We start from the raw sequence: 253,656 nt of genomic DNA, 5'->3' as shown, positions 1-253,656 counted from the left end.
CCACAATTTGCTATCTCTTCTATTATCTTCCCTCTCCTATCCCTTTCCCCCTTGCCTTCCTGCAGGGTAAAATAGATTTCCATACCCAATTGAGTGTGTGTTATTCCCTCCTTAAGCCAAATCCCATAAGAATAAGGTTCACTTATTCCCTTTCATCTCCCACCTCTTTCCCTCCATTGTATAAGTTCTTTCTTGCCTATTTTATGTGAGATGATTTGCTTCATTCTACCTCTCCTTTTCTCTTATTCCTGGTACATTCCACTCAACAATAAATTTCATTTTTTAGATCTTTTCCCTTCTTATTCAGCTCACCCTGTGCCCTATGGCTCTCTCTCTCTCAGTCTCTCTCTCTCTCTCTCTCTGTATATATACATATATATATATAATATATGTATACATTCATACATACACCTATATACATATACATACACATATATAACATACACATACATACCCGTATACGCCTATATATGTCTGTGTATATATGTATCTATATACATGTATATACAGAGCTACATATATATGAATATATGTACATATACATATGCATATGCACACACATGCACATATATATTTATATGTAATATTCTTGAGAGTTTAAAAACTAAATTACATAAAATATAATTTATATTATTATATTGTATATTATTATATATTATATTATATTATTTATATTATATATTACATAAAATATATTATATTAATATATATTTTTAAATAAATTTTTAAAAATTTATTCATTTATTTATGGTTTTTTGCATTCACTTCCATAAGATTTTGAGTTCCAAGTTTTCTCTCCCTCTCTCTCCTCCCTCTGCTCTAAGAAGGCATGCAATCTGATATAGGTTCTACATATGTATTTATTTTAAATATGAATGAAATATATTTCCACATTAGTCATATTGTAAAGAAGAATTAGAACCAATGGGAGGAACAACAAGAAAGGAGAGAGAGAGAGAGAGCACAAACAGTGTGCTTTGATGTGCATTCAGATTCCATAGTTCTTTCTCTGAATGTGGATGGCATTTTCCTTTTAGAGTACTCTTAGATCATTGCATTGGTGAGAAGAGCTAAGTCTATGAAAGTAAGTCATCACACAATGTGGCTGTTACTGTTGTACAATGTTCTCCTGGTTCTTCTCACTTCACACTGCATCAGTTTATGTAAGTCCAGGTTTTTCTTAAGTCTGCCTGCTGATCACTTCTTATGGAATAATAGGATTCCATTATATTAATATACTACAACTTGTTCAGCCATTCCCTAATTGATGGACATCCCCTCAATTTCCAATTATTTGCCACCACAAGAGGAGCTGCTATTAATATTTTTGTACATGTGGGTCCTTTTCCCATTTTTATGAACTCTTGGGGATATAGGCCTAGTAGTGGTATTGCTGGGTTATGCTCAATTTTACAGTCATTTGGGCCCAGTTCCAAATTGCTGTCCAGAATGGTTGGATCAGTTGACAACACTGTCAGCAATGCATCAGTGTTCCAATTTTCCCACATCTCCAAAATTTATCATTTTCTTTTTTGTCATGTTAACCAATATGATAAGTGTGATGTGGCACCTCAGAGTTATTTTGATGTGCATTTTTCTAAACAAGACTAATTCAGAGCATTTTTCATATGACTATAGATATCTTTGTTTTCTTCCTCTGAAAACTGCCTGTTCATATCTTTTGACCATTAATCAATTTGGGAATATAGGTGATTTTTTCAATCATAACTTTTAGGTAGACCAATAATTTTTAAATTATCTCTCCTGGTTCTATTTTCTAGGTCAGTTGTTTTGCCAATGAGGTATTTCACAGCTTTTTTTCTATTATTGCATTCTTTTGATTTTGTTTTTGTGTGATATCTCATATAGTCATTAGCTTCCACTTCCTCAATTCTAACCTTTAAATAATTACTTTGTTCAGTGAGATTTTGTACCTCTTTTCTCATTTGACTAATTCTACTTTTTAAAGCATTCTTTTCATCAGTGGATTTTTGTATATCTTTTTCCATTTGGCCAATTTTGCTTTTCAACGCATTCTTCTCTTCATTGAATTTCTTTGCCTCTTTTAGCATTTAGCCTATTCTGGTTTTAATGTATTATTTTCTTCAGTATTTTTGTGTCTCCTTTACCAAGCTGTTGACTCTTTTCCTCATGATTTTCTTGCATCACTCTCGTTTCTTATCCCATTTTTTCCTCTACCTCTCCTATTTGATGTTTAAAATATTTTTGAACTCATCTATGACCTGAAACCAAATAATATTTTTCTTGAAGGCTTTGGATGCAGAAATTTGGGTTTTGTTGTCTTCCTCTGAGTGTGTTTTGATCTTCCTTGTCACTCTAGTAACTTTCTATGGTCAGAAATATTTTCTGTTGTTTGCTCATTTTTCAGTCACTTTCTTAACTTTTGGTTTTTGAGTGACCACAAACACTTTTTTCAACCCTGAAAGTGTGACTAGAGTCCTTGCTCCCCTGTAGTCACAAGCTCAGCTGCGCTAATGTTCCTCCTCACAGTGGGACTAAGACACAGATCTAACTACAAGCAGTGAAACAAAGTACTGCCTCTGGTGCTAGCAAAAGGACTTCTATAAATCTGCTTCTGACCCATTTGTCTGATTCTCCTATCCTCTGTGGGCTAAGAGATTTCAAAACTCCCATTGCTGAACTGATTCAGTCACCATGAGTTCTGCTTCTGTTTGGCATGGCCCAATCTGAGCTGCCTTGGCCTACAGTGAACTGAGCTCTCTCAACATACCTTTCCTGACAACTTTCTAAGTTGTCTTGAACTGGAAAATTATTTCACTACATCTTTTTATGTCTTCTGCCACTCTAGAATTTATTCAGAATCAATTTTTATAGGCATTTGGAGGAGTTTGGGGGAGAGCTCAAGTGAGTCCAAGCCTTTCCTCCACCATCTTGATTCCACTTCCAAGTGCCTAAATTTCTGCTTCCATTTCCATACATTTTTCTGCCCCAAACTCCTTCCATTCCTAGAAATAAATATCTCTACAGGCTCTTCTCTCATCCCTTCATCATTACGTAATTAATAAAATATTAAAATGCATTTCCAATGGAGTTGACCTTTGACCTAGTCTTGGTTCTTATTATTCCCTTTTTGTAAATTTTTTTTACCAGAGCATTTATTTTTCTCTCATTTGAAATTTCCACATATTTCTCGATCATATTCTTTCAACATCATTTTGTCTGATTAATTTCCTATGAATAAAGATCCATCTAAATAAGGTCAAATTTTTAGATACAAAATTTCCTACTGTATTTATTGTCTGCTTTTGATGTGACTTACAGGAGTTTCAATATTGTTACATTCATGAAACGGTTGTTGATTTTAATTCACCATTATATTCTTCTTTGCATTATTTTAGTCAATAAGATTTGTCATAGAGGATTTTTACTTACTTTTACATTTTTTATTGCTTCTTCTTCCCCTGGAACTTTTCTCTTTCTGTTATGTGAATCCAATCTCTTTTGAGATTCTTAGATTATCTACCTTCTCTCCATCCTTTTAATTTTGGAGTGTCTCTATTTTTATTTCAGATAATATTTGTGACCTATGTCCTTATATAATGCTCTTTAGTTACCTCTTATCTTGTACTGAATATCCCCTATGTATTCAGTTGTCACTCTGATGCCAAAGGTTCAAAAAATCTTTATTGATATATTTGGATTTTACATTGGCTTTAAATTCCTTCCAATTTCACACCACCATCTCTTAAAACAAAGGATAAAATAGGTGTCCAAGAAAAAAATACTGTTACTTTTATGGAACTCTGTGATTTAGTATCAAATCTTCAGTAACAACTGTATTAGCTTGTCATTAATCTAATATCCAAACCATTTCTGGTTGAGAGAAAGGACATTCCAAACCAATAGTTCCCTCATGATTTTGACCTGAACTTTTACCCCAATTTGAGATGACATTTACAGAAATCTTGAATGAAAAATATTTTTTTGTCAATAAATTTAAATCTTTTCTTTTTCTCCAATTACATCTATAATAATTTTTAAAACATATTAAAGTTTTTTTTTAATTTTGAGCTTGAAATTCTAATTAATCCTCCTTTCCTTCCATTCATCAGTAGCAGCAAGAACTGGATCATGGGCTGTCCGGTTGTCACACAAGTTGTTGGACAAGAACATAGGTCTTAATGTGATATCTGCTTAGTAGTCATGAGATTGAAAAATATTACCATTGTGAAAGATACTGAGAGAGGGCATAGAATTGACAGGACATGGCCTAAGAGAATACATGAAGAAGAACCCAGGTCTTTTTATCTAATGGGGATACAATTCCTCCTGAACAGATATCACTAAGATGGGTACCACCTTTTTAATAGATACAAAGTCAGAGGCCAGGGAAAGAAGCTTGATGGACTGCAAGAACTTATGTTGCTCACAATTAGTTCACACTGCTTGTTGTCATGCACTGATTCTTTGTTGCCTAATGGGCTGACTGATTTATTAATTGGATTTTTTTCAAAATGTATTAATTTACTTGTTTTCAGTTTTCGACAATCACTTTCATAAATTCCAAATTTTCTCTTCTTCCCTCCCTCCTCTGTCCTCAAGACAGCATACATTCTTATATGGGCTCCATTCATGCATTCTTATTAAACACATTTTCACACTGGTCATGTTGCATACAATTAAAATGAATGGGAGAAACCACGAGAAAAACAAAACACAAAATGTAACAAAGGAGAAAATAGTTCCTTCATTCTGAATTCTGACTCCATAGTTCTTTCTCTGGATGTGGATGACATTTTGCATCATGACTCCTTTGGAAATGTTTTAGTTCCTTACATTGCTGTGAAGGGCTAAGTCTATCAAAATAAGTCCTCACACAATGTGGTTGTTACTATGTGTAATGTACTCCTGGTTCTGCTCACTTCACTCAGCATCAGTTCATGTAAGTTTTTCCAGGTTTTTCTAAAGTCTGCCTGTTCGCCAATTCATATAGCACAATAGTATTCCATTACATTGATATACCACAACTTGTTTAGTCGTTCCCCAGTTGATAGGCATCTCCTCTATTTCCATTTCTTGGCCACCACAATTAATTGGATTTATTAATTGGATTCATAAAAAACAAAATTTATCTAGAGTTGAAGGGTGGTATAGCAGAGAGAACATTGGATCTAATCAAGAGACCTGGGTTCAAGTTTCAGATCTGCTATTTATTGCCAACATAACCTCAGGCAAGATTTTTTTTTCAACTTTTTCGTCCTTACTTTTTTCATCTTTGAAATAAAAGGAACTGACCAAATCTCTTGTTCCTTTCAGAACTAAATCCAAGAATTCTATGTTATAAAATACATAGAAAATATTGAAATACATTCTAAACAACTACAAAGCACCCAGGACATTGTAAGATTTGTACCCCAGGAAGATTTCATAGTCTATTCCCTATGATTCTAGACAAGAGGAGACAGGAACAGTCGCTATTAGAGATGGACCCAGGCTTTTGAGAGTTCTAATCCTGCCCTGAGAATCACAACTCAGAGAGTTTCTAAACTACAGAAATGGGAATGTTTCTAATGGGAAACCTACTATTTGTGTCCCAAGTGAAAATCAAGCCACAGAATCTAATAAGCCCCATTGGGATGTATAGTTCTTTAGACTCCCCATCCTAGTTGCAGAATTACTTGAATCACATAGGAGTGTTGCTATTGCTACTGATAACAAATGAGCTAACCCTTCTTTCAACTAACACTTAGTTCTAAGGGAATAGTGGTACAAAGTAAAAAAAAAATTATAGGTGTTCATGGACACATAACTAGGCCAAACATTTTCAGATAATAAATTTGTAACATCATTCTTCCTCCTTCCTGGAATTTTGGCCTCCAGGGTCTCATTAAAGACAGTCTCAAATTTTCCTCACACAGAATTACTTCTTTGCTTCTCTGGTAGGAGGAGGCCAGTGTTTGGGATGTTTCATGATCTTCCACCTGAACTGAATTCTGAGGAATCCAAGTCAGAGTTAATCAAAGAGGAAAATCTTTGCTGCTGGAGGACACAGTGATATCTTCCTACAGCTGAACTAGAAGTCATAGAGAGTGGTTCTGAATCTCATCTTGAGAATCCTAGGGAGAGTCAAAGCTTTAATCCCATCTCAAAGACCATCTCTCTCCAACTTGCTCCAGGTTCCTCTATAGCCTCCACATGAACATACCCAAGTGGCCTTCTAGAACTTAGTTATGAATTATGAGCAAAAATTTGATAGCATCTAGTTCTATAAAGACTATGCCTTTTATTCTCACACTTCTTTATATCCTGTGGAAAGGGCAGTTTTTGCTTATTAATGACCTTAGGTAGGAAGATAGCACAAGTAAAATTTGTTATAAAGATTATACATACCACATGTGGGCAAGGGCCTCTGGTATGTCTATTACTTTATGGATTGTTATTTTAACAGGTGAGAAAGGTCTTATCAAAATTCAACAAATTATGATTCCAAGAGATGTAGTCAGAGAGATTTACTTGCAAAAGACCATTGGAGAATAAGAAATCCATGATTTCTTTGTGAAATACTGAGCAAGAGGTGTTGTTTTATGGGAAAAGTCCTATTGTTCAAAGTTGATATATAGTGATCAATTCCTTAATTAATCAATAAGCTTTTAACTACCTACTAGGTTCAAGATAATCTGCTAATTACTGGGGATTCACATACACTATATTTAACAATCCCTCCTCTCAAGGAGCTTATAGTCTATGTAAGTTAATGAAAAATTACAAAAGTTTGTTATTTTTTTATGTCTTATCCACTCTGTTGAAGTGTATTTAATATCTGTCTATATGTGTATATGTGTGTGCATTTATATATATATGTATGTATATACATACATGTATACATAATCTATGTATATGTATGTTACCAAGAGGTTGCCAGGTATAGTGGATAGAGAGATAGCCTTAGAGTCAATGAGACTCAGCTATAAACCCCCACCTCTGACACTTACTGGTTCTATGACCGTGACAAAGTCACTTAAATTGACAGGGGTCCTAAGTTCTCTCTCGAAGATAGTATGTTGCAGAACAGACAATGATCTCTATAAGTAGAAGGAGTTATTTCATGAGGACTTTCCTACATCAATAAATAATAATTCTATAAAATATATACATGTACAAATACATATGTACATAAACTTTTGGGATAGCTTATATGTGCAAAAAACAAACACAGCCATATTTATGGTCTTATATACTCACACATATAGGTATGTATATATGTGTATATATTTATGCATATATTGACACACAAATGTGTGTCTATATATATACATATGTGTGTATATATGTGTATGTGTGTGTGTATGTGTGTTTCCTCAGATTTCATTGCTGGAGGGAGTTCTTGCTTAAGAAACTCTAACATATAGATAAAAACTGTCCCTAGAGAGTTCCCAGGGCAGTCAGGCAGTTTTGTTTTTTTTAATATTGTAAGAATGTGTGTGTGTGTGTGTGTTATTCTTATTTTCAAAATTCATGCAAATATCACTCCTTGAGAATTTCAGGAGGACTGTTTTCCCACTTTTGTTTTTTTCTGTTGTATTTTCTTGTTTCAGTACTTCCTCTGTGGACACAGAAACACTATATGTCAGATGTGGAGACTTGTGGCTGGGTTGCATAGACTCTTAGGCCAGCTCTCTATCCCCTAAATTGGCTGGCTCTTGGGCTTCAATTGATATCCATGAAAGGAGATTGATTTTCTTCTCACTAGGATGTGTGGATGGGGTCCTATATAAAAGTGAAGGAAACTATAAGCTATCTTTTCATTCACTGATATAGCACCAGATCTATGGGATTCTTTGTGATCTATGGAACTTGTTCTTTACCCCAACTTCACATTTTTACCAGAAATCCAAAGTGAATTTCAGGGGGACAGTAAGATTCTTTGTTGCCTAATTTTAGATCTCTGAATCTTTGAGATGGAAGAGGACTGAGAGTTATGCTCATTCAATCCTCCACCTAATGGGAGAATTTCTTCTTCCACATCTCTTCCCAACAGTCATCGGTCTCCATTGGAATACTTTGGGTGAGTCCTACTTGAACTTTCAAATTGGTAGAAATTTCTACCTATTGGTCTTAGCTTTGGCTTTCTACAGCAACACAATTCAGTGAACTCCATTCCTTCATGACAGCCCATCAGTGACATAGGAAAATTTTGGAGAAGGAGCTAAACTAAGATCGTGACTTTAAAAATGGTCAGGGAAAATTTGTCCTTTTTTTTCCTATGAGAATGAAGGAAATTAGTAAGTTGGAGAGGTGTGAAGAAGCAGATAGGGATTTCATGTGTTCTAAACTGAGTATAATATTTGAGGAATGGAACCTTCTATCTCACTGACATTTCTACTCAAGCTCCCAAATCCAGAATCCATCAGCAATTTTGCACTTGGTTTCCCCAATGCCTTTAATATATTTTAATACTTATTTCAGTTGGCTTTGATTTCTTCATCTCTCACAAAGTAAAGTATGCTTTAGGGCAAGTGATGAGTTAGTGATAAAAGGTGAGACAGTAGGGAGAGTTAAAAATACCATATCCTATATATATTGAATGCTGGGAACATTAGAAATGAAATTGGACTTATTGCCTACAAGAATAGTAACACGGCTATTGTTATAGAACTCTTTTTGTCTTTTGAAGCTCTGACACAAAACAGAATGTCAAGTGTTGATGGTTGTTCCTAATCCCTGGACATTGCTTTATTAGCTCTCAGCAGTCCTCCCACTTGCCATTCCATTCATTCACATTGTTGCCCTGTTTTTCATTCAACCCACTACATGGGAAATTCTCAGTTTCAATATTAATAAATGACAATTTCTATTACTATCTGTATAGTAAAAGTAAATACGAACTGTGATGAGAGACAATTTTGAAAATTTTCTTCCTCTTCTCTAGATTTCCATTCTTAATGCTTCTTTCATGAAATTGTAATAGTAGTGACAGGATATGATTGTAAGTTATTTTATATTATAAGATTATTTTTAAAAATGGAAAAGTATTATCTTTTACTATAATTGAATTGTAGAATGGAGATGGTGGATGACTTTGTCATATCTATGGAATAGTAAATGTCCAATATTATTATAGTCAAGAAACAGTGTGAAAGTATATTATTGCATTTAATTTTAAAACTTTCCCTGCTGATATTTATAATGAATTTTTACATTTTCCTCCCTATTTAATATTGGTATAATTATGACACGAAATTAAATGAGTATAAAAATATTAAATCTGATATTTTTTGAAGTCTGTAAGTTATTTAGGCAAACCTATGCTGAAGTTATCTAAGACTTCTTGTGGACTTCCTCAAAAATTATGTTGTCTGTTACTTTTCATTGGAAAGCTGTTATATGGTTCACAATAATTTGCCAGATGTCAAAATCCAAGACCTTAGAGAAAAGCATTATTATAATTTTTTGATTCTTTGATATAATTAGCATTGTTATAGATGACAATGTCCCTCTCAGTATAGGGTCTTTTAAGAGTTTCTCTGACCAAAATTACAGTGTCCTTTAATCCACCTAGTAATGAGCTTCTTCACACTCAACTGTGATGGTTCATGAATGACAAGTATAGAGTCCATTATCAAGTCCTATGCTCAAAGTCTTTCCTACTTGATGAAATCAGCCACATAGCTCCTGTGATTGGCTGGCACAGTTTTTTTAATCCAGCATTTTCTCCATGACATGAAGAAACATTATAGCAGAACAGTTATCACAATACTTTATTGAAATGTTCAGTTTTTTAATTGAATCCATTTTAACTTTGGCACCTTATTTAAATTCCAAGAATGAGTTCTTGATTCCATTTTCTATGTGAATTTAAATTTCTAAATCTTCAGTAGTTTCAGAATTTTTTTCTGGATATGTGCCACTTACTAAAAGCATTGAAACCTGATCAGCTTTCATGTAACGAATCCTAGTGAAACTCTTTGTTTATTAATAAACAGAAACAAGCAATAGGTAATGTACGGTGTCTTTTGTCTAGTCAGCTACATGGCATTGTGGACAGTGTTGGGCTTGGAGTCCATATGTCCTCAGGTTGAATCCTTACACAGACACTTACTAGTTACGTGATCCTGATTAACGTTCACTGCCTTTTTCAGTCTCAGTTTCTGTATCTACAAAATAGGGGTAATATAGCCTACCTTCCTGTAGTGTTGTAAGGATCAAATGATATGACATATGTAAAACACTTTGCAAATCTTAAAGCTTTCTGTATAAATATTAATTATTATTTTACTATTACTATCCTACCAAAACACTTACCAAACAAAAATTTGTTTATCTTTGATTGTTCACTGAGGACAGCTAATGTGATAGAATATAAATGTTACTTTAGTTCAGATACATTAAAAATACTTTCCTCCCAGACATAACTCCTTCTACTGTCACTAAAGGAAAATTCATTGCTTTGGTGTCAATTATTCTTCATAAATCACATAGGCTATATTTGGTGCAGGTCTAGATGTTTCATCATTTTTTCTGAAGCAATGATGAAAATTACAGAGTTCTTAATTATATTTCCATTGACATCCTTCTTCGCAGGGTGGAAGTATCTGACATTGGTTCTCTTATAGTGTTCGATGACTAGATAACAGTAATTGTTCTATCAATAATATCTGACAATTGCACACATTTAGTGTCTCAAATTTCACATTTTTAATTATATTAGCAAAGCAAGAACTTAATTGAAAGGTTAGGAAAAATATACTTAGAGGTAATTTGTTGGCTATCTCTCAATAAGAAAAAAGTAATATGACCCTTCATCATCAAAGCAAACTAGGTTTTGAAGAATTTCAACTCATTAATATACATAGTAACAGAATCATCCATTCACAGCTAACCTTTGGCTCACAGGACAGGATGAATGGTAATTTATTTTTGAGTGAGGTGTCAGGTGAAGATCTCCTAAGACTTAGTGGGTGGAAGTAATAATACATCCTCACTTCTTTCTGCCTCTCATTTAGGGAAACCACAACAATTGGAATAATTTCCTTTTCTAAGATAGTGTAACATTCTTTCTTTCCATCACTAGAGATGTAACCTCTTCATATACTTTAACATCTTACATAGTACTTCTGTATTCTTTTGTAGCTGCATACATATATAGTTTCCTATTTTTCCAGCCCATTTTTAAAGTTTAGCTTTGGGAAAGGCAACAGTTGTGTAGTAGATCAAAACAGTCTATAAATTTCTTATAACACAACAAGTTAAAGGATGATTAGAAGTGCTTCTTACTGGTTTCAGAAGCATTCCTCTCTCTGCCCACTTCTCCAACATTACAAAAGAAGAATTAATAAAGAACAGTAAATGTTTATTTCATGGGTTTGAGTGTAAGTGAATTAAACTATGCATTTTAATATCTTTCTCCAGTGTCTTTGTTTTCATCATAATATTATGGAGACCAACCAGACCACAGTGACAGATTTCATTCTGCTGGGATTTCTTGTTAGCCCTAAGATGCACCTGGTTCTCTTTGGACTCTTCTTCCTATTCTACACCTTCACTCTGCTGGGAAATGGAGTCATCCTGGGGCTGATTTATCTTGACTCCCGACTCCACACTCCCATGTATTTCTTCCTTTCACAACTGGCTATTGTTGACATTTCTTATGCCTCAAGCACAGTCCCCCAAATGTTGGCAAATCTCCTGGAACTAGCCAAGCCCATCTCCTTTCCAGGTTGCATAATGCAAACTGACCTCTTTTTGATGTTTGCCCTTGTAGAATGCCATCTACTGCTAATGATGGGCTATGACCGGTATGTGGCAATCTGTCATCCTCTCAGCTATCCTCTCATTATGCGCTGGAAAGTGTGTATTGCACTTGCTATCACATCCTGGGCAATTGGATTCTTTCTGGCCTTAGTCCATGTGCTTCTGCTCCTTAGGCTGCCCTTCTGTGGACCTCGGGAAATCAACCATTTCTTCTGTGAAATCATATCAGTCCTGAAACTTGCCTGTGCAGATATATGGCTTAACAAAATGGTCATCTTTGCTGCCTGTGTATTTATCTTAGTTGGACCCCTCTGCTTAATCCTAGTCTCCTACATCCATATCATTGGTACTATTTTGAGAATTCAGTCAAAGGAAGGGAGGAAGAAAGCCTTCTCCACATGCTCCTCCCACCTCTGTGTGGTTGGGCTTTTCTTTGGCAGTGCCACCATTGCTTACATGGCCCCTAACTCAAGGAACTCTGAGGAGCAACAGAAAATTCTTTTCTTATTTTACAGCTTCTTTAATCCTACCTTAAATCCTTTAATCTATAGCCTGAGAAATGCAGATGTAAAGGGGGCCCTAAAGAGAGTGCTTAGGAGGGACAGGCCAGTCTGAGAGATTGTGTGGAGCTTTATTTATGGTGGAAAGAATAGGAAAAGGGTCTATGGGCTCTGCAACAATTTAGGGAATAATTGGAATGGGATTAAATCACCTTTTTTTTTTAAACTCCAGATCCTCATATTCCCTTTTTCTACTGGTGTCCCCTATTAGAATGATTTCATATGTGGGACTTTACTGTCCTCATCTTACCATTCTTTCCATGGCATGGATTTATCTATCCTATGCTCCCATTGAAACTCACTTGTTTTAAGTCCCTTCCTTCAGACCTTAGACATTAGTACAAGCAGTTAACAAATAAAATGCATTAAAGACTATTTTTTTATTCTTTTAAAATTGTTAAATTTTGATCTTATATCAGTTGTATACCTCCCTCTTCCCTGCCCAGGCAGCCATCACTTGTTACAAAGTATAAAAAAATTTCAGGAAAAATTAACCAAAATATCAATTGTGACTTCATATTCATTGTTACATACTAATAATCACTTCTTTTTCAAATTTATTTTATTTTTAATTTATGGAATAAAACAAACATTTCATAACATAGAACAATTTTTAAAAAGATGATTGTACATGACACAGTAAATCTACTATGCACAACTTACTTTTCCTTTCAAATATACAAAAAATTTATCATATTAATTTTCTTTTTCCCCTTTTCCTCTTCTCTGTGCCCTGTCCTAGAGATACCTACCATTAGACATAAATACATATACATATACATATATATATGCATATGTATACCTGTAAAATAATTCTATACAAACTTCAATTCTTCAGTTCTTTCCACTGATGTATATTTCACATTTATTCACATACTCTTTGTATGAATTTGGGTTTTTATATTATACAAAATAATTTATTCACTCAAAGTCATTATTAAAACAATATTGCTATTTATATATACAATGTTCTCTTGGTTCTGCCCATTTCACTCTTCATTGTTTTGTGCAAGCCTTTCCATGTTTTTCTAAAATCATTGAGCTCATCATTTCTTATAGTATTCCATCAAAATGATATGCCATGACTTGTTCAGCCATTCCCCAACTGATAGGTGTCCCTGCAGCTTCCAGCTCTTTGCCACCACAAGGAAAGCTGCTGTAAACATTTTAGAATATATAGCTTCTTTTCCTTTTTCCTTAATCATCTTTGTCAAAGGGCATGATTTGTTTAAAAACTCTTTGGGCATAATTCCATAACGCTCTCCAAAAGGGTTGGAATTTTTCACAATCCCAGCAACAATGAATTACTATCCCAATTTTTCCACATTTTTTAAATAATCAAAAATTCAAAGCTTATTGGGAGTATACTTTTTTCATCTCTTCCAAAGTCAAATTTAGTTATTATAAATGCAGCATCTAGTTGTATTTATGCTATTTTTGATTTCAGTTTTTCATCATTATGGTATATATTTTTATTCTTGATTCTGTTTACTTTTCATCACTTTGATTCTGTATCTTCCCATTCATAGGTTTATTCTTCATTTTCATTATTTATTGTGGTGGAATAATATTATGTTAAATTTGTGTGAAACAGTTTGACTAAACATAGCTCAATCATTTTCCCCCAGTAATTTGAAATTTCAAAAAATGCTGCTACAAATGTATTGATCAATATAGGATTTTTCTATTTATCCTTTTTTTCTTTTGGATATATACCAAGCATTGGGATGTCTAATGAAAAGGCGTGGACATAGTAGTTATTTTTAGCATAATTCTCAATTCATCATTTCACTAACAGTGTGTCAATAGGGTTAGCCCTTCTTAACCCCTGCAATATTGACTATTACCCTCCCCCCTTTTTAGGTATGCTTATACATTTTCTTGTCCTAAAGTTAGATACCAGAGTTTTTTCAATTTCCATCTTTTCTCATTAGTAATTCAGCAAGTCTTTTATATGATTAATAGCTTATAATCTGTTGAGAATGCTTTATTCATATTTGACCATTAAGAAATAGCTCTTGGTCTTACATGTTGATGTTAGTTCTTTATATATTTTGGATATCAGACTTTTTCAGATAAATTTGCTGCAAAGGTAAGCTGCCTCTCATTTACTATTTCCCTCCATATCCTAACTTCAATTATGTTCATGAAGCACTTTTAATTTCACTGAAATAACCTATTTCATCTTGTATCCTTTGATTGATTAAGAACTCTTCTAGTTGTGAAATGATCCAACCATTCTAGAGAGAAGTTTGGAACTATGCCCAAACTCTGTATACTCTTTGATCCAGAAATATCACTGCTAGGTCTGTATCCCAAAGAGATCATTAAAAAGAGAAAAGGTTCTGTATGCACAAAAAATATTTATAGCAACCTTTTTCTGTAGTGGCAAAATAGTGATGCCCATCAATTAGGGAATGACTGAACAATCTGTGACACAAGAATATGATGAAATACTATTGTGCAATAAGAAATGATGAACAGGCATATTTCAGGGTAAAAAAACTCAAAAGACTTGTATGAATGGATGTGAAGTGAAATGAATAGAACCAGGAAAACATTGTACATGGTATACAACAATATGTGATGATCAGTTATTCTTAACAACACAGTGATCCAAGACAAATACAAAGAACTAATGAGGGAAAATGTTGTCCACATCCAGATACAGTACTTATGGACTCTGAATGCTGATGGAAGTGCACTTTTTTTCACTTGTGTTATTCTTTTTCACGACTTTTTTCTTTTTGGTCTGTTTCTTCTTTCACACCTGTGATTAATATGGAAATATATTTTATATGATAGTACATGCATAACAAATCAAATTGCCTACCATTATAGGAAGAGGAGAGGAGGGGGGAGGGAGAAGGGGAGAAAATTTTGGAACTCAGATTATGTAAAAATGAATGCTAAAAATTGTCTTGACATCTAATTGGGAAAAATACTATTAAAAAGAGGGAGGAAAGAACTCTTCTATTCATAGATATAAAAGGAGCTTGATTTACTTCTCTCCTAATGTTACTACACTGTGAACTTCAATATTCAAGTCATTACACATCACGGTTTGACCTTTTAATGACATATGTTGAAAGATAATGTTCAAAACATAATTTCTTTCTTGCTTTTCAGCTTTCCCAGCATTGCTGTCAACATAAGTATTTTTACTGTACTCTTGGGAAAAGGCAGCAAGAGTTAGTTACCCATTTTTTAAAATGGACAATATTCAGCATTAATGAAATTCAATATACAACACTAAAATCACACTGCAGAACTGTGTAATCTTTTCATTGATCTCAGAACAATGAGTACCTTTCTCAAAATGAAGGGAAAGGGAAGGGGAAAGGGAGAGGGAGGAAGAGAGAGCTAGAGAGGCAGAGAGACAGAGAGACAGAGACAGAAACAGAGTCACAATGGAATCAGGTAGCAGGTGTTGATACCATGCCATGGTCAGTGTCCCTTAGAAATACATGAAGACCTACAGCTGCTGTGAATCTTGTGACTGGCAAGGCAGAAACATCTCATTTTTTCCTTACCTTTATTATGTTAGCCTTAGTAAGTACTTCTCCTTTATTCTTCTTTATGAGCCACAGGTACGACTTCTTAAGTGACATTCGTATCCACACAGAAGACCTAGGATGGAGCCAATATGTTAAAGACAGTTTATGAAAGCTTTTGCATTCAGTTCCATGTAATTAAGGCTATACGTCCACAACATAACAGATGTCCAGATCTATAGATGAGACAGCTGGTGATGCAAAGGGAAGAGGGGTGACTCTGAAGTCCAGTGGACCTGAGTTCAAATTCAGCCTTTGATATTTATTAGCTGTGTCCTTGTTTATCTTGTTTGTCTCAGTTTCCTCATCTGTAAAATGAGCTAGAGAAGGAAATGGGAAACCACTCAGGAATATTTGCCAAGAAAATCCCAATGTGTTAGACATGACCAATGAACAAAGCAATGATAAGAAAATAGATGTTGAAGAAAGAAACATGAGAGAACAAAATACCCTAAAGAGTGAAAGCAATAAATAATGTCTTATTTTAATATTTAAATAATCCTTCATCTCCTAGAGAAAATTTTGCATGGAAAGATGCCATGATGGTTATAGGAAAAAGCTGCCTGGGTTGTTCATTCTAACTAAAAGATGTCTAGTCAGCATATAGCCATAATAGTTCTAGAGTAATAGATTGAGTGGAGTTATACCTTGTATAGCCCACTAAAATCTTGCACTCTGAGTAAATCAATTGACTGGATTTTTTTCTATATGACTATATCTATGAGTCAATACTCTAAGGTAATACCAAGTCTCAGATATTTGTTTACCTTGATCACCACATTCATATGTATATGACATATGTGTATCTATTAATAAAGTCACATAAGAGAATGGTATCCTAAGAAATGATGGACAGACTTTCAGGGTGACTCTGAGGATGAGACATCACTTACCAGTTGTAAAGGGATTTTCTGAGCCAGATAATAGACCTAAAGTTAATGATTCTGATGGAAAGTTAAAAACCATGGTGAAATGGCAAGTTTGGTCTCTAATGACAATTTCCATTCAGGTATTTGGGGATGGGCAAATCTAGAGGGAGATAATTTTCTGACTTCTGCTTCCTCTATGGAGACTCATAGTATACAGAGACAATTAAGAATGTTTAAGGATACTGATAAATAGCCTGAACCATATTTAATCTCAGGTTTGGAAATGCAGGCCTATAGGTCAATTAATACAATAATCCTAGATTCTCAAAGAAATCAAATATGAATTCAAACATGTCAGAAAATTTCAGAATGGCAAGACCTATCTTGCCGGTGATCAAATTAATTTTTGATATTACTGAAGTAGGAGAAAAACATACATATATTTCCAAACAAAAACAATATATTTTCTACATATTATGTGTGATTTGCAAATAATTTCATTGGCTAGTGTAGCTTGGTTTATGTGTCACTATTAGTCCACAGTTTCTTTTTACTGCTTTTTTTGTTATTTATTCTTCTGTATTCATAGTATGTACATGATGTTGTGATGTGTGATTGTTAACTGTGCTTTATGTAAGACGTTTTATTATTCTTTTGTTAATTTACTTATATATGGAGGGTTTACCTATACCAACACTATGTGTACATGACATATCCTGCATGTGCTTTCTAATCACTGAAGTGGGGTTTTGCTACTGTTTCTTAATGAATTTCTTATAGATGATGAATGGAACAATGATGATTGCCAGCAATGATGGGATAATTACCATAGATATTGAATTTTGGAACTTATAGTAATACTTTCAATGTATACTTAAGTAACCCTGAGAAGTTCTGCTGGAGTTGCAAAATGTCTTGCTGATGGGAGAAATGTAATATGGGAGAATTTGTCTCTCCCTATTGTCTCACAGAAATATTCTGGACCTGAGGAAATTATCCACAGTGAGACATCCTGGTATAACAAATTTTTAGGTTTTAGACTTAGAAAAAAAATTCTCCTTCCCCCTTTTAGATTGTAATGATTATTTTGTGATAGATGTAGGAAGTGCACAATAGAACACAGGGATATTTCTCTTTTTCCTCTTCTGATTGGAATTTCCATAGAAGAGATGGCAGTGATGAGATTGAGGCACAGGTAATAGTAGTTAATAAATATGACCAATATACTGAATATCTTGGGCCAGTGTGAGGAGTATGAAGATATATAAGCCCACAAGTATGACCACTTGGAACTATTTGAGATCCTGTAAGTATTATCAATCCATGATGTGTAGAATGAATAACTCTCCCCAAATCCTTCTCTTTTTCTGAGCTGAGAATGTGCAGCAAAATTGAAATATTCACATACTCAACAAAGTCTTAGGAGGGATTGGAAATGGAGAGTCTATCTATCATTCTTTCTTTCTGTTGATAGATACCTACATTTAAGCTCCAATGGGCTGGTCACATTGTTTGATATGCAAAACGTATGCTTGCCAAAAAGACTATTTTATGAAGAACTCACATGGGGCAAGTGTTCACATGGTGGTCAGAAAAAGATATACAAGGGCACTCTCAAGGTCTCTCTTAAGAACTTTGGAATTGATTGTGTGACATGGGAGATACTGGCATTGGACTGCTCAGCATGGCATGCTCATATCAGAGAAGGTGCTGTGCTTTATGAGCAAAACGGAATTGGAGTAGCTCAAAGGAAATGCAGAAGGCACAAATTTAGAGCATCCACCCCAAATGTTCTCAGGGACAATTTATGCCAGACCTGTCGTAGAGCATTCCCAGCTTGTATTGGTCTGACAAGCCACAGTTGGACACACTGAAACTTGACCCTAGCGTAGTGATGTCATTTTGATCCTCTTTGAGAATGAAGTACAGAAATCAAACAACAAATATCTAAGCATATAGGTGTGCATATATATGCATATCTATCTATATATATCTACTTATATTTAAATATTTTTAAATTAGTAGATCAATAGAACTTCTTGAGGGTAGGCAATGTTTTTTCTTTGTATCTCCAGTGCTTAATATAGTGTAAACTACCTTAATTAAGCCTAGTTAATTTAAGAATAAGCAGTATATGTTACCTAGCATCTAGTAAGGGCTTAATATATTTTTTGTTGTTGATTGATTAAAGACAATGATTTAATTTCTACTCCTGCTTCCATAATATTTTCAAATTTTTATTTCCCTAACTTCTTCATTTCCCTAGAGAAAAGTATCAATAAACTTTAATTTTCTCTGGTTCCATCATTTATGTTGATAAAATTATACTCTCCTTCCACTGATTTGTCTTGTGATATGTTTTTGCTGCGTATTATTGAACTTTTCCTTTTTGTTTGTCACCGAGTAGTTCTTTTCTCACATTTAAATTTTTCACAGATCTCTCCATGGCATTATTTCAAGGAATTTTGTCTGATTTTGTTTAATGAATAAATGATTTTATCTTGAGTCTTTCTTTACGTGTATCACTTTCACCATTATTTGCCTAGTAATATTTGTTATGTACTTTTAATTTAATTAATTTATTTTTAATTTATCTTAGAAGATGACAATTTTGTTCTTAACCTAAAGCTGTTGCTGAGACTAATTCATTATCTGTTCTTTGGATTAGTATATAGTATCTATTTATCCTTAAATATTTTTTGTATGTTTGCTTTTTTTAATGCTTCTTCTTTTCCTTGACCTTTCTTTTTCTTTTTATGACTCTATTCTCTTTTGAGATTCTTTGATTGCACACCTTCTTTCCCCACCCTTTGTAATTTGAATTAATTCTATTTTTGTTATTTCAGAGAATTTTAGTATCAGGGTCCTTATGTGACCTCTCATTCCATCACCTTGTCAAAAGTCCATCTTCCTTTCTGCACAGTATCTGTGTAATCTTTCATGTCACACTAGTTCTAAATTATTTTTTAATTTTTGATTGATTTTTTTGCTTTTATGCAATAAGGTCTTTTCCCAATAAATCCTTCCTGCCCAGAGTAGAGTCATCACTTATAATATAAAGTTACAAAAAGAGAAAAAAAGTTACCATAAACTAGAATTAAACAAAGTCTGACATTAGCAGTGTTCCATGTCCATATTTCTCAATTCAACAAAAAGGAAAAAATGTATTCTCATATCTCATTTTTGAGGCCAACCTCAATCAATATAATTTAACAATGTTCAGTTTTTATTTTTGCTATCGTACCTTTCAATTGTATAGTTGTAGTCAGTATGTATATTATTTTCTTGGTTCTGCTTAATTTACTTTGTATAAGCTCATATCAGCCCATTTCTATTTTCTTCATATTGATCATTTCTTCATGTGCTATTCCATTGTATTCATGTTTTGTACATAATTTGTGTAGCCATTTATCAATTAATGGGTATCTATCTGCTTTATCTAAATTCTTTCTCATTATAAAAAGGAGTATGGGTATTTCTTATTATTGAATAACAACTCTCAAAGCTACAAATATATTTTGTTCATTACTAGTTGAGTGTTTGCACAGGAATTCAAATAAAAACATATAGGGATTCAAGAGTTATATGTGGGTTGAGATAGCCACAGATGTGTCCATTTTGACCTAGAGCCATACACTCCAGTCAGAATTTGTAATTGACTCTGGCTGTCACAGTTGACATGGTTGTTGTTATTGTTGTGTTTCTCCTTCATTCTCTAAAAAGACTACGACAACATGATGATGGCATCACTTGCAATTGAGTTAGGAAGGGTTGTGCAAGGTCACCAACCTCACTGTCTTCTCCTGAGTCATCTGGGTTCAGTGGTCTGATATTCATCAGGAAGACTGGAAAAGGCCCATGATGCAATGTGAGACCCTGGCCCTTTCAGGCTAAGGTCTTATCACATTCTCCTTTAAGTGAGATACACCCATTCAATGAATAGAATTCTTTAAGCAATTACTCAAGAGATGGCCCCTTTAATAAAAAAAAATCATACTGGGAGAGGGAGACCCTCATGATTCCTGGGTAAAACAGAAACAGTTACTATTTAGTAATTACATTCACTCTGCGCTAGGTGGGTTGGGACTTGTCCAGTCTATGGGCTCCAGAGCGAATTGAGTTTAAGGCTTGGTCTTAGAGAAAGAAATGTAGCCAGTAAACCCAAAGGAAAAAAGGCAGCTTTTGGTCATGGAGTGTACCTTCCCCTGGGTAGAACACCAGAGGAATAGACAGGAGAAGAGATGAGAAGAAAGCAGAGGGAGAAAAGGGGAAAGGAGGGGAGGGGAGAGGAAGAGAGCCGAGGGAAGGGGTGAGGAAGTAAGGGAAGGGAAGGGAAGGCAAGGGGAGGGAAGGGGAAGGGAGAACAGGAGAGGGGAGGAAAAGAGAGGAGATGCTACTCAACCAAAGGTTGTATTTGTCCTTTGTTCTCAAAGATGACCATGACATCAAGATGATGCCATGACTTGCGGGTGACTTTGGTTTGAGTGAGGGAGGGCTGTGCAAGGTCATCAACCTCACTTTCTTCTCCTGAGCCATATTCCACAGTTGAGGTATTCTGGCAAGCAAAGTGTGATAGACAGGCAGCAGCCTCATATTTGGTTCTGCTGAACCTGTTATGTTTTGTGAGGTACCACTTCCTTTTGGATGTATTTAATTCAGATCTATGTAAATCAACATTAGGGAAAGGGGTCATACTCTCTACTCTCTGATTTCATCAAGTCTCATATATTTTCTGTTCAGATGACTCCCTAATTTATTTAGCTAGCCTTCACCTAAGTTTTAGCTACATGATTACAAATGTTCCAGTGAAATCTTCATTTGGATGCCCCAGTCATTTCAAACTCAATAAAGTCAAAACAATTTATTGTTTCCTCCTCAACTTGCTTCTCCTCCTAACTTCCTTTTCCTCTCTAAGGAACTACTACTTTCCAGGCACCCAAGTTCCTAACCTAGAACTCATACTCCACTCTTGATTCTCATTTATCCCTGGTATCTAAACAATTGTCCAGTTTTGTTTATTCTGCTTTCTTGTTCTCTTTTAAGCCTTTCCCCATCTCTTAATACACAACCACTATATTCCAGGCACTCATCACCTGATGCTTGGACTATTGCATTAGCCTTCTAATTAATCCCCCTACTTCCAACCTCTATCCCCTAGAACTCATTTTCCATACATCTACCAATTGATATTCCTTGGGAACAGATATTACTCTGTCATTCCCCTGATCAAGAAGTTTAGTGGTTCCCCAATGCCTTTAGGATAAAATACAAACTCTCTTCTTTGTAGTTTAAAATGCTTTATAATCTGACTCCAATCTCCATGTCTAAGAGTTTAACACTCTTCTAATCCTGCATTCCATATTTTGGCCAAATTGGCCTACTAGCTATTACCTATACGAGACATTCATTCTCCCACCTCCTTGCCTTTGCACAGACTGTCCCCTGTGTCTGGAATTTTCTCCCTCCTCTCCTTTCTCCTCTGTTTGTTGTAACTCCTAGGCTTTTCTTAAATGCCACCTCCTTCAAGACTTTCTTAATTTTCTCAGTTATTGGTACTCCTCCACCAGACTTTGTGGGTTTTGTTCATATATTCCATATTTAGTTGCCTGTGAACATGTTATAGCACCCTAGTAGAATATAAACTCCTTGAGGCTAGGGACCATCTGACATATTTTTATTCCCAGCACCTAGCACAGTTTGCATCATATTTTATGTACAGAATAAGAGACAGGTAGTAGACATGATGGATGAATGGAGTCAGAAGACCTGAGTTCAAATTCTGCCTAAGATATTACTAACTGTGTGACTCTGGGCAAGTCATTTAACATCTTTCATCCTCATTTGTCTCATTTATAAAACAGTGATAATAATAGCAATTACCTCATAGAATTGTTGTGAAGATTAAACAATACAGTATTTGTAAAGTGTTTTGCCACTATTAACATACTATATTAATGCTATCTAGATAAGTGATTAAAGAAGAGATACAACACTGCCACGCTCCTGCTCAGTAAACTCTAAAGTACCACCTCTAGAATCAAATGAAAACTGTTAGGCTTTTAAAGATATTAACAATCTGGCCCCTTTTATCTTTTTTCAGTCTTTTAATACATTACTCTCCAACAGTCATGCTGTGGTCCAGTCATACAAGCCTAATTTCCGTTTTCTTGTTGTTTTCCCACACATGCTTACCCATCTCTCATCTCAATGCCTTTTCATTGACTGTCTTATATCCATGGAACACTCTTCTTCCCAACCTCTCACTCTTGGAAACCTTGGTTTCATTTGAGATTCAGCTCAAGTGCTATCTCCTGCATCAGATCTTTCCCAGCCTACCTGGCTGCTGGTACCTTCTGCTCTGATGCTATAATTATGTATTTATCCTATATGTACCATTACACCTATAGGTTGAACCTTCCATTAAAAAATATAAACTCTTTGAACTTTCATTTTTTTCCTCACATTCCCTCTCCTGGCAAATAATCAGTACAAATAAATGTTTGATTAATTTTTATGAGTGTTCATAGCAAGCATTTCTTCCTTGAAAATTGCCTCTTTATATCCTTAGAGCACTTGGCTATTGATGGTAATGACATTCTAGAAATAGATTGTCAAATACATATGCATGCAGGAGGTGCCAGCCAGGATGGTAATGGGTTTTGAAATGATGCCACATAAAGAATTTAGGGAAGGAAAGAATTATCCAAAAGTTATTCCTCTCACTATGAAAATTAAAGGGTGTAACAGAGAAGCAGAGGGGCTTTCTGGGGAAATGTATACTTTCTTTTATGACCTAGACACCAAGGGGCAGGATGATGGAGAGTGAAGAAGGGAAAAAACCACCTAAAGACTGGTTGCTGCTCCTATGAAGATCCAATTGAGGGAAGAAAGTCTTCATTTAAGAAGAGCCTTGGAAGAGGAAGCTTTGAAATTGGGAGCAGCTGAGATGTGACCAAAGGTAGGGCCAACTTATCTATAAATAAGGCAGGAACTGAGAAAAATATTGAAAAATAGGATTGAACTTTTCCCACACAATAGGTTTAACGCCTCCCTGATTTATGTCAATGAGCATCTTCGGCAAATGGATTATACCAAATTAATACCAAACAAAGCAGTCGTACCAAATTAAATTCATACTCTTTCAAAAAGGAAAATCTAGGGAATTCAAATCTCTCATTCTCATGAATTTGTTGGCTTACTGATTATTTACTTAATTATATGTATCTAATTTACAAAATAACCCTTCCCCATGGGTATGTGTGGGTTTAGCAAAAGAGTTGTTTTTATCTCAAAGATGCATTGTTTTTTAATTCAAACTGAAACATCTCCAGTTCTTAGTTTTCCTGAACTATGTCTTCTGGGGACACCACTTACATTCCTCACCTACCACTCCAGTGTTGAGATGACAGGATTTGGGAGATGCTGATATTCTAGAGTTCCATTCCTTTTGGAAAGGACTTTATTCAGTACCAACTTCAAAAAATGGAAATTTTCCAAAGGGAAATCTTCCTAAGTGATCTGTGTCCCAATGAAATCCTCTAAGAGATAGAATCTAACAAGCTCCATTGGGACACTAGAGCTATGTTTTATGAATTCTGCAGTCCCATTTTTGTTTGCATGAAGTTATTTACTTGTAATAGATTACAGATTGAAATTTTTTGTTTCTATTGCAAATTCAGCGTAGTAAGGGGCCCAGGTCACAGTAATGACAGAAAGAATGAGTATCAGAAATTAGTGGCAAGCATCAATAGTCTACTGAATCTCTTTTCCCCAGATTATAATGAATTCACTTATGTGATTCTAAAGTTGGAACAATCTCTCAGTCCCAAAATATCAGGGGAATTTAATTGTTATTGTCTTGAAAGATTGTGACTTGGTTTTGTTGAAGTTTCCAGCATTTGTCCTGTGAGTTTTCATCATGGCTGTTTCCTATTCCCCTGAAATCATCCTTCTGGGATTCTAAGAGACTGAAACATATAAACCTTGGTTCCTTTGCAGTGAGGAAGTAGTTAGATAAGAGGTTCCATAGACCCTCCAATTTTTCTTAATCTTCAGCATTATCTAGGGATAGATTTGGGTTGAACTGTGTAAAGAATAAAACCTTTACTTCTCTGTATTTCAGTGAATAAGTCCCTGGTCCCTGTCTTGGTCCTTATATGCCTGGGAAGTAAGGGCTCCTAAAACTGAAATTCTCTCCCAGTACCTGTTGATGGGAGCTGAATCTTCAGACTCAGTTTATATTTATTTTTCCTACTTCTCTGAGACGTGTATATCTAACAAACTAGAAAAGAATGGGACTAACATCACTGTAAGTATAAATGTTTCATTCACTAGGAGGTGGCTTGTAGGTTTATTGGGTGACCCAGGTTGGTATAAGTCACCAGTCCTAGGATGGAGACCGACAAACTACTTCTGATCAGCCCCATTCTCAGACTCTGATTCTGGGTTCTGAGAAGTTGGGCTAGGGTTATTGGTTCTTCCCAGGACGTATTCTCATGACCATGCTATGTCAATGGTGGTGATGATATCTCAGAACTTTCTGAGTCAGTGATGAAACAAAGAGGGGTCAAATTGCTGCATGGCCAGGAGTGGCTTCGAATAGCAGGGCAATAGGATGCAATCAACCCAAATTAAGAGCCATAAGAGAAACCCCTATAGAGGCTAGTCTGCCCTAATCTTTTCAGTTCCCCTTGGTCCAAGTATATCTAAGAAGTGAAATCTTTGAACAGTTACAAGACCACTGAAGTCTTCTGTTATTCTTCTCTGCTAAGAGATGAAAAGACCACTCCATGAAGAAAGACAGTATCAGGTGATAGCTGTGGAAGACAGTCTTTGATTCTTTTTGTCCCTGTCAAATTGCTAAGTTCTGAGGTGTGAAGAAAGATGTTCAGAGTTGGATTATCTTCCTTTAATTTCTCAAAGTACTTTAAGCGCTTTTCTCTCTTACTCATTCCACATCTCTCCTTAAATCATAGTCATTAGCTCACATGGTGTTGAACGCTTCTTGGGATCAATTTCTATCTTACTTCTCTTTGTATTTTCATTTTCTATTTGAGTATGGTGGACATGGGAGATGTTAACAAATGATTGTTGAATGGAATTGTATTGAATTCATTCTGTAAACCCAAGTTATTTACTGACAGAAAATATGGGAAAGTAGCAAGAAAAATATAGCAAAATGGAGAATCAAAATGCAAAACAAAAAAAAATGCAATCAGTTCTGCCATAATGCTTCTTTTGATTTTGTTAGTGAGAAAGAGAAAATTCACTCCAACAAAACCAATGAAAACAAAACACACATACCTCAAACCTCTACCAGCTATCTCAATTAAGTGCTTGTGTTTTCATTCAATGCTGTACAACACAACTTCACAGTACAAGCTACAAGCTTTCCCATGCCCTCTTCCACAAGCAAACTTCAGGTGTTTGTTAAGGTAAAATTGCATATTTATTATATATCTTCTTGTACAGTAGGAGCTGTTGGTGGGACAGTGGGCAGACAATCCACACTCCCAGTTCAACTGCCTTTCCTTTCCTCTAAAATCTCCAGCCATAGGCTCAGAAATGTGGACTGATGGTCCAACTTGTTGATCCTTGCCCAAGGCCATGGACACCACCACTATTTATTGTCATATTTATGTATATCTTAATCATTTAACATGTATTAAATGGTGCTACCATTTAGCATTTTTATTAGTTTTATTAGTTTTGTATGTGTCACTGACAAAGTTTTTGAGTGTCTTTCTCCTAACCACATTTTTCTCTTAAGTTCTATATTTATTGCACTATTTTGCACAGCAGAGTGATATTTAGGAACTCATTATAACAAAACTGACAATATTCAGAAAGTAGAGAATTCAACTAATCCCTAAATAGAGTCACAAAACATGCATAAAAATTAAGAACTTCTAAGTACCAGGCACTGTGTTATGTTCTCAAATTGCAAGTGCTGAGATAGCCTCTGCTTTCAAACAATCTCATGTTCTAACAGAGGAAGAAAGAACATGCAACCAGGGAAGGAAGTTTTGGTCTAGTGATTCAGAAAAGTGATGAGCTCATGTACAGTATTGTCAATTAAACCATTTCCAGAATCAATGGCAGTCAGAGAAAGAGGTGGAAGGAGGAGAAAAGAAGAGGAAGGCAAATAAAATGACCCATCTGTGGGTATTTACATATGTATGTGTGTATATGTGTGTATGTGTGTGTGATACACATACACACATGTATACATATATGAATATACAAGTATATATTATATATAAACACACATGTAAATGTCTGTATATATGCATGTATATATATAATTAAATGCTAATTTAATTCCTGCTGTTCTTTTTTTTTCATTTTGGTAGTCCTGTTAATAATTATTTTGCACCCATGAGAACTCTATCAAAAAGAAAAGAACAAAAAAGAAACAACACTTTAAAAATATACATTGGTACACAAAAGAAGTCTCCAATTGGCTGTATCTGAAATTAAGTGTCTCATGCTTCACCTTTTGAGTTCATCACTTCATTGTCAGGATGTGGGCAGCATTTTCATGACTAATTCTATAGAAGTAAGGATGTCATTGATCAGACTTCTTAAATATTTCTTAGGTTTTTTTTTCCTTTACTATGTTATTGTTATTACATAAATTTCTCTCTGGACTATGCTCACTTCATAAAAATCTCCCCATGTTTATCCAAAATAATTCCTATAATCATTGTTCAGATACAGTGATGTTCACTAGAGTCACGTGGCATAATTTGTTCAACCATTCTCTAGAAGGTGGCAAGCCTCTTAGAAACTAGTTTTTTACCACTGCCAAAGAGCTCCTATAAATATTTTGACATCTAGGTATTTTCCTCTGTCTTTTATCCCTTTGGCATATAAGTCTAGTAGTATTACAGAATTAATAGATATACACAATTTAGTGACTTTTGAGGTATAGTTCAAATTGCTTTCCAGAATAGCTAGATCAATATATAGCTCCATCAATCATGTATTGGTGTGTCTGTTTATCCAAGATGCTTCTAATAAATTTTCATTTTTCTTTTTTATATTATTTTTTTCAATATGATGAATATGAGCTAGAATCTCAAATTTGTTTGATCCTCATTTTTCTATTAGTAATTTTGTAGTTTTGCATTCTTTGGGTGTTGACTTCATATCTTTCACCATTTATATTTTGGGAAAAGGCTCATACTCTTACATATTTGAATCAATTCATTTCATATCTTAGAAATTACACTTTTATCAGAGGAATCTGCTAGAAAGATTTTTTCCCAGTAAACTATTTCCCATCTATGTAGGATTTTGCTTTTACAAAAACTTTTGAATTTTGTATAATCAATTGTGTCCATGTTATCTTTTGTGATTTTTCTATCCTACATATGATCAAGGGTTCATCTTTTATTCATAGTTGCAATAGGTATTTCCATCACTGATTTGCTTATTTTTAATATTATGTGACATCGTATAGCTAAGTCATGATTCCATTTGAAACTTGGTATATGATGTCAATTCTCGGACTAAAGCTAATTTCTATGAGACTTCTGTCTGGTTTTCTCAGGAATTGCTGTCAGATAGTGAGACCTTCCTCCAGTAGTTGGGGTCTTTGGAAATAAAATATCATTTCAATAGAAATTGAGTTTTTAAGAATTCAATAATGTCACAGCAAGATTATTGAAAGTGTTACACATGACAAGTACACAGCACAAAGCTCAATATAGGCATCTTACATTTACTGGACCTTGGCAATCTCTTTTTCTCCATCACAGAAGTACAGCAAACAATCAGACACTGGTCAGAGAATTTATCTTGATGGGATTTCCTGTTGAACCTGACATGCGAATGTTCCTCTTTGGGCTCTTCTCTCTGCTCTATGCATTCACCCTAATAGGGAATGGAGTAATCTTAGGACTCATCTATCTGGAGGCCCGACTCCACACCCCCATGTACTTCTTTCTCTCACACTTGGCCCTCGTTGACATTTCCTACGCCTGTAACACTGTGCCTCAAATGTTAGCAAACCTATTGGACCCTGGCAAATTCATCTCCTATGCAGGATGTACAACACAAACTTTTCTCTTTTTGACTTTTGCCCACACAGAATGTCTCCTCCTAGTGGCAATGTCTTATGATCGCTATGTAGCAATTTGCCACCCCCTCAGATACTCTGTCATCATGAGCTGGAAGGTGTGCATCACTCTAGCACTGACCGCTTGGGTCCTTGGATACCTTTTGGCACTGGTCCATCTAATTTTATTATTGCCATTGCCTTTCTGTGGTCCCCAGAAAATCAACCACTTTTTCTGTGAAATTATGGCTGTTCTCAAACTTGCCTGTGCTGACACCCATATCAATGAGGTTTTGGTCTTGGTTGGGGCTGCTTCTGTGTTGGTGGGACCCTTTTCCTCAATTGTGATCTCTTACATGCAAATCATCTGGGCAGTCCTGCATATCCAGTCAAGAGAAGGGAGACAGAAAGCCTTTTCTACCTGCTCCTCACATCTCTGTGTAGTAGGACTCTTCTATGGCACTGCCATCATTATGTACATTGGGCCCAATCATGGGAATTCCAAAGGGCAGCAGAAATATCTCCTCTTATTCCATAGCCTATTTAACCCCATGCTGAACCCTCTTATTTATAGTCTGAGGAATAATGAAGTAAAAGGTGCTCTGAAGAGAGTTTTGGGGAAGGAGAGACCATGATAAAAGACTTAACCACCTACATGAACTGTGGATAATCAGTCAAAAATTGTAACTAGTGTCATTTTAATAGTAAGTTAAAATCAGATTTCATATTACTAAATTGTGCCATAAAGTAGAATCTGTATATATGTGTGTGTGTTGCTTCTCTTTGTCAGATTGTGTAAACAGTTTATACAAGCTATCAAGTTTCCAAAGAAAATATAAAAATGATCTTCCAAAATGACTGAAGCCAGTCAAACAAGAAGATTCCATGGAGGACAGTAGCATTTTTATCTCTTGAGCTGGTATGAAAGGAAGTCATCTGGAGTTATGCATAAATGATGAACCAAGACACAGGAGGACCAAAGAGATAAGAAAATGCTGAGAAAATACAGAATAATTTTCCAATGCAGAGTAACTACAAATGTCCTTTGACCCTGCCAGACAAGTAAAGGTCTAGAGAAATAAGTGTTCCTGGAAATATTTTATCAAAGCTGCAAAATTTCTGCATTTCTCAAAAATTAATGATATATATATATATATATAAACTCTGCAGGAACATAAAAATTGTAGAATGTTTGTGATTATCTTTGTGCTGTAGTGCATGAAACTTTGTGATTAATAAGCCTGTGATAAAAAGAATTTTATGTTGTAGTTATACTAATTCTTGCTTCATTTAATCACAGATTATGTGCAAAATTGTCTCCCTGGTAGCATTACTCATATTCCTTTTTGCCGTACCAATATTCAATGCTTGATCTATGGCTAAGTATACTCTTTATTGTTCAGAAAAGTTAGTGGCCTCTCTCTCTAATAGTCTTCAGAGATTTAGGAACCATGGATGGAAAACTGATTCTTTGCTTTTCCCAGTATCAGCCCATACATAGTATTCAGAAAATAACAAATGAGATGCAGTTATTTCTGGATTCTAGAACAAGAGATGCAAATTCTGACATCGTATGCTTCTTACTATTAAGGGTATGTACTGTCATAATTTTGTCTTTCCAACTTTATAAACAGAGAAGGTGGGAAGAAATTGATATTTTGCAAATATTATCTCACTTGATCTTCAAGACAACCCTGTGAGATAGGTGCTATTATTTTCCTCATTTTCCAGTTAAGGAAATTGAAATACACAGAATCATGTTCAGGGCAAGTGTCTAAGGCTGGACTTGAACTCAGGTCTACCTAACTCTAGGACCAACCCTTTATCAAGAGGGCCACTTAGCAACCTCTTATGTGTGACATGCACATAGGAATAAAGCCTGGATATATGAATTCATTAATATAGGGAACTCCAGGACGAGGAAAATACCTACAGTTCTTATATTCTTGAAGATTTGCCTAGATCTCTCTGAGTTTACTTGTCTCACAGATTCACACAGCAAGTGTGGGTCAGAGGTAGAATTTTAATCAAGGTCATCCTGACAGAGGTCTCCATCTATTAAACTACAAGGTCTCTGCTTTGTAGATGGTAGGTACTTAGTAAATCTTTACTGGTTTGAATAACTGTGAATTGCATAGCCAGGGTACAGACTGTAGAGTGTTCTGTCAGCTATGTTGGACTGAAAGGAGGACAGTCAAAAAGCATCATATGAGTTTGCACCCTAAATATTGCTCCATTATTGACTATCCAAAAGAAATTAACTAAGATACAAAATATTTGAAGGCACTGGTGAGAACATTTTAAGAGGAAGAGGATGAAGATATATAAAGAGATTACCATTTCATTCAATAATTATTTGTCACTTTAAAATATATTAAAACCATTCTATGTCTAATTCTATAGCATTGATTTTACTAAAAGAGTATTCAATATTCGTTAAGAGATAATCATGTTGGTATGGAGGCAAGATGGTGGAATAGAAAGATGGGTCTGCTCTAGTTCTTCCCCCACAGTCCATAAAATACCTGTAAAAAAATGATTCTAAACAAATTTGGGAGCAGCAGAAGCCACAAAACAACGGAGTGAAAAAGATTTCCAACCCAAGACACTCTGAAAGGCTGACAGGAAACATCTATCACCCCAGGCACAGAGAACAGCCCAGCTAGGGCCATGTAGCAAAGTACGGACAGGACTAGAGCAGGCTTCAGGGTAAGGAACCATGGGTAGAAATCTGAGAACTACAGTTGCTATCCACAAATGCCAAAGACAGCTTCAAATGTCAATAAGAAAGCTTTTTTACCTAAGTGAGAGGTGAGGGCAGTCTATCCCCAGCACCTGCAGCAGCATCCACTTTTGAAGCCCTGGTCTAAAGACCTTGGGGGAATTGAGCATCTGATATAGGTCTCAGTTCTGAGTGAGAGTCCTGGGGTGAGGAGGAGTGCTGGCAAAATGGAGCTGGTAGTAACTGGAGAGAGGGAATCCTACTCTCAGATCCTGGGCAGAAAAGAGTGCTTGTGGTTGCTAACAGACCAGAGCACAGGCCAGAAGAGGAGTAAACTCCTCTCCCTTAATTTTGCCACCTTGAAGAAATTGAGAATTTACAGGTCCCCAGATTATATTCTCCAGTTGAAAAAAGACTTAGAAGTCAAGTAACTGGCTGGGAAAATGACCAAAAAAGGGGGAAAAAAATGACTATAGAAGGTTACTTTCTTGGTGAAAAGATATTTTCTTCCATCCTTTTAGATGAGGAAGGACAAAGCATAGTATCAGAGGAAGACATAAAAATCTTCTACATCCAAAACCTCCAAAAAAATATGCATTGATCTCAGGTCATGGAAGAGCTCAAAAAGGATTGTGAAAATCAAATAAGAGAGGTGGAGGAAAAATTGGGAAAAGAAATGAGAGTGGTGCAAGAAAATCATGAAAAGCAACTCAGCAGCTTGCTAAAGGAGACCAAAAAAAATGCTGAAGAAAATAACACCTTTAAAAATAGACTAACCCAAATGGCAAAAGAGGTCCAAAAAGCCAATGATGAGAATGCTTTAAAAAACAGAATGGACCAATTGGCAAAGGAGGTTCAAAAGCTCAGTGAAGAAAATAGTTCTTTAAAAATTAGAATGGAACAGATGGAAGCTAATGACTTTATGAGAAACCAAGAAACTATAAAACAAAACCAAAAGAATTTTAAAAAGAAGATAATGTGAAATATCTCATTGAAAAAACAACTGACCTGGAAAATAGATCCAGGAGAGACAATTTAAAAATTATTGGTCTACCTGAAAACCATGATCAAAAAAATAACCTAGACATCATCTTCCAAGAAATTATCAAGGAAAATTGCCCTGATATTCTAGAACTAGAGGGTAAAATAGAAATGGAAAGAATTCACCAATCAGTTCCTGAAAGAGATCCCTAAAGGAAAAGTCATAGGAATATTGTACCCAAATCTCAGGGTTCCTATGTCAAGGAGAAAATATTATAAGCAGCCAGAAAGAAACAATTCAAGTATTGTGGAAATACAATCAGGATAACCCAAGATTTAGCAGCTTCTACCCTAACATATCAAAGAGTTTGGAATATAATATTCCAGAGGTCAAAGGAGATAGGATTAAAACCAAGAATCACCTACACAGCAAAACTGAGTATAATAATTTAAGGGGAAATGGAGTTTCAATGAAATAGAGGACTTCCAAGCATTCTTGTTGAAAAGATCAGAGCTGAATAGAAAATTTGACTTTCAAATACAAGAATCAAGAGAAACATGAAAAGGTAAACAGGAAAGAGAAGCTTTAAGGAACTCATTAACTGTTTACATTTCTACATGGAGAGATGTTATTTGTAATTCATGAGACCTTTTCAAGTATTAGGGTAGTTAGAGGGAATATATATATATTACATATATACATACATATATATGTATGTATATATGTAATATATATATATATTACATATATACATACATATATATGTATGTATATATATGTAAGTGTGTATGTATGTGCATATTATGTGTGTAGGTATGTATATGTACATGTGTGTATGTGTATGCATATACATACATACATATACATACTATATATGTGTGTATATGTGTGTGTGTGTATATATATATATGTATATATATATATATATATATATATATACAATACAAATATATATAGAGAGAGACAGAAGGCACATGGTGAGCTGAATATGAAGGGAGAATACCTAAAAAAAATAAAATTTATTGTTGAATGGAATGTACTAGGAGTAAAAGAAAGGGAGAGATAGAATATACCAAATCATCTCACTTAAAAGAGGGAAAAGAGAGCTTTTATAATGGAGGGGAAGAGGGGGGAGATGAAAGGAAATAATTGAGCCTTACTCTCATGGGATTTGGCTTAAGGAGGGAATAACACACACTCAATCAGATATGGAAATCTATTTTACCCTGCAGGAAGGCAAGGGGGAAGGGGATAGGAGAAGGAAGATAATAGAAGGGACAGCAAACTGGGGAAAGGAATAATCAGAAGCAAACACTATCATGGGAGGATTGGTCAAGGGAGAGAATGGAAAAAATGAAGAGCAGAATAGGACAAAGGGAAGTATAGTTAGTCTTTCACAACATATCTACTGTGGAAGCATTTGCATCGTTACACATGTATGACCTATATTGAATTGCTCTTTTTCTCAATGAGAGTTGGTGGGGATGGAGGGAGAGAATGTGGAACTCAAAGCATTAAGAATGAATGTTTAAAATTGTTTTAGCATGCAACTGTAAATTAAGCTACACAAGCAATGGAGTATAGAAATCTATTTTGCCCTACAGGTGAATAGAGGGGAAGGGGGCTGGAAGAAGGGTGGGCAGTAGAAGGAAGGACAGACTGGAGTAAGAGGTGGATGGGGTACATGTTGTCTTGGGGTGGGGGATGGGGAGAGATGGGGAGAAATTTCAAATTCAAATTCTTGTGGAAGTGAATGTTAACAACTGAAAAATAAATAAATTACACATTTTTTTTTAATGAGACAAACATATATTTTAAAGGGCAGTGGTTAAGGTAATTTAAAATTAAGCAAGTGCTTTATATATCTACAGAACTCCCTTCTGCCAGGAAAAAGGAAGTCACAGTTTTGTCCAAAAGAAATGTAAAGGCATAAGATAAAATTTCTTCTTTCCTTCTTTCTGCCTTCAATGGTAGCCTTCTATATACTAATTCCCAAAGAATGGATAAGAAAGGGAAACAAAACTCTTTAATAGATGTGGGGGATAATCAATCAATGAGTATTAACAATAGTTTGGTAAGATGAGGTTTATTACTGGAGCCCAGAAATGTAAGGGTAAACTTTTTTATAAATTTATGAAGAATAAAATGACCAGAAACAGGGGAGTAATGTACACAACAAAGACACTGTAAAAGTAGACTCCGAAAGCTATAAGAAATATGATCAATACAGTAACCATTCATAGTTGCAGAGGACTGATGATGAAACATGCTATGCATGACAGAGAAGTGATGAAGGTGGGAAAGTGTGTGTGTGTGTCTGTGTGTATGTGTGTGTGTGTGTAGACATGGAGGGATTATTTTTGCTTGATGATGCATATTTGTTACAAAATACATCAATAAAACTTGAGAAAAAAAAGAAAAGATCATATAAGACAGGACATGGCACTTTATGTCAAAAAGATAAATCCTTTTTTTTTTAGAGTCCAGGCACAGGAAAGATAAAGATGGAGAGCATCAAAAGAGAAAGGAAACAAACATGTAAGTGCCTACTATGTGCCAGGGACTGGATTGTGAAATTTTAAAATATTATCTTGTTTAATCAACATCCCTAGAAGGTAGATACTGCTATTATTAGCCCCATTTCACAGTTGAACAGATAGCTGTTAAGTGACTTGAACAGGGTCACACAGCTTCCTGACTCAACATCCAACTCTGCTTTTTATGTCATTCTAACTACCTAGATGAGAGAGAAACAAGAATGACAATGAATTCAACTACAACTACAACAATTCCAACTAGAAGGAGGAAATGAATGAAGAGTTGCATATCTGACCAGCAAGGAATAACTGATTATTAAGTAGAAATGAGGAGTACCTCGTGTGAAAGTACAGAATCTGAGAATTGGTGATCGATAAGGTGGAGAAAGTACCATATACTCTAGAAGAACATATTTCAGAAAGCAATGGAGAAAAGAAAGGTATTGTCTATGGCAAAAGACTACAAAAAATAAGTTGGCTCAACAGGGTTGGGATACTGAAAATGACATTGATGGTTATAAATGCAAAATACCCAAAAATTTAAAAAAAAAAACAACCAAAAACATTGAGTGCTAATTTATAAATCATATCCATGCAACCAATTGCTCACATTATTCTGACAAAATTAAAAGCACATATCTACTGAATAAAACCTAAATTTTTGTATTTCTGGTATTCTCAATTGTCTCTGAGGTCCTTCATATCCTCACTTGCTTAATTCTTAGTACTTCTTACCTGCAATCTCTTCTAACTAGAGCCCCAGGTGAAACTCCTGCTGAAAAAAATTCAATTTGAAAACAGACCCAAACAGACCCAAAACACTTGTCTGGGCTGAGCTATGAGAAAAGAATGACAAGGGAGTGACTAAAGATATTGATTATGCTTCATATTTAACTCTTTGATGAGCTCAGATTCTAAAAGATCAGGTACAAAAGGTGGAACGGTGAGGATTCAAATAATAAAACTAAAGCGCTATAACTCACTTGTTTTGGTTCTCTCTTCCACAACAAAGCAGGCTGCATCTGCCCCTCTGGGTGCTAGCTTTGCCCCAAAGGTTTTTCAGTGTGTATTCTTTCTAATGCTAACAGCTCAAGTCATTTCCTATTGGGCTTCCCCTCTGTTAAGTGCTATTGAATAGTTGACTCAGTTCCATTTAACCACTTAACATGAATTAGCTTTTACAAAGGGTTATTTACTCCAAAGATAGAGAGTATTGACAAAAGTACAAACATTCCCCCAATCCCACCCCAGTAGTTCAGAGCATATACTCTTCTTGTCCATCTTCAGTGTCTGGAAAGAGCTTTCAAGCTTAATTCAGTTTCTACATAGCAATGGCCCAACCAAGTTCATGCCCAAAGTCATCATCACTGTTGGATTAGTGTTTGTCTTAGCTACTGCTGGGCCATTAAGTGAACTAGAAAACAATGCATGCTTTGCAGTCTTTCCAATGTAAATTCATCATACATTGTTGTGACTGTTCTAAAATCAGGTTCTCCAGCCTCTCCCATATGAAGAATTTGCATCAGGCAAACACACTGATTCATGCATTCAGTGCATGTACCAAAGATTAAAGATTAGAATAAACTGAGATTTGCAGTAAGTGCTAAAGACTGCAAAGGTTTGATGGGGGAAAGGAAAAAAAAAATGTCGCTCCAAAAATGAAGCTATTCAACTCTTATTCTGTTGGGATTTTTTCTCTCTCAAGGAATATGATTTTCAAACGTCAAAGAGCAAAACAAAAAAAATAATGAAGAAGAAATTGATGAGATACTAATGTAACATTTGGCAATTCTTGATTTCTTATCTCATAGTTTCTGTTAACTACATTTTATACTACAGATTTTACACATAGCCAAAAGAGATGAAATAAACAATCTCTAGGGTCCTTTAGACTTTAGCATTTTATGACTGCATGAACCCCTAGGAGTGATATTTGAGCGAGAGTAGAGAATAGGACAGGTGCCATGGAACTGTTTTGGGCCTTTTTGCCTTGATTTTCAGGAGAGAGAGGGTACTTTCTGCCAACTGTTAGCTAATTCTTAGAAAAAAGTACAGGTTATTAGACATATTGTTTATAACATTTAAAAAAAATGTTCTGATTACTATAAGCTAAACTAAAGGTTATTTTGAATAGGTCGTATATTCAACTGATTGTTAGACCAGTAGTGAAAACAGCATGATAATCCCTCCTGTATATATCTGTATGGCCTCGAATAGGTCACTCTGCCTCTGAGATTTCAATTTCCTTATCTGTAAAATGAGAGGAGTAGACGAGGAGAATGTTCGGTTAAATTCTAATTCTAATATCTTCTATGATTCTACAATTCTAAGTCATGCCCAAGTGACTTAGGTCTCTTCTTTTTATAGTTTCTGTATAATTAGAACAGAGCAACAGGGTACCTGGGTATCAGGGCTTGAAGGCTGATACATACACATAAATAAAGCCTATATGCGGTAATCATCTCTCTATTTTACATGTTCTGGACCCATTTTTCTTCCTAAAGAAATCAAGGGGAGCGTTTTCATATTTCCTCATGTATGCCTAATGTGATATTTCTCTCATTAATTAATCAGTTAACTCTGGGCTCCCATCAAAAGTTACTATCATTTATTACACAGAGTAGAGGAACCACTTCCTATGAGTTTTTGCAGATCTCTCTTTAGCACATCTCATTTGCGCTTGACACCTAATCTCCTAGGCCAAGATAAAAATTGAGGCTATAGCCCATAAAATTTATTAGCAATCCAACAAATAATAAAATATAAGTAACTATTCATACTTCATCAGCTCTGGGAAAGATCCCAACCAGAGTCAACTTTAACCAGCACTTTACCTGCAGACTTCTCATAGGTTCTGTGCATGTGTGTGTTAGTCAATCAAGGTTAAGTGATTTGTCCAAGGTCACAGAGCTGGTAAGCATCTGACCCAGGGTTTAAACTTACATCCTTTTAATTCTAGGGCCCGTAAGCTATCCACTATGCCACCTATCTGCCTCTGGCCTCTCCTAAGTTCTTCAAACATAAGTTCACCATTCAAGAATATGACTGAAGACTCTTTTCAATAATTTTCTTCATGTTTCTTCACAACATAAAAGTTAAAGCTATTATCTCAGCAAACAACTTCTTACTTTGTCTTACTCTGTCCATCACAGTTAGTAAAGACAGCAGGATGGTAGATAAGTTACTAATCTCTCAAGGTTATATTTCCTCTTAACGATTGTATAACATTATCTATGGCATGAGTTAATAATCTATTTCTTTTTTTAAATTCATTTTTATTATGAACTTAAACGTTAGCACATGTGAACATTTCAGTATACACAGAAAAAAAGAGAATTGCATATTAAGCTATAAACTTTTATAATGTACAACTTTATATACATATGTATGTATGTATGTATGCATGTATGTATGTATGTATGTATTAAGCTTAATACTCAGCAACATAACTTCTGCTTGTTGGTGTCATCTTCTAAACTTCCTTCTGTCCCCCATATACACTTTTTAAAAATATTTCATTGATTTCCTTTCCTCTTTTTATTTTTTAAAATTTTTATAATTATTTTATTTGTTTTCAGTGTTCTATAATCACTTACATATATCTTAGATTTTTTTTCCCTTCCCCCTCCTCTTTCCCCTCTCCCTCGCCAATCCTTTCACAGATGACTTGCAATCTTATATAGGTTCTATGCATACATTCCTATTAAATACAATTTCACCACAATCATGCTGAATAGAAGAATTAAAATGAATGAGAGGAACCATAAAATAAAACATAACATAACACAAAAGAAAATGGTCTGCCTTATTCTGTGATCTAATTCCATAGTTCCATAAATTTCCCTGAAAAGTTCAATGAGAATTTTTTTAATTTATTTTTTTAATGTTCTACAATCACTACCGTAAAACTTAGATTCCCCCCCACCTATCCCCCACCACCCCCCTCCCTCCCCAAGATGGCATACAATTTTCTGTAGGATCTACATATACTTTCCTATTGAACACATTTTCACTATAGTCATGTTGTATAGATGAACTAAAATAAATGGAAGAAATCATATAATAAATCAAAACATAATACACACACACACACACAAATATGATCTGCTACATTCTGCGACTGAATTCCATAGTTCGTTCTCTGAGTATGGAAGGCATTTTTCCTTAAAAGACCACTGGGAATTTTTTTTTTTAAGTTCTTGCATTGCTATGAAGATTGAAGTCTACCAGAAAAAAAATCTCACACACTGTGGTCATTGCTGTGCACAAAGTTCTCCTGGTTCTGCTCCTTTCACTCAGCATCAGGTCATATAAGTCCTTCCAGGCCTCTCTGAAGTCTTCCTGTTCATCATTTCTTATGGCACAATAGTACTCCATTACATTCATATATCATAACTTATTCAGCCATTCCCCAATTGATGGGCATCCCCTTGTTTTCCAGTTGTTGGCAACTACAAAGAGTGCTGCTACAAACATTTTTGTACATGTGGGACCCTTTTCCATTTTTATGATCTCTTGGGGATACAGTCCTAGTAGCAATATTGCTGGGTCAAAGGGTATACACATTTTTGTAGCCCTTTGGGCATAGTTCCAAACTGCTCTCCAGAATGGCTGGATGAGCTCACAGCTCCACCAACAATGAATTAGTGTTCCAACTCTCCCACATCCTCTCCAACATTTATCATTATCCTACTCTGTCATGTTTGCCAATCTTATAGGTGTGATGTGGTACCTCAGAGTTGCATCTCTCTAATCAAAAGTGATTTAGAGCGTTTTTTCATATGATTATAGATATCTTTAATTTCTTCCTCTGAAAATTGCCTGTTCATATCCTTTGACCATTTATCAATTGGGGAATGACTTGTATTGTTGTACATTTGAGTCAGTTCTCTATGTACTCTAGAAATGAGACCTTTATCCCCAAGATTACTTGTAAAAATTCTTTCCTAAATTATTACATCCCTCCAAATTTTGGTTGCATTGGGTTTGGCTGTTGGAAAAACTTTTCAGTTTAATGTAATCAAAATTATCCATCTTGCATTTCATAATGCTTTCTATCTCTTCTTTAGTCAAAAATTCTTCCCTTCTCCATAAATCTGATAAATACACTATTCCTTGCTCCTCCAGTTTGTCCATGGTATCAATCTTTATACCTACCTCATGTACCCATTTGGATTTTATTCTTGTGTACAGTGTCAGGCAGTGATCAATGTCTAGTTTCCACTAAACTGTTATTCAGTTTTCTCAGCAATTCTTGTCGAACAGGGAGTTCTTATCCAAGAAGCTGGGGTCCTTGGGTTTATCAAACAGGAGATTGCTATATTCATTGTCTACTGTGTCTTCAATGCTGAGTCTATTCCACTTGTCTACCCTTCTGCTTCTTAGCCTGTACCAAGTGGTTTTGATAATTGCTGCTTTATAATACAATTTGAGATCTGGTAGCGCTAGGCCACCTTCCCTAGCATTTCTTTTCATTATCCCTTTGATATTCTGGACCTTTTGTTCCTCCAGATGAATTTTGATATTATTTTATCCAGCTTTAGAAAATAATTATCTGATAGTTTAATTGGTATGGCACTAAATAAGTAAATAAATTTAGGTAGAATTGTCATTTTTATTATATTGGTTCAGCCTACCCATGAGCAACTGATGTTTTTCCATTTCCTTAGATTTGACTTTATTTGTGCAAAAAGTGTCTTGTAATTGTGTTCATATAGTCCCTGAGTTTGTTCTGGCAGGTAAACACCCAAATATTTTATACTGTCTACCCTAGCTTTAAATGGGATTTCTCTTTCTATCTCTTGCTGTTGGCCTTTGTTGTTAATATATAGGAATGCTGAAGATTTGTGCAGGTTTATTTTGTAACCTACAACTTTGCTAAAGTTGTCTCTTATTTCAAATAGTTTTTACTTGAATCTCTGGGATTCTCTAAGTATTACATCATGTCATCTGCAAAGAGTGATAACTTAGTTTCTTCTTTGCCTGTTCTTATTACTTCAATTTCTTTATCTTGCCTAATTGCTACAGCTAACATTTTCAGTACCATATTGAATAATAGTGGTGATAATGGACAAACTTGTGTGATCCCTGATCTTATTGGAAATACATCTAGCTTATCCCCATTGTATATAATGCTTGCTGATGGTTTTAGGTAGATTCTGCTTATTATTTTATGAAAAGTTCCCTTTATTCCTATGTTCTCCAGTGCTTTTAATAGGAATGGGTGCAGTATTCTGTCGAAAGATTTTTCTGTGTCTATTGACATAATCGTGTGGTTTCTGTTAGTTTTGTTGTTGATATGATCAATAATATCAATAGTTTCCCTAATACTGAACCAGCTCTGTATTCCTGGTATGAATCCTACCTGTTCATAATGTATTATTCTTATGATAAGATGCTGTATTCGTTTTGCTAAAATCTTATTTCAAATTTTTGCATCTATGTTCATTAGAGAAATTGGTCTATAATTTTCTTTCTCTATTTTTGTCTCTTCCTGGTTTAGGTATCAAAACCATATTTGTATCATAGAAAGAATTTGGGAGGACTCCTTCTTCCCCAATTTTCAAAAATAGTCTATATAGTATTGGAATTAACTGTTCTTTAAATGTTTGATAGAATTCACTTGTAAATCCATTTGACCTTGGAGATTTTTTCCTAGGGAGTTCATTGATGCCTTGTTCAATCTCTTTTTCTAAGGTGGGGTTGTTTAAGTGTTCAACTTCCTCTTCTGTTAATCTGGGCAATTTGTATTTTTTTAAAATACTCATCTGTCTCATTTAGATTGTCGAATTTATCAGCATAAAGTTGGGCTAAGTAATTTTTAATTATTGTTTTAATTTCCTCCTCACTGGAGGTGAGTTCACCCCTTTCATTTTTGATATTAGCAATTTGATTTTCTTCTTTCTTTTTTTAATCAAATTGACCAATGGTTTATCAATTTTATTAGTTTTTTTCATAAAACCAACTATTGGTTTTATTTATTAATTCAAGAGTTTTCTTAATTTCAATTCTATTATTCTCTCCTTTGGTTTTCAATATTTCTAATTTGGTATTAACTTGGGGATTTTTAATTTGTTCTTTTTCTAGCTTTTTTCTGCTGCATGCCCAAGTCACTGATGTCCTCTTTCTCTATTTTATTTATGTTGGCATTCAAAGATATAAAACTTCTCCTAAGAACTGCTTTTGCAGTATCCCATAAGATTTGGTAGGTTGTCTCATTATTGTCATTCTCTTGAATGAAGTTGTTGATTGTTTCTGTGATTTCTTCTTTAACCCACTCCTTCTTTAGGATTAGATTATTTAGTTTCCAATTGATTTTTGGTTTATCTTTCCATGGCCTCTTATTACATATAATTTTTATTGCATTATGATCTGAGAAGCATGCATTCATTATCTCTGCCTTTCTGCACTGGACTGTGAGGTTTTTATGTCCTAGTACATGGTCCGTTTTTGTATATGTGCCATCTACTACTGAGAAAAAGGTATATTCCTTTCTATTGCCATTCAGTTTTCTCCAGAGATCTATCATATCTACCTTATCCAGAGTTTTATTTACCTCCTTAACCTCTTTCTTGTTTATTTTGAGGTTAGATTTATCTAGTTCAGAGAGGGGGAGGTTGAGGTTCCCCACTAATATATTTTTGCTGTCTATTTCTTCCTTCAACTCCCCCAACTTCTCCTCTAAGAATCTGGATGCTATACCACTTGGAGTATACGTATTTAGTAACGATATTGCTTCATTTTCTATGGTGTCTTTTATCAGGATATAGTTTCCATCCTTACCTCTTTGATTAGATCTATTTCTGCTTTTGCTTTCTCTGAGAATAGGATTGCTACTCCTGCTTTTCTTGCATCAGCTGAAGCACAATATATTCTGCTCCAACCTTTGACCTTAACCTGTGTGCATTCCCCTGTTTCAAATGTGTTTCTTGTAAACAACATATTGTTGGATCATGGCTTTTAATCCATTCTGCTATCCAAATCTGTTTTATGGGAGAGTTCATTCCATTTACATTCACAGTTATGATTACAATATGTGTATTTCCCTCCATCCTCTTTCCCACCATTTGTGCTTTTAGCTCTCCTATCTCCCTTCCCCTCCTCAATAGTTTTCACTTCTCACCACCACCTCCTGCAGCCTTCCCTTCCTTCTTTTAACTCCTTTCCCTTCTACTCCCCTTTACCCTTACTGCTTCTTCCCTCCCTTTTAGCTTCCCTGCCTTTCTTCCCCCTTCCCCTCCTACTGCCTGTAGAGCTAGTTAGGATTATCTACTTAAGTTTATTGTTCCCTCCTTGAACCAAATCAGATAAGAATACCTCTCATACAGTGCTCATCTCCCTCCCCTCTTTCCCTCTATCATAATTTTGTACTTCTTCCTGTGATGCAATTTACCATTTTCTGCTTCCTCCTTTTCACACCTACTGTTACAATCCCTTTGCATACTTAAATCATATTTTTAACATGACATCATTTACTTTATACCCATTCCCTCTATGTATATCCCTTTTATATTTCATAGTAGATGCACAATTCTCAAGATTAACATGTATCATCTTCCCTTATAGGGAGGTAAACAGTTTGCCCAAATTGAGTAGCAAGGTTTTTTTTTGTTGTTTTTTTTCTCTCCTCCCCACCCCCCATTTACCTTTTTATGCCTCTCTTGAGACCTGCATTTGAAGATCGAATTGTCTATTAAGTTCTGGAGTTTTTGTCAGGAAGGTCTGGAAATCCCTTACTTCATTGAATGACCATTTCCTTGCCTGAAATGTTATGCTGAACTTTACTGGGTAGTTGATCCTTAGTTGTAGTCCCAACTCCTTTACCTTATGGAGTATTGGATTCCAATTCTTTCGATCTTTTAATGCAGAAGCTTCAAGGTCCTGTATAATCCTGACTGTAGCTCCTCAATATTTGAATGGTTTCTTTCTGGCCTCCTGTAGTATTTTCTCTTTCACTTGATAGTTCTTGAATTTGGCAACAATATTTCTTGGGGTTTTGAGTTTGGGATCCCTTTCTTGAGGTGAACAGTGGATTCTTTCGATGACTATTTTGCCCTCTGTATCTAGTACTTCTGGGTAGTTTTCCTTGATGATTTCCTGGAAGATATTGTCCATTTCATCATGGCTTTCTGGCAGGCCAATAATTCTTAATTTTTCTCTCCTGGATCTATTATCCAGGTCAGTTGTTTTTCCAATTAGATGTTTCACATTTTCTTCTATCTTTTCATTCTTTGGATTTTGTTTAACTGATTCTTGCTGTCTCATTGAGTCATTAGTTTTTACTTGCCCAATTCTAGTCTTTATCAAATAGTCTTCTTCAGTTAACTTTTGCATCTCCTTTTCCATCCGTCCAGTTTTTCCTTTTAAGGAGTTATTTTTGCCAGTTACTTTTTGTACTTCCTTTTCCATTTGTCCAATTTTCCTTTTCAAAGAAATATTCTCATAAGTGAATTCTTTTTTTGTAATTTTAAAATCATTGGCCAATTTTTCTTCTATTTCCTTCTTCAGCTGTTCCAGGAGAGCTGTTTGTGCATGCAAGCAATTCATAGTCCCTTCTGAAGTTTCAGTTGGGAGCACAGTCTCAGTACTGACCTCTTTGGTATTTGTGTTTTGGTCCTTATCCCCATAGAAAGATTCTATGATTTTTTCAGGCTTATTTTGCTTTTTCTTGTTCATGAGGCTGATTGTGTGTTGTGGTTCTTTCAGTTAGAAGCTGCAGAACCTGGTGTTCAGCTGACTTGTGTGAAGAAGCTAAGAGCAGGTTTTTGTTTTGTGTTACCCTGATCAGCCCTGGGATTAGCTTGTTAAGTGTAGGGGAGGGGTGGTCTGGTCCTGGAAGAGCTCCTCAGATGCACTGAGGCAAAGGCAAGCTCAGGGAATGGTGATCACAGCTGCCCTATTGTCCTCCCATTTCCCCTGGAGGGCTGAAGCATGCCTAGATGCTTGTGGGAGTTTCCACCCCTCCTGGGGCTCCTCTCCTGGAGCTGAGGCTTGCCTAGGTCCTGGTGTGAGTTTCCTCCACCCTGGGTCCTCTCTCCTTCCAGTTTGCCTCCACCACAGTAGGAGGAATGCCCCATAGCTATTTTCCCAGCCTCAAGTGTTATGAGACTATTTGCCCCCTCTGCTGTTCCCCCTGATCCAGGATTTTTCTGGGGAAATATTTTATGGTTCTTTCAAGGTCATCAAGGGGGGAGGAGAGAGCATTTACTGATCACTCCACCATCCTGGCTCCTGGAAGTTAAAGTAGGTTACTTACCGACGTTTAATCTGCAGGCTAAAAGTCTCAGGAGCTGCTGAGCTGATATCTGGCACTCAGCAGCTGTCATTGGCTCAGCTCTGCTGGTTTCCCACCCTTGGCTGCTCCTCCACCAGTTCTGCCTGCTGCTCTCAAGTTTCCTAGGGCCCTCCCACTCCACTGCGCTGAACACATTCCTCTGTGCTCTGTGGGCTCAACCCCGAGGAACAGATCCTTCCCATTGACCTTCCAGTCTGTCCTGGGTTGTGAATCTGCCACAGTCTGTCTCCCACTGGATTCTGCACCTCCAAAATTTGGTTAGATTCTCCTTTCAGAGGTATCTGAAGGAGTTTGTCCAAGAGCTTAGGTGAGTCGTTGCTCTCACTCTGCCATCTTGGCTCTGCCCCTCTAGAGTTAATAATCTTTTATGTGTCATGCATGTAGCACTTTAGCATTCTGCTAAAACCTATGGACCTCGTTATTAAAATATTTTGAATGAATGGAATAAAATACATAGGATTACTGAAAAAATCATATTGAAATAAAGATTCATTTTTATATTCAAATTTATGCAACCCCTGAAATCTGTTGTTGGATCATAGACATGAGGTTAAGAAATTTTAATCTCTAGTGTCTGTGGAAGATATTATTGAAGCTGGTATTACAACTATATTTAAATAGAATATTTGGTACAGACTCTCTTGGACTCAATAAGTTCTAAGTTACATTCTAGCTCTAAAATTATGATACTTTGTCCACAAATTGTGGAAAATGAATGTAAAGATACAGAGATAGGAGATGGAGAATGTCACATGTGGGAAATAGTAAGAAAACCAATTTGCCTGGGCCCCAGAATACGTGAAAGAGAGTAATCTCTAATAAGTCCTGAAAGGTAGATTAGAGCCAGGTTGAGAAAGACTTTAAATGCCAGAGAAGTTTCTGTTTGATCCAAGATGAAATAGGGATTGAGTAGATATAGTTTATGTGAAAAAAGATTTGGAATTTGTTACCTGTGATCTCAATGTGATCCACCATTGTAATACAGCAACCAAAAAATTGAATGGGAATTCCCTGTTTGGAAACTCTATCCTGTTTTTAAATATACTCTTAGCAATTACCTCAGGAGCTGATGCAAAATAAAAATTGAGTTTTGGCATTGAAATGGGTTGACATCATTTATTCTTCAAGAATTGTCTCAGTGACTACTTGCAAGGCATCAGGGGAGATATAATGTTGTGTGAGATAGTGGGTTGAGCTCTGAACTTGGAATCAGAAAAAAACCTTTCTTCTAATCCCACCTCTGACATTTCCTATCTATAGAATGTGACTGTGGGTAAGGCACATCACTTCTGAACCTCAGTTTCCTTGTGTATAAAATAAGAAAAAAATAATAGCACCTATCTCACAGTTATCATGAAGATCAAATGAGAAAATGTATGTAAAGCCCTTTTAAAATCTTAAATGTTATGAAAATGTCAGCTGTAATATTTTGACATCTTGTCCAGTATTCTGACCAGAAGGTAATGGTAATATTATTGTATTCCATGTGACTCTAAGGTTTGAAAATATCGTATCAGAATGATGACATAAAATGGAAGTATTTTTAGAAGATGTTTCATATGTAGTCATTGTTGCGTGACTGCATCAGAATTCAATGTCAGAAGAAGCATTTAGGAATTGATGTGCCTTAGATACATGTTTGGAGGGTAGGCAAAGTGCATATTTTATATTTTTTGAGGGATGGATGCAAAGAAGATGTGACCAAGAACCATTGTCTCATGTGATTTGGGGAACAAGATAAAAGAAAGGGGAAGACCTAATTGCTGCTACCCACAGGAGATTTTGAGGAGGTGAAATAAGAAAAAGCTATATTGGCGGTTTCTATTGAGAAAGTTGAGGGAAAAAAGAGGCAACATGGAGAAGAGTCTTAGTGCAACAGATAGCAAGGCTAAATTCAATAGAAGGGGCATCTTTTAGAAACAGAGAAAGGACCTAGAAAGAGGGAAATTGAGAGGTGTTGGAATCAGGCTCTTTTTTAATAATGGGGGATTGTTCCTGAACTCTGTTACTGAACTATCAACTAGTTGACTGAATTGTCAACTGTCAAAAATGACACTGTCAAAAATCCCAGGTTAATCATCTGCTGACCCATTCCAAGTATCTAGGGCAAGGCAGTGAGAGATTCTTGAGAATTTATTGGCTTATCAATTAAATTTTTGATTGATTTGTTTATGTGATGAATAAAATAACACCTTGTCTCAGCTTCAAGTATGAAAAAAAAGTTGTTTTTCTTTTAAAGAAAGTCAAATGACCAAAAACTATGAAAGTATGCAATCCTTGAGGATTTCTGAGCTGTTTATCTTAGAGAAGTCACTTGAATTTCTCACCTATTTGGGATGCCAGTGATAAGAGAATAGACAATCACTAATCTACGCAGGCCTGAGCTTTAGAGAATTCCAAAAGTGTCAGTAGAATAGAGAATGATTCCAAAAGAAACTTTTCATGGTTATTTGTGCCAAAATAAATCATATGAGAATTAGAACCTAATATATTCCATTGGGATTCCATGGATCTTTTCTTGACTCCCCAAGTCCCATAAACTACTCCATTGTTCCTAGATCTAAAGCTTAGTTATCACTTCTAATCTGAGTAACACAGAATGATGTACTGGTACAGAGACCCAGATAAAAGTTCATTTTCTTGTCACTTCTGGTGAAGTCGTGCATATATGTGGGCTACGGAGAAAACAGGATGGAGGATCATGAGAAAGGAAGGAAAGTAGCCTCTATTAAAGAAAAAGCATAAAAGACTATGAGCTATAGGAGAAATATTAGCCAGGAGCCAGTTCATTGTCATCCAAGAATAGTTTTATCTTCCTTCAATCCCAGCCTCATCTTCTAAAGTTGTTCCAGACCTGGAATAAATTCAAATTAAGTGACAAACAACTAGATCACACATTAAGAGGAAGGTACTACCTTATATGATAATGGATAGAGGCAACTAGATGGCTCAGTGGATAGACTGTTGGGTCTAGAGTCAAGAAGATGGAAGTTCAAATCTAATGTCAAGACACTTACTAGTTGTGTGACCATGGGCAAGTTACTTAACCTCTAATTGCCTTGGAGGCAGCTAGATGGTTTAGTGGCTAGAACATTGAGTTTAGAGTCAGGAAGACCTGAGTTCTAATTCATCCTCAGATACTCACTAGTTGGTTTACTCCGGGAAAGTAAATCACTTAATCTCTTTTTGCCTTAATCCACTGGAGGAACAAAGGACAAACCACTACAGTTTTTTTGCCAAAAAAAACCCCATAAAGGGTCACAAGGAGTCAGACATCTCCGAATGACTAAATAACAACAATATGTATAGTGGACATGTTGAAATACGACTCTGTCTTGAACTTCCTACATATAGATACTTCTGCATATTGAAACTGTCTATTCATGACTCCTCCCACAGGGGCCCTAAAAAGCAAAAAGAGTCTTGTTTCACTCTATAGGGAATAGGTAGCTGGTTAAATGCATGTTGATTGATGATTGGCCTCTTATTGTCCCTGGATGGGTATAATGCCCCAACAGACCTTCTTCCTTCACTGAACTTTGTGATTATTGAGACCTAAGATTATATTTAGCTAATAGGGAATGAAAATTCCCATTTAGGTATAATAGTGATGATTCCCTCAAATCATATGTTAGCTAAAAACCAGGATGGATAGTGAGATTTCAGTGCCTAGGACATCTTCCTGAGCAATTGCTGGAGAGGATGGGAGCATCCAGACAAAATCACAGATGAGGCTCATCTCTCTGTTTTGGTGAAGTTTTCTTTCAGTTCATATCTAACAGTGATGTACAAAGCACTAGGATCATAAGATAATGCAGTGAAATCATAGAAAGATTAGACCTGGAAGAGACCTTAGAGGTTGTTTAGTACTATCTTCTCATGTTACATCTGAGGAAACTGAGGCTCAGAGAAGGTCAGTAGCTTCTTGACTTTCCAATCATATTATTTATTCTCCTCCAGGTGATCTGTGATCCACTAACTTAGCTTCCTTACTGTTCTTTGCACACAATATTGCATCTCATTATTCCCTGCATTTACTCTGACTGTACCCCATGGTTGCAATTCTCTTTCTCCTCATCACACCACCTGGCTTCCTCAGCTTCCTTTAAGTCTCAGCTAAAATCTCATCTTCTGCCATAAACCCTTCCTTGTTCCCAATAATGTTTGTTAATGCCTTGCTTCTGTTGATTACCTCCAATTAATTTTGCATATATTGTGTTTGTACATGGTTATTTGTATGCTGTTTCCTCAATTTGAGTGGGAGTTTATCTTTTTTCCTTTGTTATGTCCTCAGCATTTATCATAATGCCTGGCATATAGTAAGTACTTAATAAATGACTGACTGACCAAGGTCACATGGACAGTAAATAAAACTGTAATTGGGGGTCATGTCTTCTGACTCCAAATTTAGGACTTTTGGGGGGTGTAGGTGATGACTTATATTTGAAATCACCAGGTCAAGGCACCAGTGGACAGGTCAATCCCTTGATGGGGTTAGCATGATTGGCTTTCTTCAGCTACTTTGCAAATAATGTTAATAGTCACTGTATGAAGGCTGGATCCTCTGCTTCCTCTCAACTTCCTCTTTCTGTGATGATCACAAAGAATAGTTAGTGGTAGGAGTTAGGACCAAGCCTTACACCCAATTCACACTGGAGCTCATAGACTGGACAACAAGTCCCCACCCACCTAGCACAGAGTGAACATAACTGCTAAATAGGAATTGTTTCTCTTTTAGCCAGGAACCCTGAGGGTCTTCCCCTCCCAGTTTGATTTTTTTTCCCTTTGATTAGAAGGGCTATCCCTTGAGTAACTACATAAAGAAGCCTATTCATTAAATGGGTGTATCTCACTCAAAGTGAGAATATGATAAGACCTTATCCTGAAAGGGCCAGGTTCTCACATTGTATCCTAGGCCATCTCCAGTGATCCTGATGAATATCAGACCATTGGACCCAGATGGCTCAGGAGAAGAAAGTGAGACTGGTGACCTTGCACAACCCTCAAAATAAAGTCAACTGCAAGTCATGCCATCATATTGATGTCATGGTCCTCTTCGAGAATGAAGGACAAACACAACAACAACATTTGCACAGCTAACTCCATGAGGGGCCAAAGAGGACAAAGGAGTCCACTGGACCAGAAAATGGTTTATGGAAGTTTATTGCCAGTAGTATTTGACTATACTGCTTTTAACCCAGACTGGAGCCCAAGTAGTCAATGTTCCCAGAGTCTAATCTTTCTGCTGTTATTGCCTGCATCCAGCACATTCTAGAGGTAATTTCTTAAGACAGTGGCCTAGTTAGTGTGCTATTCTTGGATTCCCTTCCACCAACAATCAGAAGAGAGGTACAACAGTCTATTTGGGTTGCACTAGGGAATGAAATGGCTGGAGACTGTTGGGGTAAAGATTCTCTTTGTTCTGTTCTATTGTCACAACAAAATTGGTAAGTTCTCATCAGTAAATAAAATTTCTCACAATTGAATCAGGAAACCAAAAATCATCAAGTGACAGTCAGAGTCAGAGGAAGATAAGAAAAGAATGGGATACAGAAAATTGGGAACTAGAGAAGCAAGCGGGAAAAGAATCTTTAAATGTATGGATATAGCAAGACAACAACCTCCCTTATGCCAAGCATAAAGCAGAGGCTCAATAAATGTTTCTTGCTATACTGTTTGGGTAACTAGACATTATGGAGACCAGTTTACATTATGGTATTGCTACCTTGGTAATGATGTATTTTTAAGAATACAGATTTGGTCCTTGTAAAGAAAGTAATATACAAAAGAAAGAATGGATCCTGGTTCATTGACACAGCTTCCTTAAGTGCTGGTTCTGTCTCTAGGAACTACTCCAGAGGATCTGTCTTTGGTCTTTTCTGTCTTTTCACTCCTCTTTAAACTTCCTGAGTATATAAACATCAAAGAAAAGCAGTGAGCTTTGAAGCTTGTTGTACACAGAGCCCATTCCACTTACTCTGTCATTGATTCTTTGGACTATTTTCCCCAACATTCATTTCCTCACTTCTATTCCGCCATCACTATGCGTGCCAGAAAACAAAGGTGATTTTTTTGAAAGTATATCTGTGTAGACATAATATCTCTCTACTAAAATGTAATTTCAATGAGAGAGTATAAGTTTTTGAAAAAAAAAAAAAAAGGTCTTCTTAAGTACCTAGCAAGGTTTTTTACATATATTAAGTAATAAAAAACTGATTGCTTATTATTTTTAAATGAAGACTAAAAGAAAATATGCGTATTTCCCATGTATATATGCACATTTCCCATTATTCAAAGATCAGACAAAGCAAGACAATACATTAAAGCTATTACGCTGGCCATGAGGTGATGGGAATTTTTTTAACATTTGAAAAGTTATGAAGTTTACCAAATATAGTACAGAGGAATTGTTATATACATAGAAAGAAGGAGGATTCACACCAATAGAAACCAGGTATGTCCTTAAAATAGTCTTTGGCAAGAGAGGCAGTATGATGTAATGAACAAGAAGCAATACTCAGAGTAAGGAAGCTTTGAATTCAAGTCCTATCTCTGACATATAATGGATGCATGACTCTGACAAGTCATTTATTACTCTGCCCAAAACCTTAGCAATGTTCAAAGGTTATCAATTGCAGAGAAGGAATTAATCTTCATTAAAAGAAGAAGATAGAGGAAATTAATCACTGAGAACTCTACATTTGTATGAAAAAGATCTAAGCAAATACTAATGTGTTGTTTTGCTCAAAGTAAGATATCTAAAAGAAAATTAAAATCAAAGTAAGGACAGTGTAAGGGTGTCATATTCATGCATTTATTTTAATGCACAGTGATAACAACTCTCCCTGAAACACTTTGACTAAATGATCTCTTTGTCTCTGTCACAGACGTATGATGAGCAATCACACACTGGTGAGAGAATTCATTCTGATGGGATTTCCTGTTGGTCCTGACATGCGAATGCTTCTCCTTGGGCTCTTCTCTCTGCTATATGCCTTCACACTAATGGCAAATGGAGTGATCTTAGGACTCATCTGTCTGGAGGTCCAACTCCACACCCCCATGTACTTCTTTCTCTCACATTTGGCCCTTGTTGACATTTCCTATGCCTGTAACACTGTGCCCCAGATGCTAGCAAACCTACTGGATCCAGTCAAACCCATCTCCTATGAAGGGTGCATCACTCAGACTTTTCTCTTTCTGACCTTTGCCCTCACAGAATGTCTTCTCTTGGTAGTGATGTCTTGTGATCTCTATGTGGCAATCTGTCACCCCCTCAGATATTCTGTCATCATGAGCTGGAGGATGTGTATCATTTTATCATTGACCTCCTGGGTCCTTGGATTCCTTCTGTCCTTGGCCCATCTAATTTTATTACTGTCATTGCCTTTCTGTGGTCCCCAGAAAATCAACCACTTTTTCTGTGAAATCTTAGCTATTCTCAAACTTGCCTGTGCTGACACCTATATACTTGAGACCTTGGTCTTGGTTGGGGCTACTTCTGTGTTGATGGGACCCCTTTCCTCAATTGTGATCTCCTACATTCGAATCATCTGGGCAGTCCTGCGTATCCAGTCAAGAGAGGGGAGACAGAAAGCCTTTTCCACCTGCTCCTCCCATCTCTGTGTGGTAGGACTCTTCTATGGCACTGCCATCATTATGTACATTGGGCCCAAGCATGGGAACCCCAAGGGGCAGAAGAAATATCTCCTCCTATTCCATAGCCTATTTAACCCCATGCTGAACCCCCTTATTTATAGTCTGAGAAACAATGAAGTAAAAGGTGCCCTGAAGAGAGTGCTAGGGAAAGCAAGATCATCCTAAAAGACTGAACAGATGATAACCTTGAAGTAGAACTCAGCAGTTATGAATATATGTTCTTAAAAGTTGTAATAGCAATCTGAAACTGGGTTTCATTTTTCTTCATTGAAGAAAAAATTAAATCTGTTTCCTCCTCTTTAACCTGAGAAATATGGACTTGGCTTTTTGGACCTCTCTTTCCAATTGAGTTACTCTCTTTTTAAAGGTGTTATTCCTGAGCATTTTTTTGGTTCTCTTTTACTAAGCTGCTAACTCTCTTTTTCAAGCTCCTCTATTGCCTGACTCCAATTGAAGATCCCTTTGGAGGCCCTGGAGGCAGGGGCCTTGAATTCCTCTGACAGTGTGTCTTGTTCTTCCTCATCAGGAAGAATGGGAGGAGACACCTGTTCCCCAAGAAAGTAACCTTCTATTGTCTTATTCTTTTTCCCCTTTTTTGGGCATTTTTCTAGCCAGTTACTTCACTTCTGAATTTCCTCCCCACAACCACCTCACTTTCAGTTCTGCCAAGCCAGCACTGGGGACTAAGATTCAGATGAGCTACTCCATTCCCCCAGGGGCTTTAGGCAGGGGCAGGGCCTCTATTCAGTGTGAGATTAAGATCAGCTGCTCAGGTAGAGGCAGTGCAGCCACCCAGGACTCAGTTCCCTCAGGGGTTTTATGATGAGGCCTTCAACTATGGATGCAGACTGCTGTCTGCCTTGGGAGCCCCCACTGGCTGCTGCCTCCACTGCTGCCTCCTGAGGAGGCTAGAGTTATGGCAACACCCTGCTCCCTTCTTGGCCAGATGAAAAAACTCTGTCACTGACCTTTAGTGCCTGTGAGTTGAGGGATCAGCCCTGCTGCTGGAGATTCTGTCCCTGAAGCCTGCTCAGTTCTGCTCCTCCCGGTGCCAAGTAGCCAAGGCTGGGCTGGGCTCTGCTCCACATCCTGTGCAACAGACCTTTCCTGTTAGTCTTTCAGGTCACTCTGGGCTCGAAATCTCCTCCACTCCATTGTTCTGTGGCCTCTGCTGCTCTAGAATTTGTTGAGAGTCCTTCTTTACAGGTATTTTATGGGCTGTGGGGGAACAGCTAGTTTACGTGCATTTTTCTACTCTGCATCTTGGCTCCTCATCCTTCATTTTTGAAGAGGAACATGACATCAGAGAAATGATGACATGACTTGCACTTGACTTTGTTTTGAGTGAAGGAGGGTTGTACAAAGTCATCAGCCTCACTTTCTCCTCCTGAATCAGCTAGATCCAGTGACCAGATATTCATCAACATGATTGAAGATGGCCCATGATGCAATGGGAGACCATGACCTTTTAGGCTAAGGTCTTTTCAGATACTCAAAGTGAGGTAATACACATTCAGTGAATCTAATTCCCAATCCAGGTTCAGGCTAAAGCTAGTATTTAAGGAAAAGGTAAAGACAATGGAACTAGTTGCATGGACCTTTTTCATCCTTTTGGTAACACCCCTTCCCTCTCTTATATGGCCTTTCTTCCTCTATAGATCTAGAAATACATTTGTTAGCTGTTTATTATTTATATTTTTAGGGATCTTGCTGTGCATAGTGTTACTCTTGTAGAACATTTGTACTAGATGATAACTACCTCATCCTATCTGCATTTAGACTTGAGTGACAAGATGGGTGGCTAGCAGTGATAGATTAGGCACACCTCTGATGAGGCATATGATATTTTGTAATGCCTTTGGCTTGAGTCCTCATCAGTGTGCTTCCTGCCAAGATTATCAGTTGAGAATCAATTCAATCAGACAGCCTTAAATAGTTTTTAGAAAGGGGAAATTTCCTAAGGTGGTATAGTAAGAAGAATGAGTACAAAAAATATCCCCACACAAGTCTGTAATTCATTCTCTCACAATTGTATACAAAGTGAATGAAGGCAGCAGGTTTTGAGGTTAGACAGCATTTGTGACTGAGAGATAAAATTGCTTCTGGATGCTGGTCTCATGGTGAGCCATGAATTTCCATCCAGTGAAATCTTGGGATTTCAATGCAGACTTTGCTGTCCATTGACCTTAGAAGCCACTAGGGCCATAATGGGAAGTTATGTAATTCAACATCTTCCAGACCCTTTGAAGCTAACAATGTCCTCCTTTGACTAAAGGAAGCTTATCGTCTCCACCATCAAGTGGTTCTTATACCTTGCCTTCTCTTAGCTTTACCACTGATAAGAATTCCTCAATTTCTGCTGGACTAATAGAATTTCTCTAGTTTTACATATTTTTTGGGTAAGGAGCCAGGCATAACTATGTAATAGGTATAACTATAAAAAGTATTACACAAATAAAACCATTTTAAATATATCTGAGGGCACTTAGCTATTAAAAGGACCTGCAGAAAAACTAATTATCATCTACCCCAAAGGTTTAGTGTGAGGTTCAATTAAGATAAATGAGATAATATTGGTAAAGAGATTTAGCACTGTACCTGGCACATAGTAGATGATTTAAAAAATGTTTATTCTCTTACCTGATTCCCTTTTAAATAAAAGGTCATGACAAAATTCCTAAGCTAATTAGATCAGACTTCTGCTACTGTCATTTCACTTCATTCAAAGGCTTTCACAGACTTTTTCATACTTAATTAAATACCTATAGTAAAACTGCTGGGATGACAACATCTTGTCACTTAATTTAGGTGAGGCACGGTAATGATGGATTTACTCAACTTTTGTTTTTGCATGCTGAAGTTTTCATAATTACAAAATGACATAATTAAAAAGAAAACTCAAAAAAATATCTACTAAATGGATGTCTATTTTTCTCGTAGGGACTAGGTCTACATTTCAAGCAACTGCCACCAGACGAATTGTAGTACTTGACAATAGGATTAAAAGCCTAATAGTACAGCAATCTCAAAGCCTCAAAGAGGCTTTGAAGATTCCATATACATGAATCCATTGAGCTTCAGAGCTGGGAAGTGGCCTAAGTTCACTCCATGTAGTGAGTAGTAGAGATTGAGCTTGAACCCATATCCTCTACTTTTAGATCTAGCACTCTTACCATTCCAGTATGCTATGTCTGCACAGTGGGGTGGCAGTCAGATTCTGGGGAGCTTCAAATTCCAGGCTGAGGACTTTGTAGTATGCCCTAATGGAAATACTGAGTCACAAATATTTTTGAGCAGAGGAGTTAAGCTCTCAGGCCAGTGTCTTAGATTTAGGAGCTGTCAGAAGAATCAGTTGGTGAGAGAAGAAACTGGAATAATGACAGCTGTAGCAACAAGAAACAAAAAATGAGTGGAATTATATTGCCATATTCTAGGTTCTAGGAGGAGATGAGGGCCTTCAGCAGGACTCTGACTATGTAGGTAGAAATAAGCTTTAACAAATGTTGGGGTTAGGTGACACTAGATGACTTCCTAACTCTAAGATTTTGACAACTCTATTAAACCTGGAAAGTACTAGAAATTGAGACAGCAATTTGAAATGAACTTAATCCAGGCTGAGTTAAAGCAGAATGGGGAAATCAGATGATTAAAATTGAAATCTTGATTGTCTTACTATCTGTATGATCTTAAATAGGGTACTAAGGTACTAAGTAAGGTACTTTCCTTCTCTGGTCCTCCATTTCCTCATCTGAGAAATGAACAGATCTGACCAGATTATATCTAAGGTCTTTTCCAACTCTAAAGCCTGTGCTCTTTTACAAGTGAAACTATTTCAGAGTTATTTCTTCTCCAGTCACAAAGTCTAGGAGATAAATGTATGTCTACCCCATGGGAAAAATCTATTCCCATAAAACTAAACTATAATAGGTACCATGGGGACCCATTTAGCAGAGATTTTCCTTATCACACCCTCTATCTTAAGTCCCATTAGTAGACATCAGGATTTACCACAATATCAGGATATTTGAACCTGTAACAAATCCAGGTATTTGGGTACTATTATTTGTGGTGTAATCCCAAGGGATATAACCTGATGTTTCTTGAGTTTCCTATGTGGGTATGAAAATATCTCCTATATTTACTCCTGAATCCTCCCCCTGATTTCTCAAGAGACAGAAAGAGAAAGAAAGACAGAGAGAGAGAGAGAGAGAGAGAGAGAGAGAGAGATGGGGTGGGGGGAGAGAGTCCATCCCTTGGTTTCCCTACTGGGAAGAGATGTTTGGGGGTGATGTCTCATGGACCTGTTTCCTGCACGGAATCCTCAAGAGTGTCTGAGGTGAATAATTTGAACTGATCATGGGGAAAAAAACACCTTCATTTCCAAGCAGCATTTAGATGCTGCCTCAGTCCTTGTTAGGAAGAACAGTGAGACCTCTTGAGTGCAGGACTGGGAGACTTCTTGGCTAACTTCCAGGTAAAGGCCAATGCTAGTACCATGCTGAGTTTAAATGCTGTGGGAGGTAACTTAGATATGAGGGTGAGTGGTGAGATCAGAAATCACTAGCACTGAAAGGAAAAAGCAGATGTTCCCTCTGAACCGATCATATTCCTATAAATCTAGACTCATAGCAGCAAAGTCATGTACTATACTAGGAATAACTTCCAGCAATTATACCCTGTAGCCATATAGTTCCCTGAATGCACTCAGATCCCACTTTGTGGGGAGTGGTGGGTCTTGGTGACAGATGGACTAGGCAAGTTATGTTTGCTGATTTATGCAGGTTACACCAAGGAACAGCTCAGTGTGTCATTATCAATCCACATTTAAAGAGGACATGGAAATAATCTGCCTAGAGGGACTCAGATCCTTCTCCCGTCTCTGAGACATACATATCCTGGAAATCATCTTTGGAGCGAGTATCTAGACTAGAGAGATTCCCTTCTGACTGTCCTTTTGTCACTCTGGTCAGAGAGGATTAGTACTGTGCCCAGTGGGAATTCAAAAGGCAGTAAAAAGTTCATGTCCACTGTGGAAGTGACTCCATTTCAGTTTTTTGCTGTATAAGGAAAACCATTAAGTTTTCTTCATAGTTCTTTTCAGATGGATGCTACAATACTTTCCAAGTCATAAGTAAGCAAGCTGAAACAAAAAACAGCCTAAAGTCCAAACAAAAGCAGACCTGTCAAGTCATGAGAATAAGTCAGGTACACAATGTGAATTTGGAGTAGCTGCGGGTCTATGAAGAAATCTAATAAAGTTTCCCCAGCTTAAGAAGCATTTTCCAAAAACATCAGATTTATTGGTTTATGTATTCAATTTGCCTTAGTTCAGAATTGAAATCATCTATTATTCATTCTTTCACCACATACTGACTACTATGTTCAAAGTGACAGTTTGTGTAAGGTAGTGGGAACAGGGCTATCTTTGGAGTCAGGAAAATGTGCCTCTGACACATATTGTATGTCCCTGAAATGACCATTTTACCTCTTAAGTCTTTCAGAAAACTCTCTAAGATTAAGTTATAGAAAAGCAGCATAAGCGTTATTACCTAAACTGGTAGAAGAACATTGAATTTGGAATCAGGAGACTTAGGGTTAGAAAAGAACTTAGAATGCCATCTAACCCAATTCCCTCATTTTACAGATGAGGAAAATGAGTCCTGAAGAGTTCAAGTGGGTTGCTAAACCCACATAGCTAATCGGTGGCATTCAGGGATCTCCTGCTTCCAAATTCAATGTTCTTTCCATTTTGCCATGGAGTTTCTCATCTGATACAGTTCTTAAGGGGAATAACTGCTTACAGGAACCATCCTAACTGTTATTTTGTCCTTCTGTTTTCTATCTGCCCCAATCCTTTCCTCAGAAAGAAGTCCTATTCCTTCCCAATGCCCTAGACTGATCCATCTTAACACTAGTGTTTTCCAACTGTAAAAGTTCTGTCACATTTTCTAAAACATCATAATAAATACACGGTATTCCTTTTGCCATCTTCCTTAGACATAGAACAAAATAGAAGCATAGATCTTTAGTATTACAAGGAGCTGTAGACATTATTTGCTTCAACTTCCTTTTTTAGGATGTCCAGAAAAATGAAGTGGCTTCCCAAAAGCCAATTTTGGTATGAACGGTGATTGTAGAAAGGGCTCCTCTTGGCATCAGAGGATTTAGGTTCAGATCCTGGCTCTTCTACGTGCTACCTGAGTGACCTTGCACAAAGGACCTTAGTTCCCTGGCCCTTATATTTGTAAAATAAAGGGGCCAGATCACTTTTAAAGGTCATTCCAGGTTTAAATTTCCAACACTTAGCACAATGCCTAGTACATAGTAGGTCCTTAATAAATGTCTATTAGTTAGTTGATTAAAATTTATGATGCTATGAATTCCTGTCTTCTGTTGTTTGTAGGCAGGCAGCATGGTTACTGTCTGCAGAATTGGAGTTTCCAATATAGTTAAAGATTATTCTTTATATTCTTCTACGCATTCTTGTATAGTCCAAACTGAGCAAGATACTTGATTGATCAATGTCTTTTTCTTCATTTATTCAAGTCTTTTTGTAAATAATACTTCCCAAGTTATTTACATTTTTAGTTTCTCTATTCTTAAACATATAAAATGAAATTATTTAATCTCAACCTTTTATTTTGGTGAATCTAATGAAAGGTAAAGTAGGAGAAGGAAGAAAATTACTTTACTGTTGACTGTAATATATGGGAGAAATTCGGTAGCTGCCTATTATGTCAAACAACATTACAAGCTTAATTTTAATTTTCTGCTAACGGAGAGATAGAGATTAAATAGAGGAGATAAATCTTGCTGGTATCCTTTTTCAGTTCTTCAACACAGCTCACACTTGGGAGTAAATATATTGCACAGGAAAAAGCCTGAGATATGGAATCAAAAGAATTGAATTAAAATCCCAGTTCTGCAGACAAGTGATATCCCTCTGTGCCTTAGTTTCTGAGCATAGTGAAGAGTTTTCAAGCTTCTCTGGATGGTCCCTTTCAGGTCCAAGTCCCGAAAAAAGATAGGCAAAAGCCTCTGTAATAATATTCCTTTTCTTCTCTCTCTTTCCCCCCTTTTTTCCATCCATAGGATATCTTGGAAAAAGGTTCCAGACGTTAGAGGGACTAAAAACTCAGGGCAAGTGTCTTCTGCTGTGGTGGAAACTAACCAACCTCAGGGGATCTGGTAAGAGTCTCTCTATCCCACTCCACTCCATATCTATTTCATTTGGTGATTGGAGGCAAGAGAAAAAGTATGTTGTAGTGGGAAGGAGCTGTGATCTAATAATAAAGAGATAATTCCAAACTTTGCTACTAACTAGCTATGTCATGGTAGATAAGTCATCTCAACTTTCTAGACATCACTTTCCTCAAGGAGGGTGGATACGATGACCTGCGTGGTGTCTTCCACTTCTAATGGTCTTTAACATGTGTCTCTGAAATAAAAATAGAGCCAAGACAGGAGACCCATGTGTTCTTGGCAAGATTTGAAAGTTAAACACCTTCTGTATCACTACCTGCAACTTTCAAACTTCACTCTTAACAGACAGGGTTTTGTTTGAAACAAAAGAGCTCAGTATCAATAGAAAGTGTTTCTGGTCTTAAAATGTATGTATTTTTTTAAAAAGAGATTATAAGTATCCTTCCTTGTACCTCACTCACTGATTTCCTTGAATATTGCATTCTAGGATGATGTCTAATTTGCTTACCTCTATTTGTAGACAGTTAGGTGATACAGTGGATAGAATACTGGACCTGGAGTCAGACATACCTGAGTTTAAGCATTTACTAGCTAGGTGACCCTGGACAAGTCATTCATTCTCTATCTGTTTCTATTTCCTTATCTATGAGATGGAGATAATGACAGTTAGCACCTATCTCCTAGGGGTGTTGTGAGGATCAAATGAAATAATATTTGTAAAGGACTTAGCTCAGTGCCTGGCACATAGAAGATGTTTTCTAAATGCTTGTTTTGTCTATGTCTGTTCCTGAGCTCTCCATTGGAACACCACCACCAAAAAACCAAATTCACCTCCTATCTTGAGAGATGGCAGGGATGTGAAGGGCAATGGGGCTAAGTACAGTCTCACATAGTTCTGCTTCTATTTATAAATTATTTGCCATCATCAGTAAAAATCAACTATCAATTATTTATTAGTGCATTATCTGTAGCACTTGTTATTTATAGCATCAAATTCTCATTCCAGCAAAAATAAGACATTGAAAGGATTAGGTGCCAGCAGGAACAAGGTTGTCTACATGCATAAACAGGAGACTGAATGTCTCAGAAATAATTTGTGTCTTATGTTGCACTCCAAAGGCAAAGAAAGTAATTTTAGATCATGTCTTGCTTTGTGCTATCTTCTCTGATAATAGATATCTATCTTAAGAAATGATGTTCCAAGTAATGTAATAGACATGCATAAATGGAGAGATGGAATGCTATATACTCTCAAAAGGGTCATGTCAGAAGTTAGTTTCAAGGGAGAGTTTAATCTGTAGTCACTTTTAAAAAAGATAGATTTTTATTAAAATATTTTTACATAGCTTTCATTTCCCTTATGTCCTTCCCATACCCCTCCCAGGGAGTCATCTCTTACAATGAATATTTTTAAAAAGAAAATAAAAAGCAGCTAAACTAATTGATATATCAAAAAAATCTGACTTTATATATTTAATATTCCATATTTGTGGACCTATGTTTCTGCAGAGGAAGGTATCTTCTCATAGCTCTTTTTTTGGAGCAAAACTTGGTCATTACAATTTCAAATTATTCTGCTTAGATAGTTTTATGATTGTCATTTCCATTTACACTGTTTTGGTAAATGTTAATATTGTTTTCCTGGTCATTCATACTTTATTTGTATCAGTTCACTCTTCTCTGTATTCATCACTTCCATTGTTTTGTACAACACAATTATATTGCATTATAGTCATGTATCACAATTTGTTTAACCATTCCCCAATTCAGGGCAATTAGGTGGTAGAGTAGGTAAAGTGCTGGACCTGTAGTCAAGAAGAAGTCACCTTCCTGAGTTCAAATCTGGGCTCAGACATTTAGTAGCTGTGTGATCCTAGGCAAATCATTTGACCCTGTTTGCCTCAGTTTTCTTATCTCTTAAATGAGGTGGAGAAGGAAATGACAAACCACTCCAGGGTCTTTGCAAAGAAAACCTCAAACAGGATCACAAACATTCAGACATGATTAAAACTTGAACATCAAAGTCGATTTACATCCCTTTCATTCCCACTATTTGCTACCACATGCACAACAAATGCATCTACAAAAATTAATTTATGGATATGGAGCTTTTCCTTTTTTGCCAATGACCTCCTTCAAGTATATACTTCGTAATAAAATCTCATCTTTAATAGGTATGGACTTCTGAATCACTTGATTTCTATAATTCCAAACTGTTTTCTAAAATGGTACTAATTCACAGCTCTTCTAACATGTATTAAGGTACTTATATTTTCACAATCCCTTTGACATTGATTCTTTTCTCTAGGTTTCTGTTTATAAGGTGAAATGCCCGGGTTGTTTTATTTGAATTTGTTTTATTATTATTGATTTTGAGCATTCTTTCACATGTTTGTAATTAGCTTATATTTCTACTTTTGAGAACCATTTGTTTGATGATTTGTTTGATCGGGTAATGGCTTTTGGACTGGTATAAAGACTGGTTACATCCAAGACATTTTTCTCCCTCAGTCATCTGCTTCCTTTGTTATTCTAGATTTGTTCATTTGGTTTGGGCAATAGCTTTTCATTTTCTATCTTTTTTAATTGATGAAGGTGTCCTTTGGGGGTAGAGAGAAGAAAGGGATTAAAATTCATCTCTCACACATAGTTAAGGAGATATGTTTTGTTTCTTTTATAATTTTATAGTATAACCTTTATTATTAAGGTCACATTCATTTTGAATTTGTTGTAGAATATGTTATCGTAAACCAAATTTCTAACAGGCTGATTTCCAGTTTTGTCAGCAGTTCTGACCAAATAGGGAGTTATTTCCTAGGTATATTATTCTTTCGGTTTTTTTTCTAACTCTTCTTTGCCTAGTCTGTTCTGCTGATCTAATTTTCTTTTTTTTAAAAAATTAATAGCAAATTATTTCAATAATTACTGTATTATACTATCATTTGAGGTATAGAAGAGACTCCCTTCTCCACATCCCTATCTTTTGAAAAAAAAAAAAAACTTCCCTTCATATCCTTGATCTCTTATCTCTCCAAATGATTTTGCTGGTATTTTGTCTAGCTTTTGAAAGCATCCTATTGTAGCCTGATTGAAATAGCACTTAATGCAAATTAATTTGGTAGTATTGTCATTTTTGTTACACTGTACCAGTCAAGCCATAATCATGGACTATTCCTCTAGTTTCTTGACTTGTTCTTTGTTTCCGTAGGGGAAATTTTGTCATTGAACATATAAAAGCATTGAGTATACTTTCATAGATTGACTCCGAAATATTTCATGAATTTTAAGTTATTTTTCAGTAGACTTTTGCACACACACACACACACACACACACACACACACACATGAATTTTGATATTAATTGACAGAAATGCCATTGATTATTTTTTTTTATAGTCTGAAACTTTTTCTGAAGCTATTAGGTATCTCAACTAATTCCTCAGGATTATTTAAGTAAAACTTCATGTCATCAATAGAGATTCCTCCCTTCTTCTCTATCTTTATGTCTATAATTTCTCTCTTTTGTCTTATTACTACTTATTACTACTACTTTTCTATGATTTATAACAAATTTTGGTGAAGAGAGGCATCCTTGTTTTATTCCTGTGTATACTGGAAAAGCTCCGAGTAGGTCCACATTACATATAATGCTTATTTTTCATTGCAGATAGATATTTTCTATCATCTTTTTAAGAAGAGACCTCTATGCCTATACTTCTCTATACTTTGTGGAATTTTTTTTTTTTTGCACAAATGAGAGATGTATTTTGCCAAAGGTTTTTCCTGAATCTTTTAAGATAATCAAGTTTTTCAAATACTTTGATTTGAATAGGATTAATTATGTTAATTGTTTTCTTCATATTAAACCTTTTGTATCCCTGATATAAATATAACTAGGTCAGAATGATTTATTTCTTTTTTGAAGTTGCTATGGTCTTTTTTGCCAGGATTTTATTTGCCAGGGCTTTTATTTATTTAAATTTTTAAAAATATATGATATTGACCTATAATTTTTTTTCTTTGCTTTACCAAACTTTCTGAGTTAAGGTATTAGGACTGCATTTGCCTCATTAAAAAAGTTTGGTATAATGGTTTCTTTCTCAGAGTAATTTGTGTAGCATAAGCATTCATTATTCATTATAAGTTTGGTAGAAATCTCATATAAATTGATCTGCACTATAAGCTCTTTCTTCCTTTGCTAGTTCTTTTACAGCTATTTGACTTCCTTTTTTGAGATTGCATTATTTGATGTTCAATTAGTCTGAATATTTTATTTTTCCGAAGGTAACATTGTATTTCTTCTGTATTTCAGCTGTGTTGTTATTTAATTATGCATAGAAAGTTCTTAAAATTCTTTTTCTTCTAGTCTTACCGTAATTTCACCTTGCTCTATTTTTATTTTGTTGATCTCATTTTCTACCGTCTTGTTTTAATCAGGCTGACTTATAAATTTTGTTAATCTTTTCACAGAATCAACTTTCTGTTTATAAGTTCTTTAGTCTTCTTCATTTCCAGTTTATCTATTTCTCCTTTAATTCTCGAGTTTTCCCTTTTTATTGTACTGGGTTTGTTTATTTGTTGACTTTCTAATTTTTTCAATACATATTCAGTTTATTAATCCTCTCCTTTCCTGTTTGCTTTTTTTTAAATATGAAACTTTAGAGATTTTTCTAACTTCTGAGGATTATATTAGCTCCATCCCAGAAATTTGGATATGCTATCGCTTTGCTATCATAGTCTTTCAAATAATTATATTGTTTCCATTATTTGTTCATTAATTTACTCACTATTTGGGATATCAAGTCACCATTTAGGTTTGTGCCTTTTGTGCTTCCTGAATTGATTATTATTCCTTTTGTGTTGTGACCTAAAAAAGACGTGCTTTGTATTTCTCTCTTTTCACATTTATTTGAAAGTTTTCTGTGTGCTAACACATGGACTATTTTTGTAAACATGCCATATGGTGATGAAAAATATGTATATTTTTGGTGGTCTCTTTCAGAAAGTGAAATAAATCCCTGAGCTCTAAATTCCCCAACTTTTTTAATTCTGTATTTTTCCATTTGTTTATCTTTCTGGTAGATTAGTACAACTCTGAGATTATTCTTACTAGGTTGAGTCTTTGCCCTCAGTAGTTTCTGCCAAGAAAGGACTTGTCGCAGGTTGATTCCAGACCCTTTACTTCAGACCTGATGTAGTAAGTCACACTGGCCTCCTGCCCAAGTTCCTTCCATGGTTTGCTTTCTTTCCTTCCGATCCTCCCCTCCTCCAAATGGAAGTGTCTTCCTTTCCCACCTTGTATATATTTGTATGCTATATTAATGTCATATTTATATTAATTTGCATGTGTGTGTGTATATTTGTACACATAAGTGCGTGTTTATGTACATATATGTATATTTATTCTTCCTGTGCTTATATTTGTAATTGTTGTTTTCCATTATCGAAGGTAAACTCCTTGAGAATAGCTCCTTTAGATTGTTACCTTTTCGTTCTTGTATTCCCAGAACCTAACAAAGTGCCTAGCACACAATAGGCTCCTAAATGAGTACTGATTGACTGACCTACTGCCCCAGCTCACGTAGGTTCTAATTATGACATATGGTCAAACTGATTGAGAAGTCATACGCATTTGAAGGAACCGAGTCCTGGTTTTGCATTTGTGGCTCATTGCATCTTTCTGTTTATGCTATTTAACGACTGATGGGATCAATCTTAGAGCAGAAAAGAACAAGAAAGGCATACTAACTATTGAATAAAAACCCCTTGATTGGAAAGCTAAGACACCCTGCTAAGGCTGTGATACTGACCTGTCAAAATAGAAAAGCTTCAGGGGTTTTATTTTAGGTGAAGATACAAAAGTTGATACAAGCTGAAAAGTTTTAACACTGAAGCAAATGGGTGAGAAAAGGCAGTAACAGTTTTCTCTCTGAAGCCCTGAAGGGTAAAGAAAGGACTGAATTACTACAGTGAAGGATTAATGAGACAAGTCTCTATTTCTATAATCTTTAAGGAGAGTGTTTGCAAGGATTATAGAGTATAGAAATGGCGCCTTTGCTCTAGGATGACAAACTCAGATGGGATGGAGCAGTACTTACATTTGGGATTTTCTTAGCAGAGATACTTTAGCCATTTCTTTCCCCAGGTCATTTTACAGCTGAGGAAATTGAGGGAAACAGGGTTAAGTAATTTCCCCAAGGTCACATATTAGGTTTCTGAATTAGGTCTTCCTGACCCTAGACCTGGGACTCTATTTACTGTGCCACCTAGCTGTCCCTATGCTTCTTGAGAAACACTGAAATATCTGAATCGCTTAACAGTAACAATTGGTTAAAATGTTTTTTAAGCTATTAAACTATCAGTTTAACTATTCGTTGGGAAAAAAAACTTATCACATGTACTACGCCTACAGAACTCATCTTTTCCCCTAGATGCTCCTCCCTCCTCCCTTTCTTATTACTGTAAATGGCAACACAATCCTCCCAGTCCCTGAGGTTGCCAGACTAGGAGTCATCTTAGATTCCTATCTGTCACCTCTCATATCCATGCTGTTGCCTAGGTCTGTCAATTTCACCCTTACAATATCTCTTGAAAATGCCCCTGTCTCTGACATTGACACCACTGGGGTACAAGCCCTCATCACCCGACCCTGATTATTTCACTAACCTCCTCAAGTTCTCCCCATTCCAATCCATCCTCCATTCAATCACTAAAGTTATTTTCCTAATGTACGGGTCTGATCATGTCACTGCCTTACTTTACAAACTCTAGTAACTTCCTTTTACCTCCAGGAGCAAATAGAAAATGTTCTGTTTTATATTCAAAGCCCTTCATAGTCTACAATGCTACTTTTACCTTCTTACCCTTCCTCCCCAATGCTACTCTCCCATACACTTACTGGTCTCCTGGCAGTTCATAAACAAGACATTCCATCTCTGGAGTCTGATTATTTCCTCTGGCCATCCCCCATGTCTGGAATGCTCTCCCTCATCCACTCCAGGTACTGATCTCCCTAGCTTCCTTTAAATTCCAACTAAAATCCCACTTTCTACAGGAAACCTTCACCAACTTATCTCAATTACAGTATCTTTCTTCTGTTAATTATTTACTACTTTGTCTATATATAGCTCATTTATACACATTTATTTACCTGTTATTGCTCTTATTAAATTGTGAACTCCTTGAGGCCAGGGACTATCTTTTGCTTCTTTTTTGTATTCCTAGCACTTAGCCTGGTGCCTGGCACATAGTAGGCACTTAATAAATGTTTATTGAATTTCATCTAGTTACATTTGAGTAAACCAAGGTCCAGGAAAATAAAGAGGCTTGCCCAATTTCAAGAAACAATGAGGGTCAGAGCTAGGACTTGAATCCAATCCTCTGACTCCAAAGCCAGAACCTATTCTCTTGCACCAAGCCACTTTGCTACTAGCCCAGCAGAAGTATTCTCCTGAGTGTATCTGAGGTGTATCTTACATTATATTTTCTTTCTGTTTTGATGTGGGCCCTAAAAATTAACCTAACATCTTAAAAACTGAGTTTTAAGATCTAAAGAACATAAGGAATAGTCCCTAAACACTGCAATTTAATTCAGTAAATGACCAAGATTCAAAGACATTTCTCAGCTGTCATGTTTGACTGTCTCTGTCACAGGAAGATGTGGAAAAATCAAACACTGATCACAGAATTTATTCTCCTTGGATTTCCCATCAGGCCAGAGATACAGATATTCCTCTTTGTACTATTTGCCTTGTTCTATGCGGTCACTCTTCTGGGGAATGGCATCATCTTGGGACTCATCTGTCTGGACTCCCATCTTCATATTCCTATGTACTTCTTCCTCTCACATCTGTCCATTGTCGACATCTCCTATGCCTCAAACAATGTGCCCAAGATGCTTGGGAACCTATTGATTAAGGACAAAGCCATCTCCTTTGCTCCATGCATAATGCAGATATTTTTGTATTTGGCTTTTGCTCATGTGGAGTGTCTTATCTTGGTGGTGATGTCCTATGATCGTTATGTGGCTATCTGCCATCCCCTCCGATATACTGTCATCATGAGCTGGAGATTATGCACTTCTCTGACCATCATTTCCTGGGCATTCAGCTTCCTCCTTGCCCTAGTCCATGTGGTTCTCATTTTGAGGCTGCCTTTCTGTGGACCCTGGGAAGTCAACCACTTTTTCTGTGAGATCCTCTCTGTGCTCAAGCTTGCCTGTGCTGACACTAGACTTAATCAGCTTGTTATCTTTACAGCCTGTGTTTTCATCCTGGTTGGACCTCTCTGCTTAGTCCTGATCTCTTATATGCGCATCCTCTATGCCATCCTGAGAATCCAATCTAGGGAAGGACAAAAGAAAGCATTCTCCACCTGCTCCTCCCACCTCTGTGTAGTTGGACTCTTCTTTGGCAGCGCTATTATAATGTACATGACCCCCAACTCCAGCCATCCTGAGGAGCAGCAGAAAATCCTCTCCCTGTTTTATAGCCTCTTTAATCCTATGTTGAATCCCCTGATCTACAGCCTAAGGAATGCGGAGGTAAAGGGTGCTCTGAGAAGAATATTGGGGAAGGAAAACCATTCTGAAAAGGTATGACTTGTTCATAATCAGTTCCAATTCATTGGTTTTCTTGGCATTGTTTCATCTGTCTGAGTATAAATCAGTGTTGTCTGCTTTCTCTGTATCTATGATTAGATAGTTCTAGAGACTCTGGATCCTTCACTGATTATCTCCCAGAAAATTTATTTTTATCATATTCTCCCTATTTAGCTATAGAAATTTTGATATTTTTTTTTACTTAGGGTTTATGTTTAAATTCTTTTTATGTATGTGTGTGCCTAAGGAGAGATTCAATATGACAAATTTATATTGGGTTTATATCTCATGCTCAGTAATAACTATTTGCTTCTAGAGGTCAGAGAAATTTTTTAAAATCCCAAACTAGATAGAGAGCCTATGAGCCATAGATTCATTGATCTTGATCTCATCCACCCATCTTAATCCCAGATTTGGATTTCCTTTTTTTATTTTTAAATTTTTCCTTTCTGTTACCAAAGGATCTTAATAGAATCCTATATCTGCTGTGTTATCAAACCCTTGTGGATCTTCATACGTTGTGGGTCCCATGACTTATTAATCACACATTCTACCATCTTTGCTAAGTTACCTAAGAAGAAGTTATTTCTCATGCCTTCTGAAAGCATGTAGCTACCTCTTCCTTTAGTCTCTTTTGGATGGAATATTCTCCTACCCTCCTACTTGCTTACAAAGCATTATCCTCCCTCCTAATGGTGGCTCTGCAAATTGATAAAAGGCCCTATAAGTCACTTCATCCAACCTCCCAACCTATGCAAAAACACTTCCATTGTATGAAACTTAGATGAATTGTTGAATTAAATAATTATGTTATTGTTGGAGGAGACCTTGAAGGTTGGTTAAAAACCTACTGTTGCAAACATCATAGTTACGTGTTTTACAACTTCTTTAATGCAATAATGTGTGATATTGTGTATTAGTTATATATGTCTATGTTTTAGTAAATGTAAGACCCCTAAAGTCAATGAGAATACCACTTTATATTTATATCCCCATCAGCTTTTACAATGTCTGTCACATGGAAGGCATATAATAAATAAATATCAATAATTTTGCCTATTAGATTATAAAGCCCTAAGGGTGTCTTAATTGAATTTTTGTTTTATTTCCACCAACCAAGAACTGTATGGTGCATATAGGAAATAACATAGATTATTTGAATAAATGTTGGAGGAAGAAATAAATCTAGTGTGAGAACCTCGCCATAGAATAATAATGTTCATAACGCCAACTCATATTTACATAATACTTTTAAACGGATGTTTTTCCTATACTAATTTATTTATGAATGAAGTAGTACACATTTTTTTCTCCATTTTATAGAGGCTAAAAGAGGGTCACAGAAGCTGGAAGACTTGCCCAAAATCAGTAAGCTAGCAATTAATCAGAGTTGAGTTTTAAAGTCATGTGCATCCCCTTTCCAGAATCCCAAATAAGCTATCACCTAACTTCTACTTAAATACTTTCAGTACTTATATGAATAATCCACTTCATTGCTGATTAAGTTTAATTTTAGGGAATTCTTCCTTAGATAAACACTGGACCTGATTCCCTATAACTTTTACCCATTTATCCACATTCTTCTTTTTGAAATCATCCAGCACAAATCTAATTCCATTTACTGGAAATTCCAACAATGAGGTCTATCCTACACCTATCCACTTAGCATAACAACAGTTGTCCTGATCCAAATCCCTCAGGATTGGTGGGGGACTGTAGGCCAATAAAGTGGATTTGACAAAATGCAAATGTGGAATTTGATGTATATAAACTTCCTAGACCTATGAGTGATAAATGAGGGTTTCTGTAGTTACTAATTTATAACTAGTTATCTTGAGTAATGCTAAATGTGCAATTAAAACTCTAAAACAAAGAAAGAAGGTAGAAAGAGGAAAGAACATTTCAGAAAAAAGGCAAAATTGAGTGAAAGAGAATTGGAAAAGTCTGAAACTAGCTTCTTAAAGACAATGACTTGTCATTTTAAAAAAAATCCTTGTCCTAACACTGAGGACAGTGCTTTTCACATAATAGATATTTTATAAACATTTGTTGAATGAATAACAATAGTTCAGACTGGTGGGCTGGAAAATTGAATGTACTGTCTTCCCAGAACTGAATATGGATTAGTTCAGCAGAAGAGTTGATATTCATGTGTCTACAACAATAATCGATCTGGTGCCAAAGGACCTGGAGAAAGGTCTTTTCCTCCTTAGAGCAAAAAAAGGAAAAAAATTTGACTTAGAAGTAGAAGGTTAAAAAGTAAAGGGGGGTGGGGGGGAACTATTCAAAAACAGGCAGTGTTGACCAGAAGAGCACATGAACCAACTTCTAAATTGTCAGAAGCAAAACAGGTAGGACAAAATAATGTAAGATATTCTGATAGACATCTCCAAATGGATAAATGCACTTTTAAAGACATTAATCAAAAATGAATACTATTAGCTACATCCTAAGAAAGGTCAAAATTTTTAAAAGAGCTTGAAGGAAGTTTTCTTTTTAATCTCAAGGGAACTCAGTCTAGAAAAAAATATGAAACAGTGGATGCAGTACTGGGCCTGGAGTCAGGGAGACCAGAGTTCAAATCTGACACTTTCCAACTATGTGACCCTGGGAAAATTGCTTAATCCTGTTTTTCTCAGTTTGCTCATTTGTAAGATAAGCTAGAGAAGGAAATGGCAAGCCATTCCAGTGCCTTTCCCTAGAAAACCCCAAAGGAAGGGTCAGATATGACTGAAACTACTGGGGGAAAAATATAGTAAGGAAATAACGAAGAAAATGACTGTTGAAGCTCCCCCACGTAGCCCATAAAATACCTGTAAAAGAATGACTCTAAAAAATTCTAGAGCAGCAGAAGCCACAAAACACCCACGTGAAAGAGATTTTCAGCCCAAGAAAGACTGGAAGGTCAATAGGAAACATCTATCACACCAGGCATGGAGCAGAGCCAACACAGCCCAGCTTGACCCTCACATCATGGCAGGGACAGGACCCAGAAAAGGCCTCAGGGAACTGCCGGCAGCACCAGTTTCCAGGTTGCTCAAGCCCCAAACACCACAGATAGCTTCAAAGGTCAGTGAGAAAGCTCCTTCAACTAGGAGAAGGGAATGGGGGCGGGACCCTAGGCAGCAGCCATTGCAGAGGCAACATCCATTTTTGGAGTCCTCTGCTTAAAGCCCCTGGGAGAACTGAGTTGTTGATCTGAATCTCAGCCCTGAGCATGGCCGTGGGGTGAGGAGGAGCACTGGTGTGGTGGACCTGGAGGTGGCTGTGGAGAGGGAATTCAACTCTCAGGTTCTGGGCAGAAAAGTTTTTGGTTGCTCCCAGACTAGTGCATAGACCAGGAGAGGAGTAAACTTCCCCTTGATTGTACTACCTTGGAGGAAGTGAGAACTTATAAGACCCCAGAGTATACCCTCCTCTTGAGAAAGGACTCAAAAGTCAAGTAACTGGCTGGGAAAATACCCGAAAAAGGGAAAAAAAAAATAAGACCATAGAAGGTTACTTTCTTGGTAAACAGGTATTCTCTTCCATTCTTTTGGATGAGGAAGAACATTGCATGCCATCAGAGGAAATCAAGGCTTCCACATCCAAAACCTCCAAAATAAATATGCAATGGTCTCAGGCCATGGAAGAGCTCAAAAAGGATTTTGAAAATCAAGTAAGAGAGGTGAAGGAAAAATTGGGAAGAGAAATGACAGTGATGCAAGAAAATCATGAAAAGCAAGTCAACAGCTTGCTAAAGGAGATTCAAAAAAGTACTGAAGGAAATAGTACCTTTAAAAATAGACTAACTCAATTGGCAAAAGAGGTCCAAAAAGCCAATGAGGAGAAGAATGCTTTAAAAAGCAGAATTAGCCAAATGAAAAAGGAAGTTTAAGAGCTCACTGAAAAAAACAGTTCTTTCAAAATTAGAATGCAGCAGATGGAAGCTAATGACTTTATGAGAAACCAAGAAATCACAAAACCAAAAGAATGAAAAAATAGAAGATAATATGAAATATCTCATTGGAAAAGCAACTGACCTGGAAAACAGATCCAGGAGAAACAATTTAAAAATTATGGGACTACCTGAAAGCCATGATCAAAAAGGAGCCTTGGCATCATCTTTCATGAAATTATCAAGGAAAACTACTCTGATATTCTAGAACCAGAGAGCAAAATAAATATTGAAAGAATCCACCAATCACCTCCTGAAAGAGACCCAAAAAAAGAAACTCCTAGGAATATTGTGGCCAAATTTCAAAGTTCCCAAGTCATGGAGAAAATGTTGCAACAGCCAGAAAGAAAGAAGTCTAGTATTGTGGAAATACAATCAGGATAACACAAGACTTAGCAGTTTCTACATTACATTAAGGGCTTGGAATATGATATTCCAGAAGTCAAAGGAACTAGGATTAAAAGCAAGAATCATCTACTCAGCAAAACTGAGTATTCAGGAGAAAAAATGAACATTAAATGAAATAGAGGATCTTCAAGCATTTTTGATGAAAAGACCAGAACTGAATAGAAAATTTGACTTTCAAACAAAAGAATTAAGAGAAACATGAAAAGGTAAACAGGAAAGAGAAATCATAAGGGACTTTCTAAAGTTGAACTGTTTACATTCCTACATGGAAAGATACTATTTGTAACTCTTGAGACTTTTCTCAGTATTTGGGTAGCTGGAGGGATTACACACACACACACACACACACACACACAGACATATATATATGGACAGAGAGCACAGGATGAGTTGAATAAGAAGTGATGATGACTAAAAAAATAAAATTAAGGGGTGAGAGAGGAATATACTGGGAGGAGAAAGAGAGAAATTGAATGGGGCAAATTATCTCATAAAAGAGACATGAAAAAGCTGTCCCAGTTGAAGGGAAAAGGGGGGAGGTGAGAGGGATGAAGTGAAGCTTACTCTCATCACATTCAGCTCAAGGAAGGTATAACATGCACACTAAATTTGGTATGAAAACCTGTCTTACACTACAAAAAAGTAGGGGAGAAAGGGATAAGCGGGGGGGGGGGGGGGGAGATGGAAGGGAGGCCAAATGGGAGGAGGGACCAATTAGAAGTAAACACTCTTGGGGAAGGACAAGGTCAAAAGACAGAATAGAAGAAATGGGGGACAGGATAGGATGGAGGAAAATATAGTTAGTCTTACATAATATGACTATTATAGAAGTCATTTGCAAAGCTACACATACATAACCTATATTGAATTTCTTGCCTTCTCAGTGGGGATGGGTGGGGAGGGATGAAGGCAGAGAAGTTGGAACTCAAAGTTTTAAGAACGAATGTTGAGAATTGTTTTTTATACAAATGGGAAATAAGAAATACAGGTAATGGGGTATAGAAATCTATCTTGCCCTACAAGAAAAGAGAGAATATGGGAATAAGGGAAGGGAGGGGTGTGATAGAAGGGAGGGCATATTAAGGGAAGGGGTAATCAGATGCAAGGCATTATAGGGTGGGGAGAGGGGATTGATGGGGAGAAAATTTAGAACTCAAAATTTTGTGGAAATGAATGCTGAAAACTAAAATTAAATAAATAAACATTAATTTTTTTTTTTAAAAACAGATTCAATTAGCAACATATTTACTAAAGCTGAAAACAAAATGTAATACAACTCAAAGCATACTGGAAATTTAGATTAAAAAATTATCCAATTATCCAAACTGAAAATCCTGAAGATTAATGTAACATACTTGTAGTGTGGAAAGTGTTGTGATTGACTCAATATTATTGACATTCCAGGAAAAGATAGAATCTGGGTATAATATCCCAGGAAATCATTCAACAAATTTCCTGGAATTAAAAAAAACAACATTGAAATGCAAATAGAATTAACACAGACCCAATAAGGAAAAAGTAAACATTTCACATGTCTAGCTATGTTACATTAACATTAAAGTCCACCATTAAAGGAGTGACAAAAATAAGTTTGCCAGAAAGCAAGATTTTTCAATGATGATGCAATATGCGTAAAGAAATTGATATAGAATACATGCAAAATTAAGAAACATGAACCAGAAACTTAGAATTATCTGGGGAGAAAACTACCTCAATATACATTCCAAGAATATCTATTTGGGAAGCTCTCAGATTTTGGAAATTTTATAGAGAAATCTATAAAGGAAACTCGAATAATAATTACAGAATCTTAGAATTAGAAGGATTCTCAGAGGCTCTCTGTATCATCTATATGTTACTAATAATACTTTACAATATTCTCACCAAGGAACTACCCAACCTTTCCTAAAAGATTTATAGTGAGAGGAAAACTGCTACCTCCCTCAAAATCCAAGAAACCATGAACTTAAGATGATTGCAGAGGTGGTATAATTCAACTCAATTTTTCAAGAATGCAAAATAAGCCTTACAGTAATGTGTGTGTGTGTGTGTGTGTGTGTGTGTGTGTATGTGTGTGTGTGTGTAGCCTTCTCAAATCAAGATAAGCCAGTTGGTCACTAAGCATGAAAAGTTCTCATGTTTTTATATTGGCTAAATTAATAATGATTCACCTGGGTGTTTGCAGGAAACCAAGAGAAAAGAAATTAAGCACCACCAAAATGGATAAATAACCCCAAAGGAAAGATACTAGAGTTGATAAAGGGAAATAAATTTAAAGAAATCATTATTATTGCTAAGAAAAAACTTTGTTTAGTGTGATTTCATTAAGTTTATGTTTATAACAGATATCACAAAATAAGAAAATATGTATTTATTTCTGATAGACTGAAGAAAAAAGGCAACAATCATTGCATTGTGTGTTTATACCTAAACTTTCTAATGAAATTTCAAAAGCAGAATATATTTAAATTCAAAAATATACATGGAGGAAATATCTATATAAATATTTAAAATTATTCTGAATGAAAAGATGTCAAATATTTACCATGATATTGCTCCCTCACAAAAATCGAGAGTGATCAGATATTTATCAAAGTTGAATGAACATCAGAAAGTATTCCAAAAGATAACTGACAGTATTATATTTTGCTAACGGGTCCTATAGACATGGAAAAGTAAAAAAGAAAGTATAGTGATTTAGACATGCTGGGAGTACCTAACGATTCTTCTACAACATTCAAAAATAAAAACTTTATTATTATTCAAGAAGACATTATTATTTTTTAAATTCATAGTAATAATGAGAGATAACAACATTTTAGGATGTGATGATTTCCACAAGAAAGAAATTATATTTCTAAAAAAAATACTAAAAATATTATATCTAGTAGATATAATGCAGAGAACTTGATAGAAAAATCAAAGACTACATATATTTTCCAAGATTAGTGTGAATTACAAAAAAAAAGTAGTCATGAGCTGGGCCACAAAAACTACATAAGCAAATATAGTAAAAAAAAATATTTTGTACACAATATTTTGGATGATAATAAAATAAAATTCCAAGTAAATAATATGAATCAAAATTATAGATCTATATGTTAATTAAAATGACTGAATACTGACTTGTGAATGAGGAAATTATTTTTTAAAACAGAATAAATGGAACTATGTATTTAAAAAGTTATAGGATTCCTCTATACAAGCAGAGTAAACTTACAGAGCTGAATGCCTATTTCAAAAAGATAATCAATGATGAACTGAGTCTGTCCTTCAACCATTAAAAAAAAAGCAACGGAAAAATAAGACCAAAGCAGTAGGCAATGCAAATAAAAGTTAACTCCCTCCTCCCCCAAAAAAAGTGAAATGATAAGTTCAGGAGATAAAAAATGATAAATAATTAGCAAATCTAATTTTTAAAAAGAATGAATCCACATCATCAAAATTAGAAATAAGAAAAAAGATCATTTTGAGCGCAAAATAAATATGTATTTTATGTCAGGTGTGTGTACAATTCTATGTCAAGAAATATGAGCCTTAAAAAAAGAGTGGTTAACATTAAAAGGAGAAAAGATTAGTTTTAACAAAGCAGGAAGTTGATAACCTAAGTAGATGGATTTTAGAAGGAAAAATAAGATAGGCCAAAACTAGCATCCTAATTTAAAAAAAGACACTGGGCCCAATGAAATTCTACCAAACTACTGAAGAACAAATTATTTTCCTCCTACCCAGGCCATCTGTAGCACAAGAAAGTTGGTCAGCTACTCAAGTCTATCTGTGAGGCAAATATAAATTTGATTCCAAAACTGGACAAAACCAAATGATGGTAGAACAATATCATTAATGAATATCAGTGCAGAAATATAAAATTGACTAGCTAGCAAATAGAATTTCATGGTATATTCAAAGTTATCCTTATTCTTCAAGTAGAATTTTTAACTACAAAGGAAGGGTTAATAACTAATACAGTAAACAACTAATACAGTAAAATATATCAAGAGAAGAAAAAATAAACCCTATATTATTCTTTCTTTGGTTATTGAGAAAATCTTTGAAAATATATTTGTTTATTTTTAAAACATTAAACATATGACAATAGATATTTCTATAACGTTGTAAAAAGTAAATGTTTAAATCCATAGTACATATCCATATAAAGTGGATAAACACTACAAGTAATTTTACTAAAAACAAACATTAAAATCTATCAAAGGTTGCCAACTCTTGCCATGCCTCCTAGAACAATCTCTTCCTAGGCATTAAAAGTGAATTAGCCTTAACAATGAGAAAGTTAAAATTTTCCTAATTATATAAGATCTTTATGAATCTAGAAAATTCAAGATAGTCAACATCAAAAAGAGTCAAGACAATCAACCTTAGTAAGACAGCAGGATGTTAGAAATTCATTTTGTTAATGGTCTGCATCACAGTACAATATTGTAAACCGTATATTGATTAGGATCAGATAAAATGGCTTCACTCTTGAAGAGTTGTCTTTAAACTATAAAGTTTGTGCTTATCCCAAACTAATAGTGTCTATGGACATATCTGAATCTAATTCATACATATAAAGCATGGAGATGGAACTCACAGATGAGTCTGTTAGCAAGGGGTTAGCTCCCTTGCCTGTCCATTGTCAGGGCAATTGGCAACAATTGTGTAATGCCAGTAGAAGTCCTAATCACCTAATTGGAGCCCAGGACCCTGTTGAAGATAATGTAAGTCCTTCTCTTCTTGCCTGCTTCCCCAGGAGTGTCAGTTCCCTCTTTAGCTTTGGCATCAGAATTCTGATATGTACCCTCTTGGTTACAGATTCTGCAGCTTTGATGCTCTCTATGCACAGTACTGATAGTTTGTCACAGCTCCTTTGTTCCTGATCTGGCAAATTGATCAGTATCAGTCAGCAAGCATTTATTAAGAACGTACTATATGCCAAACATTATGCTAGGTGCTATAAATACTCTCTCTCTTTCTCTGTCTCTGTCTCTCTCTCCCTCTATTTGTCTCTCTCTCTGTCTCTCTCTGTCTGTCTCTCTCTGTCTCTCCCTCTATTTGTGTCTCTCTCTCTCTCTCTCTCTCTCTCTCTCTCTCTCTCTGTCTCTCTCTCTCTCTCACACACACACACACACACACACACACACACAAATGAAGCAAACCAAATTCTTAAAGAAACTTTGATACAATAGCATTCTACTGGGAGATCCAATCTATACATATATATGCATATATATGTACAATAAAAAATAAGAACAAAAAAAAGAAGTATATACTTGGAAAGAAAAGACACCAAGAAGTTGAATCTACAAGAAATAATGTTCATATACAAAGACATGCTTGAGACGTGTTAGGTGGAGAGTGATTCTGTCACTTACTACTCAGTGAACAGTCTGCTTGGCTTATGCAGTCAGCACATTTTTTTTAATTAGTGCTGTACATATGCTGTACATTATCATCTGTCCCCTCTTCCCCGTTCTCTTCTCTATTGCACATGTGTCTCACACAGCATCATGAGAAAGTAAATCTGACATATATGCATATGGCTGTTATATCCTTCTCCCAATTAACAATTTTTCACCACTTCAAATTGTACCAGGTACATACATAGTTAGGCAACCTAATGAGTACAGTTTGTAATTGCACATCCAAAGTACATCAGCTACATAGATCCATTGTAGGTACAAAGTTTACCTTATAATATTCTATTATATGTGTGGGTGAAATTAGTGCTGGAACAAACCTGAACCAGTTCCAAAAGCAAAACCAAATCTAAACCAGAAGTGTAGGAATCAATGAATGTTTATTGAGTTTGACAGAAAGGAATTACAAGGACAAAACTTACATGGGTTTCAATTTAAATAGGAGGTGCATTGTGTATAAGGTACCTCTGCAGTGCACAGGGCTTTTGCTGGGTCTAGTAACAGAGAAGGCTCTTCAGACTAGCTGTCTGTTGCGACCCCACCCTAAAAGATAGGTCTGCCAAAAGAAAGGTCACATGCAGGGTGGCAGTTGCAATACAAGCAGGGTCAGAGATAAGACAGAAGAACTACAGACAAAATGGAATTGCTTTAGTTTTCTCAACTACCCACAAGTTCCATCTATCAGAAAAGTAGCATGCAACCCTGTACCAGCAGGAAACACACAGCTAAGTGGTATTTTTGCCCATCAACCCCAGAGTGTCACACATGAGTCTGGCAACTAGTCAGATAATTTAGCCACTTCTGTAGTAACCCACTATCATTTCCTTAAGTCTCCTCATCCATATGAACACGTATAAAAAGACTCTTTTACCAGGTATAACACATAATACAATTATCCCTTTCACATAGTGAGAGTTAGGGGCTTAGCACCCTTGCAATCTGGAAGGTCCATTTTTTAAAATTTGGCCCTCCCTTTGTACCAGAGAAGTCTGAATTTTTTTTATTTTTCTTTTATGAGGTGCTTGCAATACCTTATTTTAAAATTTGGAATAAATATTTTGTCATAGGCTCTATGTCATCTGCTGGCTTTCATGCAGTCTACAGCTTCTGCAAAACTCTATAAATTTCCATTTAATTTCTTATGCCAGCACCTGATATAGGGATATTGCAATGGGAAAAGTTGTGATGTGGAGGGATAACTGAATAGTTTCAGCAGAGAACATTATTTAACATACCATGCTCATGAATAACATTTGACTTCTACTACTTATAATCAAATAATCAAATGGAAATGGAAATAAAAGATAAAATAAGAGCAAAGGAAACAGTAAGACAATGTAATTGTGCCATGTGAGCAAATCATTTGTCATTTTATTTATTTACTACTTTATTTTCCCCAATTACATGTAAAAAAATTTAACTTCTTTTTTCAAATTTCGAGTTTCAAACTTTCTCTCTCTCTCCTTCCTTCCCACTTCCCCCATCCCATTGAAAAGGCAAACAAGTGTCATCATGCAAAATACATTTCCATGTAAGTCATCCATGAATGAAAACCCAAGACAAAAAAGAAAAAACAGGAAAAATAAAGTGAAGAAAAAGTATTCTTCAATCTGCATTCAGACTCCACTAGTTCTTTCTCTAGAGATAAATAGCACCTTTCATCATAAGTCCTTCAGCTTATTCTTGGATCACTGTATTGCTCAGGATAGCTAAGTTATTTACAGTTGATCTTCATATAATGACTGTTATTGTGTACAATTTTCTCCCAGTTCTGCTCATTTCACTTTGTATCAGTTCATTTCCTTCCAGGTTTTTCTGAGAGAATTCTGTTTGTCATTTCTTATAACAATAGTATTCTCTCACAATCATATACAACAATTTGTTCAGCCTTTCCCCAGTTGATGGACATCTCCTCTGTTTCCAATTCTTTGCCACCACTAAAAGAGCTGCTATAAATATTTTTGTACATGTTGGTCCCTTTCCCTTTTTTGTGATATCTTTGAAATAACAACCTAGTAGTGGTATTGCTGGATCTAAAGGTTTACACAGTTTTATAGCCCTTTGGGCATCGTTCCAAATTGTTCTCCAGAATGGTTGGACCAGTTCACAACTCTATCAACTGTATATTAGTGTCTTAATTTTCCCACATCACCTCCAACATTTGTCATTTTCCTTTTCTATCATATTAGCCAATCTGATAGATGTGAGGAGGCAGCTCAGAGTTGATTTAATTTGCATTTCTCTAATCAATGATGATTTAGAGCATTTTTTTCATATAACTATAGATAATTTTGATTACTTCATCTGAAAACTGCCGGTTCATATCCTTTGGCCATTTATCAGTTGAGGAATGCCTCGTTTCTATAAATTTCACTTAGTTTTCTATATATTTGAGAAATGAGATCTTTATCAGAGAAACTTGCTGTAATTTTTTTCACAATAATGATTACTATCTATTTCCCTCCACCCTACTTTCCCCTGTTTATGCTACTTTCTCTTTTGTTTCAGCCCATCCATTCTCAAAAGTGTTTTGCTTTTACCTCCCCTGATTTCCCCTCCCTTCTATCAGCCCCCGCATTTTATTCTATTTGATTCCTACTTTTCTATGTGGTAGCTGTGTGTGCTAATTTCATTGAAAGTATGCCCCTTTTCACTTCCTCTGTCTTCCCTTCCACTGCAAGATCTCTTATGTGTCGCTTTTATGTCAGATAATTTACCCCATTCTATCTCTTCCTTTTCCCCTCCTCCTTGTGCATTCTTCTTTCTCACTTCTTAATTTTATTTTTTTAGATAACCATCCCAACATATCCAACTCACACCTGTGACCTCTGCCTATGTATACTCTTAACTGTCCCAGTAAAAAGAAAGTTTTTAGGAGTTATAAGTATCATTTTCCTATACAGAAGTGTAAACAGTTTCACCTTATTGAATCTCTTATGATTTCATTTTTCTGTTTACCTTTTTTGGGCTTCTCTTGTATCTTGTATTTAAAAGTCAAATTTTCTATTCATCTTTGGTCTTTTCATTAGAAATGCCTGAAAATCCTCTGTTTCATTGAATATCATTTTTCCCGCTGAAGGATTATACTGTTTTTCTGGGTAGGTGATTGTTAGTTGTAATCCTAGATCCTTTGCCCCCAGAATACCATGTTCCAAACACTCCAATCCTTTCATATAGAAACTGCTAAATCTTGTGTTATTCTGACTGTGGCTTCATGACATTTGAATTGTTTCTTTTTGGTTGCTTGTAATATTTTCTCTTTGACCTAGGTACTCTGGAATTTGGCTATAATATTCTTGGGAGTTCTCATTTGGGGATATCTTTCAGGAGTTGTTGGTACATTCTTGCAATTTCTATTTTATCTTCCAGTTCTAGAGTATCGGGGCAGTTTTCTTTGACAATTCCTTAAAAGATAATGTCTCAGGTTTTGGGGGGAGTGGGGTGTTTTTTTTCTGTCATGAGTTTGAGTTGGTCTTAAATTATAATTCTTAAATTATCTCTCTTGGATTCTGCTAGGTCAGCTATTTTTCCAATGATATAGTTGAAATTTTCTTCTATTCTTTTCATTCTGTTGATTTCGATTTCGTTTTTGTTTGATTTTTTTCCTTAAAGACTCAGACTCAGAAAGACTCAGAAACTCATTAGCGTCCACTAGCTCAATTCAACTTATTAAGGAATTATTTTGTTCAGTGAGCTTTTGTACCTCCTCTTCCATTTGGCCAATTCTACTTTTTAATGGATTTTTATATATTTTTTCATTTAGCCAAGTCTGCTTTTCAAGGCATTATTCTTCTCTTCATTGGATTTTTGTGTCTATTTCACCATTTGTCCTATTCTGGTTTTTGAGGTATTATTTTCTTCAATATTTTTGTGCCTCCTTTACTAAGCTGCTGACTTTTCTTTTCATGATTTTCTTGCATCACTCTCATTTCTTTTCCCAGTTTTTCCTCAACCTCTAATATTTGATTTTTAAAATTCTTTTTTGAGTTCTTTTGTGGACTGGGTCTGATTCGTGTTTTTCTTTGAGCCTTTGAATGTAGGAATTTTGACTTCATTGTCTTCTGAGTTTGTGTTTTGCTCTTCCTTGTCACCATAGTAACTATCTGGAGTTAGAATTTTTTCTGCTGTCTGTTCACTTTTTCAGCCTATTTCTCAACTTTTAACTCTATGCTAAAGTGGGACTCTGCTTCCAGGGTGGAAAGGACACCACTCCAGGCTTCAGGAATTTTGTGCAGCTTTCTTCAGAGGTAATTCTGGCAAGCTATAAGTTTTCAACTCTTCCAAGTTGATATGATCTGGGGAGAGACAGGGTTACTGTTCTCCTATTGTATCCTCATCTGAGAGTGACCACAAGCATTCTTTTCCACCTGGGAACTGTGACCAGGGTCCCGGCTTCCATGTGACTTCAAGCTTTGGTGTGCTAATTCACCCTGGGACTGAGACCCAGGACTGTGATTTTGATGTAAGTATAGGGAAAGCAACAGAATCCTACTCCTGGTAGGATTCCTATAATATCTTTCTCACCTACTATCTGACTGCCTTACTGTCTCTGTGGTGAGAGATTCAAAATTGCCACTGCTGCCACTGATTCTGTCACACCCAAGGCCTGCTCCTGATTTGTTGGGGTACAGCCTGTGCTGGACTGCACTCTGTGCTCTGCTCTCACCCTTTTTTTTTTTTTTGATGAACTTCTAAATTATCTTGGGTTGGAAAATTGCCTCACTCCATCTGTCTGTGGACTCTGCTGCTCTAAGAATTTGTTTTGAGACATTATTAAAAGTATTTGGAAGGGCTTTGGGGAGAGTTCAGATGAGTCCCTGCCTTTTTGTGCCATCTTGGCTCCACCTCTGTTTGCCATTTTTTAGATCTGGTTATACTATTTAAAAAGACACGTGCCCAACAACCATCTGAGATCTAGACCATGTCCAGAGAACAAGGAAGTTTAACTAGTGTCACATCTGCTGTTTATTTTACTTTCCCCAATTAAATTTCCCAATATATACATCTCCAATTTTTAAAATCACATGGTCAAGACTTTATCATATGGTCCAAAGGGAGAACAATATTACAATAGATTTAGAGCCAGAAGATACCTCAGAGGTCGCTTGACCCAACCCCTTCATTGTAGCGATAAGGAAACTGAGATATTAAATGACTTGTCCAAGATAATAAAGGAAAGACCTAGGACTGAGGTCTTTCTGCGAGGCTTTCTGTCTCCAGAAAGGCAGCTAGGTAGCATAGTCGATAGAGTTCCAGGTCTGGAGTCAGGAAGTCTCATCTTCCTGAGTTCAAATCTGGCCTCAAATACTTACTAGCCATGTGACCCTGGACAAGTCACTTAGCCCTGCTTGCCTCAGTTTATTCATCTGTAAAATTAGCTGGAGAAGGAAATAGAAAATCACTTTGGGATCTTTGCCAAGAAAATCCCAAAAGGGATCAGAAAGAGTCATACATGATTAAACAGTCTAACAACTTCTGTTTCCAAATACAGTGCTTCCCCCACTATATCATGAGAACTCCCTTACCTAATTTCTCTGTCTAGAGAATTTCATTCCCATTCCAGTCAAACCTAGATCAATTTCAGTTTTTTCAAGATCATCAGCAGAGGAACTAGCTCACCCAGGGGCAGGCACAAAGTCTCCAAAATATTATATTTGCTGAATTTACAGTCAGGTCAGATCCTACCAGTAAGCCCAAGGGATTCCTACTTATATTACCTTAGTCAAGACAATGATAACTTGGATTTTGGCATTAACTTATCTCTTCCTTCACTCCTAACAAAAGGGATTGATTTCATGCCAGGGCATGGAATCTAAACTGAATAGCATTCCTAGTTGCAAAGATAAGGTAACACCAGCTGAGGGGTTCAGAGACATGACTAAGGGCAAGAACTTTACCAAAAGCCAATAAAGGGACAAGATGAATCCCAAAGAGGACTGTGAGGTCTCTTTCAGAAACCTAAAGTGGGATATTGGCAATAGCTTAACCTAACACTCAAATGCTGAGTATTACCAACTAAATGTTAACATCAGAGTCCAAAGAAAGGTCCTAGCACATTAAAAATAATCAAGATTAAATATGCCTATAAAGCCTGTTTGATGTTTTAAATCAGTGCCCAACCAGTTGAATAACACATAGTTGTTCAACTATACATGCCTTGTTCTCAAAATGCCCTCACAGTGAAACAAATTTTAATTGTGATCTGGAACTGTGTACATTAGACTTAAATAATAGGGTAGAAGAAAGGAACATTTGCACAAAGGAGGGGACAAAAATAGGCTGTGTTCTCAGCCCCTGTGTTTGGGCTTGTACTTTCTCTTCATTAATGACAATTTCCAGCCCCTAGAGTATTGGTGCCTACTTCTGTGTGACATCACAGGTGGAAAAACAATGTGCCCCTGATTGTAACCCCGCTCCTCCCTATAAAACATGTGGCTCCCTTCTGTATTGGAAAGCAGTCCTGTTATATGGGACAACTTTGGTGTGCCCACACTAAACTGAGAAGAGAGATTAGAACTTGCTATAAGCTGGACACCAAATCTGGAGGGTAGAGTGGCATATTCTTTGATGCTTTTCCTCCTTCCTCTCATGCCCTCAAAAGGGTATATTCATATTCATATTCAAGGTCCTCAATTCCTTCATAGGAAGATTTATAGTTGTTTTCTGGCACTCTGGAGACTTTAATCATACCCTTGTTTCTTGAATAATTTGCATCCCAACATATCCTTGCCTCCTTTACCCCTACCTCTCCCATCAAAGGGGATTTCAAATTAAGCTACAAATCTTTTACTTTTTTGATATACAATATAACAAATTTATGTCTGTTGCTTTTAACATAATTTGCTGTTTTTGCTTCTTCTGTGGAAATCTTTCTTACAAAAAAAAACTGCAGTGAAATAGAACATATAGAGACCACGGTTATGCTCAAAAACTATAGTAGTAATATTATCTGTAGTTTCTGTTATATGGCCTGAATGGCCTGAACATGCTAGTTACTGGCATAATAATATGTTATGAGCAGAGAAACAGAATGTGGAGGTGGGAGGAGTTATATTCCAGAAGCCTGAGCCGTAAGAGAGAGTTTCATGTCCTGGGACACTCAGGAAAGTTCCATTTCTTCTTCCCAAAGTGAAGTACATGGCCTTCTGTACTGCTATAATGCTATAAACACCTACTCAAGGGTGTCTTAGAAAGGAGAAAGAATTTTGTCTTTTCTTTCTCTCCTAGGCAACAGACTAAAATTAGTACAGAATAAACAGTTGGTAATAGGATGGTGCGTGGGGAGGGAACAGGTGGTGTCTCTTATAATGTGCTAAAATGGCACCCCAAAGGAAAATAGGACTATGCAAGTTAATGCACTGAAATCTAAAAAACAAGAAATTGCTCTAGGAGTAAAAAGTCCTTTAAGGCAAAAAAAATATCTCAGTAGAGCTGGGCTTTCATCTTGGCTCTGCCATTAATTTGCTGTGTGATCTTGGGAAAATTATTCACTTCTTGTTCTCTATAAAATGAAGGTATTGAACTAAATGATCTCTAAGATTTCTTTCAAAATAAATTGTTGTTTGTTATTCTTCAGTCATGTCTGACCCTACATGAAAAAAAACCCCACCTTCCATGGTGTTTTCTTGGCAAAGATACTGGAGCAGTTTGCAATTTCCTTCTCCAGTGTGTACTTACTTTTACAGATGAGAAACTGGGGCAAATAAGGGTTAAGTACTTGCCCAGGGTCACACAGCAAACTTATGTCTGAAGCTGGATTTGAGCTCATATCTTTCTGACTACAAGCCAGATGCTCTATCCACTACGTTGTCTAGCTGCCTATATATCGAACACAATCTCTGATAAAAATCTCACCATCTGAGAGCATTCTCTTTCTTTATGCTAAGATACTCAAGTATATCTGTGACTGAATTTATTCAGGATCTAGTTCCCTCCAGAGATGTAGAACAAGACCCATCCATGCCTATCTATCCCCTCCTGGGACTTAAAAAAAATTCACCAGAGTAGGATTGACCCAAAATGCAGGAGGTCTTCCTCAATGTCTTCCGACAATATGAGAGTATCCGTAGAGGACTTTAGTTATCCATCTGTCATCCTTCACTTTTGTCACACAGCTAGTCCATCTTCTCCTGCTTTCCTATAATTCCTTGATAACATTATTTACTCTCTTCTCCTTTAGAGTTCTTCATTGGTTACGTGTTCTGACCTATTCACAATGGACATATGCCTGTTCTATTGCCCTCAGTGGTACAATGTTCTTTTGTTTAGGTAGTAGTATTCTATATCTTACTGCCATTAAACAACATCAGTAAAATATTTGAAAGTTGGGTCTTTGCTTTCAAGGGAAGCTAGGGGTCTATAAAAGATATTTGAAATTTCCTGAAAGCAGTCTAGCTTTTCAACTCCTCTTCTTTTCAATCCTGGACCCAGTCCATCTATATTGTCTGGCACAGATATGTGTACTGTCAGACAGGCAGGCTCTTCAGAGTTTCAATACAAATTTATATTGAAATATGAAAAATAGCCATACTTCAACCAAATGCTCCTTTCTATGTAGATGGACTGACCAAACTCCTTTAATTGATTATTAATTTCTTCTAGGAGGCCCTGCAATGTCATGAGATTTAATACAGTGAACACAATGTCATCCAAAAACAGGAGCAACTTGGAGTTTTCCTCAGGGAATCTTGCCTGAACATAGACTCTTTACTCTCTCTCATCTGTCACCTTTGGTAAGTATATATCTCATTGTTTTATAACTTATCAAATGTTTTACTATCAAAGGGTTGTTTAACAGGATAGCATCTAGTTCTCAGGACTGAGAGAATTAAATAAGGTAATATTTGTAAAGTTCCTTATATTACAAATGCTAGGTATTGTTGATGGTAGTGGTGGTGGTGGTGTTCGTGGTGGTAGTAATTACAGTAGTAGTAGTAGTCGTAGTGCATAATGGGATCTTACATTCTTTAGATCTTTCAGTTCGTAATGAGATGACAAAGATATGGTCCTTCATTGAATATCACTTTCAAAATTATTCTTATTTCGCATGAATACTCTCATGTAGACACATATTGATTACTAGTCACATATTCTAGTCACATATTGATTACTCTCAAAAAGATTCCATGTACATAGTAAAGTAGCCATTTAGTTTATTAGTTATTGATGTTCTTTTGGTGAACTTTTTTCTGTATTAATAAGGTTCAAAATTTTTCCCAAGCCTTCAGCATCTTTCCCTCTTTCAGATACCCTATGTGCTTGTTTCACAGCATAACTATTATTCCAGTTTGGTTGCTTTACTCAGCTTTGTTTTCTTTAGTACCATTTCTACCTACTATGCGGAACGTTAGTGAGACTGTGATGTTAAGGTCCAAGCGTAATGGTTCCACTATTCTTAATGGAGTGAACAGAGTTTTTTTTTAGGTGGTTGATGATGAATCAACAATTCATCTTTCCTCTGAGTGCCTTTCCTCTGAGATTACATTCCATTTACACTTATCTTACATGTACATAATTATATCTATATTGTCTACCCCATTAGAATGTGAGTTCCTTGAGGTCAGGGTTTTTTTTGGTTTTTTTTTTGCTTTCTTTGTATTCCTAGAACTTAACATGCTGACTATTATGTCATAAATTTTAATATATGCTAGTTGATTGACCAAGTACCATACATAATTCTAGACACTGTTGGTTAAAATAAAAAAAAGATAAGACAGATCCCTCTTTCAAGGATCGCACATTCTGTTGTAAAAGACAACATGTACACACGTGTATGCATGCATTCACTATATAAATACATACATATATATCTTTATGTATATGTATATACTTTCATGCTGTATATACATATGTATATGTAGAGATAGATAGATAGATAGATAGATAGATAGATAGATAGATAGATAGATAGATAGATAGATGATCTCTCTATGCCCATTTGTCTTTGTCTACCTTTCTTGGTATTGAGAACATAACATCTGGGGAGATCACGAAACTCCTCATGATGAGGATGTCTAAAGAGACGAAATTCTTAACTGGAACAGATGGAGAAAGAAAGAAAAACAGAGGGAGAAAAGAGATTTAGTCATAGAAAGCATAGAGATCCTTAGAAATTCAAATTTGAACTGGCAGAGTACAATGATTTGCCAGAGAAGTTTAAAGCAAAGAATAATATGGTTTTTCTGTTTAAAAATAAAATTTTCTTCAGTAGTGGAATTTAAAATGAGCCTGTAAAGATACAGAAGATAGAAGATTTGAAGCAAATTACAACAGTAAAAATGAAAAATAAAAGAAGTCATTTTTTCTTTCTCTTTTTCTGGTGGGGGGAGGCGCACTTCACTATCATCACCATCCTTCTTCTGTCTACAAAGTCACACTTCTTTAAAAAAAAAAAACCTTTATAACAAATAAGCATCACCAAGCACCTTCAATCTCTCGTCTTCAGGAGGTGAATAATGTATATCATCATCTGTCCTCCAGGATATGGTTGGTCAATGTTTTGGTAAGAGTTCTTAAGTCCAAATTTGTTTTTTCTTTACAATCCTAATTATTGTACCACTTGTTCTCTTGGCTTTATTCTCTTTACTCTGTATCAGTTCATCTCATTTTCACCAGATTTCTCTGAACCCTTTTCTTTCTTTTTTTCCTTTCTTTTTTCTTGCTTCCTTTCTTTCTCTCTTATAGGGTAACAATATGCATACATATTTTTATATGCCATAACATGTTCAATTGTATCTTCAGTTGTGAAGTTATGTCCAGTTAATGAGTATCCTCTGTGTTTATTGTCCTTTGTTACAACAAAGTGCTGCTATAAATATATTTGCACATATATTTGCTTTCCTTCTATTTTATCTCTTTGGGGTACAAGCCAAGTAGTGGTATCTCAGGGTCAGAGGGTACATAGAGTTCAGTGACTTTTTGGGAACTCACCCTAAATTGTTTTAAGAATGACTGTACCAGTTCATATTTTGTCAACAATATGTGTGCCTATTTACAGCCATTCCAACAATTGTCATTTTCATTTTTTGTCATGTTTGTCAAACTGCTGGATGTGAGGTAAAAATCTCAGTACTTTTTTAATATGGATTTCTCTAATTATTGCTGATGGGGCATATTTTTCATATACTTATTGATAGTTTGAACTCTTTCCCTTGAGAGCTGACTGCTTGGTAAGATATTGCTAACTAAGATGTTTTCTGAACTATTCAGGTCTTCTTCTGGCAAAAGCCTGGTAAAGAGGGTGCTAAACTTCAAAAAAGAAAGACCTGAGTTGAAGTCCTACATCAGACATTTACTAACCATGTGACATTAAGCAAGACTCAACCTCTCTACATCTCAATTTCCTCAGCTGTAAAATAAGGAGGTTAGACTCCCATGACTTATAAGGTCCTTTATAGCTCTAAACTATGATCCTATAAACTTCTAAATGAAATTATTATAGTAGGTGCCAAAGTCATTTCTATTGGCCACTTTTCCTTATTAAAGAAATATATCTATGTTAAGAATAATAATAATTTTCAAAATTCAATTCAACAAATATTAAGCATTTATTATATGTAAGGTACTATGTTTTATGCTGGTGAGCACCCCAAAAGAGAAAGGTTGAGTATATATATAACACTGTTACTACGAATTCATCTTTATAAAGGGGTGGAATGAATGGTAGCAGAACTATTAAGTGCACATCAAACTTAAGGGTGTTTAAGCCAGAATTCTATAGGCTCCACTATGTTGTTTTTAATAATTAAATCTGATGATATATATACATTAGAGGTTCCTGGTCCCGGTATAGTTCCTCTTCCATCCTAGACAAGCGGCATTTGTTTTCTTTTAGTGACTAAGGGCTGGCATGCAAAGAAAAGAAATAACATGCAGGGGATCAGTCAGCTAACCTAGAATTCTATTCAGTGGCTCACTATATGCATAGACTGATACAGAGTCATAAAACCTGAGAATAGATCATAAGGATCATCACTTCCAAGCCCCACCTGAAGCACAAATTCTCTATATAACATTGTCAATGAATGGTTTCCCAATTTTTGCAAGTTCTCCAGTGATCGGGAATTCCCTATCTTACAAGCTAGTCCATTCCATCTCATTCTTGGAATAAGTCAATTATTAGGAAGTTTTTCCTTGCATTGAATTGAAATTTGGTTCTACTTCCTTCCATTGATCCTAGTTCTACCTTTTGGGGCCAAGCAAATAAATCTGATTCCTCTTCCATATGGCAACCCTTCTGACATTTGAAAACAGCCATCATGCCCCTAAGTCTTCTCTTTTCTAACATAAGCATCATCTTTTGTTCCTTCAAGTGATCATGTAATCATACGAGTTTGAGTCCCATTACCCTTCTCTGGATGTCATGCAACCTATCAATGTCCTTTCTAAAAACCTATCCTCAAATCTAAATGAAAGGGCACAGTGATATGGTGCAAATATATTTATGAGTCCAAGAGATACTTGATTTTGAATTCCAGTTCTGGTACCTCTTAGCTATGCAACCATGGCCAGCAAGAGAGAGAGAGAGAGAGAGAGAGAGAGAGAGAGAGAGAGAGAGGGAGGGAGGGAGGGAGGGAGAGAGAGTTAGGAAGAGAGGGAGGGAGAGAGAGAAGGGAAAGAAGGAAGGAAGGAAGGAAGGAAGGAAGGAAGGAAGGAAGGAAGGAAGGAAGGAAGGAAGGAAGGAAGGAAGGAAGGAAGGGGAAACGAAAAAATATGGGTCATATTATTATTTTAACTTTTCTACATGTCACATAAGACTTGATAGAGAATGATCATATTTTGCTCCCTTTCAGTATTTTTTACTACACATTTGAAGATAAAGTCTTCTGATCTTCATTATTTATAGTTTGAAATTCATGTCAAAAAGCTCTTGATGAAACCTATCATAATCTAGTAGCTATAAAACTTCCTTCTGAGATCCACTCTTGCGTTAGTCAATAATTTGTTTTCAAAAATGTGGCTTACATTTTGCATTTATTTGAGAAATGTAAAAATTCCTACTATTATCTGTCTTGAAAAGGAGGACCGTTTGTGAATTTTAGGAGGTGATTTTTCTACAGACAACTCATCAGACTTCTTTATCCTTATTCATTCTTTCATTCAACAAAAACTTAGTAAGCCCTTACTGCATACTAGAGGAACCAATGTTGGAGTCCGGAGTCCGGAGGAGTGATGATAGAATGATAGAATTGAAAGAATAATGACCTCTACACAAAAACATACTTTTCCTCCCCTCATTACCATATACTTAATGAGGTCCAGGACCATGTTAGGGTAGCAGTGATAGCAGAGCCATGTTTTCCCTAAAGCCAATGAGAGTGGATACTACCTTTATTGGGTAATGATGGCAACCAAGGATATTATTTTTTTTATTTTATATTATATATATAATATATTTCTACATTATATTATTTATATATTTTTATAATTATTATATTATTTTTGCTGATTTTCATGGTAAGCGGTATGGTGACTGAGAGTGAAGTTGATAAGGATGGCTAAGAGAGTCATATGGTGAAGAGGTCTCTGATCTCAGTCCCTTGGAATGTCGAAATACCTAGGTCATTCAATAACTGGTGATTGAGTCATTCAGAGACTCAATTATGTTCAAGATAATAAACATGTAAAATGAAAGAGTTGAGCCAGATGACATCCAAGGTCCTTTTCAGTCCTAAATATAGATGCTAGGAAGATGCTCCTCCCTAGGTTAAGATACACATGGAAGGAGCCACTTAGCTCAAGGCTGGTGCAGAGAATAAGACTCTTAATAGGAGCTTTTGAAGGAAATAGTAACATTGATCATACCACCTATATGAAAGAGGAAATGTGGTCCTTACCATCTCAGAGCTATGTAATAGAAAAGAATTGAACATAGCCGTGAAAGCTAAATGCATCAATTTCCTATTTTAAAAGTGCTCTGAGGAGAAAAAAAAGGAGTCAATGATCACTTTAACAAATGAAAGAATAGGTTAGGTGAAAGATAAGAAACATATCTAGAGAAACTGAATTTAGCTAAGACTCAAATAAGTGGAGAAGTGACATTCATAAAGTTGTAATCATTTTTCAATCCAGCCTTAGAATCAGGAGAATCTGGGTTCTAATTTTGCCCCTCAGGCATTCCCCCTTCTCATCTTATTTCTAAGATGTTGCTGGATTCTTCATTTTTGTGTTCTAAGAATGTAAGTCTGAATAACTTGGATGGCTTCAGGAAGACTGACTATGGAACTATTAAAATACCCCAAGGAAAATATAAGGCAGATTTAAAGTATGTAGTGTGAGGACAGTGGGAATGAAATAAAGGGGTGGGAAAAGGTCTGAGATATATTAACAGAAGAATGGACTTGGCAAATAATTGAATTGTGAGTGAGGACCACAAGAAATCAAAGATGACTGGTTATGAGCTTCAGTAGTTTTTCCCTTGATTCAGGGGGAAAAAACAACAACAGAAAATACGTGAAGGGGCAGAGCCAAGATGGCGGAGTAGAAAGACGCACATACACATAGCTCCGAACCCACAACCCACAGAACGGCAAGAGGGGACCAACTCACGGTGAATTCTGCACCCAGAGGCCATGGAATATTGGAGCGAGGGAGATTTCTGTTCCGGAGAGACCTGCAAACCTCTCGCGGGGGGTCCTTCGCGCTGCGGACTGGGTGCCGGGACTGGGAGCTGAGTGTAGCCCTGCAGCGGCCGGGACACCGTGAGGAAAAGATCCGAGCTACGGGGATGGGATCTCCAGCGGCCACGAGGGTCCCTCCACCCAGAGAGGGACCTGCAAACCTCTTACAAAAGGTCCGTCGCGCTGCAGACGCGGAGCCCAGCTCAGACCTGCGGCGGCCGCAGCTCCGAGAGGTACAGATCCAAGCAGGCTTCAGGGATGGGATCTCCAGCGGCGGCACAAGCCCCTCCACCCACAGGTGACGGGGGTCAGTGAGAGAGTCTCTTTGGCGGGTCGAGAGGGGAGTGGGGTGCCCCCATGGCTCGGGCCCCCCCCCCCCGGGAGATAGAAGCTGAGAGGCGGTTGCAGACAGGGGCTCCCCAAGTGGGCGGGAGCCTGGATCCATTGTGGAAGGTCTGTACATAAATCCCCTGAGGGAACTGAGCCTGAGAGGCGGCCCTGCCCTGACCTCAGCACCTGAACTTAATTCTCACACTGAATAGCAGCCCTGCCCCCGCCAAAAGCCCTAAGGCGGGAAGCAGCATTTGAATCTCAGTCCCCAAAGGCTGGCTGGGAGGACCAGGAGGGGAGGTGGGTGTGAGGAGAATATTCAGAGGTCAAGTCACTGGCTGGGGAGAATGCCCAGAAAAGGGAAAAGAAATAAAACTATTGATGGCTATTTTCTTGGAGAACAGACATTTCCTCCCTTCCTTTCTGATGAGGAAGAACAATGCTTACCATCAGACAAAGACACAGAAATCAAGGATTCTGTGTCCCAGCCCACCCAATGGGCTCAGGCCATGGAAGAACTCAAAAAGAATTTTGAAAATCAAGTTAGAGAGGAGGAGGAAAAACTGGGAAGAGAAATGAGAGGGATGAAAGAGAAGCATGAAAAGCAGATCAGCTCCCTGCTAAAGAAGAACCAAAAAAATGTTGAAGAAATTAACACCTTGAAAACTAGCCTAACTCAATTGGCAAAAGAGGTTCAAAAAGACAATGAGGAGAAGAATGCTTTCAAAAGCAGAATTAGCCAAATGGAAAAGGAGATTCAAAAGCTCACTGAAGAAAATAGTTCTTTCAAAACTAGAATGGCACAGATGGACGCTAAGGACTTCATGAGAAAGACAGATATCACAGAACATAGCGAGAAGATTGGAAAAATGGAAGATAATGTGAAATATCTTATTGGGAAAACAACTGACCTGGAAAATAGATTCAGGAAAGACAGTGTAAAAATTCTGGGACTACCTGAAAACCATGATCAAAAGAACAGCCTAGACATCATCTTCCATGAAATTATCAAGGAAAACTGCCCTGAGATTCTAGAACCAGCGGGCAAAATAAATAATCAAGGAATCCACAGAACACCACCTGAAAGAGATCCAAAAAGAGAAACTCCTAGGAACATTGTGGCCAAATTCCAGAATTCCCAGGTCAAAGAGAAAATATTGCAAGCAGCTAGAAAGAAACAATTCAAGTATTGTGGAAATACAATCAGGATAACACAAGATCTAGCACCCTCTACATTAAGGGATCGAAGGGTGTGGAATAGGATATTCCAGAAGTCAAAGGAACTAGGACTAAAACCAAGAATCACCTACCCAGAAAAACTGAGTATAATACTTCAGGAGAAAAAATGGTCTTTCAATGAAATGGAGGATTTTCAGGTTTTCTTGATGAAAAGACCAGAGCTGAAAAGAAAATTTGACTTTCAAACACAAGAATGAAGAGAAGCATGAAAAGGTGAACAGCAAAGAGAAGTCATAAGGGCCTTACTAAAGTTGAACTGTTTACATTCCTACATGGAAAGACAATATTTGTAACTCTTGAAACATTTCAGTATCTGGGTACTGGGTGGGAGTACACACACACACATGCACACATGCACACATACATAGAGACAGAGAGCACAGAGTGAATTGAAGAGGATGGGATCATATCTTAAAAAAAAAATGAAATCAAGCAGTGAGAGAGAAATATTGGGAGGAGAAAGGGAGAAATTGAATGGGGCAAATTATCTCTCATAAAAGAGGCAAGCAAAAGACTTAGTAGTGGAGGGATAAAGAGGGGAGGTGAGAGAAAAACATGAGGTCTACTCTCATCACATTCCACTAAAGAAAAGAACAAAATGCACATTCATTTTGATAGGAAAACCTATCTCACAATACAGGAGAGTGGGGGACAAGGGCACAAGCAGGGTGGGGGGGAGGATAGAGGGGAGGGCATGGGGAGGAGATTGCAATCCGTGGTCAACACTCATGGGGAGGGAAAGGATCATAAGAGAACAGAAGTAATGGGGGACAGGATAGGATGGAGGGAAATATAGTTAGTCCTATACAACACAACTAGTATGGAAATCATTTGCAAAACTACACAGATTTGGCCTATATTGAATTGCTTGTCCTCCAAAGGGAAGGGGTGGAGAGGGAGGGAGCTAAAGAAGTAGGAACTCAAAATGTTAGGATCAACTGTAATGCTCTTACCACTAGGAAATAAGAAATACAGGTTAAGGGGTAAAGAAAGCTATCTGGCCCTACAGGACAAAAGAGAAGATGGAGACAAGGGCAGAGAGGGAGGATAGAAGGGAGAGCAGATTGGTCACAGGGGCAATTAGAATGCTTGGGTTTGGCAGGGGGAGGGGAGAAAAGGGGAGAAAATTTGTAACCCAAAATTGTGTGAAAATAAATGTTAAAAGTTAAATTAAAAAAAAAAACAAAACAATCAGTAAGGAAGAGTTTATTGCCAAAAAAAAAAAAAAGAAAATATGTGAAGACAAAGAGAGGTTTTGGAATGAAGAGGTTCCATGGTGCTGCCATAAATAGGGATGGTCTTTCCAACCTCGTGTAGACCCATTTTCTCATCTCTTAATCAGATAGAGATTCCTTTTCATTTTAATTCTAATGAACATTTATTAAGTGCCTACTATGTCCCAGATATTGTGCTCTTCCAACTTCTCCCCAGTTATCCATTCCCATATCCTCAGAGCTTCCCCTGTACTTCTACCAGATTTAACATTCCTATCAAGCTGATTTTCTTAATACCTACAAATTAGCATTCATCTTCCACTTCTAATATTTTGCTTCTGCCATCCCACAAGGATTTATGGAGGCAGGATACAGGACATCAAAGTTAGAGAGCAGCAAGTTGTCCCATTGGTTGGGACATAGAGGGCAGGAAGACAAGTATGAAATAATACTGGAATGGCAAGTTAAAACTAGATTGTGTAAAAAATGAAATATCAAGATAAATTGTATGTATTTTGCCCATGAGGCAATAGGAAACAGCTAAGCCTTTTTGAGCTAAGTAATGCAATCAGATTTGTACCTTATGATGATCATTTTGGCCTCAATGTGAAAGACACATTGGGCAGGGAAGAGAATGGTGGCAGGCAGACAACATTCCCTTATTAAAATATAAAATATTGTACCTGGCCTGAAACAAGAACTTAATAAACGCTTTTTTTCATTCATTTATTCTTTCACTAATTTATTTATTTATTGCATTTCATTCATTAGTATTATAATACAGTATGCAGGTAATGCAGGCCAGAATTAACTCAGTGGCTGTATGGATGATGATAAGGGGAGATGTTTTGGAGGCAGAAATAATACAATATGGCAGTGAGAGAGAGGAAACATTAAAAGATGACTCCAAGGTTATGAAGTTCATTTATCACCTTTTTAAAATCACAGATAAAACGATTCTAGAGTTAGTCTTCCTAGACTCTTTCAACCTACTCGTCCACTTGGCAAAATGATCTTTGGCAATCTGCTTCCCTCAGAACACTGCTATAAGAATATATTTGAAGTATATTTATTTCATGCCTGTCTCTTCAATTAGACCCTTGATGGTAGGGTTTATATTTGCTCTTTATTGTTGCTATCATAGGCATTGATGCAGTACACTCCCAGGGAATCTCCAAGGCTATCCATGATCTACACATCCACCTCATAATCACAAAGGATATTGACCAAAGCTTCCATAGATTTGTGCGCTCCAAAAGCAACCCCTTTGGAGTGATGGAGCTAGCCCACAGCATTGCAGAGAAAGGAAGTCAAACTAACATGTTCTAAGTCAGGGGTAGAAACCTTCAGGGGTAGGAACCTACACATGTGGTCCTAGATCCTCAAGTACAGCCCTTTGACTGAATCCAAACTTCACAGAACAAATCCCCTTAATAAATGGATTTTTTCTGTAAAACTTGGATTCAGTCAAAAGATTGCACTCAGACTTAGAAGGCCACATGTGGCCTCCAAGTCTCAGGTTCCCTACCCCATTCTAGGTAATTCTCATGAGATAAGACCACCATGCAGCCTTAGCTGTAAAAAGAGGGAGCAATGAAGATCTGGCCCTTGTCATTCACGATCACTGGGAAGGCAGATTCATTAAAAAGCAGAAGTTCACAAGGGACTGGACCACTGGCAAGGCAGATTCATTAAAAAGCAGAAGTTCACAAGGGACTGGACCACTGGGAAGATTTACAGCTCATTCACTAGGGCCTTAAAGGCATCTGAGGGAGCCATGATGGTGGAACTTTCATCTGCTACAAAAAGAGAAGCAAAGGTTTGGTTTGGTGATATAGAAAGGGCCCCAACCTCCCAGTAAACACTAGAAATGAAGCTAAAACATCATCTCTTCATTTAGTTCAAAGTCATTTCCTTGGCATTTCAGAAATCATATTCTATTGGTGAGAAAACCGAGTCAGAATTTCAGTAACTAGGTGCACCCCAGGAAATCTGATTTTCCTTTCAAAACACCTTGTATATTTAAATATGCAGTATTGCTCAACTCATCATACACACTGTCCTTACTAACATTTTACAGAGTACAGAGAAGACCTAGGCAGGTACAGGGTTGGGGAATGAAAACAAAACAAGGCATTTGTTTCAGTCACAACCCAGGCTAGGTAACAGTGATTGACTGGATCAAAGAACTCAATTGCAGAAGGAAGAAGAAGTAACAAGACAAGGCAGGATTTCTTCAGGTTGGGCTACTGTGTGTATGTGTACATGTGAGCTGCCTCCACTTCCTAGTTAGCTATTCTCTCCCCAATTCCTCACCATCTGACTTCTGTCCCTTCTATTCTACATCATGGTAAAGTAAATATATTGCCATATTTGGAGTCTGAGGTCTTCAGTTCAAATCCCAGATTTGCCACTTAACTACCCATTTAACTTTGGGCAAGTTCATTCATTTCTCTGCTTCTCAGTTTCTCATCAGTAAGATGAGAGGGCTGGAACTGAAAAACAGTCAAAGAATATGAATAAGCAGTTTTCCAAACCCATGCTACTAGTAGCCATATGAAAAAGTGCCCAAAATCACTCATAAAGAAATGCAAATTAAAGCAAATCTGATATTCCAGATTCAAGAATGTCAAAGTTGACAAAGAGGGAAAAAAAAGAAAATGATAAATTTTGGAGTGACTACAGGAAAACAGGCACATTAATGTACTCTTGGTGGAGTTATTAATTGGTTCAGCCATTCTGGAAAATAATTTGGAACTATTCTTCCAAATTAATCTATGCATATCCTTTGATCCAGCAATATCACATTTATAACCCCCCAAAAAGAGAGAAAGGAGCTATCTGCACACAAATATTTAGAACAGCACTTTTTATTTGTAGCAAGGAACTGAAAACTAATAGGGTATTCATCAACTGGGAAATGATACAAATGATCAGATATGACTCAAAAGAATAACTATTGTGCCATAAGAAATTACAAAAGAAGTGATTTCAGTAAAACCTAGAAAGATTTTTTTTCTGAATTGATGCAAGCTGAAGTGAACAAAAGGACAATTTATACAATAACAACTCTGCAAGCTAAATCAACTTTGAAACACTTTTAAGAACTCTGATCAACACAGTAACCAGCCATGATTCCAGAGAACTAGCAATAAAGCATGCTATCTAGATACTGACAGAGTGGTGATGGACTCAGGGTAAAGAATGAGATAGTATTATTGTACATGGATAATATGGAGATTTCATTTGGTTGAATATGCATATTTATTAATAGTTTTGTTTTCTTTATTTTTCTTTTCAAATTTTTGGTGAAAAGAAGAGAAAATTATTTTTCTTCATTTAAAAGTGAAATTTAGTTTAAAAAAAAGAATGAGGAGGTTGGATTAAATAACTTTTAAGGTCTCTTGTAGCTTTATATCTATGATCCTATAAGACTATGTCATCAAGAATAATATTGATCTTGTAATTGACTAAGTAATGGTCTTTTCTCTGTGTTTATCTCTTTGATTTCCCTTTGGCACTGGACGTTTCTGGTCATCTCTTCCATACAGTTTTTCTCTCTTTTTGTTTCTGAATAACTAGTCTACTGATTCTCTCACTCCTTGGACAATCATGTTAGAAGGATCCAACATTCCCAATTCACATATGGCTAAACTGATACACAGAAAGGTTATATGCCTTATCTTAAGATGACATAGAATGATCATAGAATGGCAGGGACTAGAACTCAGTCTTCCAGATGCTGGCCCGATGCTTTCATTGTTAACAGGAACCATTACTATTCTTCAATACAGTTACTGCTTCATACCTCACTTAAACATGGTGCAATGTCTTCTCCTTGGATATACTAATTAGTACAGTATTGTGAAAATAACACTGAATGTGGAGACCAGAAACCCAGATTCTAGCTTCATTTCTTCCATTAACTAGTAATGTGACTTAGGACATAAAATAAAGTTTGTGATTCTATGATACTCCTACAGAAAAAAGGGGGTGGGGTGGGATAGTGTGTAAGTTTCTTAGTAATAAACTCTGAGATGAAGAAAAGGGAATTGACAGTTGGGAAAGATTTAAAGAATTAGAGGCAGAGCGGCAAAAAAAATGAGGCAAACTCTAAAGATTTTCTCTAGAATTCCTTCAGCAACTTTTTGGACCTCAGTCTTAAATTAAGGCACAAAAACTATTCTATTCCTGTAAATACATAATTATATGCTGTCATACTCTTAAGCACTTTCTGTCATACACAGAATCTAACTTCAAACAGATTCTTTTAATGTGGTAGGATGGGAGGAGAGAGGGTACTCCCATTGTAGAGACATTGAAAGACATTTACCAAATCACAGAACTCCAGAGTTGGAGGAAACTGGGTACCATCCAACATTACTGTTAACTAAATAGTAATTTTTTCATAACATCATGGTCAACTTTCTGCCTGAAAGTCTCCCTTGAATCAGAAGTCCATTAGCTTTCGAGACAGTCTGTTCTACTTTTGCACACCTGTAATTGGAAGGAAAAATTCTTCCCATAGGCCTCTCTTTATTTCTAACTATTGCTCCATTTCTGACATCAGGAGAGCAGAGTAAGTAAGGCTTTTCTTGCCCATGACAGCCCTTTAACCACTTGGAAATAAAACTGTCACAGTCCCCCTTACCCCACAGCACTCCTTCACATTCTCTCTCCAGGACAACTTTCTCTACTCTTTCAATTTATATTTAATTGGCATGATCCCATCAATGGTCACATCCAATCCTGTCAATATCCTGATCAACCTCAAGTGGACATATGGAAGCTTGTAAAAGTCATTCCAAAATCTTGGTTCCCAAAATAAAACACAATTCAACAGATGGGGTCAGTCCAACTAAAACTACCATCCCTCTTTTTCTAGACATTATTTATTTCTAATTTCATCATTCTAGGACAGCATTTGTTTTTGTTTTTACTGATATGCCACATAAGTAAATTCATATTGAATTTGCATTCCACTGCAGTTCCCAATTTTTTTCATATAAACTAAGGTCAAGTCACATGTTTCCATCAGGTAGTTGCAAAATTAAATGCTTAATCCGAGCTAAGGATGCTATTTTTATTCCTCTTAAATTTCATCTTAGATTCATAATATTGTCCAAGTCTATCAAGATTCTTTTGATCCCTTGCTCTGTTATCTCTATTAGTTTTTCTTCCTACCTTCAAGTTATTGCAAATTTGACAAGCATGACATCCATATTATTGATAAAAATATTGAACTCACATTTCTGTCCTGCAAATTTAGATCAGGGATCAGAGGAAAAGAGAGACATTATCACTGCAGAAGTGACAATGAAAACACAAACTTGAAGAATTTACAAAAAACAAAAACCAGAGGGTGTGATGGGGTGAGAATCTTACTCCTTATTCTCTGCTGGGCCTGACTAGATGTGAAATTATAATGATCAAGTTTGATCCCAAAGAAGAGACATGAGAATGTACCTCCAACCATTTTTTAATATATGGGAGATTGTGAATGTGGAATATTGAATATGATACTGGATTTGATTGGGGTATTTAGTTAATTTTCCTGAAGTGACTTTTTTTTCTTTTCTATATTTTATTATAAGGGATAGGTCTCTGGAAGGGGATGGGGAGAAGAATATATTACAGGAAAGAAGGTGATATAAAAATAAAATTTAGTAATAATTTTTAACTGCCTTCTATGTTTCATTAATTCTATATGGACATGCCTCCCAGAGAAGTGATCGAGGGATATGCCAACCCCATCTAATATGCAAATGTAAATTGAACTTCAGTCACAAGCCATTGCCTAGCTCCTCTAATGGTAAAGGATTAGCTTTTGAGAATGAGGGAGGGTGATCAGGGAGTATGAGGAGAGTGGAGTGATCTCTTCACCTGAACCAGTTATCTATAATCATTACTTAACAATCTGAAAACTTGCATGAATATGGACTCTGAAGCAATCTAGAAATTCAATTTCAGACTTACTCAGACGGTTCGAGAGACTAAGGCTCCAGTCATTCTGACTTTTTCCTGAATATCTTGAACTAGCTGAATTCACAAAGAAACAATAGGCCCTTCAATTATGCTGCAGCACCACTCCCATGAGTATTAACCTGGCTTCTACTCCTTCCTCTACCCTCCCAAATCTCTTTCTGCCATGTCAATGACACATAGTCAAACCTGAAACACAGAGAACTTTCTTAAAGTTCTAACAGGCATTCTCAGGACAGACTGAAAAAGAGAGAAACTGATGTGGTCCCCAGAACTGTATGAAGTCAGTTATCCCCCCGCTTTCAGTACTTACTGTCTAGTTGTGCTGACCTCCTTACCTAACATCTAATATTGATGTTGACATAAATTAATAGTATTTTACAATGCAGAGTCACATTGTAATATCAGGTTTATTGAGCACATTTTGATCAAAACGAGATGTTCTTGCCATCTTTACATATCCTGGAACTCATTTGCTTATTTGTCAAACGTAAGTTTTCAAGTTCGGTCTTGACAATGCCGTGATTAAGAGACACCATGATCATAATCTACCAGGCTTGTTTAATCTTCACTGTATGTGTTTGAACAGATATTTATATCTTTCCCTATGCCAACAGTTCTCACAGTTGAATCACTGTGCAAATGATGAAGATCTGATCTGCTTTTAGATCAAAAAACATCCCTCTGATGTTCTTCATACATCTATAAATAATGTTTAAGATGCATCTTCCATACTCACATAAATGCATAAATCACTATTCTTAGCAACCTTGTCAAGATCATGATTACGAAAATTATCTTTTCCACAATCACCATAGCCACTGGTTGCCCAAACAAATATGACCCAATTGGCATCATCTTCAGAGATGAGGAGTGACATAAGTGATTCAAGCTCATCTGCATTGCTTCTCTAAAAACAGAAACTAGAATACTCCTCAGAAGATTTGAATAATAATTTAAAACACAACTATAAAAAGTCTCCTTTGTGCATAACCCTATAATTCAAGACAGTTGGCTCGTTGAGAAGTCCTACCAAATGCAAAACCAAAATGTTTTAGAATGTGCCCATACCCAGGTGTATTAAATGTAGGAAAATGCTGACTGAGGGGAAAAAACTTTAAATAACTTACAACCCAAGTGCCCAATTCACTTTTTAAGTGCATCAAATAGGAGGTTTTCTTTTGTTTAGTTTTAATCTGGAGAGGGAAGTAATTTGTAATCTGAGTGTGTTAATGGAGGTGAGGAAGAGGAGAGGAAAGGAAGGCAAGTGGAATAAGATCATTTCTCCCAGGCCTTTGGAGACTTATTTCACACAAAACACCTGTGATGAGTGGGTCATGATTTAACCTGCATTCATAAGCCTGGTTTTTCATTGTGCTGATTTTCAGGATTTGGAAAAAACCTTGGGTCAGCTGCTGCACAGCCAAAGGCAGTACTAACTGCCCTTCAGTGCACTCATGATCCCAGCACACTTAAGAATCTCTCCTCCTTAAGCGGATAAGAAAGTGCATTCGTTATATTCTGAGGAGGCAGACAGTGTTCTGAGGAGCCAGACAGTGAGAAGACCAGGTGAAGACACGTTAATTTCATTAATAAAGATTATCTGTGTTCTACACAACCATAGTGCTACCCTGAAGTTCAATATAACAGAGTACTGCAGGACTAAGGGTGATTTTTGTTGTTGTTTAATACTCCAAAGCCAAGAATTTCTAGGCATAATCCTTATCTTTTTTCCTAGTCACTTTAAACTAAAATATAGGAGCTTTTAGTATAGATTCATGAAATGAGCCTGTGCCAATAGCTTTATAGAATTTTGAATATAGTAAGAAGTTTGTTGAATTTAATTGAACTCAATGTGTCTTTTTTCATTTAGTGATGAGTGAAAGCCATGTATACCATGCTATTCTTATGTTCCACAAATTTGTCCTGTCTTCTTGTTTAGATATGGATGCAAGAGAAGTTAACGATTTAACTGTTGGATTAATTTGGACAAAGGCCTTAATAAGCATAGTTTTCTTTTCAATCTCATTCCTAGTGATAGAAAGCAAGTAATATAAAATCTAGTGATAGACCTGTGGCAAATCTTTATTGGTTGGAAAAGCTTTTACCACCAAAGTTAGTAGCCTACAAACTGTATATAATGTATTGTCTATTAACTTAAGGCCTAGAAATAAACAAAATGAGTCAACAGATAAGGCAGAATACATAAGAACAGGCCTTACCTCTCAAGTAATTTCTTTGAGGATAGTCCCCCCAGATGTGGTAGCCTATCATACATGCGTACACACTCTATGTTCTGACCATATGTTATAGTTAGTCACCAGCTTGTGGGCAAAGAAAAATAATTAATTTCCCGGGTCTTTGCAAAGTGGTTTTGATTTCAGTTATTATAGTTCTGGAGTTTAAGGTTGTATGTTTCTCTGCTGATGTCCTTTCTATTACCTCACAATGATTTATTTGTAATGTGCTATATGTGCTGCAGCCTGCTTTCATCCTTAATGAGCTTTTTTATTGCCTTTGGAATGATCAGTCCTTTATTTCGGCTCTTCTGAGATCGTAGCATTTCATGTCAAATAGTATCACTGGTAAAACAGCATTGTAAAAAAAAGAAAAGAAAGGCTTTTGTTTCAGGGAGTTGGTCATCAGAGAACATACAAAACACAAAGATGGCCTGGTCACTTGACAAGAGTGGCAGCCTGAATACGTACACTACTAGCACTCTGCTATTGTGGAGAGAACTCTAGGAAGACTCCAGCACATAGGAAATAGCCCCTGAAGCAAACTTTTGGGGAGATATAGTTAAGAGTCACATAGGGTAGGTAGTCATGGGTGATTTGCTGGAAGAAAGAGACCTAGCTACTCTAGCACAGATTCATTTAAGTATTTTAGTATTTTGGTATAGTCTTCTAATCACCCTAACTTTTGATGAACATTAGGAAGATTTATAAATTAATAATAATAGCTAATAATTATATTGTGCTTATTATGTTCCAGGTACTGTGCTAAGCACTTTAACAACATGAGTTAATATTTATATACAGAGCTTACGTGCCAGGAGGACAGTTAACTGGTACAGTAGATAGAGCACTGGGCTTGTAATTAGAAAGTTTATTTCTTCAAGAGTTCAAATCTAGTAAGCCATTTATTAGCTGTGTGACCTGGACAAGTCACTTCACTCTGTTTTTCATCTGTAAAAAGGGCTGGAGAAGGAAATGGCAAACCATTTTCCATACTGTCAAGAAAACCCCAAATGAGTCAGACACAACTGAAAAGGCTCACCCATATGTGTCAAGGACTGTGTTAAGTACTTTACAGTTATCTCATTTGATTCTCACAATAACCCTAAGAGGTAGGTGCTATTATTATCCTTATTTTAAAGATGAGGAAACTGGGACGAAAAGAGGTTAAGTGACTTTCCCAGGGCCACACAGCTAGTAAGTGTCTCAGGATGAACTCAGGTCTTCCAGACTCCAGATCCAGCACTCTATCTAACAGGTCACCCACTTACCCATTAAGAGAATAGGAAAATGAAAAACTCGATTTTGTTTGCAAAAAGAACAGTGAACCAAGTACTTCAAATTTGCCTAAGCCTGACTATAAAAATGAAGTGAAAATGTTACTATCCACTTGACAAGATAGAAAAATTAGGTTTTGTACTGAATTGGATTCATATTTACAATCACACAAGAAGACAAAGCAAAAAATTTTATTGACATTCAAAGAAAAAACATTAAGAATTAGAAAAATTAGGAAAAAAAGTTTTTTCAAATGAAAAACTGAAGAAACAAAATGTATTTGTAATTACTTTTCAAATTGCTTTTAGCTAGATGCCATTTCCCTTGCAAAGAAAAGCAGCCTCTTATGTAAAAACTCAAAATACAGCAGTAAACTTTGCCAGGAAGTATCAGGGAAAATATTTTGATGCTCATACATACAGAGCAATCGCAGACATTTTTGAAAATCTATCTTTCTGTATTCTGGGGAAAGGATAAATCTTAGCACTGAGTAAGGTCAGATTACTTTTCATTAATAATCAGTAGGTTTCTGATTTTTGGTTTTTTGGGTTTGGGGTTTTTGTTGGGTTTGGGGGTTTGTTTGGGTTTTTTTTGCATCGTAAGGATCTTAAATGAGGAAACATCTCCCTCTTGTGGAATTCAAGGATATTGCCGCTTGTTGTCTGGGTTGTGAGCAGTCGGTCTCCATTTATAGAGCCGCAGATCCAAAGACAAGGAGGTGGAAAACATATCAAGAGAAAACTAAGCAGACAACCTGAAAAAGAGGAGGGACGTCCAGGCATCCTAGAATGCCCCAGAATCTGCAGGGAACTAAATCTTCCAGCAATAGTGCAGTACAGATTCCTTTCCCTCCCTGAGGGAAGAGTCAACATTATTTTCATCTTTGTCTCCCCAAAGCAAAACTACTTATCAAGGAGGCATCTACTAAATATCGGTTTAATTGCTTTAAATGGTCCAGTTGTATCACTAAAAGCAGTATTCTCAAAATGCTGCATTTATTGGTATTATTTATCCTTTGTTTTCAGGGGGCTGATGACATCACAAATGATGTCTTGACACTTCAGTGAATTGGATTTAAGTGAGGTTGAATTCCATAAAGTCAGCCTCACTCTCTCTTCCAGAGTCATCGAAGTCCACTGGCAAAACAAGAGTCAGTTTTCTGTATTGTGGGTGTATGAGTACATATACACAAAATACGGATGAATCCAATGAGGAAAGGTAAGAGAACAGGCATTTACTGAGTACCTACGATGTTCCAGGAATGTGCTTAGTGCTTTACAAATACTATCTCATTTGATCTTCATAACAATCTTGTGAGGTATATGCCATTATTTTTCCATTTTATACTTAAGGAAACTGAGGCATATAGTAGTTAAATAACTTGCCCAGGGTCGCACAGCTAATAAATGTCCAAGGCCAGATTTGAATTCAGGTCTTTCTAGGTGCCTCTAAACAGCAAGTTTTAGTCAGAGTAATAATGTTTTGTTTCAACTTCTTTATCATCTGCTGTTAATGATAAAGTCTCTTTTGAGAGGCTATCATTAAGAAAACTTTGTAATTCTGGGTCTCAAAGTAACTAAAAATATGTCATCATTAAACATTTCAATACGCTTCCCACCAACAGGAACCATTCTGTTATTTGGACTCTAGAGAGGACACATTTCTTTTACTAACAAAAACCTTATGGGAACATCTATTTCCCTGTTGTATGCTTCTTCTGGCGATGATACTTTCTGGATCACCTGAAAAAGACATCCCCATGGCTAGATCTGTAGTACAATCCTGTCTAAGTGTAGCAAATGGGTGGGAGAAACCTTGCTAGAAGAAAGCTTCTACCAAATGAAACACTTGGTTAATATTCTATTATAAACTTAACCATCCAAAAGACCAAACATGTACAAAACTTAAAGTAAAATCTTGCATAAAAGCCTTAGCATTTAAAAAATTACGATTAAATGAGTTAACAATTAACCATCAAAGTATTCTGTTCCTTTTCAAGTTTCTTAAAGTTCTGCTTTGTTCTCTCTGAACTATCTGTCTCTCTCCCTCTCTCTTCCCTTTCATTAGTCTTCCTCCACATCCTTCCCTCTCTTCACCCATCCCTCTCTTCTCCTTTTTGATAATTCTACTGAGTATAAGGTAGTACCTGAAAGTTAACTTATTTTACATTTTTCTGATTATTAGGGAAATGGAGACAATTTTTATTTCCCATGTAAGCCCGGGAGTTGTAATAACCCCACACCACTTAAAATTAATGCTTTTGTCAGGTGAGAGCAGACATCAATTGATGTGTTAAGTAAAAGGTAACAAGGTCTGAACTTCCCTGTTCAAAACGCGTTTCAACTCTAGCTCAAGGAAGGCTGAATTGGTTGAAAAACTTAATTATACACTGTGGGTGTTCTATAAAATAGTAGGTCAACTTAAAACAAGAAATTTGAGTGAATGACTGACTAGGAGAGAGCAGTTCTAGCCAAGCCCCTGAGAAGTAATGACTTTGAACTTTTAGAGGGTGGAAAGGAAAGCATCTTGACCTAGGTTTCCTCTCCCTACCAACCTTCCTTGGATGAAAGTAAACCTTGTGAACTTCATAAGATTAGAGGACCTAAAGTTTTTCATTAAGTCCTAGCAGTATCCCTGGGACAGCAGCAGCTGGCAAAACGTATCTGTGTTAAGAGGTGAGTTCAAACCAGAGAGGATGAGGAAGGGAAGCTTCAGGGCTCTCAAGGAGCTCAGCAGAAAAGCTAAAGCATATTTCAAGAGAATATCTTTAGGATGCCAGCAAAAGGTCTTCCAGAAGCTATGTCACCCCTTTGCCACACGTGCTCTATTACCTTGAGCCTACTTTCTCCTATACTGTAACTCTCTAAGTACTAGTGGAATAATATGTCACAGACTTGGAGAGGAGGTAGGGAATGGTGTTTCATACCAACTGTCCCACTATTCTAACTAACAGCTTACAGAAGCTAAGTATGACTGATATTGTTATCAGCCAATAATCTTTGGAAGAACACCCAGTCAGAGTTCATGAGCTATATAGCACTGGAAAACCCTACTTCCAACCCTTCAGCACTATCCAGAGAACCCTAAAGGGAGATGTGATAGCAGGGTTTTGGGGACCCAGCTTGCCAGTGTAAGTGGGGATTGGGACAATATTTCCCCAGCATGTGCTACACAGATGATCATGAAGAGTTTGCATTTCTTCCTTTTAAAATGGTCTGTTGGTGTCTCCCTGTCTCCTGGCTACTTCCTTAATACCTACAAATATACATGTCTGTCTCCCCCACCCTCAAAAATCTTCACTTGACCTCTCCATCTGTGTTAGCTATCATCCCATATCTCTTCTCCCTTTTGTACTTAAACTCCTTGAGAAGTCTGTCTCCAATTGGCACCTCCATTCTTTCTTCTAAATCTTCTTCTGACCCATCATTTGACTGAATCTATTCTCTTCAAAGACTGAGCTTTGAATCTGAGAAGGAATAATCTAAATCTGAAGAGATCACAGAGATCTGTCTCTTAAAAAAGACAAAACAGAACTTTGAACCTATGCTTTAAACCTAAAATTTGCCTACCTCTATATAATTTGTTCTCTTAAACCTTTAAATGGTTCTGGCTACTCTAAGAGCCTGGGAAGGTGTGGTAATTAGTAATGAGTCTAAAGACTCATTCTAGAATTAATGAATAAGGGTCAGGGAGTAAGAACAAGAATTGAGTCTCCTGGGCTAAATTTAAAGAACCAGAACCATTTTAATTCCAGTGAGAGAATTAGGGGCCAAGAGGACAAGTTCAGTGTCAGACACAGAGGGCCTTGTGTTTGGAGAACGTTGCTTCCACTTCATCAGAGGGACCTACGGATTTCCCTAATGAGACTGTGGCCAGAACGCTTAATAGTGTCAAGTTCCTTCAGCCTTTGATATGGGTGTGCTCAGGAAGAGTAGAAAGGCTCAGAGATCCAGTAACTGCTGCCCCTAGCGGCAGAGTCTGGCATTACTGCCTTTTCCCATGACTGCTGATATATTCTGACAACACTGAAGAGAACTCACCGAGGGCACCTCAGGGAACATAGATAATTTGTTGTTGTTTTCTATCACTATTTCTGTTCGGTTGTTTTTCAGTCACATCTGACTCTTCATGATTCTATTTGGGGTTTTCTTGCCAAAAGTACTATAGTGGTTTGCCATTTCTTTCTCCAGCTCATTTTTACAGATGAGGAAATGGAGACAAACAAGGTTAAGTGATTTGTCCAGGACAGGAGTGAGGAATCTGTAGCCTCGAGGCCACGTGAGGCCCTCTAGGTGCTCAAGTGTGGCCCTCTGACTGAATCCAAATTTCACAGAACAAATAGGATCTGTTCTGTGAAATATGGATTCAGTCAAAAGGCCACATACCCAAGGACCTTGAAGGCCACATGTGGCCTCGAGGTCACAGGTCCCCCACCTCTGGTCCAGGGTCACACAACTAGTAAGTGTCTCCCTGGCCAGATTTGAACTCAGGAAGATGTCTTCCTAACTCCAGGCCTAGTACTCTTTCCACTACAATACCTATCTACCCACATAGATAATACAAGTGTCCTAATTGAAATGATGATTGAGAGTACACATGAAGAATATGCTATATGCATAGAAACTACTTCTATACAACTAAATCACATAAGAGAATTTTTATAAAATGCTCGTCCCAGAGCCTGACAAATAGTAGGTGTTTGATAAGTTTATTTCCTACTCTCCTTGCCCCATGTACAGCCTTCACTTGGCTCCTTCCTTTTCTCCATCCTCACCTTCAAACTTTGCCCTGTGACTGAGCTCTCACTACGTGGCACACTGAAGTCATGCTTCAGACATTTATCTGCCATGTGATGTTGGGCGTCATTTAACCTGTCTCAGCTTCATTTTCCTCATCTGAGGATGGAAACACCTACACCATGGGGTTATTGTAAGGACTGAATATGGAAAACATTTTGCAGTCTTTAAAGAGCTATAGAAATGCTAGTTGTTATCATGCCTGTAGCTTTCCATCTGTCTGCATTCCTTAAATACCTTAGCCCAAAATATTATTGATAATTGATAAATGTTATGCCAATTGTTACAGGATCATTAAATCATAGAATCTGAAATTTGGAAAGACTTCAGTGGTCATTGAGTCCGAGTCAGTCCCAACAGGAATCCCTATAGTATCAGAGCCATCAAGTGGCCAACCACCCAAGTCTTCACTTGATGATCTGCAAGGAAAGGAAATCTGCCATCCCTTGAGACAACCCTTTACACTTTCTGATAGTTCTAATTATTAGAAATTTTCTCCCCTAAAATCAAGTCTCAATCTCCTTCCTTGACACACCCAGTATTTCTGCCCTCTGGTGCCAAGCAAAGTAAGTCTCACCCTACCTGTGTAGTACAGTTCTTCAGACTCATACCCAATCAGATAAAAGAGTATGGACAAAACTTTCCAGAGCATATAGTGTGGGCAATCTTCTGGTGGTTCTGTTCTATATCTGTGCCCCAGTGAACTCCATCCTTCCTGGACAATGAGGAAATGACAGCAGCCACTGGTGACACATCTGTCAGGGACAATAGAGATTACGAGAAAGCAATCTGTTTATGAGAATGTAGGCCTATTACAAATTAACCTACATTCTTCCTTTGTCATGCTTTTACATGAGATGTTTTGGAGGGTACAGGGGATTTTTTATTTTTTTCTTTCTTTTTCTTTTCCTTTTTTTTAACATAGAATTATGATTTCATTGGTATAGGCTACCCCCCAGGAAGAAATTCTTTCTATAATGCAAATGGGCACCTGCTTTGCAATAACATGGTCTTAGAAAGACTCCTTGGACACTAAGTGGGTAAGTGACTTCCCCAAGTCACACAAGACTCCCAGACAAGCTCTTTATCCATGATGCTACAATACCTTTTATTGTCTTTTCACTGTTGACCTGAAATAAATTAACAAAATCTTCACAGGTTATTCCATTTGTCCCTTGATTCCCATAGGTTACTTTTTAAAGATTTCCCTCAAAAAAAAAGAAAAAAAAACAACTCTGCCATTTTCTAAGAAACAAGTGAGGCTTATAAAGGTAAAAAGTCTAGGCATTCCAAGCTGAACTTTCTGTGATCTCTCTGTAGAAGATCTGCAGGAAATCCAAGAAGGAAACAACTCCCTATAGGTTATTTGTCAAGGATGACCTCAGTAAGGAAATGTATAGGGGGATTCCAGAGTTTGTTAAGGGAAGAGGAAGAAGTTCAAATCATTCACTTCCCTGTGAGAGTTGCAAGTGACTGATCAGTGGCATGGATGTGGTTGTAGCTCTCAATGCCCTGAATGCATATTCTATCAATGCATACATACGCTAATGAAAATGGAGGTTGAAAGTATTAGGCATATAAAACCTTACCTACATCTTCAAATGATCCTTGATTTCATATTAACTGCCAGTTAATAATTCATATTAACTATGCCACACTTTGGCATAGAACTGGTCAAATCACTCTTCACCTGAAAAATCTTATGTCTATTATTTGTTGAATAAAATTCAAATTCTTTTATCTGGTATTCAAGGACCTCCATGACCTTATATCATACTACATTTTCAAGACATCTTAGACATCGCTCTATCACACATTCAGCCAAATAGGACTAGTCTGTCTTCTGAATATGTCTTCTCTCTCCATGCCTTTGTTTATGCTTTTTCTCTATGCCTGGAAGGTCTTCCTTCTCCTTCATCTTCTGAATTACTAGTAATTCTTTAAAGACAAATCCAAATGCTATTTCCTTAATGAAATCTTCTCTAATTTCAATGGTCTTTTTTGCCCTGAGTCTCATGAGGAATTTTATTTTTAAATTTTGATATATTGTAATTTTAATTTTGGAACAAAATAAGTATTTTCATAACATAGTATATATTTTTTTTAAAAAATGGTTACACATCAAACTGTAAACCTAGAATGTACACCTTGCAATTCCTTTTAAATATAATAAAATCATCATTCAGCATGGGCCACTCTGGCACAGATGGGACCTGAATCAGCATTGGGGGGACTGAATCACTGGTACCTGTGGGGTTTCCAGACTTCTGGGTTTCAAAACACTGAGGACAAGTTGGAAGGTCAATGGAAAAAGCTTCTCAGACCTATGTGAAAGAGCAGAGTGGTTCAACCCCAGGTTGGCAGCAGGAGCAGTGCAAGTAGTTTCTGGAGCTCAAGACCCACAGATTGTGAAGGGACTAAACAACTGATGGTACACCCTCCTGATTCCCACTGGAAACAGAGAACTATCCTGACAAAGAATTCAAAAGTCAAGTAATTGGCCAGGAAAATAGGCAAAAATAGGGGAAAAAATCAGACTATAGAATATTACTTTGGTGATAAGGAAGATAAAAATATACAATCAGGAGACATCATAGTCAAAGCTCCTACATCCAAAGCCTCCAAGAAAATAGGGCTTGGTCTCAGGTCACTGAAGAGCTCAAAAAGGATTTTGAAAATCAAGTAAGAGAAGCAGAGCAAAAATTGAGAGTGATACAAGAAGATCATGAAAAATGAGTCAACTGCTTGCTAAAGGGGACCCCAAAAAATTCTGAAGAAAATAACACCTTAAAAATAGACTATCTCAAATGATAAAAGAGATGCAAAAAGCCAATGAGGAGAAGAATGCCTTAAAAAGTAGCACTGGCCAAATGGAAAAGGAGGTTCCACTGAAGATAATAATTCCTTAAAAATTAGAATGGAGCAGATGGAAGCTAATGACTTTATAAAAAATCAAGAAATTATAAAACAAAACCAAAAGAATGAAAAATAGAAGACAATGTGAAATATCTCATTGAAAAAAAAACTGACCTGAAAAAATAGATTCAGGAGACACAATTTAAAAATCATTGGACTACCTGAAAGTCATGATCAAAAAGAGCCTAGACATCATCTTTCATGAAATTATCAAGGAAAACTGACTTGATACTCTAGAACCAGAGGGTAAAATAGATAATGAAAGAATTCAATTCGAGTTTTGTGGTGACACAATTAGGATAACACAAGATCTGCAGCATCTACATTAAGGAATCGAAGGGCTTGGAATATGATATTCCAGAGGTCAAAGGAGTCAAAATTAAAACTGAGTATAATACTTCAGGGGGAAAAAAATGGTCATTCAATGAAATAAAGGACATTCTATATCACTGAATGACCATTTTTTTTTCCCCTGAAGTATTATACACAGTTTTGCTGGGTAGGTGATTCTTGGTTTTAATCCCAGTTCCTTTGACTTCTGGAATATCATATTCTAAGCCCTTGGATCCCTTAATGTAGAAGCTGCCAGATCTTGTACTATCCTGATTGTATTTCCACAATACTTGAATTGTTTCTTTCTAGCTGCTTGCAATATTTTCTCCTCAACCTGGGAACTCTGAAATTTGGCTACAATATTCCTAGGAGTTTCTCTTTTCAGATATCTTTCAGGAGGTGATCAGTGGATTTTTTCAATATTTATTTTTCCCTCTGGTTCTAGAATATCAAGTCAGTTTTCCTTGATAATTTCATGGAAGATGATGTCTAGGCTCTTTTTTTTTTTTTTTTTTTTTGATCATGGCTTTCAGGTAGTCCAATAATTTTTAAATTGTCTCTCCCAGATCTATTTCCCAGGTCAGTTGTTTTTCCAATGAGATATTTCACATTATCATCTATTTTTTTCATTCAATAATATAGAGAAGTTCCAAGCAATCTTGATGAAAAGACCAGAACTGAATAGAAAATTTGACTTTCAAACACAAGAATCAAGAGAAGCATGAAAAGGTAAACAGGAAAGAGAAATCATAAAGGACTTTCTAAAGTTGAACTGTTTACATTCCTACATGGAAAGATAATATTTGTAACTCTTGAGATTTTTCTCAGTATTTGGGTAATTGGAGGGATTACACATACACACACACACACACACAGCACAGCACAGGTTGAGTTGAATAAGGGATGATATCTAAAAAAATAAAATTAAGGGGTGAGAGAGGAATATATTGGGAGAAGAAAGGGAGAAATGGAGTGGGACAAATTATCACTCAAAAAAAAGAGGTAAGAAAAATCTTTTTCAATGGAGGAGAAAAGGGAGGAGGTGAGAGAGAAAAAGTGAAGCTTATTCTCTTCACATTTGGCTTAAGGCGGGAATAACATGCACACTCAATTTGGTATGAAAAACTATCTTACAGTACAGGAAAGCAGGGGAGAATGGGACAACTGGAGTAAGGGGGATGATAGAAGGAAGGACAAATGGGAGAAGGGAGTAATTAGAAGTAAACACTTTTGGGGAGGGACAAGGTCAAATGAGAGAATAGAATAAATGGGGGACAGGATAGGATGGAGGGAAATATAGTTAGTCTTATACAACATGACTACTATGGAAGTCTTTGCAAAACTACATATATATATATATAGGCTATATTGAATTGCTTGCCATCTCAGTGGGAATGGGTGGGGAGGGAGGAAGAGAGAGAAGTTGGAATTAAAAATATTAGAAATGAATGATGAGAATTGTTTTTGCATACAACTGGGAAATAAGAAATACAGATAATGGGGTATAGAAATCTATCTTGTCATATAAGAAAAGAGAGAAGATGGGGATAAGGGAAGGGTGGGGTGTGATAGAAAGGAGGGTATATTGAGGGAAGGGGTAATCAGAATGCAAGGCATTATGGGGTGGGGAGATGGAAGAGATGGAGAGAAAATCTGGAACTCAAAATATTGTGGAAATGAATGTTGAAAACTAAAAATAAATAAATAAACATAAAAAAAGAGAAAACAATAAAGGACTTTCAAGTAATCTTGATGAAAAGACCAGAGCTGAATAGAAAAGTTGACTTTCAAATACAAGAGTCAAGAGAAGCATGAAAAGGTAAACAAGAAAGAGAAATCATAGGGGACTTACTAAAGTTGAACTATTTACTTTCCTACATGGAATAGGGTATAGGCAGTTTAATCACTCCTTGGGCTTAATTTCAGTTTGCTTTATAAAATGGTTGGATCAGTTCACAATTCCATCAACAATGAATTAGTGCCCTAATTTTTCTATTTCCTGTCCAACATTTGTCATTTTCCCCATAGTCATTTTAGTCAATCTGATAGGTGTAAAATGATATTTCAAGGTTCTTTTAATTTGCATTCCTCTAATCAATAATGATTTAGAACATTTTTATATGACTACAAATTGTTTTGATTTCTTCATTGGAAAACTGACTGTTCACATCTTGTAATCATTTTATCAATCAGGGAATGACTCTCGTTCTTATAGACTTTACAAAATTCTTTATGTATTTGAGATAGGAGTCATTTATCTACTTTCCTACTGATCTTAGTTACGTTTGTTTTATTCATACAAAATCTTTTTAATGAAATCAAAATTATCCATTTTACACCTCACTCTGCTCTCTATCTCTTGTTTATTCACAAATTGTTCACCTATCCATAAGTCTGATAAGTAATATGTTCCATATTCTTCAAACTTTCTTATAATATGCCTCTTTATATCTAGGTCATGCATCCATTTTGACCTTATCTTGGCAAATGGTGTTGATATCTTGGTCTATGCCTAGTTTATGTTATACTACTTTCCAGTTTTCCAACAATTTTTACCAAATAATGAATTCTTATCCCAAAATCTTGTCTTTGCACTTGTCAGATACAAGATTACGATATTTATTTACTCCTGTAAATTGTATTTCTACTCTGTTCCACTGATCTACCTTTCTATTCCTTAGCCAGTACTATATAGTTTTGATAATTACTGCCATATAATATAGTTTAAGATTTGATATTGCAAAACCTCTTTCACTTACACTTTTTTCATTAGTTCCTTTGATATTCTTGACTTTTTGTTCTTCCAAATGAATTCTGTAATTATTTTTTTCTAATTCAATAAAGTAAGTTTTTGGTAATTTAATTTGGATGGCATTAAATATATGAATTAGTTCAAGTAAAAGCATAATTTTTATTTTAACCTGAATAATTTAACATTAACCTGAATAATTAGTATTTCTCTAATTATTTAAATCTGATTTTATTTGTATAATTTTAAAATATAATTTTCTTTATATAGTTGCTGGGATTGTTTTGGTAGGTATACTCCCAGATATTTTATATGTCTAGAGTTATTTTAAGTGACGTATCACTTACTATCTCTTTTTGCAGGATTTTGTTTGTGATATATAGGAATGCTGATGATTTATGTGAATTTACTTTACATCCTGCTACTTTGCTAAAATTATTGTTTCAATTAAGTTTTTAGTTATTTCTTTGGGATTTTCCAATTATATCTTCTTATCATCTGCAGAAAGAGATAGTTGTATTGCCTCATTCCTTATTCTAATTCCTTTTATTTCTTTTTCTTCCCTATTTAATATTGCTAGGATTTCCAACACAATATTAAACAATAGCAGCAACAGTGGGCATTCTTGTTTCACACCTGATCTTACTCAGAAGGCTTCCAGCTTATCACCATTACAAATAATGCTTGCTGGTGGTTTTAGATAAATTCTTTTTATCAATTTAAGGAAAATCCATTCATACCAATACTTGCAAGCATTTTAATAGAAATATGTTATTCTTTATCAAAAGATTTTTTTGCATCTATGATATAATTATACGATTGTTTGACTTTTATTAGTGATATAATCAATCATGTTTATAGTTTTCCTTATGTTAAACCATCCCTGCATTCCTGATATAAATCTCACTTAATCATAATGTATAATCTTTGTAATACAGTTGTAATTTTTTAGCTAATATTTTCTTTATGATTTTTGCCACTATATCAATTAATCAAAGTGGTCTGTAACTTTCTTTCTCTGTTTTTTACTCTTCCTGGTTTAGGTATCAGTATCATATTGGTTTCATAAAATGCACTTAGTAGGATCCCTTCTTTGCCTATAATTCCAAATAATTCATTTCTTATTGGAATTAGTTGATTTTAAAGTATTTGATAGAATTAAATAGGATGGAAATATGTCTTATCTAAATTGTGTTTCTACCTTAGTGCTATCACAGAGCTCTATACTTGGTGGGCACTTAATTATTTTTTGAATTAAATTGATATAAATTGATATCTCACAGGGGAGCATAAAACATGCAACTGCCCAAAGGTGATTATGTCAGAAGAGAACAAGAGAATACGAACCAGGGAACTAAAGTAAGCAAGACTCTTTCTCATACTCTTGGGATGGTGATAACAAACTACAGATTTGGAAAGTTGAAATGAAAAGGGGAACTTTTAAAGTGAGAGAAAGTGTCTACGCAGATAGCAAGGAAAAAATAGCAGGACCTGAAAAAGCAGAGCATAATTAGTCACTTGAGATTTTATCCCTTATATCAAAACTTCCCTGATACTTCTTTGAAAGATGCTATCTGCATCCAGAGAAATAGCAAGTTATACTTAGTAGATTTTCAGTTTCATGTATAATCATCTTTTTATTGTATTATGTTATGGAAATGCTTCTTTTATTTCATAAATTAAAAAAAAAATCCAATGCTTTCCATAGCTTTGCCCTTCAGAAACTAGGGAAGCCTTCCTGAATTGGAAATGAGTCATTCAAGTCCAGCTAAAATATTACCTTCTACAGGAAGCCACTCCCAATCCTTCTTAATTCCAGTGCCTTCCCTCTGTGGATTATTTCCAATTTATTCTGTATATATCTTATTTGTACATAGTTGTTTTCTTCTTGTCATCCCCATAAGATTGTAAATTCCTTAAGAGCAAGTCCTTTCTTTCATCCTCAATGCTTCGCCCATTACCTGGCACATAGTAGATGTTTAATAAATGTTTATTGACTCACTATTACTCTCAAGATGCTTAGAGCTTACAGGCAGTCTGTTGATTGCCAAGTCAAATTGGTTTAAGCAAGTTGATTATAACTGAATATATCCATATATTTCCCTATATATCCATAGGTTTCCCTTTTGTCATGCACATTGCCCTTAGCAAAAAATGAATAAAGTAACATTATCATATCTTGTCTAGCAAGTCATTGTTTTTAAAAAGATGAAAATAACTAGTAGGCAAAAAAAAAAATCTTTTAAATAGCAAAAAGCAAATTAAAAACAATAAACATCAACCTTGCCTCTCGATAATAAAAATTGTGTGAACAAAATTAACCATTGTTCCATCTCAAACAATTCAGAATGCAGCCACTCTTCTGTATTCTAATAACACAAGCTCCCAAGGGAAAAGAAAAGGCTCCAGCCTCTTACCAAACTTAGCTTCCTGGGAAGAGTAGCCATCACCCCTGAATTTTCTCTCCAGCTCTCTTCCAGAAAGATTTTCTTCCTCTCCAGAAAGATTTTCTAAATTCCCAATCCACTTTCTAGGAACTCTACCCTCTAGCCTTGATACTTCCTAAGGCCTTCAGCAAATTAGACCACACTGGAGGGTAGTACAGCTGCAAGAGAAGAGCTGAGATATATGTATGCTTTCTATTTCTCCATATCTATCTATATATAATTATATATAACTCAAACTATACAGATATACCATATAAGTATAGAGATACAGATGTATAAGTATCTTATATAAATATCTTTCATAGATAGATATGTACTTGCCTATCTCTCTATAGATATGGATATCTATTATGCATAGGTACATACTTACATACCTATGCATGATGGATATAATTGTATATATAGTAAGATATAAGATACAAAAAACATATAGATACATAAGTAAATTAGTAGATATTTAAGTAGATATGTATTGACATGTAAGAATACATCTATGTAGATATGGAACTATGGAGATATTGATATAAAGATAAATGTATGCATGCATACACATATATAATACACATACACATGCAAGTGCTTGAAGATATGTTTACATGCATGTATATGTATGTGTGTGTTGCATATATGTAGATGCTTTTGTATATATCCATGTCTCCTCTCCCATAAAACAAATATAAGCTCCTTGAGGACATGGACTATCTCATGTTCATGTTTGTAGCACCACACAGGCCTAGCACAGAGCCTGGCACATCACAGACACTTCATAAAAATGCTGGCTGACTGACTGAAAACATGACTCAGACTGTATCCCCTTGTAACAAGAGGATATTTAAGCAAGGGACAGTAATAGTGTATATTCAAGCTGACTGTAGCACAGGAGATGGGTAGTGGCAGAGGTGAAATTCCTGGGTGTGGTTTACAGTCATAGTGACTGGAAATGCTAGATATTTCTCCCTCATAAATACATTTGTATACAAGACTGGCCAGCTCTTCTGGAAGAGGCAATCTGAAGCAAAAGAAGTGCAAATAGCCTTCATTGTTCATGGAATCAATCATTGCGATGCTTTTCTGCTATAGGATCAGGACCCAGGGACCATTTAAAAGGGAGAGGTAAGTAAGGATGCAGCTCTGTTCCAGATTTTTTCTTGGGCCATGTATTTGTCTATGCTGGATGAGCTCATTTCCCTATCCTCTGACTGAGTGAACCATTGTTCCATCATGTGCCCTGGGATGTGACAACCACCTTCATTTTCCCCTTTGGAGATTTTCCATGCGTTTACTGCCTGGAGTGGTGACTAGGCCCCCCTGGAATGGTTGCAAGCCAAGCCCTAGAGCTCGGAATCTGAAAGGAAGAAGCCTGAGCCTGCTCACACGCAGGTCCCAGGAAAATCTCTGCACAAGTGAGAAAGCTTCGATTGTTCAGCACCTGCCTGGCCTCCTGAAAGCTCTAACTTCTGACAGGCCACCGAGGCCTCAGAGATGGATTGTTTGTCTAACCATCAATAACTCAGAAATTGTTAAACATTTTTAAGCATTTAGAACCATACTTCCTCATTACCAATATCTTTGAAACTACAGTAGTGTGAACATTCTACAAAGAATAAGAAGACTTGAAATAGAGTCCAAGGCTTCTTCCTAAGGAACTATGACTATGGATAAGTCATTTCCTTGGGTAAGTCATTTCCTGTCTCTGGGTCTGTTTTCTTATTTGTAAAACCCCATTATTTTATCGGATAATTAGGAGAATTAATCTTTACCTATCAGGAAAAAGAAAATGACTGGTTCCATGCAATTACAATTTATGTCCACAAGATGGTGTCATAGCTTCCATTACATTTCATCCATGTCCTGAAAAGGGAGAACTCTGTGCTTGGTGGGGGCCTCAAAGGGTCAAGTCCCCACTGTCAGTGGGATTAAAGCCGCATGGTACAAGTGAGCATGCTATATTATAAGCAATAACACGTCTGGAGGTGGAGAGATGAGGGATTTGTTGTCTTTTCCTTTTTGTTTCTCCCCCTCCCAGGAAATTTCCCTCAGGCTATAATACTGTCATAGAACCCTGAGTTAAAGTTTTGTACTTAATGGTTCCCTCCATGCTATCCTTCCTATTTCCTTTATTGTCCTCTTGGCACCTCTGGAAATCAGCTATACTCCAGAAAGAAAAGGAGAAAATACTGGGAAGCTCAGTATGGGTGGGGAGGCAAGAATTTGCATGAATTAATTTATGTGTTTTGAGGGTACTGACTAATCAGAGTATTAGGAGAAGACAGTGGGGGTGGGGGACCTTCATACCATAACTGAAATATAGGATCTCAGAATTAAAGGGGAACTGATTCTAATTGGTTCTATCTATAGCTGGACAAGAATCCCATCTGTAATAAAACTAACTAACTAGTGGTCATCATCCGTGCCTTGCTTTAAGACAGGCTGGCACAATACACCCTCTCTGGCAACTTGCAGCCAACCAAAGTGGCCTTCCAGTGGTAAGATGTGCAGCCAAAGGGCATTAGGCTTCTTAAAAGGCCAGTGAGCCTTGTTAGTTCTGTCTGAGAACAGCCTTGGGGCCTGAGGATGACCTGAACCATAGTTACATTCTCTACATTTTTCTCCAGCCACCCAAAATCCTTTGACTGGTGGAATGTTGTGCAGGCCTGCCTTAAGACCTCCAGTTGAAGGGGAAATCGTCATCTCAATTTTGAAGTTGTTTGTTTGTTTGTTTTCTCTAGCATCAAAATTAAATTTGAAGCAGTCAGACTCCAGCACTGGACCTTAAGTCAGGAAGTTCAAGTTTAGCCACATACACTTAATAGCTATGAAACCCTGGGCAAGTTCACTTAGTTTCCTCATCTGTAAAATCAACACCTCCCAGGGCTGCTGGGAGGATAAAATAAGATAATATTTGTAAAGGGTTACATAAAACTGTAAGTGCTATATAAATTGTCATCATCCTTTGCTTCTTTGCAACATCTAACTATTAGCCCTTTGGGGCCAAAAAGAATGAATCCAATCCCTCCCCACATGATAGCCATTCACATACTTAAAGATTACTATCCTAGCTGAGTCTTCCCCTTTCCAAGCTAAACACATCCAGTTCTTTCAACAGTTCTTCATCCAGCATCATAGGGAGAAAAATTTAGTAAATGAGAATGAGCAGGAGTGGCCAGGCAGGAAGATGGTTGGGTTCAGCCACCTCACCTCCTTTCTCGATTTCTGTCACTTAGTCCTGTTTAGCAAGGTTTACAAATCTCCCTGTTCCCAGCACTGCCTGTTCTAGGAGCCTCTTTCCTCTCCCACTCTGTTTGGAAACCTTGCACAAAGCAGCCCCATGCAAATGTGAAGAACATGACCCCAGACACTCCAAAAGGAGAGAGGGGAAATCAGGAGAGGAGAAATTTCCCAAACTCTGGAATCAGATCTTGAAAGACTTTGAATACAAAACATGGAATTATGTTTGATCTGAGAGGTCATAGGAAACCTATACTATAGAGAAGGCAGACCTATGCTTCATGAAAATCACTTTGGAAGCTGAGTGGAGGATGGATTGGGATCAGGAAAGACTTGCAGGAGGGAGATCAAGTAGGAGGGTGTTGTCACAACCTAGGTGGGAGATGAGAATATCCTAAGTTGGGGTTGTGATTGTGTGAGTGGAGAGAAGGGGACATATGTAATTGATTAGATGTGTCAGGTGAGTGAAAATGAGGAATTTAGAATGATACCAAAGTTATGAACCTGCATGACTAGAAGAATGGTGTTGACCTTACTGGAAATAAAAAATTTGGGAAGAGTTGAGAGGGAGGGAGGAGGAGGAGGAATTGTGTGTATGTGTGTGTGTGTGTGTGTGTATGAATATAATAAGTTCTGTTTTGGATATGCTGCATTTGCAATGGTTAACAATCACTTTCAAAATGTCCAAAAGACAGTTGAAGTAGAGTTCTAGAAAGACACATGCATCAAAAGGGATTGAGAACAAGTAGTCATGCAGGTAGAAAAACTAAGAGAAGCAAACCCTTGAGAACCCAAAGAGGAGAATAAGGATCACCTAGAACAAAGTTTTGTCACAACCACATGATAAACTTTCAAATATTTAAAGATAGCTATCATGGATCACTTAATTTTCTCTTCTCTGTGTTAAATGTCCAACTAATCTTCAAACTGTATGCTCTCCAGTCTTCTCATCATCCTGGTGGGCAGTTTCTGGATATTATCTGGCTTTTCTGTGTGATTTCTAAAATATATTGCCTGAACTTGAACACAGTACTCCATCTATTTTCCCTGACCAGGTTAGAATATAATAGAAGCATTATCTCCCTTTTTCTGGTTGTTCTTGTGCAATCATTTCAGTTGTGTCCAACTCTTCAAGGCCCCATTTGGGGTTTTCTTGACAAAGATAGTAGAGTGGTTTGCCATTTCCTTCTCTTGCTTTTTTTATAGATGAGGAAGCTGAGGCAAACAGGGTTAAATGACTTCCCCAGATCATACAGCTACTAAGTATCTGAGGCCAGATTTGAACTCAGAAAGATGAGTCTTCCTGATTTCAGGAAGGAATCTATCCACTGTGGCTTCTAGCTGCTTATTATCTCTCTTTCCCTTCTCAAATGTCTCTATCTCAGTTAAAGCCACCACCATCCATCTGGTCACTCAGGTTCACAATCATTCTAAACTCCTGGGGCATGCAGGTTGCACAGTGCATAGAGAGCCCAACCAGGAGTCAGGAAAACCTGAGTTCAAATGGAAACTCAGATACTTACTAGCAGTATGACCTTGGGCAAGTCACTTAACTTCTGTTTGTATCAGTTTCCTCATATAAAATGGGGATAATAATACCACCTCCTACCCCCACATCCCCACTCATTGTGAGGATGAAGAGATAATAATGACAAAGCACTTAACATCGTTCCTGACACACAGTAAGTGCTTTGTAAATACCAGGTATTATTATTGCTATTAAACTCTGACATATGTCACCTTCTCTGCACTCTCACAACCATCACCCTGGCTCAGGCCCTTATAGAGAGACAGAGTAAATTAAGACAGAGCTGTCCACAAAGTATTCATTAACGACTTATAATGAGCCAGATACTTGTAATTTCTTCTCCTCATCACCCCCATTCCTGCTATCTCTGCCTATTTCACTTGAATTAAACAGGATTTCTATGGTGGTCACATTAATACTATGAATCTTTTCCTTCTTGATTAAAAGTCAAAATACTGATAAGGATTCTGGGCCAGAACTCTGAAGAAGGAAAGATTCCTCCCCCTTTGTTTACTATCCTATAAGAACCCTGTTCAACAAGAAAGATCTGTGGAGTGAGGTGAACTTGGGAGAAAGTTACCATATAACTTTAGTACTCATCATAACCAGGAAATGGAATTTGCACTATAGTACTCATGTCCCTTAGACTTTAGGAAAGGAAACTTTTAAGAGCTCAGTGCCAAATTTGTACCATCCCACAGAAAAAGTTGTTACTCAGTGGTCTCTGCTAGCATAGATTTTGTAAGAAGGTTAAGTCCTCTCTAGTTTAGGTGTCAATTTAAGATGTATAATAGTAACAACAATACTGTACCATGATCAACTGTGAATGACTTAGCTATTCTGATCAATGCAATGATCCAAGACAATTCTGATAGACTTATTATGAAAAATGCTGTCCACCTCCAAAGAAGGAACTGATGGAGTCTGAATAGAGATTGAAGCATGTTTTATTTTTTCACTTTATTTTTCTTGCTTTTTTTGCAACATGGATAATATAGAAATATATTTTGAATTACTTCACGTATATAATTGATATCACATGTCTTGCCCTCACCATGGAGTGAGGGAGGAATGGGAAGGAGGGAAAGAATTCAGAACTCAATTTTTTTTTAAATGAATGTCAAAAATGTGATCACTCTACCTGGCCATGGAACACTGAGAGAGTTGGAAATATGAATTGGCCCAGAAGGGGCTGGGTGCTAGGTCAATTGATGGGTTGCATTTCTCTATGTGAATTTAACAAGGTCCAGAAAGTCAATTATTCTAACGAATTGACTTTCATAACTTTATTCTTGCCTTGTTCCTTGTGATTAAACCCTATTCTTACAATCTAATTCCAGAGTCTTATCTAATTCACCATGATTGAGGCCCAACTTTGGCACTATACCTGGTAACCAATGTCCTCTGAGACTGGACCCTGCCTAGCCTTCCTAAGACCTAGAATCTCCCCCTGAAACCTTAATCTTCTAATGGATCATAATCTCATAGTGTTCAGAATGAAAAAAGACCTTAGTCTAACCACCAAGTAGTAAAGTGAGAAAATTAAGCACCAGGGATGACATAAGACTTGCCCAGGGTCACCCAGTTACAAAATAGTAGAGTTGAGACTTAAAACTAGGTTCTAGAGCTGCAATTAGTATACCTTGCTGGGTTCTAGGCTAAGGCATCTCTCACCTCTATTTGTACTCATTAACCATAAGCATTCAGTGAAATTGAACTACTGTCTGACTTCCCCATGAAAGAAGATAGATGACTGGTGGTAAGATTCAGTTATCTGGGAACTAAACCCTGTCACAGAGCTCCAAATGATAGCAGAATATGAGGCTAGTGGTCACGATTAGGGATACATGGTGCCAGGATATGAATTACACCCTGCCACCTCTAAACAACGCAAGGAGCAGCAGCATCACCAAAAATCACTTTCATGTAGTACTTTTAGCCTTATAAAACACTTTCTCCACAATGATCTTTCAAAGTGGAAAAGATAAATATTATTATTCCCACTTGACAGATGAAGAAAAGTTAGTTTCTAAGGATTAAATAACTCACTCAGTCACCTTGCAAGTAGAATGCCTAGTAAACTTCAACAGCTCTGTTTTCAGTACTATCAAGTCCCTGAAGTCCCATATGCCTTTCTATGTCTCACTACAGACACCCCAGATTACCCAACTCAGAGACTGAGTCCCAGGCCCCTTCTCCTCTTCTAGAGAGAGAAATACCACAGGAAATCAATGGGACCCAGAAAACCTAACTGACTTCTCTCAGACCTAACCCTACATGATCTGAGGCTAGGATAGGTTTCACCTTCAGCCTGCTAAAATGACATGCCAAGCAATGGGCCATGTCCTACCTGCTTGATCAGAGTATAAAGAAGTATGTGGAAGGATAGTCATAGAAAGGCCTGTGCTGCTCTGTATAAATAACCAAAGACAGGAGTGGAAAAACTAAGACTGACACAGTACTGAGTGATTTACAGAGTGCTTCACATACATTCATTCATTTGGTTTGTGCAATAACCCTATGAGGTAGGTGCTATTATTACTCCTATTTTACAAATGAGGAAACTGAGAGGGTAAGGAACTTGCCCAGTAAAGATGTGAAGCAGAATTCAAACTCAGGTCTTCTTGTCACTTGGTCCAGTATTTTACTTGCTCTATCACCTACCAACCAGTAATCTCAAAATTCTATGACCCACCTACCTCCTGGTTCTTTTCTGAACCCTCCCACTAACTTCTCCTTCAAATTTTTATTACTGGTCTAAACTGACATGGGTAAAAGTCCTAGGGGCATAGAATATGCTTGGGGAGATGATATGAGGCCCTGAGAGAATATTGTAGTTCTTGGGAGAAAAAACAAAGAGATTTGAGATCATAGGGTTCTAGAGATAGAGCTAGATAAGATGTCAGAGACCATTGGGTAGATATCTCTTATTGTTACAGAAAAGGAAAATGATTCCCCAAGAGGTACAGAGGGAGTAAATGACAAAATAAGAATTTCAGCTCAGGTCCTATGAAGCCAAATCTATCATTTTTTAAACATATTTTATTCTTAATTCATAGAACAAAACAAGCCCTTCCACAGCATAACACAGCAAAAAAGATGATTGCCCTTGAAACCGCAAATCCACCATGCACAACTTGCTATTTCTTTTAAATATACAAAATTATCATGTAAATTTTGTTTTTTTCTTTTCTTCCTCCCTCCACCCTAAAGATGGCTACCATTATACACAAATATGTATATGTATGTGTATACACACACATTTAAACACATATCCAATACATATATATATATGAAAAATCATTCTATACAAATTTGTATTTATCATTTCTTTCTCTGGATGTAGATAGTGTCTTTCTTCCTACGTGCTTTATAGTTAATTTGGGTATTTATAATAGTCAAAATTACTTATTCACTCAGTCATTCTTAAAACAATATTGCTGGTACTGTATACATAATACTCTAGGCTCTAACAGAGCATAACCCTGGAGAAAGAAAAGGCTGAAAGAGTAGGATGGACCCTGGAAAGGAGAACACATCCCAAGTATCTTTTATGTGCTACTGATACAGCTCTGAGCTTTACTCCCCTGTTGCCAGAATGGAGATCCAATCAGGCAACAGGGGACAGATTAGAAATAGAGGTGGTCATCTGGAAGGCTAATGATTCAGATACAGACCCTCAGCAGACAGGTTAAATCCATGAAACCCAGAAAAGAGAAAAGTCCAGAATTACAGTCCAGGAAAACCAGGGTGAGAAACCATCAAACAGGGCCTTAGACTAGTAAAGCTAATGCTGACCTGTGTGAGGTAATCCTAGAGCTTCAGGGTAGAATCCAATCAAGAGCAGGAGTCACCTGTAACCCTCTGACCTCCTTATGATAACTGTCAATTCTTGTGGGCCTGGAACACCCATACCCAGCAGGCATCACAAGTCACAACACAGTAAACAACTTCTGCCCAACAATCAGAAATTTGCCAACCATTCTCTCTAATGCTGTTTTTGCTAATTCTGAACTTCCAGAATCCGACCTTGAGCCCTTGCTGCTTTAGTCCTGTGAAATCTGTCAGATTCTTCCAGTTTGCTTGGACTCCCTAGCATAGTTGTTCTGTCATATTGACTCTCTCGTGCCAGGACAGTGGAGCAGAATAAAGGCTTTTATGATCCTAGTCTGAAACTATTCTTTTACTATTGAGGTTAGAGAGGGAGAGAGCAAAGGCTCTGCCTTACAGGGCTAAAATTTAGTGGATGTTGATAGCACTGTGTTCCTCTGGGAAAGTACAAACAACCAAGCTTAATGCCTAGTTAGCAAAAATAATTCATCAAAATACACAGCTACCAGAAGACAGCTTCTAACAATGATTGAGCTCCTACCAGGCTGGACTCCACCCTTCATTCCTTCCTTTGTTGCAGCTGTGTTCATTCCAGCAATGGCTTCCTGTTGCCCCTCGTCTTTTAACACAGCGTACCAAAGTCTCCTCAAGAGAATTTTCTTTTTAAAAGGTTAATTTAAGGTTTGGGCCATGTAGGTGGTGCAGTGGATAGACTGTCTGGCTTGGAGTTAAGAAGACTCATCTTTCTGAGTTCAAATCTGGCCTCAGACACTTACTAGTGGTGTGGCCCTGGCAAGTCATCTAACTCTGTCTGCCTCAGTTTCCTCATCTGCTAAATGAGCTAGATAAGGAAGTGGCAAACCACTCTAGTATCTCTGCCAAGAAAAACCCAAATGGGGTCATGAAGAGTTGAAGGCAACTGAAAATGACATTTGAGGCTGACTCATGCTGCTTGCCCTAGGCAAAACATTTTTTAAAGCTCCAATGCAAAAACAGCCCATCCTCAAAGCATAGAAGAATTTGAGAATATCGCTAGGCATGTGTGTATGTAAAGTTTAGAGGCTTCCAAGGGTCCTTTTGGGAATCTAGGTACTTAGAATTAACTCCTTTTCTGAGGTCCTGCAGGCACAGTTCAGGATATGTTAAGGAAACAGAAAATGTCCTCAGAAAAGGATCAAATACAGAAAGGTGAATAGATACCAATAAGAACAGGCCCTGTGGCTATGGGAAACTAGATTAGGTGCTAAAAAGAGAAAAAAATATTTAGAAACAAAGTAACATTCTTTATCTCCTCCCAGGCCTCCAAAAACAAACAAACAAGCAAAAACCCAACAAAACACCACTCCTAAATTTCTCTATTTCTGCTGAAACCACCACCATTTTCTATCTTCTAGATTCCTAACCTAGTTATTCTCTTCCTCACCATATATACCTATGTTCAGTAATTTCAGTGATGTCTGACTCTTTGTGACCCTGTTTGAGGTTATCTTTGGAGTGGTTTGTCATGTCCTTCTCCAGCTCATTTTATAGATGAGAAAACTAAGGCAAACAGGGTGAAATGACTTGTCCAGGGTCATACAGCTACTAAGTGTCTGAGGACAGATTTGAACTCAGGAAGGTGAGTCTTTGTGACTCCAGGCCCAAAACTCTATCCACTATGCCACCTATCCATCCCCCATATGTGTGTGTGTGTGTGTGTGTATATGTGTGTATATATGTATATATGTGTATATATATGTGTGTGCGTGTATGTCATAGTCATTGTCCTCTGGAAACCCACCTTGTCAGTCAAATTGCAGTTGGGAGAGTGAGGAGGGTCAGTACCACATATATACACTTCCTAGTTATCTTTCCCTGTGGGATGTGAGCTTCTCATGAGTACAGATTGCTTCATTCATTGCATTTGTATCCTTAGCCCAGTGCCTGGCACACAGTAAATGGTTAAATAATACTTGTTGACTGATTGGTTGGTATATGTGGAAAATGAGGAAAAGATGGGCCTAAAGGACAAAAATATGTACTGAGAGGATTGGCAAGGTTTTGAGAGGAGAGAAAAAAACGAAAACCTAACCAATGAAACTAGATCATAGGAACAGAAACTAGGCCTAAGAAAAAGAAAATAGGTTTGAAGAGAATTCAACACTCCATCATAATTGAGTGGGAACATTTGTATCACTAAACTGGTGGATCACATAATTGGCAAAGAAAGGACTGGGCTGCTAAAAACTAACTCACTGATGGGCAGGATTCCAGAAAGTTCAACCCAACTCCCACCTGCCACCCTCTTTGATACAGAGGCATCAAACATGGGGCGCAAAGCAACCTGGAACACTACTGAGAGTAGCAGAACTAGATTGAAGTATAACTGGGAAATATTTAACAGAATAAGTAAAAATTACAATGAAACATAGCATTAACATGTGGTTTCTAAATCAATGTCCATCAGCAGGGATCCTTATGTATAGTTTAGTGATTTAACTTGACACTGCTTTACTATTCCTGAGAATCTAGATTAAAAAATAAGGTTGGAGATGAAAAAGTACTCTTATTTTTATGGGGTGAAGAGGCTGGGAGCATAGTCTGGGAGCAGAGGCTGGTTCCAGAATATGACATAAGGAGTGCCCCATCCTATCAGCAACAATATACCACAGATTGTCCTGTGACTGTCACATGGAGGGAGGGGTCTCTCTCTTAGTCACTGTCACAGCAAGATTCATGCCAGGGTCCTCTCTAATAGCCTGATCTTTCACCTGGAAGGTGGTCATCTACCTGAAATCCAGTGTGGCTTCAGAAAGGTTCAAAGAATGGTCAGTATGGTGTTCAGTACCTGACAACTCCAGGAGATATGCCAGGAGTAGGACAGAGGTCTGCGCACACCATCATCAATCTGACCAAAGCTTTCAACACTGTCAGTCATGAAGGCTTATGGAAGATCATGGTAAAAGTTGGTTTCCCAGAGAACTTCATCAATATTGTATACCAGTTCCATGACGGCATGCTTCTATGCTCTTGGGCTTTCCCAATCACCAACATGTGAAGCAAGGCTGTGTGCTTGCCCCCATGCTTTTTAGCATGATGTTTTCAGTGATATTGTTGGATGCCTTCAACAAGGAGGAAAACTGAATCAAGGTCAGCCACCACACTGATGGTAAATTATTTAACTCATAAAGGCTACAAGCTAAGACTAAAGTGGAGGGAGAATTGGTGTTTAACTTTTTGATCACAGATGATTAGGCACTCAACTCAATCTCTGAGGCTGAGATGCAACAGAGTAGGAATAGATTCTCTGCTGCTTCTGCTAATTTTGGACTAGCAATTAACACCAAGAAGACAGAGGTTCTCAAGCCATCACTGTACCATCCTACATGGAACATTGGAGAAATTTTGAATGTAATGGATAAGTTCACTTACCTTGGCAGTGTATTTTCCAGGGATATACACACAGATTATGAGGTTGGTACATGCATTGCCAGAGCTAGCTGAATGTTTGAAAAGCTCCAAAGGAAAGTGTGAGAGAGACGTATTAGGCTACCTACCAAATTGAATGTCTAGAGTCCTGAGCAAAGCAAAACTGCAGTAGCTCAACAGAAAAATGAGATGCACAAATCTAGAGACATCTCCACTCTAAATGTTTATATGAACTATTTATACCTGACCTGTAGTAGAGCCTTCCTGGCTCATATTAATCTAATAAGCCACAGCTGGACACTCTGTACTTTGACCCCAATATCGTTATGTCATTTTGGTCCTCTTCGAGCATGAAAGATGGCAACCACCAAACGTACACCGTTTCTACAAGAGCAGAGGTCCCTTCCATGTTTGTTTCTTCTCTAGGAAAGGTAATATAAGGTGTGAAGCATCTGGGGAAGAATATCATTTTATATGCCACATATAACTATAGAATTTGAAGGGAAGTTTTCTGTAACAAAGTTCACCAGAGAGATGAAAAACAGATGTGACCCCTTTTAGACCTTAGACATTATTAGTGTTCACATGAGGTTCACAAAGCAAAAAAGTAAAAACAAACAAACAAAAAAGGAACAAGAACCAAACAAACAACAAAAAGTTAGGAATCACTGTTTTTGAAAGCAATTGAAGTCTCTTTGAGGCTGGACTTAAAATCTGAGTAGCTGCCATCAAATGACAGTGAGTTTTGTTTGACTGTAGGAAGGATAAACTTATTCTTTGAGTAGAAATAACTGAAGGGCTCACAGTTCAAAGCCTTTTAGAGAGAGATAGTCTTTATTGAAAAATATATTCATACGTCAAATAGCTACACATTTATTAGGAAGAATGCTTTCTATTGATGACCATTACAACCCTTCTTTAAGTTAGTAGGTAGTCTTCCAGAGTTGTGTCAAAAAAATTTATTATCCTGCAGTTGATATGGTCATGATTCTCCCTGAAAATTAGCTATGTTGTTTCCTGGACAAGAGTTATGATCTATCATTGAGTTAATACTCAAAGTCAGAAGTTGAACTCTACATAATTCTTAGAGAACTTGGAGTTATCATCCACATCAGTATTAACATCAAAGTAGGTCTTAAATGGATATTAAAACATAATGGCATAAATATTGACAAGGAATGAAAAACTCCAGAAGTCTTCATAGGAATAGCATTTAAAGGAACTGAACTTTAGGCACAGATAATGATCAATGAATCAACAAATACTTATGGAGCACCTACTATTTATGTAGGACATTGTGGCCACCCCCTTCCTAGTTGCAGTTTAACTTAAGCAGTCATCTGGTTTCTTTCCAGATGCTGTTGTTGCCTTATGTTGCTCCTGCCCTCTAGGGCACAGTCAAAGATTTCAGGAGTCATATATGCTCTTCCCATATTTTCAAGGCTTAAAGTTCAGTCATATGTGTCACTCCTATTAACAAAAGATGTCATTGGCTACTTACTGCCAAACTGAAACTGACTCTTATTCACTTGACTCCCTTGGTGTTGTGGCAGGTACAGAGTGAGTTTTTTCATGTGTTACAGACTACTTTGGCAGTCTGGCAAAACCTATAGACCTTTTCTCAAGATCATTAAAATGCATTCAATAAAATGCATATGATTACAATCAAAACCAATTCTATTTAAATATTTATCAAACTACTAAAAAAAACAGTTCATGTAACTCAGGCTAAGAATGTAGGAAGGAGAATTGGAGAATGAACTCTATAAATAGAAGAAACGATTTTAGGTCTTGCTCTAGCACCAATTTAGACAGATCGCATCAAATCTCTGGCCTCCATCACTTTTCTTATCTGTAAAATAAGGGGGTGGACTAAAGGCTCTAAAGTCACTCCAGTTCAAATTCTATGACCCTTCTTTTCTGCTCCAACATATTCATTCTCTCCCTGTGACAGAATCCAGACCTCAGACTGCAACTCTCGACTCTTTTCCTAATGCACAATGAATTCACATTTTATATTTTTTCCTCACCCCTTCTTCCCTCTTCTCCAAGCATCTCTTTCCAGAAGCAAGTTCCTTCTCTTTTTTCTTCTTCTCTGTCTGACACAAGCCTTAGAGTTCCTACAGGGCCAGCATTTTTTGGTTATTAAACAATATAACTGATGCATAAAACTTGCACATCATCCATAGGTGATGGACATGTCAAACCACTTCCTTTTACAGAAAGAAAGGGAACCCCAAAGGGGGCTCATAGGCATTTTGTTGTTCAGTCATTTTTTTCAGTAGTGTCTGATTCTCCATGATCCCATTTGGGGTTTTCTTGGCAAAAATACTCTAGTGGTTTATCTTTGCCTTCTCTACCTCATTTTACAGATGAGTAAACTGAGGTAAAGAGGATTAAGTGATTTGTCCAGGGTCACACAGCTAATAAGTGTCTGAGGTCAGATTTGAATTCAGGAAGATGAGTCTTCCTGATTTCAGGCCTGGCATTCTATCCACTACACCAACTAGCTGCTTCATAGTCGTACATGCTAATAAATAAATATTTTTAAGTACCTACTAGGTACAAAGCATTGGTTCCCAATAAGATGCTAAGAGTTGTAGAGGGTTACAAAAGAATTATAATAGGCACAGTTGTTGAAGGGACAAGGACTATTAAATGTACAACTAGAAAAAAATTAAGAATTAAATTGTATGTAATGACTGCAACTGCAATAGGCCAATATGAGCAGAGACAGAGAGGCAAAGGCACCACAGAAGTCATCTAGCTTTACCCCCTCCCTAAATTTTACAGATGAGCAAACTGAGGCCTAGAGGGAAATGGCTCACACAGGTTTAAGGAGCAAAAATGGAATTTGAACCCAGATCTTCCAGTTCTAAACCCAATTCAGAGAGGGAGGAAAGATGTATGTATAAAGTTAATAATCAGGGAAATCTTTGTGAAGAAAGAGGAATATAAAAATAAGACTGTGAGTGATGGATCTGATTTGGATAGGTGAGAGGGAAGTAGGAATAAATGTTCTATATGAAAGGAATATCATGATTACAGGTATATGTAGCAGAAATTGCTGTGGCATGTGTGGGAGCTAGGAGTACATCTTCCCAACTGGGATAGGTTGTATTTGTTGGGACACTAGTATGTATATAGATTGGAGAGATAGAATGAGATCGTAGAAGGTCCAGGTAGTGGATTTGAACCTTGCCCTTTAGATAATAGGGAGCTGATGTATATTTCTAAGTAGGTAATTTTTCAGCATTAAAGAAATGTTTTAAGAAGATTCAAGTTAAAAGAGAGTATGTATAGAGAAAGCAGAGCAGAAATCTCAGCGGGGAGTCTTGGGAGTCACCCACAGTTGTACATTGGGAAAAAGAATGAAAGAAACCAGGAAAGAACAAAAAGAAGGATTAGGTCTAGTGATATAGAAGCTAAAGGAGAAGGAAACGTCATGGACGAGATGGTCAAGAATGAATGAAGAAAAAAAAGGAAAATTAAGACTGAGGAGGATGTGATGCAGAGAAATTGGTTCAATCCTGCTTTAGAAACATCAGACCTCTGTACCATGGGCAAGCCATTTCAACTCTCAGTCTTTTTACTCATTTTTAAAATGGGGATTATAACACCTGTGCAACCTTCCTTATAGGACAATTATAAGGAAACTTCTTTGCAAACCTTAAAAGCGCTGCAAAAATATATGAGTTCTTGCTTTGTGACTGGCATCACCAGAGGGAGTGCCTACTCCACTTCTGAAAGAAGAAATCAAAAAAAAACAAGAGTAGGAAGGATGAGATTTGGGGGATTGAGGAAAGTGAAGCAGGTTTAGAAGAGCAGTTATGTGAAGGATAACAGAGAACTTAAAAGAAATAAGCGCTGGCCAGTCATAAAGACCTAGATTAATTTGGGGTTTGTCGGTTGATAGTGGCCAAGTCTCCATGGTTTTCTGCTTATTCTCCAGTAATAAAATATAACCCAGATAAAAGAACAAAGGAAAATGTTGGGGGAGAGGGCAGGGTTGAAACAAGCCCTGACTTTGGATTGGCAGAGCAGGCACAGTGTTCAGCTGAGAGAGAAAAACACCCTTGAGTTGGTTATGAATGCCATATTGAAGTATCTGACCATGGAATCAAATGTAGTCAGAAAACGGCTAATGAACAGACTGAAGTAGGAAAGACAAAGTGATCTGAGCCTCCTTTGTTTGAAAACAAAAATGAAAGCAAAACAAAAATGAAATGGGAGAAGCGAATCCCAAGATAAACACACATTGCCACAAGTGAGAAGCATCATGGTGTAGTGGATAGAAAGTCTGCCTTGAAGACCCAGGTTTTGCCCCTGACACATTCTGGCAGTATGACTGAGCAGGGTCACTTAATGGCTCAGTGCCTAGGCAATTCTAAGGTGAAAAAGAGTTTCCTTACTAGGAAATTTCCTCTACCAGTTCCTACCTGTACCAATATTGATTCACTCACAGTGCCCACAATTAAAGACCTAACATAAACGATCCAAAATTATCAAGAGAGCTACACATTGATGAAAAAAAAAAGCACTATACTAAAACACAGGTATATACATACAGAGAGACACATAACTGAAAGACCATAAAGAAATATATACAAACGTTGAGACACTGGCATAGCAATACCCTGACACAAGGAGATGCATAGGCACAGGGAGGGAGACAAGTACAGACCTGGAAAAACATGCAGACATAAATACTTCCACACAGACCCAGGAGACAAACAGAGAAACAATAAGACAGACAAAAAGATAGGCCACAAAATCAGACACAGGCATGAGGGAAGCAAAAATACTGACCTGCACTTGAAGCAACAAAAGGGACACAGAAATACGCCTTGAGTTACATATCAAACAACGACCAAGAAGCGTTTATTAAGAACCTACAACTGCCAATGCACCATGTAAAAAGGCAAAAATGAGAGCCCCTTGCCTGCCCCTCATTCTACAAAGTATATATCTAGAAGAATTTCCAGAGAATCTGCAGAGTAGTCCGAGGTAACTTGGAGAATAGACACACACAGAAATCTATGGGAGAAGGCACTATGTGACAGAGCCAAAAACTCTGCTTCACAGAGAAACACAGTCCAAAAGAGACATAGTCTTAGCATGGGAAGGAAGACTGATAAAAGCAGAAGGTTAACAACCGGATATGGAAAGATATAGATACTAAATAGCAAACTTTGAGCAAGAGAAACAATACGAATGTACATATATACATACACACAGAGATAGACACACATTGATACATATACATATCGACATATATATGCATACATATACATATGTGTAAATACACATACTCCAAAGCCCAAAGGCTTTGGTCTCACATATCCAGACATGGAGAGAGATGGACCCAAAAAGCCTGGAGAGGAGCACGGATAGAAGGATGAAGGGGCAGTCTCAGCGCAGGGAGTACGTACAGGTAAAAGCAGATCGCCATAAAGGCACAGGGAACATACAGCTCCAGAGGGTGAGAGGGAATACACCCAGGGACACAGATAAACCCAGCGCTGTCCTCCTCCTCCTCCCTCCTCCTCAGCTGCCCTCTCGGCCCCACCTCGGCGTCCCTCGGAGCTCGGTCCTCGCTACCCCAGCCCCTTTTCCCCCACCCCTCAGTCCTGTCTTTCATCGGCGATCTTCTCCTTTCCCAACTTGGTCCACGCTCGTCCCACTTCGCTGCCTTCATCTCCCCGCTCAACCCTGTCTGTTCCCAGCCCCACCAGACGTGTCCTTCTCTAGCTCCCTCCCAGGAGAGGCTGCCCCTCCCCTGGCTCCCCGGCTCCTCTGGGGCCCCAGTCACTTTCCTGGGCTGACGCCTCGCTCCTCTCACACCAATGAGACCGCAGCGTAGATGGGTACCGTCCCACCCCCAGGAAGGTGTGTCCCGGGTTGCCTCACCTGAAACTTCCTAGGAGAATGAGATCCCTCCCGCTTTGGGAGGGGAGGGGCAGCCTAGGAGGGTGGGGCGGCTGGGGCCTGAGTCGGGGACTGCCGGCAGGAGCTGGGACCCCGGTGGAGATCCTTCTACCCCGACAGCCCGGACCATGTGACACTGACCAGGTGGGTGCCCTCCTCCCCTTCCCCTTGCCCCCGGCTCAGGCTGAGCTCCAGTGGAGCTTCGGGGGAAGTGGGGAATGGTGGGGAAAGGAGGCCTTCCCAGTTGGGTCCCTGGGAGCAGACTCCGGAAATGGGGGGCTGGGCAGATAGGCAAAGAGTTTTAGGTGTTTAAGTGAGTCCCCTGGGGAAGGGAGAGGAGGAGGACGGAAAAGAAATGCTCCGGTCCCGAGAAAAGTGCTCCGGGGTTCCCAACTCAGAAATGCTGTCCGAACTCTGAGCCCTTAAATATCTGCAACCCCAGAAATCAGAGCTCCCCGCCTGGAGCCCTGGGCCCCAGAATCCCTTCACTAGAGATCTAACCACCATAATAAGAAATCCCTAAAGCACCCCATCCCCAGAAATATCGCCCTCTTTCACTTAACCACACTGGGGCTTCCTACCAAAGGCATACATACGTACACACATACAGATACACTCACCAAGATCCAAGCATTCATATGGACACACACACACAATACACCCTCTCAGTAATAAAGATGCTTCAACTAGAAATGAGAGGACCCCCGGTTAATCTCCCCTCCCCAATCCAAGTTCTGGAAGCCCCTCCCAAAATGTCCTTCCTCCCAAGCCTCATCTCCAGAAACAACACAGCCTACTCCGTAGCCCACTTCCAAGAAGACACTTGCTGGGGCAATGAGCCTGCCAAGAGTCCGGTACTTGGTCCGCACTTGGCCTTGGATTTTCATTTCCAGACACTTAACTCCTCCTGTCTTCATGAAAGTGAACTCTGGCCAGGGTTAGGTTGTCCTATTGTCGCTGATAAATTGAGAGAAGGAAGAGGAGGAGGTGGGGGGGGGGGGGGGTGGTAGTGGGAGGAGGATTTTTGTTCTTGGCTTCCTTCCTCCTTTTCTTCCCTCTGGTGCCTTCTTTTAAAAGGAGGAGGTAGGAGGTAGGGATAACTATTGTAGTACTCTCCTTAGATCATAGGATCATAAATTTAGAGCTGGAAAGGACCTTTGAGACCGATGAGATCCAACCCCCTTGTTTTACTGATGAGGAAACCAAGGCACAGAAAGGTTAAATAATTTGCCCAGAATTGCATGGCTAGCAAGCGTCTGGGGCAAGAATTGAACCCAAGTCTTCCTGATGCCAAGTACACCACTCTATCCTCTAATCTACACTGTACTTTTTCTAAACCCTTTTACGATTTTGCCCATTCTTCTGTACCAGCCTATATCCCAAACTTCCTGTTAACACTGTACCTCAGATATGGAGGAACTTCTGGCCCAGGCCTTAACATGCAACAAGTTACTTAAATCATCTTAAGGGCTCCAAATAGAAATAATCCTTTTTTAAACCCAGGAAAGTTAGGAGAGAGGATGCTTCAAGGGAGCAGTTCAGCATTGCAGGTATGAAGAGTGCATGAGGATAAAGAGAGGAATGTATAGACACAATAGGTTCTGGCACAGAAGAGGGAAAGATCAGGATGTCCCCAGGATGGGGAAGGATTTGTAGTATCAGTGTTTGTGTGTGGATAGGGCTGTGTCAGGATCTGAGTGAGGACCAGGCAGGCTGGTTGAGCAGGATTCACCTTCAAGACTTGGACAGTGTGGTAAATTCAGGTGTGTGTGTGTACATATATATACATATGTGTGTGTGGATGCACATAATAAGTCACATATGTCTTATCTCACATAGTGTCAGTGGGGCAGATAGAAATGCCATATGTGATTGGTATCTATTGGTAGATAATGCTAGCAGTATCATATACAGTATTTCATAAGAGTGGCTGGGGAGCGGTAATACCCATGGTATATAAAATATCTGTGAAATCAACCAATCAATCAGCAAGCATTATTAAGAGATTACTGACTATATTCCAGGCACTGTGCAAGCACAAGAAATCCAAGGGGGGGGGGAACCTCTGCCTTAAAAATGCTTACATTCTAATGCAAAAGATAGCATGTAAATAAATAGGCATCTTTGGCACCCTAGTATTTATAAGGTAATAACCAATGTGACATATAAAGTATGTGTAGAATGGAATGAATAAAGACAGTTTTACACTGTCTGTGGTGTGGATGGAGTGTTTTGCCAATTGAGTCTAAGAAGCAGATATGGTGTATATAATATGGTATTTATGGCTTGTGTAAAGGTTGTCATTCTGTTTTCTCTGAGTACCTCAACCATCAATCAGTCACCAACCAACCATTTATAATTAGGGTATATAGCCAGACAAAGGGTATTCTTTTTTTGCAGCTGATAAAAGTACACCTTCTTTTCTTGTAAGTGGGTGTGGTTCCAGAAAATCTGGGTTGTATAGTTATTGTCTTCCACTAGATCCCTACTCTGAAGACTCCGCCTCATAAAGATATGGAAATAATTTGGGTTCTTAAAGACTATACTAGCTCATCACAATTTCTGGAAGGTCCTGTCAAGTTGGGGGAAAGCATTCATTTACAAACTCCAAAACTGAAGTCTTTTCCAAACACCATCCCCTCTAAGATCAAAGAGATTCTTCATTAGAAGTTTGACCATCAGAGGATTATCTTCTCCCTTCTCCCCTAAAACACACAAAAGTAACTACTAAGCTATAGAGGATGTATGACCTGTGTTTGTGAAGGGCACACCTGCCCTGGTGAAATAGATCACCTGGTTGTCTGAAGTATGGCCCTGTCATCTCTGACGCATATGAAGACTGTATTAAGCACTACAGAGTCTAGATAAAAGCAGTGTTGCACATGGCACCCATAAGGGGGCTGGTGAATACATTAATCACCATTGGTATCTTTGGTATGAATTTCATATTTGTATCTATGGAAACGGTCATATCACATTGGTGACATAAAGGTATGATAAGAGTTGTTATATGTGATATAGAATACATGGGTACCCTATAACACATGATGTATATGTATATGATGGAGTCATGTCAACACAAAATGTCCACAGACTAGATACAAGATAGGTGTTTATAAAGTAAAAAAGGTGATATGTCACCCATCATCTATGGGAAAAACCTTTTTTTTTCTCCCTATAATGTAGTGTTATTGGAATGGATATACTTTATGTCAGGGCTTCTTAAGCTGAGGTCCACAAACCATCTCCCAACAACCCAGGAGGTCTGTGGATAGATTTCACAGCGGTGGTGGTGGGGATGGGAGGGATGATCAATGAACTTGGATGGGAAAAATACATCATTATTTCCATATAATTGGTTTCTTTGTAAATATGCAATCATATATAATTTTATATATCTATACACACACTATATATAATTTTATGCATTTGTAAACATTATTTTGAGAAAGGACCCATAGGTTTTACCGACTGCCAAAGAGATCCATGATTCAAAAAAAGGCTAAGAATCCCAGTTTTGGAGTATCTGCAAGATAATAGGAATCAAGTTACTTTGATTGACTTCATGTGTTTAGGGCACTCACGGTGTATATGGAATGAACGACGTCATATCATACATGGTGTCTTCTAAGGTAAAGAAGTGGTCTATTGTTCCTGAGGTCTTCAAGTACATGGTGACACACAGTGTTGGTGATGTGATTGAAGTTTTGCCATTCCCAGCTCCTTTGGAATTATTGGAACAATTCTCTGGGTTTCATAGAGACCATGTCATAACATCTTTGGGAAAGGTTGGAAAAGAATCAGTATAAGTGCCTTCAGATAGCCAGTTTCTAGGGGGTACATAGAGACCATTTAGGAAAATTAGCTTTAAAGTCAGACAACCTGGGTCCCTACTATGTCTCTGTCACAAGCTGTGTAACCGTAGACAAGTCTCAGAACCTCACTTTCCTAACGTTATATAAGATCGTTGAACTAGATGGCCTCTAAGGCCTCTTATAGTTCTAAATCTGTTTTTTTTATAATAGAAGCAGATTTTTTTTTTCAATTCTAATATCTATTGGATAGAACCCATGTAAATCATGGAGTATATGTATAATTGGACTGGATTAAAAAGTAAGGGACATCTGGCATTTTCTGGTGCTTGAATGATATTAATGAAATGGATAGAGTCCAAATAATGCAGAGGGGACTGGATAACATTGATGTAGAACAGACACACATGGACTGAATAAGGACTCAATCCTACAAGTGTCTTTAGGTGAATTCTGCTGTTTCATATAGAATCTATGGACCGAATGGGCACTATGCCATATATGGTATACCAGAGTGCAAGGGTTCAAAAAGGAGAGAATTTTCCAGTTGGAAAGAACCTTGACAGCTACCTAGTCCAATGTATAAACATCCCCCCCTCCCCCCAAGAAAAGGTATGCCCAATAAAATTCACTGGAATGGTGGTCATCAAGTCATTGCTTAAAACCCTGCAGTTAAGGGGAAACCATTATCTCTTGAGGCAGCTCATTCCACTTATAACCAGCTCTAATCATTAGGAAGTTTCCCCTTGCATCAGGTCTGAGTTTTTCTGCAATTTCCATCCATTGCTTCTAATTCTCCCCTCAAGGGCCAAATGGGACAAGGCTAATTCCTCTTCACATGACACTCCTTGAGGATGGCTATTTTGTCCTAGTCTCTTCTCCATGCTATATGTCCCCAATTTTTCACCTGATCAGTCATAGCAAGTAGCTAAGTCGGATCATGCAAAGAGTACAGAACTGGAAGTCAAGAATACCTGAGTTTAATCCTGCTGCAGACATTTACTAGCTATGTGACCCTGGACAAGTCACTGAACTTCTCTGCCCCGGTTTCCTCATCTGTAAAATGGGGATAATAATAGCATCTACTTTGCAGAGTTTTGCGAGGACCAAGTGAGATCATCTTTAGAAAGCACTTAGAACAGCGTTTGGTACACAGTAAACACTATACTGATGTGATTATTGTTTTGTTACTGTTACTGGTATTATGTGACCCTGAACACATCACTTAACTTGTCTTCCTCAGCTTCCCCATTTGTAAAATTAGGATAATTACTTGTACCTACCTCTCAGAGTTCCTGTGAAACAAATGAAGATACTATTTGTAAGATACTTTGAAAGCCTTAAAGTGCTATATAAGTGCTAGGTATCAGCCATCAATCAAGTGTGCGCTGTGTGACCCTGGGCAAGTCACTTAACCCTGATTGCCTCAGTTTCCTCATCTGTAAAAGGAGCTGAAGAAGAAAATGGCAAGTCACTCCAGGGTCTTTGTCAAAAAAAACCCCAAAGTTGAGGCATGAAAATTCAGGCACAACTGAAATGACTCAACAACTATGTGGCAAGTGCTGTTCTAGGTTTGGGCTTACAAATTTAAAAGGGAGACAGTACCTTCCCTTAAGCTTAAATGTTAATGATCTTCTTATGTTATGAACTCAAGGTTCTTTACCAATTTGGTATCCTCCTTTGGATGCTCTTCAGCTTATCAGTGCCCTTCATGAACTGTTGTGTCTAAGATAGAGTAGAATGAGTCTTTCTCCTTATTTTCCATCATTATTCCTCTCTTTCATCAGCCCAAGATCACATTAGCTTTTATTTATTTATTTTTGGCAACCATATCACACAATTGACCCATATTGAGCTTTCAGTCTATCCCCAAACCACAGATATTTTTCAGACTTTTATTAATGTGATGCATAGTATTTGTTTTCATCTATATTTATATGAGTATATCTTTTCTCTTCCAATAAAATGGCAGTTTTTTGAGGGCAAAGATTATTTCCTTTTTGTTTTTGAGTCCCTAACCAGAACCAAAGCACCTAGAATATACAATAAATACTTAATAAATGCTTGTTGGTTGATTCCCTGATGGGGTAAGAAGAGCTCCCCCCTCCACATATACATACACACACATATATACATATGCACACATATATACTCACATACATATGTGTACATACATATATATATAGTAGCCATAAGACTGACAAAAATCATCAGTCATATTCATATGATTCTGATGGGTTGAATGGGGCAATATTATATGATGTATCTGTAGGGGATTGACAGAGACCAGGTTCTACCCAATGTCTGTGAGATCTTCAGGAATGATTTCCCATCAAGTGTATATCTGTCTGTCTCTTAATCTAACTACATGGCTGTTATGTATCGTGCCTCAGAATTGAGTATGGCACATGAACTTCTCTATATTTCCAAATGAAACATTGGGTGTTCACGCAAACTCTATACACTGAGAGGGAAGATGAAGCCTTGTCACCTACAATGGAGATAATGTCTGTTGAATATATAGATATATAAGGTCATGTGTCTAGAAGTTACTCAGGGTCCTGTTACTCTGTACGTGTTTATATGTAGACGAGGCTGTGTCATTTTCTGTGTCTGGTCTTTACTGGGGAGGGAGCAGGCAGTCTGGGTAAGCAGGATTGACTTTCAAGTGTGGGCTAGCCTGAGGAGGATATACAGCCTGGTATTTAAAACCCCTTGGTGGTTCTTTCTCTAGCCCTACTGCTTGGACTCTCAGTCTTAGATTCCCTGACTTCTCTAGTCTAATGTCTTTGGTATATCTGATAATGACCTTGGGATTTTGAACTAATAATATTTAGCATTTATATAGCTCTTAAAAGTATTGCAATACATTTTAAACACTTATCTGTTATGTTCCTCCATTTGAACTGGATTCCTAAATTTCCACCTTTGCTTAGTTTCTTGGGCTTTGTTTGAGTTACTGAGCCTGAGTTATATAAGCAATCCCCTTTCAGCTGTCTAGACGAAAATTTCAAAGCTTCCATCGGACAGAGTGTCTCCTGTCTTCAAATTTTCTTGTACTTTCTTATTTGTTTCCCTGGTAGAATTTAATCATAGACCTCATGTTTTTGTCCTTGCTCTCCTATATTCAACACAGTGCTTCCTTGAACTTAATAGGTGGTTAAAACATGTTTGATGAATTGGATTAAATATTAGGTGGTAGATACCAAACAGTGTGTGTAGTTACATGTGTCTTTCACATATGATGCCTGTTGGATAGTCAGGAATGTAAATAACTAGTGAATGACTTGTGGCACACTGCTACCTATCCAAGTGTGTGTAACTATCCGTATCTTTCACTGAGTCATTGTTCCAACAGATATTAATTGAATCTCTAAAGTGTACGAGGCCTTGTACTAGGTTATATGGCTAAGTAAGCCGCAGACAGTACCCTAAAGGACTTCACAGTCTCATAAAGGAGCTGATGAGCCTCATCAAGGACACAGATACACACATATACAATGACAAGGTAAATAATGATAAATTCCATAAGAAGGGATGACTATCATGCTATAGGGATTCATAGGAATGATAAACTGCTTGTAATGAGGGAAAAAATAAGGAAAAAGGTATTTGAACTAAGTCTTGAATGAAAGATAGAATTTTGACAGGCAGTTGTGGGAGAAAGTTTTAGCTAGGTGGAAAGGATATTGTGAATAATGATACTGGAGCAAAAAATTTCAGAGACTGTCCAGAGAGCATACGAGTTTAAGTGAAGTATAGGGTGGCATGAAGGGAAATAGTAGACCAGGAAGGTGAATTGAGATCAGATCACAGAAGGCCAAGCTTGAGTGCCAGGATAATCAGTTTGGATATTGGGCAGTGAGGGACCATTGAAGATTCTTAAGTAATGACATAATTGGAGTGGTGCTTTGGAAGAATACCTTTGTAGCTGTGTTTAGAATGGATCAGGGGAAGGAAGAGAGAGACCAGACATAGGAAGACCACTTAAAAGACTATTACTAAGACTAATCTAAGCAAGAGGCAAGAAGAATCTAAAGTAGAGGAATTAAAGGGAAGGAGTAGAATTTGTCGTGGAGAATGGGTAGGAGGAAATTAATATGACTGATGTGAATATTTCTATTGTGGGATGGATGATGGAGACATACATTGCTGGATACTTTTAGTCTTGAGAAATGACCATTCAAGGAACGGAGAACAGATAGTTTCTTTCTTTCTTCCATGTGGTCCCTAGGAAGGACAATATTTCATAGGCTGGGTCAGGATAATTTGGATCTATATGCCACTTCTAACACCTACTGACCCTGTCAGTGACTGACTGAGCAGGTCAATTAACCTCCTCCCATTGCCACAGGTAATTCTCCTGGGTTGTAAGTTATAGAAGAGCAGCCTCTCATGCAGTGGTAGAGGGAGTTTCCTCTCCTGAATTTCTCTAGACAAGTATAACCTCAGATCCAAACCAAAAATTGATCCAAAACTCAGATAGTTAAATGGAGCATAAGCCCCTCCAGCTTTGGCTTCTGTTGGAAAATGTTGACCTTTTTTTCTCTGTAGGAATCAGCCCTGATGGAGGCCGACAGGCCTCCTCATAGTGCTTGTACTCCAACTACGGCTCTGGAGGAACTCCACATCTTTCCAACATCCCTCATGAAGAATAGTGTTATCTCTGCTTCGGAGTCTACAGCAGCAGAGGCAGAGGACCCTGCCTGGGAGTGGGCTGAGGATGATGATGATGACATCTTTGGGGCTCAGCAGAGAGATCTGAGTAATCCAAGCACAGCTGAAGAGACACCAGTCACTCTTTTCCAGGAAGATCCCCTAGGCTCTTTGGAGTCTGACTATGGATATGTCCTGACTAAAGAGTCAGCAGTTCAGAGACCTTCAGGACTAGCATCCCAGGGCCTTCAAGAAGGCCATGCACCTTTCATTTCCACAGGGAGCTCTGTCTGCCCCACCCTGGTTACTAACCTAGACATTGGCCCCATCCCCAATGAGATAAGTAGCAAAACTGAGGCAGAATCTTGGATAGAGTGCCCTAAACCTCTGAAGGAAACTGAAAGGTCAGAAGCCAGTGAGAGTGTGGAGAAAGGAATCTTTTTTCCCTCCTCCACTGAGATTAGGTCCTGTTCCCCTGAAGAACCCAATAGTCCAGTCTCTCATGCAGGAAAAAGAGCTTCCCAGCAAGAGGGAGAGCCCCAGGCCCAAGAGAGGAATGAAAATGGAGGGCAAGAAGTTCTGTTACATCAGAGACAAGAGGAGGCTAGGGATCCAGGGAAACAGGGGAAGTGGGAACAAAGGGAACTAGAAAGTCAGGGGGAGCTTGAATGGATTGGTGGACTCTCAGGAAAACAGGAACTGGAGATGGTAACATATGTTCAAGAACAAATGGGAGAACAGGGACAAGAAGATGAAGGACAAGTTGAATTGGTCCTGGGAAAACAAAGCGAAGGAGAGACATTCCATAGGGAGGTAGAAGATCAGAATCACGGGGAAGGCTACCCGCGAGACAAGGATGTGGAGTTGCAGGGTCCTGGGAAAGTAGGAGAGGAGAAAAATGAAGGAAATGGGCTGGCAGAAGAGCAGGGAAAGACAGATCATTGTGGTAAGGATCAAGAGTTGGATGGGAAACAGGAGGAAATAGTGGATGAGGCAAAGGAAAAACAGGTAGCTGTAGATGGAGGTAAGGAAGTAAAAGGGAACGTGGCTGGAGAAACATTGGAGGTAGAGGGAATGGTAAGGAGAAATGAGAATGAGGAGATTCAGAAGCATGGTTCCTTTCCATTGACTCAAATTGTCCCAGGTGCCAATATTTCATGGGGTTCTTTCCCAGAAGACCCTATTTCCACTGCCACAAGATCTGAGACTCAAGAAGAGATAAAGACTGAGTCTTCTAGAGTTCAGGTCTCCATGTATTCTTCCTGCCCAGACTCTACTCGGAGACCTGGACAGGGGTCATCAGAATCTCTCCCATCCCTCTCTCCTCACAGTCTCTCTGGAAAGGATTCTGAGAAAGAAGCAGAGCAAAATGGCTGGGAGGAAGACTGTGGTCTACGAGACAGAGCAATGTCTAGCTTGGGGAAGAAACCAACACCTCCAAGGCCAATTCCTATAGCTCCCAGGATAGGGACCTCAACTTCTTTCAGTTCTACTGAAATGGATCCCAACACAACCACCTCATCATCTTCCTGCCCCACTACCTTCTTTCCTATCAGAGATTCTTTACTCCCATCCCATCTGCAAGAATTATCTAGATCCTTTTCCTTTGATAAAGAATTCTCTTTTCACCACTGGGGCCCTGATACTGCCTTGAACATTCGCCACATACCCTCTCCTGGAGAGGCTCCCTTGGTACCACCTGCCAACTCTGACTGGGCCAGCACCCTAAACCTTCCAGAATCCTCTGAGGAAGCTATCCAGTACCATGGGAGTAACTCTGCTCCAAGCTCCTATGAGGGAGGGGAGCCTCAGTATCTGGCCCAGCCTCCAGCCTCCTTCTGTCACTCAGAGTTGTCTCAAGGGCTCTCTGAGTCTGCCATCCACCATGTTGAGACCTCAGCAAGAGAGGAGCAGGCTAGGCTGGAGCCCTCTTCTGACCCTCCTTCCTTGAACCAACTCCAGGGATTCATCCCATATTTAGAGAGGCCTGGTGCCACACATAACCAAACTTGTACTCCACCAAAAATGGAATCCTCCATCTCAGGAGGACTTATCCATGGCTCCCCTCCTTCCTCATCCATGGTGGAAACGGGATTACATGAACCACTCCCTCCCCTCCCACTGCGGGAGAGGCACAGTCATCCTTCCCTGGCACCACGACATAGCAGTGATCTTGCCAAACCCCCTGCCCTAAAACGATATAGTCACCCTCCTACCTTGGCCTTAGCTTCAGTACTGCCTGGCTCTCCTGAAAGACCTTCTCTCCCTGTTAAGGCACGACACAATCGACCTCTGCCTTCTACTCCAGTCACAGACACTTTCCACCATACTCAGACTCCTGTACTGAGGTACAATAAGCCACTACCTCCCACCCCAATCACGCCCCCACCCTCCCACCCTCCCATATCTACCACCCTAAGTAAGAAAAACAAACCTCTTCCTCCTGTTCCCATTTTGGATCCTGACACCAAGCCACCTCCACTACCCCCAAAGGCTAAGTGGAGGAGCAACAGTACTCACAAGACAATTGTGGATGTAGGAGATCCATTGAGGTCAAAACCTGGCTCCTCCAAGGTACCTAGAGGGAACTGTGAAGTCCCTTCTCACTCTGCTGGACGTACCTCCTGGCCTCCAGCTGCAAATCGGCCAACAGACACTTTGACCTTTCCTGGCAGGAATAAAAGTGAGATGTCTTCTCCTCTGGCTTTCAGCAACATGACCAACTTCCTTCTAATGAGTCCTTCTTCCCCAGCTCCTTCTATGACCCAGGACCGACAGCATTGTGTCTTGGGAGGAGTCCAGGATGAACATGCGCCATCAGAAGGGACTTTGAGGACTCTGAACAGAGGAGCTCTTCAAGGGGATGGCAATGGGCCCCGGAGGTCAGATCGAGGCCTGGCACGGCAGTCAGGGAAACCCAGCCATCCGCCTTTGGAGAAATCATCCAGCTGGCCACACAGGAAAGATCCTGGGAGATTCCTGGAAATGACTGGTGGGTGCTCAGAGAGTCCTGCTGAGGGGCAGAACAAGGTAAAGGGATGGAACCGGCAAGGCCTGCGCAGACCATCCATCTTCCCTGAGGAAGTCCTAGGTGAGTAACGCAAAGGCCATCATCCTATACATTATACCAGTCCCAGTAAGTGGATTGAAAGGAGGATGGGAGGCTGTTTGAAGAAAGTACTGCAGGTCCCATTGAGACCACCTTCCCCATAACAGCTTGCTGTGCTCATCTCTTCCTCATGACTTTTCCCTCGTAGCCCCATGTGCTTTCCCACATGATTTCTTGCTCTGGTGTAGCTTTATGTCTCCCTCCTTCTCTTTTAATAGCATCCTCAATACCTTCTCTTTACTCTCACACGATCTTTAGCTTCTTCCTTTACCAGCTCCTATCCCACAGATTGGTGCCAATAAAGTGTTAATAGCTAAAATTTGTATAGCACTTACTATGTGCCAGGCACTGTGTTAATTGCTTTGCACTATCTCATCTATCAACCCTGGGAGGGAGGAGCTGTTTTACAGATGAAGATGCTGAGATAAATAGTGAGTAAGTGACATGCTCAAGATCACACTGCTAGGAAATGTCTGAGGCTGGATTTTATCTCAAGTCTCCCAGACATCAGACTGAGCATTTTATCCACCCTACTACTTAGCATGTCCTGTCTCACCCTACCAGCTCCTCTCATAAGGAGCTCCCCAGGCTCTCATTCTAGTCTTAAATTGATCTGATTTTTATACCTTCAATCTTCCTAGAGCACACTACCAATTCTCACCTTCTCTGATTGTGGTTCAGCTGAACCAGAACTGTCTTCTTCATTTTTCATCCAGTTTTCCACTCTGCTACTTGACCAAGTTCCCACATTAACATAAAATAAGCCCAACCCTCCCATCAGCTTCTATCTTGTTTCTCCATTATAATCCCCAGAAAACAGAATATAACTCATCTCCTTAACTATCCCAGAGGTGTTTAGGTCATTAGAATACCTCTGAGACTTCATTTGGGCCAGCTCTACATTACTTTGCATTTTAGGATTGCCTTATCAGCAAAAGCTTCACGTAGTTACCATCCCCTATGGTGCTTATATTTGTGTGATGCTCACCAATGACATACCCAATGTATAGAGCACTTCAGTATTTACTTAACCTCACATTAATGCTATACTTATCTCTCTCCCCTCTTTCTCTCTTTTCCTCTTTCCTGTGCTTAGTAATTCTACTCTCATTCTAGTTCAGGTCTCTTTCCTTTTCTGTATCCCCCTTTGTTTTCTTCTTCATTCCATCAGACATGAACACTTGGCTCCTCACTGCCTCTTTTCTTAATTCTCCAGATCCTATGTTGTCCCTTGAAAAGGAAATGTTTTGTTTAAAGTGGATTTCCCATCACTATTTATCTTTGAGCAGATCTGGATGACAGCTTATTGAGAATCTCAGAGTTGGGATAGACCTTAGAAGTCACCTAGTTCAACCTGTAGGTAAATAGGAATTCCCAAAGATGCGTGTGTGTGTGTGTGTGTGTGTGTGTGTATGCGTATGCGTGGAGACAGAGACAGAGAGACACAAACAGAAAGAAACAGAGAGAGATGAAGACAGATAGAAAGAAACAAAGAGAGACAGAGAAACAGAGAGGGGGCAGAGCGGGAGAGGGAGAGAGAGAAAAAGAGACAGAAAGAAAGAGAGACGGAGAGAGGGGGGAACGCAGTAATTTTCTAGCTCAATTCAGGCCTGAGCAAGAATACCCTCTCAAACATCCCTAACTAGCAGGCATTCAGTCATCACTTGGAGACCTCCAAGAACAGTGAATGCACTACTTTAAAATGTTCCTCTTCCATTTTTATAGAATTTTAATTGTTAGGTTTTCCTTGAAATAAAATGTGCCTCTCTGGAACTTCTAACTACTGGTCCTACTACTGCCCATTGAAACCAAAATAGACAAGTTTAATGCCATCTCCATGTGAAAACCTTTGAACACTGCTATCCCTATCCCCCTCTTCTCCCTTTCTTTCAGCTTACTATCCCCAGTTCTTCCACTGATCCTTTGCTGCAGGATTCTTATTCTCCTCAGCTTTGTGGTCCCTCTCCTCTGGATATGGGCCAGCTTGTCAGTTTCCTTCCTAATAGTTTTCCTAGGAATAAACTCATTACTTCAAAGAAGTTTGATCAGGAAAGAGCCACAGGGCACTCATCGCTTCCTCCCCTTTGTGAATGCTGTGGCTTTAATAATGCAATCTTTGCTTGCTTGAGGTTTTTTTGGTGGTCAGAAGGTCAAGGTCCTACCACTGCCTTCTGTAATACTTGTGTCTCCCTTTCTGGGACCTTAACCTCCATACTGCTCTGTTGTGAAATTGTCCGCCTAGAGTCCCTGTAACCTAAATAATTTTTCCCATTTCTATTTGCAGATAGGGAAGGCCCCCCCATGGAAAAACCTCCCTGTCCATCAGACACAATTGTTTTTCGGTGAGTTCTTTGCAAGGAACCCTTCCCTCCCCCAGACATACACATCTACTCATCCTCTTTCCTCAGGGTACTTCAGCCTCCTTCAGAATCTCATTTTATGGATAACTAGGGTCCAGAACCTAAAAAAATTCTTCCTTCTGAACCCTCAAAATTCTCAGTGTCCCTATCTACCCATGGTTGGGGGGAAGGGGTAAATTATTGACAACAGGATTCTAAAGGAAACATTTAAGCAGAGGATACTCCTTGGACTTACAGGTAGGTCTGCCTGATCCTTTCCCCAAGTCCTGTTCCTATGAACTATCTCCCTGAAAAATACCCTTTTAGAATCACAGAGGCTTCAGAAATATCCTAAGGAAACCCAGATCCCATTTCAGCATTTCTCTAGAGCATACATAGGGTACCTAAGGAGAGGGCACAAGAGATAGGCAACTATCCCAGCTACCCAGTCAAAGTCTCTTCCCAATGACATCAATCACCCATTGACCATATCTGCTTCACAGAGAGAAGAAACCAAGGGAAGTGATGGGCATTGTTGCCAGGCGCTGCTCCAAGTTCATCAATTCTTGTGAGTACTTTGGGACAAAGCAGTGAACCAGGGCTGAGATGAATATCAGCAACAGTCAGAGTTGAGAGCCAGTTCAGGGCTCATTGAATGGGTTCATCCTAAACTTGTTTTTTCTTTTTAACCATATCCATTTTCTCTTCTTGTTCCTTTCTGTTCTCCCTTTTTATAGCCCAGCTGCTTTATCAGGAATATAGTGATGTGGCTCTAAACAAGGAGATACAAAGCCAACAGAGGCTGGACAGCCTGATCGAAGGGTCTAGCCCAGCTTCTCCCCGACAACCCCGAAAGTCTCCAATTACCCCAGACTCTTATCTTCAGCGCCTCTCCATTGCCTCCAGTGCCTCTTTATGGCAGGATATCCCCCGAGTACGCAATAGTACCATGCTGCTCTCTATGACTCATGAGAACCAGAAACTGCAGGAGGTAAGACAGAGATAGGACAGGGGCTTTGGAGATAAAGATTGGTATCATCCCCCATCCCTGCTCTTTACCCACTTAAGCAGGGTCTCCATCCATTAGCTCATGGAAAAATCTTCTCTGAAGAACTTTAGGTTATATTCAAGCTATTGCCATCTTCTCTTTTCCTCTCCTCTTATATATGCCAATTCATAATCAATCAACCAAAAAGGAAACGTTTATGAACACTTATTATATTCCAGGGACTGGGCTAAGCACTGGGGATACGAAGAAATACAAATAGAGACCCTGCCCTCAAGGACCTCACATTTGAATAAGGGAGATACCATATGAATGAATGAATGAGTAAAGAGATAGATAAAAATTTATATACTAATAAATATATATTATACACACATATAATATGACATTATATTATGTATAATATATTTTATATTATATTATGCTATATTGTCATATTATGTTCCATTATATCATATTATGTTCTGTGATATGATATGATATGGTATCATATATTGCATATCATATCTTATCATATTGTTGTATTGTGTTATATATAATACATATTACATTATATTATATTGTATTGTTATATTATATTACATTATACTATATTATATTATGTTACATTATATTTTATTGTGTTATATTGTTATATTATATCTTGTTATGTTACATTATATTATATTGTATTGTGTTATATTGTTATATCATATTATATTTTATTATATTATATCATATCATATCATACCATATTATATTCACATTCATACATATAGAGTAGATGGAAAGTAACCTTAGAGAGAAAGCTTTAGCAGCTGAAAGGACTAGGAATGACCTCCTGCAGAAGGTAGCATTTAAACTGCAGAAGACAGAGCTTTTGAGAGGCTGGGTCTGATCTTGATTTCTGAATTTGGGTTGGAGTGGTCAGAGAATTGAATCTTTTTGCCTGCCTCCATCCCAAACTGCTACTTCCATGTGGACTAAAGATCATGTGAATTCAATTCAATAAGCATTTAATTATTTATTTTTTTTTAAATTTATTTAACTTTCAACATTCATCTTCACAAAATTTTGGGTTCCAAATTTTTCTCCCCTTTTGTCCCCTCCCCCCACCCCAAAACACCGAGAATTCTAATTGCCCCTGTCACCAATCTGCTTTCTCTTCTATCATCCCTCTCTGCCCTTGTCTCCATCTTCTCTTTTGTCCTGTAGGGCCAAATATCTTTCCATACCCCTTTACCTGTATTTCTTATTTCCTGTTAGCAAGAACAGTACTCGACAGGTGTTCCTAAAACTTTGAGTTCCAACTTCTCTTCCTCCCTCCCTCCCCACCCCTTCCCCTTGGAAGGCAAGCAATTCAATTCAGGCCATATCTGTGTAGTTTTGCACATGACTTCCATAATAGTCGTGTTGTATAAGACTAACTATATTTCCCTCCATCCTATCCTGTCCCCCATTGCTTCTATTCTCTCTTTTGATCCTGTCCTTCCCCATGAGTGTTGACCTCAAATTGCTCCCTCCTCCCCATGCCCTCCCTTCCATCATCCCTCCCACCCTGCTTATCCCCTTATCCCCCACTTTCCTGTATTGTAAGATATGTTTTCATACCAAAATGAGTGTGCATTTTATTCCTTCCTTTAGTGGAATGTGATGAGAGTAAACTTCATGTTTTTCTCTCACCTCCCCTCTTTTTCCCTCCACTACTAAGTCTTTTGCTTGCCTCTTTTATGAGAGATAATTTGCCCCATTCCATTTCTCCCTTTCTCCTCCCAATATATTTCTCTCTCACTGCTTGATTTCATTTTTTTTAAGATATGATCCCGTCCTCTTCAATTCACTCCGTGCACTCTCTCTCTATGTGTGTGTGCATGTGCATGTGCATGTGTGTGTGTGTAATCCCACCCAGTACCCAAATACTGAAAAGTTTCAAGAGTTACAAATATTGTCTTTCCATGTAGGAATGTAAACAGTTCAACTTTAGTAAGTCCCTTATGACTTCTCTTTGCTGTTTACCTTTTCATGCTTCTCTTCATTCTTGTGTTTGAAAGTCAAATTTTCTTTTCAGCTCTGGTCTTTTCATCAAGAATGCTTGAAAGTCCTCAATTTCATTGAAAGACCAATTTTTCCCCTGAAGTATTATACTCAGTTTTGCTGGGTAGGTGATTCTTGGTTTTAGTCCTAGTTCATTTGACTTCTGGAATATCCTATTCCACGCCCTTCGATCCCTTAATGTAGAAGCTGCTAGGTCGTGTGTTATCCTGATTGTATTTCCACAATACTTGAATTGTTTCTTTCTAGCTGCTTGCAATATTTTCTCCTTCACCTGGGAACTCTGGAATTTGGCCACAATGTTCCTAGGAGTTTCTCTTTTTGGATCTCTTTCAGACGGTGATCTGTGGATTCCTTGAATACTTATTTTGCCCTCTGGTTCTAGAATCTCAGGGCAGTTTTCCTTGATAATTTCATGAAAGATGATATCTAGGCTCTTTTTTTGATCATGGCTTTCAGGTAGGCCCATAATTTTTAAATTTTTAAATCTCTCCTGGATCTATTTTCCAGGTCTGTTGTTTTTCCAATGAGATATTTCACATTATCTTCCATTTTTTCATTCTTTTGGTTTTGTTTTGTGATTTCTTGGTTTCTCATAAAGTCATTGGCCTCCATCTGTTCCATTCTAATTTTGAAAGAACTATTTTCTTCAGTGAGCTTTTGAACCTCCTTTTCCATTGGCTAATTCTGCTTTTGAAAGCATTCTTCTCCTCATCGGCTTTTTGAACCTCTTTTGCCAGTTGAGTTAGCCTATTTTTCAAGGTGTTATTTTCTTCAGCATTTTTTTGGGTCTCCTTTAGCAGGGTGCTGACCTGTTTTTCATGCTTTACTTGCATGTCTCTCATTTCTCTTCCCAGTTTTTCCTTCACCTCTCTAACTTGATTTTCAAAATCCTTTTTGAGCTCTTCCATGGCCTGAGCCCATTGGGTGGGCTGGGATACAGAAGCCTTGATTTCTGTGTCTTTCCCTGATGGTAAGCATTGTTCTTCCTCATCAGAAAGGAAGGGAGGAAATACCTGTTCACCAAGAAAGTAACCTTCTATAGTCTTATTTTTTTTTCCCTTTTCTGGGCATTTTCCCAGCCAGTGACTTGACTTCCTGAATATTCTCTTCACACCCACTTTGCCTCCAGATCCTCCCAGCCAGTGCTTGGGGTCTGAGGTTCAAATGCTGCTTCCCAGCCTCAGGGCTTTCAGCAGGGGCGGGGCTGCTATTCAGTGTGAGATTAAGTTTAGGTGCTCAGGGCAGGGCAGGGCCCAGAACCACCACCCCCACCCCCCCCCACCCCCGCCCCCGAGGGCTCAGTTCCCTCAGGGGGTTTATGCAAAGACCTTCAGCAATGGATCTGGGCTCCTGCCTGCTCTGGGAGCCCCAGTCTGCTACTGCCTCCTCAGTTGCCTCCCGAGGGGGCCTGAGTTATGGGGGGACCCCACTCCCCTCTCGGCAAGCCAAGAAGACCCTCTCACCAACCTTTGGGGCCTGTGGGTGGAGGGACCTGCGCGGCTGCTGGAGATTCCATCCCTGAAGCCTGCTCGGATCTGTTCCTCTCGGTGCCGCATGGCCAAGGCAGGGCTGGGCTCAACTCCGGGTCGCAGCGTGACGGACATTTGGTGTCTGTTTTCAGGTCTCTCTGGAACAGAAATCTCATCTGCTCCGTTGTTCTGTGGCTTCTGCTGCTCCAGAATTTGTTGGGAGTTCTTTTTTACAGATATTTTTTGGGCTGTGGGTTTGGAGCTAGCATATGTGTGTCTTCCTACTCCGCCATCTTGGCTCCACTCCCCCTCAATAAGTATTTATCAAGTGGACTTAATGTAGTGCACTGGGCTAATTGCTGACCAATTAATTTACATTATGGCCCATGTACCCTTGTATGGGGCGAAGGTAGCTAGGTGGCTCAGTGGATACAACATTGGGCCTGGAGTCAGTAAGACCTCAGTTCAAATCCAGTCTCAGACACTTACTAGCTCTGTGACCCTGGACAAGTCATTCCCTTCTATCTTCCTCAGTTTCCTCATTTGTAACCTGGGGATAATAATACAACAGCAATAAGAACAATAATACCTTTCAGGGTAGTTGTGAGGATTAAATGACATCAGATATGTAAAGCACATAGAGCAGTACCTAGCATACTGTAGGTATTTAATAAATAACTTGTTCCCTTCCTTCCTTGTGTGTGTCAGCACCTGCCCCCAGGATAGGTAGATAGGATATCTTTGAGGTCTTGAGAACAAAGTGACCTTTTTTTCTGGAGAAGATTTTAATCTATGTTATCTGCGTTTTTACCTTGACTATATGAGGGGCTTTTTAAACTATTTTCAGGTTGTCTTCATTTCTGTGGTATTGGGATTATATGGAAGACTATTAAGCCTCTCAAACTTGTACATGTTTGAAATCAGTCTTAAAGGAAGGAAATATAATATGTAGGTAAGGCAGAGGCAAAGGGACTTTCGTAGAATTCCATTGGAAATTTTTGAGGCCTCTTCCAACTCCATCTTTGCCCCTCTCAGTTGATGATTTTCCTCAGCTGCCTTCCTCTCTGCTTAGCTCTCTCCTGTCTTTCCCCAGGCCAAATTTGAACTTATCATGTCAGAAGCTTCCTACCTGCGAAGTCTTCATGTGGCTGTAGACCATTTCCAGCTCTCATCACAGCTCCGAGCTACACTGTCTAACCAGGAACACCAGTGGCTCTTCTCTCGTCTACAAGATGTGCGGGATGTCAGCATCATGTGAGATTTCCCTCTTCCAGAGTCACCTTCCATGGTTTCCTATACATGGATGATTTGAAAAATTAATATCCTTCCCTATTAGCAAGCTTTTCCCTATCCTGGCGATAGTAAGAATTTAAAACTTCAATAAGAGATCACTTTTATATAGCACATTTATATAGCACTTTATATATAAGGTTTACAAAGGAAGCATAATTATTACTACCCATATTTTATAGATGAGGAAATTGAACTAAATGACTTGGCCAGGGGCATCCTGCTAGTAAGTGTTAGAGCCAGCATTTGAACCCAGACATCTTTTCCCATTATACCATGTACTATATACCATTATACCATACTCAAAGATCAGGATGTCTCCAGATATAAAGAGAGAGGAGAGCAGATGTATGAGACAATTTAAATACTGGGTTGACCTCCAAGCGATCTGAGGGACTCTAAGAGATGGAATTAAGTACCTGGAAGAGGAAATCAGTGGCTTAAGAAACAGCAGGGTTGGGGGAAATACTCTGATTACTCTGTTCAGACCCAGATTTCTCACAACATCTGGTGGGGGAACCACAGGTTTCTCACGGACCTGGAAGAGAACTTCGAGCATGACATCTTTACCTTCCATGTTTGTGATGTGGTCCTGAGCCATGCAACTCCTTTCCGGCGTGTCTACCTACCTTACGTCACCAACCAGACTTACCAAGAGCGCACTTTCCAAAGCCTGCTGTGAGACCACTTTCTCTGCCTCATTTTTGGCATAATTTCTCCTCATAACTCTATTGAACCTCCCAATGTCCAAATTTTACGTCCTTGTGAATTGAACACCTTGTGCTTTCTATGAGATCCTGAGCTTCCAGAACTTTCTAGGACCTCCAAAAAATAATGTCTATTCCCCTCCATTTCTTCCACATTGTACCTCATTTCCTTCAGACAGAGTCCATACCTTCCCTATAGTCCTCATTGCTTTGAACATGCCCTCTTTGCTTCCTCTTCCTAAATTTCTGTGTTAATGACAGGAGCAGCAACAGCAATTTCCGGGAGGTCCTGGAAAAGCTAGAAAGTGACCCTATCTGCCAGCGCCTTTCCCTAAAGTCCTTTCTGATACTGCCCTTCCAGCGTATCACCCGCCTCAAACTGCTGCTCCAGGTAATTTGGGTTTCCTTATCCCCTCTAACCCCACTTCAGGATCCCGTAATCCTGAAGATCTGTCCCCAGGTATTTAGTCTCCTTATTGAATCTCTTTCAGTGTAGCAGTCACACATCTCAAACTCCAGACTCTGAGAGTGACATAGACCATCTCGCTTTTGCTTATGGTCACATTGGTGCCCCATCTTGTCCTCTCCCAGTTCTTGACTCTCTTCCAGTCTTTCCTTCCTATTTCCCTTGCCATTTTATCTGTCCTTCCTCCACATCTTTGCTTTAAACTATGGGATTCCTTTGCCACAGAATATTCTTAAGAGGACACAACCTGGCTCCGCAGAGGAAGCAGAGGCCACAGAAGCACACCATGCCTTGGAAGAGGTGAGTAGTCCTGAAATTGGCATTCTACTCCTTTCCACTAATCTCATGGTCTTGATGACTGGTGAATAGTGGGAAGCTAATAGTCCTTAAATTCAATCTGTCCTTGGCTTACAAAGGAAACTGGTCACTCATTCTGTGTACTTGCATCTGTTCTTTACCCATACAGAACTCTTTCCCAATCTAGTCCCATGAATCCAAGGTTACAAGGATGAGTGTCCTTTTACAATCCAGTTCTCTCTACCCTACATTCACCATTCTTTTATTTCATGAAGCCTCCTCTCCTCACATAACTGTGTAATAGTCTGTCTGTCTGTCTATCTGTCTCTCGCTATTCTCTCTCTCTCTCTCTCTCTCTCTCACACACACACACACACACACACATACTCATGTACACACACACTCTTTACCATCCCCAGATTTTCCGTATTCAATAGGCAAGGTGGAAAAACAAAAAAATCTTTCTACTAAAGATATTCTGTGTCAGAAGAATGTGCCCTCATCTCTTTGCTCTAGTCGTCCTTTCCTGCTGTTTTAAAGTGTATAGGAACCTGAGGGTTCAATTTCTTTAATGAGAAGCAAGGATGTTGTATATCTCCAGATTCTGGGACAAAAGGTTTTCTTAGCAACATGGTCAAAGGCCAAAGTCTCTAATACCTGTAATTCTTCCTGTTTCCTCATCTTTTCCCAACATTTCAGCTCATTCGCGACTGCAATAACAATGTCCAGAGAATGCGACGGACAGAAGAACTGATCTACCTAAGTCAGAAGATTGAATTTGAGTGCAAAGTGAGCCCCTCCAATATCCCACCACCACACCCAGCTCCCAATCTCTAACCCTGACCCTGAACTCTGTCTGGCCCTTTGGTTCCCAAATGACATTCAAAGTACCATTCTGTTGTCCTTTGACTAGGTTTTAATCTGACCTAACTCTTTAACCATCATCTTTAACATTTTTATCCTTCCACAACTCTATATCCAGTCCTCTCATCTTTAGAATCCTGCCTCACCATAAGTGCATGCCAAAATTCCAAAGCAGCTTCTGTTCATGAATCCTGAGCTCACATATCCTGCATTTAAACTCAATTCGGGGCATCCCCTTCAGCTACCATCTTTCTTGCTTCAGAATCGTGCATATAGTATGGTGGCTTGTAGTAAGAAAGACTTGGGTTCAGATCCTGCCTAATATTTACCAGCTGTGTGACTCTGGGCAATTCACTTAACTTCTTTCAGCCTTAGTTTAGCCTTAACTTAGTTTCATTTGTAGAATGAAGATAATCATAGGACCTAACTCATGCAGTTATGAGAACCACATGAGACTATATTAAGTGTTTTGCAAACCTTGAAGTGTTATATAAATGTTAGTTGTTATCATTATCATTATCATCAAATTCTCCTATCTAGAACACCATTGTATTTCAGAAATCCCCTCCACCCAGACTGCTGCACAAAACAGAAAATTCTTGGCACCTCAAACCTAACCCCCAGCCTCTAACACCCTTCATCTTCTAAATCTGGCTTGTGCTCTTCCTCCAGACTTTGCTCCTTAGTCCTTAGTGATAGCACAAGATAAACTGGTTTCCAGTACAGTTTCCAGTGAATGTCCTTTTGGTAATGAACTTGCTCATTTCTAATCCTTCAATTCCTAGTAATAAGCAGGCCCTTAATTTCCTTACTCAGGACTCTAATTTTTCTTTTGGCAAGGGTTAACAAACTGAGATGTATAGTTAAGTTCTTTCTACCTGTCCCCCCAATCCCAAACATGGAAACCTCCTGCCATAAACACACACACACACACACACACACACACACACACACACACACACACACACGCACACACGCGCGCGCGAACTTGAATTCAGTGCTGTGTCTAGTTGAGAGGGGAGTAATAAAAGTATAAGAAAGATCCTAGGTCTGCACGAGTGGAGAATAGAGAATGGAAGTAGCGTGGTCATTTAGGAAAAGGGTAGAGGAAAGAAGAGACAATGGAAGAATATAGTTGTGGTCCTATCTGTGACAACTCCCTCCCTCTCTACTCCTTCTACATAGATTTTCCCATTGATCTCACAGTCACGATGGTTGGTGAAGAGTGGGGAGCTAACAGCGCTTGAGTCCAGTGTGTCGCCTGGGCTTCGGAGGAAACTGGCCACTCGACCTGTCCACCTGCATCTCTTCAATGACTGCCTGTTGTTATCACGGCCTCGAGAGTCAGTGACTGGGTGGGAAGACAGGGAGGGAAACTAGGTGGGGGAGCAGAATTGGCAGCTTTAGTTGACCTGGGGGATGGATAGGGGTGGCATATATTCCAGGAGGGATCATTTTCACTGACCCGTTGGTAACTCATGGTGCTGTGGGAAGGCACTATTACAAAAGAGGGAGGAAATCCAGGGATCGAATAAGCTCCTGGGATAGAGTCAGAATTTAGAGCTGAAATTCAGTAATTATAACAGACCTCAGATCATGATTCAATTGGTTACATCCTCTGATGACTCTAGGTATAGCTCAGTGATTTAGTGCCCAAGAATGGGGTGGGGAATCCCCTCCAATTAGCAATATTTTGGGTCAGTCTTGATCCAGAAGGTCTTGAAGCTGCGTTAGTTCTAGAACCCTGAGACTCTAGGATTCTATTTGATGGAGTGAAGGTAACTCAAGGGATTGATTCAGTCCACTGCAAAGTTATGCATCTTAAACTCAACTAGGTCCTCAATCTGAACAATCCTTCTACAGCTCCCAAATGAATTCACTCTCTTACTTACCATAAAGACTTTTAAACCTTTTCATCCCTCTTCAAACTTCTAATAACTCCTCCCCACTTCCCATGGTCCCAGCTTAGAATGTTGCCTTATATTTCACTGAAGAAACAGATCATTCTCAGAGAGCTCCTTCTTCTCCTGTCCTGCTCATCCCACATTTAGGTACTTGTGCTACTAACTCTTGCTTCATTTCTGTTTCACATGAAGAAGTGACCCTTCTTGCCAAGACAAATTCCTTCTACACTAATAAGTAATCCCATTCTATCCCATTCTCTCGAGGAGGTTTCTCCCCTTCTCATCTCTACTCTCACTAATTTTCCATCGTTTCATGTCTATCGGCTGCTTCCCTGTTGCCTACAACCATACAAATGTCTTCACCATCTTCAGAAAAGCCTTTCTTGATCTATCCATTCTCTCTAGTTAGTATCCTTTATCTATCCTCCCTTTTATGGCTAAACTCCTTGAGAAAGACATCTGCGATGAGTTTCTCTACATTCTTAATTTTCAGTCTCTTACTTCTTTGCAAGTTTAGCTATTTGTCACGTGTACAACTTAACTTTTTGCAATGAATGAAACTCCTACAACATGTACCCATCCTAACTATCCCAAATGCTCCTTATCAGCCTCCTTTGCTGGATGCCCTTCCAATTCATACCCTTTAACCATTGTATCCCATAGTATTCTGTCCTGTGCCCTCTTCTCCTTCCATAACAAGGTGGGGAATCTGTGGCCTTGAGGCCACATGTGGCCTTCTAGTTCCTTGGTTGTAGTCTTTTGACTGAATCCAAACTTCACAGAACAAATCCTTTGTTCTTTCCTCTACCCTTTTCCTAAATCACCATGCTACTTCCATTCTCCATTTTCCTTTCAGCTTCTATGAATGCACTTATCATCTCTCTGCACATCCTTTTAATTAGCCCTAATCTCCCTTCCAACCTCCAGTCTCATACCTCCAAATGCCTGTTAGATATCTAGAACTAAGTGGCCCATAGGTATCTTAAGCTAAACATTTCCAGAAATGACCTTATTATCTATCCCGTTAAGTCCTTACCTCTTCCTAACTTGTTTATTACTATTGATTATACCACCATTCTCACAGTCACCCAGGCTTGAAACTTCGGTATCCTCCACAGCTCCCCATCTTCTCTCATCCACCATGTCCTATCATTGCTACCTTCAGAACATCTCCTTTTTACCCTTCCCCTCTGCTCTGACACTGCCATCACTCTGGTGTAGGCCCCTCACCACCTCACCTGTGAACTATTACAATAGTTTTATCTCTTGATTCTGAGCATTTCTACTAAGTGTCCCTCATACCTAGTATGCTGTTCTGCCTCATCTTCACCTTCTAGTTTCCGTGACTATCTTCACCATCTAGTTTCCGTGGCTTCTTGCATGTCTCAGCTTACAATTCTCTTCTTCAAGAAGATTTTCATAATCTCCCTTAATGCTAGTGCCTTCCCCTCTGAGACTACCCCAAAATTTCCTGCATACAGTTTGTTCGTACATAATTATTTCCATGTTGGCTCTCCCATTAGAATATGAACTCCTTGAGAGAGGGGATTCTTTTCTATTTCTTTTAATTTTTTTGTTTGCTTTGCCTTTCTTGGTATCCCCCATGCTTATCCAAGTGTATAAAACAACTGACACATATTAGATGCATAATAAATGCTAGTTGACTGATGGACAGATCAAATTCAGACCTTAGGTTTTCCATACTTGGACCTAAATCTTCAAAATGAGAGGAAAGGATAGTTAAAGTATGAATCATCTTCTTGGGATCAGGGTTGATTCAGAGCTTATAAAGATACTCCAGATCTAACTTCTGGGGTTATTTGGTCCGTGGAATGTGATCCCCTGGAAAAACCCCAGGTCAAACTAATCCTGACTCAGATTCCTAGCCAGGAATTTGTTTAGTCAAATGACTACCATTCTGTGACTCATATAGTAATCTGCAGGTTCAGGAGGCTTTGTAGGAGAGGGGTTGAGAACTGCAAGTAAGAAAAAAGGAGGTCTGCAGAATGAGATTGACACCCTTTGTTTCTCTACAGGGGCAACCGATTCCTGGTGTTTGACCATGCCCCTTTTTCATCTATACGGGGGGAGAAGTGTGAAATGAAGCTGCATGGACCACACAAGAACCTCTTCCGTCTCTTCCTCCGGCACAATGCACAGGGCACCCAGGCTGAGTTCCTCTTTCGCACAGAGACTCAGTAAGATGGAGATCAGTGACTGAGAGGGAGTGGTGATGAGGCAGAGGCCTACCTAAGGAGCATTCACAAAGCTGCTTAGATCATTTCATATAAATCTTTCCAGACTTCTCTGCCTCAATCATAGTCATTGTTTTTTATAGCACAGTAATATTCAGTTATATTCATGTGCCAAAACTTGTTTCAGTATTCTTCAATCAGAGAGCACTACCTTGTTTCCATTTTTTTTTTATATAATATAAAAAGGACTGCTATGACTCTTGGTTTCTGTGGAACCTTACTTTCACTGCTGACCTCCTTAGAGTATATGTTTAACAGTGAAATCTCTAGGTTAAAGGGTATGACATTTCACCTACTTTCTTTACATGACTCCAACAAAGTTAATTTCCAGGATGGTGGAACCAATTCAATCTCTACCAACAGTGCAGTAATAGGCCTGTCTTTCCATGGCCCCTGTGATGTTTACTACTACCTTCTTATGTCATCTTTGCCAATTAGCTGAGTGTGAAGTGAAAGATAAGGGTTGTTTTGATTTGCATTTCTCTTAAAAATAATTTGGAGCATTCTTTCATATGGTTATTAAACATTTGTGATTATTCTTTTGAGAAATATTTTTTCATATTCTTGGCCTCTTTATTGCAGAATGACTTTACTTTCTGGGTGTCCATATATAGTGTATACACTTAGTTCCCTTTGGTCAGTGTGGGCTTGCAAGATGGCGATATTAACTCTATGTGCTCTTTATGTGGAGTGGAAACTTACAGGAGCCCTGGCCTTCTAAGAATACATTATGTAGACAGGTGATCCAAAGCAAGTACATCTACTTTGTTTAGTGATTTTTCTTTTCTCCACAGTCCTTTGGGAATATTAATACAGCCAACTCTCAGTTAGCCACAATATTATACAGAAACAGTGGCATGGATAATCCAGAAAGCTTAAGTTAACCTTCTTAAATGTACTTAAAATGGATTGTAATTTTTCTGATAGTATCTTTCTGTTTAAATAAGTAATAGCATTTGCATTCCCAAGTATATACCCATTCTGCCATAGAGGGAGATTGTCCATACACATGCAGAAGGGTAGGCAGACACTATTAATTAACATTTTCTTTAGTCAACAAATATCCATTGAGTAGCCTAAGCCAAGATGGGCCTAAAATTAACTTTAGTATGTATTACCAGGGAAAAAGAGATTCCATCCAGTTGGATTATCAGAGAAGCTTTTTAGGATGAGATGGTATCTAAACTGGACAGGTAATATTTTGACAGCAGATATAGAGGGAGTCACATTCTAGTGGGATGGAAGAGTTTGAGTAAAATCATAGAGATATAATATTAGAAATGTATTCAAGGAACAGAAGATATTATAAGTAAGCAGCAGCATAGGATATATTTAAAGAACTACTGAGTGATAAGGCTGGAAAAAATATGTAACCACCAAAGTTCATAGCCCATATGGGTATAATTGAAGGTTTGACTGTATTCCCACATTTTAAAATACAATTACTCTAACCAGAAGGAACAATCATAAAGGAAGATGGGAAAGAAAGTAGATTAAGCAATTAGGAGCTGACAATAACATTATGGTTCAAGTACTTGACTGACTTCTAACTAAGCAGAGCTCCAGAAGGCAACACCCTGCAACTCAACAGTCTTCACATTCTCCTAGTGCCCCTTTATCCATTCTTATCCCTACTATTCTCTTTCTTTATCCTTAATCCTCTCATGTTCCAGATGGAATTGTGACCCAAATTTCTTATTCCAGGAGTGAAAAGCTTCGCTGGATCTCAGCTTTGGCTCCTCCAAGAGAGGAACTGGACCTGTTGGAGTGTCATGGTAAGGATAAGGGGGCTAATAAAAGCTGGGGAGAAATAGACCGGGGAGGGGGGGGGGGGGAGGTGGAGAAGAAGGAAGAAGTGGGAACAGAGCCAGGACAATCACTCAAGTGTAAGATGAAGTGGGGTAAAGAAAGAGGGAAATGAAGACACACCTAAACCAAGAGAATTGGGGCAGGAGAGAGATTCAAGATCTCTGGAAGCCAGGCAAGGCCTGGTGACAGCAGTTAAGAGAGAAGAAAGGTCTATCAATCCAACTGCTCTCAGATATAGCCCATTTAAGAGACAGTAAAGAGAAACCACAGTCAGGACTGATTCGTAAGCATGGTTATGACTCTTGTCCTCCTTCCTGTTTGGCACATTTCTTTAATGGGAGGAAGGAAGGAGGCATGCTGGCGGTGGTTGGGCAATGACTCAGGGAAGGAGCCTCAGGGGGAGGGATCAACCATCTTTGGTCATCTCTGTCACAATCACCTTCTTTTTTTTGCCTCCTCCACACTTTCCCTATTCTCTAGACTCCCCACAGGTTCAGTGTCTACGTTCTTATAAACCTCGAGAGAATGATGAGTTGGCACTGGAGAAGGCGGATGTGGTGATGGTAACTCAGCAGAGTAGTGATGGTAAGAAGAATGGGTATGAAGGAGGAGAATAAGGGATAAAGGGCTGTTCATGGAGGTTTACTAACAGCTAAACAGATTGTAAGTAGACATCATGTTAATAGAGAGGCCTTAAAAAAAGCCTGAGGACTCAGTATTACTGAACAATATTGTTGTATTAACGCTGGAAGAGTGGGTGTGGAGGGGTAGGGATGATTCACCTTGTTGGGTGGCCTCCATTTCAGGAAACTCTGTGGTTAAGAAAAAATTCCAGGTCTGAGACTCAGGGGAGAGGCTGTCCAGGTGATTCCTCTCCCCAACACCCACATTGTCATCCCTCTCCCTTTCTCCCACCAGGTTGGCTGGAGGGTATGAGGCTGTCAGATGGGGAGAGGGGCTGGTTTCCTTTGTCACACGTGGAGTTCATCACCAATTCTGATGTTCGAAAGCGGAACCTGTCAGAGGCACATAGAGTCAAGACTGCCAAACTACAGCTGGTCGGACGCCAAAGATAACTGCTACTCAAGGGCGTCCCCTTGGGCCCATGGACATGATGCTTCTATGGAAGTATGCTGTCTACGGAGGTATCACCTGCAGCTCTGTAACAGAATGTCTGTGAAAGCCTGAAAACAAAAATCACCAACACTGGACATAAGCTTCAGACCTTCTACTCATTGCCCATTAGTGTGTGCAAACACATGCATGCACACACACACATACACACTCATTTTTAAGGATATAGGGCAAAGGGGTGAGGCCTGGACTCTGGGAACTATTTCTTTGAGGAAATATAACCTATCTAGGAGATCTACACTGGAGCCTGAGCCAAGGGCCTCCACTTCTATGAAATTTACCAGTTCCCATGCTCCCAGGTTGATCATTTGGAGCTGAAGTTTCAAATACTTTGTTCCAAAATGCATCACTTCAGCATTCCTTTCCTTTGGGAACCAGCATTATTGGGAAGGAGATTAAGGTGCCTCTAGGGAATCTGTATGTTGCTATGGAAATGTGAGGAGGGTATTCTCTCACTCTAATAAACTTGGCACTTTGAAATTTTTCTTCCCGTGCTCCTTAGCACTTTGCATTGTTCATATCATGACTGGACTTCAGGGAGGAATTCAGGCTCAGCTGGGTTTGGGTGCCATGAAGGGCTGTATGTAGGCAGTGGGTGTAGATTATTCTGGCAGCTGTTGATTCTTGCCTCCCTGCCACTCCCCTAGAGATCTGGGGAGATTCTCTCTTAGCTATGACCTCAGGAATGTAGCTGTTTCTTGATTCTGTGCCTCTTCCTGTAATGAGTTATGCCAGCAAAACACTCATGCAGACCCATCTTCTTGAGTGCACCAGTAACTATATTATAGACAGTGAGGATTGTGTCATAGTATAACAGAATTTCTGAGTGGGATGGGAATTCAATGATCTTCTAGTTCACTCTTCCCTGAAAGATGAATTTTCTTTATAGGATGAATGAATCAAAAACTACATGTCAAGAACTGTGCTGAATGCTAGGGATACAAATACAAAAATGAAAGTCCCTATTCCCATGGAGTAAACATTCTAATGGAGGTGGTATGGGGTGGGGTAGATAACACTGTGACCAGGAAAGGAAGTAATGGTAAGTGCAACAATGGGGCAATTCATTGACTTGTCTTTTTCAAAGGCAATTGTAGTGTTAATTTGATTACCTTTCTTGGAGCTAGAGGTCTTATAAAGGGAGGGGGGTAATGAAGAGGGTACCATACAACTGTAAGCTGCTGAGTGGAAGTTGGCCCTAGTGAAGATGAAAACATGGTCCCAAAGTGTCTAGAGCTCAATGGCTTAGCTCATCTCAGGCATGATTTCTAGTAATCTGGTTTTGAGGGTGGAGCAGCAGGAAATAAAGTAGCAGGAAATAAAATGTCCTGACTAGTAGCCATCCAGCCTCTTCTTGAAGACCTTGCATAATAGTAATTACTATCTGTTAAAGTAGGCTGTTTAGTAGAATTCACAGATTTCTGTTTGAGGTTTTAGAAAACATGTTCCATATTCACCTAATCTATAATATTTATTGATACACATTTTAAATGCATTTCTCTAGTGTTTCCACCTGGATATAGCATAGTACCATAAAGAGAACACTGGATCAAAAGGAAATCTAGCTGCAGTCCTGTGTGACCCCCAAACCAGTTATTCAATATCTTTGGGCCTCAGTTTCCTCAAATGTAAAAAGAAAGTGTCAATTTAGTAGGAAGAAGAATGAGGCACTTCAGGGAATGGAGACAGAAGTGGTAGGAGGGAGCAAACACCATGTATCTTGTGGGGAGATTCACTGGAAACACCTGCACCAGGGTTTGGGAGCTAAATGAGTGGGGTGGGAGCCTCATTGTACTGGCATTTCTTCAGTGGATCAGGTGGGAGCTCCAGTTAACCCTGGTATGTAGGAGAGTCAGTGGGAAGAAAATTGATGTATTCTTCATCATAGAGCAAGAGAACAACTGGAAAGGAACTCAGAGGTTATATAATCCAAAGCCCTCACTTTTCAGATTACAAAACAGAAGCCCAGGAAAGTTAAATGACTTGGTGACACAGCTAGTAAATGAAAGAGACAGAATAGAAACCCAGCTCCTTTGATTCCAGAGCCTGTGCTATTATTTCCACTGTTGCAGGTTGCCTTCCCATCAGACTGGCCATTCCTTGCAATAGTTAGAGTGTAGACAGAGTGAGTGATTGCAAACAGAATTTCCATTTTTGTCTAAGGGAGATGCAGTGGCAATCCCCTAGTATTGCAGCCTAGGACCTTCTCCCATTTTGCCTTTATTGTGTTATATATATGTGGCCAGGTGAGAGATGGGATGGGGAGGGGTTGGTCCTTGAATGAGTGAGGGTCATGGTTTATATTGCCCCAGAGTGCACACGTGATGTGTCCCAGGATATGAAAAACAAAGATAAATGAAACGCATCTCCAAGATGCCTCTCTTAGCTGCCCACCTGAATTATATTAGTTGAACCTACTCCTAACTCCCTGTTTTTAAACACAGGCCCAGCAGCAGGTATGGGACATATTAGTAATAAAATTTAGACTAGACAGTATCTAAAGTCTCTTTTCAGGCTCTAAACCTTTAAGATTCTCTGTGGCCCTTTGTAGCTTTATTTTCCAAATGAAGAGTTCTAATCTTTTTAAGCTGTCCTAAAGACAGGGCTCCATGCCCTTGACAAATTTCTTTGCCCTTCTCCGGACATGCTATAACTTTGTTATAACTTTCATGATGTATGGTGACCAGAGCCACATTCCAAGGATAAATGACATTGTTTAAGGATAGACCAAGGAACTGGATCTGTGATTCCATTGACATAGGGAACATCTGGGGAGGTAATTCCCTGTACCACAGCAGGTTGGCAGCTTTTCTGTGATTTACTGTCTCAGAGAGTTGCCTAGAGGCACTGAAAGATTGAGTAACTTACCCAAGTCACACAGTCAATACATACATCAGAGACAGGACTTGAACCCAGGTCTTCTTGTCTTCAAGGCTAGTTAGATAGAGATCAACTATGACACATATCCTCTGTTGAATTTTTTTCCCCAGCATTATTGTCAACACCATTATTAATGGTGCTATCGGACCACATGGTACTGTGGAAACTGTTTTTAATTAAGAGTCAGAGAGCCTGGGTTTGAATAGCTCCCTGGTGTCTATATGACCTTGGCGGGCTCAGTTTACCTCTGTGGGCTCCAATACCTCAACTGTAAAAGTAGAGGTTAAAGTACTTAGTCCCTAAGATACCTTCCAACGCTAAAATTATCATTCTATGATCTTATTAATGCAACTTTAAATATCACATTCTATCTACAAACCATGTTTTACATTTAGGCCCAGAAATCTAAAATCTGAAGAGTACTTGTAAGCCCATCTCTGTTCTAGAGTAGCTATTTTGTCTGATCTCTTGATTCCCCTCTGACAAAGAAGGGAATAATTAGACCCAAAGCCTGGAACTTTTTCAGAAGTGAGAAATTTACTGGGGAGCAGAAAAGCATGCCACTTTTTTTTCTTATTAGTGTGTGACTTTATAACAAAATCTTATAATGGCAGTAACAATGACAATCTCGAATTTTCTTTCAAAAGAGACAAGCCTAGAGATAAAAAAAAGGGACCTATCTTAATATTTATGAACCAAACTCCCTAGTATGCTCCAAAGAAGAATAGGGACTTAAATATAAGTTACTGCCAAACACACTGGCAAAGAATCCCCCTATAATATGTGTCTGTCTCTTCTGCTTGTTCTCAATATTTTCTTATAACCAATTTGCTGAGAAACCTCATTACAGCTATTGATGAGGTGGGCAAACATTTCTGCGTCTCACTTTGGGATGATACCTCAGAGGTCACCTAAGCCATTTCTGAATAAGAATTGTCCTGACAGATGATCTATCAGTCTTTTGCTTGGAGACATTGACAGAGGAGAAACTGCTCTGTGCCAAGGCAGCCCAATCCATTTTAGCATAGCTCTAAAAGTTAAGAAATTTTTCCTGACAGGCTGAAATCTCTCTCTCTACAGTGACCACCTATAGCTCTTCATTCTGCCATCTGGAACCAAACAGAACAAGTCGAATAATCCTTCATAGAAACCTGAGACTCTTTGACACAAGTAGTAGCCTTCTAGAAAGGGACATGGATTCTTGTCTTGGCTTAGCCACCAATTCACTGTGTGGCCTTTGGTCATAGGATCATGGCGTCATAGATGTAAATCTGGGATGCCCATAGAGGTTATCAAGTGGTCCAATCACTTAATCTCTGGGCCTCAGTTTCCTCATATGCAAAATGAAGGATTAGACTAGACCAAGAGGCTTTTTAACTTTTTTTGTGTCATGAACTCCTGAAGCCTATAGACCACCACCTAGAATAATATTTTTAAATAAAAGGAAATGCTAAATTTCAGTGAGAGGATAGCATAAATAAAGGTGCAATTTTTGTTTATTTGTTTTTCCCATCCCTGATCATATGCATCCTGAAGTCTGCCTACTTTTGGAACTCTTGGTGGCTCATGAACTCTAAGTTTAGCAACACTACTCTAAGTAATCATATCATTCATTATCTTGAGCCCTTTTACTACTTTTGCCATTGTATTCAAGGCACATTCTGGATTTCCAATGTCTTTCTTCAAAGGTGGCACCCAGAATTGAATACACTACTCCACATGTAATCTGACCAGGGCAAAGGATAGAGGACCAGTTACCACCATAGTTCTGTACGCTGTCTCTCTCAATGCATCGTAAGATTATATGAACTATTTTTTTACTTTCATGGTTCTTTAGATCAACTGATATCTAGCCACACTTCTCCCATCTTGGACTTATGGAGTAAACCTTGGAACCCAAATATATGAATTTACATTTATTCTTATTAAATTTAACCTTATTCTTTTTAGCCCAGTGTTGGATCCCAACAATGTCCTTAAACTTGTTAGTGAGTCTATTTAACTTTGTATCATCTGCAACTTTGATAAGCATACCATCTATGCCTTCATTTGAGTCATTGGATAGAAATGTTGAACAGCACAGCATTAATCTCTGATCCCTGGTGCATTTCATTGGGTACCTCTTTCCAAGGTGACATTGAACAATTAAAGACTACTTTTGGGTCTGGCCATTCAACCAGTTCTAGCTCACATTTCTACATTTGTATGTGTGTGTGTGTGTGTGTGTGTGTGTGTGTGTGTATGTGTGTGTGTAGAATGAAAGACTTTATTAAATGCTTGGCGAAAATCATATACCTGCTTCACAAGTCTATTAAATTCTCAAAAAGGAAACAAAGTTAGTCCAGCATGCCTTATTCTTGAAGCCAAGTTGGCTGCTTATGATTATCATTTCCATTTCAAAATGTTAATTAAATATGCCTTTAAATTATATATTCTGGAATTTTTCCATGTACCAAAATCAATCTAATTGGACTATAGTTAGTAGTCCTAGTCTCTTCCTTTTTTTTTAAACTGAGACATCTCTGATTTTCCCATTCAGTAGCATCTTCCTGATCACCACAATCTTTCAAAGATCTCTGACAGTGGTTAGGCAATCACACCTGCCAATCCTTTCTGAAGCCATATAGTTCAGCTTAGCCTGATGACTTGAATTCAAGACAGTCCAGTTACCCTTATCATTCTCCTTGTTAGAAAAACATCCTCTTTTCCTCCCCCGCCCCATAAAAGTTGTATAGCTCATTAGGAGTTTAGCATGTGCTCATTCAGTTAAGCTAGTCACACCACTCTGAAAGATAAAGTTTACTTTCTAAGGCTTCCTGTCAATTGAATTTTAGACCATGACTGATTTTTTTTCTCCCCCTCTTCCCACCTGACTTTCTTTTCCAATTAGGTAAGTTTTAGAGGATAGTCTCTCTCTACCTGTGAAACATGCTACAATTTTCTAGTAAGTGGAGAGATCTGAATAAGTTCTATTACATTCTCAATGCTTTGTGGGTTAGGAGGTTTTACTCTTAATACTTGGCTTAGGAATCAGTGTGAGCAAGAGGGCAAACACATACCTAAAAGATTTGGAGTATGGACCACTTCTATCCAAGGGGATCAGCAGTCTTTCTGGGGGAATTGTTGTTGGAATTGGGACTTGAAAGAAGGGAATAATTTCAAAAAGCAGAATAAAGGAAGAAGTCCGTTGCAGGCATGGGAGACAGAAGGCCCTCTGTAGAGGCAGGAAAGAGCAAGAGGTCACCAGATAATCACTAGGAAAGAGTATGAAGAGAAACAGAATGCATATATTTAGAAAAGGAAGAGTGGAGCCAGATTCTTGAGGGCCATGAATGCTAGACTCAGTTGTTGTTATGATGATGATGATGATGGTAAAGGAAGGAAAAGGAAGAGGAAATGATGAGTTTAGTTCTGGATATGTTGAGTTTGAGAAACTAACAGGATGCCAAGTACTGAAATCTAGTAAGCAGTTGTAAATGTAAGATTGAATTTTGGAGGGAGATTAGGGATGTATAGTTATCATGGAGTTAAGAACTGAGGCCATGGTAATTAAAGAGCTCATCAATCGAAAGAGTAAAGAGAGGAAAAAGAAGTCTTGTTCTTCACTGACAGGCCTTTAAGGATTTGGAATAGTTATTTACTAGGAGTGTATGCCTACAAACAACCATGACCCATGTATTTTTCATAGTGCTGTTGGTTTTTGAATTAGGTTGTAACAGATTGTTCAAAGACTAAAATCTGACAAGGGCAATTTAAAATAGTTTTATTCTTTTTGGTGTAGTGAAAAGTTTATTGGATTTAAAATCAAATAATCTGGATGTGATTTTCTACCATGGAGAACTGGAAGGCATATTGGATTTGGAACAAAAAGGCCTAGCTTCAAATCCTGGCTCTGCTGCTTATCGATTATACAACTTTGAGCAAGTCATTTAACCACTGAGGTCAGATCCTAGGTCATGAAATTTGGAATCGGAAGTATTAGCACAATATCCTAGTTTTATAGATGAAGAAACGAAGGGTCAGACAAAGGAAGTCATGGAGCATTTTTCTTTAAATTCATTCAAAATATACTTAAAGTCTATAAAATTAATAATCCATTGAAATTAATTTGCACTTGTGCCAAATCACATGACCTCAAAAGGCATATATGCGTATTACTTTCATATTGTATACACATATGTATGCATACACGTATCCCAATGACTTGGCTATTCTCTTAGTATCAATTACTGGTTAACAGATGTCATTCTGAACTTCCTTTTCTGAATCATTCCTAACAGTATTAAATGAGACTGATTCCAGTATTAATCCTTGGGGCTGAATACCCACTCATTTATAACCAGAAATGTTCTGGCTTTTCCCTATTCCTTTTTTTTTTATTCTGGTGAGGCAATCTGAGTTAAGTGACTTGCCTGGGGTCACACAGCTGGTGTCAAGTGTCTGAGGCCAAATCTGAACTCAGGTCTTCCTGACTTCAAGGCCGGTGCTCTATCCACTGTGCCACATGGCAGCTACCTTGCTGCCCCTTCATTTCTTGTTGTTAAAACATTTCCACATCTGTGATCCATGACAGTGCACTGCATAACCGAAGTGCAATGACTTTAGAAATTTAGCAAAGGTTTCTGAAAATCTAAAAGCAGAATTGTAGTCATAGAGCTGGAAGGGACATCAACAGTGATCAAACACAGCCTATATCTGAAAAGGAATCCTCACTATAACATACTAAGACCTGTAAATATCCTAGCTTTGGAGTCTGAGAACTTAAATTTAAATTCTATCTCTAATGTTTACTACCTGTGTGACCATGGGCAAGTCACACAACCCTTTTGGGACTCCATTTCCTCAACTATAAAATAAGGAAGTTAGGTTAGATGACCTTGTATCATCCAGTCCTAGATTTATGATCCTATGAAGACCTCCAATGAGGGAGAACACATTTTCTCTAGAAGCAACACATTCCATTTTTAGATACCTTTAATTATTAAGAAAGGTTTCTAAATCTACTAAATCCACGTGCTACCTTTGGTCTATTTGTACACTTACCCTTTGAAAGGACTCATAGCTTAGTCAAGCATGATTCAGCCTTAGGGAAATTACACACATTGCCTTTCCTCCAATAGCCTGGATTCAGCAGTCTTATCCATTATTATAAATTTTGCCAATTTATAGAAAATTTGACTCTCCAATCTTCATTTCAGAGGGTTCTTTCTAGAAATCTTACAAATGGTCAAACTGGCAATACATAATCCTCTAGTACAGTACCCATTTGTACCAGTGTCAGGATGCCTGAATGGTCTAAGGAGCCAGACTCAAGGATCCTCCTTACCGTGTAGAGTGTTCTGATGTCTGAATGGAGGCATGGGTTTAAATTCCACTTCTGACACAGCAGTTTGGCAGCTACATGCAGTGGATAGAGCACCACTGCAGGAATCACGAGGACCTGAGATCAAATGTCACCTCAAATACTTAACACTCGCTAGCTATGTGACCTTGGGCAAGTCACTTAACCCCAATCTCCTCATCCTGGGTCATCTCCAGTCATCCTGATGAATATCTGTTCACTGGATTCAGATGGCTCTGGAGGAGAAGTGAGGCTGGTGACCTGCACAGCCCTCCCTCGCTCAAAACAAAGTCAAGTGCAAGTCATGTCATTATTTCTCTGATGGCATGGTCTTCTTCAGCAGCAAAGGAGGAACACACACTCACCCATTTGTAATAGCAAATTATACCTTTAGTACAAGTGACAATTTCCACCACCACTGAAGTTACCAAACTCTAAGGCCAGGTCAGTTTAGTCCTGTTGATTATCCTACCACAATGTTCTCACAGTTTTAGATAGCAGGTGGGCCCTTGGTATTAAGGGCAAAAAGTCACATGACTACTGTGCAATGTGGTATTCCCACTCTACTGCATTATTCTATGAGAGAAATGGAAGGTTTTAAGATCAATGGAATGAATATAAAAGTATATGGAATCAGTGACCTATGGCCTACTTGACAAGGCATAGGACATTCTGTGCATTTCCAACTCTTTGATCTAGTACTCCTGAGCAGTTCGTTTCAAAAGGCATTATGGGACTGGCAATCCCCATAATTCTTTACTTGATAAAGACTGAAGCAGAGAATTCTTTCAGCCTGTGAAATTTGTAGGGGCTGAGCAGAGAAAGATCTCAGGAAGGGACAGGCAAGTGATTTAGTGCATGTTATATCTGGGGAATGAGAGAAGAGGGAGGCAGAGGGTTTTTTTGCTCAGTGTAAGTATTGCAAATCATGTTTTTTCCTGGTTGTTGGGGGTGGAGGACTGATCTCTGATCCCGGCTGCTTTAATGAGTGAGTCATAACGCTGGAAGGCAAAGCTAGGTGGGGGAAGGGACGAAGGCCAGACATAGCAGAGTCCTCTGGAAGTCTGAATAAATTCAGAAATGTTTCCTTGGCCTGTTTACTGGAAAATTGTAAAGAGGCAATTAGCCAGCAGTAGACCAGGCAGAAGCCCGGAAATGGGGTGAGAGCGCTTCCATTACTGCATAAAGTTCAGTGTGCATGTGCATAACTACTCCTGGTATGGAGTTCTCATGTGGGTATGTAGTCCAAAAAACTCCTGGATTTCAGAAAACGAGGTTAAGCTTTCCAGTAGGGAGTTTGAGTATAGAGATGGGTTTCTAGAAGCTGGCTTTTTCATTTTTTAACAAATAGGCCCAACTGCTGAAGATGAAACCCTTAAGCTTCCTAGGAGAAACAGAGGGAAAAAAAATCGGGAAGATGGGAGGCACAGTGAATAGGGTACTGGACCTGGAGTGAGAAAAACCTGAGTTCAAATCTAGCCTCAAAAAGTAATAGAGGTGTTACTTGAAAAGTTATAACTTCTACCTGTATCTGTTTCTCTGTCTATTAAATGGAGATAATTAATAGTACCTACCTTCCAGGGATGTTGTCAGGATAAGAGATATTTGTTAAAAAAAAAAAAAAACAACCAAAAACACTTTGCAAACCCTGTTAAACATGTAACAGAAGAGTCTGCCCCACCCCCTTACTGCCTGACAGCCAAGTGGGTTACATTTCTCTCTTCCTCCAAGGTCTTCTGATATGCTTCAGGGTGTTTGGAGATATTTGAGTTCTCTGCTTGGGGCTCCAGACCCTCTTGATGGCAGCCTGAAGTACAGGGAGTCACTCCAGTGCCATTGGCCACTAACAGACTTGTACACACTTCCAGACATAGTGACAAATACATAAATTTACTTCCCCTAATATAATCCTGCTCCTCCTCCTCCCCTGTACCACCTCAGTCTCTGGGGAGGGGCAGAGGTTTGGGTTGATAGTTTAGCTCAGTTCCTGTAGAGCACAATTCCAGTTCTAAATCCAAACGTCCAAGGGATTCAGGTCCAGGAATCTTGGCCTCTTATGACTTCTAGGCCGAGCTGATTGGCTACAGTAACCAGCTCCAAGGTTGCCTTGGCTGGAACTCTTAGAGACCAAGGCAAAAAACAGGTAAGAAGACTGACTCAGTCTTGCTAGTTCTAAAGATTCTGGCAGTCAGTTAAGGAAAGCTATCCCTACCTATGTGGCAGGGGATACAGTAGGCTCTGTGAAAGGCAAACTGGGCATCATCAAAAGGCCCTTCCAAGACATCTCTGTGTTAGAACTGGCCATGCCCAGAGAAGTCTGGCAGACATATAAATGCTAAGTATTATTATTACAAAATGCAAGTGGTAAAGATAGAAATGGAAACAGAATGAATTCTTGCAATTTGATTTGATGATCTACGATAGCTGATACAGTGAGACCCACTTCCTTAAAAGGGAAGTTACAAAATAGCTATTTTCCTCTGTCCTCCCCACCGCCTTGACCCAGAACGGCCCTACTCCTATCTCACAGGCCAACTGAATTTATCTTTTAAAGTTGATTTATAGACTGGTTTTCAAGCTGAGTCCATTTTGTGAGTCATGCCCTTATAGCAAAACAAGACAAGATAACATTAATTGATAAGCTTCCCCAGAACAAACAAAGACAAGTGGTGGTAGGAAGAAATACAGTAGGACAGGAATAGCTGGGTCTGCCCTCACCATTTATTTATTTCTTAATGTATTAGTTCATTTATTAAGTACCTGCTGTATGTAACAATATGAAAGTCACATAATTTGTATACCAGGTGCAAAGTTCCATGGGGTCTCTCATTTAATCTCTGTACAACTTTGGGCAAGTCACTTAATCTCAGGACCTCAGTTTCCTTTTCTGTAAAAGAAAAGGGGGGGGGGGGTGAGGCATGAGATATTTCTAAATTGACCCCAATCTAATTTTCCAGGCTTGTTATACCTTATTCTCCAATACATACCCAATGTCCCATGCAAACTGTACTTACTATTTCTCAAACATGGTAGTCCATCTCCCATTTCCATGCCTTTGTATTGGCTGCCCCTCGTCATATCTAGAATTAAATCCCTCCTGATCTGTGTCTCTTAGAATTCCTAGTTTTCTTGAAAGCTCAGCCCAAACATCATTTCTTGAATGAAGTTTTTTCTGATCCTGCTACTGCCATCCCTCCATTTATCTTTGTATTTATTTTTCAAATGACTATATATGTACATATCTCTCTTGGCTAGATTGTAAGCACTGGGAGGGCAAGAACTATTTCACTATTACCTTCCATGGCCAGTGCCAACCACAGTGACTAGATGAAACATAGTAGCAACTTAATAAATGTTTGCTGATTAATTTAGATGATATCTAAGGTCCCTTTCAACTCTAAATTGATGATCTTATGATTCTGGACAGGTTTATTTTTGTGAGAGTAGAGAAGGAAATAGTAAGATGCCATGAAAGCATCAAGGAGGTTCTAGAGATAATCTTTGATTGGCCATTGAAATTCATGATCCTGAGGCAGCTAGGTGGTACAGTGGATAAAGCACTTGGACCAGAAAGATGAGAATTCCAACCCTGCCTCCAGTATGTAGTAGTTATATGACGCTGGATTAGTCATCTAACCTGTCTATTTTCTCACCTGAAATGGGGATAACAAAAACACCTACTTCTCAGAGTTGTGGAGAAAATAAAGTGAGACTGTATTTGTAAAGTGCTTCTCAACAAACCTTATTGTTCAGTTGAGTCCAACTCTTCATAACCACATTTGGAGTTATCTCGGCAAAAATACCAGAGTGGTTTGCCATTTCCTTCTCCAGCTTATTTTACAGATGAGGAAACTGAGGCAAACAGGGTTAAGTGACTTGCCCAGGGTCACACAGCTAGTAAATATCTGAGGCCAGACTTGAACTTTGGCCTTCTAGATTCTAGACTTGGCACTCTATCCATTGCTCCACCTAGCTGCCCATAAGGTACTACCATATGACTAAATGAGTGGTTTTCTAGGGTGCTTTGGACTAACCCTGTGTTACTAAAGGGGTGGTACTAGGGAGGAAGGTTTTAAGTGTATTAAGCAATTGGGGGACCTTTGGGAATAGCTGGAACATAGTGATAAAGGAAGCAAAGGCTCCCTCTGAAACATGTTGGTATGACCAATTACCAGGTAGCCATAAAGTTTTGTTTTGTTTTGTTTCTAACTAAACATTACTGGAAAACCAGGCGTGCAAAGGAAATACAAAGCACATATCAACAAAAGTCTTGTTAAAATTCCATGAAAGCATTACTGAGAGTACCCAGTTCATCCAATACAAGATCGAAAGAGGGACAAAGAAGGGGAAGGGATTGTAAATACTAGCCAGAATATGTAAATACAAGTATGCATACAATAGTATGCAAGAAGCATACTATGCCTAATAAAGTGAGTGAAGTGGAATGTTCAGCAGAAATCAAGGACCTTAGAACTAGTGTCTCAATGATTAGGTGGACAGAGGTTAACTTACAGTTTGTTTGTTTCTTAGCTATAAAGCCTATTGGAAATGGGGGTGAAGAGTTAGTAAAGGAAACATTGTGTGCATTGTAAGTAAGGAATGACATAAGCAGTCCCAGATCAGAAAGAGATGAAAAATCAGAATGGAAGATACTATGAAATCTACATGGGTGGAAATTCATAGTTAAATAAAAACAAATTATAACAGGTATGACAATCTGGTCAGGATAATGAGTCTGATCTAGAAATGCTAAATGAGAAGGGGGAGGCTACAGAATTGGATTAGGTTCTAGATCCCTCTGTGGGCTTGTTCAGGTGAATTAATACCAACTCTGAGCAAGGCATTCTAGGAGCAACAGAGGTTACAAAGACAAAACAGTTCCTAAACTTTTCCAAACTGAAAAATGTCAACAGTTTCTATCTCCAAGAAGGAATATGATGTATGGTAGGTACACAGATAAGTGAGGACAAAGAGTAGACAATGATTTCAAGAGGAAGAAATTACTAAAAGGAAATGGCAGGATCTGGGAGCCCTTCCTGCAGCAGGTGGGGACTGAGCTATGCTCTGAAAAGAAGCTTGAAATTCAAGCAGCGCTATTTCTATTCCTTAGGCCTCAGCTTCGTCATCTGTGAAATGAGAGAGTTTGGTTTAACTGTTTCTAAATTCCTTTCCAACTCAAAACTTCCATAAACCTATACTTCTCCACTTGCAAAACTTCAGCCATCCTTTGGTCTCCTCTCTCATCTCACATGTCACATCACCAAGTTCTACATGTTCTTCCGTCATATTTCCACGTGGCTTTTTCTCTTCCTTACTCTTTTTATTGCTGCTAGGCCAAGCCAAGTTCAACCCATTTTGACCTTATGCCTATTCACTCTCTTTTCCAAACAATCCCACACACAGTTGGCAGAGAAATCTTTCTGAAATATTGCTTTATGCTATCACAGTACAGGGATTCTAAAACCTTCAATTATTCCCCATTGCCTACTGAATGAAGTCTAAACTCCTTAGCCAAGCATTCGAACCCTCCACAATCTAGCCCCAACTACCCTTTCAGTTTTATCTCACAACACTCCCCCCCAAAATAATAATAATAACTCAGATCCAGCCAAAGTAGTTCGTTCATTGTGTACATTCCTGTCTTCTGCCTGGAATGTTTTCCCACCTCCTCTCTGCTTGTCTAAGTCCTATGTATCTTTCAAGCCCAGCTCTTTTCACCTCATTTAGCAATTTCCCATTACCAGTCATTTTTCCTTCTCTTGAACTGCAATATTATTGTCCATATGCCTTTGACACTTAGGCCAAATATCATGTAGTTTTGGAGGGGGGTTTTAATGTTTATGTTCCATTTTCTCAATTAGATTTTTAGACCTTTTAGGTCAGGCATGGTGTCTTATACATCTCTGTATCCCTAGCATCTATCATGGTTTCAAAATATGTTTCTAAAAGAGAGATTGGATTTTACTTTATAACTTTAAGGCCATTAATTTGCTGTTGCAAGTATAGCATATGATAATCTCTAATTCTTAAGGAGGTGAGTGAGAGAGAAGATGGATTCACTTTGGAGTCTGTCAATGGAGAATTCTGGGGCCTGCCTTAAATGTGATTTGGGAATCTATATTTCTGGTCAGGTTCAGTTCCTTTAGGTTGGGTGTTGATTCCTAACAATGCCAACCTTCTTCCCCAACCAAATAGCAAGGTAAGTGTAAAGTCATGCCCTGGTGAGTGTTGCTGTAAGAGACAGAATAAGATTTGGGAGATAGTCAAGCCACCTTATCTCTTCTGTTATAACCAGTTAAGGAACATCCACCTGGAGTAGAGGGAAGATAAGTGTACAGATAAGTGTACAGTTTGCACAGCTCTGCCTCACTTAATTCCAATTTACAAACAAGTAATCATGGACCATGATGCCATTGGCCCTCTTCAAAAACGAAGGACAAATAATACCTTGGTAAGACTATCTCAGGAATACTGTGTTCACATCTGAGTGTCACATTGTAGGAAGGACATTAATAAGTTCAATCAGAGAAGGGTGCCAAGGCTATGGAACAGACTGGAGAACATGCCATATAAATATCAGTTAAAAAAAATCATTTAGCCTGAAGAAGACATTACTTAGTTGGGACATCTTTGGATATCTAAAAAACTGTCACATGGAAAATGATTTAGTTTTATTCCCCAAGGTCTAGGAAAGGAGAGCTAGAACTCAAAAATGTTGATTCCTTAGGTCTAAAGATTTCTTTTTTCTTTTTATCTCTCCAGATCCTAATACAGTACCTCTCATATCATAAGTACCTATTAAATGCTGGTTGAATTGAACTGAACTGAACATATGGAAGTTGAAGAATGGCAGTTTTCAGATTAAGGTAAAGAAAAATTTCTTAATGATTAGAGCTATCCCAGAATGAAAGAAACTGTCTCAGAATGTAGCAAATCCCCCATCAGTATAGGTCTTCTAGCCAAAGGTAGATGTTCCCTAATTGGGGATATTGTTCATATGGGATGAGCCACATGACCTCTGAGGTTCTTTTCAGTTCTTTAGATTCTGTGACTGAAACCCCTCAGGCTTTTGATACATTGCTTTATATTATTCCTGGAGAGAAAATGAAGAGATATGGATTAAACAACAATATAGTCATATAAATTTCTAACTGGTTGGATGGTCAGAATCAAAGAGCAGTTTTTAATGATTCAATATCAGTCAGTCAATCAATAAACTTTTACTAAGTCCCTAGTATGTGCCAGGCACTGTGCTAAGTGCTGGAGATACAAAAAGAGGCAAAAGACAGTCCCTGCCCTCAAGGAACTCACAATCTAATGGGGGAGACAACATGAGAACAAATACACACAAAGCAAGCTATACATAGGTTGCAATGTGACCAGAGGTCTACAGTGGAGTGCCCCCAGGATTTGTGCTTAACCCTGTATTGTTTAACACTTCTACAAATCACTTGGTCAAAGGCACAGATGCCACAGTCATCGAATCTGCATGTGACACAAAGCTGGGAGGGACAGTTAACGAAATAATCATAGAGTCGGGATCTAGAAGGATCTGAAAAGGCTAGCACAGTGTGTTCAGCCTGTGGGCTGCATTTGACACCCAGCTGGAAGGTCTGAATGACCTCCCAACACTCAGATTCAATGATTGTTTGATTCTGTAATCCTTTGACTATGTGCCAGCTGGAATACCGCTCCCCATCTGAGCCTCCCACTTGGGGCTCCTCTGCAGAGCATCTTCGTTGTTGATTGATTTCTCCACTCCAATGCCATGGTTCAGTCTCTGCTCGGTTATGTTTGCTTATGATTCTATGGTCTGTGGTGTCCTCACTGCCAAAAAAAATAAAAATAAAAAACCCACAAAAACAAAACAAAACAATTACCTGCTTTTTATGCACTGAATTGTAGCTGCTTTGTGACCTCTTCTTGGCATAGAAGAATGTTTTGGGTAGAAAGCTATTGTTTTTTTCTGAATCATGGCCAGACCCACCACAGGTAGCCCAACTAAAGTCCATCACTTCAGATCTGTGTTTTTTGCTTGTCTCTTAGTGTCAAATCCTAATTGCTATTTAGATTAGGGTCAATTAATCTTTTCAGCTACTACCACGTAGGCAATATGGCAAAATAGAAGAAGAATTGACTTTGAGGTCAGAGGAACTGAATTCAAAGTCAAAACCCAACACTTAATATCTGTATGAATTTGGACAAATAGCTTAATCTCTCTAGGCCTAAGTTTCCTCATATATAAGATAAGGAGTTTGGATTAGATGACCTTGAACATCACTTCTATCTCTGAGTCTATGATCCTAAATTGTTGGTGGCTAGTAGTAAGGCCAATCATATCACATCATGGTTTACCTAGAAAGACTGGGTCAAGGAGGAACTAGCTGTCTTTGTCTTGCATTTCTGAAGCTACACCAAATCACTGCTCTCCCAACAAAGCATGCCACCCTACCCCCAACTTCTTAGAATCACTAGCTCTTTGTGCAACGCCACCGCAGACAGAGACTCATTGGGCCGTTCTCAGTTAGTTATGTCTTCCACAATGGTTCTCCCATATTCTTGTACTTCTCATAGTGAAATGTCTTGTTAAAAATGTCAGGCTGATCTTTGTTCATGCATCATAAATACTTTATGATAGAGAGCAAAGATTATGTACAGGCAGACTATTTACAAGTTATATAATATGTCATCTCTTTAATATCCTTATGGTAAAGTCCTCTAATATTATTTCAACATGAAAAAGTTAGTCTGTCTTTATTTAGATGACACCTTTTCTTCTCTCTTTGTTTCTTGAGTTAGAGGAGTCAGGAGAGAACTATAACTTTTTTCTTCCTTCTTCACATACTCCAGAGAAAATTGTTTTGGGTTTGGTTTTGGTTTAAGTCATACCATACTTTATGCTTTTTCTAGATCTTAGCCGGTGTGAAAGGCTGTTATATGAAGGATGGATTACACTTGCTTTGTATGACTTCAGATGGCAATCAGCATCATTTCTGCTAGTTTACATCTCATCCTTACTGCACAAACTAGCAAGAGTCCCATACTTCCATTGCCAATTAGTTTAGAATTTCCTTATTTATCCCAAACATTAACATAAGGACAAGAGACCTATAGAGTCCTTATTTGCTAACTTATAGGCAAATTTTATCAACCTTTTCACTAGAATAAAAACTCCTTAAAGCCAGGGACTATACATTTTTTTTTTCATTCTGGAATACCACTTTTTGGTACATTATACATGGTAGGCACTTAAATGTTTGCTGAATTGAATTTGGTTTCATGATTACCTTTTGTTATTCTTTAGTTGCTTTCAGTTGTGTCTGACCCGATATGGTGATTTCTTGGCAAAAATACTGGAATGGCTTGCCATTTCCTTCTCCAGCTCATTTTTTAGATGAGAAAACTGAGGCAAACATGATTAAGTGACTTGCCCAGAGACACACAACTAATAAGTGTTAGGGGCCAGATTTAAAGTCAGGTCTTCCAGAATCCAAGTCCAGGGTTTTATCCACTGGGCCACCAGATGCTATTAAAGTGTTCCTCCAGTTCATTTATTTGTAAGTGATGGACTGTTTTAGAAAATGCCTGACTCTTCAGCACTTGATGACCATGATGCTGTAATTGTTTGTCCTTTGTTTTCAAAGAGGACCAATGATTATCAGGAGGAGGAGGATGTCTTGACTTGCAAGTGAACTGGATTTAAGTGAGGCAGAGCTGTGCATAGTCATCAGCCTCACTCTGGTCATCAGAGTCCAGTGGTAACACACAGGTCAAGATGACTGGTAATGGCCCCAGATGCAGTGCGAGACCCTAGCCTTTTTAATCTCGGGTGTTTCACACATTTCAATTTGTCTGAAGCAATACCCATTCAGTCATTAAAGGCCAGGTAACAACTGAGACAAAAGATGGCCTAGTTTGCCTTTATAAAAAAATTAGTCTGGAAGGGAAAGACCCTCAGAGCTTCTGACCAGAACAGAAAAAATAATAGCAAGGTAAATGTTTAACAACTGACTCTGGGTGGAGAACTTGTATTCATGACATACTTTTAAATTTAATGGGCGGTATCAACATTTTCCTCTATAAAAGGTTCAAATTATCCCCGAAACTATTTTCTTTTAATAAATCCTTTGAAGTAGGTGATTACATTCATTTCTGATCCAGTGAATCATCAAACCATCAATAATGTAAATATTTGTTTAAACTGATAACGTTTTATGATCAACATTAAAGATCTTATACAGGAAAACCTTCAACCCCTCTCCCCCGTAAACCACTAAAAATCTTGAAAAAAAAAAAGAACCAAACCACTTTTGATTCAACTGGAAGATTGGAGCTTCAGGATGACTGTTACTGACAGTATTAACAGAAGTCTAATTGTAATGTTGCAAGAATGCATTAGTTTAAAGAGATATTTGTTTGGGGGATTTCTGTGTACTGAGTGTTCAGGAAGAATGATGTCCATTTGCCAGAAAAAAATAGGTTCCATAATACTCTTTGGTCAAAAAGATTATGAATGAAATTAATGGAAACTTTTGTTACAAAAAGGACCTTTAAGTCTTTCCTTAAAATAAGCCACCCAACTTCTGAAATTGTAAATCATATATATATATATGTATAGGATATATATATAGGATATATATATATATATAGGATACAGACACACACATGTGATATATATATATATGAAATTGTTCTGAACAAATTCCCATTTCTCTATTTGAAAAGAAGTTATCAAAATCAAGAAAAAAGTAATTATATGTGGAATAAATATTGTAAGGGATTCAAAGAGCATCTACAGCACTATTAATCATAATGATGTGATAAAATTGAAGTATACCTTATTCTCAAACATTTTCAGGTACAACCTAGTCAAGTTCAAGGATATCATTTTATTGCATTTAGCCAGCGGTAAAGACCAAACATTTCAAAGACAATAGACTTACAGAGCTTATTGGAAACTGGGCAAAAAGGGAAATGGAATGGTTTATGTAGCTTGAACTGTTTGATTTTTTTTTTTAATGGGTCATTAAATATGTATTACACAGGTTTTGGTTTTCTTTCTTTTTCAAAAGAGGGAGTGTAGGAGAGGAGGGGAGTGTTTTTTGTTAATTGAAAAAATAAAATTTAAAAAAATCAATAAAATGCATAAAAGTTCAACTGAAGAGAAACTATTTCCCCCCTGGCATGGAATTCTAAGAAGAATTCACCATGTGGGTCTTTATATAAGGGACATTAGATAACATCAGACAGTATCTTCAATTGTGGTTTAGAAAAAAAAATCCAGGAATGTTAGTCAAATATATGTTTCTTAAATCAACCTTCAAAGCTGAGGGCATAGCTTTAAATCTTAACTTAGGGAAGGCATTTCTGTGGGGAGCTAAGATAATATAGCAGAGGTACATAGCTGACTTAATACAGGGATAGATCTTAGAGCTTAGAAACCTAGAGGAATGCAGAGTTAATATGTGTTTTACTCTGTCTCTTTCAAGTAGCTACAGACTTTTGGCAAGTACTAGGTCATAGTCAATTCACATTTGAATTCTCTGAGTGCCTGAAATGCCAATATTCTGTTATGTTGATTAAGGAGGGATATAGTTGCCTTAGATTCTCGATGTGGGAGGAGGTAGCAGAGAGTAGTGTGGAAAGGGCACCATAACTAGATGGTCAAAACACTTGGGTTTGAATGCTGATTTTGCTTCTTTCTACCTGTATGACTTTGGGTAAGTCATTTGCTTTCTCAAGACCTATTTCTTCATGTATAAAATAAAGGAGTTCAGCCAGACACTCTCTAAGGTTCCTTCCTGCTTTAAATTCAAGAGGGTGTCGCTGACCTTATAAAGCCTCATCTGGTACCTGCTTCATAATCTGATCTCCCAATATATTAATATTCTCTCCTTATTTATGTTTCTTTGCATTTATTTGTCTGTGGATATGTGTGGTAGAGTAGAAAGAACCATGGATTTGAAATCAAAGGACTAAGGTTCAAATACCACATCAAACAATTTTCTGTGTTCTATGAGCAAAGCAGAAATATAGTAGCTCAAAAGCGACATGAGATGTACAAATTTAGAGACATCTTTCTCTCAGATGGACACATGGACTACTTGTGCCTGATCTGAGGTGGAGTCTTCCCAGCTTGAGTTTGTATTGTTCGGATCAGCCATAGTCAGACACATTGTACCTTGACCCGGACATAGTGATATCATTCTGATCCTCTTCGAGCTCAAAGGACAACAAGAACCACAACTTCTATGACTTTGGACTTATTTACACTAGTAAGAGTTTGGTTTCAGTGAAAAGATTGCATTAGATGGCCTCTAAGAGTCTTTCATTTTGAAATCTATAATTCTTGATATTTTTTTTTGCCCTCCACCCCCATTCCAGAGGACTGTGATCTCCTTAAGATCAGAGACTATTTTTTCTTATTTTCTTTCTTTTCTTTTTTCTTCCTTTTCTTCTCCTTTCTTTTTTTTTAAAATGTTTCTTTTGCATTCCTAGTTCTTTGTACAGTGCCTGGCACATGATGAGTGCATAATGCTGTTGACTAATTATAATGCAAGCTTTCTTAAGGGGGTGGAGGTGGGGTGGGAGGGAGACTTAGTGAATTTTTGTCTTTGTAGCCCTAGGGCTTAGCATAGTGCCTTGTACATAATGAGGCATGTAAATTTCCTTATCATTTCCTTTCTGTCTGCTTCATCAAAGTAACGTACTAACTGTTTCACTCTTACTACATTCCCATCTCTAGCCTGCCTATTTACTTCCTGACTTCACCTTCCCATTCTCCATGCTTTTTCCTTCATCAACAGATCAGTTGGCTTAAACTGTGGTTTGTTTCAGATGAAGCCCTCTGCTGCCCTCTGCTGTTTATGGTAAGACCCTTGTCCTTTTCCTGTGAGAACTCAGGAGAGATTCAGAGGGGGATAGATAGCATTGTACACAATGAAACCGATCATCCAGTCCTGGAAAGTCTTGACTTGTCTGAATATACCTGAAAAATGTAATGTAGGAAGTTTTTGTATGTTTGTTCGTTTTAATGAATTTTGGGCTCCAAGACAAGATGAGATTGTGGGAAACAATATGAGCCAACAAATAATGAATAATTGTGATTATAGCCTAATGGCAATTGTAGTCATAAAGCAAAATGGATTGTCTATTCATCAGTCTAGAGTACGGCAACATGGCATGATGAATGCAGTGCTACACTCAGAGTCAGGAAGCTCTTCATTCAAATTCCACTTTCTGAAATTTACCAGATATGTGAGCCTGGGTCATATGTTAAAGGGGACAGTTTTGCTGTATGTGGAATCAGAGGACTTAGGCTCAAATTCTGGCTCTGACATTGCATGTCTTACCTTGGGAAAGTTACTCAGCATCTCTTGGCTCCAGTTTTCTTGACTGGAAAATCAAAGTATTAGACTAGAGGAACTTTGAAGTCTCCTCTAGCTCTAAATCTATGACCCAGTAAGCCTAAGGCACTCAGGTTTCCCTGTGTAAAATGAAACTCTGAATACCTGTAGATCAAGGGTTCTTAATGGGGGGAGAGGGGACTATGAATTTTTAAAAAATATTTTCAAAGCTATATTCCCATATAATTGGTTTCCTTTGTAATCCTATGTATTTTGTTTTAGGTACTTAAAACCATTTTTCTGAGAAAGGGTCCATAGTCTTCACCAGACTGTCAAAGGGGTCCATGACAACACAAAAAAAGGTTAAAAACACTTGCTATAGAACCTATGATCCTATTTCTGTGCCTCTGCCCCTTCCCTGGGAATTAACTGGTAAGTGCCTGATATACCCAATACTATTTACAATACCAGATGTATGGGCTTTATCCAGATCATGTTTGTTTGTTCATTTGTTTTTGGTTTGGGTTTTTTCTGTTTGTTTGTTTGTTTTGTTTTGTTTTGCCTTAAATGTTATTGCTTCTCAAGAATTTTTACTGGCCTGTTAGATGCTTTCCATCCCTTGCCAAAAATCCATCATTTCTGTAATTTAAACTGTGCTTCAAAATTCCAGTTCCCATTCTCAGATATTGTTTTCACTTAATCTGTTTGCTTCAGTTTCCCCATGTAAAATGGACATGTTAATAGTAACAACCTTCTAGGATTGTTGTAAGAAACAAACGAGGTATTATCTCTAAAAGTCTTTCCAAACCTTAAAGCATTATCTAGATGTTAACTGTTATCATATAGCACATGAAGTTTTGCTAATCCTTAATAGCTGTTAATTTATTAGATCTTCACAACAACTGTAGGAGATTGGTAAAAATAATTACCCTCATTTTATAGATGGAAAAATGAGGCAGACAAAGCTTAATTGACTTGCCCAGGGTCACACAGACAGAAAGTATAAAGCATAAAGATTTTAGTGATTACTCTCCACATATCCCCTGCTATTTTGCACAGTTCTCTGGTTCCTCAGTGCCCTTCCTATGATAAGGTCACCAGAACTGAACACTATAGTTCAGATGTGGTCTCACTGTACAGAGTATAATGGGGCTACCATCTCCCTAGTTGCTAAATAATTCCATCACTAAAATCTTTATGCTTCGCTGGACACTAGGCTCTCTAGCTCCACATGCAGGTGAGGGGCAGAGAGGGAGAGGTTCAAGTTATTCAACAGGTAGACACATGAATAAGTTCAGCCATAATGAGATCTACAAATCTTGTTGTAACATGCCTCTGATCTTCAGAACATTCCCTCTATTTCCCTGAGTACTAAACTCTTTGGCTACCATACGATTGAGTATTTCTTGTGATGAAAAGCTCCCCACCTCGGGAAGCAGTTCAATCCACTGTTGAGTAGTTCTGTTTTTAAAAATATTTCATTATACTATTGACGAAATTTACTTCTCTATAACTTTCCCTCATTGATTGTTGTCGTTCGTCCTTCCTTCACCAAGAGGACTGTAGCAGCACTGGAAATAGCACTCCCAGTTGACCATAAATTCAACTTTCTACTGCCTTCCAGTGGTAGCTCTTTTATTCTAAGCAGGTCTTGCTTATTTCATAGCATAGCTATGTGACAGCAATCCAATCTGTAATGAAATTGATTTCTCTTCCATTGAGGATATGTTCTTATGGGAAAGGTCTTGTCATACAGGATAATATTGCACGTGGAAAAACAGTCAATCCAGTCATTTAATTCTCTTTGATTCTTTTTGAGAAAATGCCTAACAGCCCAACTGGAGGGGATGTTCTCCTATGAGAAAGGACATTTTGTCAGTACAAACAAGATGACTGTCCCATGGCAATTGCTGTCTTTTTCAGAACAATATTTAGCAATGAAAATCTAGCTTAGATCTTGGAAGCTAAAAAAATTTACTAAATATAATAGTTTACTTGTGAGTCTCTAACAGGGCTTCTTAAACTTTTTCTACTCACAACCCCTTCAGTGACTGCACTGCCACCCACAATTTAAGAAACAAGGGGTGGCAGAAGACCAGACAGAAGACAGAAAAAACATTTTTAATAACTTCAGTTTTCATAGGAGGCAATCTGGTAGAGTAAAAAAAATTCTGCCATTGGAGTCAGAAGACCTGAGTTCAAATCCTATTTCTGAGGCTGTTGCCTATGTGACCTTAGGCAAGTCTGGATTACAATGTCCTCTTGCTATAAAATAAGAGGGTTGGACTAGATGACTTGTGGAGTACCTTTTAGCTCTAAATCTGTGATAATTTTAAGATAATTAGTATTTATCATTTATTATTTATTATCTATGGTGTTGGGGAAAGGGGAGTAAAGCAGATTTATATTTGAAATTAGGTAGTATATATGCAAATATTCCAATTCTCTGAGGAAATAATCCACTAAGGGAAGGTCATTTGTCTGCAGTGTAACAGAGAAAGCTTGGGATTGAAATTGCAGCATGAATAAGTGACACAAATTTGACTAAGCTCCAATTCCATATGTGATTTATCATTGATGATAATCATAAGTTATTTGTGCCTATTGACTCCCATCATTTCATATCTTTCTTATGCCCTTGTGTTCTATCTTAATATTATGGTTATTGGCATATGTGTCATATCTTTCTCATCAGATTCTAACCTCCATAAGGTAAGACCTGCATGATCCATTATTGTGGCTCCCCACAGCCTCAGGAAGTATACAACATAGAGTAGGCACTTGTCTACAATATGCATGGTATTATGTGAGGCTGATGCTGTTCATCCTTGATTTTAGAAGAAGTCTGATGACATCACTGGTGATGTATTTACTTAGGTGTGAACTGGGTTGAAGTGAGGTAGAACTGTGTAAAGTTGTGAGGCATTAAAAATACAAAAACAGAAAACTCTCTTCCCTGCAGAGCCTCACATTATTCCTATGGGGTATTAAATGCAAGGTAATTTGAAAAAAAAGAGAGAGCTCTAATTAGGGAGATGAAAGAAAACTTAATGCTGTAGTTGGTACTTGATCTGGCTCCTGAAGAAAAATATGGCTATGGAAAGCCAGAGATAAGGATTTTAATTTCAATCCTAAACAACCTGGTCAAATGCACAAAGGTAAGAGACGGAACAGAATGGCAAACAGCTAGTTTGTAGATAGATGTGTGTGTATAATACATTTATTTCTATATAATATATGAACATACATGAAATAAGGATGGAAAGGTAGACTTGAGCTAGGCCATGGAGGACTTTAAATGCAGGTTGGAATAGTTTGTATTTGATCCTCGAGGAAAAGGGGAGTTGCTAAAATAATTTTTGAGTAGGGGAGTGATACGGTCAGACACAAGATGATTATTTTGTTAACTACGTGGAGGGGATTAGAAAAGGGAGAGACTAGAAGAATACAAAAAAAATTGGTAGGCTATTATAATAGTCCTGATAAGAGATAAGGACCTGACATAGTAAGCTACTCACCCTATGAATAGAAATAATGGAATGGATGTGAGAGATATTATGAAACAAAAATTGAGAAGACTTATGACCTAATTGGATATGAGACTGGAGGTGGTGGTGGAGGGAGTTAAAGGAGAGGGAAGAACCAAGGATGGTTTCCAACCTAGCTAATTCAGAGGCCTGTAGTATCCTAAAAAGAAATTCTGCATATAGGCGATATGGAATTATGGGGTAAGTAGGAAATAATGAGTTTCATTTCTCTCATCTTGATTTTGAAATGTTGAGGTATCCAAAAGTTGAACTTCCAACCGAAGAAGAGGTTTTGAGGGCCATTAAGCTCCTTTCATGTGGCAAAACACCTGGTACTGATTCTATTCCAGCTGAGATTTATAAGGTAGGGGGACCACTGGTCATACAAAAGCTGACTGAAATTTTCCAGGTTATATGGCAAGAGGAGGTTATCCCCCAGGAGTTCAAGGATGCTTCCATTGTCCATCTCTGTAAAGGTAAAGGGAATAGATTGTCCTGCGACAATCACAGGGGAATCTCTTAGTCATTGCTGGAAAAATTCTTGCTAGAGTCCTCCTTAATAGGCAGATCCTTCACCTGGAAGATGGTCATATGCCTGAGAGCCAGTGTGGCTTCAGCAAGGACCAAGGAACAGTCAATGTGGTATTTGTTGCCCGACAACTCCAGGACAAATGCCAGGAGAAGAACAGAGGTCTGTACACAATGTCTGTAGATCTGACCCAGGCCCTTGACACTGTTAGTCATGAGGGCTTGTGGAAAATTATGTCAAAATTTGGTTGCCCAGAGAAGTTCATCAATATTGTGCATCAATTTCATGATGGCATGTTTGCCCAGGTTCTGGATAATGGGCAATGCTCTCATGCCTTCCCTGTCACCAATGGAGTGAAACAGGGCTGTGTGCTTGCTCCCATGCTTTTTAGCATGATGTTTTCAGCCATGTTGACAAATGCTTTCAACGAGGATGAACATAGTATCAAGGTCAACTACCATACTGATGGTAAGTTTTTCAATTTGAAAAGGCTACAAGGCAAGACCAAAGTGGAGGGAGTGTTGGTGCATGGTTTTCTGTTTGAAGACCGTTGCACACTCAGTGCAGCCTCTGAAGCTGAGATGCAACAAAGTATGGATCAATTCTGTGCTGCCTGTGCTAATTTTGACCTAATAACTAATACCAAGAAAACATAGGTGCTCCTTCAGCCACCACCACACCATCCATACAAGGAACATCAGTCACAACAAATGGAGAAGTTTTGAATGTTGTGGATAAGTTCACTTACCTTGGTAGTGTACTTTCCAGGGATGTACACATTGACAATGGGGTTGATGTAGGCATTGCCAGAGCTAGCTCAGTGTTTGGGAGGCTCTGAAGAAAAGTTTGGGAGAGAGGAGGTATTAGACTGACTACCAAACTGAAGGTCTACAGAGCTGTTGTGCTGACCTCATTGTTATATGCTTGTGAAACAGGACAGTCAACCAGCGCCTTGCCAGGAAACTGAATTGTTTCCATTCGAACTATCTTAGGAAGATTCTGAGGATCACCTGGCAGGATAAGGTACAAGATACTGAAGTCCTTGCTTGAACTGAACTGCCAAGTATTCAAACTATGCTTCAGAGAGCACAATTCCAATGGACTGACCACGTTGTTTCAATGCAAAATGTACGCTTACCAAAAAGACTATTTTATGGAGAACTTGCATGGGGCAGGAGATCACATGGTGGCCAGAAGAAACGATACAAGGACACTCTCAAGGTCTCTCTCAAGAACTTTGGATTTGACTGTGTAACATGGGAGACACTGGCACAGGACTGCTCAGCATGGCGTGCCCACATCAGAAGAGGTGCTGTGCTCTATGAGCAAAGCAGAATTGAGACAGTACAAAGTAAACACAGGAAGTGCAAATTTGGAATATCCACACCAAATATTCACACAGACTATCTGTGCCCAACCTGTGGTAGAGCATTCTGAGCTCATATTGGTCTGATCAGCCACAGTCGGACACACTGAAATTTCACTTTATCATGGTGATGTCATTTTGGTCCTCTTTGAAGACGAAGGACAACAACCAGCATACACCAAATGAGAATTACATACAGTACTTAGTAAATTTTAAAGTGCTATAGAAATGCTGGCCATCATCATCATCAGTCATCATCATGCCAGTAATGAGTTTAGAAAAGAGATTATGCCTGGATATGTCCATCTGAGAGTCACCTGTTGTCATGATATGTACTAGAAGCTAAGAAAGGAGCAGAGGACATAATTTCATAAAAGTATCACATAAGCCATTAATGCATAAATCCTAAGTCTTTATCATGGTTCTTTTTAGCTAACTCAGGGAAAGCCCACAGCTTTAATTTTAACAAGAATATGTAAGGACAATGGGGATGGGAGTGGGGAGAGACAAAGGAAAAATACAATCAAAGAGATCTCTGAAACCTTGGATGTGGTGATCTTTAGGCCATGGCAGGAGGAGCAACAGAAGAACTAAGAGAGGGACATATATGGTCTTTTGAAGAGGCTACTTCAAACTTGTCACAGACAGCTTAGTTAAGCTTTCAATGACTCCTCCTCATTGATGGGCAGGACAACTACAGTCCCATCATCTCCTCAACACAGTGACTTAATGATGAAGCAAATGTAATAGGTTTCGTAGGGAGAGGTCAGACTCTCACACAACCAATTGATTTCCAAAGTGGTAAATAGCAATGTTGGTACCCAAAGCAATTATATCATCTAGTTATTTTCTGGACCTCTTTTGCCATTTGGATTAGTCTGTTTTTAAGACGTTATTTTCTTTAGCATTTTGGGGGAGTCTCCTTTACCAAGTTGTTAACTCATTTTTCATGATTTTCTTGCATCACTCTCATTCCTCTTTCCAATTTTTCCTCTACTTCTCTTACTTGGTTTTCAAAATCCTTTTTGAGCTCTTCCATTGCCTACCACCAATTTGTACTTTTCTTGGAGGCTTTGGATGTAGCAGTTTTGACTTTGGTGTCATCTTCTGGTTGTATATTTTGATCTTGTTTGTCACCAAAGTAAAATTCTATAGTCTGATTTTTTTTCCTGCTGTTTGCTCATTTTTCCCAGCCAATTTTTTGACTTTTTAACTCTTTGTTAATGTAGGATTCTGCTTTCAATGTGTATTATCCCAATCTTCAGGGGTTTTGTGCAGCTGTTTTCAGAGATATTTCTGAGGACCTGTAAAATTTTCTGTTCTTCCAATGCGGTATAATCAAAAGAGAGATGTTTAGTCCTCTTCTAGTCTGTACTCTGATCTGTGAGCAACCACAAGTACTCTTTTCTGTCTTGCAACTGTGAGGAGGATTTCCTCTCTACCACTGCCACAAGCTCCACTATGCCAGCACTCCTCCTGTCCCCAGGAGTGCCACCCAGGATTGTGATCCAGATGGAAGCATGGGCAGAGCAAGGAAATCCTGCCTCCATGCCAGCAAAGAAATCCCTGCAATCCCCCTCTGATCAGTCACTTGATTCCCCACACTGACTGTGGGCCAAGAACTCTGCAAGCAGGCACAAAAGCAGCTGCTGCTTCTGACCCCCCCCCCCCCCCCCCCATCTCTACCTCCTTGAGGCTGGGGGTTGATGTGCTCTTTTGTCACTCAGGTCTGACAGATCTTCTCTACTGACCTTCTAAGTTGTCTTTGGTATTTGTTGTTTGAGAAGTTTGGAAACCACCACAGCTGCCAGTGATTCAGTGCACTCCTCTTTCAGACTGGTGAAACAGACCTTTCCTATCGACCTTCTAGGTTGTCTTGGGCTGAAGATTTGTTTCATTCCATCATTTTGTGTGTTCTACTGCTCTAGAATTTGTTTAGAGCTGTTTTTTTTTTACAGGTATTTGGAGGGTTTTGGGGGGAGAGCTCAAGCAAATCCCTGCTTTTACTCTACCATGTTGGCTCTACCCCTAGTTATTTTCTAACAAAAAAAAAAACAAAACTCTTTTTCTAGATAACTAGCTCCAACATTTCTAGCAGAACAAAACAATCTGTGAAAATGTAACAAATTGTAAAGCTTCATAATTTTTTTAAAAATCATTTTAAAAATGTTTATACCCTCTAAATTTCAGGACCCTGAGGAAAAATAATGATCACTCCACCCTAACTATTAGTTCTATTGGTTTTAAATGTATGGCAAAAACATGCAAAAAACTGAATGGTAAATCAGATGGGGAAAAGAAATACAAGTTATGAAAGCGTCAAGAAATGACAGACACAGGAGGCATCTACAGAGGGGAGGCAGCTTGTTACAAGTGAATCTTATCTTATAGCTCTCAGCAAAGGCCCACAAAATAAGTTATTTTGGACTATCTCTTAGGGATAGAAATGAAATTGACATTCATAGGAACTGGCTGAACAGGGATCTTTGCAATCGCTCTGTGCTCTTTCACATGCTTATGGATGGCATGCTACTAAATCTGTAGATGACACAAAGCATTGAGGGAGGGCACCATATTGAATGACAGAGGTCAGATTAAAAAATATCTTGTCAGGCTAACACTTTTGTCTGACTCTAAGAACATGATGGGAATAAATATAAATTATTACAGAAGTTAAAAAGCAATTTCTCAACTATAAGGTAGGAAAGGCAAAGTCATGGCTAGAAAGCAGTTTGTCTGCAAAAGACCCTGGGTTTTTGTGAACTCCATATTCAATGTGAGTCAACAATCTGAAAGACAGCTAAAAAAAGGAATCTTGAAAAGAAATCTTAAACTGTATTATCAGAATAAGAGTGTCCAAAACAAGAGGTGAAAATTCACCTGACTTTGCTCTGCTCAGACCACATCTAGAAATTTATGTTCAGTTTCTAAGTGCCACATTTTAGGAAAGATGAAGAAAGCTGGAGAGTACTCAGAGAAGTGCAACAAGAATAAGGAAGAGACATGAATAGAGGTTAATAGAGCTGTTTAGGGGCAGCCAGGTGGTACAGTGGATAGAGTGCTGGGCCTGGAATCAGGCTGACTCATCTGCTGGATTCAAATCTGGCCTCAGATACTTGCTAGTTATGTGACCCTGGGTAAGTCACATAACCCTGTTTGCCTCAGGTTTTGTAAAATGAGCTAGAAAAAGAAATGATAAACCACTCTAGTATCTTTGCCAAGAAAACCCCAAAAGAGGACATGAAGAGTCAGACACAAATGATCAACCACTGAACAACAACATGTTGTAGAAAGGATTGTAGTTCTGGTATGGGGTGGAATATATGCATTCTCAAGGCCCTCCAACTCTGAGATTCTTTGATTCCATGACCCAACCCAATACCCAGAGGTGCTCTGAAATATGAATCTATGGAAGGCGCTAGTATAGATATTAAACAGCATCTATGAAGAGTGAAACTTTCCTTACTATCCCCTACCAACAAAGGTGGGAGCGGGTACCTTTAGGGCATATAAAATTCACTCTCACATCCCACCACATGTCAATATTGATGGCCACTGGATGCCACAACAACCCCCAAGACCTTGCCTTTCCATCCTCTGAACTGAATAACCTATGAGAGGCACTGACCACCATAGGGTACCAAGTAGATAGAGCTCTGTGATGAGAAAATAGAGTATTCTTCCATTCTTTAACTTGTCTTCTCTTTCTTGTTACTGGTGGGGAAACGAAGGGGTAAATCTTGGAACTGTCATGTTTCTTCAGAGAATCTTTTTAGTGATTTCCTCAGAGCACCCATCACTTCCTCGTTCTTCAGGCTATAAATCATAGGGTTCAGCATAGGGGCCACTGTAGTATAGAATAAGGCAAGCATCTTTTCATGTTCTGCTGAGGAGGTGGCCTGGGGTCGCATGTAGGTGAAGATCGTGGCCCCAAAGCAAAGGGACACCACAGTGAGATGGGAGGCACAGGTTCCAAAGGCTTTGCGACGTCCCTGAGTAGAGTGGATACGCAGAATGGCTTTAACAATCTGGGCATAAGAGAACAAGACGAAGGAACAGGGCAACATGATGACCACAAAACCTGAGAAGGTCACCATGATTTTGTTGAAGGAAATATCCACACAAGCCAAACGCAGGACTGCTAGTGTCTCACAGGCAAAATGATTGATGACATCCTTACACAGGGGAAGTCGAAAGGTAATGATCGTCTCCATGAGTGAGTTCAGGAAACCAGCAGCCCAACAGACAGCAGCCAGAGCCATGCACAACCCTCCATGCATGATGACTATGTAGTGTAGGGGAAAGCACACTGCCACATAGCGGTCATATGCCATTGCTGCCAGCAGGAAGAACTCAGTCCCACCCAGTCCCAATGAAATATAGAACTGAAAAACACAGCTATGGAATGGGATAGACTTCCTTGAAGATAGAAAATGAATAAGCATTTGTGGGACAGTGCTGTTTATATAGCAAATATCCACAAAGGACAGAATGCTAAGGAAGAAGTACATGGGGGTATGGAGTCTGGTGTCCAGCCTGATCAGGTGCATGATAAGGAAGTTTCCCAGCATAGTCACCATGTACATAGACAGGAAGAGGACAAAGAGGTAAATCTGAATTTTCCGGTCATTAGATAGCCCTAAGAGAATGAACTCATTCACCCATGTCTGGTTGTTATGGGCCATGTGAGGGTAGTTCTATAAGGATGGGAGCAATATAATGGAGTGCTGATGCTCTGATTCTAGAAAAAAAAATATTTTCTTGTAAATTGTTGCCAGATCCTACTCATATATCCTCAGAAGAAAGGAAAGCATTTACATGTATCATCTCAAAAACCCAATTTGGGTAATATGAGATTAATTCCCTTATGACATCACCGTCAGATGAAAGGTAAACAACTATTATTTTCATTTGACTATTGAGAAAAACTGAGGCTAAGAAATTTTAAGTGCTTCCCAAGTTTTTACTACTATCTAGCATTCATTCAGTCTGAGAGGGAAAGCTGATTTTTTTTCCCCATGGACAATATCTGAAAATGTAAATTTCTGAAGTCTTGCCAAGATCCTTTTTGTCCCATGGTATGATTGATTTTCATATTTCCCCCACTTTTCCCCCTTGGGATCTCATCATCTCCACCACCTTCTTCTCAGGCTAAACAGAACTCCCAGTGGAATACATCCTTGCCACCCAAAGCACTCATACTGTTCTCCTTAAGCTATGTCAGAATCTGAAAGTCTGATTTTCCATCCTTTCAACTTTGTAGTCACTAAAATGTCTCTTTCCATTTTAGAAGGAAGATTACAAATGATAAATTCTGGGGAAAAAAACCTCACAAACAAACAACCATTTTGAAAAGAAGCATGGAGAAATAAATCACTAATACATTTTCTAGGGATGACATGCACAAGGGAATGAAGACTTCATTGGCCAAAATCAATTTTGTTTTACAAATTTGTTTTACAAAATCTGGGTCACTGAACTTAGACTGAGAATAGAGAATCTCAGACCTCCACTTTTTCCTGCTCCTTTGAAATTATGAGCTTCCTGTAGAATGAGAAAAACAGAAACAGTTAGAATGCCAATAGAGACATATACTGCCTATCATTCCTATCAAACTTTATTAATGAGGTGTCCATATTATCAAGAGTATAGAATGCTGAGAGGAGAAAAACATGAGATAGACTGTAAAAGAAAAGGGTGGTGTGTGTGTGTGTGTGTGTGTGTGTGTGTGTGTGTGTGTGTGTGTGTGTGTGTGTAGAAAGTGAATGCCAAGTAGAAATTTTTTAATTTTACTCAAGTAGTAGGGAGTGTTTTGAACACTTGACTGAAACGAACAATTCTGAATGCATGAAAAGGATTATTTTGTCATTGCTACACTGAATAGATAAATAGCAGCTAAGGAGGAGTGGGGGAGAGTGAAGATAAGAGCAATATAGTTCTGCAGTGATGGAGGGTGTGGTACCAAGAACCTGTATTTGTGTGGTGACATTTGGAAGAGATGGAAATAGATTTAGAAAAAGGAAGCAATATACTTGGGAACTGATTAATCACTAGCATTTATATGGTGCCTCAAGGTTTACAAAGCACTTTACGTATGTTACTCTATGTGCTCCTCACAGAGATCCTGTAATGATATATGGACAATAGAGGCACAGAAGTATCAAAGATAATCCCAAAGTTACAAATGGGGACTATTGGGTGAGTGGTAGGGACAGGGAAATAGTGAAGTCAGAAAAAGATTTAGAGCAGAAAGATAATGAGTTCAGTTAAGGACATGATGGGTTTGGGGCATTGGTGGGACATCTGAGTGGAGACATCCTGTTGGAAATGTATGTGCCTATTATCTCCCTGATAGAATGTAAGCACCTTGAGGACAGGTACTGCTTCATTTTTATCCTTGTATCCCCAGTGCCTATCACAATGCTTAGCACACACTAGGAATTTAATACATGCTTGTTGGTTGATTGAGTCCTTTCCAGACATAATGAATGAATAACTTGTCAAAATGCATGTAGGTAGAAGAATGCAGAACACAGCTGAGGAGTATCTAGAAGTCCAAGCTGGCTAGGTGGCCAAATGCATGGAAAGAAAGTGAAAGAAGACTGAAAAGGCAGTATGAGTTAGACTGTGGAGGTCCTTAATTACCAGTCTATTTAGCTACTTTGGATGTCATAGATACATGTCTCTATACATAAACTCTTCATCTAAAAAAATACTTGCAGACATCTACTTACCTACATACATTTGACAGTGTGTACATATTTATTTGCCTATTCACCTATCCATATGCATTCACCTGTTCTGCATCTATATAAAAATGTACATGGCTGTGGTTGTGTGTACACAACTCTAATAGCCATTCACATGTATCCCCCACCAGAAGTGGGGAACCTTAAAGGATTTGTCCTATGAAGTTCGGATTCAGTCAAAGGCTGCAGTGGAGGACCTAGAGGACCATACGTGGCCTTGAGGCCACAAGTTTCCCACCCCCGCAATGCTTTCATAATCACATGGACTCAACAAATTCATTAAATGAATTTCCCTTGCAATCTCTGCCTCCAAGAAATTTTTTTAAAAGTCTGCATCAGGACAACTCAGAATATGCACAAAGAAAACATGCAGAAAAGGTAGACAATATGCAGATGAATAAAAAAATATAGGAGGAACAGAAAATGAGTGAAACAGAATGGGTGGAAAAAAATGAGATGGGAACATAGAAAGGAGTAAGAGAATACATATATAGTCAAGACAAGTAAAGTATGAATGTGGCAGGAAGAGGAGAAAGCAGAGAGCCAGGAAGAGGACAGGAAGGGTCAGAAGAAGAGACTTTGGGGAAAAGGAAGAAAAAGGAGAAATCAAGGAGATGTTTCCATGAAAAAGGCAAAAGCAGAAAGAGGAAATGAAGGAGTCCAAAGAGAAGAGCAAGGGCCATGATAAGACAGGTCAGATCCATAATCATAATCCTAAGTCATTTTACATGTTCCTATCATATATTCAGTAGTAATAAAATATTTAGATGGTATTTTATGTTCCTCCAAAATTATCTTCCCAGCTACTTTATGAGAGTTATGGTGCAGATGTTATTTTCCCTATTTTGTAATGTGGCACAGTGAAAAGAGCACAGGCCTCGGTCAGGAGACTTGGGTTTGAATGAATTAGATGTGTGATCTTAGAAAATTCACTTAGTTTTACCTTTTAAAAAAATAGGATAGTAATAATATATGCTTCTGTATGTTGTTCTTCTCGTTTGTCCTTCGTTCTGGAAGAGGACCATGACATCAAAATGACAACATGACTTGCAGTTGAATTTGATTTGAGTGAGGGAGGGCTGTGCAAGGTCACCAACCCCACTTTACATGCCACTGTATGACTTAATGGACAAAGGATCTTAGAGCCTTAGAGACAGGAAGACCTGAGTTCTAGTCCTGCAAGGGATACATATTAATTGTGTGACCATATGGAAACTACTTAGTCTAGCGTCCTAGGTAGTGCTCTAATACAGTTTCTTCTTAATCTCTCTCTCTCTCTCTCTCTCTCTCTCTGTCTTTATCTCTCTCTCTCTCTCCCTCTCTCTCTCTGTCTCTGTCTCTGTCTTTATCTCTCTCTCTCTCTCTCTCTCTCTCTCTCTCTCTCTCTCTCTCTCTCTCTCTCTCCCTCTCTCTCTCTGTCTCTGTCTCTGTCTTGATCTCTCTCTCTCTCTCTCTCTCTCTCTCTCTCTCCCTCCCTCCCTCCCTCCCTCCCTCCCTCCCTCTCTCTCTCTCTCTCTCTCTCTCTCTCTCTCTCTCTCTCCCTCTCTCCCTCTCTCTCTCTCTCTCTCTCTCTCTCTCTCTCTCTCTCTCTCTCTCATTGGCCCCCCTTTGACACTCTAGTGCAGCTGATGTACCCCTTCTCAAAATAGTGGTTTTAAATGTATAAAATAAAATCCATAGAATCAAAAAGGAAACCAAATATTTAAATACGCATACCAAAATGTACTTTTTAAAAGGTCATGCTTTGCAGGTGTGTATATCCAGATCTGTGTTGGGCAAGGGTCTTTTTTTTTTAGTAACAAGGTCTGTTCCCAGTGGCATGCTTATTGTCTACATAGAAAGGGGAGCAGTCTTGCCTTCATGTCTAAGTCTGACTGAAGGAAATCACTCATATGCTTTTAGCTGAACTTGTTAACAAATTCTCAAGTGGAATGTGAAAGGACACAGGCAGGAGCAAGGGAATAGGAGGAAGGAGAGAAGGGGAAAAGATAGGGGGAATAGGAAGATGTAGCAAACAAAGGCTTTGCACCTGAAAAAAAAAACTATGGATGCTTGGTTGGTCAGCTTTCTTTGGATGGGACTGTCTCCTTATATCATACTTTCCTTCCTATTCTTCTCTCAGCTCTACTACTTTTGATTTCAGTCTCTTTTCTGAAATTGTTTCTTTTTCCTCCTTTTCATCTCTTAGCATGTCAATGTGTGTATTATCAGAGTATATATTAATCGTTGAATAAATGCTTGTTACTGAATTTATGCATAAAGGAAATAAACTGTGAAAGATATGGGCACTCTGAAAAATGTGGGTACTATATAAGGTTAAGATATAATCAACATTATAATTAATGTCATAATAAAGCATCATTCCAGCATCTGAATATAAAACATTTTTTTTGTATATGGATCCAAACCCCATATAGTTACAGACCTAGGGATGAAAGTATCACAAAAAGATCTAGAAGTAACTTTGGAGACCATGTAGTCTAACCTTCTCATTTTTGTAGATGAGGAAACTGAGGACCAGAGAGGCTTTTTAATTTTCCCAAGGCCATGAAGAGCCTCAATTTGACCCCAGGACACCTGATTTCAAACTCACTACATCTCTCTACAACTCACTACATCATATGTTTGCAAAGGTTGATATTTGGGGTAGGATGGCTCTATTTACTTATTGAAACAGTTTTGTTTCACCCTTACTATTTATCCCATGCTCTTTATTTTGGATGATGTAGTTCTCCCATATATGGTCCCAGTGTCACTGACTGGGTCTGAAGAATCTAATTAGTGTCGGGAGAACAGGAGCTAAAAACAAATGAGGAAGCCATGTTTATTCTGATTTCACTGTTTATCAACTCCCCTAACAAGGCTAGGATTTGAAATAAGGTTTAAAATATTAGTTGAATTTTCACTCTTCAATCACATGTTTACTAAGAGTCTACAATATCCTCTGCACCTTACCTCCCTTCACTCCCTTTACTTGGGGACATAAAGCAAGCTGCCAAGAGGCAAGTTTATGTTTGGTCAAAGGGAAAACTTGTTAATGATTGGAATTATCCAAAAATTAAGTAGGCTGACTTGAGAAGTAGTGGGCTTTTTCTAACTATCTTCAAGAAAAGACTGGATGGCCACTTCTGCAGTTTATTACAGAGGACCCCTTTTGTGTATAAGTTGAACTAGAGGGCTGCTGAGGTCCCTTCCAACCAAGATTTTGAAAACAATATTACTTATAAACTTCCATGTTACCAAAGCATAAATATGTAAAGCAAATGGAAAGGAAATAAGTTCCCTGTCAACATGTTCCTAAAAAGAAAAAACTTTGTCACTTAGTGGGTCATTGCTGAAGTGAGCACTACAGTCCATGCATGGATGCTGCCTTCACTCCCTCAATTCACAGCAAAGCAGATTTCCACAGGCTCAGAAAAGATAAGTAAATCCCTCTGCAGGAACCAGCCTTGTGACCTCATCATTTAGGAAAGAGCTAGGAACCACAAGGTTGACATCTGGCCCAGATATCCACTGCAAGAGTGAGGAGTCCTGTCATAGAACCTTGGTCTCAGCTGAGAATCATCTGAGTTGGTGGAACCCCACCCTGGCTACCTTTCTCCTGCTTCCTCACTCAGTCATAATCTGTCTTAGGAAGCACTAGAGCACCCACAATCTTTTAGAACTAGATATACAACTTGTCACCTGCCTCTCTGGTTACCAAACTCCAAGTCATTTTTGCAGAAGTTATGAAGCCAGAAGGAGCCAATGGATTTCAGAAAGCCTGCTTTCCCAATACACACTGAAGTCATGAAGGCCCACAGCCATGTGATGAATCCAAGAAAACAGCTGACTCACCTCCAGTCCAGGAGGCCATCCTTTGCATGGGAAGCAAGGGCAGGAGTGAACAAAGTATAGGGGTTGAAACAAGAACAGACAACTTTTTTTGACCTCAGGGAGGAAATCTCAAGAGGCCAATTATTATTTTTGTTATTTGCTTGTTAAATTCCTGTTATTTTCCCTCTCAGTCCCTCACCTGTATTTCAGACTTTCCAAATTTAGTATTTTCTTTCTCTGTCCCAGAAGTAGCTGCCTCACCTCATGAGGTTCATTAACGGGCATTCCCCAAGGTTTCTAGTGACACTACCTTTGGATATTTGCATCATTTTAGCAATGGGATGTCCATATATTTGTCAAGGAATGTGTGTGACCCCCATTCAATTCAAGTAAACTTTTATTAATCACCTAAAATATGCAAAGTATTGTGCAAGGAACTATTGAAGATAGATTGTGCACGAGATAAAGTTCCTGCCTTTATGGAATATAGAAAATGATACAGAAATATTAAATATTGAAGAAGTTTTATAGTGAATATCAAAATACCAGGTCCATGGGTGGGGTGGATAGACAGTTTCTAACTTGGAAGAGGGGGTAGTCAAGAAGGTCATACTAAAGAGGACACATTTCACTTCAGCTTAAAAAAATTGGACAGTAAAAGAAAGGAATGGGAACACTTCAGGCATTGAGAACAGTATGATCAAGGAGCCTTACACTATTAAATCTCACAGAGTTGTTCCTCGGAAAGTCCTTAAAACTCTTAAAGTACTATGGTAAGGTCAGCTCTTACTTTCATTAAGATCCTAACCTGCATATAGTTGCAAAAAGAAAATACCAATGTTCATTTTTCCTTTTCTCTTTAAGAACCAATCATATTAATGGTTGACAAAGACAGTGGTTAAACTCATGTTCTTCGTGCTCATTTAATCTTTACAAAACATTGTGAAATAGGAAGAAACATTATGGTCAAAATAATATTATATTAGAGATTGATGACTCTGGGTTCAAATTCGGGTCCTGCTACTTGCTACTTTTGTGACTTTGAATAAGTCACTCTTGGGAATTTTGTTTGTTCATCTATAAAATAATGGGTCAGAGAAGGTCATCCCTCAGGTCCCTTTTACAAATGAGTGAATTGTGATTCAGATAAGTTGAAGTGGTGTGTTCAAACTCAGATGTCTAGACACACAACTGGGAAGAAGATGGAATCAAAAGGGCTACTTCCTAGACTATATTGTATAATCTTAATAGAAAATAAAGTTATTAAAGTCTATAGGAATTTTTTCCATCCTTCATGTAGTCCCTCTGTTTTCAGATGAAAGAAATGTGAGATGCACAAATTTAAAGACATTTTCACCCCATATGATCTTATGGACTATTTGTGCTCGATCTGTGGTAGAGCTTTCCACGTTTGCGTTGATCTGATCAGCCAGAGCTGGACACACTGTACCTTGACCCCAACATAGTGATGTCATTTTGAACCTCTTCGAGAATAAAGAACAACAACCATCACCACTTGAACCTGTCCTGAGAAGAATTGATTCTATCCCTTTGCCTTCCCTTTTGGAAGTTTTAAAGAAGTTCATTTAAAGAAGTTCACAGAACCTCATAGTTGGAAGAGAACTCAGAGGCCATCCATTCCAGCCCATACCTGAATAATAGTCACCTTTAAAACAGAATCAACAAGTGATTATCTAGCCTTTGCTTAAAGACCTCCAGTTAGAAGAAACCCAACTTTCTTCAAGAAAGTCCATTTTATTTGGGGATAGTGTGAGTTACAAAGAAAAGTTTTTAAAAAGACAGAATAGTACATGGTAAGTGTAACATTCTCTCATTTTTGCAGATCTGTAATAATGAGAACTTGATCACTTTTACTACCTCCTATAAAGATCAGAACCCAGGATCCAAATTGAAATTCTCTATTAATGATCACCAGCATATCCAAAATATCTCACCCTTTCTTTCCTCCCCTTTTATTTCAACTACAAGGATATGACAGCAAAAACTGGTTCAGGAAAGGATGCAAAAAACTTTAGAAATCCTTTTAATTTGGAAAAACCATGAAGTACTGTCATACTTTAACATGGGCCCATACTTTGGTTTTATGAGCATGAAGCTTAACTGTGGATTATTTAAGCAAATAAACTATGAGAATGGTCATGATAGAAAAAAAAGAATTAGACAAACTGTTATCTGCTCTGCTTCTGACAGATAAAGACAGCTCCTGTGGATTTCCGGAAAAGTGAAGCTCCATCACCACTTTGACATATGCTAGGTATGTGATTTCTTATCCTAACACCTCCTATAGTTCCCTTTTCTCCCTAAGTGGTCTGTAATTCCTTCATTTCTATTCTGTTGGCTCTCCTACAATCAACCAAGCAATAAGTATTAGTCCTCCTTTCATACCACCCATTCATTCTTTGGTTCTTGAATTTCATCACATGAGTAGATCATGATTTGAAATTCTATCTCTTACTCCTTTCCTTCCCTCTTATCTTTTTCCTTCTGAATACTATATATCACCATCCACAGTCCAACTCTAGTCATTGATCTCATCCCTTCCTCAGTTACATTCAACTTCCTTTCTCTTGTCTAACATCTCCTCTTTGAGTCAAACTGTCAAACTGCTTTCTCCTCCTCTTCCTACTCCTTGAGTCCCTCTGTTTTAGCATGAGCCCTTATCCTTGCCTCCTCCTATTCAGATCTTCCTTTTCCTTCATCTCAAGTCCTGTTGCTTCTTTTTAAGTCTTCCCATATTTCCTTTTCCTGAACCAAAACCATCCAAATTTTTGTCACATTTTCTTCTCCCTTTTATCCTTTTCTCTTTTCTACCAATCAGGTCTTCCTCCCAACCAAATCAGAAGGGAATTTATAAAACCTTATCCAGCTACCACAGAAGAAGCAAGCTGGGAAATAAAAATAGAGTGTAAGTTCCTTTCAAATTCCATAGAGATGAAAGGGCATGTGCCAAATAAAGGGGAGACATATTTGCCAAGCTTTGAGGGAGGAAAGAGGTAAATGTGAGGAATTCACTATGAATTGATCAAGAGTGAAAGAGGCACATTCATTGGTGCCACCCAAGCAAGATAAGGTTTCAGGGGTATCTAAGGAGATAGTTACCTATGAAAAGTAGACCTGTGGGACCAAGGAAGCCATATGAGCCAAAAGAGGGACCAAAGGAAGCCATGTAACCAAGCCATGAGCTGAAAATCTTAAAGAACCCAGAGGCATTCTCATCATAGGATTAAAAGAGCTTTCCCTTCATCCACTGATTGTGCAGTTGGCATCATTTTTGGAGGAGAAGAAACAGAATAGAGAGTATCTATGAGGAAAATGCTAGCTATGGTAAGAAGGATACAACCTTGACTGTGCATGTGTTCATCCTTCATTGCTGAAGAAGACCATGCCATCAGAGAAATAATTGCATGACTTGTACTTGACTTTGCTTTGAGTGAGGGAGGGCTGTGCGGGTCACCAGCCTCACTTCTCCGCCAGAGCCATCTGAATCTAGTGACCAGATATTCATCAGGATAACTGGAGATGGCCCAGGTTGTAATGTGCAACCTTGGCCATTTTAGGGTAAGGTCTTATCCAACTCTCACTTTGAGTGAGATATACCCATTCAATGAACAGACCTCTTTAAGTAGTTACTCTGGGGATAGCCCCTTAAAAAAAATTCAAACTGGGAAGGGAAGACCCTCAGGGTTCCTGGGTAAAAGAGAAACAGTTCCTATTTAGTAATTATATATCTCTGGGGGAAAAGTGGTATGGAGAGCAGTGAATGAAGGAGAGTAATATGAGTCAAGAATGAAAAGAAGAAAAAATGTAGGAGCAATAATGTGGAAGAATTTAAATGCCAGCTTTGCTATAGGTACTAACTAGGTATCTACTCTACAATTATTGAAGAGGGGAGTATTACAGCCATAGTTGAGTTTTGAGTCTATCAATTCGGCAGCTATAGAGAGGATGGACTAGAAAGGAGAGAGACCAAAAGCAAGAAGGTCCATTTATGAGCTACTCCAAATATCAGTTGGTTAATAAGTATTTATTGAGCACCTACTATGTGTCAGGCTCATTGCTAAGTGGTGGAATTACAAAAAGACAGTCCTTGCACTCAAGGAACTCACAATCTAATATGGAATCTGATGAGGAAAACAATATGCAAACAACTAAGTACAATTAAGCTATATACAAGATAAATTGGAAATAATCCACAAGGAAAGACACTAAAATTGAGAGGAATCAGGAAAGGCTTCCTGTAGAAGGTAGGATTGTAGATGAGACTTGAATGGATGCGTAGATGAGGATTCAGATCATACACAGTCAGTGGGAGACAGTCTGAAAACACCTCAACTTGGGAGATAACAGTCGTTTGATCAAGGAACAGTTGTAAGGAGGACAATATTAAGCAGGTCTGAGCAGGGTTCAGTCTAGAATGAATTCTCAGACTCAAGCAATCTTTAGGTCAAGTTGGCAAAAGTTTATCGTTATACTTTTCAGTGGGCAAAAGTTCTTAAGGAACCTGGGACCTAGTACATTTAAAATTTATAAAAGATAAAACTATAGTAAAACTTGTGCCAGATATGCTAATTAGGTGTTCCAGGGTAGGGTCAGAGAGTGTTTAAGGAGCAGTCAGTTCTTATAGGAACATATACTTTTTGTATCTACTATGCAGACATTTTACCCAGAGTTCTCCAGGAAAATCCCAAGGGGGTCTCCATAGGGAGATAACCTGTTAGGGCTGACTGAGAACTGTTCAGTCTGCCACCCATCAGTGTCTTATTTGACTGGATAGATGTGGGGAGTATACATACGTCTAAAGTCTAGGCTGCACATAATGAGAAGTCCAGGACACTTATAATGAGGTAGGGAGTTGGTCTAGATAGTCCACTGGGTACAGCATATCTTTATGAGCTAGTACAAAGCAGCTCAAACTAATACTTCTTATTGGTGCAGTTTGTTCCTGTACCAGTAAGAGATATAAGTGTTTTTCTGGGGCCCCCTCATGAGTAATTGCTAGGCATAGTGCCCGTAGTGATTGGGGTCGAAGCACAGGCACAAAAGCACCCCATCAATGTCACTGAATTGAAGAATATATATGTGGGAGGAGGTATAAAAAGATTAAAAAAGATAGGAAAGCTTTGAATGCAAGAGGATTTTATGTGTGATCCTGGGGGTGATAGGGAGCCATTGAAGTTGTTGTAGGTGGGTGACATGGTTGGACCCACAATTTAAGAAGATTATTTTGATACCCACAGTCAGTGGACATGATCTGGTGAAGATCTAACAAAGGAGTTTGAGAAGGAGTGAGTTAAGTAAAAAGAAAAAGAATTATAAGGCAAGTGTCATGAAAATCTAGGGAGAAGAGATTATCAAGGAGAAGATAATCCACATTGTAAAATTCTGCAGAAAGGTCAAGAAGGATAAGAATTGAGAAAAAGCCATTTGATTTGAGAATTAAGAGATAAGAAACTTCAGAGAAAAAGCAGTTTCAGTTGAATGATGAGATCAGAAACCAGATTGTAGATGGTTAAGAAGAGAATGAGTGGAAAGGAAGTAAGGCACATATTACTGATAACCCTCTCAAGGGGTTTAGCCATAAAAAAAGAAGACAGAATGGGGATGATAGTTAGCAGGAATGGATGGATTAAGTGAGGGTTTTTTCAGAATAGTGTGGATGTATTTGTAAATGTCAGGAAAACAACCAGTAGACGGAGAAATTCAAGTAAGACTGGGTATGAGAGAGAAGTCTCTCAGCTAGAGAAGATGGGATGGAATGTGATTACTTGTGCATGTGGAGGAGTTTGCCTTGAAAAGAAGTGTCACCTCTTATTGTGAAATGGGGGTGAAGGAGGGAATAGTGGCAGAAGGCATCAGGAGGGAAGAAGGAGATCTTGGTGAATGGCCTCAGTTTTTTCTATAAAATATGAGGTAAGATTCTTGGCTGAGAGAATAGGGATGGGAGGGGCAACCACAGGAGTTTTGAGGCAGCGTTAAAAAAAAAAAAAAAGTTTGGAAGAGCTATTATTGTGAGAAGCATAGGGAGCCAAATGGGGACATATGAAAGGATGGTCCACACGAGAGATTCATGTCAGTCTCTTCAGGAGAAATAAAAAAACTGGAAGTACTACATCAAGTGTATTGAATTTCTCATCACAAATATTCTAGTGAGTGAGTCGGTGAGAAGTTCTACTTAGTCTAGAAGGATATTAGTTCTTTGAAAGGTAAGGAACTGGTAAGAGTGGTCCTAATGTATTGATTTAAGATCTATCTTACCTGACTGGTTTATAGGGGAGGGCATGAGGGTATCAATAGTAATGTATATTTATAATTTAAGGTTTGTAAAGTGCTTTGCATACATTAATTATATCACTTGTTAAATTGAACTGGCTCTGGAAATGACAATGTCTCTGGTATATTCTTGAATCCACTAATGAAGGTATTAAATGAAAATTCAAGAATCTGTCAAGTCAAGAAGAGAAGGGATTGGCAATATCTTCATGGTACAAATATCAACAGGTGCTGTATTTATGCTATAGTGCTATAGATGAGACTTGGTCATTCTAGGATACTGCCATGACAGTGAGAGGTCAGTGTGCTCAGAGGAAAAACTAAGACCAGGAATCTAGCTAGGCAGAAGAGGTCAGTCAAACACTAGAAGTATAATAATTCAGGTTTCTAAGAATGAGGCACAACTATGAAGAATTAAGTGGTTATCATAGCTTTAGAAAAAAAAGCAGTCAATCTAGGGAAATCAATTAAGGCAATAAGGACTGAGTGAGCACCATAGCTCTACCTCCATAGCTCAGATTACAGGAGATTAGTAAATAAGCTAGACCTGTAGTAGTAAGCAGGGAACACAGGCAGTTTTTATCCAAGGGTAGGGACTGTTGACTTTTATACTTTCTATTGGGAGGTTGGGTGGGAAGAGATGGACGATGGACTCAGGAGTGTAAATTTTAAGTTATAGAACTTAAGTCCCACAGGTGCAGCTTACTAACAATTAAAACAGGAAAGGTAGAAAGGGAATGAGATGGGTGGCAAGAATGTGAAAAAGAGCAAGGCTGAGCAAGAAAGCCAAGATCAGTCCCTGCAAAGGTGATTGGTGATTGCCTAAGGAGAAAGAACTCAGAAACCAGAACAGAAGGCAAACCTCTCTCTCTCTCTCTCTCTCTCTCTCTCTCTCTCTCTCGTATTTATTGTTTACTCATGTCTGACTCTCCATGACCCCATTTGACCTTTTCCTGGCAAAAATACTGGAATGGTTGGACATTTCCTTCTCCAGTTCATTTACAGATGAGGAAACTGAAGCAAACAGGGTGAAGTGACTTGTCCTGTGGCCAGATTTGAACTCAGGAAGATGAGTCTTCCTGACTTCATGCCCAGCACTCTATTCATTGTGCCACCTACTTGCCCATATACACTTACATACATGGGAAGCTGAGTAGCACACTGAATAAAGTGCCTATACATAAATATGGGAGTATGTATACATACGCATATATACAAATATATGTAGTTTTAAGTGGGATGAAAGGGTAAAGTTAAGAACAATTGTAGTCTGCATCATGGAATTGCCATTTTAGTAGATTTTATATATATATATACATATATAATATTTAAGACATTAAAGTTGGGGCAGTTAGATGCCTGTATATGTTTAAAAAAACTATATGATATGACTGGTTTAGTGCATCTGCATTGAATATAAGCAAACCAAAGATGTTTCTCATAAATATTATACAGTAATGAAAGGCAGGCCTATGAATTGGTAGTTGTTATTTTCTTTTTATTTGGGGAACGAAGTGCTGACTCTTCTTTTCTGTTCCTTTGGTTTCAGCACAAAATAAGGTTATCCTTGATGAAAGAATCAGCAAAGATCAGTTAAGCTTTCTCTGACAGTGTATTTTCTTGTTTTTGTTGTTATTTCATAATTCAACTATGTCCAACCCTTTATGACTCTATGGACCATAGTATGTCAGTCCCTTGCATCCTCCACTCTCTCTCAAAGTCTGTCCAAGCTCATGTTCATTGCTTCCATGATACTATCAACCCACATCACCTGCTGCCCTCCATTCTACCTTTTGTCTTCAGTCTTCAGGGGCTTTCCAAGGAGTCCTGTCTTCTCATTATGTGGCTAAAACATTTAAGCTTCAACTTCAGTATCTAACCTTCCAGCAAATAGTCTGAGTTAATTTCCTTAAGTATAGACGAATCTGAACTCCTTGCTGCGCAACAGATTCTCCAAAGTTTTCTCCAGCACCAGAACTTGGAAGTGTCATCTCTGCACTCAGTTTTCCTTATAATCCAACTCTCAAACTTATACATGACTACTGGAAAAAACAATGCTTTGACTTCACAGACCTTTGTCAGTAAGGTGATGTTTCTGCTTTTTAGTATGCTGAACATAATTACCTTAGCTTTCTTTCCAAGGAGCAAACATCTTTAATTTCCTGGCTACAGTTACCATCTGTAGTGATCTGACTCCAAGAATATAAAATCTGACACTGCTTCCATTTCTTCTCCTTCTATTTGTCTAGAGGTGATGGGACCAGTTGCCAAGATCTTAATTTTCTGAATGTTAAGATTGAAGCTAGTTTTCACCTTCCCCTCTCACCTTCAAGAAGCTTCTTAATCCTTCTTCCCTTTCTGCCATCAGAGTGGTGTCATCTACATATCTGAGACTGTTGATATTTCTCCTAGCAATTTTCATTCTGGCTTTTGATTCTTCCAGCCTGGCATTTCTCATGATGTACCCTACATACAAGTTAAACAAATAAGGTGACAATATATAGCCTTATCATACTCCTTTTCACCTTTTCCAATCTTAAACCAATCCATTGTTCCATGTTCAGTTCTAACTGTTGCTCTTGGCTTGTATACAGGCTCCTCAGGTTACAAGATGATCTGGTACTCTCATCTCTTTGAAGACTTGCCACATTTCATTGTTGCTCTACATAAAGTTTCTAGTATAGAGATGTATAGTAGAACATATGCTTAGAGATAAATAACTAAGAATATATGATCCCACTATGTCAACCTGTTTATGTTAAAAAAAATATATTATCTGAGTAAAATAGAGCCTTTAAAGTGCTCCTCAAGACAAAAAGAGGAAGCTGTTTTCCATATATGTTTTGAAATTAGAAAAAATTTAGTGACATATCAATAGGGGTAACTATTTTAGCATCAGGGGAGTTCAGCCCAATTCTCTGCCAAGCATCTCTTTCCTTTTAGCCAGAAATACAACCTAGAATCATAATATGGTACTTATTTACTCTCTGCATTTTAAGCCTTGGTTCAGGATTAATCTCTTCAAGCTAATGTTCATAAGCCCCTAATCTGTCTACATTTCTTCCTCAAAAGAGTGTTTTTATTATTGATCACCGAATATCACATGGTAATACTTAAAACAAAACACGTGAAGACAATTTATTTAAAATAAAAAAGCAGTGTGAAGTAGAGAAATACACAGAGAATAAATACTCTCAATGCTCATGTCCCAAAGCACATCTTTTCTTTGTAATTTCCCAGGGACAGAAGTTTGAAAGTCCAACCCAGTCCCAGTCCCATGACCCAGCCTTCACTGGAAATGTTGGGATAGCTAGCATTTGTATAGCATTTTGAGGTTTGTGAAGCACTTTACAAACATTATCTTATTTGATCCTCATAACAATTCTGGGGGACAGGTCCTATTATTAATTCCCATTTTACAGCTGAAACTTGGAGAGACAAAGGTTAAATAACTTGTCCAGGATCACAAAACTAGTGTGAGAGGCTGGATTTGAACTCAGGTATTCCTGGTCCCAAGTACAGATCTCTTCCAAGTACACACTTAGCTGCCATCTCCTAGTTACTCATCACTAGGGAAATAAGTAACCTTCACTCCCAGAAGCTCCTTCTGCTTGCTATAGAAGTTCTGTTCCAACTGGGAATAGGGAGCAGTAGTAGCAGAAATTCCCTGCTGAGGGAGGAAAAGGACAGAAGGGGCTAGGAGAGGGAGGATCACATCAAGTCCAAACCAGAGATGAACAGGAATGATGAAGCCTGTTGGGGCTGCATCAGTCTGACTACATGAGAACCCAACAGCTGACCTTCGCAAGCCTTAGTCCCCTAGTGGGGTATGGTATGCCATACCACTTTCCACCCTCTTGCTTTCTTTTCTCTTTCTTCCTAGCTCAGACCTAACTTATCATTTTCCTCCACCAAAGAACCATAACCTTCAGTCCAAAAACTAGATGAATTTATCCCCAAGTCACATGCGAGGCACACCAAGACACGTGGGCAAATTGAAATAGTCCTAGCAACTGCCACTAATGGAAGGAGTGATTTGCACCACAGATTCTACTGCATCCTCCCAGAGTAAAGACATGAGATACCTTAGGACTTCTGTAAATGTACATCATAAACATTTATAAATTAGTATATCATATCATTGGTAATCACTTCAAAGATTTAGAACATGTACATGAGTATAATACATTTATAAGTACATATAGAGAAACATATACTTTTGTACCAAATTATATATCATCCAAATGAGAATTATGTGTAGTAAGCATGAATCAATTCCGAAATTCAGAATGCATAACTCATAAAGTAAAAGTCTATATAATAAGGTTGTGCACTACAGATCAAGGATTCTCAGTTTGATTTAGGGACCTCTGGGGGTCCCTGAGACTTATGGTCCAGGAAGCTAAAACTGTTTTCATAAAAATATTAAGATGTTTTAATTCCTAATATAGTAAATATCAGTAAATCCAACCTACATAAACAGGAGTTCTTTGGATTTTTCAATAATTTTTAAGACTTTAAAGGGGTCATGAGATCAAAAAAGTTTGAGAACCACTACTGTAGACAAAATATTTCACATGCAATGTGTAACACATAGAATTACATATGAGATGGCATACGTATCACATGCAGAAATCTAGTACTGGACATATACTTTTGGCAATAAGACATATAACAAAGGTGATCAATACAACAAAAGAGCACACTTTAAATATATGGAATATATACTCAACATGACATCACATATTATCAGTTCATACAAAGTACACATTTGTGTGCAGTCCACTAATGGGCATCATGCATTTACATATACCAGCTCTGTAGACTACTCTACCTTTTCACCAGCAGTGTTGCCAACCTCAAGATGCCTCCGCCCAGGAGCCTGAGCTCCTTCCTGATTGGTGAATCCCTGGCTGGGATGATCATTTCATGAGGAGCCCCAGGCATGTTTACTTCACTCCCAGCTCCACTCACTCTCCAGACTAGCTCTGCCTCTCACCAGCAGGCTTGTCTCTGCACAGATGCCTTCCTTCCCTCCTTCTCTGTTTTCTCATTCTTTTTCATGCTTTGTCTCTCTCTGCTAAAATGTAAACTCTTGGAGTGCAGAGAATATCTACTTATTTTCTTGTATTTGTATCCCCTATACTTAGTACAGTGCCTGGTCCATAATAAGCACCCAATAAATGCATTAAATATTATTTATCTACACATATAACCTATTACCCCAGGAGTCTATTACCCCAGAAGGTAATGATTTTCAGCTCTAATATTATGTTCTCATTGTAACAAGGACTGTACGGCAAATCACCTTCTCCATTCATGGTGACATATGATCCCACTGTGTCTACTCTTTATGTTAAAAAACCATTTCATTTCTAGCAATTTGTCAGTTTACCCCTGTGTCTTGATGTATTTGGCACTTGGATATAGGAATGGATTCAACTGGATGGTACAGGCTCAGCTGTGTCATTTCACAAGGGAAGACTCTGAAGTAGCAGATATGAACTGATGAGACATAGAACTAGAGGAAAGAAAAATGACATGACCCACCATGCTCATCTAGGCATTAGGAGGATATTTAGATTTCCTCTGCCCCTGTAGCAAGGTTGGATATTGTACTTTATACCATATCTGATAATATTTGAATGAGATTCATGCTTATCTATTGATTTTAGTCTTAGAGTCAAAATACGGAGCAGGCATAGAGACTCATGACCAAAATGTCTCTTATCTGAAAAATGAGTTGTAATTGGCCTACTATCTATCTAGCTATGGCCTCAGTTCAGAAAAGCTCAGAACAGTATAAGCAATTTTATGATGCTGGAGTTCAGAAACTTCATCAAGAAAACTGAATCCTGCAAAGGAGTCATGTGATTTAGAGAAAACGTAAAATAGAAGACTGTTGTAAAGCTACCCCATACCAAATAGTTTAAAGATTAGATAATCTTTCAGTTTACACAATAACCCTAGAGAATGTCCAGAGGCCTGTAATTGTAATCTATAACCACCTAGTACTGAATAAGAAGTTGGTCAGATAAGGATGAGGAAGAAAAGAGTATGGGAGAATCAGCTAAGCCAATTCTAAGGGGAAAAAATTCCTATCCACCAATTTCAGATGGAAAGTTAGAGATGGACATTGACTTATCTGGAGAGTAACCAGATAGCTAATTTGAGTAAGGAAGAAATTTGGCATTGGAAACTTCCAGAGGTTCAGGGAAACTCAAAGAATGTTTCAAGGAAAATTGTGTTGAAAGAAGAAAGAAAAAAAGAAAACTAAAAACAGACTCCTTGGAAACAGACACCATAAGATAAGCAGCCTTCTCTGAAAGGTCTAGAAAACATTTCAGTGACTTGCAGTGGCTATTCAGCAGGACAGTCCCACAGTTCATGAACAGGTACCAGTGGTGTCAGACAGTGACTATCATGGCTTCTCTGACTCTTCTGGGCAATTCTTACAGTTCTATGCATTTTCTAACAGGTGCCATCAGGTATCAGAGACTCCAGCAAGTAGCATCAGGCATTGCTCTTTAGGCTGTATTTGTCATTGGATATGCCCTCTCTTCACTAAAGAGAAGAACGCCTCCAACATCCTGGTCCTCTGACACAGCTGTCATTGTCTCGCCCAACATGCTCCCATCTTCCAAACTTGCATATTTCTATCAAAAGCACCACCATACTTATGGTTTCCTAGGTTCATAACCTCAGTATTAATCCTGGATTGCTACCTGTCCTTTACCCTACATATCCAATCAGTGACCCAAAATTCCCTTTGATCTCTTCACAACTTCTCTCACAATTGACTCCTTGACACAGTTACTACCTTATTTATCAACAGGTAAATTAGATTATCTCAACAGTTTTCTAATTGATCTTCAATCCCTCTTACACAGTCCTTCCAAAGTAATTTGCCTTAAGGATAGATCTGACATTGAGACTCCCTAACCACTCAACTCCAATGTCTTTCTGTTGACTTTAGGATAAAATATGAACTCCTCTGTTTAGTTTTTAAAGCCCTGTACAGCCAAGCCTCAATCTGTCTTTTCCTGTCTTTGGATATTACTGCCCCTTCCATATTGTCTTCTTATCTGACCAAACTAGCCTCCTCTCTTCCTCAAGCTTAATGTTTCACCTCCTATCTTCATGTCTTCATACTAGATGGTCCACATGTCTAGAATGTACTTCCTCTTTACCTCTAGAGTCTAGAATCCTTCTCTTCATTTAAGATATGCATCAAGTACCATTTTCTATCATGAAGCTTTTACTGATCCCCCACTTCTCTCCCAAATGACCTTGAATTTATTTTGTATATAATAACAATATTTATGCTGCATGTATATGTGCATATTATGTGGACTTCTTATTTGCTCATTGTAACATAAGCTTATTGTGAGTAGGAATTGTCTCCTTCTTTGTACATTTATCCCTAGTGCCTTGTATATAATGGGTATTTTATAAATACTTGTTAATTGATCGGTTGATTGTCTAAGTCCTAGTGATGCCTCCTATTGCCAATACTACTGTATCTACCAACTGACCCAGGAAAAGCATGTCCAGGGAACAGAAATCCTGTTTCTCTCTATCTAAAAGAAAGCCTCGGTCATTAACACCTATTTCAAATATGGACACTACAAACTTAAATGCCATTTCTCCCTCAGACATGTGGGAGTCATGTCCCTTGCCTGAGGAAGACTTCCCTTGATAAAAATCGGACAAGGCACACACATTTCTTCTGAATTATTTCTCTTCAGTAACCACAAATTTTCCTAGAGATTGTTTGTCTTACCCTAAGTTATTGACAGTATACTCCTATGAAAATGTACAACTCACTCAAATGTCCTCTGATATGCTTCTGCACTCTGGTTTGTTGATTTCCTCACATAAGTACATCTTCCTATACAGCACTATTTCTTTTAATAGAAAAGGTCCTTCTGTAGTCATAGTTTAGTCATGAGTTGCATCCCACAAAGTCTCAGTGGTGCCCTATGGAGTTATATTTGCATGCTTCACCCTTCTTTAGGCATTGGGAGCAATGTGAGTAAAGACCTGGAAAAGGGAAAATGTGGTTAGGGCACAAAAATGAGTCTAGTTAGAAAAAATAAGAATGTATGGATGAAATATATTAGATAAGGTTGAGAAGACAGAGTGGCCTGAAATGCCAGGCAAAGACTTAAAACATTACTGGGAAGGTCATTGAAGCTTTCTGAGCCGGGGAGTTACGTGATAAAATCTAAGCATGAGAATGATTATTTTAGCTATAGTATAAAGGATGGAGTGGAAGAGGCCCATGGTGGAGGTGGGAATATCTATTAATATTAAAACAGCTAAGACATAGTAATAAACACTTGCATTAGACTACTAGCAGGGGAAATAAGGAAGTATATATGGGTAAAACAAATATTGGAGAGGGGAAACAAGGGACTTCCCATTGGAAACCTCAATATCTGCTTTCAACATGCGAGTGTGGGTGAGATTAAGAGGAAAAAGGATATGGTTTGGAAAAGTCACTGTTGGGATTGAAAAGGGGAATAGATAAGGATGAAAGTTTTTGTTTTAAAGATTTTTGGACAGTAACTAAGTCCCAATTGAGCTAATACCATAACCCTCTCTTCTGGTTCATAAATTTCAAGATCATAGATTTGGAGCTAGAAGAGACATCAAAGACCATCTTGTCCAAGTCTCTCATTTTACAGATGAGTTACATGAGTCTAAAAGAGATTTTTACTTGCCCTACGTTACAAAGGCAGCAGAGTCAGGATTTGTACTCAGGTCCTCTGATTCCAAAATATGACATCTTTTTTAGTAAAGTGTCACACCTGAGTGTGTATTGTTTCTATTATGAGGAAGGTCAAAATACAAGAGGGTCACAGTAAAAGGTTATGTTGGTAAGCTTCTAGTCAAAGAAGAGGCTTCAAGTCTTTGGATGAGATGATTAAAGGAAAGAGAGCTTTGCTGCAGAGACCATCCTGGCTTGGAGAACAGGTTGATATAATCTGGCTGTAGTCTCCAGCTGGCATGTGGCCAAGGGACAACCACTGATTTTGAGATTTTTCCCCCTATGTGGGATAAAAATTTTGAGGCCTTTTGACTAATTAAAATGTCACCCATCTGAATGTCTTAAACCTGTCTTCCAAACTGCTTTGAATGCCTTTTAATCAATAGTTGCCAGTCCTCTCCTGCTGGTGAGAACTTTGATTACATTATTCCTTTAATTCCTAATGTCAATTGATCTAGACAAATGAAACTGTTTGACTTTCTCTGTTGCTTCCTCCTTTCCTGGCTTACAAATATTATGTCTAAGAAAATGTGGTCAAATCTGTTAATGTAACTTTCATGGTATTTCCTGATTATGAAAGAGTAAAATAGGAGGATAGTTTGAGGAACAAAACTCCACACTAGAAAGGCACTGCAGACTTTCTGGGGTCTACAGAAGGGAATAGAATACCTGGGGACAACTTAGTGAAGTTTATGAGGCTTGAGGAAACTCCTTTGGGGGATGAGGATGCGTGACCCAATGGGAGATCAGGACTCCATTTATTTGGAATTTGTCAAAATTAGAACCAAAGCTAGGATAAAACAGACTTCTGAAAAATCCACGAGAAAAAGTTTACCAAAGACATGAATGGTCAAGACTGAAAGAAATCAAATCCACTCATCACAAAGCCTTGAACATAGTTGGCCTCAATAGATGTATGTTGAATTAAGTTGAGTTGAATTAAGGGAACAATTACAACAAATTTGTCATTGACAAATGATCCTCTGATTTCCCTATTTTGATAGATCTGTGGTCTCTTAGTTGAAGATATTCCCTCCTATGGCTCATAATGGAATTCATCCACATTTTCTTATCTTCTGCAGCTCTTGTCCATGTCCTCCCATAAATTCTCCATGAGGGCTCCACTGGATGTGACAGGGAACTTCCTCTGAATGTTTTGATGTTATGTGGACCTAAACCAAGCAGGAGAGCTGTCCATCTGTTGTTCCTTTCTCTTGCTACATGATCAACTCATCTCCTTTTAAGGTCATCTTAATCTCTTTGATATGCTTTACTTTCCTTTCTGTATCATAAATATTGTCTATATTGAATTGTATTAACAATATTCTGTAGATAGTTTATACCCACTATATGTCTCTCCATTATCACTGGAATGATTTTGATTCCTTGGAGATAGTAGTAGCCTACGATTTACAGTCATATTGCATAACCAAATCATTAAAATACCAATAACTGGCATTTACATAGTACTTCAGTGTTTGCAAAACACATTCTAAATATCTCACAACAACCCTACAAAATAGGTCATATTATTAGCTCTATTTGCAGATGAGGAGACTAACATAGGCAGAAGTTAAGGGACTTTCCAAGGGTCACATAGCTAGGAAGTGCCTGAGGCCAGATTTGAACTTGGGTCCTCCTGATTCCTGATTCCAGCACCTATATCCTCTGTCTACTATGTCTCTATACACTACCTACACAGAATCAGAGTTGAGGCTAGGGTCAAACAGGAAGAGAGAGGTTTGAATTATCTTTGAGAAAAGAAAGTTCTTTGAATGGATTCAAGATTTCTGTGAAAGCAAAAGCCCCATCTTGATGCCAACATTCTACTGATGTGAAATCAGTCTTGGCAAGAGACATAAATACATTTGTCTTTGAAGAATCAAAAAATAAATATAATTGTTTAGCCAATAAGCATTCCTTATCCACCTCGTAGTTAGAAATACCCAGTTCTTCACATTCCCTTCATGAACTTAAGAAATCTACTCCAGAACTGTAGGTTAATCAATATGAGTGATGCAGAGTTATTTTAAGGTAAAGAACAACATACAGAGGTATGACTAGATTGTTTGTTTCCATCCCCAATAGCACTATGTTGGCTTCCTAAGACAAAATATGAGTCAGGAATTTCTATTAATTTTAACATGAACCAGATACTCTTGTTTCCACCAATCATTAAACTTTTAATATGACACAATTATATGAGATCTATAACTAACATAGGGGAAATAAGTAATCAGTCTTCAGATAGGTATATCTCCTCTGGGGCAGGAGTGTGCTACTTCCTCCCCCTAGTGCCCATGATCTCTACTTCTTATTTAGTGATCTTTCCCAAGTCCACACTGCCATCAGCCAAGGTCCTTTCACCATAGCCTCTCCCAAGTCTGACTTTACTCCACAGCCTCCTACAGGAGTGCCCCATATTCCTGACTACAATAAAGGTAAAACTGTCTACCCACCCTTATCCCCACCCTCCAACCACTTTTGCCCCAGATGGGAAATAAAAAGATCTTTTTAAAATGCCTTTTTAAAGGCCTTAAAGTATGATGACTTAATAGTCATCTATAAAATATGCAGTACATCTGGCAACCAAGGACCTGTTCTATTGTGGTGTGAGCAACCAATCAATACGCATTTATTAAGTGCCTGCTATATGCCGGGCATTGTGCTAAGCACAGGGGATACAAAAAGAGGCGAAAATGAGTTCCTGACCTTGAGGAGTTTATAATCCAGTGGAAAGGCTATTTTATGTAACTGGACTTTCTGACCTTCACTCAAGCAATCCTACATGAATGGGTGTATATAGTTATTAGGGAAAAAGGACTAACAGAGCAATAAGTATGCTGATCACACCCAAACCATTCCCTATCTTGTAGCACAACTCAGGCTTGCACTTCTGGTGATAAACCTTTTCTGACTTCCCCCTCATCCACCTCCTTGGTCACTCTGTCTTCCTCAAGAAAACAAACTTTGCGTATAGGTTGTACTTATTTGTCTAGCACAGCAGGCATCTAGGCATTGCTAGTCGGAGACCACAGGGGCTGGCTGCTTTCATCAGTTCCAGGCTTCTATCTGTCCTGGTGATTTGCTCTAAGTTCATTATTTTGAAGTTGGCTGTCTTCTCAACAGAACAAGGCTTCCCAGAGTTTTGATTCCATTCTCATCTCAAGAACAAACAATCTTATTTTTACCTCTAGAAGCAGGGAGTTAAAAAAAAAAAGCAACCAGAGTGCAAACATGAATTCATTATGGAAGAGGTAGCTTTAGACCCACAAAGAAAAAGGAAGGCTAAGCCATAAATTATGGAATGATAAGCATAAATTCAGAGGCCTTTGGGATATTTGCAAATAGCTCCTCTGCGAGAATTGTTTTTCAGATATTTTATATTGAATTTCCAATGAATACAGCCTAATCAATGCCAAGTGGGCTTTTCTTTCTGGCATCTTCCCTCTCCTTCTCTCTCTCTCTCTCTCTCTCTCTCTCTCTCTCTCTCTCTCTCTCTCTCTCTCTCTCTCTCTCTCTCTCTCTCCTCTCCCTTCCTCTCCCTCTCTCTCTCCCTCTCCCTTCCTCTCCCTCTCCCTCTCCCTCTCCCTTCCTTTCTCCTTTTCTCTCTGTCTCTATCTCTGTCTCTCTGTCTCCATCTCTCTCTCTCTCCTGGGAGGCCAGCAGCATTCAGCTGGGCCTTTTGGAAACTTTAAAATGTCAGAATGGTAGTGATCTGCTTTTAAAAGTCACTGCTTGAATGCTTTGATCAGTAAAGTTTGACTGCATCCATCAATAAGTATAAATCTAGCATTTCTGTCACACTAAATTACCATGATGAGAACTTAGAGACACTTGCATAAATTACATTTTGCTGCTCTTGTCCCTGACCCTGCTGGGGTAGTTGCTAGTTTGCTGCTTGAATATGCTGGAAGGGAAAGACTTTAACTCCCTTTTGAGAAGTTACAAGGCCCATATGAGATACAGGTTTATCCCAGGCTCAAGCCCTGGCCTGCCTATAGAAAGCTCTTGGCACAGAACTTGGCCTCAGCTCATCTTATAGAACCCAGACACTTGTTTTTTATGTCAGGCTGACAGTAAGATGGAACCTGATGGACCTAGATGGTTGCTTTAGCATAAAGATGGAGTTTAGACCCAGAAGAAAATTGAGTCATCATGGCCTACCAGAGGTGTCAAGCTTGAGGTCTACAAAACTCCAGAGTGCTGTCTAATCAGACTAAATTGTAACTGGAAAATATTTAAGAAAATAAACATAAAGAGAACATAAATGATGATTATTTATGGTTTTCCAAGTCACTATGCAAGCATACAGGCAACCATTTCTATTTCAGTTTGAAACCACAAATCTGCCAAAGGCTATCCATCTGTATCTACCTTGAAATAGGGTAGGGAGACAAGGCCCCCATCAGGAACTCCAATGCTATATAACATTTTATTATATATATATATATGTATATATATATATATGTATATATATATATGTATATAAAATATCTTTTATCCTTTCCACCATGAAAGCTCCTTAAAAGCAGGCCCTATTTTTGTGTTGGCATTCCAGCATTTCACATATAATAGGTACTTAATAATTTTTTAAAATTTTATTTATTTTATTCTGAACTTAAAAAATAAAACATGCATTTCCATAACATAGTAGAATAGAAAAAAATGATTGCACATGAAACTGCAAATCTATTATGTACAACTTGCTATTCCATTTAAATATGTAATAAAGTTATGGATATTTTTTAAATTATTGCAAACATATGTTAGGCACTTTGTCTTCTACAGTAAATATTACTATTAGTAATAGTAAAAATTAGTAATTGTAAATTATCTTTTATAGTAAATGTTGCTATTAGTAATAGTAATTGCTATTATTTTACAGAAGAGGACACTAATAAGGCTTAAAAAGGATAATTGCTTTTATAAGCAGTAAACAGCAAAGTGGAGCAACTAAACCAGGGTTTCTTAAACTGGGTTCAAGGCAACTTTTTTTCCTTTTTTAAATATATTTAAAATCATTTCTATATAATTGGTCTTATTGTCAATTTTACATGTTATTTTTACATATAATATTTAATCTTACATATTACACATATATATATATATATATATATATATATATATATATATATATATATATATATATATATATATATATGCTTTTACTGACATTATTCCCTTAACGGGCCTATTAGATTAAGAGTGCTAAAAGGCAGGAGTGTGTTGATAAGTATTAACAACTGATTCTCAGGTGTAAAACAGTGCATAAATGCCACACTTTTTAAATGTAATTAGCATTAAGATTTTCTCCATTACTTTGTTAAGTCGAGATCATCAACAAAATAAATCAAGCCCTATCAGCCTATGTTGATTTGCTTGATGTAAACGTTCACAGTGAAAAACGTAGCAATAGACAAGCTGGCTCCAGCTCGTCAGGAGTCCATCAACCAAATTTTAACCCAAAAAGGTTAAGGTTCTGGAATTCTAATATCTTTCCATGTCCTTTTCCCTCCCCTTCTCCTTCCCTTTCTCTCTCCCCCTCCACCCCCATTCTCTCTCTCTCTCTCTCTCTCTCTCTCTCTCTCTCTCTCTCTCTCTCTCTCTCTCTCTCTCTCCTCTCTCTCTCCCCCTCTCCCTCTCCCTTTCCCTCTCCCTCTCCCCTTTTTCCCTCTCTCTCCTTCCCTCTCCCCGCTCTCCTTCTCCTCTTCCTCCTCTCTCCCTGTCTTCTCTCCCCTCTCCTTGTCCCTTACCACCTTTTTCCCTTTCCCTCCTCGCCTCTCTCCATCTTCTTTCCCCCTCTCACTCTCCCTCAAATCCTTTCCCTCCCCCCTTCTCCCCCCATCACCCCCTCAGTCTCTTCTCTTCTCCTCTTTCATGAACTGGGCCTGCTTGGGCCCACAGTCCCTGAATAACCTCAGGGCTCTAGGAATAAGCCAGCACAGGGAGGAGCTGTGTCTCCCCACAAGCTCCACCTCACTCAGGCCTGTAGCCAAGCCAAGCAGGAAGTGGAGAGAAGGGACACAGACACACCCCCTCCTGCTCTATAAGTCTCTGGCCTCCCTTTCTCGTTGGCACTTCTCAGGAAGCCTCTCCTTTCTCCTTGTGATCCCGGAGCTAAAGCTGAAGGACAAGAATGTGAGTTCTCTCCTTTTTCTGGGTCTCAGACAGAAGGCTGCCCTCTCCCCCCGGCCCCTCCAAAGGAGAACAATCTGGTTCTCTGGTCTGGGTGCATGAGACGGGAAGTGAGCAGGTAACAGTTTCAGGGTGCAGATGCTTATCAATGGGCTTGCAATTGGGGTATGTATATAAATGAATAATCTGTGCACCCCCAAGTGACAAAGGAGTTCTACTCATGGATCTGGGGGCCTGCCTCTGTTTCTTTATATTTGCCCCTAATATTTACTGCGCTTTCAGAGTCTGAAACACACCCCCTACCCAGAGCACTATCAGAATCATTTTGTACTGTACCCAAAGTCACTCAGCTAGTTCAAGGAAAAGTCTCAGACTCCCAGGCTGGGGAACACACAAAGACTCTTAGAGGATTTCCAATCGGAGAAAATGGATTCAAATGTCCACTATGACATGTGACTCTGGGAAATTCCCTTAATGGATGCTTCCTTATCCATAAAAATGAGGAGGTCAGACTAAATGACATCTAAAGTTTCTTCTGGTCCTCGGGATCTCTGCTCCTGGAGGGACAACCAGAGTGTAGTGGAAAGAACACTGGGCCAGGACACAGAAGAACAAGGCTACTGTGGTTAGCCACACCTTCCTGAGAGGTCTAGGCAAGTCAGATCCTCTCATCCTCCATTCATCATCTGTAAAATGGATTCAAGTGTAGGACAAATGGGTGGAGATGAACTGAATAATCTCTTAAGGATTCTTCCAGCAGACTATGGGTCTCTGCATTATCTCTGTGGCAGGAGAACCAGGGGAAGTGATGTCCTGGAAAAAGGAAGCAAAAAGGCAGGAGTCCATGGTAAAATGTAGCAGATGTTACCAAGAGATCAGGGAGAATGACTGAGAAAAGGCCAGGAGATTTGGACATTAGGAGGTCAGTGATGCCCTGAGAGAACAGTTTCAGGAGAACAGGTAGGACAGAAGTCAGATTGAGGGGAATTTAGGAGACAGTAAGTATGGAGTGGAAGGTACATGTATGATGTGCACATCTCCAGTGCCTATGGGGACTCTGGCATAGCTTGATTATTTCTAATCTTCTCCTGGAATCTGACTGGGGATCGGCTAGTACAGTTTTGATTCTGTCTCGAGGCCTCTCTGAACTGATTGACCTTTTCTTTATCCCCTAAGCTTCCCTGGTCTGGAGTCTGGAAGATCTGAATTCAAATTCAGCCTTAGACACTTACTAGCTGTGTTTTCCTGGATTAGTCACTGAACTTCTGTTTGCCTCAATTTCCTCAGCTGTAAAAAGAGATTAATAATACCACCTCCCTCCCAGGGTTGTTGAAAGGATTAAGTGAAGTATTTTTAAAGCACTTAGCACAGTGCCTGGTACCTAATAGGCACCTAATAAATCTATGTTCCCTTCCCTTTCCTTCTTCATGGAAGAGGCTGAGTATGGCCATAAGCTTATAGGGACGTAGATAAAGTTTGTCCCTTTGCTATCACCTACTGCCTTCCCTGCAGATGGTGACCGAGTTCTCTTGTTTCAGCTTTTTCACTTGTAGAATGGGGAGAAATTCCCTAGTCTGAGAGAAATGAACTACTATCTTTAAATCCCTTTGAAGCCTATGCAAGAGCCTGTGCAAACCAGAGAGCTGCTGCTGTTGGTGTCATTCTCCTCCAGTACTTTTAGGGGGAAGAGGACTAGGGGACTAGGACTGGTTTCTGATTTAAAAAAAAAAAAAGGAAGCAAATGGAATTTGCCTACTACATAGACTAATGATTGTGTATATAATATTATTATATTATAATAATTAATGTATACATATAATTATATTATATATATTATATATAATCATAATATTATATGTAATATTATACACATAATTATAATATTATATATATAATACTAATTCCTAGCCAAAATCTAGAATGCATCATTAAAAGAATCATTAGTGAATGTGAGAAAATTAAATGGGAGACATCTAGAAATGGAAATGATGACCAAAATGAGCCAGCATGGCTTCATCAAGAACAGATTATGTCAGTTTAGCCTCATTTTCTTTATTAATAGGGTTAGTAGAATAAGGAATTCTAGGAGCCGAATGGTATAAGCATTTATTAAGCACTTACTATATTTCAGGTTCTGTAGAGGGGCAGGGGAGAAAGGGGCAAGGGACTGAAGGGCAGGGTTAGGGCTATATCGCCAATCTGAAACTTTGCTTCTCTCCCCACAGCAAGCAAAAGAAGCCATCACGATGTCTCCATCAGATGATTTTGAGGTGCTAGTGAAAGGCCTGAAGAGTTGGAATCTCCCCAATGACCCTATCCCTTGTGAGCTGCTGCTGATTGGTGAAGCTGCCTTCCCAGTACTGGTGAATAAGAATGGCCAGGTCCTCATTGCTGCCTCTCGTTATGGCCAAGGCCGAATGGTAGTCATGTCCCATGAAGAATACCTGCAAGATAGCATGTTGGCTCAGTTTCTTTGCAATGCTGTGGGCTGGCTCAACTGTAGTCCAGGAACCGCTGTTGGAGTACACACATCTGTGGAACCTCTCACTGGCATCCTTCGTGAATCTGGGATGGAGGTGCAGACCATGGATGACCTTGAGGACTCCCTAGGAGTTTACTGCATCAATGCCTATGATAGCACCTTGGCCAAAGAGATGATTCAATTTGTGAAAAATGGTGGAGGTTTACTCATTGGGGGCCAAGCTTGGCATTGGGCAAGTGAACCTGGACATGACAAGGTTCTGTCCAACTTCCCTGGGAACCAGGTGACCAGTGTAGCTGGTGTGTACTTCACAGATACCTATGGAGATACAGATTCCCTCAAGGTCTCTAAGAAAGTACCTAAAATTCCACTTACAGTCAGGTGAGTAGCAGGGGTATAGTAAGGATTATATTAAGTAGACACAGTCCCCTTAACAAAGCAGAACTAGAACTAGACATTTTGAGAAGAAGAAGTCTCATTTGTACTGGTGACAGAGATGCTGTGGACAGACAGAACTATTGAAAGTCCATCATCAGTAATTCATATTTGATTAGATGGAGAGCTGTGGGATCATTGCCATATGAATATCACTGTCCATTTTGGAAAAGGGAACAGAGAAGGATCAAATAGAAAAACAAATAAGGATACAGTAATTGTGTTCTGGATGAATTTAAGTCACTAGGCCCAGATGAACTTTACATCTAGGTACTAAAAATGCCAACAAATATGACTATTGAGTTATTGAAAAGGATCTTTGAATAAAAAAATGAGAACAGGAGGGAGCCCTGTATGATATGAGAAGGACTAATGTTATTTTGATGTTCAGAAAAAGGAAGAGTGTGGAGTTTACATACTATATAGGCAGAATATGGAGTTTATATACTATATAGGCCAAGGAGCTTGATTTGAATTCCTAGCCAAATTCTAAACTATTTTATTGACAAAATGGTTAGTATATGTTCACAGAGTTAGATGGTGAACATCTAGACATGGTCCTGATGACTTTAAAGACATAGTATGGCTTCATCAAGAACAGATTATGCCAGATTAACCTTATTTCCTTTTTTGATAGGATTAGTAGACTGGTAAATCAGCAAGGTATCCTAAGAGTAGATGAAACAAGCATTTATGAAGTGCCTACTATCTCCTAGGCACTGTGTTATGTGCTTTATAGATAGTATCTCATTTAATCTTCACAACAGCCTGGGAGGTAGCTGCTATTATTACTCCCATTTTATAGATAATGAAGAGAAGTTTAGTGATTTGTCCAGGGTCACATAGCTACCAACTGTCAGAGACTGGATTTGAATTCAGGACTTCCTTTTCCATGTACAATACTCTATCCATTGCACCTCTTAGCTGCATGTAGGGATAAAAGAGATGTAGTCAGTAGCAATACATTTCACAAATGCTGTGCTCTGTTGCTGTCCTTGTAGACAAGACAGAAAGGTGTGGGTTCAGAAGTGGTCCAAATTGTCAGAGCTGAGGACTCGTGATTGGTGGTTTCTTGTTAGAAGGAGTTTTCTGGTTGTTGTATTCTATAGATCTGTGTCTAGCACGTGCTATTCAACATTTAATCAAGGGCTTGGATAAAAACAAAGATGTCATGCATGTCAAAATCAGGATCCAAAAAGATATCAGCCACCTAGAATGTTGGGCTGAACCTAAGAAGATGAAAATTATTCTGGATGAATGTAAGGTCTTTTACCTGGAATCAAAAAATCAACTTCAAAAATGCAGAATGAGACAGGTTTGTCTAGATAGCTCTTCAGCAAAAGATCTCTGGGCTCAATATGAGTCAACAGTGCTATAGCAACCAAAAAAGAAAAATAGCTACTTCCATCTTAGGTTTCATTAAGTGTCATCGTATAATGATCTTGTTCTATTCTGATGTGGTCGGACTTCATCTAGTTAGTATGTGATTCTGTAAATTATTCTGTGGGCGTCAAGGCAGATGTTTGGCCTGTGAGCCTGACCCTGACAAAGTGCTTACCTCCCTTAGAAGAAGGCAACAGACATGGCTGGAATCTGCTTCATGAATACAAACAAGTTTACAGACCTTCTCAAGGTCACTGGGAAGATCCCATAGGAAAGGTGCCCATGTTGAAGGATTGTAGTGACAAGCATAGAAAATGACACTCACTGCTACAAAGAGCCAATTGGAGCTGAGATGGTAGAAACTAAGAGGCCAGAAGGGTGAGTGTACTATCATAGACAATTGGAGGCGAGGTTTGTTTAACAGGTAGTTAAGTGGTACCTTTGAGAGAATACTGGACTCAGAGTCAAGAAGACCTGAGTTCAAGTTGAGGAAAATTAATATTCATGATGTATCATTTGATTATTAATATTAATCTGTAATATACCCTTTGCTGACAAAAGCTCCATCTTTTAGCCTAGGTCAAAGGGTAGGGAATTACATGTGATCCTCCAGGGTCTCAAGTGTGGCCCTTTGACTGAATCCAAACTTCACAGAACAAATCCCCTTAGTAAAAGGATTTGTTCTGTAAAACTTGGACTCAGTCAAAAGGCTGCACTCAAGTTCCTAAAAGACCACATGCGGCCTTGAGGCCATAGGTTCCTCACCCCTGGCCTAGGTCAAATGACTTTTTCCAAATTGGCTACAGAACACAATTCCCTCCAGTACCCAAGGCAGCTACCTGGACAGGAGTCCTGGTTGTTTTGTTGTTGTTTTTTACCCTGTGAACAGAAGCCAGTCTGAGCTAGGTTTTCCCCCATGGACATAGCCATCTTTCCTTGCTTTTCCTCTCATCAGAGTTGGGGGTGACCTGGTCTGCCCAGGAGGAGACCAAGTCAATGAAGACCTGAGAGAGATGGCATATATTTTTCTGACCAAAGATTGCTGTCTCTCATGGAATACCTGGGTCATTGAGGGTCAGAGAGGGGCGTGATTAGCCACATCTGAAAGCCAGCCTACCACCAGTCAGGTTCAGGGGAGGTCACAATGACATACTGCCAGAAAAAAGACACCTAGATTTAAAGCCTCAGACATTTATTGGCTATGTTACTCCCTCTGTCTGCCTCAGTTTCCTCATCTATAAAATTGAGTGTGGGAATCTGATGACAGAATAGGTCATCTCCTAAAGTATATTTTAGGGCTGGGAGAAAGAAACAGTGTTACCAAGAAGCAGAAGAATGTATTAAATCGAATTAATATACTTTTTTTTCTATGATTTTCATTCTAGAAGTACAGGTTATTCCTGTACTGCTCTTTTAATTTTTTGGCAGCTAAAAGACAGCCAGAAAAGAGGTTGGCTGGTACTGTATTTACAATTAGTCGTTTTTACCCCTAAAGCAATCCTGGGACACACCCTAATTTCTTTAGAACTCTAAATTGAGATGATTACTACGGACTTTAAGTTAATTACATTTGAACTTGGTGTCTCTAGACAGTTTTCTGTTGACACTCTAGTTTCATCACTAAATCATTTGAGTTTTATTTTTAAAAAATTATTTCTGCATCTGATTGGAAGCTCTCTTCTATGTTGATTCTGTAGCAGGAGGGTGACGTTTTCTTGATCCTGTGTCCAAATCCATTTTCTTCTTAGTTTCCTAAAACAGTCATATCCTACCAACCTAACCTGTTTTTCCTCAAGCTCCCTAATCCCAAGTAAATCTCACCATCCTAACTGGCTGTCACTATTCCCCAGCTGAGCAACGCTGCAAGTTGGGTCCACTACAAATATATTCTGTCAGACCTACTAAGTGCCCTAAACTGATGGCACTTCATCAGGGCCTAGTCCCTCTGGAGCACTTACTGCTGCCCAACTCCTATTTTATTCCTTAAGCAGAGACCTTCAGAAGTCATTTTACAGGTGGGGAAACTGGGACCCAAGATAGTTAAGTGACTTGCATGAAGAACCTCAAGCAGAGTAAATTGCAGAATCAGGACTCAAACCCACATCTCCTGACTTCAAATCCAGGGCCCTTTCCACTGTGCCAAAATGCTTTTCAATGCCCCTCACTCCAAATTTCTACCTCCCAACCTCTTACTGTTAGGAAAGGATCTCCTCCATGTTGGGGATTTTTCCCTTATTAACCCACCAGCCTTTGATCATTTCTTAATTCTATGGATGTTCTGCCGTTATGCCTTCGTTGTGTGTTGCATAGGCATAACTCACCTAATACTGGTAATCAGTTCTAGGAAAATATGATTTTACTTGAAACAGCATTGTAGAGGTCATTTATTTCTGTAGCAATATTATAAATGAAAGCTACTTGACTGGGCAGCTCAACTATGGTCTTTAAATGCTTAAAATGTGTCATTTTAGGGATCTGAGACAATTATAGGTTTAGACTGGGCTGGGTAGGGCTGGGTAGGGCTGGCTAGGTTGACCTGAGGTGTAGAGACATGATCCTTCGAGCCTTCAGACTGACTGCAGCTCATTTTTGTGGGTGGCAACTAGCAAAACGAGAAGGGAAAAGAACAATATTGGGGGGAGGTATTGGCTGACTAAAAGATGAGAAAAAACAAATTCACTGGCATCCTAAAACTGATAGGAAAAAAGGGCATTAATTCTTTTCCTTCCAGAAAGCCTCTGATCTTTAGTACAAGATCTAGCAACTCACATATGGAGTGGAACATTCTAGCAAACAATAACCACTATTGTCTGTCACCAAGAAATTTATAACACATTTCCTCAGAACAGAAGCATGGAAACATATTTAGCTCTGGTTGTTGCGTTCATCGTTCGTTTTCAAAGAAGACCATGACATCAGAGAAATGATGACATGACTTGTACTTTGTTTTGAGTGAGGGAAGGCTATACAAGGTCACCAGCCTCACTTTCTCCTCCTGTGCCATCTGGATCCAGTAACCAGATATTCATCAGCGTGACTGGAGATGGCCCAGGATGCAGTGGGAGACTTTGGCCCTCTTAGGCTAAGACCTTTTCAAGTATTCTCTTAGACGGAGGTAATGCCCATTCAGCAAATAGGCCTCTTTAAGAAATAGTCAGGGAATTGCCCCTTTAATGAGCAAAAGAGAAAAAAATTATAAGTAAATCAAGCTGGAAGGGAAAGAGAAACAGTTACTATTGATAATCACGCTAAGCCAGGAGGGTCCAGAGAAAAAACCATTAAGTGGTTAACTCTGGTGCAACTTGTACAAAGGGGAGGGTAGTTTATTAGAGCTAGAACCTGCAGGTTCTGAAGCCAAATTATTCTTAGCATCTTTTTCTACAGACTAAAGGAACAAGGCAATCAATAGACACTGACATAGAAATTGTGGATCATCTCAAGATATTTTTTTTCTTCTTGTTCTTTGTTTGTTGCATCCAAGAAGCAGCTAGTTGTAGTCATTAACTCACTGCTTCTTTATTTGTGGTTGGAGCTGCTACAGAGAAAGGCAAAGCTCTTCTCACATGAACTCTCTATATAAAGTGTTTAGCGACTCACTGTGATATTTAATAATCCAAGAGAAAAAGGAAGGAAATAAACATTTATTAAGTGCCTACTATACGTCAGAAACTGTGCTAAGTGCTTTATAAATATTATCTCACATGGTCCTTACAACAACCCTTGGAAGTAAACGTCTTTATCCCCATCTTACAAATGAAAACCCTGAAACAGACAGAGGTTAAATGACTTCCCCAGAGTCACTCAGCTAGGAAGTAGTGAGGCTGGATTTGAATTCACATCTTCCTAAGCCCAGTGCTCTTTCTGTCTATCCAAACTAATTGTAAGAGAGAACATGCTACACTCTATCATGGACTTTGCTGACACTATCAGTTTTCTAGTACTCTTCAAAACTGATCCAAGGGCCAGAACAATCCCTTATCCTTATTCCATGCTTAAAGTCCCTGTTCCTGGGGAGTCTGAGACTGGAGGATCTCTTGAGCTCTGGAGCACTGAGTTTCAGTAACAATAAAGCCAATCTGGTATTCACACTATCACACGTCAGTATGGTGAAACCTCAGGAACAGAGGACCCACAAACTGATTAAGAAAAGACAAACCAGCCCAGCTTGAAGAAACAGAGCAGTTTAAAGTTTTCTGTGCCAATCAATGTTGATATTGGGCCTGTGGGTGGTTGTTGCACTTTCAGTCTTGACAAGATGGGGATGTCCCATCTCAAAAAAATCCCAGCAACAACAAAACAGAAATTGATCCAGGGAAATTCTAGTATTAGGGTAGGGAATTTCTTCCTTTTTTAAATCTTTGATGATCTCTGAATCCTAGTTTGAAGCATGCAGGAGTCTACCTGCCCTCTTGCTCCCTAGGCCTGCTTCACCCCTGGATTCAGAAGCCTATAACATGATCCCTAATTACATTTTCTCATTCTTTTGCCACTGACATGATATCTTGAGACTATGGAATTATAAATTTAGAACTTAAAGTTAAATTAGCATCTAACCTAAGCTCTTCTTCCAAGGTCAAATTACTTTCTCCATAACACACAACTTTTAAACAGGAGAGCTGAGGGTCAAACCAGAGTTCTCTGATTAGACAGACAGTATTTTTTTCTCCAAATCATGCTATGAAGGATCTATAACTCCAATTTCCTGACCAATCTAGACCAGGCTCAATCTCTTAGGCTGAGCTCATTATCCATCTTGAACACCTATGTACTGCAAAAACATTAGGTGCTGCCCATGAAGAATCTAAGGCTGGTTGATATTTTGATCTTATGGGTTACTAATACCAAAAAATTCACCCCCTACTTACCAATCTTTTTGATTAATGTAATAGGCTATACATGCAACTGCACGTCATAATACAGGTAACACACATTCTTCATACCTTTATTTTCCCAGTGAGGGTAGATTGCTATAATAAATGCAGGCAGGTGGTGCTGTGGAGAGAATACTAGTCATTTGGTCTCAACACTTACTAGCTGTATGACCCTGGGCAAGTCACTTCACCCTGTTTACCTCAGTTTCTTCATCTGCAAATTGAGCCAGAAAGGGAAATGACAAACTATTCTAGTATCTTTGCCAAAAAAAAACAAACCCAGATAGGGTCACAAAGAGTTGGACATGACTGAAATGACTGAACAACAACAAAATTGACATGGGGAATTCTATTAAAAATATTATATATTGCTCACTTTATCTACAGTATTCTTCTTATTAAGGAAAAGCATCATAGTCTGGTAGATAGAGCTCTAGACTTCAAATCAGGAAGCCCTGGGTTCAAATCCTGCCTCACACTCACAAGCTACACGAACTTGCGTCTCTCTGATATAAAAGGGGATAAAAATAGGACCTATCTCACAGGGTCATTGATCAAATGAGGAAATATATATAAAATGCTATATGAGCATCACTTATTATGAAGCTTCTAAGTGGTCTACACTTCTTTGCCCTCTTTCATTTTTTAGTTTCAAGTCGCATTTTCCAAAATAGTTCCTTCCATCTTTTCCTGTGTCCCCATCTACATTAAAATCACTGTGTAACGCTATAAAAATGTCAGGAATGCTAAAGCCTCAATGAACTGAGACCGACAAGCAACACTAGAAAGAATAAAAATGTTTGGTTTTTGCTATGTTAAGAGAAAAAAGAAGGTTAGAAGAAGGTTAAGACTTTTGCTTGTTGTGGATAGGACAATGACATGAAATGTCTAAAAGAAGCCAAAGCTGCTCTATCCTTGGTTTGCTTTTGTTTTATCTGCCAATGAGAATGTACTTTGCACTAGAAATGATGGAACAGAAATAATGAACAGGGAAATAGGGGCAATTTCCTATTTCTTAAAGAGGCCTATTTACTGAACGGGCATTACCTCCCTCTAAGAGAGTACTTGAAAAGGCCTTAGCCTAAAAGGCCAAGGTCTCCCATTGATTCTGGGCCATCTCCAGTCATCCTGATGAATATCTGGTCACCGGATCCAGATAAACCCAATAAAAGTAAGAGGGTCATAAATACTCAGTTGTCCTTAGTGAATTCAAGTCACCTGACCCAGATGAACTTCATCCCTGGATGCTGAATGAACTGATAGAGGCGATTAGTAATCTATTGTTAGTGATATTTGAAAGATTATGGAAAACAGGAGTACCATCATTAAAGAAGGACAAATAAAACATGCTGATTTAAAGAAAAGGAAAGAGAGGAGTCTTCAAACTCTGACTTTGATTCCTGGGAAAATTCTAGAATGAATCATTAAAGACATGATTGTTAAACATCTTCAAAGGGAAATGTTGATTACAAGGAGCCAGTGTGGTTTCATTTAGAACATTCCCGTCCAGACTATGAAATTATCTTCATTTTTTTGCCAGAATTACTCAATTAGTAGATATGGAGAATGCACTGATAGTTTGCCTTGATTTTAACAAAGCTTTTCATAAAGTATTTCGTACTTTTCTTGAGGAAAAAATGAGAAGATATGGACAAGATGATAGTACAATGACAGGACTTCAAAACCAATCAGAATGTCTGGTCTCAAAGAATAGTTGGTAATGGTTCAACATCAGTGAGGAAGGAAGTGTTCCAAGGAGTGCTTCTAGGTCTTGTGCTCCAAAGTCTATTTCTAACAATGACTTGAATAAAGATTAGGTGTTCCCCTAAAACTAAAGTTAATATAAGACTAAAACATTGAACAGCAGAGTTTGAATCTAAAAAGGTCGCAATAGACTAAATACAATAAGTTGAAATTCAATAGGGATGACTGTAAAGACCTACACCTGTATACCAAGGATTAACCTCACGAATTTAAAAGATGGGAGACTTGATTGGACAAAAGTTCAAAGAAAGTCTGGAAATTATAGTGGATTACAAATTCAATTTTTAGTCAGCAACGTGATGTAATAGCCATTAAAGCCAATGTCATCTTGGTGTTAAGAGGAACATAGCTTTCATGAATAGGGAAGCCATAGTCCCACTGTACTTTGCCTTCACCAGGCATTATTTGAAGTATGATGTTCAGTATCAGACACCACAATATAAGAAGGACATTGATAAACTGAGGAGTGTTCAGTGGAGAGAAGCCAGGATAACTTAGGATCTTGAATATATGTCATATGAAGATAGGCTAAAGGGACAGCATATGTTTATCCTACAGATATGGGCAGACATGATAGTTGTATTCCAGTATTTGAAGGGTTCTTATGTAGAAGAGAGATTAGACTGCTTCTATTTGGCCCCAGAGAGCAGAACCAGGAGCAAAGAGAGGAAAATTACAAAGAGGAAAATTCAATTTTTATTTCAGGAAAAACAGTTTTTGAAAAAATGCAATGTACTGCCTTGACAAGTGGAGAGCTGCCCTTGTAGCAGTACTTACACAGACCATTTATGGAGCATGTTGTAATGCCTTTTATGCAAGAGCTGCACTACGTGACCAGTAAGGTAAACAGCAACTGGCAAAATTTGAATGTTTATATTGACTTACTTTGGTGCATTTTATCAAACTCCTCATAGAATTTTTCTGCTTTTTTAAAATATTCTGTTGACACAAGCTATCCCTTATGCAGCTATATAGCTATACTACAATAAGCAGACTGGTGTAGGGAACTGATCAATGAACTTGGTGTGAGAAGATGTAGGTAAGGATTCTGCCTTAGGTACTTACTAGCTTTGTAATGTTGGGTAAATCTCAACTAATCTGGGCCCATAGTTTATTAATCTACAAAATCTCTAAGGTTCCTTCTTCTTCTAAATGCATCATGCTATGGACTATCTTTAGAGTGATTTACTTCCTTATGTTCATCATGGACTGAGCAAGGTAAGATAACCAAATGTCCCGTGAAATAATATTTCTTATTGACTTTGGACACAGAACAAACTCCCCTAGTTGCCTTCTCCAAGAAGATATTGAGAGTTGCCTATCATTTATGTTAAACTTTTTAAGTGTTTTTTTGTTTCTATTAATGGTGAAAATTTTAATATTGATGTGCTTCATTTCGTCCAGTAAGTATTGACTTTGTTGTTGAACGCTATCACAGATTAGGAAAACTGACATTTAAATGAATAAGTATTCATTAAGATATAGCATATAATCACCTAAGGATAATGTGATTATTGGTCTCTTCTGCCCCCTTTAACATAGTTCTGCCACTAGTACAGAAGCAAACATGGACCACAAAGGCCTGAGGACTGCTTTGTATTTTGATCTAGTTCATGACCAAAGAGAAATTATGACTTTGTGGCTGACTGAGCCCCTCCTTGCTTAGTGTACTCATCTTTGGATCAATGAAAGAGCCTTCCTTTTAGATATAATAGAATCTTCTAGAACCTCTTCTACATTGATATAACCTACAAGAACTTAGTCACCTCCAAGAAATAATAAAGAACTTCTGTGGAAGGATTCAATGAAACACATTTTAAAAAATATTAATTCTTGCTTTCCCCATTTCTCTAAAAGAAAAAAATGGTGGAAGATTATTATCTATGATTCAATAGTATTAGCTATTCAAAATGATAAAAAGAATGGATTCAAGCAACGTGGGAAGACTTGAATGTACCGATGCAGAAAGAAGGGGGCAAATGGTATAAAGTCCAAGGAGGGTGACCAGGATAAAGAAGACAGAGGATAACATGCTACATGCTTATAAGTTAAAGGAGCTAAGAATGTTTAGAATAGAGAACCAGTAGGGGCAATGTGATAGCTTGATATTTGTCTTCAGGTAACTGAAGAATTGTCATATGGAAGAGGGAATCCATCTGTCTCTTAGTCCCAAAAGACAAAACTAGGAACAAAGGTAGAAATTATATGGAATAAGATTTCAGTTCTTTGTAAGGAAACCTATCTTATTTCTATAGAAAGGCTATAATTATTATTGTTATTTTATGTGGGCACATAATACATTGAGTTTCCTCATATGTCATACAAATTATATCATAATGTCTGGCTGGATGCATGATATCCTACCTGTCACCCCAGAAAGTGTCAGCTGCTAGCCTGGTCACCATCTAGAGAGTCTTCCCTCTTCAGTGTACAATTCTGTATGTAAGAGTCACTAGTGGTAGCCCTCTGCCACTGTTGCGCCCCCAACCGCTGAAACCATTGGGGGTGGGTCAGCAAAGGAAACCTCTCATAATAGATGGCACTGCTCAGAAATGCAACGGCCTGTTTCAGCACAAAGGGGGCTCAAGCAGAGGCTGGATGACCTCTTTGTATCACAGAAGGGGCTGGTACTAGAAGAGTTTCAAGATCATTTGCAGCTCTCAGGTTCTGTGATTACATAGAGTATGCCCCAGGAAATATGGCTCCTGTAGCATAACGGATGCAGTGTTTCTTCAGGAATATGCCCGTCTTCCCTGTTCCACATCACTCCTTTGACCACTAATAGGAACAAATGCCTCATTTTCAGGTTTGGGGAAGACCTCTCCCAGGACCAACAGCAACTCCTGGATGGAATCACAGAACTGGATATCAATACTGGTGGACTGCCTTCTCAGCTTCTGCTTCACGGGGCCTTGGCCTTCCCTCTTGGGCTAGATTCTTCCCTTGGTTGCTTCTTGGCAGCTGCTCGCTATGGCCAAGGTCGAGTGGTGCTTGCTGCTCATGAGGGCATGCTCTGTGCCCCCAAGCTGGGCCCTTTTCTGTGCAATGCTATTATCTGGCTGGCAGGGGCACGAACAGGTACAATTGGGATTAATCCTAATCTTAAAGAACTGTGTTCCCTCCTGTCTGAAAGAGGTCTGAAATGCAGTCTAGAATCCCATCTGACCACTGGTTTAAGTGTCTACTGCTGTTCAGCCTATGAAGACAAAGAGGCGAGGAAGCTGCATGAGTTTGTGGCAGAGGGTGGAGGGTTACTGATTGGGGGCCAAGCCTGGTGGTGGGCCTCTCAGAATCCTGGCAAGACTGCTGTGGCTGATTATCCTGGAAACCACATCCTCAACCCCTTTGGTCTTAGCATCTTAGGTTGCAGTCTAAAAAGTGGCCAGTTTCCTGTCCTTGTGCCTGGTAAAGGGAACTATCACTTCCGTTCAGCATTGTCTCAGTTCCAGGATGAAGTAAAAGGAAGCAAGATTTTGGCAGAAGACTGGCAGTCAAAGTTAAGGAAGGACTGTGGGGCCTTCCTGAAGATTCCTGCAGAGGGAATCCCTGCCTATGCCTCCCTACATAGATTCTTGAGGAAGGTGCTCAAACAAACTGGTCTTCCTAGTGTCAGTGAACATCATCCTGTGAACAGCAATTCCTGTGAGGCCACCCTGCTCTGTATGGCCACTGAGCTTGCTCAAAGTGGGACTGATTGCTTTTCACTGGTCCACAGAGGTAGTAATGGGACATGCCCTTCCCAACTCTACTCCCCAGGACCCCCTGTCACCATGGAGATCAATGGTACCAGTCCAGGTAAAGATGGAGGATGAGAACTAATGAATAGTTGGGAAAGAATGGGCTGGATGAATCGAGGAGGACGTCACAGGACTGAAATTTTCATAAGACCCTGTCCCTTTAAGGTGATAGTGCTTGAGTTACTGGGAGAAGTTAGAGAGTAAGCAAGTAGGGAAAGGACTGGGCAATCTGAGGTTTAAAGAGAGGATAGCAAGTCTCTGGGAGGAGGTGTGAAGGCTCCAGAAAGAAATATGGGGCCCTGGAAAGGGAATATAAGAACTCTTAGGGATGATATTAGGGCTCTAGAAATGGATATGAGGACTATAGGAGGGTATTGGGGCAGAGAGAGGGGAGAGCCCTGAGAGGTGATGTAGGAGATCTGGGTGAGGTAAGGAGAATGAGGGGGTCAGGGTAGGAGAATTCCATCCATTATTATATCTTTCTTCAGATGCTACCATATGGGTAAGTACTGGACTCTACCTCCCTGAAGGCTTTACTGCAAACATCAGGATGCCATATGCTGCCTCTACTGGCCTACAGGTAATTCCCCTGTGCCTGCCCATTGCCTTGCCTATGTTTGTAAATCCTCATATGGCTGCTACCACCATATTCTTCCCGGTATTTTTGTTGTTGTGTTAAAAATTACTTTTTTGTTGATAAGCATTTGTTTGCTTTTTCCCAAATTTCATTCCGTAATTTAAAAAAAAGAAAGAAACAAAGAAAGAAAGGGAAAAGAAACGATGTTAATACATATGCATAGTCAAGCAAAGCGAATTCCCACATTGGCCATGTCCACAAATGTATATTGAGTTCTGTATCTTAAACTCAACTGTCAGTAGGTGGACAGTGCATTTCATCTGTGGCCCTCTTGGGTCATGGTCTGTAGCCTTGGTCAGAATTCTCAAGTCTTGCAAAGTTATTTTTCTTCATAATGTTGTTGTTGTCTAAATCATTCTCATTCTGCTAACTTCATCCCATCGGTATCTACAAGTATAGCTAGTTTTCTCTGAACCCATCCATTTTGTCAGTCAATACACATTTATTAAGTGCCTACTATGTGCTAGGCATTATACTAAGTGGTCCTCTCTCAGAGTAAAATAATATTCCATTAAATTCATAAACCATATTTTTTTAGCTGTTCCATGGTAGATGGGCACCCCCCATTGGTTTCTAGTCTTATGTTATGTAAAAAAAGCTGTTATAAATATAAATATACATGTATATATATATATATATACATATACATAGGTTCTTCAATTTCTTTTGGGTATAGGTTTTGTATTAGTATAGCTAGACCAAAGGATATGCACCGTTTAATTGCTTTTTAAGGGACAGTTCAAAATCTCAGAATAGCTATACCAGTTCTCAGCTCCATATTACAGTACCTATTTTCCCACAGCCCCTCCAACAACCTGTACCTATGAATAAACTTCCACCTTCTTCTTCTTATCCCTATTTCCCTCCTAGGGTTACTTTCAGGCAAAATGACCTGCTTTCTAAACCAGATTCTATCCTTTGAGATAGTATATCTTAAACATCAAGGAATCCAAAAAGTGTGGAATGTGGCATGTCTTATCTGGTAGCAAGAGATGTTCAGAAGGGTCTGTGCTTTATTTTGGGGAGTATCAATATCTCTTCAACATAAAACGTTTCCTTATAACAAATAGTTACCAAGGTTTGTCACTCTATATTCTCATTCTATGCAGGATACGTTTTCTAAAACAGACAGCGAGGGACAATTTGTGATGTTTCATCTCCTAACGTCATCATTGAAAACTGAAGTTATAATTAGAACATCCCATTTTTCCTTAACAGCTCATTATAGATTTGTCACTCATAATTCTGTAAATCCTTATTGAGCCTATGTCATTGTTCAACATGTATGAGTCCCTGGGAGTCTAGAGTCACTACCTGTCAAATGCTCATAATTCAAAGCTAGCTTTTCATGAAAGACACTGATAAATGATCTAGCACACACTTTTCAGTGATTGCTAGCTGTACTCATGACTCCCCCTTTCCCAGGTACAAATTGGCTGCCACTCTGATGATCTCAGTAGGGCCAAGAACCTTTGCCGAGCACCTGTGGTGATTCACCGATGCTGTCTGGACAGACCAGAACTGTCAGTTTCCTCCCTCTGGGGGGGCCTCATCTATATACTTGTGCCCAAGGGCAGTAACCTGGGTCCTGTGCCAATCACTGTCACTGGAGCTGTGCCTGCTCCTTACTTCAAGCTAGGTGAGTAAAGGCTTCATGAAAACCAAACCCAAGGGTAGCTGGAGAAAGTGCTAAGGAATTATAAACTAAGTTATAGAGGAGGAAAATAACATAAATTGTGGAAAAGGAAAAGGATGTATTTGGTGGGATAAGGAAGAGATATCCTATATTAAGGCTGAGGGTGGGGCCTCATGGAACTGTGTCCATGTAGAATTCAAGGGAGCATGAGGAAAGGTGATGAGGGATTGATCTTTTGTTTGCAGAAATGGGGATAGAATGCATACCAAAGATGAGAGTAGAAGAAAAAGACACTGAATTTGGAATCAAAGGACTTTGAATTGAAATCCTGACTCTTTTACTTAGTAGCTGTGTAATATTGAACATTTTACCTTCGCTCTCTCTTTAGTAAAATGAGAGAATTATCCTAGATCCACAAACATATTTAAGGAATGCTTTGATAACTGTATTTCAGCACAATTGGCTTCCTTTGTAATTCTATGTATTTTGTTTTATGTATTTAAAAGTTGAGAAATCCATAGGCTTTACCAGGTTCCCAAAGGGGCCCATGTCACAAAAAAGGTTAAGAACCCCTGTAGCTGTAAATCTCTGATCTCTTAGCGTTACCCTCCCATTGAAATCAAAATTTCAACTTTCAGTCTTGGGAAGTAGAAAAATTAAGGAGTACGTAAAATGGTGTAATGTCCAGAAGGAGGGATGTGAGAGACACACTGTACCTCATCTCATATATTGAATCTTTCCTAAAACTGTGATCAGAACTACATTTTAGGATAGACAGTAATGAATTGTGCAATAGACAAAAAGTGACTTGGGATGGTGAGATGACTAGAGGGTATGTTATATGGGGATTAATTGAAGGAATTGGTAATATATAGCTTGAAAGAAATAAGACTTGAAGGGATTTGGTAGATTTCCAATATTTGAAAGGCTGTTTGGTACAATTAGAAATATTTGTGGTCTATTTGGGCTCAGGGAACAAAATTATGAACAGGCAGCATAATTTACGGAGGCATATTTTGTCTCAATGTAAGGAAAAAAGTCTTAACAATTAGATCAGCCCGAAAGTAAAATGGATTGCCCTGGAAGATTCTAAATTACCCAAAGGGGGAGATCTTCAAATAGAGACTTATCAGGAACAGAGAGAAGGGAATTCCTGTTCCTGTTCAGGTACAGACTGGATTAGATGATCTCTCAGATTCTGTGACAGTCCCATTAACCCCACCATCTCTATCCAAAGGGGAGACATCTGTGGAGGAGTGGAGGAGCTCCATCCGCCACTACCCAGTGCCCTGGGGGGAGCTGGCAACAGACAATATCATCCTCACGATGCCATCTAAACATCTTCAAAACCTGGAAGACCCAGAGCCATTGCTTCATCTCTGGGATGAGATGATGGGAGCCGTGGCCACACTTGCATCCATAAGCTTCCCTTTCCCTCGGCCTGAGAGGATCGTGGCTGATGTACAGATCTCAGCTGGTGGGTGTTCTGGAGGTGTGGAAGGGAGATCCTTTGTGCATGTGACATTAGGACATAGTTCACAAATATTATTTATTGCTCATCTTCTCTATGTATCATGCATTATGTATGATGGGTGATAGTACAAGTGAAAAGGAGTTTATAAAGTGGTTGTGAAAATAAGAGAAAAACACTGAAATTTCAAAAGAAACACAGAAATTAAATAATAGCATTCATTCATTCACTCATTCCTCTTTCCTTTGCTCATTCAGTAAGTCTTTATTGTGTGTCTCTGTGTGCAACACAAGAGCTTTCACAGAGTACTGCTGGAGAGAGTAATTGCTATGATTTCAAAGGATGGGCTTCAGTACATAGTGGAGGGATTCAAGAGCCTTCAGTGGAGTGTATAGGAAATGAACTAGGCCTTGAAAAACTGGTAGAAGTCAGGTAGAGAGAAGTATAGACAAGTCAACCAAGCAGTAAGCATTTATTAAGCACCTACTGAGTGCTGGGCACTATTCTGACATAAAAAGAAAAGATAAAGACAATCTCTCCTCTCAAGGACCACACATTCTAATAAGGGAAAATAGCTTGTAAACAACCAAGTATGAAAATGATCTATGCAGGATAAATTGGAGATAATTTCAGAGAGAAGCACTAGATTAAGGGATTCATCACTTATTACAGAGCCCTAGATCAGCAACGAAGGCTGCATAAATGGGAAAGGAAAATCTTCATTCTTCACTTTAGGAGAATTCATAATATAACTGAAGTTGGACATAAGAAAAGGGAAACCACCCACACTGTTCCTATCTCCCCAAACTATAGGTGGGATATACTAATGTATGAAAACGTATAAAATAATAGCTAGCATTTATATAATGCCTACTATGTTAAAAAAAAAAAACTGTGCTAAGTGTTTTACAAATATTATCTCATTTTATACTCACATCAACCCCAGGAAGAAGGTGCTTTTATTTATCCTCATTTTACAGTTGAGGAAACTGAGGCAAATGGAGATTAAGTGACTTGCCCAAAGTCACATTGTAGTCTCAAAGCTAGTAAGTGTCTTGCACTGGATTTGAACACGGATCTTCCTGACTCTAGTCCCAGCACTCTATTGAACATACAACCTAACTTCTAGAAGAAAACTTAGCCCAATACATGGATCATTATGGTGCAGATATACAATTCCAAAACTGACAGAATGATAGAGGTACATAGAAACAATAGAACTCTTATGTGAGAGATGAGAAATTGAGGTTGGACAGGGAAAAGGGGGAAAAAAGTTTTCTTCCCTGGTTTGACTAAGTAAAGAGAAGACATCTGTTCTCATATAAGTGTGAAAATGTTGGGGATGAGAGAATATAGGGGGGAGATGCATTATGAAAATAACCTAGGGATGACAGATTGGGCTCTCTCATACAGAAATCTCTGCCTTCTCTTCTTTCCTCCACTGCCCAGGCTGGATGCATTCAGGATACCCCATCATGTGCCACAAGAAGTCAGCAGAGGAAATGGTCACTGTGGAGAAAATAAGGTCTAATGGCCTCTGGGGCCCCATCCATGAGCTAGGCCACAACCAGCAACGACAGGTCTGGGAGTTTCCCCCACATACAACTGAGGCTACCTGCAATTTGTGGTCTGTCTATGTACATGAGATGGTGCTAGGCATCCCTCGGGACAAGGCCCACCCTGCACTGACTCCCTCAAAAAGGGAGAGCAGGGTACTTGAATACCTGAGAAAAGGGGCTCCCTTAAAAGAATGGAGTGTTTGGACAGCACTGGAGACTTATCTGCAGGTATTAGAAATGAATTGGGGGAGAAGGTAATACTACTACTACTTCTACTACTACTACTACTACTACTACTACTACTACTACTACTACTACTACTACTCCTACTCTAGCATTTATATAGTGCCTCAAGGTTTACAAAATACTTTTTATAGGTTTTCTCATTTGGTCCTGACAATGACCCTGTAAGGTAAGTGTTATTATTATCCTCATTTTCCATATGAGGAAACTGAGGCTGAGAGAGTTTACATGATTTGCCTGAAGTACCCATCCATATCAAGTCATGGAATCCTATCTGCATTTTCATGATTCTAGATATTCTGTGGCAGCTTCTCTATGCCTTACTTGTGTAGCTATAAAATGGGAGTGATAGCCCCACCCTTAACTATCTCCTAATGAGAAGGTGAAGATAAATGAAAGGGTAGAAGAAAAGCATTCTGCAAAGTTTCTATTAAGGGTCTCCACAAAAGAAAACATTCTATTTATATAGCCCAGACAAATGTTCTCTTGACTAATTATAATTACAAAGATACTATTGAACCTTACCATGAATCATTCTCCGTAGGTCTAGTCACAAGGGTGACCCCTCTTGTACCATTTTTATGGCACTATTATTGGTATACTGTAGTGTTATTTCATATGGTAGCCATGTGTCATAATTTGACTGAGGCCTAATTTCCACTAGAGTGATTAATCATTTTTAAAAGTAGGCATTTACCCAAGGTGGATAGTAGAGAATAAGACTGGGTGATCATGTCTAAATGGATGTTTGGTAGGAAGGAAAGGAAGAAATCCTGTTCAAATGGTACGAATATGGCTAATGTTCAAGAGGGAGCCTCTTACTACAGTCAGGTAGGGTCACTGATGCTCACTTGCTGGGTTGTCTCTGGAAACTCAGACCCTTCACTCTGCCCCCTTTTCTCTTTCTCCTCTCTCAGCTACAGGAGGCCTTTGGCTGGGAGCCTTTCATCCAGCTTTTCACTCAGTACCAGACCTTATCTGGGGTGCCCAAAGACAATGTTGGCAAGATGAACCTGTGGGTGAAAAAGTTCTCTCACCAAGTGCAGAGGAATCTGACTCCATTCTTCCAGACCTGGGGCTGGCCTGTCAAGGATGAGGTGGCTGTTTTCTTGGCCTGCCTGCCTGAATGGCAGGAGAACCCCATGAACGTCTACCTTCTCATGAAGAATTGAAGGATGGGCAGCAGGTCCAGGATGCCTGTGGGCAGGATGTGTCTCCATCTCCAAAATTCAGTCTATGGATTGAGTGGGAAATGTTCGGAGTCAACCCCATTCATTCAGCAAATATGTATTGATCATCTTTGATGTTCAATATACAAAAATAGGTGGTATGAGGGAGTAAAGTCATCAGGAGTGTACCCCCATCTGAAGTAAAAATAAGCAAAACCACATGGAAAGTTGTATAGCAACACAAGTTAAATAACAATGAAGATATTTCTTCTCCTTCAACCTCCAAAAGGGGCCTCAGAACCTACCACAAATTGGCACCAAGTGTTCCTTTTCTGGGAATCTGTTTTTGATTTAAATATGCCATCATTCATCCATATAGTATAATAGTGATAGCACTGGATTTGGTGTTGGGACATTGATTTGAATCCCATCTTTGCCATGTAGCACCCGTATAACCTTGGATAGGTTGTTTAGTCTCTTTGGGCCTTGTCTTTCAAATGACAGAACTGAACACGATGACCTCTAAGGTCCCTTTGTCTCTAAACCCAGAATCATGTATAATTCCTTCTTGATCCTGAAATAACACAACCTTGAGATAAGTTCAACTTATCTTTTTAGGAATCCAAAAATATTTTGTCTGAGCTTTTATTTTTGATTCATTGTTCTAAATATATGGATATGGTTCCAAACTGAGACGTAGCTTTATCATAAGAATAAACAGGCCCTTAACTGGTTGTCATAGCTAATTCATCCCCAAACTCTGATAGTGCCTATATAGAGAGTGTTTCAAAAATCTTAGTGAAGTTTTAAACTTTTGAAAGCTTAAACTCCATTAAGACTTTGGGGATGTAATCTTAGGGAGCCAGAGTGACATGTAGAACCTCTTATGAAGAAACCTGCTTTTTAGGTGATACTCAGGACCTTCTCTAAGTTTTTGAGGTGCAATTTCAGATAGCACCAGTTCATTCAATAGAATATTCTACTAAATTTTAAAGGAAGGATTCTGGAATATTCCCTTCAGCTTCAGGAAAAGGATGGTAAAGTCACAAGTTGTGATGATAAAATATATTACGGTTTGCACCCCTCAATTCATTCCATCAGCCAATATACCGTGCATGAAGAAAGCAGTGGTAGAGATTGCATTGATACAAACTGAGAAAACTAAACTAAAAGGTTTTCTCTCTGTGGCTTGGTCACCTCAATAAACGTGTATTATGTGCCTACTATGTGCCAGGTATTGTGATAAGTACCTGGGATAAAAAAATAGAGGCAAAAGGAAAAGACTTGCTCTCAAGGAGTCACACACACACCCACACACACACACACACACACACACACCAGCATAAATAGGAAATTAATTGAGGGGTTGGGAAAGGCTTCCTATTAAAGATACAATTTTAGTTGGCACTTAAAAGAAGCCAAACAAAGAACTGGAAATTGAAAGGATGGCCATCAGTTAGGGAATGGCCGAATAAGTTGTTGTATATGAAAGTAATGTTATACCATTGTTCCATGAGAAATGTTGAACAGGCAGATATCAGAAAAACCTGGAAAGATTTACAAGAACTGAAACTGAGTGAAGTGAGCACAACCAGGAGAACACTGTACACAGTAACAGCAACATTGTGTGATGACTGACTTTGATAGATTTACCCCTTCTCAGCAATTCAGTGATCTGACAACTCCAAAGACTCTTGACAGAAAATGCTATCCACATCCAAAGAAAGACTTTGGACTCTGAATGCAGAATACTATTTTGTCTTTTTTATGTGTTTTTTCTTCCTCATGGTTTTTCCCTCTTCTGATTCTTTTTTCACAATATGACAAATGTGGAAATATATATATAATATGATTGTACGTATATAGCCTATATCATATTACATGTCATCTTTAGTACGGAGGAGAAGAAAGGGGAAAATTTTAGAACTCAAAATCTCATAAAAGTGAATTTAAAAAATAAAAATAATTTTTTTTTTAAAAAAGAAGCCAGGGAAGTCAATAGGTAGAGATGAAGAGGGAGAGTAGTTCAGCTTCAGCAGATAACCAGAGAAAATACCCAGGGCTGAGAAAGCCAGGAGGAGACCAGTGACACTGCCATGAAGAGTATGTGCCTGGGAATAAGATAGAAAAAGACTGGAAAGGTAAGAGGGGGTTAGGTTATGAAGGGCTTTGACTGCCAGAGTATTTTGTATTTGTTCCTATGGGCAATAAGAGGCCACTACAGTTTATTGAGTAGAGGGGTGATGGTCAGAGCTGTACTTTAGGGAAATCCTTTGGTGGCGAATAGAGAGAGAATGAATTGGAGTGGGAAGAGACCCAAGGCAGACAGACCCACTAGCAAACCATTGCAGTATTCAAGGCATGAGGTAATGAAGGCCCGCACTGTAGTGGTGGTAACAACAGAGGAGAGGAGGGGGCATATGCAAAAGATGCTCCAAAGGTGAAATTGATGGGCTTTGGCAAAAGATTGTCATATGATACAATGAAGGCATTACAAAAAAATAAAATAAAATATGTACCATCAGACTCCAGACATCAATAGGAAGGTTGTAATGCCAGTGAAATTTATGGAAGACTTATGTGACCCTAAGTCAGTGTATCCTTCACTTTTCAGCCAGAAAAAAGCTTCTACTATGTGCCAAGAACTATTCTGGAGGATATATCTTGATATTCTTGAGAATTAAGACATTCTTCTGATAAAGAGGAATTCAGACAGAAGAATGGTCCTGTCATCCATGTCACATATTTTTACTTGGTGTTTTCAGAGCTTTTTTAAAATTTTTTATTTATTTTTGTTTCTTTTGATTGTTTCAATTTCCCTTTTCCTTCTGTTTACTTATGTTTCTCCTTTGGACTGAATTATGCTGTTAGGCTACAATGAGGCAAGGCAGAGGTCCTGAGCTTTATAATATTTTTAATAATGGTGTATATATTTTTGATACTGTATATAATAGAGTATTATAATAATATAATATGTGTAATGGAATAATATATAATTAATATTGCAGTACTTTACAATACTGCCTATAATGCAGTATTTTATAATATTGGATTTGCTACATCGTATCTGTGTGTCCTTGGACAAGTCACTGAAACTTTACACCTCAGTTTACTCCTCTGTAAAATCAGGGAGCAGGATCTCTAAGTTTTATTTCCAGTTCTGAGACTCTTGTTTCTTCTGGTTTCGTCTCTGCTGCTGCTTTTTTCTTCATCTGCTGTTGCTTCTATGTTATTGTTACTTGTTAGGGCTTGAGTTGTTGATATAGTTTTAAGCCTTATGTTCTGAGTTCATATGAGACCTGAAAGGGACCTTCAAGAAAGTCTAGCCCAATTCTCTTCATTTTACAGATGAGAACAGACCCCAAGAAGTTAAAAGACCTGCTCAAATCATCCTGCTAGATAATGGTAAAGTCAGGATTAGAACCCAGGCCTCCTGGTTCTCTTATCATATCTTCCTGTAACTCTTCCTTCTAGAGCAGGTCCCACTATTTCATGAAAAGATTTTAGCATATTAATTAATGGTGGCATTTTCTCATCATGGGAGCACAATCCTCCCCACCCTTTATTAGAGACAGTATCTCTCTTGGTCTTAGGGCTCCCTCTTGTGGTCCTTGCCAGAAGAAATGTGTCACTTCCCAGTCCTGTTTTCTCTACTGTTATATGCATGAGGCAATTCTTAAATGAAACAGAAACTACTTCTATGAATAGTAAGGGAAATCATGTTCTCTTCTGCTCTGCTGAAAAACAATAAATTGAAGTCTGTAATTCAGCTCAGGCTAGTAGTACAAGCAAAGGAGGCCAGCCTCCAAGTAGCCAGGTGGCCATGGTGGGGGCAGTGTGCTACGATGGAAGGGATGCTAGATTTAGAATCAGAGCAGATGAGACTTCTTGGTTAGACTTCCAGCACTGGTTCGAATCCCAGCCTGAAGGGAAGATAAATACAATAATCTTGTGTTTCTCACCTTAATGATTTCCCTGGTTTGGGGAACCTTTGTTTAACCCTTGAGTCCAGCCTACTCTTTGAGCTGGGATCTCCATTTTTTTCTATCAAGGGGTATGTGTCTTCTAAAGTTTGTCTTCTTTATCTCTCATCCAGACTGAGAGTTCTGTCTTTTACCAGACTCATCCATCACTTTGCCTCCACCACCTGGTTTATCCTCTCTGTCCCTCTGTTCATACCAAGATTACCCTCTCACATGTCCTTAAGCAGTATATCTGCCTTTGTCTGTAACTTTGACTTTTCTAAAAACTTTTCTTTAACTGTTCTAACGTCCCTGGTGGCCTACACAAATGTCAGCTTCCTTGACCTATTGTTCTCTTAGTTATTGGTTATTAGTTATTCTCTCAGTCATTAGTTCTCTCTTGGGGAAACTAGAAAGGCACTTAACAATGGACCCTTTCCCTACATGAAGAAAACATCAGTGTGATTAACTAAAGAAAATCTGTTGGGGAGGTGGGAATGAGGCAAGGAGGAGAAGGGGAGGGAAAAGAATTGCTCACAATCCTACTCTTTGTGCTTTTCTGACATAGTTAAAATCATCTCTTCTAGTCTGTGCCCCATGATTTAAACATACTTTATTCATGAATCCAGTTTTTGCTTAGAATAAATCATACAGTGTAAAAGGTAAAGGAAATGAGGTCAGATAAACCAGACTCCTTTTATGGTGAGGTGGGTATCTTGAAGGACATGTGGTACAATGCAAAGTATGCTAGATTTGGAATCAGAGCAGCTTAGATTTCTAGTCCTGGTTTGAATCCCAGCCTGCAACTTGCTACTAGTTTGGGCAAGTCATGCAATTTTGTTGCCTTCAATTTTGAAATGATCTTTTGACTCTACCTGGCCTATTAGTTTTATGAATGTCCCCTCACATTTCTCTCAAACTTAAGTTCAAAGAGAGAGAAACTGATGGCCAAATTTAATATCCAATCTGAATCCCACAGAGACCATCTCTTTCAGTTCAGTAAAAATTATCAATCTATTCTGAAGGCATATAGTTCTATACATCTTGGAATGTCAGCAGGCTGGGGAGGAGGAATTCACTTATTGTCACCCAGTTCTTACATCTCTGCTTTCTGTACTCCCTACGTGGTGTAGGCAAGAGAAATCTTAGCTATGCTAGCCACTTTTTTCTCTGCTTTTCCATTTCCTTTTATTTTTTATACTTACTGGGTTTCTTCATGTTTGTACTGTGTCTCTCCTGTTTTTTTTTCTTTTTCAATTTTTCCCATTGGAGGGAAAACTCCCATTGTTATAACTGTAAGGACTCAGGGGCAGACAATCCTGTTCCCTCTGATCTTGGCATGTTCTCTGGTCTTTGAATCTCTGTCTGAAGATAGATCAAGAGTACTTATAGTAGTCAGATATTGCCTGTGCTCCTCTGAGATCTCTTTCCTGGTTTATGGGCCACAAACTTTCCTTTCCTTACAGCAAGGTAAATCTTAATCTCCTCTATTTTCAGCACTGGATTTCCAAGTAGAAAATAGTTCACCAACAACAATACAAGAAACATTAAGCAAATAATTAGAACTGATACCAGGAATACAAAGAGGAAAAAAGAGAACAAGTCCCTGCCCTCTGGGTGTTCGTAGTTCGGATGGATGTCTATTAATAAATATAATTCAAGATAGAATATCATAAGGATGCAGGATAATGGCAGATAAAGTGTTCCCTTAAAAATGAGAATATTTTTTCTTTTGCTTTGTTTTGTTTTTTCTCATGGTTTCTCCCATTTATTTTAATTCTTCTACGCAACATGACTAATGTGAAATTGTATTTAATAAGAATGTATGTGTAAAATCCATATAAGATTGCATGTCATCTTGGAGGAGGAGGGAGAAGGAGAAAATCTAAGACTTATGGAAGTGACTGTAGAAAATTGAAAACAAATTAATTTTTTTAAAATGAGGTGAAAATGTTTTTAGATGGGATGTCTTGGAAAGGACTTTGGAAAGAGGTAGGTAGCTCTGATGCTGAGCTTTGGAACAAGAAAGAGATTTCAACAGGCAGGGATAAAGAGGAAGTTCATTGGCACCTCTCCCAGATTTGAGGTGACTTCCCTTATTACTGTAGAATAGGGCCACTTTTGAACAATACAATATTGAGAGCTGGAAGCCACCTTAACTATTTAGATGATCTATCAGGTCCTTTACAACTCTAAATTGATGATATGCAATCCCTCATTTTGTACAGGACAAAATGGAGGTCTAAAGAGCTTGGGGATTACTAAATACTTGGTATGTAGCAGAAGGGAAATGTGAGCCCAAGTCCTTTGGGTTCCACTTGCCCTTCCAGGTTGGAGTATGAAATCACATAGTCAGCTACTGTAGCATAGAGGGACATCATTGCCTGTTGTATCCCTGACTTTGCTGACCTTCCTCAAAGACTTCCATGGCCTCAGGAGCATGTACCTCCCCTTGTAGGTCAACTGACTCACCATCAGCTCTCTGCTCACTCTTTTGGAATTCTTTTAGTGGGTTTCATGTAGATATAAACTAGTTAAAAGTTAAGTAACTCAAGTCTGAATGGAAGATGCTGAGTGCTACATTCAGCATGCCTTTAATTATCTCCTATAACTTGTCACAAGAGCCAATAAATGGATTTGTAGTACAAGGTTAGTAGCTCGGTCAGAAAATACTATTTGGGGGAGACAGGGGTCAGCTAGGTGGCACAGTGGACAGAGCACCAGCTCTGCAGGTCTTGAGGTCAGATGTGGCCTCAAACAGTTACTTACAACTGTGTGACCCTGGGCAAGGCTTGTTTGTTTTCTTGGGGGTAGAACCACTGATTTGACTAAAGTACTCCTTAGGAAATCAAGGATAGATATTTTTGTTGTTGGTGTTCAGTTGTCTGATACTTCTTTTGACCCCATTTGGGGTTTTCTTGAAAAAGATACTGGAGTTGGTCTGTCTTTAGCCGGTAGGCTATACAAAAACAGATGGTTTGGGCCAAGGATCATAGTTTGCCAATCTCCCCTTTTTTCCCCCTCCCCCCCCCAGACCCAAGTTTTCTAATTGCCCCTGTGACCTATCTGCTCTCTCCTCTATCCTCCCTCCCTGCCCTTGTCTCCGTCTTCTCTTTTGTCCTGTAGGGCCGGATAGCTTTCTTGACCCCTTAACCTGTGTTTCTTGTTACCCAGTGGTAAGAACATTACATTTGGTCCTAACACTTTGAGTTCCAACTTCTTTAGCTCCCTCCCTCTCTACCCCTTCCCCTTGGAAGACAGGCAGTTCAATATAGGCCATATCTGTTTAGTTTTGCAAATGATTTCCATACTAGTTGTGCTGTATAAGACTAACTATATTTCCCTCCATCCTGTCCTGTCCCCCATTACTTCTATTTTCTTATGGTCCTTTCCCTCCCCATGAGTGTTGACCTTGTATTGCATTCTCCTCCCCATGCCCTCCCCTCTATCCTCCCCCCCATCCTGCTTGTGCCTCTGTCCCCCACTCTCCTGTATTATGAGATAGGTTTTCCTATCAGAATGAGTGTGCATTATATTCTTTCCTTTAGTGGAATGTGATGAGAGTAGATCTCATGTTTTTCTCTTGCCTCCCCTCTTTATCCCACCACTAATAAGTCATTTGCTTGCCTCTTTTATGAGAGATAATTTGCCCCATATAACTTCTCCCTTTCTCCTCCCAATATTTCTCTCTCACTGCTTGATTTCATTTTTTTTTTTTTAGTATATGATCCCATCCTCTTCAATTCACTCTGTGCACTCTGTCTCTATGTATGTGTGCGTGTGTGCACGTGTGTGTGTGTGTA

General features: G+C 38.4%; 7 protein-coding genes and 1 long non-coding RNA gene across 21 annotated transcripts; 6 read left to right on the top strand and 2 right to left on the bottom strand.

The window, feature by feature from the left end:
• Positions 1–11,367: 11,367 nt before the first annotated feature.
• Positions 11,368–12,348, top strand: LOC140533106 (olfactory receptor 2A1/2A42-like). Its single transcript, XM_072652468.1, has one exon. The coding sequence runs from the start codon at positions 11,368–11,370 to the stop codon at positions 12,346–12,348; it is 981 nt and encodes a 326-aa protein (XP_072508569.1).
• A 492-nt stretch (positions 12,349–12,840) lies between these two features.
• LOC140533110 (uncharacterized) lies at positions 12,841–136,682 on the bottom strand. 2 transcript variants are annotated; one of them, XR_011976803.1, is made up of 4 exons: positions 136,580–136,682; positions 53,940–54,060; positions 15,827–15,923; positions 13,763–15,063 (listed from the first exon to the last, which is right to left on the bottom strand). It is a non-coding gene; the product is annotated as an uncharacterized lncRNA (long non-coding RNA). The 2 variants fall into 2 exon arrangements; XR_011976804.1 differs by lacking the exon at positions 53,940–54,060 and having other exon boundaries at positions 12,841–15,063; positions 136,580–136,666.
• LOC140533109 (olfactory receptor 2A7-like) lies at positions 28,522–29,412 on the top strand. The gene has a single exon (XM_072652472.1). The coding sequence runs from the start codon at positions 28,522–28,524 to the stop codon at positions 29,410–29,412; it is 891 nt and encodes a 296-aa protein (XP_072508573.1).
• Positions 51,194–53,136, top strand: LOC140533108 (olfactory receptor 2A7-like). Its single transcript, XM_072652471.1, has one exon. It carries the CDS (start codon positions 52,204–52,206, stop codon positions 53,134–53,136), a length of 933 nt encoding a protein of 310 aa, XP_072508572.1. The 5' UTR covers positions 51,194–52,203.
• LOC140533107 (olfactory receptor 2A5-like) lies at positions 67,803–68,773 on the top strand. The gene has a single exon (XM_072652469.1). The coding sequence runs from the start codon at positions 67,805–67,807 to the stop codon at positions 68,771–68,773; it is 969 nt and encodes a 322-aa protein (XP_072508570.1). The 5' UTR covers positions 67,803–67,804.
• Positions 136,511–166,233, top strand: ARHGEF5 (Rho guanine nucleotide exchange factor 5). 2 transcript variants are annotated; one of them, XM_072652466.1, is made up of 15 exons: positions 136,511–136,741; positions 144,964–148,156; positions 150,459–150,516; positions 151,017–151,081; positions 151,251–151,504; positions 156,116–156,276; positions 156,838–156,990; positions 157,281–157,410; positions 157,711–157,785; positions 158,482–158,571; positions 159,832–159,989; positions 162,587–162,748; positions 164,510–164,580; positions 165,095–165,199; positions 165,533–166,233. In XM_072652466.1, exons 1-15 carry the CDS (start codon positions 136,598–136,600, stop codon positions 165,688–165,690), a joined length of 4,977 nt encoding a protein of 1,658 aa, XP_072508567.1. In that variant the 5' UTR covers positions 136,511–136,597; the 3' UTR covers positions 165,691–166,233. The 2 variants fall into 2 exon arrangements, with proteins under 2 accessions (XP_072508567.1, XP_072508568.1); XM_072652467.1 differs by lacking the exon at positions 136,511–136,741 and adding an exon at positions 143,798–143,917.
• A 14,494-nt stretch (positions 166,234–180,727) lies between these two features.
• LOC140533104 (TRPM8 channel-associated factor 2-like) lies at positions 180,728–248,943 on the top strand. 12 transcript variants are annotated; one of them, XM_072652457.1, is made up of 12 exons: positions 180,728–180,835; positions 186,807–186,838; positions 187,598–187,747; positions 205,514–205,577; positions 206,142–206,228; positions 226,730–227,367; positions 238,246–239,234; positions 239,665–239,756; positions 241,239–241,452; positions 242,687–242,926; positions 244,370–244,707; positions 245,640–248,943. In XM_072652457.1, exons 6-12 carry the CDS (start codon positions 226,751–226,753, stop codon positions 245,892–245,894), a joined length of 2,745 nt encoding a protein of 914 aa, XP_072508558.1. In that variant the 5' UTR covers positions 180,728–180,835; positions 186,807–186,838; positions 187,598–187,747; positions 205,514–205,577; positions 206,142–206,228; positions 226,730–226,750; the 3' UTR covers positions 245,895–248,943. The 12 variants fall into 12 exon arrangements, with proteins under 12 accessions (XP_072508558.1, XP_072508560.1, XP_072508561.1 ...); XM_072652459.1 differs by lacking the exon at positions 206,142–206,228; XM_072652458.1 differs by lacking the exon at positions 180,728–180,835 and having other exon boundaries at positions 186,693–186,838.
• LOC140533103 (olfactory receptor-like protein OLF3) lies at positions 196,464–197,422 on the bottom strand. The gene has a single exon (XM_072652452.1). The coding sequence runs from the start codon at positions 197,420–197,422 to the stop codon at positions 196,487–196,489; it is 936 nt and encodes a 311-aa protein (XP_072508553.1). The 3' UTR covers positions 196,464–196,486.
• Positions 248,944–253,656: the final 4,713 nt, after the last annotated feature.

Source organism: Notamacropus eugenii, chromosome 3 (genome assembly GCF_028372415.1).
Source record: "Notamacropus eugenii isolate mMacEug1 chromosome 3, mMacEug1.pri_v2, whole genome shotgun sequence".
Taxonomy (NCBI): Eukaryota; Metazoa; Chordata; class Mammalia; order Diprotodontia; family Macropodidae; genus Notamacropus; species Notamacropus eugenii.
This window is presented reverse-complemented; position numbering and strand designations above follow the sequence as displayed.

Excerpts from the sequence above, each read along its gene's own strand:
- LOC140533109 (XM_072652472.1), top strand. The coding sequence starts at position 28,522 with ATGGGATTTCCTGTTGAACCTGACATGCGAATGTTCCTCTTTGGGCTC.
- LOC140533108 (XM_072652471.1), top strand. The coding sequence starts at position 52,204 with ATGATGAGCAATCACACACTGGTGAGAGAATTCATTCTGATGGGATTT.
- LOC140533103 (XM_072652452.1), bottom strand. The coding sequence starts at position 197,422 with ATGGCCCATAACAACCAGACATGGGTGAATGAGTTCATTCTCTTAGGG.
- LOC140533107 (XM_072652469.1), top strand. The coding sequence starts at position 67,805 with ATGTTTGACTGTCTCTGTCACAGGAAGATGTGGAAAAATCAAACACTG.
- LOC140533106 (XM_072652468.1), top strand. The coding sequence starts at position 11,368 with ATGCATTTTAATATCTTTCTCCAGTGTCTTTGTTTTCATCATAATATT.
- LOC140533104 (XM_072652453.1), top strand. The coding sequence starts at position 224,247 with ATGAACTGGGCCTGCTTGGGCCCACAGTCCCTGAATAACCTCAGGGCT. Across the intron at positions 227,368-238,245 it reads AAAATTCCACTTACAGTCAG|GTTTGGGGAAGACCTCTCCC; the intron begins GTGAGTAGCAGG and ends CCTCATTTTCAG. Across the intron at positions 239,235-239,664 it reads GATCAATGGTACCAGTCCAG|ATGCTACCATATGGGTAAGT; the intron begins GTAAAGATGGAG and ends ATCTTTCTTCAG.
- ARHGEF5 (XM_072652466.1), top strand. The coding sequence starts at position 136,598 with ATGAGATCCCTCCCGCTTTGGGAGGGGAGGGGCAGCCTAGGAGGGTGG. Across the intron at positions 150,517-151,016 it reads TCAGACACAATTGTTTTTCG|AGAGAAGAAACCAAGGGAAG; the intron begins GTGAGTTCTTTG and ends TCTGCTTCACAG. Across the intron at positions 157,786-158,481 it reads CACACCATGCCTTGGAAGAG|CTCATTCGCGACTGCAATAA; the intron begins GTGAGTAGTCCT and ends CCAACATTTCAG.